The sequence below is a fragment of the Peromyscus maniculatus genome, chromosome 5 (assembly GCF_049852395.1).
Source record: "Peromyscus maniculatus bairdii isolate BWxNUB_F1_BW_parent chromosome 5, HU_Pman_BW_mat_3.1, whole genome shotgun sequence".
Taxonomy (NCBI): Eukaryota; Metazoa; Chordata; class Mammalia; order Rodentia; family Cricetidae; genus Peromyscus; species Peromyscus maniculatus.
Window position 1 is genome coordinate 144,247,097 of NC_134856.1, and position 288,358 is coordinate 144,535,454.

Sequence of the window (288,358 nt, forward strand, 5' to 3'; positions counted from 1 at the left end):
GCAGAACCAGACAGATTAGCCACTTGCATTAGTTACTTATCTATTCTGTGATTAAGAAAACAAAACAAAAAAACCAAATAACAGAAACATGACCAAGGCAACTTGTGGTGACATATTGTGTATCCTAATAAAATTTGCCTGAAGATCAGAGGACAGAACAAGCCACTGGATTAAACATAGAAGCCAGGCAGTGGTGGCACACACCTTTAATCCTAGCACTCGGGAGGCAGAGATCCATCTGGATCTCTGTGAGTTCAAAGCCACCCTGGACTACATGAGATTGACTCAGTCTAGGACAGAAACAGAGCCAGGCAGTGGTGGCGCACACCTTTAATCCCAGCCCTTGGGAATCACACGCCTTTAATCCCAGCACTTGAAATCTCATGCCTTTGCTACCAGCATTTGGGAAGAACACACACACCTTTAATTCCAGTACTAAAAAGGAAGTCATATGGCTGAGAAAAGTATATAAGGGGTGAGGAGACAGGAACTAAAGGATTTTCGGCCGAAGCCCTTTGTGGCTGAAGGCTTTTTCAGCTACAGCCCTTTTTGGCTGAAGGCTTTTCGCTGGAGAGCTTTTGGCTGAGGACTCGGAGACATTCAGTCAGAGGATTCATGGAGTTGGTGAGGTGAGAAGTAGCTGTAGTGTTCCTTTGTCTCTCTGATCTTTCAGCATTTACCCCAATACCTGGCTCTGGTTTGTTTTTTGTTTTTTTTTTTTTCATCATAAAACCATTTAGGATTCCAGTAACAGCAACTAATAGAAGAAAACGTTTATTTGGGCCTACCGTTCCAGAGAGGTCATCATGGCAGAGCATCATGGCAGCAGGCAGCAGACGCGGTGGCAGGAACAGCTGAGAGTTCACCAAACCACAAACAGGAAGCTCAGAGAGCAAACCTGAAATGGCCGGAGGCCTTGAGACCTCCAAGTCCACCCTAGCAACCCGCTTCCTCCAGCAAGGTCACCCCACCGGGGACCATACATTCAAATGTCCAAGAATATGGGGGTGTACTGAGGATTTGGGGGGTTGCCAAGTTTTTCCAACGTTTGTGAGATGTACTTGTTCCTTCAAGATGGAGTAATGCGTATGTGGGGAGAAATAAATGTGTGTGTGCATGTGTGTGTAGAGGCCAAAGGCTGATTGATGATGGGTGTCTTCCTCAGTCATTCTCCACCTTATATTTTGAGACGGTGTCTCTCACTGAACCTGGCACTTACCGTTCCAGCTAGACTGGCTGGCCAGAGAGTCTCAGGATACGCATATCTCTGCCCAGAGCTAAGGCAGACATAGACATGCACCATGCCTGGCTTTTTATATGGGTGTAAGAGATCAAACTTGGGGCCTCATGTCTATAGTGAGCACTCTGCCCCAGAAGTATTCTTCAACACTGAATACCTGACTCTATTTTCTACCATACTGCAATACCATGCTGTGAGGCATATACAGAAATGGCTTTTTATTTCACTTTGATGAGTTGGAAAACAACATACCAACACAGTTTAAATCAAAACAGACTGATTTTTATGAAAATAAAGAGATGTTTCAACAACAAAAAGTTCTCCCTGGCACTTGCTTTGGCTGGGACCTTTGAAATTAAGGCCAAGGTGCTGATAAGTAATCGCCCTTGAAACATCCCCTCAGCACACAGTGTAGGGCCCCAAGGCTGACTTTGAGCAAATTCACTTAGTCTGGGAAGGTTCTGTGCTGTGTGTCTTGGGTCCCTTGTGGCTCACGTGCAGTGATGTGTGAGGTAGCTTTCTTCGTATTTCACAGACATTCCTGTTCCTGCTCTGACCAAGCAGGTGACTGTCGCAGGTGTGGGATCTTGGGACTGTCCTCTCCAGCCTATGCCTGTAACTCCATCTTCCAGTCTAGCTCTTCATATCCAGAGGGATGCTTTCTTCATCCATGGGTTGTTTAGGTTTTAACTGGCTGTTCAGTGTTAAAAAGGAGTATCTTAAACCACCTGCCATGCTGAAAAGAAAGGGAGAAAAATGAACATCCCACAGGCACTGTTAATGTTTTATAATTGCAGTCAGCTTAATTTGGATACAACTATTAAGATCTCTGGGGGTTTTTCCTCACAGGGTTGTGGATTGAGAATTTATTCTCTACAAATGTTTGGGACAGGAAAAGAAAATGAGTGCTCAGTTTTTATTGAATAAAGTATATGCAATGATTCTATAAATGATACCCAGGCCTGGAACCCAAATATGTGTTCAAAAGCATCACAGTCCCAACAGCATCCTCAGGACACAGCACTTCAAAAGGTCGCAAGGTAATGAGAGCCTCCTGGCAGGAGAAAGACCTGTGAATTGAATTTAGACCTCAGCCCTGAGATTCTTTATGACACATGTCCCCAGAGAGCATATGAAAATGATGTCTACAAACACAAAGGGCCTGGAGCAGGGGATGTGGCTTGGGGGTAGAGCACTTACTTGCCTGACATGCACATGGCCCTGGTTCCATCCCCAGCATGACAAACAGAATATTTCTCTTCGCCTTTTCACTTATTATATATCTAGTAATCATGTTACATCCCTTACTTTACTATGAGTTCACTTACCAAATATTTAACCCTATAAAGTTTAAGAGAGAGAAAATGTAGTCGCCACCAACCAACATCCCAATGTAGGCAACCGATACATTCTGCAAAGAGAGGGGGCGCATCACTGAAAGGAACTTGAGGGAAAATGCAGACATGTGAAACCTGAGGCCAGACATAGGGTTACTTTGCATAGAGGCCTGCATGGAATACCTAATGGCATGTGGCTTTATAAATAAATGACGTCAACTCAAACGGAGGAACAGAAAACTGCACTGTTTACTCCTCCTGCATTCCAGGCAAACGGTGGGAGAGCTGCCTTGTAATGTGCTTGCCAGCTCCCATCTTTATACCATCACTGCACATTTTGTCCCTGTCACCCCCAGCCTGAACAGAGCAGCCAGCTAAGTTCTAAGCAGAACTCTATACAAGCTACTTGAGGAAGCCACTGGGTGGAGTAGGTAAGAGTTGCTCACTCACTCTAGGAGCCTATGTGAATAGAAAAGTGTAGACTGGAATTCAGACCACTCTCTATTCAAATGTGTGTGTGTTTTCAAATGCACACAAGCATACACAAACACCTTTGTGCCAATCTACCAATCAAAGTTCATTGCTTTATCCGAGCATAAATGTCACTGAAAACTTCCTTCAGAAGAGTTTGTCCTCTTGGAGGACAGGTTCTCCCAGCAAGCCAAATTCCAGACTACAAAGTGATCACAGATAGTTGGATTATTTTTCTTTCCGGTTGATACTTGTTTTCCCAAATTATGCCCTCACCTGCCTCCAATTTTAAAGTAATAATCTTTTTCCTTTTTGAGTTAGCAACCTCACTCATACACTAGATAAGCAGAGGGATCACACAGACCCCCTGAGGGAGTCACAAGCGTCCACACACACTGCATCTCTGTCCACAGCAAAAGCAGCTTTTGGCACACAATTTCCATCTGGCTCCCACGTAGATGTTTAGTGCACGTTTCCAAAGCTTACCTTGATAGCTCCAACCACTGCTGTGGTCAGAGCCGAGTTGTAATAGCTGCAAAGAACTGTGGAGTACATCAACAGAAACCTGCGGGTAGGAGACAGAACGTGAGCACCGCCCTGCTCTGGGTGTCATGAAAGTTCTAGAACCTGGATCTAGACATTTATCATTTGGCTTTCTACAAGACATAGGCTCAGCTGTGCATAAGCCAAACCTGATTAGGTGTCCTGCCTTTCTCATCAGTGTGTCCACAAAGTGAGGGAAAGAAAAGGATTTCTTATCAACATGTATGAATTCCACAAGTTTGATTATGACATCTTCATACAGTATACAGTATATTTTGATCACATCCAACTCCTACTACCCCCTTGTCAGTTATTCCCCTTTCTATTTTCAAGAGACTTTTGTTTTTGTTGGGGGAAGTCTTTTGTCTTTGTTTTTTGGTGGCCCAGCACATTTTTTTGTTTGTTTGTTTGTTTTTGTTTGAGACAGAGTGGGTCTCTCTGTGTAGCCCTGGCTGGCCTGGAACTCACTGTGTAGACAAGGCTGGCCTTGAATTCAGAGAGATCCACCTGCCTCTGTTTTCCAAGTGCTTGGATTCCATGCCTGTCAAAATGTCCTTGTTTTGATAGAAATGTTATTAGTTGTGTCAGGCCACTCTGGAAAACACCTTGGCCTGCCTGCAGACTCAGTAGCTGGGGGCCAGATCCCATTACCCATGTGCCAGAGTGTGGGCAGCCAGGACATTTACTTCCCACTGCACTGGGCTAGAGGCGGGGATCACGGGCTAACAAACTGGAGTTGCTGGGAATGAACCCCAGTCCTTCCTAACCAAGGGTTTGAAGATAGAGAGGCTGCACTCCTCCATATGCCCACTAGATGTCCTCAGAGAAGGTAAATAGAGGAAATTTTTGTTGTTTTTTTGTTTTGTTTTTCAAGACAGGTTTCTGTGTGTAGCACTAGCTGTCCTGGAACTCAATCTGTAGACCAGGGTGGCCTTGAACTCACAGAGATCCACCTGCCTCTGCCTCCCAGGTGCTGGGATAGAAGGTGTGTGCTACCATCACCCAGTTTTGGTTTTTTGTTTGTTTTAGAAATTATTTTTAAATGGGGCTCAGCTTGTAATATGTTCAGTAGGCAAGGATGGGGACTTGTGTTTAGATCCTGAGCTCACATGTGTTTTTGTTTGTTTGTTGTTGGTTTGTTTTTGTTTTGTTTTTAGAAAAAGCCAGGTGGGATGGTGAACACATGCAATCCCAGGACTAGGAGACAGAAAGAGGAGAGAAGGTCTTTGGGCTAGCTGGTCACCCAGTATAGCCAAATCAGGGAGCTCTACGTTCAGTGGGAGACCCTTTATCAAAAACCAAGGTGGAGAGCAATAGAGGAGATACCTGATATCAACCACTGGCCTTCAGACACATGTACACACATGGGCATGTCTACACAACTAGACACACACACACACACACACACTATAAATTATTTTTAAAGAAACATTTCTACATGCAAGGGCACTGGATAAGACCAAGACCTTGATTTAAAAAAAAAAAAAAAGCCTTCATTAATTTCTTACATGGTGTTTTACTTAGGGTTACTATTGCTGTGATGAAATACCATGACAAAGATACTTGAGGAGGAAGGGTTTATTCAGCTTACACTTCCACAACACCGTTCATCACTGAAGGAAGTCGGGACAGGAACTCAAACAGGGCAGGAACTCAGAGGCAGGAGCTGATACAGAAGCCATGGAGGAGAGCTGCTCACTGGCTTGCCCAGCCTGCTTTCTTCTAAAACCCAGGACCAGCAGCCCAGGAATGACACCACCCACAGTGAAGTGGGCCCTCCCCCATCAATCACTAACCACAGCCAGACCTTATGGAGGCATTTTCTCAATTGAGGTTCCCAGCTGTAGCTCGTGTCAAGTTGGACAAAACTACCCAGCACACATAGGAAATCACATCACTTGGTTTCTGTTTGTATTTATTTAGTTATTTACTTATTTTTTAGTTCCATACAATACAAGCCAGCATATGCACGAGTGTAGTGCATATGTTTAGACAATAAAAGCCAATTTACACGCCTGCTACAGACTGTAACGGTGCCATGGTGCTCACTCTTGTCAATATGAGTAGACTTAGGATCGGCACAGAAAAGCACTACCTGGCACTTCTGTGAGGGAATTTCCAGGAAGGTTTAACTTTAACTGGAGGGAAAGCCCACCCCAAATATGGGCAGCACAACCCCGGGGGTTCAGTCCCAAATTGAATATAAAGGAGCACTTGAGCTGACATCAGGATTCATCTCTCTCTGCTTTACCACAGATGCACTGTGACAGCGTCTTACTCTCTCCTGCCACCGTCCTGCTCTGCCAAGATGGACTGTACTCCCCAACAGTGAGTCACAGCAAGAGAAAAGGTTGCTTTCATCTTTGACTCCAGGCTCATACCCACAGTCACAGGTAGGTCATAGAAGCAAGACTCTCTCCTCCTCTCCTTGGAAGAGGTTTATATTTCTGTCTTTCTTCTCCTTCTGTCTTGGAGTTGGCCAAAAGAAACTCTCTGACTTATCTCATCTGGCAAATGATCATAAGAACCCCATTTCTGAAGGTATCCCACATCTAGAAGAAAGGAAACTACAGAGAGAGAATGGGAAACATCTAAACAGAGGCTTTCCTTTCTTTTCCAGGCTTGCCCCACACTGTCCATCAAGGTGAGAACACACCCTGTCTGTCCAATTGCATCTCCACACCACAGTTCACATTTCAATCCTGTCTATGCCATGACAACTGAGCACTTGGAGATTTTTTTTAAAAAAGGGAAACAAAGATGAACCTTGCATTCACCAGGAGAGCAGTGTACCCCACCTCCAAGGTTGACCCTCCCAAGACTTTCTGCATTTTTTCCCTCTAGCTGCTCATCTGTATCCTTTAAACTATCTACCCTTTATAACAAGATTCAGGGTATCTGGTGTTTTCTTAATGAGTTTTGCAAGCTGCTCTAGCAAATGGTTTGGACTCGAGGAAGGTGTTATGAGAACCCCAGTTTTAGTTAATGCTCTGGAAGTTCTGGACTTGTGGGCTGGGGAGATAACTCAGCTGGTATAGTACATAAGGACCTGAGTTCTATCTCTAAGACTCATGGGGGGTGGGGGAGCTGGGCATACTTATAACCCCAGCACTGTGATAGGTGGATCCCTAGGGCTTGATGGCCAACCAATCCAGCCGAGTCAGCGACTTCCAGGCCAGTAAGAGGTCCTGTCTCTAAAAAACAAGGCAGAGAACTTTGGAGAATTTATACCCCAGAATTGTTTTGACCTCTGTGTTTTGGTACCGGCAGGGGGCAGGGGGAGTGGAAGGAACCAGAGAGACAGAAGAGAGAATGGGAGGAGAGAGGGAGAGAGAGGAGAGAGAGAGGCAGGGAGGAGGAGAGGGAGAGAGAGGAGAGAGAGAGGCAGGGAGGAGGAGAGGGAGAGAGAGACGTTCTGGACTCCAAGTGGTCCTAGAGTGGGCCAGGATCTGCACTACCTCCAGGTGGATGTGTCAGAACTGAACTGGAAGACACCAGCTGACTGTCCCTGGCAAAACAACTTACATGCTTGTGGGGGAAATCCCTAGGACTTCCTCAGCTGCAGAAGTGACTGACCTATGTAGTGAGTCTACAGTAGGAAAAGCTGGGTTTGAATTGGTTTTTCTACTCGAAGCCTAAGTGCATTATTTTCTGCAGTTCAAAGAATTTCAAATAATCCCAGCTTCTTCAGCTCTGGGAAGACTCTGAAATGTGCTAAAGATGTACAAGGGCACAGGCTGACCGTGGTGTGCCTTTGTGAAGCTTTGATGTTCTGTTAATATCTGCCTTATCGACACTTGCTCAACTATGTTCATTGTGGGAACCCAAATTACTCAGGGTCAGAGAATCCGAGCTTGCTTTACCCAACAGGGCTGCATAAGGGAATGATTTGGCCACGGGTGTGGTTATCAGATGTTTAGAAGTCTACACTTGGCTGTATGTTGTGCTTTGATCTTGAAAAGGGGAGGTCTTTTGCTTTGCCCCTTGGCATTGTATAAAAAGTACTTTGGAATAAACCTCGGGGTGACTGGGTATTGACCCAGGGCCCTCCCGAAGCTATCCTGTATCTCTGTCTTTCTTATCGTCTCTATCTTTCTATCATTTCCGCATTCCTCTCTCCTCCCCACAGAACCCTTCGACAGGTCAGAGCTGGACTCCAGCAGCTCCCATAGTTCATAGCAGCATTATTCATAATAGTCTGAACCTAGAAACAACCTAGATACCCCTCAACCGAAGAATGAATCAAGAAAATGTGGTATGCTGGGTGGTGGTGGTGCACACCTTTAATACCAGCACTCGGGAGGCAGAGCCAGGTGGATCTCTGTGAGTTTGAGGACAGCCCAGTCTACAGAGAAAGATCCAGGACAGGCACCAAAACTACACAGAGAAACCCTGTCTTGGGGGAAAAAAAAGAAAGAAAGAAAGAAAGAAAGAAAGAAAGAAAGAAAGAAAGAAAGAAAGAAAGAAAGAAAGAAAGAAAGAGAGAAAGAAAAGAGAGAGAGAGAGAGAGAGAGAGAGAGAGAGAGAGAGAGAGAGAGAGAGAGAGAGAGAATGTGGTACATATATACAATGGAGTATTACTCAACTGTAAAAAAAAAATGACATGAAATTTGCAGGCAAATGGATGGAACTAGAAAACATCATCCTGAGCGAGGTAACCCAGACTCAGAAAGACAAACATGGCATGTACTCACTCACAAGTGGATACTAGATGTAAAGCAAAGGATAACCAGTCTACAACCCACAGCTCCAGAGAAGCTAGAAGAGGAGATGGGGGATAGGTCAGTGGGGGTGACGGGGGAGAAGGCTGGGAGGAGCAGGGGAGGGATGAGGGGGGATCTATGGTTGGTAATGTAAAAATTTCTTTAAAAAAATACAAAAATCTGCCTTATCAAGAGACCATGCAGATACCTGCATCCTGTGTGCAAGCCCTCCTCAGAGTCCACCCTTCTGCCGGGCTGCCTCTTTAGAAGTATAGGTTGAAAATCCAAAAACCAGAAGTGTGTGTGTGTGTGTGTGTGTGTGTGTGTGTGTGTGTGTATGGGGGGGGCGGAAAATAAAACTCTGGGCACTATGAGCAGGGAATCTGATGTCTTTGTGTTTCTATTAAAGAGCATATTGCTTCCTTGGGGAGATCAAAGGTCCTGGGACAGGTTAGAAATAGATTAGGATAATCCACTTGTGTGGTGATATTTAATTTGTGCTGAAATGTGTGATATTTTATTTGAATGTTAATAAATAAAGTTTGCCTGGAGATCAGAGGTCATAGTCAGCCAAAAATAGAAGTCAGGTGGTGGTGGCACATGCCCTCAATCTGATCACATGCAGGCAGAGTCTCTGTGTGTTCAAGGACTCAGCCAAGCGTGGTGACACACGCCTTTAATCCCAATACCAACCATAGAGACCTGGAGGTCTATATAGACAGGCAGTGATGAGTAAGTGATGTTGTGGTGATATTGTGTTCCCCAAAATATTGTGCACCCCTAATAAACTTATCTGGGGTCAGAGAACAGAACAGCCACTAGATATAGAGGCCAGAAAATGGTGGCACACATGCCTTTAACCCTAGCCTTCTGGAGGCAAAGATCCACCCGTATCTCTGTGAGTTCAAAGCCACACTGGAAACAGCCAGGCATGGAAGTGATGGCAGAAAGCAGAAAGGTATATAAGGCGGGAAAACCAGGAACTAGAAGCTTTTGGCTGGTTAAGCTTTTAGGCTTTTTAGCAGCAGTTCAGCTGAGATTCATTCTGGATAAGAAGCTTCCAGTCTGAGAAAACAGGATCAGCTGAGGAATTGGTAACGTGAGGTGGCTGTGGCCTGTTCTGCTTCTCTGATCTTCCAGTGTTCACCCCAATAACTGGCCCCAGGTTTGTTTTTATTAATAAGACTTTTTAAGATTCGTGCTACATGATGTGGCTGGGCTTAGAGCCAATGAGAAGGCAAACAGGAAGGCAATAAAGGCAAAGGTTAGACAGGAAGAGGTTCTCTTAGGAAGCTATGGCAAGGTGGAAAACTAAGGTTAGTTGGCGGCTATTGCTTTGATCTCTACAGCTTGCACCTCTGTATTTGACTCTGTGCTTCTTATTTAATAAGACTATTTAGAAATTCATCTACACACTTGGACAACAGGAAGCTGGTACCAGCTGGTAAAGGAATGATCGGGAACCTGTAATCTCTTAGCAGAGTGGCCTTTTTCAAGTTGAGGCTGCCAGTCTGCACTTGACTTGCATGCACTGAATATTTGAGCTCCTGTGGTCGATCTCACCTTCCTGAAGCACTCGGGCTCCATAGCCTATTTGCCAAACCTTAATCACACACTGAAGTTTCCAGAGGATTGGTGTAACCTCACCATAACTCAAAGGGAAATAAACACCTACCCTTTCAACATTCTATTGGCTTTGTAACAAGCTTATTCAAAATGTAGTAAAGTCCAGTGAGACAGCTCAGCACATAAAGGCCCTTGCCTCCAAGCCTGACAACCTATGCTCAATCCTTGGGATGGATATGGTGAAAGAAAAGAACAAACTCCACATTCACACTATGGCAGCATGTGGGTGCTACACACAAACACACACACACAAACTTTGAGAATCTCCTGCCTCAACCTCTCGGGTGATGGACCTATAGGCATGTTCCACAATGCACAGCTTAGCATTTCCTACTGACCCCTTTCTATGTGTTTAATATGTTCCAAATCTGCTTTATAATTAAATCTTCAGTATGCATACCCTAGCCTCATGAAAAGATAAGGTTAAGCAACTTATCCACAAACCCAGAGCTAATTAGTGGCAAATCCAGGATTGAACCTCCACTCATGTGCTGTGTGTGGCACATGGGTGGAGAGACACACAAATACACACACACACAGTAATAATAAATGAAGAACTCCAACAGGATAACTATTAAATCCAATAAAGCTAAAGAAAGAGTTAATGGAAGCTAGAGAGATGGCTCACTAGTTAAGAGCACTTACTGCTCTTGCAGAAGACCTGGGTTTAGGTCTCACCACCCACATAGTGACTCAAAATACCTATAACTCCAGTTCCAGGGGACCCAGCATTCTCCCCGACCCCCATAAATATTGGAAATGTTTGGACCAACAAAAAATATAAAGTCTGTACTTCCAGCACAGACACATTTTTTAAAAACATCTTCTACCTGTGTGTGTGCAGTGGAGATGGGAGCACTGTCCAGAGAAAGTCAAGAGAAACATAGGAAACAGGATTCTGATAGAGCAGACAGACAGACAGACAGAGGGCATATTTAGATCCGACTTGTCAAGAGATACTATCAACCAACTCTTCTGCTCATGTACAGTGTCTTACCCCAAAAGACAGGAAAGAAGAAACTGAATGATAAATAATACGTTCTTCCAGTGGCTGAATTCAGTGGCCTGGAATGAAAAAGATCCATGGTGAAGTTAGTGACAATTTGGTTTAACACCAGTTGGCACAGCCTTACAACTTTGGTGCTGTTGATGTATTAATAATAATTATCCACTTCTATCAAAGACACATACAGTAAATATCAATTACTATTTAAACAAGGGCTTATTATACTACTCTCCAAAATTTGGTGTATGTTTTTTTTTCCTTTTTGGTTTTTTCGAGACAGGGTTTCTCTGTGTAGTTTTGGTGCCTGTCCTGGATCTCGCTCTGTAGACCTCGAACTCACAGAGATCCGCCTGGCTCTGCCTCCCGAGTGCTGGGATTAAAGGCATGCGCCACCACTGCCTGGATTGGTGTATGTTTTAAAGTTTCCATTATGAAAAGATTTTGTTACTTAAAAAGTGGTTCTCTGATTCCCTATGTGTACCATGGCATGAGTACACCCACTCCCCCACAATAATAATAATTGTAGCACAAATCTTAGAAGGTCTCATTAATAAAAAAACAAAAAACAAAAAAAAAAAAACTCGGGGCCAGGTATTGGGGTGAACGCTGAATGATCAGAGAAACAAAGCAAGCCACAGCCACCTCACCTTGCCAGTTCCTCAGCTGATCCTGTTTCCTCATACTGGAAACCTCTGTGTCCTCATCTGAAATGAATCTCAGCTGAACTGTTGCTCAAAAGCCTAAAAGCTTAACCAACCTATGGTCCTCACACCTTATATACCTTTCTGCCATCACTTCCTGGGATTAAAGGCGTGAATCACCATGCCTGACTGTTTCCAGCGTGGCTTTAAACTCACAGAGATCTAGATGGATCTCTGCCTCCCAAGTGATAGGATTAAAGGTGTGTACCACCACTGCCTAACCTCCATGTTTAATATTCTGGCTGTTCTGTTCTCTGACCCCAGATAAGTTTATTAGGGTGCACAATATTTTGGGGAACACAATATCACCACAAGTAATAATAAATGTAATAAATTAAAAACCAAGAGCTAGAAGTATTTATGTTAATAGTGAATAAAAATTATTTACTTCTGACATCACAAACCCAGGGAGGGTTATTTAGTAATATTCTTTAATATATAGATTCTTCACCAGCCTATACTTTAATAGATGTAAGTTTTCTATTATTTCTTTAAGGATGAATTGATAGTGGTAACATTTGAAGAAACAGCATCTACAAAGCATTCTATATTATGAATTCTTTTCATTTTGTACTTTTTGAGGTTTTTAATCAGAAAAAAAGTCCATTCTTTAAATCCCTCTTTATCAGTTACAACATATTACATATATTTTGGCCCTGCTGTAGGGAAGGTCAAATGAATATATTCCAAAGACCTGGTTTACTAACACAAGGGATTTTATCTGTGTAGCAGGAATTCTAAAAGGTCTTGTAATAAAAAACCTGGAGCCAGTTATTAGGGTAAATACTAAAAGAGCAGAGAGACAAAGGAACAAGCCATTGCCACATCTTACCTCTAGGACTCCCCAGCCTGAAAAGGCTTCAGTTCCTGTCTCCTCATGCCTTATATACCTTTCTCTGTCCAGCCATCACTTCCTTCCTAGTGCTGGGATTAATGGCATGTGTGCTTCCCAAATACTGGGAGAAATGTGTGAGATCTCAAGTGCTGGGATTAAAGGCATGTGACTCCCAAGTATTGGGATTAAATGTGTGCCACCACTGCCTGGCCTCTATGTTTAATCTAGTGGCTTGTTCTGTTCTCTGATCTTCAGGCAAATTTTATCAGGGCACACAATACATCACATGTCTCTGACTTGATTTCCCAGAGGCAGAATCAAAGCATAGTTAATAATCTACAAACTATGTAAGTCCAAAGTCCAGAACTCACTTCCCAGAATAGTGAGTCACCGAAAACTTTGGCCTTTCCATCTTTCCCAGTCTACTCACTCATTCTTCTTTTAAAGAGGAGTGAATATTTTACTCCATGTTATCCATCAGCTTCCAACATATTTAACTCAAACTTTATACTGATGTACATGAATTCCTCTTTATCATATTTGGTACAAATTCTAAAACTGATTCAGCCATGGCCCCAAGTGAGCAGCTGAAAGATCTTGGTACAATTCAGTGAACATTACAACAGTTATGGAGTGAAAGCAGGTCATCTCTTCCTGTTAGGGGCACTCTCATTTTCATTACTAATTATAGTGTACATCGTGCATCTGGTCATCTCTTGTCATACAATACTTAAGGTATACTCATATTTTATTTTAAGCTTTCTATTACAGTTGTCTGTGCGTGTGTGTAAGTGTAGGGCTGACACACAACAAACACATGGCAGTCAGAGGACAATTGGCTGGAATCAGCTCTCTCCATTTGTAACGTGGGTCCTGTGCATGGAACTTAGGGTATCAGGCTTGGCAGCAAGTGCCTTTACCTGCTCAGCCATCTCACCAGCCCAAAAGAGTTGCATTTTAAACATTACAGCTTTAGTATTTTATCAGTTTAGGGAAATTCTCTCAATCTCCCCTTCCCGTTGTGGCAATGAAGCTCAAACCCACAGCTTGTGCATGCTAGCCAATTTTCTACCATTGAGCTACATCCCCAACCCTAGACATTGTTCTTATGACTTTAAATATATTTTTCTAATTATCATTTTCTTCTTAATAATTCTACAAAGCTCTTTGGTCCGACTGCAGTTTCAATGTCTGGCAATCACTCAATTCAAAGAGCTCTGTCCAAATCTCCAGAGTTTCAAATTGAAGAGTCCAGACAGGGCAAACAATGGGCATTCCAGCACCACATCAGGAGGCGACATTCTCCTATACTATAAGGACTTAATAAATTACAGACATCTCTCCACCAACAATAGGGCTACCTCCCGATTATCCTATAGAGTGAAAATACAATAAAGTCAAAGATGCATTAAGCACACTCACCCTAGCAGACATCATAGCTCAGCCTCACCTACCTTAACCATGTTCTTTACATAGGCCATACTTACCTGCTGAAAGTCTCCAGTAGAAACACTAATAATGACAGTTGGGATGATCATGAAACAGGCATTGTAGAAAAGCACTCCATATTTCCCCAGCTCCTGTGAGAATAAGAAAACTGCATTCAACTTTAAAGATACAAGGCATTGTGTCTCCTGGGTCAATTTGTCTATTTATGTGTATCAGGCTGGCTCTGTGCTATAAGACTTTTGGCCAATGTCTTGTAAAATAGAACATTTTACTGTGTTGTAACTTCAGAACAAATATTCGTTCCACACCAACTACATATGTAATGGATGGAAACAGGAGGCCTTTGATGTTCTCAACACTCCACTCTTAAGCACATTATTCAAAATAGGAAGTCTGAAACGAGATAATGAAAATTTAAAATGTTAACCAACTCTTTTCAAACATCTGCTCCATCCATTAAAGAATAGCAGCCTTCTGTGTTTGCTTTCACTAAAGTGGCCACCCACTTCTCTGCCAAAAAAAAGGGTGACATATTGTATTTTCAGGAAGGCAATGAGCCTGTTGTTGTAAAACTGTCACTATTCAAAGAAACAAATGGGCATACAGATTTTAAAAATAGGTCACAAAAAAGCACCCATCAGTCAGGGAGAACTCCCTCACAAAGCACAAAGAGCTCAGAACAAAGACCCATATGCCTGGGCCACCCCAGACAGCTTCCGGTCACAGCTGGGGCTGGGTGAGGGCTGGGGGCAGCACACCAGGCAGCCCCAACAGCTTGCAATCCGAAGAGGTGGCTACCACTGGAGGACATGACAAATGACCATCCAGCCATCTCACTTCATGATGAGGAAACAAGTTTGGAGAATTGAAGGTTTAAAGGTGGAATGGCCTATGAGTTACCAAAGCTTGTGCCTGGAAACCTACATGCCAGACTAATGCTCTTGGAGCTAATATCATGACACCACCACTCCTTCTGAATTTGTCATAGTCATTAGTGATGCTGCTTTAAAAAATGAATTTGCTCTTCCAAATATATATATATATATATATATATATATATATATATATATATATATTCTGATTGTACATCTAAACTAGTGATATCTTTTCCTAAGTAACTTCCAACCAAACTTTGACAATACCAAGAATAACAAGGTCTTATACACACAAGATAAGTAAGAAGAAATTAGTTTCTACATCACAGGATATGCATCAAGTTACATGCCAACTGAACATGTTCATTTTCATTTTTCATGTCATTTCAGGAGCCAGATGGCACAGGCAAAAAGCTGCAGGAGGGAAGTTGGGTACCTTCGGGTCCATTTTCTGTTTGGTATAAACTCCATTTGCTGCTGTGAAGATATCATTCAAGAATACAAAAATGTAGCCTTCCAAGTTGAATGCAAGGTCAGAGCTGGCAGGGAGAACAGGAAGGGGAGGCCATTATAAAGACGCTCTCACTGTGGCCTTAGAGCCTGCTTGCTTGTCCTTTGTCTAGCCAAATCTATGTGCAGTGCTAGCGCCATCTTTTCTGGGGAAATTATCCTCCCACTGGTAGTGAGTTGTTGATGCCTCTGATTCCTCCCAGACAGAGAGAACAAGACAGATGATCAGGTGACCTCAGTGTAATTACACTTAGCTCAAGACCCAGGGACCTGAACTGTCTTAACTGCAAAATTCTTTATTTGTTAAATGACAGGTTGGCACAGTAATTACTGAGCTGTGACTGTCCTGAGGGCATGCTTTGCCCACCCACCAGTATCCCTGCTTATTCTAAGCATGGCCATCCCCAGGCTACAGCTCATGTTAGACAGCTGGGAAATGACACCTCCATCTGGTGCCCAGGCAGTCCCTTGTATGTCAAAAGGTGAAGCAAGGACCTATGTGCCTGCGCAAACCTTCCAATGTTCCTTTCTTCCAGGACTTTGAAGCACCTCAGCAATTTCCATCCTAAATAAATAGCACCAACATAAAAATGTGAGGGGATATGACAGGAATGAGGCAGATAACCGTAACTGATATGTGATGTGATTCACCTACCTGCACTTCCTGCTTACCCCAGACCCAGGTTATAATTCATAATATAAACTGTCAGAAGTCAAACCTTTCATATACCCCCTTAGGATGAGTACCTGGGGCTTGTGAATTTAGTTAATTAGCTAGCTGGTTACTTGGTTATTACTGAAACAAGGTTTTACTACATTTGCCCAGGAGGATCTGCAACTCAGACAATACTCCTTTGTAGATATCTACCCTTGTATTAGATAATACCACAGGCAAGTAACGTTGCTTCTCACTGGTTGTGAACTGCTAATTTAATGAGCAAGTAAAAAGGAATATAAATCATATTACTATTTTTTCATGTACAGTAATTCACAGAAAAATGAAACTTGAAGCAGTTGGACACTGAGATTTGCATAACATTTTAGCAAAGGAAAGAGGGTTTCAGTGTCCAGAACCAAACTAAGACCTAGCAGGAAACACCAAGGAAGCACCAGCAGGGAAAGGTTATTTTAGAGTTGAATTATGCACACTCATCTCAGTGTCAACTGTCTGTGTCCAGCAGCAGAAGTGGCCGCTCCTGTTGGTCACTTCCACAAAGAGAGGCTATGCCCAGTTGTCAGTCACAAAGGACAGCAAAGCCTCCTTGCATCTCTTGGTTCTCAATGACCTTTAACTTCAGAACAACCCTGATGCCAAAGCAGCATGTTTTGGTTAATCGATCTGTGTTACTTTGGAGGCTTCCTGTTCATAAACGCGGCCTGCAGGAAATGCTGGAGGGAGCTGAGTCTGTACTGGTTCCGTGGGCTACTGGGTTTGCAAAGATGTCCACTGAACAGAACTATTAAATTCAACTTGTCTATAGTTTTCCTTTGGGGGCTGGACAGGTAGTTCTATTGGTAAAGCATTTGTCACACAAACACAAGGATCTGAATCCAATCCTCAGAATCCACATTAAAAACCCTTCCGAGCCATGTGGTGGTGGCACACGCCTTTAATCCCAGCACTTGGAAGGCAGAGGCAGGCGGATCTATGTGAGTTGGAGATCAGCCTGGACTACAGAGCTAGTTCCAGGACAGCCAGAGCTACACAGAGAAACCCTGTCTTGAAAAAAAAATTAAAAATAAATATATAGCCTTTCATTGTAATCGTAGAGCTAAGAAGGGGAGACAGGTGGATCCCTAAGACTCTCTGGCCGGCCAGCCTAACTAAATCAGTAAATCCCAAGTCAGTGAGGAACTCTGTCTCAAGAAATGAAATAGACAATTCTTGAGGAATGATGTTGACCTCTGGCCTGCACATACACAAGTGCACATATACACACTTCCATATACACGTGAATACAGCACATACATATGAAATATTTTAATGAAACAACTAAACTCTAATTTTGAATGAGCAGGAAAACCGAGGCTTTTAGAGGCATGGGGAAAAGGCACTTCCTGGGAGAGCTTTAGATTCCAGAGTCCTGCCTCCTCTAGGAGCCAAGAACGCCCAGGAGTGGCATGGGAACTCCTTGAAGCATGGCCTGCTCCATTCTTACCCATCATTCACTGGACCAGCAGTGAGAACAAAGTGTATGAAGAATACAAATGCCATACAAAATAGAGCATATTCAGGGTCAGCCAGTGTGGCTCTCGTTTGGGGCATTCCTAGATATTCTCTTTCAACATTTCCAGCCATGTGGCTTCCCTGGGTGAATGAGATACAAGAAAAGGGACACATGTCCCTTCTGGACAAAAGTTTTATGAGCCAGTGCAGAAATCCCCATAACACCTTTTCCTTCCTGGATCACTGAGGAAGACGGAGGTAGAACCTCTTGGCTGGGTCCCTGGGTTCAATAAATAGAACCCACTCATAAGCACTGACTGCTGGGGGTTTACAGTCAAGGAAGTGTACATGTGATGTATAGAAACAGTGAAATGCTGGGCTTGTTTATTACAGCAGGTGAACCTGGCTCATCCCAACTAAATCTGATCAACAACTATTTGTACAGGGGTTGGCTAACTTTGGTAGACAGGACATTATCTCTTGAAGGGATTGACCAAAGGCACCAAAAATAGGACACACAGAACAGTAGTGGGCCTGCTCAGGGCCCTGGAACGGGATGTGGTGGTCGGCTGATGGTTATGATATGAAGATACTTCAGACAGGCCAACTAGGCTTCCCAAAGCAGGATGTAAACAACAATGGGCGGCAGTAGGCCAAGCTAGCTTGGTCAAGTCTAAGTTATTTCAGGAACTTTCTTACCAAGAAACATGTGCGGAGTTCTGGTACCCTTTCCCCTAGAGAACTTTTCACCTTTGGGGGTAATTAAACCCCTTACATACTCTTGCATCTCTTTTTGTATTAAAATTTTTATAAGTGTATTTTGCTCGCATGTATGTATGTGTACCATGTGTGTACCTGGCACCCAAGGAGGTCAGAAGAGGGCATTGGATCCCTTGGAACTAGAGTCATGGATAGTTGTGAGCCACCATGTAGGTGCCAGGAACTGAACCTGGGTCCTCTTGGCCACTGGGCTATACCTACTCTTGAATCTTATACGTCTATTTGTAACAGACTGAATTCTGGGTAAACTGGGCTTCCAAAAAAGCATGCCCCTTCTTGGAAGGGCTTACCCTGGGGTAGACACAAGGGAAGGAAGTACAGGAAGAGAAGGGGAAGTTCCAGACCTGCTAGGAGTACATCCTGATTCCTCACTCACTCTAATTAAACTGTACCCTGTTGAATTCTCTTTCTGGAGCACAATGATGGACATAGCTGATGTGGGGGGCAGAGGAAACTTCAGCAGGAGGGCTTCAGTTGGTGTCACAGGTGTCCTGTGGCTCAGTGCCCTGAATGTCACTCATCAGGAAGGGATCCATCTGGTGAGTGCTGGTGGAAATGGAAAGTCAGAATTGCCACTCCAAGCTGGTTCTTGGGTAAAAGCAAGATGATTTTAGAAACAATTATCAATGTGTTCAAAATTAGTTGAACACATTCGGGTTCTGCACTCCTCACTAAAGACTTACAAACACACGTGTGCACAAGTGTGTACTGATGTGCATGAACGTATGTATGCTGGTATGCATGGAGGCCAGAGGTTGATATCACTCTTCCTTGGTCACTATCCCCCTTATTTTTTGAAACAGGGTCTCTTCACTGAACCTTAGACTCACCATTTTGGATACACTAGCTGGCCAAGTGAGTCTTAGAGACCTACTTGTCTGCACAAGTCAGTACTGGGGATACAAGTATGTGCTACCACTCCTGGCTTCTCTGTTTTTTTTAAACATGATGTGGGGTTACATACATAGAAGAACAGATAGAGTCATTTCCTCCTGCTCTGCTTCTACATATTAATGATAAAGGTAGGAAATCTGAACTAGTTAGCATTAGCCTATTCTGGAACATATCAGCATTTGTAATTACCACACTCTATCAGTTATCACAGAACAATAAAACAACAATAACTGGGTTTATAAACCTGTTGGCTTGTTTTAGGGGTGTGTGTGTGTGTGTGTGTGTGTGTGTGTGTGTGTGTGTGTGTGTGTATGTGTGTGTATTGGATGCTGTGGAGTAAACACGGGCCTTAGTGTATGCTAAGTACACATTCTACCACTGAGCTACACCTCAAGCCCAAATGCCTCAGAACACTTCAAATGAAACTTTTAAACTGAGGGCATTCAATCACAAGAGTAAACAGGTCACCGGGCGGTAGTGGTGCATGCCTTTAATCCCAGCACTCGGGAGGCAAGAGGCAGGCGGATCTCTGTGAGTTCGTGGCCAGCTTGGTCTACAGAGTGAGATCCAGGAAAGGCGCAAAGCTACACAGAGAAACCCTGTCTCGGAAAAAAAAAAAAAAAAAAAAAAAAGAGTAAACAGGTCACTGCTTTTTGTCAATAGTAGTCATGTTAATACCCAGTGATGCTTACTTATAACAGGATACTGTCATTTATAGAATTTATACTCAAGACCCACACAATTGAATTACAAAGGAAAAAATCACCAAAAAAATCTCATAATAGTTTAAGTTGTGTTGGGCCACTTTGGTAACTACCCTTACCCCCATGGGCCACAGTTAGACATGCCTGCATGTGTTCTTAGAAGCATTTCCAGCCAATCTGAAACCTACTTTTTGATGCTCACAGGAACACATGGGGCTGCCACTAACTCAACAGATTTGTCTCCTAGCTGCTCAATCCAGCTGCAGCCAGATGAAAAAAGAACATCTCTAGGACAGGACTGCCAACCCTCAGAGACACAGAGAAGCCACTGAGCAGCAGGGTAGTGCCAAGTCTCACCCAGCTGCTATGAAAGCCCCAAGCACGATGACCAAAACACTGAGGACGATGTTCAAGGAATATTGTTTCCTGTAGTCAAGAAAAAAAGAAAGGGAAGGGGTGGGGAGAAAAAAATTAAAATATGGATTTTATGTTTTTTTTTTAAAAAAAAAAAACTGAAAACAAACATTAGTGGCTTCATGACTAAAACTTAACTTCTAAGATCTTCATATAGAGAAGGCTCTAGAAGTGTAAGTCGGGCCAAATTTACTTATTTCTTAAGCTGTTTCTTTAACCTAATTATAAAGTGATTTTTCTGTTCTCCCTGGAAAAATGCTGAGATGAAATACAGAAGAGGGTCTGCTGCATAGTCTAGTTTACAGGGCCTTCTATGGCACATTCAAAGATGAAGTCCAATACGAAGGCTTAAAACACTGTAACTAAATTTCACTGCCATATAATCTTCACTGCAAGATAAAAATTTGAATTTTCAGGGGTCAGCCTGTGTATCCTGAGAAAAATCTATTTCAACATTTGTAAAATTTTAATTTATTCTGACATCATGTCATGGAGCATCCTTGCTCTTCTGTCTGCCTTCCCTGTCTGTGGGCAGTTCTCTGTCACTCTTCATTCCATTCAGTTCAGCACACAGATTCATATCTGTTTAAGGGTGGTTGTTATTTCTTTCATAATTTTCTACTACAAGCATGCTATTTGTCTGCTGTTAAAATAAACATTTAAATAGTACTCATTAATATTTTAGGAGCCAATGGAAACAGTTGACTCCTTTTAAATGAACAAATAATTGTTCCTTAAGTTGCTGCAAGTATTAATTCCAATCAATTACTCAGAAAGAGGACCTCTAGGTGAGAATTTGTTGGGTGAAAATAACACAGAGGGACTGGGGACATGGCTCAGTGGGAAACAAGCATCAAGCCTGACAATGTGAGTTCAGAACTCCAGGACTCATGAAAATCTAGGCAGAATGGCACAAGCCTAGGAAGCAGAGACAGGCAGATCTGGAGCTTGCTGGCCACCCTTCTAGCCAATAGGTGAACTCCATGTTCAGCAAGAGACCCTACCCTGTCTGAAACAATAGAAGAGGGCAACAGCAAGAAATACAGGACATTAGCCCATGTCCTCTATGTGCACATTCACAGCCTCACATACCCACATGGAATACACAGGAATACATTACCCACACACACAAACAACACGGTACATCGGAAACATAATGAAGGAAAGAAGAAAAAACGAACTCACCCGAGTATGATGGCTTCCAGGAGTAAAGTGAGTGGAATTGTAAATTTCCTGAGCACAGTGAACATTGGCAAGCTGTCAAGAAAGATTCAACTCTAACATCAGACACACAGTGTCAGTTGCTATTTTTATTTTAAACATGGTAAACATTTTTAATTAAGGTCATTTTCCAAATTAAATATAATGAGTTAACATTCATTGTAATATTTACCATTAACAAATCATATTGAGTCACAAAATAGAGATTGAATAATTTCCTGCCACTTTAACAAACTGATTCAGCACAAAATCTGTCAAATCTTAGCTGGCTTTCTTTTTCTCTGCAGAAACTGGCAAGTTAATTCCATTAATATAGAAATTCAAGAGCCCCAGAAAGCCAAAACCGTGTTGAAGAATAACAAAGTCAAGGGGCTGGAGAGATGGCTCAGTGGTCAAGAGTACTTGCTGCTCTTGCAGAGAACACAATTTCAGTCCTCAGCACCCACATGGAGGCTCACAACCACCTGTAACTCCAGTTCCAGGGGGTCTGACACCCTCTTCTGGTCTTCATGGGCACTTGCACTCACATACACAAACCCATGCATGAGAAGCTCAGAGGTTAAGAACACTGGCTGTTCTTCCAGAGGTCCTGAGTTCATTTCCCAGCAACCACATGGTGGCTCACAACCATCTATAATGAGATCTGGTGCCCTCTTCTGGCCTGCAGGTATACACTCCTACAAATACTGTGTGCAAAATAAACAAATACATCTTTAAAAAAAAAATAAGTAAACAAGTTAGGGGTTATTTACAGCTTGGTTGGCAAAGAAATTTACTGCTAAGCCTAATCACCTGAGTTTAATCTCATGACACAAATGGAGGAAGAAGAGGATCAGTTCCTAAAAGTGCACACACACACACACACACACACACACACACACACACACTCACGCACACGCACACACAGAGAAAGAGAGAGAGAGAAAGAGAGAGAGAGAGAGAGAGAGAGAGAGAGAGAGAGAGAGAGAGAGAGAGATTTTAATGTTTTTCAAAGTGGGTGCACTCACATTTCCCAACTTCAAAATTTACTACAAAGCCACAGAAACCAAGACTACCTATTATTGACATAATAATATGTAATTAACATATATGTAATTAATGGAATTAATTGAGTTAATAATATATATGTAATTAATACATGTAATTAATGGAATAGAATTGAAGGACAGAAAATAAAGACTTACAATTATGGTCAGTTGTTTTTCTTTTATCTTGTTTCCTTTTATTTTCTTTCTTGCATACCTACATCACTATAATCTATTTCAGGAATTTCATTCCCCCAAGCAGGAACTTTGAACCTGCTCAACAGTAATTCCTTTTCCCTTAGCTCCTAGCTACTGGTCATCTGTTCTGTGCTCCATCTTTGTAAAATTGCCTACTCTAGACACGTGAAGCAGACAAATGCAGCCCAGGCTAGCATAGAACTTGTGGTCCTCCTGACTCTGCCTCCTAAGTAGAACAATTACAGGCATGAAACACCTCCCAGATCATTAGGCTGATCTTTGCCAAGGGTCACAAGATAACACAATGGAAGAAAGAAATATCTTTTCAATGAATGGTGCTAGGACATCTAGAACTCCCATAAATAGAATGAAACTGAATTCCTACACACATTATTCTACACACATACACACACACACACACACACACACACACACAACATCAACCTTATATATTTATTATCTGACATGAAATATAACAAGGACCTAAGTGTAGGAACTAAAACTGTATGAGAAAGAGATCATGGTCCTAGATCAAGCAAGCCTTCTTAGATACGATACTAACAACATAGTCAGCAAAAGAAAAGATGGGCTAGGGATGTAGCTCAGTGGTGGAATACTTCTGTAGCATATACAAGGCCATGAGTTCAATCCCCAGAACTACAAAAATAAAAAAGAAACAATATCTAAATTAGAAATAATTAAAATTTAAAACTCTGATGTTTTATGTTTATAAATGATAAACAGGATATACACATAAAATGGAATATTATTAAGCCTTTAAAATAAATGGAAGTCAGATGCATTCTACAACATAGGTGAACTCTGAAAACACCATGCTATAGGAATAATCCAGATCCCCACCCCTCAAAAAGGGAAAATTCTTTATATCTACCTAGAGAAGGCAAAGCTACAGCTGCAGAACATAAGACAAAGATTACCAGTATCTGGGGCTAAGGGGATTGCTCAGTGGGTAAGAGAACCCTTGCTGTACCAGCAGGAGGACCTGAGTTCAAATCCCCAGGATCTACATATAAAGTTAGGCATGGCTGTATGTGCCTGTAACCTTAGCATTGGGCAGGAGAGACCAGTAGATGGCAGAAGCTTGCTTGCCAACTAGCCTCACCAACAAGGTCAGCTTCCAGTTTAGTGAAAGACCCTGTCTCAAGGGAATAAGATGGAGAATGACGAAGGAAACCCAACATCTCCCTCTGGCCTCCTCATGGACACACACACCACATGCAAACTCACATGCATGCAGCACATAAGAGAGGGAGAGGTGGAGGGAGGGAGAAGGAGAGTGAAAGGAAGAGGTGGGGGGACTGAGAAATTGAGATTATCAATAACTAAAGGCTAAGAGGTGTGGTGGTATTGTGTTCCCCAAAATATTGTGTACTCTAATAAATTTATCTGGGGTCAGAGAACAGACAGCCACTAGATACAAAGGCTAGAAAATGGTGGCACTCACACCTTTAATCCTAGCATTCCAGAGATAGAAATCCCTCTGGATCTCTGTGAGTTCAAGGCCACATTGGAAATAGCCAAGCATGGTGACACATGCCTTTAATCCCAGAAAGCCAGCCTTTAATCCCAGGGAGTGGTGGTAGAAAGCAAAAAGATATATAAGGTGTGAGGACCAAAAACTAGAAGCATTTGGCTGGTTAAGCATTTTGGCTGGTTAAGCATTCAGGCTTCTAGCAGCAATCAGCTGAGAGCCATTGGGATGAGGACTCAGAGGCCTCCAGTCTGAGGAGACAAGACCAGCTGAGGAGCCGGCGAGGTGAGATAGCTGTGGCTTGTTCTGTCTCTCTGATCTACCAGCATGGACCCCAATAACTCGCCTCAGGTTTGATTTTATTAATAAGAACTTTTAAGATTCCTGCTACAAAGAGGATTACTGTTTAATGAATTCAGAGACTCTGTTTGGGACGATGGAAAAGTTTCTGAAATAAATAATGGTGATGCTACACTGTGCATATACTTTTTTAGAGATAGGGTCTAGCCTCAAACTCATTATGTATTAAGTCTGGCCTTGAAGGCTCAGCAATCATGCTTCAGCCTCCCAAATGCTAGGATTGCACATGGATGTGAGTATACTTAATGCACTTGAATTGTACACTTAAAACAGATACAATGATAAACTTTATATTATATACATGACTTAAATTAGAAAGACTTTAAAATTTGGGTGCTTCAAAGTACATTGTTAAAATAAAAAAAGAGGGGCTAGAAGATGGCTCAGTAGGTAGAGTGTCTGCCACAAAACCATGAGTCCCCCAGTTTGGTTCTCTAGCATGCCCAGGTATGGGCATCTGTAAACAGAGTGCTGGGGACAGGGACAGGAGAATCCCTGGGACTTGCTGGCCAGCTGGTCTGGCCAATCTGTGATCTCCAGGCTCAAGGAAAGACCCTATCTCCAAAGATAAGATGGAGAGCAATAGAGGAAAAACGTGTCTCTCCTGTAGTTTCTTTTCCTGTTGCTGTGAAAAAGACCTTTACAAAAGCAACTTAAGGAATGAGGGGTTGATTCTGGCTCACAGTTCAAGAGCATAGTCCATCATGGCGGGGGAAGTCAAAATGGCCAGAGCCTCGGGCAGCACATCACAGGATCACCGGGAGGCAGAACCATGAATGCTGGTGCTCAGTTCAGCTTCCTCAGTCATATAGTCTAGGACCCCAGCCCAGGGAATGGTAACCTAATCAGCACTGCTCCGCAGACCTTCTCAGAGGCTAACCCTAACCTAGACAGTCCCTCACAGTGCCTGAGGCTTGTCTCTTATGTTAGTCAGGTTGACAACACTACTCACAACTCCCAAGAGCAACTTCTGGCCTGCACACATGCACACACATGCACACACCATCTTTCAGCTTTTGCACGAGTCTTGTTTCTTTAGATATCAGATCACACTTTCCAGTTAGTAGTTTGGTAGGATAGTGTGGTCTTTCTATAAATGATTTTCATTTTTCACAGTAGCTTTTAATGAAATTAATCTAAGTATGGTGAAATAAACACAGATGCAAACTTGTCAAGCATAGTCCATACCTATAACTATTGTGTTATTCATTTTTTCCTTACACCAAACATGATCTACAATAAGTCTGACTAAATATTCCTGTTTCTATTAAACGACAATGAAGTTAGCATGATCATATGAACAAACCCATCCTGGCAATCACATCTTCTCGGCCTGACAAACACAAACCTCATATTTATGTTGAGACATGACTATCAAGAAAAGAATAAGCTTTTAAACATTCCTAAAAACATTTCAAATTAAACTCTAAACTATACTTTCTCAAATTGTTAAATACTATTGTTTCCCACATGGCACCTGTGATGGCAGAGCCTGCTGGAAAACCGACCTGCCTCCATCAGAACGGCCTTGAGGGCGTGTCTGTGTGGCTGACCTACCTGCCTCCATCAGAACGGCCTTGAGGGCGTGTCTGTGTGGCATTTTCTTGATTGTTAATTGGTGTAGGACCCAGTCAAGCGTGGACAGTGCAATGCCCAGGAAGAAAAGCAGCTGAGCAAGCCAGAGGAAGCATGCCAGTAAGCAGCATTACTCTGAGACCTCTGCTTCAGTTCATGCCCTGCCTTCCCTCTATAGAAGGTAACCTGAAAGCTAAAATAAACCTTTTCCTGCCCAAGCTGGTTTTTGCCATAGTGTTTACCACAGAAACAGAAGGCAAACTAGGACACCACCCAAGCAAGATCTCAGAAAATCAAACTCAGGGTTTGAACCACCGGAGGCGATGGATACACCCTCCCCCTGTCATCTGGAACTGTACCTTAATTTACTTGTGCTTGATAAGCCACTTATATGGTTTCCAACGTAGAGAAGGGGCAGAGGAAACAGCTTCAACAAAAGGAAAAAGATGCAGTTAGAACTTTATTTGTGTCTTTCTAGTGTGTGTGTGTGTGTGTGTGTGTGTGTGTGTGTGTGTGTTTGTGTGTGTATGTGTGTGTGTATGTGTGTGTGTGTGTGTGTGTGTGTATGTATGTTAGGTGTGTGAGTGTTCTGAAACAGCAAGAGACAGATGAGTGACCATCTCCCACCTACACTAACCAACCCCATAACTAATACAGCTCTCTTTGGTCCGCAAGGAAAGGAGGGCCTTAAGCCAGAACTGCTCGGTCAAGCCTTGCTAAGACTCCTCGATCTGTCTCTCACTATGAGAGACAATAAAAATATTACTGTTTTGAGCCATTATTATATACAGCAAAGAGTAAATGGCACACCCCCAAAAGCCTAGGGAACCCTACTTCATGATGAAATACTTAAACCCTTACTTTGAGACCAAAGATGCCATTTCTATCAACGTGTGCCACACAGCAAAGAAGGTAAAATACATGAAAATTAGGTTGTTGGGGAGTAATTTTGATTGGATAACTTGAGTCTACATACAAAAAAAGAAAAAAAAATGGCTAATAAAGCATCGTTAACGCTCCTGATTTTGCACACTGTGAACTGAAGTTCCCAAAAGTGTTGAGGAAGGTAGGGAGATGGGGAGGAAGGGAGGTGGGAAAGGAAGGTAGGAGAAGCTGCCCTTGTGTGGAAGATTCTAGAAAGCCAAACACAGAAACTTCAAGATTATGGAGAATTAAAACATTGCAGACAAGAGACAAATTATCTTGGGCTATTTTTGGTCCCTTTGAAAGCTATCTACCGCCCAGCCCTGTATCTGACCCAATATCCTATGATTATCAACTATAAATATATATGAAGAAGCTATTCAAGGGCCTCACTCACCCTTAAGAAATGTCAACTAAACCTCTTAATCCAAATACTACCTTAAACTATTTCATATAATCTGTCAAAGGATTGCTCTAAGAATTTAATGTCTGCTACAACCTGGCCCCTGCAGCTATTTGTTAAAATTGCCTCCACTCCACATTCCCACAAGGAAGATAGATCTTTCAATGCTGTGTCCATGTGTATCAAATATATGAAGTCAAAGTCTTTACTCACAGCTTTTATCAATTTAAACTAAAAATGAAAGCTGGGAGTGTTGTCCAACACCTTTAATCCCAATACTTGGGAAGCAGAGATGGGTGGATCTCTGTGAGTTCAAGGCCAGCCTGGTTTACAAATCAAGTTCCAGGACAGTCAGGGCTCTGTTACACTGAGAAACCTTATGTCAAAAAAACAAAACAAAAAACAAACAAAAATGAAATCTGAAAGCATAAATCAGTAAACTAGGACCCAGGACACATCTGACCTGTGCTTGTTTATATAGTTTTATTGTAACATAACTGCACTGACTCATTTACGTATTACACAGGGCTTCTTTCACGGTACAATAAAGAGCCAAAGAGTTCACAAAATATTGGCCTTAAAAACTCAAGAGTATTTGTGTTGTTAAACACCTATATTCACTCTTTTCTCTGCCTCTTACCTCAATGCAGGTGTGCTGAGGTAGGAATTCACACAGGTGCAAGGGATCCAAGCTCAGGTCTCACACTTATTCAGCAAGCACTTTACTCACTTATAGATCTCACAAGCACAGCACACCCATGGTTTTGGTTTTTATCCCCATTGCATTATTCAAATAGCTATTTATTTATAAAATATTTATTAAGAACTTTTTCATCCAGGTGGTAGTGGAGCACACCTTCAATCCCAGCACTTGGGCGGCAGAGGCAGGTGGATCTCTGTGAGTTTAAGGGCAGCTTAGTCTACAAAATGAGTTCCAGGGCAGCCAGAGCTGTTACACAGAGAAATTTAGGCTCAAACACACACACACACACACACACACACACACACACACACACACACACACACACACAGAACTTTTCTTCCAGCACTGAGAAGGCTGAAGTAGAAGGATTTTGAGTTCAAAGCCAACCTGGGATACATGATAAGAGCAAATCTCAAAGAAGAGAAGAAAAGAAAAACAACTTTCTACTGAGGATAAGCAGTGTATGGACTGGGTCCCTGCTTTGGATTTGTTTGTTTGTTTGCTTGCTTGCTTTTTGTTTAGGGTTTTTGTTTGTTTGTTTGTTTGTTTGTTTGTTTGTCTGTTTTTTATCTTTCAACACATACCTTTCCAGGAATTTTCTTGTCAAAATCAGGGAAGTGGATTATTTTATTTAGCTTGGACACATACAGTATCATTATGGTGGTGGCCATCTAAAAGGAGAAAGAAACTTAGCAAAATATCATCCGGAAAGACAGTATGAGGTATCCTGAAGTAATGATGTAATCAGAAGCATATTTATCAGAAAGATAACCCAAACAATCCACTTTCCAGGCTGGAGGGAGGGATTTCATGGAAGGTAAAACTCTCACCACTGGATGAGATGTTGTTCAAATCAGAACAGGCAAAATGTATAATCAAGTGGACTCACATGTATACATTGTCTCAGGGGCCCTAGAAATGGTGATGGAGAAAACAAAGAGTGCCCCTGAGAGTGGCCAGACTGACAGATGACCCTGGACATTTCACACAGAGTGTATGATCTGTTACCTTCTCCCCTTAAAGGCCAGTAAGAGGAAACAATTTTTAAAAAGGAAAAACCCCTAAGCAGGCATGGTAACACACACCTTTAATCCCAGGAGAGGTAGGTGGCTCTCTGTGAGTTTGAGGCTAGCCTGGTCTACATAGTGAGTTCCAGGACAACAACGGCTCCATAAAGAGACCCTGTCTCAAAAGGGTGTGAGAAGGTACTGACTCTTCTCACAAGAACCCATTTAAAGATATGAAAATAGACCGGGACTTTTTGAAAGAAGAAGGGGAGAGGGTGTATTGAAAGTAAATAATATTAAAATGCATTATACACACTGAAAATATCATGAGACTCATTATTTTGTACAATAAATACAAGCTAATAAAAAATGTCCTAAGAAAATTCAACATGCATTTTTTGAGAAGTCCAGCATTAAGAATTTTCTTCTCAGGGCCTGGAAAGATGGTTCAGCACCTGCTGCTCTTCTGGAGGACCTGAGTTTAGTTCCCAGCACCCATGTCCCCACTTCAGGTGGGTCAAAACTCCCTAGAACTTCTGGACTTTGGGCACTTGTGTTCACACCTATATACCCACACATAAACACACACAAACATACAGAATTAAAAATAAAATAAATCTCAGCCAGACATAGTGGCACCCACCTTTAATTCCAGCACTCTGGAGGCAGAGGCAGGCTGATCTCTGGGAGTTCAAAGCCAGCCAGGTCTATATAGTGAGTTCCAGACCAGCCAGGGCTACACTGTAAGACCTTGTCTCAAAAAATAATAAATAAATAAAATGAATTAAATCTTTAAAAATATTTTCTTTTCACTGTAGACAGCACAACCAAATTGTCTCATTTAAACCCTAGAAGTGGGAGCCTGAGAGCTGGCTCTGCAGTTAAGAGCACTTGCTGCTTTTGCAAAGAACCTAAATTTGTTTCCCATCACCCATGTTGTGTGGCTAACAACCACCAGAAGCCAGTTGTAAGGAATCCAGTGTCCTCTTCTGGACTTCATGGACAGCTGCACTCATGTGAACATACCCACACAGATCTCTCTCTCTCTCTCTCTCTCTCTCTCTCTCTCTCTCTCTCTCTCTCTCTCTCACACACACACACACACACACACACACACACACACACACACACACACACAAAATTTAAAAATAGTAAAAATAAGTCTTTACACTCTTATAAATTTAGAACATGATAGGTATATTGGAAATAGTCTATCATGTTGTTTTGAAATAAAGTCATCTCTTGTGCAAATTTTAGAACTTATTTAATTTTCTTCATATGAGAATGCAAAAGTTTAAGAACTACTCCAATATAGTATCCTAAACCGGTTCGTATTTATTTGTGAAGGGGTGCTGGTGTGCCACAGCATGTGTGCATAGATCAAAAACAACTTGTACTAACCATAGTCTTAAACAAAAGCTCTTAAAATAGCCTATACACTGACAGCTTGTTAAGACTTTGATTTTTTTTTTTCAACTCACCTGCCCAATTCCAAGAACAATTGGTGAGGGAAAACTGCAAGAAATAAAGAATAACAAATCAGTTTAGCAACATAAAGTTGAAGAGAACATGTAAAAGATAACAACATAAGGAGCTGTTACCGACATTAGACAAATAGAACTTCAAATATAGGTCTATTTCTTTTTCATTTTTAAAACCTGATGGCTGGGCTGGAGAGATGGCTCAGAGGTTAAGAGCACTGACTGCTCTTCCAGAGGTCCTGAGCTCAATTCCCAACAAGCACATGGTGGCTCACAACCATCTGTAATGAGATCTGGTGCCCTCTTCTGGCCTGCAGGAACACATGCAGGCAGAACACTGTATACATAATATATAAACAAAAACAAACAAACAAAAAACTGATGGCTGCTACAGGGTGGTGGTGGCCCAAGCCTTTAATCCCAGCACTCAGAAGGCAGAACCAGGCAGATCTCTGTGAAGCTTGAGGCCAGCCTGGTCTACAGAGCGAGTTCCAGGACAGCCACGGCTGCTACAAAGAGAGCCCCTGTCTCGAAAAACAGTAACAACAAATGATGGTCGCTAAATTGGCAGTTTCCTTCATTCTGTGATGGTAAATTAGGCATATTGTGTATACAGGGGGGAAAAACAGTAATAAATAATTAAAGTTAATAAAAAATAAAATTTAAAATACCATAAACAAGATGACCTCTTGTGGTAGTTTGAATAAGAATGGACCCCACAGGGTCATATATTTGAATGCTTAAATCACCAGGCAGTGGCACTATTTGAAAGAATTAGGATTAGGAGGTGTGCCCTTGTTAAAGGAAGTGTGTCACCGGGGGTGAGCTTTGAGGTTTCAAAAGCCCATGCCAGGCCCAGTCTCTGTCTCTCTCTGCCTATGGATCAGGATGTAGAACTCTCAGCTACTTCTCCAGCACCATGTCTGCCTGCATGCCGTCATGTTCCCCACCATGATGAAATGGACTAAACCTCTGAAACTGTAAGCCAGCCCCAATTAAATGCTTTCCTGTGTAAGAGTTGCCATTTCACAGCAATGGAACACTGACTAAGACATCTCTACATAGAAAACCAAACTGAAGTTAAGTTAAAGAAGAAACAAGTCTGTTGATGCAGGCAGGCCTGTTACCTTGGCTAACTGCAGAGTTACGCAGAAGTATTCCAAGTTCAAGGCTAGCCTAAGTAAGTTAGTGAGACCCTGCTCCAAAGAAAGAAAAACAAGGGGCTAGAGACATAGCTCCGTGATTAAAAGCCCTTTCTGATCTTCCAGGGGACCCAAGTTTAGTTCCCAGCACCCATGTGGACAGCTCACAGGCACCTACAATTCCATTTCCAGAGCCACAGCACTCATGTACACAGACACATACATATACACATATTTAGAATAAGAAAAATAAACATTTAGAGCGCCTTTAATCCCAGCACTCGGGAGGCAGAGCCAGGTGGATCTCTGTGAGTTCGAGGCCAGCCTGGACTACCAAGTGAGTCCCAGGAGAGGCGCAAAGCTACACAGAGAAACCCTGTCTCGAAAAACCAAAAAAAAAAAAAAAAAAAAAAAGAAAAATAAACATTTAGAAAAAGTAGGCAGGCAGATAAGCATGTAACCCTTAAAAAGTTAAATAAGATGCCCCCCCTATTTCTTTCTGGATTAAAGAACACTTAGAAATAAATAAGAAAAGAATTAGTACTAATAAGATGCATTTTTGGAAAATGTAATTTAACCTATATGTCTGTCTCCATCTATACATTTATACCTGTTTATTCATCCCTCCATTCAAATCTGAAAGTATTCTGATAGTTATGGTTATTTTAAAAGTGGTTTCAATCTAATTGTTTTCTTTTGTTTGAATTCTTTTATTTAAATGATCATTACAGAATCCCCTTCTAAAAAGCCAAAACAACAAAATAAACATTTAAGAAAAATGCTCTCAGTTACCAGTCTATGGCTCATTCTTACTTTGTTCATTTCTGGAGGTTTTGTTTCAGAGGACTGCTTGTTATTGAAGCAGCTTCCCTGTGTTGTCCAAGCTACCCTCGAACTCTCAGACTTGAGAAAGACAGGTGCCACCAGATTCAGTTCATCGATTTGAATTTTGTGGGGTCAAAGGCATGGGCCCAAGAGTCTGACTGAGCTGGTGAGATGACTAGTGGATTAAGCACTGGCTGGGCAAACATAAAGACTGAGTTTGGGCCGGGCGGTAGTGGCGCACACCTTTAATCCTAGCACTCGGGAGGCAGAGCCAGGCGGATCTTTGTGAGTTCGAGGCCAACCTGGTCTACAGAGCAAAATCCATGAAAGGCACAAAGCTACACAGAGAAACCCTGTCTCAAAAAAAACCAAAAAAAAAAAAAAAGAAAGAAAGAAAGAAAGAAAGAAAGAAAGAAAGAAAGAAAGAAAGAAAGAAAGAAAGAAAAAAGAAAAAAAGATTGAGTTTGGACTGCCACTACCCATGTAAAAAGTCAGGGACTGCACCTACACCTGTAATCTCAGCACTGAGGCAGAGACAGGATTCCTGAAGCTTGCTGGCCAGCCACAATAGCCAATCAGCCATCTCCAATGAGATCCTGTCTCAAAAGGTGGAAATTGACTGAAGATACCCGATTGTGTACGTGCACATATGTCCAAGGTCTCTGGTGAATCACAAAGCAAATACACACAGCAAGTTCTGAGCACATATTTGTTGAACTGGATAAAACAAATTTGACTTTTTTAAGACAAGGGCACCCTATATTATATAGCTGAGATGTTCCTCAAACTTAGCAACTTGCCTGCCTCACCTCCTGAGTACTGATATTACAGAATATTCAATATTTTTAATAGTAAATTTTTATGTCATAGAGAAGAGTATTAATGGGAAACACGGCAGAAGTCTGCTGTACAATCCTGATGATCACGACTGTGGCCAGTTGGCCACAGACTACTAGAACACAGGCTCCTAGACGGTCCTACTTTTGTTCTAGGCCTTGAAAACCACTGTGTTCACAGGCTCACAGAATCTCTTTCCTGCCAGGTAAATCTAGCCTTAAATTGTCCTGGCTTCTCTAGGTGCCAGATGCTCGACACAAACACTTCATGTCTACCACCTGGGAAACTCTTACACATTACCAAGTTCATCTTCTAGCACAAGGTACTGCCTTGGGCACCTCTGGACCACAGCTTCTGCATGCTAACTTGAGGAAATACTTTTCAGGTTTTTCCTCGATGATGCTGGTCTCTGTTTAATCATAGCTGGTTCTTCAGCCCCAGATGACCAATACTGACTATCCCAGCAAAGCAAGGGTTTCAAGTTAGTGGCTGTGGTCTATTGTTAACTACAGCTGATTCTTCAGTTCTAGCTGACGGGGGGGGGGGGGGGGGGATTCTTATTTTAAAATATCACATAAATGGCCCTGACAGTGTCTTTGCTTCTCTCTGAAACTTCACAAGCTAGACATCCATGGCCTACATGGTTCCCAACATCTTATCCTCCAAGCTTGCACAGAACAGCTCACTGAACTCTGAGCATTCAATGGCTTTTCCAGCACAAAGTTCAAATGCTACCACAGATCAAGCCAACTGACTGTCTCACCCGTTCAGGTGGCCTGATCCAGTTGGGGGCCCCTCAGCCTTTGGTTCATAGATCCTGTGCTTCCATTCATTTGGTTATTTGTCCCGGTGCTTTATCCAACCTTGGCTTCAATAATTCTCGCTCATATAAATCCTCTTCTTACTCACTAATTAGACTCCCAGTGCTCCACCAGGGGCCCAGCCGTGGATGTCTGCCTTCAGATTCCTCAGTCCTTGGATGGGGTTTATGGCACCACTATTTGGGTGTCTGGCCATCCCATCACCAGAGTAGGTCAGTTCCTGCCGTCTCGCGACCATTGCCAGCAGTCTTTTGAGGGGGTATCTTTGTGGATCTCCGTGGGCCTCCCTACGTGGCTTGATCTGTTTGGGAGGCAGCTGTGCATTGGTGCCAGGTGGGAATGGACCTGCCTGGACTGAGTCTACCAGGTCAACCCCGGTCCTCGGGGGAGACCTTGATCTGGAGGAGGTGGGAATGGGGGGTGGGCTGGGGGGAGGGGTGGGCGAGAGGGGGAGAACAGGGGATTCTGTGGCTATTATGTTGAACTGAATGGTGTTGTAAAATAATAATAATAATAATAATAAAAAAACCAAAAAAAAAAATGTAATGAAATGTAAAAAAAAAAAAAAAAAAAAAAAAAAAAAAAAAATGCTACCACAATCCTTTCCAAAACACATGGTCAGGTCTGTCACAGAAATACCCTATGACCTGATACAAATTTCTGTCTTAGTTAAGGTTTCTATGCTGTGATAAAACACCATGACCAAAAGCAACTTGGGGAGGAGAGGGTTTATTTCATCTTACATTCCAGGTAACAGTCTACACTGAAGTCAGGGCAGGAAGTGAAGCAGAGGCCATGCAAGGACACTGCTTAGTAGTCTGCTCGCCAAGGCTCGCTCAGCCTGCTTTCTTATACACCCCAGGATCACCTGCCCAGGAGTGGCACCACCACCGTGGGCTGGGCCCTCACACATCAATTACTAATTAGTAAAATGCCACACAGGCTTGCCTAGAGGCCAGTCTTATAGAGGCATTTTCTCAATTGTGGTTTCCTCTTCTCAGATGACACTTCTAACTTGTGTCAAGTTGACAATAAACTAGCCAGGACAAGCATGAACTTAAATTAACAAGAAGCTAAGACCACACACAAGGCTTGCACCCCAACCAGAAATAATCTGTTCAAAATGGAACAGAAGAAGTCCCCTGAGCTCCATCCATGCCCACAATCTTGTCAGAGAACTGTCAGAAAATACTTCTTCCTTCTGGCCTCCAGCATGTCTACTGCTGGGGTCAGGTTGCTATGGTTCATTGTAACTAAATCACCCCAACCCCCTTCTCAACAATGTGTGCTTCAGGAATCTTGAAATGAGAGAATGAATGTTATTTCAACAGAGCCTGGATGTATAATATTACACTACAGAAATGGGGGGGTGTACATTTATAAGGAGTATAAGAATGTGTTTCTTAAAGGCATTAATGTTGCAGTCAGTCAGTAACCCACAAACTCCAATGCAAAAGAGATTTATCTTCAGCCTTTGGCTGATGTAACAAGTTACTCCTAAACATGCCCATGACATCCTCATGTTTTTAATTGTAGATTTTGATGTTTTATTTATTTATTTATTGGTTTTTTGAGACAGTGTTTCTCTGTGTAACAGCTCTGGTTGTCCTGGAACTAACTCTGTAAACTACGCTGGCCTCGAACTCACAGAGATACACCTGCCTTTGCCTCCCAAGTGCTGAGATCAAAGGTGTGCACCCCCACTGCCTGGCAATGTTTTTGTTGTTGTTGCTGTTTGTTTGTTTTTTGTTTTGTTTCGTTTTTTTAGATTTATTTTCTTTTATGTGTTTAGGTGTGGTGATATATTCTGTACCTCAATAAAGTTTACCTGGGGATCAGAGGATAGTGCCAGCCACTAAATTAGACACAGAGGTCAGACAGTGGTGGCATACACCTTTAATCTATCACTTGGGAGGAAGAGATCCATTTGGATCTCTGTGAGTTCAAGGCCACACTGGGCTACATGAGAGAAACAGAACCAGGTAGTGGTGATACACATCTTTAATCCCAGGAAGTAATATGGCAGGACACAGAAAGGTATATAAGGCATGAGGAAACAGGAACTCTTTGAGGCTGAGGATTTCGTAGAGGTAAGCTAGTGGCTGGCTCTGGGTTTTTATTATAAGACATTTTAAGATTTGTGTTACATTTAGGAGTTTTGCCTGCATATATGTATGTACCCAGTAAGGCCAGAAGAGGGCACTGGATCCCCTGGAACTGGAATCATGGATGGTTGTGAACCAACCTGTGTGTGCTGGGAACCAAACTGGGTCCTCTGCAAGAGCAGCCAGTGCTCTTAACTGCTGAGCCATTTCTCCAGCCCCTTTATATTTTCTTTATTGTACTTTGAGACAGGGTTTCTTATAGCTCAAGCTGACCTTGAACTCAATGTCATATGACCTTGAACTTCTGATTTCCAAGTGATGGGATTTCAGGTGTCCACCATTATGTGGTGCTAGGGACTGAACCCAGTTCTTTGCATTCTAGGCAAGCACTACCACAGCCTCATCCTCCACCCTGACATTTTCTTTTTCCTTTATTACCTTGTACTATGTGTATTAACCGGCTTAACTGTATATTCATTTTCATTTTTTTAAACATAGGGTTTTCAGGTTTTTTGTTTTTTTTTTTTTTTTAGTTTATTTTTATGTATGTGTTTCTGAGGGTATATCATGTGTGGCTGTCTGAAGAGGCCAGACCCCCTGGAGTTGTCAGACCCCTGGAGTTGAAGTTACAGGTAGTTGTGAGCCACACCATGTGAGTGCTAGGCTGGCAAGACAGTTTGATGGATAAAGGAGCCTGCTGTCACATAGTGGAAGAAGAAAACTGACTCCTGAAAGTTGTCTTCTGACCTACACACACACACACACACACACACACACACACACACACACACACACACACGCACCTGCCAACACACACACATACACAAACATACACATATACACATACATACACACATACACACACATGCACCCGCCAACACACACACACACACACACACACACACACACACACACACACACACTTTAAATGTTACTAGTTTATTATTGGTACACCATGATGTCAGATTAAGGGTTTTTATCTGTTCTGTTCACTTTAGTTACCTATGTGCTTGAGACCATGGCTGGCACATCCTGGGCACACAGTATCACTGAGTGAATGAGTGAATGCTCTGACCCCCGGCCTCCCTCGAGTTCTACTGAATTCTCCTATCACTTGCTCACTTCCTTCAGTCATCCAGCCATGTTGACATTCTCTGCTCCTCCAGGAGACCACGATCTTGCTGTTCTCTTCTGCCTGATGTTCTGGCACTGACCTCTCTCTTCTCTCAGATAATATTTGATATATCTTATCTGTTCTTGAACCTGTTTGTTTATTCTCTAACTGTTGAAGATATTTCACATGGTTCATAACCATTTTCCCAGTGTTCACTATAGTAGATGTAGTACTTAACAACCTGTGGACCTGATTGGGTGTGAGTTTTCCCAAACATAAATCAAAAAGGCAGTCCTGTAGAGTTTACAACGATCCCCCACTTGTGGCAGCTCCAGCAAGGCCCTGGAAGGTCAACACCAGGCTTGTGGCCAGCTAGGTTCTGTATCTAAGGAAAATCGTAAGTATAGACTAGTGCCAGGGGCAGAGCATTCACCCCTGGGGCCGGATTTAAACTCACAGTTCTCTCAGGGATGCTACTACACAGTAGAATTAAATAGGACATTATAGTCTTTACAAATAAATTCAAAGACTCATAGAGTTGCTGACGCACTCAACTCTAATCCAAAAAAACTCATCTTGTAAACTTTTCTTTGTTCTAGTTCTCCAGAAATATGATGGTTATTTAAGAATGGATGATCAGCCCATAAAAACAGACCACAAGTCCAGACGTAATCTGTGGAATATGCTTTGTTTTGTTTTGTTTGTTTTGCTTGGGGCTGGCTGGAGACATTAGAGTGAAAAGTCTGGGGTCCTTCCCCAGCACTGTATATAATAATGTGTGATGTTATACACCGGAGGTAGGGACAGGAAAACTACTAGGGAGTCCCGAAGTTAGCCTGGGACGCATGAAATCCTGTCTCAAAAACACCACAATGGTTAAAAATAAGTAATTTTCTCAAAATACACATATGTTTATGATGCTGCACACCTGTAATGCCAACAACTACCTGAGGAATGCCTCTCTCAATTTTTTTTTTTTTCTCAGTTGGTGGTTTTTTTTAAAGCCTGCGACGCCGGCTTTGCAAGTTCGGCTGGTGTGTGCTGTGCCCCTGATCCCAAGTGGACTTTGTTGTGTGGTGACTTGGTGAAGGCAAAGCACAGGCTCCAGGCCCCAGCCACCCTGCGCCGTCCCGCACTAACCAGCCTCACCCGTATGTGGTCAGCAGCGCCTTGTTGACCAGCACGATGAGGAAGGAGCATGTCCCGTAGAAGAGCGCCGACAGCAGCCTGACCAGGCGAGAGGGTGGCCGCGCCGCGTCAGGCTCCTCCATCTCCGCCGTCCTCCGCCCCGCCACCACTCAGCCCGCGGTCCCCGCCCCTAGCCGCCCGGGAAGAGGGTGCGGCAGGAACAGGAAGAGCCGGGGTGCGAACCCTGATCACAGCCCGCGCCCCTAGTGCGCTCTCCCCTCCTACGCGCCGCACCGCCGACTGCCAGGTACCGCTGAAAAGCCGGCCTTAGTTGCTTAGACTGCTCTCAGGCCGCCCCCCCCCCCACCCCCCACCCCCCCAGCAAGGCTGATGTTTGCTTCCGTTTTTTTGTTTTTGTTTTTTTTTTTGGTTTGTTTAAAAAAAGTATAATTTACATCCTACAGGACGGGCCTGCGTCGCTAGTTTGAGATGCGTTTTTGACACATGAATACACCCAAGCATACACACAAATCCAAGCTCAACATCCCCCACAAAGGGAAAAGGTCCCCAGGCCCTCCGGTGCTTTGGAACTGTGTCTGCTGTGGCTAGCCTAGACCTCGCTTCGGATGTTTCAGTGCTCGGAAGTGCCCCCAAATACCGCTTTATTACTCATCTGTCCATTCGACAATGATGGAATGATGTCGTCCCCAGTGTACAACTATTACTAAAAATACTTCCAGGCACATTGCAGGACAAGCGATTGTGCGGAGCACTTCTGTTTCGTGTTCATAAATGCCTAGGATTGGAGCAGCAGAGCAGGGTGAGCCAAGATTCGGCTTCTCTGCTTCGGCTTGGTAAGTTCAGGCCTCCCTCACCCAGGGCCCATTTCTCCCTAGGACAGCCATGCAGGATCCTAGTTCTTGTGAAAAAAGGCTCGGAACTGCAGAACAGCTGTAGTAGTATTTCCAATGAAATGTCTCATATTTTAACATCTAAATAATTAATTCAAAAACTGAAATCGTAGCTTTTTAGAAATGCTTAAGATTTTCTTTTAAATAAAGCTGAAGCCCAGTTGTATAAAGGCTAGAACTGTCTGCCAACAGCTGGATTGGAAGCTGAGCAGAACTTTTGGGAAGTGGCCTACCACTGAAAATTTTGGCTTTGAGAGCCCAAATTAACCCGGGAGGGGGAGGCACACAAAGGCATGTTAAGATTTTAAAATCTGAATTATAGACTGGAAAGGAGCAGGGGTTAAGACCTCTATACACAAATATAGCCAGAATTAACAATAAAATAAATCATAAAAGAAAAATCAATGTGGTCACTTGGGTTGATTTTCTCTAAAAGAGCCGTTGTTTCTGTTTCTCCACATACATAGACTTTGCAAAACAGTATTTTAAAGTCACATTTACAGCCTAGCAGGCAGGAGGCCCCGGGTGCCAATCTGAGCAGAAGCCTGCACCTGGGTCCTCTGAGCCATCCATCTTCACATTTGTCCTCATGTTCATGTGTAGGACCATTCCACAGCCTGACTAGCGTTGTTGGTGAAGTCTGCACACACCATTATTGGGTCCAAAGGGTTCCCCATTCCCCAGCAAAAGGGCAGGCTCACTACACTCCTTATTATGCTAATTTAAGGCCTGGGATAGGGCTGGCAACAGTTAATACTTAACTACACCAGAGCCTTCCACATAGCAAAGCAGATAAAAACACTTACTACCAAGCCTGATAACCTGAGTCTGATCCCCAGAACTTACATGTTAGAAAGAGTGATCCAACTCCAAAAGTTATCCCCAGGCCTCCACACATAAGCCATGGCACATGATCACCCCCTATATTTTTCTTTTCCAAAAATTAACTACACCAATATAGTTAAATGAGAAAAATAAATAAATAAAGGGAACATGACTGTTCCTAGGTATGGTGGTGATTTATTGTATAAAAAAAAAAAAAAAAAGGAAAATATAGTCAGAGGCAGAGGCATCTGGAGGAGTCCAGAATAAACACAACTCTGAGCCAGGCCATGTGAGGAGAGTGGGGAAGGAAGAGGAGAGACAAGAGGCCAGAAGGACCAGCACAGCCAAAATGGTTGTATTATATAGGGAAAGCTGGGGGAAGGGCAGCCCAGCCTCTAGGTAGGAGAATTCAGGGTAGGCAGTGGGGTATGCCAGCCAGGAGGACCCTATAACAAGTAGGGACTGAGGGATGCTGGGAGAACCTGGTGGCCAGAGTCTACTTTGATATGTTAGTAGGCACCTCAATCAGCCATTTGTCCCAAGTCTGAGACCTAACTTCAGCATATGTAACTCAGTAGTACGATGCTTGCCTAGTTTTTTTGAGTCCCTGAATTCAGTCCCCACAACCTTAAAAAAGCTGAGACTGCTAAGATAAAGGATGTCAGGTGTGGGCTGTTTCTATTTTTTAGGATTTTTTTTAAATATCAGCTACCTTATTTTTGATAGAGAAATTATAAAAACTGCAAGAATGACCCATGTACTTTGTTTTAAATTAAAATAAAATTTTATTCAAAGCATCTTTTAAAATTACAGCATGTTTATTAATATGCTGTTAACTTTGCCAAACTACAACTTAGCCATATGAAGCATAAAACACTTCAAAAATCTGAATGTAACCACATTTTTAAAACAAAAAGCAGTCATAACACACCTCAAATTTTAGATGCCAATGTATTTTGTCCAAGTACATACCTTATATCAAAAAAAAAATGCTTTAAAATATGGCCAATGGTAAGCAGTTGAAATAATTTCTTAAACTAAAATCCAATCATACAAATAAAAAATACTTGGGAACATAACCACAATGGTTGACAAAAATCAGCTGGAGAAACAAACAAAGCCCTTACTTTTCGAAGATTTTTTTATCACCTGTGAATTGGCTAACTGCATTTTTCAAATTGTACTACTGTCCTTAAGGTGAGTTGATCAGATTTTAAACTTCCCAATACTGGTGAGTGTTGCACTTTGATCCATATACTCCCATTCATCTGAGGAAAAATTCTAGAGAAAATGTTGAACCCCAAACCAAGAAAATTCAGATGCTATGGTCTCTTACCATACTTATAAGTGCTCCAAGTTAAAATTCTACATACCAGACTACAAATAAAATTCTTAGACCATTACAAATATAAATTCTGTTATTACAAAAAGCCCCTAAAGATCTGTCATTGACTATACAGAGGAATTCCATTTTTAAAGTATGTCCTCGCATACACATTATTGTAACTATCACTTCTTCAGTTTCACACTAGTGCTTCTCAAGATATTTCCTTACCTCCCAAGGCTACACAATTTAACTACCTGTGTACTACAACTGCTGAGATTTTTGATAACAAAGCCTACATTCTCAATAATGTGTAATCTAAACTTGTAGGGTGCTATCTCAACTCAAAGGCACTGAAGAACCCATCTTCCTCCTATTACTTTGAAGTCTCCAATTAAGGAGTCTATAAATCACCATGTTCTGTATATAGTTTCATTCACCTTTTAACAAAAGCTCAAGTGACAGAGATTCCTGACTCTATAAAGAGATGGCTGCTCAGCCCTGGGATTCTGTTCATGCCTAAGTACACAACGTGTGTTCAATAACTTCATCTATTTGGAGAAAATGGTTTTAAACCATCAGACAACACACTTGCAGTTAAAACTATCTCAGAAGCCTGCATATTTGAGTAGCTAATATTTACTCAAGTGTTTAACTGATAGCTAAATTTAGTGAACACAAAATAGCTTGGCATGTTATTCTGAAGTGAAGCAGAAAGGTGGCAATATGCACTGAAAATATAAATATGGAGGCTTCCATCCGCTAATAATGCTAAACAAGCAGTACAATTAAAATTTAGTGTTTACTATCAAAAGACCTAAAACATTTCACTACAAAACAACCCTGCAGATGTCCCTTTTATTAATATAAACATAAGTGCCAATCTCATTACAGGGCCCATAAAAGATCTCACTGGTGTACACACACACACACATACATACATACATACATGTGCACCAGTTGCTGGGTTACCTAGACTTTGCAAGATTAATCACTCAGATCCAGCAGCTGAGCAATGTGCAAAAGTCCCCAGTCAACAAGCTGGGTGACGAGCTTTCTAAGCGTCAGCATTACAGTTAGTTAAAAAGCCCAGAAAGATGCGATGAGACTCATTTTACACCAATTTAAAAAAACTCAACTACTACCCCTTACCAAGATCCTCAAATACCTATTTTCTTCCAAGTCCATAACTTACAGCATCTTTCCAAATAGCTGGCCTTCCATTTCTCTAGCCCTATTGGGCATGCTATTTTGCAATTTAAAAATATGTATCTTATACATATGTTTCACACTGCCCTGCTTCAGTGTTTATAGTACTGTCACACATACTAACATACACTGTTTAAAATGATCTTATAAATAATCTATTTCAACCCTCTTTGGCTATTTGAACCAAACTGTTTTCTCATACAAATGTCTTATTCACAAAGTGCTTCCTGTGAGAACTGCTTCCAATGAATGCATTAAACTTGCAAAACCTAGCTTCCCACATGTAGCTTCTACCCTGTAACTGCAGTCCATATTTACAAAATATTTTAAACTTTACATCAAATCCATTTCTGTATAAAAAAAAAGTGCAATTCTCTCTCACCCCATGTCTGAGGCAACAACATTCTTCATGAGTTTCTACAGAATAGCAGCCTATGATAAGCAAATAAGGTGCTTAGCTTGTGCCCAAGGATCTACTTTGTAAGTATGCTGGGCAGTACTTTTGTACAGTGAAGAGTCAGTGTTGGGGCTACTGGCGGAGTGGTGCCCCTGTCAGGTTGGCCAGCTCAATGAGTGCCAGGGCCCCATGCAGCCGCTCTCGCTGCTCCTGCAGCCGGCGCTGGGCGCCGCTCTTCTCATCGTCCTCTTCATCAGACTGGAGGTACTCCATTGGGTCCTGCTGCTCCTGATCAGCCTTCTGAACTAGCTTGCCTTTCAGGGTGGGGGTGCGTTGCTCTCTCATTTCCCAATACCTGTGCGAAAGGCAGACAGGTTATTTATATGGTAGATATCAGGTTGTCATATATTTTCTTAGTGGGGCTGGAGAGATGGCTCAGTAGTTAAGAGCACTAGAGCTTCTATCCCAGAAGACCTGGGTTAGGTTCCCAACACCTATATGGCAGTCTGCAACTGTCTGTACCTCCAGTTCCAGGGAATCTGATGCCCTTTTCAGGCCCCCATGAACTCCTGCACACACATACACTCAGGCATATATACACATAAAATACTTTTTAAAAAACAGTTTGTAATTCTCAAAAGATGAAGCATGAACAGTAAACAAATATGTAAAAAACAAAGTTCAACATCTTTAACTATCAGGATAATTAAAATTACACTGAGATCCTATCTTGCCTCAATCAGACCTATTACATACTGATAGGAATATAAATAGTTTAGCCAATTCTGAAATATCGTGGAGGTTCATCAAAATACTCAAGATGCAACTGCCATATGACCGAGCTGTCCCACACCCGAGTCAATAGATCATAAGATACTTGCACATACAGGCTTACTCAGCACCACTGACAGTAGCCAAATTATAGATCAGCCTAGGTTTGAGCAAATGAACAAATGAGAAAATGTTGTATATATACATTATTGGAACATGGTCCAAGAATGGAGCACAGATTCTGAGTGCCTGTGAGAAACCAAGACCAGAGTCTTGTGACCTCAGTTTCGTAAAAAACACGCATTGTTTTTGGATTGTGCTTTTGTGACCCTCCCAGGTGTAGTGGATAGGAATTTACTTCGGATCATTCATTACAACTGGCTATTGTTGTTTGTTTATATGCCTCTATGAAAAAATATGTTTCTGCAGTGTGTGGCTTGCCCACCATGTACAGCTTGACCTTGTGACTGTATGCTTGCTTACTCATGTGACTCCTCTAAACCCTCAGAGTATGAACTGTCTAATGTTCTAACTAAGTTGGTTATTGCATAAGATTTTAGTCGGCCTCATTTATTGGCTCCATTCTCCCAGATCCTACCACCTTTACAACAGTAAATAATACATAATGGATTTTATTCAGCCATAAAGAAGATTTAGACAGAAAAAGACAAATATCATGTTTTCTGTCATATGTGGACCTCAGACTTTATAGTCTCGTTAAATCATTTATCTGCATGTCATGAGAGTAGAAGAAACAAGAGTGTCTCAGGGAATGAGGTGACTAGGAAAATGGAGGATATAGAGGGATTACTGTGATCAAAATACCTAATAGACTTTTATGTGTTTAATGAGGCCCATTACAATATCCAATGAATATACAGTAATAAAAATTAAATTTTGTCAAAGCAGTTCTTTAGTAATTGTTTTTCTGTGACTATCAGAGGTAGTACATGGGAGACCCATTTATATAGGGAACTTAAATTCAGGAATGAAGACTCCTCTTTGTGGTGATTTTATTTGTGCTCTAACAAATAAAGTTTGCCTGGGGATCAGAGGACAAAGCCAGCCACTATATTAAACACAGAGGTCAGGCAATGGTAGCACACATCATTCAGAAGGCAGAGATTTTATCCGGATCTCTTTGAGTTCAAGGCCACACTGGGAACAGCCAGGTGAGCCTTTAATCCCAGCACTAGTTAACCACAGAGGTCTGGAGGTCTGTACAGACAAACAGGAAGTGACAGAGCTGGGCAGAAAGAGGAAGTGATATAGCTGGATGGAGAGAGGAAGTAAGATGGCAGGGCACAGAAGTACATAAGGCGTGAGTATACAGGAAGAAGCTCTCTTGGGCTGAGGATTTCCTAATGGTAAAAACTTGTGGCTGGCTTATTCTCTTCCTCTGATCTTTCAGCTTTCACCCCAATATCTGGCTCCAGGTTTTTTTTATTAATAAGACTGTTTAGCAATTCATACTACACTTCTTCAGGCATCTATCTATAACTAAACATTTACTGTTTCAGTTCTTACACTCCATTCTCTAATCATGTGTTTGCCATTACACTATGTGGTGCCCTGGGTATGTAGCTCAGTGGAGAACATTTGCATAACATGTATCAAGGTCCTGAGTTCAATCCCTAGCATCAAGAAAAAACAAAACAAAACAAAAAAAACCTACCTCTATGATTATATATGAATAAGCTTTAGGAGCCAACCTATCGTATCCTCTACATCAGTGGTAGAACATTTGCCTAACATGTACAAGGCCATGGGCATCGGTAGTCTCAAAACCACAGGGGGGAAAAACCTATTTATTTAACAAAACTGTGGGTTGTTTTTATTTTTTCGAGACAAGGTTCTCTGTGTAGCCCTGCTGTTCTCTACTCTGTAGTCCAGATTGGCCTCTTAACTTTAGAGATCTACCTGCCTCTGCCTCCTGAGTGCTAGGATTAAAGGCATGTGCTACCACTTGCTCATCATTTTTTTTGGGGGGGTGACGGGTGGTAGGAACACGACGATGGTAACTCTTGGCAGTATTAAACATTAAACCTAGGAAATATGACCAACAGCTGGGCATGGTGGTACATGTCTTTAATCCCAGCACTTGTGAGGCTAAGGCTCTGTCAGTTCAAGGCCAGCCTGGTCTACAGAGCAAGTTCCAGGACAACTAGGGCTATACAAAGAAACCCTATTTCAAAAAAACCAAAATATAAAAAAGGAAATATAATTATGAAAATAATGTTAATAATACAAAGTTTATCCAAAAATTTAACACTAGTTTTATTTAATTCTAGCTTGGTCTTATTGTAGCCACCTGATAACTTGAAAGAAAAAATGTAAATGTCCACTAAATGTCTAAAGTGCATATTTAAATGATAGGGCCACCACATACAAGTGTCAATATGAAGCCCTGTATACTAATGCTCAAGCTTTATTTATAATAGCTAAAAGCAACCCAAACATCTATCAAAAGGTGATTGATTAAACAAGCTGACATAGAGCTACACAATAAATTACTATCCAGAAATAAAAGGAATGGGCCGATACACTCAATATGGATGAACCTCAAATGATGCTGAGTGAAAGCAGTCATTTGATGACATTTCTATAAAGCTCTAGAAAATATAAATTAGTTTACAGTCCCAGCAGATCAGTGCTAGCTGAGGAAAAGTGTGGAAAAGAGGGGCTACAAAGGAGCATGAGAAAACTTGGATATGACAGATGCATCCATTACTTTGACTATGGTGGCCCCTAGTCTACATGTCTCCATAGTGAGTTCCAGACTTGCTAGGACTACATTGTTAGACTTGTTTACAAATAAATAAAATACAACCCTGTCATTTCAGGAAATCTATGTCCTCACACTAGGAATATTGGCAGTACATAAGAAGCACTGAAAGAACTATTCGTTCAGTACAGTTGAGGACTAGAACAAGAGAATGACAACAGGTCGCTGGGGCTCTGAGTACTACAGAAAAGGGTTGGGCTCCATACTCAGGATGATACCAGCCTCTTAAGAAGTACCTGTAAAGTGGGTCCCAGCCTGTTTGTTCCAAATGTTCCTTGGTAGGCCAGGTAAGCCTTTCCTGAAATGATGTTAGTTTGAATGAGAAATGAAGGTGAGTAGAATAGCTAAAGGAAGAAGTGAGCCCTCCAGCCAAGAGCACAGAGGCATCAAAACAACAGCGGCAAGGTTGTTAATAAATGTCAGCCCCCTGTGGCTTGGCCAGGGGGAGGTAGAGCTGTAGCAGCACAATAAGGGACCCAGGAGCATTGCAGAGAATCTGTAATGATGCTTACAACAGACAGTCTTTAAGTCAAAATATCCCCAGAGAAAGATTTTTATACTTATCTCCTTGTTGCCATGACTTACAAATTCATGAGTGTTCCATATTTTTCAACAATGAAACAAAGAAAACCAAATATTCTGTGCTTGAGGCATACAATTATATTTCTATCACAAACAAATCCCAAACACTCTTAACAACTCTATAGGAAATTAAGAGTTACTCTGAACTATTTTATGATGTATAAAAGTAATTTATTTAAAATAAGAGAATTCTCAAAATTTAACATGGGCCCAAGCCCCAAAGGGTCTTTCTGGGAGACGACACACAGCAGGCCTTACTTTGCCAGCCACTCGGCAGCAGCCTTGTTGTCTGCAGACTGATGTTTGCTCAGTGTGTCCGTTGGCTCTTCTCTCTTCAGCCTGGCATAGGGGTGCTTTGGACAGTGGCGGTTTGCATGGGTGAATCTGCTTAGGCAGCCTTTAAAACACAGAAGAAATGCTCACTAGAATCTGGACATTCAGACATACTAAACATGTCCAGCTTCAATGTATATAATAAAGTAAATGGAAGGCAGAGACGTTGAATTCTATAACCAAACAAGCTTCTATAGTCACATCCATGGGATCCATTGCCCTCTTCTGACCTCTGTAGGCACCAAGAACACATATGGTAGACATATATACATGTAGGTAAACACATACTCATAAAATAAAATAAATTTTAAATAATAGTAAAATTTTCTAACAAGTCAGATGTAGTGCTGCACATCATTGATTCCAGCACTCATGAGGCAGGGGCAGGTGGATTTCTTTTGAGTTTGAAGCCAGCCTGGTCTATATAGGGAGTTCCAGGCCCTGCAATGCTACACAGTGAGACCCTGTCTCAGAAAGAAACAAAAATTTTCCTCTCGTATGTGGAAACTAAAAATAAATAGCTTATAGACATAAAATTAAGATTTAGAAAAATAATCAAGAAAACTACCAAAAAAAAAAAAAAGGGACAGAACTATACTGAAATATAACTGGAAAATTATACATTTAAAAAAAATTTTTTTGGACACTATGATTTAAAAAATAACACTTCGATAGCTCAGTAGGTAAAGGTACTTGCAGCCAAGCCTGATAACCAAAGTTTGATCCCTAGAATCCAAGTGGTCCCCTGACCACACACACAAATAGATGACCTTAAGAAAAGATACACAATGGGGCTAGAGAGATGGCTCAGGTTAAGAGCACTGGCAGCTCTTCCAGAGGTCCTGAGTTTAATTCCCAGCAACCACATGACAGCTCACAACCATCTATAATAGGGTCTGATGCCCTCTTCGGGCATGCAGGCATACATGCAGATAGAGCACTCATACTCATAAAATACTTAAATAAAAACTAAAAACAGAAAAAGAAAAGATACACTTACTCCAGTTAATAAAGTACCTGTCTAGCATGCACAAAGACCTGGGCTTAATTCATAGCATGGGGGTGAGAGGCTTATGATGCTTATAAAAGCTTTTCAAAAATTCTCTCTTCTCAAAAAAATCCAAGTAAAACTACCAGCTGAGCTGATTACTAAAAATCTAAGTAAAACTTACTCTAACTACTCCTGAAATATCACTTCTAACACCATACCATTTTCTGAACAGACAAAAGGCTTCTCTCCGGTGTGAAGACGCTGATGTGTTTTGAGCTGTCCACTCTGAACAAAGGCTTTTCCACAATCTGGATAATCACACAGATACGGTCTCTCACCTAAGAAGATAGACATCATATCAGACCTGAGGCAGCAAGGCAAGAGGAGGACAGGGCAGGAGAAAAATCCTCTTTACATGAGTCAGAACTCCAGCGAACAATGACACACACACATCACAGTGCACACAGGCAGGGGGACAGAGTGGCACCAGAGCAGCTCTCCTCTGCAAAGTACACTACTTCTTCTAGGCCTTGAGGATTTAGAAACCCAGGTTCTAGTCCTTGATATCAGCATCTTCAGCTTATGTATACTTTTCTCCTCAACACTCCAACTATGAGCTCTTTCCTGATTTACAAACTATCTCAAACTCCTGCTTTCTGTGGCTATTTCCTTGGTCTCACTCAACCAAAGGGGATTCTCTAATAGCCTGCTAGCTGGCCGCTAGCCTCCTTCATACACTGTACTTCAAGTTGGAGGCACCGGCACAGAACACTGCCTTTGTATTTGTAATACCAGTAATTCCTCAAACCATCCCAAGCCCTGTTGAGCTCCTGGGACAGCTGAAAGTTGCTTGCTGATTTTTAAGCGGTTCCTAATATCTTCTCTGCATACAGTGTCACCAAATTCATTAGCTAAATGGAGAAGGATCTTTATTTTCCTCCAGAAAAAGACATTCCAGCCAGGAGGCAATGCCTTTTTATCTGGTTCTTATCCTTAAAAATACTGGTGATGGTGGAGCATGCCTTTAATCCCAGCACTCGGGAAGCAAAGATAGGCAGATCTCTGTGAGTTTGAGGCCAGTGTGGTCTACAGAGCTAGTTCCAGGACAGCCAAGGCTATAAAAAGAAATCCTGTCTCAAAAAACAAAACAACAAAACACCCACACTTTTCCCTACCCATTCAAATCCAGTCACATAGGCTTTCAGCTGCACTTTGTATCTCCTCATGAAGTGTCCTGTGGTGCTTATTTATCATAGGAGTCTCCTGCAGAAATTCTTCTACTTTCTGCTTTATTTAAATTTCTACATACAACAGTGCTAAGCTAGATAAGGTGCTCAAAAATGTCAATCTTAATCAATATATTATTTATTATAAGTGACAAACTTTTAACCAATTACAATTCTTTCAATATGACTCAAAACAGTGACACATCCCTTAACATCACAGTATCAACAGGCACACTTACAGTCATGATAGTTACATATAACTTAAATACTGAGCTACAGGGACATTGGTTTTCACAATGAACAGCTAGACCATTGGACATTTCACAATGTCCATTTGGACAGTGCACAGCTTTCCACAAAGTCTGTGCTATCAGAACTTAACTGTTTCTTGGGGAACTTGAATTCAGCATCTGCTTTTTTGTGTCCCAGTAGCAAACCAAGGTACAGAAGCATCTGGGGACATACAGCAAAGTAGTAGCAGATTAGGACAGGAACATGGGACTTTCTTCATTAGGGCCCATAATCTTTTTGTTTGTTTGTTTTTTATTTGTTTTTACATCCCAACCAAAGTTTCCCCTCCCTCCTCTCCTCCCAGTTCCTTCCCCCCACCTCCCCCTACACCACATCCACTCCTCTTCCTCTGTTTCTCTTCAGATAAGGGCAGGCCTCCCATGGATATCAGCCAGCCATGGTATATCAAACTGCAGTGAGACTAGGCACCTCCTCTTCTATTAAGGCTGAATGAGGCAATCTGGTAGGAGGAATAGGTCCCAGAAGTGGACAACAGAGTCAGAGACAGTTCCTGCTATCCTGGGGCCCATGATCTTAACTGACTCTTTCCTACACTGGCAACAAGAGCTCTGCAGCCTATAAAGCAGTTACTGGGGAGGATTCAGACTAATAAGATTGAAAAGGCCTTCAAAAGTTCTCAAAATTGTATTATTTCATGAAGCAATAGTTTTACTGATTAAGGTCAAAGCCTCTATCTTAGCTTACAGTGATTTTTAACTTAAAAAAATTAACTCAGCTGGGCAGTGGTGGCACACACCTTTAATGCCCCAGCACTTGGGAGGCAGAGTCAAGTGTATCTCTGTGAATTCAAGGACAGCCTGATCTACAAAGCGAGTTCCAGGACAGCCGGGGCTACACAGAGAAATCCTGTCTGGGGGTGGGGAGGGAGCCCAAGTTCTAGATGAGTGCTGCTCAGCTGAAACACACTGTGGACACTGGAGAGATGGCTCAGTGGTTAAGAGTACTTGCTGCACTTTCAGAGGACTCAGATTAACTTCCTAGCACCCACATGGTGGCTCACAACCATCCCTAACCATCCAGGGGATTGAATGCCTTCTTCTGGCCTCCTTGGGCACCAGGCACACATACTGCGCATGCATACATACATACATGCACGCAAAATATACATACACATAATAAAATCTAAAAACAAAAAAAATAAAAAGATAAAGAAACACACTGTGGGGCTGGAGAGTTAAGATCACTGGCTGCTCTTCCAGAGGTCCTAAGCTCAATTCCCAGCACCCACATTGCATTGCAGCCCACAATTATAACTCTAGTTCCAGGGAATCCAACACCCTCACAGAGACATACATGCAGACAAAACACCAGTGCACATAAAATAAACAAATCATTAAAAAAATTAAAAAGAAACACACTGTGAACAACTGTAGAAGCCTTGTTTGAAAAAATAAAAACAAGCCAGGAGTGGTGGTGGTGCATGCCTTTAATCCCAGCACTCAGGGGGCAGGGGCAGGGGCAGGGGCAGGGGCAAGCGGATATCTGAGTTTGAACCCAGCCTGAGTTCCAGGATAGCCAGAGCAACATAGTGAGACCCTGTGTCAAAAACAAAAACAAAAACAAAAAACTACAAACCAATAATAATAAAGAAAAAGTAAAAATAGTTAAAGCTAATCTGTACAAATAAGTCATATTTATCTAAAAACACTATCATTTAATTATATACTAACAATTATTGACAAAATTATTTACTGACAATTTAGAGTAGCACATCTCAAGTGTTCACAGGTCATGCTAGGAAGTGGGTGCTGTGTTGGGCAGCACAATTTGCAAGACAGTTGCAATGGGTTTTCATCTACAAACTATGAGATTTACTATAAGGTCCCTCCTCCTGGGGTTAACTTTATGGAAAGAACGTGGGCCTTCTACAAAGTATTTTGCTTTCTACATGGTATTTAAAATGCAAGGATTTCTATATTTGTATATATTTTTCTATATATACAAATAAAAATGTATGACATGTAAGTGTTAAGAGCAAACATAGAATTCAGGTAGGTAGAAGTGAAAAAAAAATCAGTAATAATGAATGACACAATTGACATCTATAATGACTATGTTAAGTTTAAAAATCCTAAATACACCATTCCCCACCAAAAAGCAATTGAGTAAACAGTAGCTGATTTTTAAAAATTCACAAACAATAGTGGCAATAAGAAAATATAAGGCAATTTACATGAACATTATTTAACCTAATTAAATAACATTAATTAACCTAAATAATCAAGTTTTAATCAAATATTACTTGTAGCCATTTCTACAATGTTGTCATCATACCTGTATGAGTCCTTTTGTGAGCTTGGAGTGATTTCTCCCTTGGAAACACCCTGTTACAGATGTTACAGCGGATCCTGCTGGACGAATGCTCTCCTTCATTTATTAAATCCCGGACAGTGTCTGCTCTGGGTCTACCACGTCGGATTCCATCCTGTTAACATTGTTTATAAACTTTAATATTTCCTATAATCATTAAAGCAGTGTAAGATGCAAACTGAGCAGCATCAGCAAGAATAGTAGAGTAAGTGGCTCCAATAGCCCACCTCTCCACAGATAACAGAAAACTACTAAAATCAGTGGTCACAGACTCAGAATAAACTACCAGCAACTAACTCATCCAAAACTGAATCAACAAACACTCTCACAGCATTTTCACTTGCCCATTCTTTCTTTACCCAGTAGCACCCTTCAAATGTCTGTATTCTTCAGTGTGTGACCCTTGTCCCCGCTTGCAGAGAGAGCAGACCAGACCTGATTCTGGACGAACGGTCTGCTGTGACCTGGATGGGGCACTTGATGGACTGACATAAGGCACTTGTCTTTGCCTCACCTAATTTGCATATCTCAGGACATGAGACTAACTATTCAGAGGGCATTGTTCACAAACCTTGTAAAACAACCTGCTGTTCTCTGGACCAAAAGATTGGTTTCAGCTAAAGCAAGCAGACACAGGAAAAGCCTGGGAGAGAAAATCAGGGAGAAAGTTTCTTTGTAAAGTTAGGACACCGAAAAGCACAGAAAACTGAGCACATGCCCAGAAAATCCTGAACATAGTCAGAAACTCTACCTGGGGCTGATCAAGCTTAACACACAAGAAAGTGAAGGCTATAACAGAGCTGTAAACAGCTGGGTAAGTAAAGTGTATCCCTAGCTGAGGATGTAGCTCAGGGTCAAGGCACTTGCCTATGTCAGAGGCCTTGAGCTTAATCTCAATCCTCTGCACTAGAAAGGGACATTATAAAAGGAAATGACACAGGAGTAGTTTTAATAGGCTACTGAAGCTAAAGTAATGTGGATTCAAAATAAATTATTATAAGTGTAAAAGGTGAATTAATAACTTCAAGATAATCACCAGGAAGTTTAAAAAAAAGAAATTAAAATGGTGTACTAGGGAATGTCAGCTCAACATACAAGGCATCAATAAAGAAACTGAGAAACAGACCAAGTAGAATGAACACTAAAAAAAAAAAAAAAAAAAAAAAAATACCACCAGAAGTCCTTTGTCATCAGTAACTACTTTAAAAGTAAGGAGGGCAAAATGTCCCGTTAAAATGCTGGGACTGACAGATTTTAAATGACAACTACATGCTATCCACAAGATTTAATTTAGATAAAATATGAATATATTAAAAATGAAAGGACATAAAAGATAATTACAAATACATTCACACCAAATGCATAACTAAATATGGCATAATTAATGGGAGAAATAGTTCAAAATGATCTAGAGACTTCAACAATGTGTTAGGCAAATAAGCAGAAGGACCACAAAGAAATGAGGACAGACCCCGCCTTAGAATGTAAAATACATCTCAATAATGTATCCCAAGCACCTTTTCTGGCCACATAGAATGAAGCTGTGAATCAATAGCATATGGAAAACTGGAACAAACCTATGAGAATTAAACACTCAAAAGCTGTACAACACAAAAGAGAAAATATTTTTATATAACTGAAAACAGATTACAACTTATAAGTCAGGAATTTGAAGGTCTAAAGAAGACATCAGTACAACCCAAAACAAGCTCCCAGAGTCTGTGGCTTGATTTGCAGAACTGGAAAGGATCACCCTGTGTGTGCTGGGAAATGGGGCTTTAGGATCACTGTTCAATAGATACAGGGACTTAAACAGTGATGAAAAGTTTTCAAAGCTGTACAACAGTCAATATCCTAAATGCCACTGAATTGTACACTTCATAATGCTAATAATTTAATGTCATATAATTTTACCTTTATTAAAAAAACAAAGGTGCAAGCCTTTAATCCCCGCACTTGGGGGGCAGAGGCAGGTGGATCACTGTGAGTTCAAGGAGGCCAGCCAAGACTACATAAGCCTCAAAAAGAGAAAAATAAAATTAAAAAAAAAAAAAATCAAGACACTATAATGGCACATACCTGTGATCCCTGCACTCAGGAGCTGAGGCAGGATGATTACAAGTGAGGCCTGTCTGGGTTACAAAGTGAGACTCTATCTCAAAACCAACCAACAAACAAAACACTCCAAGACAACTTGAATAGCTGATAGTATACCAACATGGTCACAAATATATTCTAGTAATTGAACATACCAGCAAAAGGGGAAACTGAGTATTGTTCATGGGAAGTCTGTACTATCTTCTCTAAACTAAAACAGCATGTTTTTCTTTAAAAATTCTTTTTATTTTCCAGGTAAGTTGTCACATACAAAGGTTATATGAAAAACAGTGCTACAAATATCATGCACAGCTACACCCAATATAAAGATGTTGTCGCCGGGCGGTGGTGGCTCACGCCTTTAATCCCAGCACTTGGGAGGCAGAGTCAGGCGGATCTCTGTGAGTTCAAGGCCAGCCTGGGCTACCAAGTGAGTTCCAGGAAAGGCGCAAAGCTACACAGAGAAACCCTGTCTCAAAAAACCAAAAAAAAAAAAAAAAAAAAAAAAAAAGATGTTGTCACTGCTTTCCATGTAAAAACCTACAGGTTTCCAAAGCTCAAATCTTAGCCTCAAACCTAGAATGATAATTTGGCTCTGACCAAATTTCCTCCAGTCAGTTTTCACTTTCAAAGAGAAACTCATGCCAGGTCTGGTGGGTGGCACACACCTTTAATTCTAGTACTGTAGATCTGTGAGTTCAAGGCCAGCCTGGTCTACAAAGTGAGTTCCAGGCAGCCAGGACTCACAGAGAAACTGTCTTGAAAAACCAAAAAGAAAAAGCATAATTAAATAACCCATTACTATTTTCCTTACTACTAGAGAAAAATAAAACATGTTCAGTTGTAAGGGATGTATAAACACAATACTTGCCATGTACAGGTAATAGTTCAATAAATGTATTCTTTTAATTAAGGAAGTAAGATAGGAAATAATCATCTAATGTCCCAAATAAATGAGCAGCATCTACTAGCCACACATATCTGTGTGCATGTGTTACATACATGTGTGCATACATCTGGGTGCCAGAGGTCAATGTCAGATGTCCTCCTCTAGCCCTTTCCACCTTATTTTTTGAGACAGGGTCTCTCACTGAACCTGAAGCTCACCATTTCTACTAGGCTACTTAGCCAGAGGCCCTGGGATCTGCCTGTCTTTCTACATCCATCGCTGTGGTTATAGCTGTTCTTCACCTAGCTTTTATGTGGGTACTAGGGATCTAAACACAGGCCCTTAGGCTTATGCAGCAAGCATTTTGCACCCTGAGCCACCTCCCCAGCCCCAACCATATATATTAAAATAACCAGTATTACTTGAATAGACCATTTTCAATTTAGTCTTAACAACAAGAAACACCATGTTTCTAGGCAAGTTTATCAGCAATCAATTTTGTCTGTAGCCTGAAGGACAAATCTTATCAAGACTATTGGTAACTCAAAGAAAAAGTAATGCCAACATGAAATTCTGGATGATTACATCACTTAAAAACTTTTGCATACAGAATCTCCTGCTTTCTAAGAGGCAGATGAGTAATTCTCAAAGTGTTTATAGTCATATGAAGACAGAAGACCTAAAAAGTCCTTGAATGTTTTAGACAAGTTCAAATAAAAGGCCTATCTATTGTATAATAATAGAACACCATAAATCAAAGGATCAAGGCAGTAAGCAGCACTCCTCTTGGCCTCTTCATCAGCTCTTGCCCCCAGATTCCTGTCCTGCCTTCCCTCAGTGATGGAGTATGACCTCAGAGTTGTTCCTTCCAAGTTGCTTTTAGTCATGGTGTTTTAATCGCAGCAATAGAAACCTATGTAAGACAAGGCATAAGAGCCCAGAAAGAAAAGAAAAGCAGATCTTGAGAGATGTTTATGTACCCTGATGAGAACATGTAATGAATCATATATCCCTTCTCACACTCGGGTCTGGATCTAAACTCCTATGATGCTCAGATCTGCTTCCTGACTCTACTTCCCACTTAGATCTGTCTTCACAACTTCCCAAATCTCCACTGCAATTCATCTACCCTTACATAAAGCATCTCAACTGATAAGCTATAAGTTATGTATGCTTACATCAGCTTAATATTTTAAAAGAATCCCTAAAAGTCCATTTATATGTGATACATACAGGAAGAATATGGTATAGAGAATAAAAATAAGAGTTCTGGCTAGGTACCAAAAATTCTGCTACCTATCATATGACCTTAATCTTGGGGACTCTTTTTCTCATTCCTCAGCAGGTAAACAAGATTAGATAAATGAAAAAACTCAGAGGGCTCAACAGAGGACCTGGTTGTTTACTTCTAACATTACAAAGTACCCACTCCATGCCAGGTAATAAATGATAGCTACCATGCTAACAGAATAGGTTTTTATTTAATGATGATGATCAGAAATTACTATATATAAATCAACTATGTGCAAGACTGCATACACTCTAAATGTTTGGATATTAAAAGTGAATACAGGACAGGCAAGGGCAGATTACAAGTGAATGGTATCAGAGAAGCAGACCCTTGGGTCCCACAGCATCCATCATGAATGCAGTCTGAACAGGAAGCACAGGTGCACTGATTGTGGGATATGCTATCCTGGAAAACATGAATGCCATACCTGTTCTTTCCCTTCCCAAAATGCAACCACCAGGAGATAATGTTAATAATTATGCCTTTGATCCCAGCACTCGGGAGGCAGAGCCAGGCGGATCTCAGTTAGTTCGAGGCCAGCCTGGGCTACAGAATGAGTTCCAGGAAAGGCATAAAGCTACACAGAGAAACCCTGTCTCTAAAAACAAACAACAACAACAACAAAAAAAAACAACAACGATAAATTATGCACCAATAGTGCTAAGTGATCTTGAAATAAGGGACCAAAACAAGCTGGCATGTGACAGATACTCTTTATCAACTCAGAGAGACAGAGTAGGTAGGGTAGAGACAAACAAAAGAGCAACAGAAAGCTGACATAGGGCGCACAACTCAGATGTTAACACCTCCCCTGGGAGTCATAGCAACAAACAGAAAATAAACACTGCTCTCACTCACAGCTGTTAGTGCCTCAGAGTGGCATAATGAATGGTGGCGGCGGAAGCACTACTAACACTAGCTACACTACAAACTCATCTCCATCTTCCTGGAAAGTGAGCAGACTCAGCCATGCATCATCATTCTCTCAAAGCCTGGGGAGGGAGATCATCACTGTAAGAACTTCAGAGGCAAAACAGCATAAGGGAGACTGGACTCCCTCTTTAAACCAACATCCTGACCAGAAACCAAACAAGGTCCCTTTCTCAGGTAAAAGCATATTCCAGCACTCTCTTAAGTTGAGAATCCTAAATGAATTTCTGGAACTGCACCTGAATCCCTTCATTAATAATAATAAAAAAAAAAAAAAAAAAGAACTAGAATCTGTTATCAAGTCATTTCTGAAAATCACAAATATTCTGTGAGGTTAGAAATATATATAACAGCCTTTTCATTTCCACGTTATTTCTGGTATATTTTCCTCTAAAAGAGGTGAGATGCAGAAATAAAACTTAAGCTTATGCTTTTTTTTTTTTGTTTTGTTTTGTTTGTTTTTTGTTTTTTGAGACAGGGTTTCTCTGCGTAGCTTTGCGCCTTTGCTGGAACTCGCTTTGGAGACCAAGCTGGCCTCGAACTCACAGAGATTTGCCTGGATCTGCCTCCCGAGTGCTGGGATTAAAGGTGTGCGCCACCACCGCCCGGCTAAGCTTATGCACTGTAAGAACATTTACATAGATCTGTGTAAAGGTAAGTCTGATTCAAGCCAAAAAGAACATAGTTATGATTTTATTTATTTGCAACAGCAGTTCTCAGGGCATGGGTAGTGAACCCTTTCGGGGTCAAACGACCCTTTCACAGGGTTTGCCTAAGACCATCAGAAAACACAGATATTCACATTACAATTCATAACAGTAGCAAAATTACAACTATGAAGAAGCAACGAAATAATTTTATGGTTGGGGATCACCACAACATGAGGAACTATATTAAAGGGTCGCATCATTAGGAGGGTTGAGAACCAGTGATTTACAACATCATTTTTCTTTGATAATCCAAAAACACTGAGTAAAAACTAAGATTAAGTCATGAGAGGAAGGGGTAAAGAGATGGCTCGGTGGTCAAGAGCACTTTTCCAGAGGATTCAAGCTAGATTTCCAGCACCAACATGGTGGCTCATAACTGTCTACGACTCCAGTTCCAAGCATACACATGTGCAGATATACATGCAACAAAAACATATATACACATAAAGTAATAAAATTAAAAATTAACAAGTATTTGTACATGTAAGCCTTTACACTGCTTAACTGTACAATGCATTTTCTAAGTACCTAAGGCACCTAAGATGACATTTTAGGAGGGGCTACCTAAAGCCAACAGCAGCTGTTCCCTACACCAACACAGGTACTACTACCAACATCTCTACTGTTTTTCAAATATACACTGAGGTGCAGTTTCTAAGTATGTCAAAGCAGTCTTACAACTTTACTGCCCTATAATAACAATGCCACTAGTAAAGACTGTTTCATTCGCTAAAACAGTTTCAACGTTCTAGCTGATGACCATGTGACCAAACTTGTTTCAATTTATAAACGAGGTATCCCTTTATCCACTAGGTGATTTGCTCGCTACATCTGTAGCAAATTATGTTACTCAGGCACCCAACCAACAGAACTTGAATATTTATTCTGTATTAGCAACATTTATTCCACACACAAATTTTTTTTTTTTTTTTTTTTTTTTTTTTTGGTTTTTTCGAGACGGGGTTTCTCTGTGTAGCTTTGCGCCTTTCCTGGAGCTCACTTGGTAGCCCAGGCTGGCCTCGAACTCACAAAGATCCGCCTGCCTCTGCCTCCCGAGTGCTGGGATTAAAGGCATGTGCCACCACGCCCGGCTCCACACACAAATTTACCGGCACCTTTATAAAGCGCTGATGACTGGAAGTATTCAAGTCTAGCCCCACCGATATAGTATCGGGTCCATCCAAGCAGTCACCGTGTACCAACACTCAAGCAAGGCTCCCAGCCACAAAATCTTGACCAGCACTCCCACTAGCCAGCTATGCGATCTTAATGAAGACGCTTTAACAAACCCCTGCTCCGGATGTAAAGTGTACATTGGGGCATGGTGGCGCTAGCCTTGAATCTCAGCACTCAGAAGGTAAAGGAGGGTGGACCTCTGAGAGATCGAGGTCTACTTATTGAGTCCCAGGCCAGCCAGGGCTACAGAGTGATACCATGCCCCCTACCCCCATGTAGGCTGGAGCCAGATGCTCACATCCTTTCCCAGATCTAAGAAGCCCACGGTTGGGAGATTACAAACAGCAGTGCGGGGCGTCTGGACCACGGACACTGCCAGCCTCCCCTTCATCACCCCGCTGCACCTGCTACCCTCAGCCCGGTCTTAGAGCCGCACCCGTCACGTGACCGCCCCGCCCCCGTCCGGTTTTGGCGCGCGGCAGTGACGTCAGCGTCCTGTCAGCCACCGCCCCCGCCGCCCCGCTTTTCCTCCCCGGCCCCGCCCCACTGCCGAGCCGCGCCGTTAACGGGCCCCAGGCTGCCCCGCGCCCGGGCCGCCTCCGCCGCTCACCTTGAGGTGGCCGCTGTCTGGGCTGCTCGCCTCCTCCTCGTCCTCCCCGCCCGACGCGGCGGCCACCGAGGTGGTGGATGGTGGCGCACCCCGCAACGTCGGGAGCTCAGCCGCCGCGGGCAGCCCAGCCGAAACGCCGCCGCCGCCACCCGCCGCCCCCGGGCTGAGCGTCACGTTATGCGCGTTCTCGCCCCAGCGCCACGGGTACACCATGAAGTCGCTGAAGCCGGGGCTGGTGGGGACGAGCGGCGGCGGCTGCTCGGGCTCCCCCACGCCGCTGCACGGAGGCGTTGCCGGCGTGGTCCTGATGACTGACACCAGCACGCGCTTCGGGGAGTCGTGGCAGAAGATGACCGGCGGCGGCTCCGCCATGGGTGCCGGGGCGCCGCGGATCATGCTGGCTCGTCTGCAGCCCTCGCGCTCTCCGCTCGAGCTTCGACTGCTCGCCCGCGCTGCTACGCCTCGGTGCCTCACAGCCGCCGGCTCATGGCAGGCAGCTCTGGACGCTCAGGCTGCAGCAGCGGCGCTGACAGAAAACGGAACGCGCAGCGCTCAGTCTCCGAGAATAACAACCTGCCGCCGCGGTCCCTGCTCCGGCTTTTCCCGCGTTACATTTCGCGCCTGGGCGGAACCAGTCACCGCGAGGACCCTGCGGCTGGCCACCGCGACGAGTGACAGGTCGCGCGGACCAATAGCAGGGTCCAGGATATGTTCCGTCCGGAGGGGGCGGAACCAAGTCCGAGCGCGGGTCCTTACTGCCACGTCATTGGCCGATGCTCTCATATTTTTTTGTCTTGAGGGCCAACTGCATTCGAAAGTCTGTAGGAGCGCGCGTCTCCTCCTGACACACCCGTCGGAAGCTCCGCCCCCCGGATGAGTCCCGCAAAAGAGGGGAGGAAAGGAGGCTGTTGATTGGAGAAGCTGCGGGGAAGGGGCGTGGAGACTGTTGGTGGGCGGGGGAGAGCATCTTCGGCCCCGCCCCCACCAGAAGAGGTTGGGGCAGGAGTTTGCTGATTGGAGAAGCTGCGGGAAGGGTTGCTGCTGGGCAGGAAGGGGCGCCGCCCGCCCGTAGCGTGCCTGGGACTGTTGGGCCGTGGTTCCCGCGCGGAGCCTGTTTAAAGGGCCGTGGCCGGGCCGGGCCCTCCGCCCTCCCCTGAGCTCGGCACCGTTTTTTTTTTTTTTTTGAGACGAGTGTCTCTACTGGCTGTCCTGGAACTCACTATGTAGACCAGGCTGACCTCGAACTCGCACATTCCCCTGCCTCTCCATTGCTAAGACTAAGGCGTGCGCCATCACGCCCGCCTATGGGTAGGGTTCTTAGTGGAGTCCTGTGACCAGCCTCGCTAAGGATGAGTCCTGCAGCGTTCCTTGCCTCCTGGAGCTTGCTGCCATGCTCAGGACCGCGGTGGGGGCACGAACGGCCTGCGCTCATAGGAGCCGCCCGCTCCCCTCCTCTCTCTGCACCCTGTCACTGGAACCGAGGCAAATCAAAGGCCCACCTTCTCTCTGGAAGGTGCAAGCGTGGCTCCAGCTCACTTGCTTCCAGTGTTTTCCAGGCAGTATGATGCTGGTAGCAGTTCAAAGTAAAGGCTTGAATCAATGAATAAATTATTAAGTGGTTAAAGGATAGAACTGGTAACTGTGGCTCATTTGCTGTGTTTTCCAGGCAGCCTAATCCTAGTAAAGGTTCAGTAAAGGTTTTTTTTTTTAATGTTGAATGACTATCCAGTGGTCAAGCGATAGAACTGGTAAGTAAACATCATAAGTGCAAAATAACACACTTAACTAAACCTTTTAATACAAAGCTATGCCTAGTTAATTTAGCCACAATTTTGTTTTGTTTTAAAGGAAACTGCCCAAGTTAACAAATCAAAGCAGCCAATATTGTGAGTCTTATGTTTTGCTTTATTTTATTTTTTTAAGTGGAGAAATTACATTTTATTTTTGGGTAAACAGTATATATGGCAAGATACACAAATCTGATTTCATGGAAAGAAAGTAACTTGGTAACAAAAGTGAAAATATTTCAAGAGGATACACTGAATAATTTGTATCTTTAAAGTAGGACAAGTGAAACTATCCTTTCAAAAAATAAAGAACTGGGCAGACAGAGATGGCTCTGTGGTTAAGAGCACTTGCTGCTCTTCCAAGGGACCTGAGTTGTGTTCTCAGCACCCAGTGGTGGCAGCATGTGACTCCTGTCCAAGGGAATCTGATTCCCTCTTCTGGTTTCCTAGAACAATGTATGCACATGATATACATAGGAGGCAGCAAAACACCCGTACACATTTAAAATTTTATATAATATGTATTCTTTCTTTCCTGGATGCTGGCTACCATAGACTGTATCTACTGTATGTGTGGGGGCAAATTCAGTTTGATACTTTAATAGTAAATCCAGGAACTGAAAGTTCAGCTTTTGTTTCCCTTAATGTAATAAAATTGTAAAACAACAAAAAAGTTTTGCATTTTAAAAACAAAACCTTACTACAATTGTTGGAATCTACTAAAAGGGAACTATAGGTCCTCTATTTGATAGTTGATAGTGAAAGGGAAAAAAGTGATATGGCTATCAGGAACACTCGAATTAGGGGCTGGGCAAGAGCCCAACAGGGTAAACTCTGGCCAGTAGTTACTGCTCAGCATTCACAATATGCCCATATGCAAGATGAATCACATAGAAAGCAGGACACTGACTTAATGCTTCTAAAAATCGCCCTTGATCAAGGGTGACTGGGCAACTCCACTGGCTTTCAGCCACAGGAGAATGAAAAACATTCCAGGAATGTGGGGATTCACCTGACTGATTCTAGAGAATTGAGATCACTCAGCTGCTTTTGGTTCTGTTCTCATGCCACCAGGGAGCCATAGGAAATGTGTGGTTATATTCCTGGTGTCTTTGTTATGTCCTGGATATAATTAACAAACAGCCTAATGATGTATAATAACTCTGAAGACACACTAAAACCCATCTCAGGCAGGGTGGTGGCAGCACATGCCTTTAGTCCCAGCACTCTGGAGGCAGAGGCAGATAAGGTCGAGGCCAGCCTGAGCTACACAGTGAGTTCCAGGACAACGAGGGCTGCACAGAGAAATCCTGTCTCAAAAAAAAAAGAAAATCTCAGAATACTCATTACATTATTTCAGTTAGTCCCATTGTTAAAAAATGTAGTCCCTAGTGGGGGCTGAGAGGGTGGTTTAGTGGCACACCTAGACATTGAGCTTTGGGCTCAATCCTCAGAACCCACTATGGAAAGAAAAATGCACCTTAAAGTCTTTTAAAATGCACCTTAAAGTCTCAAAATGGAAGTAAAAAAGGTTTTTCAACTTGAAAATGTAATGATATATTATCAAGATCCACAAGTCTACTTTATTGCTATTAATAAAAAATTTTTTATCCTAAGTTTGGGACACTAAACTTCTGGGTTTTTTGTTGGTGGTGGTTTTGTTTGTTTTTGTTTTGTCTTTTTCCAGACAGGGTTTCTCTGTGTAGCCCTGGCTGTTGTGGAACTCACTGTGTAGCTCAGGCTGGCCTCAAACTCAGAGATCCATCTGCCTCTGCCTCTGCCTCCTGGGGGCTGGGACTAAAAAGCATGTACCACCACCGACTGGCTACATAGTAATTTTTAAAAATACATAAAGTGATTTATTGTCATCTAAAAATGTACATGAAGCAGCTTTGAAAATGGATTCTAGGAGGCTGGAGAGATGGCTCAGCAACACTTGCTGCTCTTGTAGAGGATCCTGGTTTGATTCCTAGTATGCATGTCTGGTGGCTCACAACTCTCTGAAACTTCAGTTTCAGGGGATCTGACATCCTCTTCTGGACCCTGGTACACCAGTATATACACTGTGTGTGTGTGTGTGTGTGTGTGTGTGTGTGTGTGTGTGTGTGTGTGTGTGTGTAGCTGAAGTTTTCCTGGTCCCACCCAGCTCCTGCGGTCCCGCAGTCCTGAGTAAACACACAGAGGCTTACATTAATTAAAACTGTTTGGCCATTAGCACTGACTAGCTCTTACATTTAAACTCAGCCCATTTCTGTTAATCTATATGTTGTCACATTTTCCATGGCTTTACCTATGTGCCATTACATGCTGGCTCCTGGACAGCAGGCTGGTGTCTCCCCTGACTCAGCCTTCCACTACCCAGGATTTTCTGTCTGATTATCCCACCTATACTTCTGCCTGGCTACTGGCCAATCAGCATTTTATTAAACCAGTGTACAAAAGCATTATCCCACAGTATTTCTCCTTTTCTGTTTAATTAAAAAGGAAAGTTTTAACTTTAACATAGTAAAATTACATATAATAGAATAGTTATCAAGCAAGAATTACAGTTACAATATCTAGTCTATTTATATTTGGCAAATTCAAAGAAAATATTCTATTTATCCTATATTTGTGAGTCTAAATTTTCATGTCTTATTTATCTTTTATCATAACCAAGGAAAATTAATTATAACTATCTAGTCTTCAACTACATCAAAGACCCCTGAAGGATATAATATTACCTAAGTAAACAGGAAGAGCATTGTAAGCAACTTCCAAAAATCTAGAATGACAGAGACAGCTGCCTGCCTGGACAGTCATCCAAAATTCCTCTGCAATGTTGGGTCATCCATCTTCAGCCCATAGGCCTAGTCTCTCAGTCACTTCTCTCTGTGTCCTGTAGAATGTCTGGCAGTTTCCTCTGCGAAGAAGGAACCTGAAGAACCATCTCACCTTGCAAATTTCAGTGGTCACCTTCCTATGGGTCCTGCATGTCCAGTCGATACAACATTTTGTCAAGCAGTCCAGGCAAGAAGTTTCTTGCCCAAATGGCTATTTTTGCCAAGAAAAAGATAAACTCCATATGGAGTATCTTCAACGCCCATCTTTCTCTCTGAATTAAATCAGTGCTACCAGAAGCAGACAAGTCTCATTGTCCAGAAAGTCTAAATTTTAAAAACATTTTAAATGCCATATTCTGTAGGTCTTTGAAGTGTTTGAAGATTACCTACCTAACTGAATTATATCTATGTATACCTAATTGAATTATATCTATGTATATCTAGAAAACTTAACATGACTATAAGTTTGACTATCATAGAAAACTATTAATCTGTATTTCTTAATTATCCACTACAATTTAAATGACTTAAACATAATACCTTAAACAAGAGTGTGTGTGTATGTATATATATATATATATATATATACATATATATAATTAACAAAATCAACTCTAAATTTGTATCTATAAACTAAAATCCATAGCAATTAAAATGTTTTTAAACAAGTTGTTACTATTTATCCTATTATATCTATACTATCCCCTTTTCTTCTTTAGAAAGAGATCGCATTTATAATCAACCTGTTTTAAATAAAAATATTGGTTTTCCTCTGTCCCACACCAGAGGGCTCTTTTGATATGGGACACAAGAATCTCTCAACCCAACAGCTCCAGTTTCCACCTAAAACCTGAAAATATTTAATAAGCAATTCTAAGTGGAGCTAAAAACAGGTTCCTGTTTATGTCTCATGCAGGCAGGAGACACTGCAACATGCGGGCTTGAGCTACTCTGGCAGGTTCATGGTGTGTGAGCTTGGCCTACAGCATGGCAGTTTCCAAGCCATGCAGTATGCTGCATGGTAGATGTAGCTTTTGCTAGTACCCCCCCCCCAAAAAAAAAGTTTCTGGGCTATACACTGCTTTGATAGAGGCATAGCCCCACTGTCTCTCAGAGTCTGGTGGTGAGCATGGATCCCCCAAAGCTGGTGGTAAACATAGTTATGCCATGTTGGAAAGCTGAGGTGGGCAGAGCCAGCAGTCAAAGCTGCCATTTCAGTCCTAGTATGGATGCTGCAGTTTAAAGCAATAGATTCACAATAAGGTAGATTCGGATGGAATCATTTACAGTGTGTATAAAAATGTACGTAGGCGGGCTGGAGAGATGGCTTAGAGATTAAGAGCACTGACTGTTCTTCCAGGGGTCCTGAGTTCAATTCCCAGCAACCACATGGTGGCTCCCAACCATCTGTAATGAGATCTAGTGCCCTCTTCTAAATAAATCGTAAAAAAAATAAAAAATAAAAAAATAAATAAATAAATAAAAAAAATGCAAACATCAAAAAAAATACGTAGGCTTGGAAGAGAGAGAAAAGGGAATATATGCAGTTATATAAAGAAATAGATAGTTTTAAAAAATAAAGTATTTAAAGAGAAAGTAAAAGTAATATAAAAATAAGCCATGTAAAGATGGATATTACATAGAGAATCTGGATTGTGTTGTCTTTGATATTTTTAACTGCAGAAAGACATTTGATTGTAAAGGCTGTTCAGTTAAAGCGATATGTATATTTTAAAAGTATCTTGATTTCAAAATTTGGATGTAAGGATATGTTGCTTTGGGAAGGAGGCTCTGCTTTTGTTTCCACAGGAAGCAAGAGGCTATGGATTTGTTCCAGGTTAAGATACATCGGGTCTAACCAGCCAAGACCCTCTGAAAGGTCTCCAACGATACCATGGCCCAGATCATCCAACATCCAAAATCAGCTTCAAGGCAAATGGCTAGGAAAATAGAGCCTCACAGACTATTCCAGTCAGGACTTGACCATAATCCTAAAATTTTCTTTATGTCCCCATAAAACATAGTGCCCTCATCCAGCAGGAAGTCATATGAGAAGCTACACCCAAATTCCCAAATATACCAAGATGGCTTTGAAGATAGAATTGGCTCACTCCTTCTCTAAACCCATGCATATTGCTAAAAAAAAAAGGTTGAGAGATTCTTCTGTCCCATATCAAAAGAGCCCTCTGATGTGGGACAGAGGAAAACCAATATTTTTATTTAAAACAGGGTGATTATAAATGCAATCTCTTTCTAAAGAAGAAAAGGGAATAGTATAGATATGTCAGGATAAAAGGGTAGATTAATGAACCTACTTTTAAAGAGCAACAACTTGTTTAGAAATGTTTTACATTGCTATGGGTTTTAGTTTATTGACACAAGTTTAACCTTAATTTTGTTATACTATATATTTCTATTCTCGTTTGAGATATTATGTTTATGTAACTCATTTAGATTGTAATGGATAATTTAAAAATACAGATTAATTAGTCTTCTATGATAGTCAAACTTATAGTCATGTTAAGTTTTCTAGATATACATAGATATAATTCAGTTAGATAGGTAATCTTCAAACACTTCAAAGACCTACAGAATATGGCATTTAAAATGTTTTAAAAATTAAAACTTTCGGGCTGGAGAGATGGCTCAAGGGTTAAGAGCACTGACTGCTCTTTCAGAGGTCCTGAGTTCAATTCCCAGCAAGCACATAGTGGTTCACAACCATTTGTAATGAGATATGGCGCCCTCTTCTGGCCTGCAGGCAAACATGCTGTATACATAATAAATAAATAAATCTTTAAAAAAAAAATTAAAACTTTCTGGACAGTGAGACATGACAGTTCCTGGCAGCACCAATTTACTTCAGAGAGGAAGATGGGCATTGAAAACACTCTATATGGAGTTTATCTTCTTCTTGGCAAAAATAGCCAAGAAACGGTTCTTGCCTGGACTGCTTGATAAAATGTATCAATTGGATATGCAGGACCCATGGGAAGGTAACCACTGAACTTTGCTTGGCAAAATGGTCCTTCAGGCTCCTGCTTCACAGAGGAAACTGCCAGACATTCTGCAGGACACAGAGAAGTAACTGAGAGACTCTAGGCCTATAGACTGAAGACAGATGCCCCAACTTTACAGAGGAACTTTAGATGACTGTCCAGGCTGCCAGCTGTCTCTGTCTACTCTCGTAAATGTCCCAAAGTTGCCTGCATCCTTCTCCCATTTCTCAGGTAATACTATGTCCTTCTGAGGTCTTTGATGTAGTTGAAGACTAGATAGTTATAATTTCCATAGTTATGATAAAAGATAAGTTAGATATGAAAGCTTAGACTCACAAATATAGGATAGATAGGATATCTTCTTTAATTTTGGCAAATACAAATAGACTAGATATTATAAATAGACTAGATATTGTAACTATAATTCTTGCTTTGTAGATGTAACCAATCGTCTTATTAAAATAAGAAACACAGAGCCAATGTAAAAGAGAAAGCCGAGAGGTCAGAGCTCAGAGATAAAATCTTACCTCCTGCAGTGCTCCTAGCTTCCCCAAGAGAGCGCTACTTCCTGTTTGTCTGTGTTTAAATAGTCTTTCTGTTCTGCCTTCTCATTGGTTGTAAACCCAACCACATGACTGCCTCATCACTGCCTGTAAGTACCGCCCTCCAGGTCTTAAAGGCGTATGTCTCCAATACTGGCTGTATCCCTGAACACACAGACATCTACCTAGCTCTTCTAACCACCACACTCTTGCTATGGCTCTAATAGCTCTGACCCCAGGGCAACTTTATTTATTAACATAAAATTAAAATCACATTTCAGTACAAATAAAATATCACCATATTGCTTGATAATTGTTTTGCTATATGTAATTTTACTATGTTAAAACCTTTTTAAAAAAAAGAAAAAGAGGAAGTGCCGTGTTTATTGCTCTGCATGCTGTGAATGTGTTATTCTGATTGGTTAATAAATAAAGTGCTGATTGGCCAATAGACAGGCAGGAAGTATAGGTGGGACAAAGAGAGAGGAGAATTCTGGGAACAGGAAGGCTGAGTGAGGAGTCGCCAGCTAGGCACAGAGGAAGCAAGATGTAAAGATAATGGTAAGCCACAAGCTACATGGCAAGGTATAGATTTATAGAAATGGGTTAATATAAGATGTAAGATCTAGCCAGCAAGAAGCCTGAGCCAATAGGCCATACAGTTTTAATTACTATAAGCCTCTGTGTGTTTATTTAGGTCTGAGTGGCTGCGGGCCTGGGAGGGACTGGAGAAAACTCCAGGTACATATATGCCTTAGCTTCATTAGTCCCCAGTCTACAAACACTCCTCTTGTTTTCATTAATCCTGAACAATTTTATTTGATCTTTACCAGATTCTAATTAGACCCCTAGATTAAAAGACCTATTTTAAAGCAATTTTCTAGTTTTCAATAAGTCTTACCTGTGGTGGTATTATGTTCTCCGAAATATTGTGCACGCTAATAAACTTATCTGGGGTCACAGAACAGAACAGCCACAATATTAAACATAGAGGATAGGCAGTGGTAGCACACACATTCCAGAGGAAAAAATCCCTCTGGATCTCTGTGAGTTCAAGGCCACATTGGAAACAGCCAGGCATGGTGACACATGCCTTTAATCCAAGAAGTGAGCCTTTAATCCCAGGAAGGAGGGCAGAAAGCAGAAGGGTATATAAGGCGTGAAAACCAGGAACTAGGTTGGTTAAGCTTTTGGCCTGGTTAAGCTTTCAGGCTTTCAAGAGGCAGTTTAGCTGGGATCCATTTGGATAAGGACTCAGAGGCTTCCAGTCTGAGGAAATAGGATCAGCTGAGGAATTGGCAAGGTGAGGAGGCTGTGGCTTGTTCTGCTTCCCTGATCCAGCATTCACCCCAATACCTGGCTCCAGGTTTGTTTTTATTAGTTAGACCTTTTAAGATCCCTACAACACTTACCTTCTTCTGCTTTCAAACACTACATAGTTGATGTAATCAACAGTTCATGTTGGTGATATTTAGAGGCATCATTCAGTAAAGGATAAAAAAGTACCACCATATCTGTGAGCTGTTTAGTAAATGGGCTAATGGAAATTAAGTGCAATGAGGCACAAGATATAAACTTATAGCTACAGGATCATAGCCTCTGTCTAGACTGACTATATGACTTATCTTAGTCAAGAGTCTATGAACAAAAACAAGAAAGCACTGATTTTATAGTCTAGTCCAGTACAGCTAAAGAAGCATCCAGTAAGAGTTACAGGCCAACAGCAGGATTACTTTGTTTTCTTAGAAGACCTGAGAGGTCACAGTTTGAAAGCAAAGGATAGGTAAGAGAAGGGAGATAAAAGAGCTAATGCTATTTATCCTTAAGTAGCTTTAACTATCAACTTGACACAGCCTAGAGTCACCTGCGAAGGGAGTCTCAATTGAGAGATTGTCCAGATCAGATTGCCTGGGGGTAATTTTGTGGGAGATTGTCTAGGTTAACTGATGTAGGAGGGCCTAGCCCACTGTGGGCAGAACTCTTCCCTGGGCAGGTATTCTCAGGCTGTGTAAAACGGCTAGCAAAACATGAGTCTGTGAGTGAGCCAGCAAGCAGCATTCCTCCATGGTTCCTGCTCCCAGGTTCTTTCCTTGAATTCATGCCCTTAGTTCTCTTAATGATGGACTGTGGCCTGGGAGTATAAGATGAAAAAAACTTTGCCTCCCCTAAGTTTTTTTTTTTCAGAGTATTTTATCACAACAACAAGAAGGAATCTTAAACACTGTTCATATTACAACATCTAGTAAATAATGTCAAAGGCAGATTCCATTGATCAAGAAGCAGCTTTAAAAAAAAAATATTTATTTTGCCAGGCAGTGGTGGCTCAGGCCTTTAATTCCAGCACTTGGGAGGCAGAGAGGCAGGCAGATCTCTGTGAGTTCGAGACCATTCTGATCTACAAAGTGAGTTCCAGAATAGCCAGAGCTGTTACACAGAGAAGCCCTATCTCAAAAAACCAAAACAAAAACAAAAACAAAAACAACAATGACAAAAAGATTCATTTTTATGATGTCTCTGTGAGGGTGCCAGATCCTCTGGAACTGGAGTTACAGTTGTGAGTTGCCATCTTGGGAATGGAACTCAGGTCCTCTTGAAGAACAATCAATGTGGGGCTGGAGAGATGGCTCAGGGGTTAAGAGCACTGACTGCTCTTCTAGAGGTCCTGAGTTCAATTCCCAGCAAGAACATGGTGGCTCACAACCATCTGTATTGAGATCTGGCACCCTATTTTGTGTACATAATAAATAAATAAATCTTTAAAAAAAAAAAAAAAAAAGAACAGTCAATGCTCTTAACCTCTGAGCCATCTCTCTAGCCCTAAGAAGCAGCTTTTACATTATGATACAGTAAACTTCTGTAGAACTTGTAGTCAGTGTCCCAGTCCCAATCCTTGGGATATTATTCTAATTTAGATGGACTAACTCATATTTGAGGATTTAATTCGCTCTAGGAAAAACTTAAGATCCTGAAAAATCACAATCCTGTGTGTAGGAAGGAGGCTTATTTAAAGAGGATACCTATATGGCAGGGTTAATTATGCAGCCCTTTCATAGTAAAGTGTAGCCCATGACAGGAAAGCAAACGATTAGAGCAAGAAAAAAAAAGTCCCTGACTCAAGAAAGGTGACACAAACTTGTAATTCCAGCACTCAAAAGTGGAAACAAGAGGATCTGAAGAGCCCATCTTTGACTGCATAGTGAATTTGAGGCCACCCTGGGCTATATAAGACCCTGTTTTAAAGAAAGGAAGAGTGAAGGAGAGGGACAAGGGACAGGGGAGAGAGGAAAAGAAAGCAAGCCACTGCTGTGGAGGTGCCTTAGTTAGGGTTTCTATTGCTGTGAAGAGACACCATAACCATGGCAATTCTTATAAAGAAAGACATTTAATTGGGGGTGGCTTACAGTTTCAGTGGTTTAGTCCATTATCACATGGCGGCATGCAGGCCAACATGGTGCTACAGAAGGAGCTGAGAGTTCTACATCTTGATCAGCGGGCAGTAGAAGGAGTCGGTCTCACTGGGCATGGCTTGAGCATGTATTAGACCTCAAAGCCCACCTCCACAGTGACACACTTCCTCCAACAAGGCCACACCTCCCAATAGTACTACTCCCTATAGCCAAGCATTCAAATACACGAGTCCACAGGGGCTATACCTATTCAAACCACCACAGGAGAGTTGAACTTAAGTACTCTCACCTGGAACTTCAAGTTCTTTTATGTAGTTAGTCCAACCATTTGGTAAAGTCTGGTACACTCTGACAGATGTGTTCTACTACAGTCTGTGAGAAATAAAGACACAATAGAAAACTGGGGGGCCCCTTGTTTACCCCTTCTCAGGGCAGGTGTGGCTGAAATTGTAGAAGTTCCACATGATAGCCAGCAAGAAAAACAAAGCAAACAAATATACAGAGGCAATTGGACCCAGGAGGCATTCTTGATTTGAACAACTCAGACTTAAAGATCAAATTGACACCTATATAAATGAATATATAGAGGTGGGGCCAGCAAGATGGCTCAGCCAGTAAGCGCCTATGCCACCGAGACCGACAACCTGAGGTCAATGCCTGGTCTCAGCAGGGAAGGAGAGAACTGAGTCTTACAATTTGTTTTTCTGACACCACATTCTCACTGTGGCATGCAAGCCTCTCCCCCACTAAAATATAAAAAACATAAATGTGAACTATATAGAGGGATAGATGCTTAAAATTACTTGCATGTACAACATTGTCCATATACAATAGTTGAAAAAAATTAGGTTAGTGAGTGAATCACCTTTTTTGCTAAGCTCAAATCAGGTGATCTCATGTAGGTTAAATATATAATATTATTTATATGTGAGGGCATTGTGGTGATCTGAATGAGAACGGCCCCCACAGGCTCATAGATTTGGATGCTTGGTCACCAGGGAAGGTCACTTGAAAGGATTAGGAGGTGTAGCCTTGTTGGAGCAAGTGTGTCACTGGGGGTGGGGGGAGGAGGGCTTTGAGGTTTTCAGAAGCCCAAGCTAGGACCAGTGGCTCTCCCTACTGCCTGTGGATCAAGATGTAGAACTCTTAGCTACTTTTCCAGCACCACGTCTGCCTGTATGCCACCATGCTTCCCACCATGATAACAACAGATTACATAAACCTCCTGGAACTATAAGCAAGCCCCAGTTAAAAATGCTTTCTTTTCGAGTTGCTGTGGTCATGGTGTCTCTTCACAGCAATAGAACACTAAGACAGACACTGTGAGGGCTCCACAAAAGCAATAAAAATATTTAACAATATAGCTAGAACACAAATTAGTGGTTGCCTTGTGCTAAAGGTAGAAAGGGGATTGACTAGCTGGCCAGAGGCATCTTCTGAAGTGGAGGAAAAAGCTCAAAAACTAGACTGTAAAGATGGTGCACATATTTTTAAGTTTATTAAGTAGAATTTTAAATTTACAACAGGAGAGGGCTGGAAAGTGACTCAGGGGTTAAGAGCACTGGTTGCCCTTGCAGATGACCCAGGTTTGGTGCTCAGCATCCACATAATGACTCACAATTATCCATAACTCTAGTTCTAAGGGATCCTACACCCTCTTCTGACTCCACCAGTACCAAGCACTCACATGACCCACTCACATACATGCAGGCAAAACTCATACACATAAAAAATTTAAATCTAAAAAAATTAAACAGAAGACTTTTGTAATATGTAGATAATACCAACCCCTTGGAAACCACTAATTTACTTTCTGTCTGTATGAACTTTATAATTGATATTTCCCATAAGTGGAATACTAATGCCTTTGGCATATTGTGTCTGGCTTTTTTTACTTAGTATAATGTTATAAAAATGCAGCTGGAGAAATAGCTCTGAAATTAAGCGTGTTTACTGTTCTTGCAGAAGACCATAGCTTGATTTCCAGTACCCACACCAGGTGGCTCACAACAATCTGTAATTCCAGTTCCAAAAGATCCAACATTCTCTTCTGGCTTTTACACACACACACACACACACACACACACACACACACACACACACACACACACACAGAGAGAGAGAGAGAGAGAGAGAGAGAGAGAGAGAGAGAGAGAGAGAGAGAGAGACAGACAGAGAGAGAGAGAGAGACAGAGAGACACACAGAGGGAGACAGAGACACAGAGAGAGAAACAAAAACATTTTAAAGTTCTTAAAAGTTCTTGCAGCCATCAGTTGATGAGCATTAGGTGAATTCCAAGTCTGGGCTATTATTAATAATGCCACTGTCATTTGTCTATAGTTTTTATTTGAGTGTTTGTTTCAAATCTACTTATACATGTCTCACAGTTACATACATCTTCATTTCTGAATCCTTTTCTCGGACTCTACCGAATTTCTAAATCTAAATTGTCTACATGAAGCAGAAGGTCATATAGAACCTCTGGAGTTTAATTTTTTGAGGAATTATACTGCTCTTTTCCCCAGTGCTCACACCACTTTATATCTCCACCAATGATTCATGCTGGTCCAAATCTCTTCACATCCTCACTAATATGTGTTTTACTTTCCTTTAAAAATGATAGTCATTCCAGGGATCCCCTAACCAAGCTGGCTAGGGAGACTAGCAATATCGGCAAGCTCTGGGTTTGATTGAGATACCCTACTTCAATAAATAAGGTGGGAGAGGAATTGAGAATAATTCCTGACATCAACCTCTGACCTCCACATGTACTTGCACACAGGTACACACACATCCATACATGTGTCCTCAAACACATGTAAACATGCACACCACACACACATGAAAATGGGAAAAATAGAAATGCCAGTTATCCTAGAAAGTGTGCTAGGCTGTCACACGTAGCTTTCATTTTCTTTTTTCTTACAGTGAATGCTACTGAACACCTTTTCATATGATTTTATCCATTTGTAAACCTGTGGGGAAATGATTACTGAAATTCTCTAGTTAGTTTTAGTTAGGTGTTTTAAATTGAATATACTGTATTCTAAATACTAATCCCATTAAAGATAAGATTTTCAAATATTTTCTTCTATTCTATGGGTTGTCTTTAGCTTTCTTCATAGTTTTTTTTTAAATTTGATGAAGTGTGAATTTGATGACGTATGACTTGCTTGTGCCTTTTATGTCATATTTACAAAGTTATCATCTTCCCACAGCTTCTGGTCTCTAAAGCCAATCATCAGTAATAGGAATCAAGTCTCTTTGAAGAAATGGCTGATGCCAAGACCAGTCCAGGAAATATACAAGAGCTGCCAGGAGTAATAACCATCTTTAGTTCCAGAAAGTATGGGAGCCTATCATTATGTATCTCAAAGCAACACAGGAGCTGATGAAAAAGCTCCTGTGTCTAAAGCTGCATTGACTTGAGCAACAAAATGAGTAATATAAGCCAGCAGTGGTACACTCCTTTAATTCTAGCACTCCAGAGGCAGATGCAGGTGGATCTCTGAGTTTGAGGCCAGTTTGGTCTAAAGACAGCCAGGGCTACAAAGAGAAACCCTGTCTCAAAAAACCATAAAAAGTAGTACAGCATATTACATTCACAGTATAAACTAAATGCCATGAATCTATACTCCATAACAAATCATTGAATACACTAGTTAGTAGGAAAGAAGGAATTCCAATTAAATTCCTAACCTCCTCTCTGTTTCAAGTGTTACAGCTGGAATATTGAAATGCCCCTGTGAGGTCATGGTTTAAACACTTGTTCCTCAGCTGATAGTGTTGTCTGGGGAGACTATGGGGTCTTTAGAAGAGAGGACCTAGATGGATGAGTCCTTGGAAGATAAGTTACCCTTGCCTGATTCCTCTTTTGCTCTCTGCTTCTTGGTCCATCATGCTGAGGACAGCCTCCACCCCAGGCCTCCAACATGAACTGAATACCTCTGACACTGGGAGCCAAAAAAAAAAAAAAAAAAAAAATCTTTGCCCCTTAAGTTGTTTGTGTCTGGTATGGTATTGTGGATGCAGCAATGCAAAGGTAACCAAACCATATGGACCTACACATTCCTGACATCATCCGAACCTTGCCCGGTGCCCCAGGGTTCATCTGTGCTGCAGTGTGTAGCAACACTGGTTCTTTTTCTGCCCCCAAACAAGATGCTGCTGTACCACACTTTACTATCCTTCTGCCCCCAAACAAGCTGCTGCTGTACCACACTTTACCATCCATCAAACAGCTAATGAGCATTTGAGTTGCTTCGACCTTCTGGTCATTATGAATGGCACCTCTGAGAATGATACAAGTTTTCATTTGAATAACTATTTCAATTTTTTGATAGAAAATGCAGGTGTTAATCTTTAATTCAAAGAAGGAAATGACCAGCTACCTTAAAATCTCTAGTCAATTCGACAAATATTTACAGAGAACCTATCAGCTGCCTGAATGGCAAACCTGGGTAATTACAATTTGAGACAAAAATCACCTTTTGACTTCTTTGTACAAAGTAGAATAGCAGTAAAACTCAGACCTTTTAACATGGGGCTTAACTATTCCTTTTACATGTGATATGAAATGAAAACTACGTGGGAGAGAGGAAGGGAACCAGAAGGCAGCGGTGGGGTATGGACAAATGAGGGAGGGGTACAATTCTGAACAAAGTGGAATGGCATATAGTGGTGGTATTGTGTTCCCCAATATAGTGTGCATCCTAATAAACTTATCTGGGGTCAGAGGACAGAACAGCCACTAGATAGACATAGAGGCCAGAAAATGGTGGCACACACACCTTTAATCCTAGCATTCTGGAGGCAGAGATCCATCTGGATCTCTGTGAGTTCAAAGCCACACTGGAAACTGCCAGGCATGGTGACTCATGCCTTTAATCCCAGGAAGTGATGGTAGAAAGCAGAAAGGTACATAAGATGTGAGGACCAGGAATTAGAGCCTGGTTAAGCTTTCAGGCTTTTAGCAGCAGGTCAGCTGAGATCCATTTGGATGAGGACACAGAGGCTTCCTGTTTGCGGAAACGAGATCAGCTGAGGAATTGGCGAGCTGAGGTGGCTGTGGCTGGTTCTGTTTCTTTGATCTTCCAGCATTCACCCCAATAACTGGCACTTGGTTTGTTTTTATTAATAAGACCTTTTAAGATTCATGCTACAGCATATATATATATATATATATATATATATATATATATATATGTATACATATACATATACACACATATAAACACATACATATGCCACAGAACCATTACTTTGTATTATAACTTACAAATTAATTTTCAGGACAAGAGAGATAGCTCAGCAAGTAAAGGCACTTGCCAACAAGCCTGACACCTAGTTTGGAGTTTGATGACCACCAGGCCTTAACTGAATGTCTTAAATGAAAACAATCACTAAACCTCACCCTGTCTATGCCTGCACTCATCACCTCATCACAGAGAGTCTCAGGGTTGTTTCTTGGCACTTGAATGGGCTGTTTTAGTCTTCTGCCTCTCACCTCTCTCCAAGCTTCTTGACTGGGTCAGCTCCCTGCAATACCTACATCTCCTGCTGAGAACTCTGCCTCTCCCCCAGACACTTTCACTCAGTCTGCAGCGCTCCCCCAAAACACGCAGGCCGCTGAAGGGCTAGTATTAGGTCATCTGAAGGGCTAGTATTAGGTCATCTGAAGGGCTAGTATTAGGTCATCTAGGTGAAGTGTAGCGATGTAGCAACAGGCGCAAACAGAGATGCGCTAACGCCTGCTGCCTCTCGTGGTAGCTCCGCCCCAGTCCCATCCCACCACGCCCACAGGCCATGGGGGGAGGGGAGGATAAGGTGGGGCGTGACGTCACAGACAGCGACCGCCCATTGGACCGTCGTGCGCGCCGGGGCCGGAGGGCGTGTCTGCGAGCGCTGATTGGCTGGCGCGCTCTGGCGGGGCGGGGCCGACCGCGGGCCGGGAGCACGGCGGCGGCTGCAGCATGGGTCCTCGCCCGCGGCTTCGCTGAGCCTCGCTGGCCTAGGCTGCCCGCGGCGCCCGCAGCGGCGGCGGCATGAAGGGGGCCCTGGGGAGCCCGGTGGCCGCCGCGGGCGCCGCGATGCAGGAGACGTTCGGCTGCGTCGTGGCCAACCGCTTCCACCAGCTGCTGGACGACGAGTCGGACCCATTCGACATCCTGCGCGAGGCCGAGCACCGGCGCCAGCTGCAGCGCAAGCGGCGCGACGAGGCGGCGGCGGCGGCCAGCGGGGCCGGGCACCGCGGCGGCCGGAGCCCGGCTGTGGCCTCAGGATACAGACCCGGCGCGGCCGGCCGCAGGGAGTCGCAGAAGGAGCGCAAGAGCCTCGCGGCGTCGGGCGCACAGCAGCCGGACAGCCCTGGGGGCCCGCAGCCGCCAGGTACGCCGTGGGCACCCAGGTCACCCCTCCCGCTGCTAGACTCGGGTCGCGGGGACTGGTCCCGCGTGGGCGAGTCAACTCAGAGCTGGGAGTCCTAATGGGCTCAGGGCCCGAGGCCACACTTCCGGGAGCCCCCCTCCAGAGTAATCACCCTAATAACCCTCCCAGGGGTTATCCTACAGGGTCACCCTCTCAGAGTCAAATTCCTCGGGGTCACCCTCCCGGGAGCCACTCTTGCAGGATCATGACCCTCCAGGGCCACCCTCCTGGGTGGCCACTTTCCTGGGTCACCCTGTCTCGGTATAAGGGCCAGGGTCTTACTCCCAGTGGGCTCATCCTAGTTGGGGGAGAGTAAGCAGAGCCGTGAATCTTGATGAACAGAGGGCCCTTGGTCACTCTCCTAGGGTCCCTGTCTACGAGGAGGGATGGGAGGCTCCTTGTCCCTGTGGACCCGTTCCGGGTCGGGGGTGGAGTGGGCTGAGCTGGAGGTTCCTGATGGACAGGAAGGCCCGGGGGGTGAGCACGGGAGACCTGGCGGTCCTGGTTCGTTGGAGGGGCCGGGGACTGACAGCCTGTCCCTGGCTGCATCCTTTATCCTCCCCACGGGCCTCTGCAGGATTCAACTCCATAGGCGACACGCAGTTGAAACCCTCAGGGATCCCAGACTTTAGGCCTCGACATTCAGGGAGGCCTGGGCACTCGAGGGTGCGGGAGCCGCGGGACGGCAGACCTGAGCCCCGGGTGAGTGAGGTGGACTTGGGGTCCCGCTCCTCTGCGCCTTATCCCTTTTCTCTTTCTCCATATCGTAGCTTCTGTGGCATCGACTGCAGGTGGAACAAATGGTGTATACAGGTGGGGAGTGTAACTGTGATTGAATACTGATTTTAACGGAGAACCGGCTTTAACCTTGGCAATCAGAATGTTCAAAGTTACCCTTTCTGGTTAGCAGAAGAGCCAACCCCCCGCTGGGTGTGCTGTCTGTACGGGTGAACTGCGTCAAGGCTTTTGCAGCTAAGCTCTCGCCTCCTGCTTACCCTGTTTTCTCCATAAAAAGACTATGACATTAAGGTTGGCAAGAAGGGCTATTGAGGTTAGAGTGTAGTTTGACCATAGAGTAGGCAGGTGTTCATATGGGCATTATTGCTTTGTCCTTGCTTGAGAAAAACTGTCTGTCCCACTTATAGCTTTAGGTTTGAGGCTTTGGCTAGGTAATGTTTACCTTTATCTGTAAAGTTAATTTGAGACATTGCTTGAGAATCAGGAAATTATTACAATAAAGATGGATACCTTAGTGGGTGTAGGACTCCTTTTAAAATTGAAATGCAGAGCTGGAGAGATGGCTCAGAGGTTAAGAGCACTGACTTTCTTCCAGAGGTCCTCAGTTCAATTCCCAGCAACCACATGGTGGCTTGCAACCATCTATAAGAAGATTTGATGCCCTCTTCTAACATGCAGGCAGAACACTGTATACATAATAAATAAATCTTTAAAAATGACTGAAATGCATCATACTGTACCTTATGTATGTATCATGTGTTTCTCTTAAACGTATTTAGAAAAATGGAAGGGAGAAAGACTGTTTTATCTATTACTTTTTTATCAAGTGAAAATACACTAGCCTCTGAAGAGTACCAGTTAAAATGTTGATATGTTGTTGGTTTGTTTGAGACAGGATTTCTCTGTGTAACAGCCCTTGCTGTCCTGGAACTCGAGTTGTAGACCAGTCTGGTCTCGAACTTATAGACAGACGCCTGCCTCTGACTCCCGAGTACTGAGATTAAAGGCATGCACCACCACACCCAGCTAAAATGTTGATTTTTAGCCTTTTTAAAATTAAAAATATTTTTGTTATGATGAACCCAGTGTTTCATACATGTTGAGCAAGTGATCTACCACTGAGCTCGTACCTCCCCCCAACAACCCCCCCTCTTGTTACAGAGATTTCAAACAATCTCAAAAATGTATGAAGTTAGAAAAAGGGTCCCTTACTTTTATTATGACTAGCACTATGCATTTATGTACATATATTTACATAATGAAAACACAGTGTGGGTCTGGGAAGATAGGTCAATCTGCAAAATGTTTGTCTTGAAAACATGAGGACCTCATGTTCCATCCCTACCTGAATTCCCAACTCCCAGAGAGAGGCCTGGTCTCAGAAAGTAAGGTGTGAACACCCAGGGTTTACCTCTGGCTTCTGGATCCAGCTGCACACTGGCTCATACATACATACATACATGCATGCATGCACACAGGTACACTGCTGTTTCTTTTTTTGCAACCTGCTCTCACTGAGAGCTGTAAGCTAGTATACTTAGAACTTTATTTCTCCTGTCACTTCACAGTCTAGGCATTCTGGCTTTTGAGACCTAGTTGATGTTGTTAGGATGGAAATTTCGTAATGAGAATTCTTTTTTCAAGTGTGCATGATTTCCATGCCTGTAGCTCCTGTTTTAAATGTATCTGATGGGCTGCAAAGAGTGGCTATAAGTGTCATTATCACTAATTGACACAAAAGACCATGCTTTTCTGCACTCAAAAAAAAAAAATTAAACTTAGCCAGGCAGTGGTGGCACATGCATTTAATCTACCAGCACTCAGGAGGCAGAGGCAGGCAGATCGCTGTGAGCTCCAGGCCAGCCTAGTCTACAGAACTACTTCTGGGACAGCCAAGGCTACACAAAGAAACCCTGTCTTGGAAAAAAAAAGAAAAAGGAAAACAATTTAAACGTTGAATGTCCTGAGTGCATGTGTAGTGAAGACAGACACCATGCACATTTGCTGTGCAATAGAACCAGTCACTTATCTCAAAACGATGTGGCAGTCGTTGTTTTCCCCATAGAAATATAGATTTTTTTTTTAGCATTCTTATCTGTGAGCCTTGCCCAGTAAATTCATTCTTGACTCATTAGTTGTTCCATCCTTGTTTTCATAGACTTCAGGGTTGTGATGGATAAGCCAGCATTCAGTTTTGTCTTACAGGAAGTCTTACTGTAAATTTTACTGTTTAAAATTTACTGTAAAAATTCTGTTTACTCCAGGCTTTAGTTTAGACAAGTGATCAGACCCTATGAGCCAGCTCTTTATTGGAAAGGGTTAGAGAAATGGAGCATCTGCATTGCCTACTCTGAGCTGCTGATTCAGCACAGAGAAGCAAGCTAGGTCCAGTTGCATCTTGGTCTCCTAGAACCAAGTTGTAGGGGACTAGAAATCTCTGATTACCCTTTTTGGGGTTTTAGAAAAATGCATTGTTTGCAAGGTACTCATAATTATTATAATAAATTACATTTAATAGTTTCAGTTTATACACAGGGACCCTGGAAGAGACTTTATTTAATTGATACAATTGGAAATAACTAAGAGGAAGCAGAAAGAAGTGAGAATAAGCACTTCAGCAATTCTGTAGCTGAACAGAGATACACAGTTAAAAAAAAAAGAGTTGCAAGTAGGAAATCAGAATCTGACTAAAATAGTAGTTCTTTTCTTAAAAAGAAAGTTGTTTTTTTTTTAATGTGTAAGCATGTTTACCTGCATGTATGTATATATATGGTATACATGCATACCGTGCCCACAGAGGCCAGGAGAGGGTATCAGATTCCCAGAACTGGAGTTACAAATAGCTCTGAGCCACCATGTGGGTGCTGGGAACTGAACTCAGGTCCTTGGCAAGAGCCACAAGTGTGCTTAACTACTGAACCATTTCTCCAGCCCCATTAGTTCTCTTTTTTAAATACATTTTTATTTGATGTGTGCAAGTGTTTGCCTGCATGTGTGCATGTGTACCGCATGCCTGTCTGATGGCTGCAGAGGCCAGAAGAGGGCTTCAGATCCCCAGAACTGCAGTTGGAGACTAGTTTTGAGCTATTCTGTGTGTGCTGGGAACCAAACTGGGTCCTCTGTGAGCACAGCCAAACCTCTTAACTGCTGAGCCATTCTCTAGCTCTAATGGTTCTTTTTATACTGAAGGAAAGTAGGGATGAGTTCTGAGGATGGAGTGTCATGGATAGACCTACATTTTTCAGCTTGTTAGTTTTAATGATGAAAATTTATCCCTTATATTTCAAACACCTCTTCCAATGTTTTAGATTTAAAATTTTTGAGAATTCCACATATGAGTGCCATATTTACATATTTTCCTTTCTTCTCCTTCCAACTCTTCCTGTGCCTCTACAACCCTCTCAAATCCATGACCTCTTCTATATCATTCCCACACATGCACACTCTACTAGTTGCTCAAATGTGCATGTATTTAGGGTTGGCCACTTGGGATTGAATAACCTATCAAGGCGGCTTGTCCCTGGAGAAAACGGATTCTTCCTGTCTCAGAGTTCATTGAGTACCTATAGTTGTTCATCTAGGAGTGAGGCTTTATGAGATGTCCCCATCCACACTGGCATGTCAGCTGGTGTCACTATGCAGTTCCTGTGTAGATTGCATGGTTACAGCATCCCTGTCATGTCTAGAAGATACTGTCTTGCAGCAGATATCATGGTCCTCTGGCTTATCTTTCCAAATCTTCTGTAATGTTCCCTTAGCCTTAGATATAGTGGGTCATCTCTTCATCTCTTCCACATGAGTGCTCATATGGAAGCAAGAGGTCCATATTGGGTATCTTTTGTTACTTTTCACCTTATTTTTTTGAAACCAAGTCTTTTGGTTTTTTGAGACAGGGTTTCTGTCTCTGTGTAGTTTTGGTGCCTGTCCTGGATCTTGCTCTGTAGACTAGGCTGGCCTGGAACTCACAGACATTTGCCTGGCTCTGCCTCCCAAGTGCTGAGATTAAAGGCGTGCACCACCACTGCCCAACTTAAAAAAAAAAAATTTAATGACTTTATTGTATGTGCATTGGTGTTTTGCTTGCATATATGTCTGTGTGAGAGTGTTGGATTCCTTGAAATTGGAGTTACAGACAGTTGTGAGTTGCCATGTGGGTGCTGGGAATTGAACCCAGGTCCTCTGGAAGAGCAGTAAGTGCTCCCAACCGCTGAGCCATCTCATCAGCCCCCTAAAAACATGGTCTTTTCTTTTTCTTTCTTTCTTTCTTTCTTTCTTTCTTTCTTTCTTTCTTTCTTTCTTTCTTTCTTTCTTTCTTTCTTTCTTTCTTTCTTTCTTTCTTTCTTTCTTTCTTCCTTCCTTCCTTCCTTCCTTCCTTCCTTCCTTCCTTCCTTCCTTTCTTTTTCTTTCTTTTTCTTTCTTTCTTCCCTCCCTCCCTCTCTCCCTCCCTTCCATCTTTTTTTTTTTTTGAGCCCAGGTTTCTCTGTGTAGCCTTGGCTGTCCTGGGACTCTTTTTATAGACCAGGCTGGCCTTGAACTCACAGAGATCCACCTGCCTCTGCCTTCCAAGTGCTGTGAGTAAAGGCGTGTGCCACCACTGCCTGAGACATAGCCTTTCAATAAACCCAGAACTCACTATGTATCTATACTAGCTGGCTAAGGAATTTCTCTGCCTCCCCAGTATTGGTGCTACAGGCATACTCCATCACCCTTGGCTTTTCTCTAGGTTCTGGTATCTGAACTGTGGTCCTCATATTTGTACTTTGCCCACTGAGCCATCTCTCCAGCACCCAATTTTGATTTCTTGGTAATGTAAATTTTTCTAATAAAAGCTCTATTATGTCTTTTAGTGTTCTAAGCATATAACAAACTCAGATTGTGAACTCACTGAGTGATGCAAATTGTTTTTAAATATTTTTGGTCATGGGACATTGAAAACATTAGGCTTCCTGGCATGATAGTGTTCATCTTTAATCCGAGCACTATGAGGCAAGTAGATTGCTTGTGAATTTGAGGCCAGCCTGGTGTACATAGGGAGTTCCAGGCCAGCCAGGGTTACACAGTGAAATCCTGTCTCAAAGAGACAGAGACAGATTGAGCTTAGGTTTGTGGTGTAATTTTTCACACTAAAAAACTACTTTACAGTTTCATGTTAGGAATATCACAGACATAATTGTAGCTGGAGAGCTTCACTCCAGTCCGGCCAAGCCCCGGCAGTCTGACAGCCCACTTATAAAATAAACACACAGACTCTTATATTATTTACAAACTGTATGGCCGTGGCAGGCTTCTTGCTAACTGTTCTTTTATCTTAAATTAACCCATTTCTATAAATCTATACCTTGCCACATGGCTCATGGCTTACCAGCATCTTCACATGCTGCTTGTCATGGTGGTAACTGGCAGTGTCTCTCCGCCTCAGCCTTCCACTTCCCAGAATTCTCTTCTCTGCTTGTCCTGCCTATACTTCCTGCCTAGCTACTGTCTAATCAGTGTTTTTATACAGAGCAATATCCACAGCACATAATTTTTGATTCAAACTAAGAACTGATAATATATACAAGTGCTAGACTTTAAAGCTTAGGTAGTAAATGCTACTGTGAAAATACACATATGCCTGTATTTCCTAAGAGTATATGTGTATATACCTATATATGCAAATATGCATATATATGTTGTCTATGAGAGAAATTTAAAAGTTAAAAATGTACCTATTTGAAGAAATTAAACCTTTTATAGCTATACAATCAATGGGAAGAATAATTTCTACTAAGAAAAGTAAAAGCCATTAGAACAGAAGTTGCACATACTGTTTGGGACCTAAGAAGTGGTGAAGCTCTGCATAACATCACTAGAAGTTAGATAGCTTCAAACTCATGGATTTAAAAAGCTAAGCATAAAATGTAGAGAACAGGGCTGGCCAGTGGTAGAACACACCTTTAATCCTAGCACTCGGAAGGCAGAGGCAGGTGGATCTCTGGTCTACAGAGCATCTTCCAGGACAGCTAGGGCTACACAGAGAAACCCTGTCTTGAAAAACCAAAAGGGAGAGGGGAGAGAAAATGGCAGCCCCTGCTCCAGCTGGGTGATGGGTTCTTAGTAAACAAAAAGACACCCTGTTTGAGTACTGGCTGCCTCTTATATGGGTAAGGGAATATGTATGATATGAGTATTGTCACATATGAATCATATCAAAAAGCAAGAAACTAAATAATCATGCATACCTCTGTGTTAAAAGCAAACAGCCACCTTTTTTGTCAGAAGACAGACACTAGTTGCCCTTGGTTTGTTTGCAGCTAGGATTCTTTTTTGTTTTGGTTTGGTTTTTTTGTTTTTTGTTTTTGTTTAGTTTTTCAAGACAGGATTTCTCTGTTAGTCCTGGCTGTCCTAGAACTCTCTCAGAGATCCACCTGCCTCTGCCTCCTGAGTGCTGGGATTAAAGGCATGGGCCACCAAGTCCAGCTGCAGATGGATTCTAAAAGTGTAGTCTGAGGTGCAGGGTTTTTATCCTTTGATTTCCTTAGATGGGTCTTTATCACTATGACTTGGTAAAGCTGTGCTTGTAAAATGCCATCCATCCAGTACAAGATACCTAATAGCAGTCACAGAGGCACTGAAAAAATGTCAAACTAGCTAAGTGTGATGACACACACCTAAGGCAAGAGGATCAGTTCAAGGCTGGCCTAGGCTCCATGGTAACATCCTGTAAAACATTTGTAGTTTGTATGGGTTAACCCTGTCACTTCTAGGACTTGGTGAAGTTTATTGATAGTTAGCAGAGGAGGCAGTGGTAGACTGTTTCTCTCAGAAACACTCACTAGTGACTCTGATTTCTGGTAGAAAACTCTACACCTCGTGCCCACCCCATACCGCACTGCTGTGGATGCTGTGTTCCAGCTTTGCTGTGGTTCTCCTGGCAGGCCAGAAGCGGACTCCTAGAAGAGGGGAGCAGCAAGGATGGAACGGCAGCCGGGGGACAGACGTGTTTGATAGAGCAGAGCGGAGGTCCTACAGGGAACATCGACTCTATGACACTGAGAGACAGGCAGACTGGACAGCGGAGAAGTTTACAGATGAAAAGTATGTACCTCAGTCCTCGGTTAGGGTGGCCGGGGCCCCAGAGATTGCCAGATAACTACTAGGCTTTGTGACATTTCTGTGGTGGCAGTCCTACGAATAATTTGCCAAGGTAAGTCTCAAGTCATGTTGCCTTCTGTAGAACATGAAGGATCTTCCATTTACCTATATCTTAGTTCAGGAAATGATTGTACAATTAACAATTAATTGTGGCCAGGTGATGGGCGCACACCTTTAATCCCATCACTCGGGAAGCAGAGGCAGGCAGATCTCTGTGAGTTCGAGGCCAGACTGGTCTACAGAGAGAGTTCCAGAACAGCCAGGGATACACAGAGAAACCCTGTCTTGAAAAAAAATGGGGGCTTGGGGTGTAGCTTAGTGTTTGAGCTCTTGCCTACCATGCACAAAGTTCAAAGCACAGAAGGAGTATTTGGGGTACATATGAAAGGCCTTATGTTTGTGGATTTGTCCTGTGTGTATGTATGTGAACTCTGGAATCAGTTCCCCTGGATCTAGAGTTACAGATGGTTGTGAGCCACCATGTAGGTACTGGAAATCAAGCCCAGGTCATTTGGAAGAGGAGCCAGTGCTCTTAACCACTGAACCATCTCTCTGACCCCTGAAAACCCTCATGTTAAAACAACAACAACAAAACACATGCACACACATACACACAAAATATGTTGAACAGGTTAAAAATTCTTTTGAAGTTAGATTAGGAAACTAATTTTGGGCATAGGGATATAATTACAGTGAGTTTAGCAGTTGTCCCATGACCTCCTCGTGTACACTGTGGTGCATGTATGTTCATGCACAAACAAACAATAAATGTGAAAAAACAAAACCAGTAAATACCTACCCATCTTGCCATCTGAGATGACCGCCTTTCAGGCTTTGGCCTATTTTCCCATCTGTTAATCTACCAAGGTGGTAGAGTCTTAGTTATTTTTCTTCCTTTCTTTCTTTCTTTTTTTTAATTTACTTTTTAAAAAATTTTATTTGTATTTTATGTACATTGGTGATTTGCCTGCATCTGTCTGTGTGAGGGTGTTGGATTCCCTGGAAGAGGAGTTACAGACAGTTGTGAGCTGCCATGTGGATACTGGGAATTGAACCCAGGTCCTAAGAGCAGTCAGTGCTCTTAACTGCTGAGCCATCTCTCTAGCCCCATTAGTTATTTTTCTATTGCTGTGATGACTTATCATGATCAAGGCAACTTATGAAAAAAAATAAGCATTTAATTGGGGTCTTAAAGTTTCAGAGTGTGAGTCTTTAACCATCATGTCAGGGAGCATGGCAGCAGGCAGCAGGCAGGCATGGTTCTGGAGCAGTAGCTGAGAGCTCACATCTGATCTGTAACCACAAGGCAGAGATCAAGCTAACTGAGGCAGCAATGGACTAGTGAGGGCTTTTGAAAACTCAAAGCCCACCCCCCATGACACACACCTCCTTCAACAAAACCACACCTTCTAATTCTTCCCATACCTCTAGTCCTTCCCAAACAGTTCCACCAACTAAAAACCAAGCATTCAAACATATGACCCTATGGGGGCCATTCTCATTCAACCACAGATGGTAATGCATACATGGTGACCATGCCATACCCTTTCATTTCTTCTTGACATATTATGAGGGTTTCCCATGTGATGATCAGCAGTGTTTGCTCAGTGTTTTCAGTTGTGTGTTAATTGCACATGATGTGTTATTGCATACTGCACTTAGTGGCTGTCTTGTGACCTATTATTTGGATGAATCATTTGTTACCACTTGCTTAGTGCTACTAGGCAAGTGCTTGGCTCAGCATTAGGCTTTATAAATGATGCTTGGGAGCAGAAGCAGCTTTTGATCTGTGTAAGACATTTCCTCAGTAGAGTCCTGGAATTAGAGTGCCGGTTGAGGTTGTAAAGCTGTGACTCTCAGGCAGGTGACCTATATCTGCCTCCGGCTTTAGTACAAAATTGGATGAATAGAGATGGTATAAAAACAGACAAAATTGGGGCCAGGTGACAAACCACTGTCCTAACTACCTGTTAGTTTGCTTTGTCACTTATCTGTGATAGATAGCATCTCCATGGCATATTCTGCAAACTGGGCTGTAATCCAGGTTGATTTTTGCTTATTTGAATTTCTTGATTCATGTTTCTTGATTCATGTTACTAGACAGAATTATAAAAAATTTTTTTATCTTAAAAGAGTCTAAATTCAGCCCTTTCAACTTACAGATGGAAAACAGATATCCAGAGTTGGAGTGACTCTGGTCTCAGCTAGTTGACAAGGATGTTGTACAGTCAGAACACATGTTTTCCTTCAGAAGCGATATCCTATGTGTGAGGAGTTGACCGAACCAGGATCAGATGCAGAGAACAGTCATGTTGGTGTGTGTGGATCTGGGATGCAGATATTCCTTTCAGCGAAGCAGAAGCTTTTCCTTAGGCCTCTTAATGAACTTAATTGAACCCTCTGAACATAGACTTATTAGGTTTGGCAGGTAAGAGCACTTGCTGTTCTTCCAGAGGAACTGAGTTTGTGAGCACACTTACCAGGCAGTGTAACTCCAGCTCTAGGGGATCCGATGCCCTGTTCTGGCCTCCAAGAGCACACACAGGGATGTTTGTATAGATATAGATTCACACAGGAATACACATAAATAAAGATAAAATAAGCACTGTGTAGTGGTGGCGCATGCCTTTAATCCCAGCACTTGGGAGGCAGAGGCAGGCGGATCTCTGAGTTTGAGGCCAGCCTGGTCTATAGAGCTAGTTTCAGGAAAGCCAAGGCTGTTAACACAGTGAAACCTTGTCTCAAAATAAATAAATAAAATAAATATTAAGACACACCAAAGTCTTTACTGTCTTGGTCACAGGGTAGAAGAAGGTTCAGTATGTTAAAGATTTCAGCTCCAAATATCACCTTCTGGCTGTGTGTTTAGAGATTTGGAGGGACAATATTTAAAGTTGAAGCATTTTTCTTACACAAAATATTCCTCATTAAATGTTTAATACCAAGACAGGAAAGAATCTTCACATTAGCACAATCATTGTATATAAATGAGGAAACTGGATCTACAGAGTGAAAGCCATGCCCCCACCAGTTGAGAACCAGAACCTGTGCTCCCTACCTGGTACCCATGTGACCTTGGGCAAATTCCTTCCTCTGCTGCTTCGGGTTCTCATCTCTTTAACAGCAGCTCTGTATACTAGACTTGGTTGTGAGAATTAAAATGCTATGTGTAAGTAAGTGCTCAGAGCAGTACCAGGGTCAGTATGTTCAGTGGTTAACTATCAGTTTAGTCAAGCCACCATGCTTTCTGATATACTATAACCATAACTGCCTGTGTTTTTCTCAAAAAGGTTTCAGATCTTTTAAGTCCATTTCACCACTTTTCTTTATACCTGTCTTTTCCTAGACCAGTTGACAGGTTTGATCGAGACAGACCACCGAGAGGACGTGGAGGCCCCAGAGGAGGCCTGAGGAGCAGAGGCCGAGGTGGTCCTGGGAACAGAGCTTTTGACTCCTTTGACCAAAGAGGGAAACGAGATTTTGAAAGATACAGTAGCAATGATAAAGTGTAAGCTGCTTTGCCTATGCCATTTCCACTTTAGATTGTGTGTCTGTTGATGACCAGCTGTGCTGGTCTGTTTATGAGTGTGCTGTCTGTCATTCCTGTGGGGGCAGGATTTTATTCTTTTAAAGATTTACTTTTTTTAAAGATTATGTGTATCTTAGCTGGGCGGTGGTGGTGCACACCTTTAATCCCAGCATTTGGAGGCAGAGGCAGGCGGATCTCAGTGAGTTCGAGGCCAGCCTGGTCCACAAAGCGAGTTCCAGGATAGCCAGGAATGTTACATAGAGAAACACTGTCTGGGGGGGGGGGTAAGGGGGGGAACATTATGTGTATCTGTGTGTGTGTTGTGGGGGTGGGCTGCCCCATTCATGAGTGCACTGTGACAGAGCCAGGAAACAATGTCAGATTCCCTGGTGCTGTCTGATGTAGGTACTGGAGATTAAACTCAGGTCCTTTGTAAGAGCAGTATGCACTGAGATACCTCTGCAGACTCTGGGGCATTGCTTTCTGATTGGGAGACTGCTGAGGAGCAGACTCCACCTCAAGTTAATATGACTATTCTTTGTTTCTTCAGAGCAAACAAAATGGAGGACAGCATGGGTGGCTGTGGTGTTCGCCCCTGGGGATCAGGTAAAGACACTAGGTAAGGTATAAGGATGTGTTCTGAGAGCCTGCAGGAATGGGAGTCTCAGAACCGTGGCTTTTTAAAAACTATGTTCTCTCTGGTTCTGTTTGTCAAGTAGAGGTTGATATGGATTGTTGTTTAGAGCGTGTGTGTGTGTGTGTGTGTGTGTGTGTGTGTGTGTGTGTGTGTGTGTACGTGTGTATACGCCTGGGATTGACTGAATCAGGAGAAAGCTTTTTAAAACATAGTTATGTTTATTTAGACTAAAAACTGTTTTTAAAGGTCTGTTTATTTAGTTACTTTATTTATTTGAGACAGAGTCTCACCATACAGCCCTGGATGGCCTGGAACTCATTATATAGACCAGGCTGGTCCAGAATTTACAGAGATCATCCTACCTCTGCCTCCCAATCAAAAGCATATGCCACCATACCTGACCCCCAAAGGTCTATTATTTTATCTTAGCTAAGTTATACCTGACAGGTGGCCACATATATGTTCATATATTTTAAGCATATGGTATGGCACACTTGCACATCTCAGAATGCATTTTTTTTTTTTTTAATATTTGAGATAGGGTCTCACTATTTGGCCCAGATTGTCATTAATCCTTCTGTCTCAGCTTCCCAAGTGCTGGGGTTATAGACATATGCATTACACCCAACCTGTACTTTATTTTTCTGTGAGCTTCCAAAGTTCTTACAGATCTTTATTTGGTATAGTTCTTTGCAGGGTCTGAACATGTGGCTCAGTTAGAAGAGCACTTGCCTAGTATGCACAGTACTCTGGGCTTGACCCCCAGCAATGTTTAAACTGGGAGTGGTGGTGAATGCCTTTAATCCCAGGTTCTGAAGTTCAAGGTTATCTTCAGCAATATAATGAGTTCAAAGAAAGCCTGGTAAACATGAAGCCTTGTCTCAAATTGAGTACTTGCTGCTCTTAAAAGGGACCTGAGTTTCAGGAGCGTTGAATCCCTCTTCTAGCTTCAGTGGGCACTGCACCCACATGGTACATATATAGGCACACACACACACACACACACACACACACACACACACACACACACACACACACAGAGAGAGAGAGAGAGAGAGAAAATAAGCCTTTAAAAAGTTGAAAGTTGGAATCCTTTTTTTTATATAATTTTTGGAGATTTATTTATTTTATGTATATTGTGCTGTATCTGCACGTACACCTGCATGTCAGAAGAGGGCATCAGATCCCATTACAGATGGCTGTGAGCCACCATGTGGTTTCTAGGTATTGAACTCAGGACCTCTGGAAGAGCTGCCAATGCTCCTAACCACTGAACCATCTCTCTAACCCCCAAAAGTTGGAATTCTTGCCAGACTTGGTAGCATATACCTTAGATCTCAGCACTTGGAGGGAGGAAGCATTGCAGAGGCAGGTAGATTTATATGTGAGTTTGAGGCTAACCTGGTCTACACAGTGATTTCTAAGCCACTCAGGGATACACAGACTTTTTCTCAAAAATAAAATAATATAAAAAGTGTAAAAAAAAAAACAAAAACAAAAAAAAAACTGATTCTCCAGTATAATTCTCCAGAGTTTGGATTTTTTTTCCCTGATCTGTTTGTTTGTTTGTTTATTTATTTATTTATTTATTTATTTATTTATTTATTTATTTTTTAATAAATGTCTGTTCTTAATTTTAGAGCATTCATGGACATTTATATTTATCTTTGACATTTCGGAAATAACTTTTTTGTTTTTGTTTTCAAGACAGGGTTTCTCTTTGTAGTCCTGGCTGTCTTGGAACTTGCTTTGTAGACCAGGCTGGCCTTGAACTCAGAGATTCTCCTGCCTCTGCCTCTCAAGTGGGAAATAATGTATTTTTAAGTAACCCATACTACTTTCTTTCACTGTGATGTGGATGTAGTCTCTTCAAGGGCATCCCCTTAAGAAACAAGGCCTAAATTGTGTTTCCTTGGACTTAACTAGACGAGGGTCTTGGTGAGCATGACAGATTGTGTGATGGATGTTCTTGCTGCTTTTCAGTGACACAGAGCAACCTGCACCCATGGAAGAGATCTCAATGATGGAGGAATCCCAGGGCACCCTGGATGAGGAGTCTCTAGCCAAGTAGGCAGCTGCTTCTTATGCTTATGGGTTATCTTTTCTAATGATTATTAATGATTCATTGTCTCTTTCTCTCTCTAAGATTGAACATTATGTTTATTTAGCACAAAGTCCTGCCAGCGGGTTTGTGTGTGTGTGTGTGTGTGTGTGTGTGTGTGTGTGTGTGTAGGTGTGTGTGTGTGTAGGAGTGCTTGTGTGAACATGGAGGCCAGACCCGGGTACCAGATGTCCTCCTCCTGGTTTTGTACCTTATTGCCTTGAGGCAGGGTCCCCAAAAAATGAAAGCGCACCATCTCAGCTAAGCTGACCAGCCAGTGAACTCTTAGGATCCTCCTGTCTCCACTCCACAGTACTGGGGTTTATATGCATACCCAGCTAAGCCTGGCTTTTTATGTGGGTGTTGGACATTCACACTCTGGTCTTCATGTTTGCACTACAAGTACTCTAGAAAAAAAAAAAAAAAAAAAGACTGTCTCTCTATGTAGCCCTGGCGTCCTAACTCTCAATATGCAGACCAGGCTGGCCTTGAACTCACAGAGCTCCGCTTGCCTCTGCCCCTAGTGCTGGGGTTAAGGATGCACACACCACACCTGGCTGGAGCAAGCACCCTTAACCACTGAGCCATCTCTCCAGCCTTCTCTGCTAATGTTTGTAAGTGTTCTGCCTGCATGTATGCTTGTAGACCAGAAGAGGGCAATGGATGGCTGTGAGCCACCATGTGGGTGCTGGGAATTGAACTCAGGACCTCTGGAAGAGCAGCCAGCGCTTTTCACCTCTCAGCCATCTCTCCAGCCCGTCTTAATGGTTTTAAAAGCTGAGCCACTTCTTATATCATACTGGGTTGATCTTGTTTGTTAATGCATAATGATCAAACTAGTTACTTTAAGTAATCTGATAGGTTTTTTAAGAATGAGAATAGATGAAATTCGAGTGTGGTCCCTCTGCCCCGACCTCTTCTTGCTTTTGTCCCTTTATTCTCTTGTCTTCCTTTTCTCCCATGAAGACTGGGTCTCTGGTCCATACCTAGCACACTGAAGCTTTAAGCCTCCTTTCCCTGTGAATGAGCCAGGGTGCTGGTCACTGAATTCTTAGGGTCCTCCTGTCTCCTCCTAGACTAGTCCTCATTCAGCCTTCTCCCTACCGGAATCCACAGCCAAGCAAATCACAAGGCAGGGTAACTGGAACCTTTGAAAGGTTTTTGTTCTTGTTTGGTTTGGTTTTATTTTTACCATTACTATGTGTGTGTATGCATCGTATGTGCATGTGGAGGTCAGAGAAGAACTCTGTAGAGTTGGTTCTCTCCTTCCTCCTTTATGTGAATTCCAGGGATCAATTCCAGGTTGCTAGGCTTGTGTAACAAGCACCTTCCCCACTGAGCCATCTCACCAGCCCTCTGTAACACACCGCTTGCTAGAACTCTGAGATGAAGTCAATACTCCAGCACCTCAATGTCATGGATTCTTCAAAGCCTCGACAGTGCTTTCCAGTAGCTGCCACACCTCAGAGAAATGCAGTGCCCTAGATGGGAAGTCGGTGGTCTTCCCATTCTCAAAGATATGCCCTGAGCCTCTTTTCCTCGTGGCAGAACACAGTGCCATCTCTTCTCCCACCTCTCATAGTTTTGAGTCTGTTCCCACTGGTTTCCTCAAACTGTCGGTTTGTTCCCTTCTTCTTCCCCAGCTCTGGTCTTCTGGACAGTGTATGTGTGCACTCTCATACTGAAGTCTGTCTCCTCTTGACCCTGCACTGTGCCATGCTCATTTCCACTCCTGTTCTTTAAACTCTGGACCTGCCTCCTGTTGTCGTTACCCTCTGAGTACTTCCCCAGGGTCTCCAGGCTTAATGCCATTTCATTCTGGATCGATGTTGATTTCAGCTCAGGTGGCTCTCTGGCTCATTGGCTCACTGTGCTCTGGTTTCCCTCTGCCTTGAACATCTCCTTTGCAACTCATTACGGTTTTGCCTCAGGCCTCTTCTCTTTTTCTGAGTCTTTATGGGATCTTTAAGTCTGCTGCTTAAATTGTCATGTGTTAACACCAGAATACAGATCTTTGGCTTCATCCATCAGTATGAGGTATGTGTATCTGTCTCCTGCATACCTTCCCCAGCACCCCCCTTGCTTTGCATGTTCAGCAGGACTGAAATGCTTGCTTCTGCATGAACGTCTGGACTCACCAGGTGTCTCTGTCTTCTGGAACAGCATTATCACTCATCAACTTCCACAAATGAAAGCTTAGAAGTCTCCCTTGGAAGTCCTGTTTTCAGTCCTCTCCCACCCCCAAATGCAGGCTTCACTCTGCCTCTAACTGTTCACCATCTCTGTCACCAGCATAGCCTGAGCTTCTGTTGTTTGGTTGTTGCTGCAGCTTCTGACGGCCTCTGCATTCTGATCTGCACCAGAGTGGCTCTTACACTAGCATGCCGAGTATCATGTCCTCTGACCCCTTAAGACCCTCTCCAGTGGCTTCCTGGTCCTACTCTGTTCTTACCCTGACGTGCACAGTCCTGCATGGCCTGGCCCCTCTGGGACCCTCAAGTTTGACTAATCTTTTGCCTTCCTGGGATTCATTTTGTGGCCCCCTACTTCATGTTTCTGAATATACCTTATCCTCACCTCACTGGCAATTGTAAGCTTGCTTGCTTGTGTGTTTGCTGAATTCTTGCTGTCCACCCTGCTGCTGGCTCTCCTTTATACACCCTTCGGCTGCCAGAGTAGACTGAGCCAGTTTGATCAAGTTATTTAATCTGCCCTCATTTGTAAAATGGAGATAAAAGGCTGCCCACAGCATGGAGTTGTGAAGATTGTGTTGTGTGCACAGCTCTGTTCATATCCACTAGTGGAAGAGAGAAGGAGGGGGCACCTAGAGTGGAGCCCAGAACTTGGTTGCTATATAAGTATCTACAAGTATCATCTTGGCTTCTTACAAGAGTGACAGTGACTGACAGTTGTGACAGCTGTGAATTTACTGCTCAAAACAACTAAGAATGTGTTTTTAAAATAGGATTCATAGTTAATGTGCCTATTTAGACAGTGTGCTAACTAAAGAGATAGACGCATAATTTCTATGAGCTGGGAAAGTGAATTATGTAGGAATCTTCAGGGAAAAATTGTTTGAGGCAGTAAACGTTTGTGCATGTTTGGGTGCACTAAGGTTGAAAACCAACAAGCTTCATCATCCTCACTGACAGAATGAAGATACTGTGGCATTCCTAGATTAGACAAAATAACATTGGAGGTGGCTGAGCAAGGCTGCCCACTGTGCCTCTCTGTGTGGACTGGCTGAATGTGAAACCGCTGTGGGAACTGCAGGTGCTGCCCCACATGTTGAGGAGCTCTTGTTTCTTTGGCCCTGTCAGACTTCAAAACCACAGAAATCTCTCACAGCGATGTGTCGTTCGCAGCTCTGGCTGATTGATCTGACGTGGGGGCTTTCAGGATTAAGCCATAGTGGACTTTCCGTTCACCTCTTAGGCTTAGAACTTCTTGATGGAAGAGCTTAAAGTCCCGTACACCAGTGTTTTAGAGCATAACCTGAAATACATACTTATTCTTCCAACTGAGCCAGTGTACTGGTGTATTACACCCTCCCTCGCCTTGCTTCATGGCAGCGGCTGAAGTGTTCCTCATCACAGTGCTCTGATGTTTGCCGGCGTCTGCCACTCTGACCGCCTTGACTCTGAGTTTGCTTCTCTTGAAGAGCTCAGAGAAGTGGAACCTTACACAGAAAAGAGAAAACACATTGGCTTATTTGACTTTTCATCATGTTTCCAAATTTCTGTCATGTTATGACCTGTATTAATTAATTTTGTTTTTTCAAGACAGGGTTTCTCTGTGTAATAGCCCTGTCTGTCCTGGAACCCACTCTAGAGACCAGGCTGGCCTCAAACTTAGAAATCTACCTGCCTTTCCCTTCCGAGTGCTGGGATTGAAGGCATGTGCCACCATGCCCAGACTTTATTTTATTTTTATTTTTTTAAGATTTATTTATTATGTATATAGTATTCTGCCTGCAGGCCAGAAGAGAGCACCAGATCCCATTATAGATGGCTGTGAGTCACCATGTGGTTGCTGGGAGTTGAACTCAGGACCTCTGGAAGAACAGTCAATGCTCTTAACCTCTGAGCCATCCCTCCAGCCCCTTTATTTATTTTTTTTAATACCATATTTTGCTTATCTGTTTGTCAGATGATAGACACACGGGTAGTTTCTAGTTTGAGGCTGCTCTGTGTAGTACCACTGTGAACATTCATGTCTGTGTTCTGATATGGATGCATGCTCTCATTTCTCTCAGGTGTGAAATTACTGGGTCATATATGAGCTCTGTTAGAAAAAAATTTGAGACAAGATCTCTCTATGTAGGCTGTCCTGGAACTTCCTATGTAGACCAGGCTGGCCTCAAACTTACAGAGATCCGCCTGCCTCTGCCTCCCGAGTGCTGGATGAGCCACCGCACCCGACTTTAAAATTTGAAGACCCACCAGACTATTTTCTAAATTGACACACCACATTCCCTCAGCAATATACCTGGGCTCCAATTTTTGACATCCTTGTCAACACTTGTTAAATGTCTTTAAAGACACCTTTTTTCTTTCTTTTTAAAAATTTTTATTTATTTTATATGCATTGGTATTTTTGCCTGTGTGAGGGTGTCCAGTCCCTTGGAACTATAATTACAAACAGTTGTGAGCCACCATGTGGGTGCTGGGAATTAATCCTGGGTCTTCCTTAAGAATAGTCAGTGTTCTTAACCTCAGAGCCGAGTCTCCAGCCCCCACCTTTTTTCTTTTTAAAAAAAATAGTTATTTTTGTATGTGTGAGTGCTTTGCCTGCCTACATGAATGTATATATGTATACTACATTAAGTGCCTGGTGCCCATGGTGTCCAGAAAAGAGCCTTGGGTCCCCTGAATCGAGCTGCAGCTAGTTGTGAGTCACCAAGTGGATGCTAAGACCCCAACCAGGTCCTCTGCAAGAGCCCCGGGTGCTCTCAACTGATGAACCATCTCCAGCCCAAAGTGCCTTTTTGACACCAGCTGTCCTGTCAGGCGTGGAATGGTGTAACTGCTTGTGGTCCGAGCCGGCCTTCTCTGATGACTAATGATACTGTACATTTGGAAAGTATTTAATGTGTCTATTTTGCCTGCATGTGTATGTGCATGCAGTTCCTTTGGAAGACAGAAGAGGGCACAAGATGCCCTGGAACTGGTGCTGTAGGTGATGGGGATTTGGACTTGGGTCTTTGTGCTTCCAGAGCAAGCCACCTCCTAGCCTGCTTTTAAACATTTTAAGCTGTTAGCTAGGATGGGGATAGAACACTTGTTCTTGTTCAACACATGCGAGCCCCTGAGCTCCACCCACAACACTTCAAAAAAGTCTACAATAAAAAACCTTACTCAAAACTGAGTCATAGGAGAGAGTCAAATATGAAGTTTTCAACGGGTTCTCATGATGAAGTTATCAGACAAATGTGGACGTAAGCATGAAATATAATGAGGTCCATAAGAAAACCTATACGTATAATGTGATCAAAAATAGTTTGGGCGTAATGAGGAAGGGTTTGGAGCATGGGCCTGGAGAGAGTCTGAAATAATATTCGATTGCTTTTAGAACCAACTGAAGGGGATATTTATCAAAATGTACATTTGTGACCCATTGCTTTAAGACTGGTTTCCTATGACTTTGTGTCCACAGCATATTTTATTTTCTTCCCCAAATATCATATTGTCTGTCCATCTTCCTTCAGGAAAGGTGCACGATGGTGTAACTGATGGAAATGACTTGGGGTGATAACATCATTTTCACAGACTACTGTTTGCAGTGAAGGATAGGATAGGATGGTAAAGATAAAACCCAGAAGATGTGACTCCATGCGTTTGGATTACTTTTAACCTTATATTCGTGATACAGTGCTACAAAAGTATAACTTTTTTTGGTAGACATTTGGTCCCATTGGCCAAAAAATTTCTTTGTTGTAATGTACAGAGTTCCTGAGTTGGAGGTAGAAGAGGAAAATCAAGTCCAAGAGATGACCTTAGATGAGTGGAAAAACCTTCAAGAGCAAACCAGACCAAAGCCCGAGTTCAACATCCGGAAGCCAGAGTCCACAGTTCCTTCCAAGGCAGTGGTGATTCACAAGTCCAGATACAGAGACGATGTAAGCCTCTGTTTCGGGGGAATCTGCACCAAAGTAGACCTCTCTCATTGGATGTGAAAACAGAACCTTGCTACTACCCCCCCCCCCCCACTGCAAAAAAAAAATTATTGTATGTGGGTGGTGTGCATGTGGAGGTGAGAGGATAACTTGCGGTTCTCAGAAGTAGAACTGAAGTCGTCAGGGTTGGTACCCTCTTAGCCATCTTGCTAGCCTTCCACTTGGCATTCTTGTTTCTGCTTAAGCATCATCAAGGATGATAAAAAGGAATAGAACTTGGTGTGTTGACAGCTGAATACTGTACATTCTCTGCTAGCCTTGAAAGTAAGCCAGGAAGACACAAGTGCCAAGGTCTCTTAGTGAGAGAGGCACAGAGCAGCCATTTCAAAGGTTACTGACTTGGTATTTTGATGATTAGATTGCCATCCTCTCCAGTTGTTTTGTTTTAGACAAAGTCTGTAGTATGTAGCCTGGTCTGGCCTCACACTCTCCATCCTCCTCCTTCAGTGTCCTGAGGGCCAGGATTAGAGGTGTGCACCACCACGGTCCTTATCTTCCAGTCTCATTCATGGTGAGCATTGCATTGGGTCAGCTGATCAGTTGAAGCAGTACCTGGGAACCTGTATTCTGTGACCCCTTTGTTACAGTATTTTAACAGCACTGCTCCCTCCCTTTGTCTAGCTCTAGAAACTGCTGAGAAACTCCTACATTGATGATGGCATGGTCAGCACCACGCTGCACCATCTGTGCTGAGGGCATTGTCATTATTACGTGTTGTGCAGGCCTTATTCTTCATATTTTCTGTCTAGCTGTGTGTGTGTGTGTGTGTGTGTGTGTGTGTGTGTGTGTGTGTGTATGTACACTTGCTCATGTGTCTATCACTCTCTACTTTGTTTTTTGAGACAAGGTCTCTCGGTGAACCTGGGACTCACCAATTCAACTAGACTGGCTAGTAAGCTCCTAGAATCCTGTCTCTGTCTCCCTGGTGTTGGGTTTATTGATGTGCGCTGCCACACTCAGCTTTTTACATGAGTGTTGGGGATCCAAACTCAAGTCCTCATGCTTTCTGCAAGCATGCTTTCTGCAAGCAGTGTGGCTGTGCCTTCCCAACCCAGCATTGGGCTTTTACCAGATGCCTGGACAGAGATGCTCCAGGGAAATATCAGTTTGTAATGACAAGGCTGATCACTTATTACCTTCTTTTTGTTTCTGAACCTAAAGGAACACTGAATCGCCCAGGTGTAGAATTTAGAATTCCTGTTGTTCAGTCACAGCACAAAACAGTGCAGATTGTGGTGAGGAGCAAAATCATCTTCCCTGCTGGATATGACTGGATGACTTCCAGTCAGTTCAGAACACCGTAGTTTTGTCTGTTTCTCTGTTAGATTTCCAGTGCTGTGACAAAATGCCTGAGATCACTTATAATGAGAAAAGTTTTGGTTCAGCCTCAGGTTGTGGTGACCCAAAATGCAAGCAGATGGCTGAAAACCATATTTGCTTGCCTCACTGTGGCCGAAAAACAGACAGGAAGGAGCTGAAGTCCTGATGATGTCTCCATCCAGGACACAGCCCAATGATCCACTTCCTCTTACCATGCCCCACCTCCTCAAGATTCCACCACCTACCAAGACCACACAGGTGGGTACACAGGCCTTTATTTATGAGTCCTTTGCAATCCAAGTCATAGCAATTTGCATGTGCACTTTGGTGAGTTATATTCTTTGAATACTTTATTTAGAAAGCTGTTGATGACATAGTATATCCACTCTGCCTCCTGTTTTGGTCAGCTCAAAGTCTAAGACACTTTACTAGTAAGTTTCTATAGATATGGGAGGCCGGAGATAGCTAAGTAGACAGCATTTCTTTTGTTGTTGTTCTTTTCTGTTGTGAACATTAGAAATAAAGCTTCCTGTGAATCCACTGTGCTGTAAAGCTGGGAAACAGTTAAAAATAGAAGCTGATTCCTCAAACCACATCAGATTCCTCTTCCTTGGCTGCAGAAATCTGTTGGAATATTTGATGTAACTAAAGTTAGCTGAGTCATTGAGCTTGGTTAGTTTGGTTTCAATAAAGTAAATGTCTTTGGTCCTTGTTAATCTGGCATTGCAGAATTTAGCCAGGGATTGTTCTTAAAGCAACATGAGCCAAATCTTGGGGTTTCTAATTTACTGTTTTTTGGTGCCTTAAGAGACCTCCCACCAAAAAAGTCCTAGAATAATATGTAACATGAATCTTAAATGGTCTTATTAATAAGAAGAACTCAGGAGCCAGGTATTGGAGTGAAAGCTGGAAGATCAGAGAGACACAAGCTAACCTCACCTCGCCAATTTCTCGGCTTCCAAAGACAGCGACTTCCTGTCTACCCAGGCTTATATGTCTTCTTGTTCTGCCATCTGATTTGCTGTCTAGCTACATCACTGCCTCTTCCTGGCCAGCTCTGTGACTTCTGTCTGTATAGGCCTCCAGAACTCTACGGTTGGTACTAGGATTAAAGGTGTGTGGTCTGTTCCCTAGTGTGGCCTGGAACACACAGAGATCCTGCCTGCTAAGTGATAGGATTAAGGGCCTGTGCTACCATTGCCTGACTTCTTTGTTTACTTAAAATTCCTTGCTCTTTCCTCTGATCTTCAGGCAAACTTTATTTATTAAAGCACAAATATCACCACAATAATATGTATTGTTTGTGTGCAAATCAACCTAAAGCAGCTCAGCAATGAGCACTTTGACTAGGATCAGCAACTGAGAGAGGAGGCCAGGCCTCGCACTTGCCGTGTATGGGCTAGCCTTGGACCTCAGTCACTTCCTCCTAGGACATGCTGATAGCCAAATATTTTCTGAGTCGGGCAGTTCATTATTTTGTCTCTTATGTCTTCGTGTGTCCCACTTGTTCTTTCCTTCACCAATTTAGGTTAAAGGGTCCATTAACCTCAAACTTCTGCTTTTAATTAGTAAGTCTGAAGGGGAGTTTGATCCTATAATGAACATACAGCCCAAGGAAGTTTTTCTGTTTTCTGGCCAATTCATAGGAATGTTTAGCTTTTGTCTGCTTTTGTGCATATGTGGGAGTGTATACATGTGTGGGAATGGGTGTGTACATTTGTGTGCAGATGCACTTGCCCTCATGAGAATGTGTGGAGGCCAGGGGTTGAAGTGGAGTATCTTCCTCATTCACTCTATACCCTCTACCTTTTCTGTTTTCTTTTGAACAGCATCTGTCCCTGAACCTGGAGCTTGCCAGTTTGGCTAGCTTGGCTGGACAGTGAGCTCTGGATCTCCTGTCTTCACCCTGCAGTGCTAGATCACAGTGTATGCCACAGGTCCTCGTGATTGCACAAGTGCTTTAGGGACCAACCCATTTTCCAAGCCATCTGACCACTGATCCTGTTTTAACTTCTGAAGGCTGAGCATTCACTTGAGGGGTTTTGGTTTATCTAAGATTATGAGTTGAAGTAATAAGACTTATTTATTGTATTTTTTTTTTTTAATCATAGGAAGAACTTACTTGGGCTTCTTAAAATGCAAAGAATTTTAAGAAGAGCCACTGTTAAAAGTGGTTTGAGCTAAAGCCAGCCATAGTGGCACATGCCTTTGATCCCAGCATACTGAAGGTGGGCGAATCTCTGAGTTGAGACCAGTCTGGTCTCCATAGTGAGTTCCAGGAAAGCCATGGCTATACAGAGAATCCCTGTCTCAGAAGACAAAACAAAAAAGTGGCTTGAGATCTCTGTGCAGCATGGCAGTGATGCTTACATGACTGTGTTCTATTCTGTGGAATTCCCACACATGGCATGTGGATGGCAGCATCCACACCTACACAGAAAGGAATTTCTCCATCAAGTTCAATTCCTGGAAGGCAATATTTTCATATCTGTCTAAGTAAACAGAAGATAAACAGAAATTAAAACTTTTTTTTTTTTAACCTCAAACACATTTGAAACATGCTAGTAAAATCTTACATCTTAACCTGCCTAGACTGGGGTTTGTTGTTGTTTATTTTGAGACAGGGTCTTACTATGTAGCTCTGGTTGTCCTGGAACTCACTATGTAGACCAGGACGACCTCAAACTCAAAGAGATCCACCTGCTTCTGTTTCCTGAGTGCCAGGATTAAAGACACGAGTCACCACACAACAAGATTTTGGTTTTACTTGAAGTAATAGTAAATTTAAAGATGTTTGGATGAAGATGAAGTAGAATCCCATGCTTATATTCCTAGTACTTGGGAGGCTAAGGGCAAGAGGATCACCGTAAGTTCCAGGTCAGCCTGAGGTACATAGTTTTGCTTGTATTAGACCAGTGTCTGGTGTCCAGCCCAGCTGCTCAGGGCTGGACACATCCAGGGTCTTCCTAGTCTACAGGGTCACACAGGCCACCAGTGCAACATATTAAAAAGGTTCATTGCTAGGACCTGGGCTGTGGGACTGTGGAAATGGCCGTACATGTACCTGTCTGACCTGGCACTGTGTTTCAGATGGTGAAGGATGATTATGAGGATGAGTCCCATGTCTTCCGGAAAGCCGCCAATGACATCACATCCCAGCTGGAGATTAACTTTGGTAACCTCCCTCGCCCTGGACGGGGAGCCAGAGGTAGTGCCCGAGGAGGGCGAGGAAGGATCAGAAGAACAGAAAACTATGGCCCCAGAGCAGAAGTGGTGGTAAGTGGCTGCATTCTAAGTCCTGATGGCTTCTGAAGGAGAGGGCGACTGCTCGCTCTACAGTGGTCTGGTCTGGAGCCATTTGGAGCAGCGTCACCTTATCTGACACAAGTCACATGATTCCTGTAGTCCTGGCCCCAGTGACTAAATCTGCATAAAACAAGATCCCTGGGCGTGAGGTGGATTCAGGCCACTAGACAGAGCTTATTAACCATCTGTGTAGCCTCTGCTGGAACAGTACCATCAGGACAGTCTTTCCAACCCTAGGGACCTTGTCGTGTCCCATGTCCCCCCCCCCCCCACACACACACACTGCTCAGCAACTGCTGCTCTTTGAACAGCAAGGCCACACCCCAGATCCTCCACTCTGCCTGCCTTGCACCCTTTGTTTTGTCCACCTGCCAATCTCAAGTCTGCACTTCTATCCACGGCACCCCTCCTAGAGCAGTCAAGGTCTTTGAGCAGAGGCTTTTCTCTCCTCCGAATCCTTTCTTCCTGCTGTGTCTCCTACTGCATGACCACCCAGCAGTGCTGCGCTCTCCAGTGGACGGGAGTAACACCTCACTTAGTGCTGGCTCCTGAGCACGTAGCCTCTTACCCACCAGGAGGCTGTAGCCAGCCCAGCCCCGGCTGGCCTCAGGCCCTTTTGCTGCCCACCTCCCATGTGCTGGGATTAAGGGCCTGTAGCTTGTTAACACACAAAAGACTTTCTTCCATAGACACCTGAAGTCAGGGACAGAAAAAAAAAAAGATGTGTTTGAACAGCACACGTCCGCTCCCGCTGAGTTACATGAGCTACAGTGCAGCCCTGGCGACCCCACTGCAAACCCATGCTGCTGCTCTAGTCTCCCTCACGCAGGCCACAGGTGTCACGTCCGTCCCTGTCCTGTGCCGAGACTCTTCTCAGGGAGAACTCTTTTCAGAAGACCTTGCTTGGTATTGGACTTCTGCCTGTGACTTAAGTTCCCCACTTCATGTCTTTCCCCAGAACTTGAGCTGTGTAGGAAACTGCGTGAATTCATTCCTGCTTACTTTGGGTACCTAGCATGTAGTAAACCATAACTTTTTAGGTTTAAATGTGTATGTATATGAGTATTTTGCCTTTATGTATGTGTGTGTGCACCACCTGTATGCCTGGTGCCCTTGAAGGCCAGAAGAGGGCATTGAATCCTCTGGAATTGGAGTTACAGATGACTGTGAGCTATCATGTGAATGCTGGGGATCAAACCCTGGTCCTCTGGAAGAACAGCCAATGTTCTTATCCACTGAGCCAACTCTCCAGCCCTACACAGTTATTTACTGGGACAAGAAAGTGTCAGATCCAGAGGGCAAAAAGGAAGACAGCTCCTGACAGTGGCCCTCAGGCCCTATTGAGATGACTTAGGGAGTTATCTAGACGAGTCCTTTAGCATTTCTGGACATAGGTAGAACTGGAGCTGTTCATTTAAAGCAGTCATAGCCACTGTGGCTCCATCATTTCCTCCCTGGGCTAGCAGGGGTGGAATGGGGCCACCTGGGCCACACAGTTAAGTGATCTAATGCTGGCCATGGCTGGGTGGGGGAAGGGCAGTCAATTTAAAACCTCTCTTTTCTTTAGACACAAGATGTCGCTCCCAACCCGGATGACCCTGAGGACTTCCCCGCCCTGGCCTAACAGCCATTCCCCTGCAGCAGAGCAGCACTATGAAGAGACTTTCCTTGCCTCGAGAAGAGTCAGACTCTAAGAACAATAGATGTTGCTTTTCCTGTGTCGTGTGAACTTGTTGCACTTTCTTACTCTGTGGGATGTTAGTGCAGGTTCCCATGAGGGTCAGGCACTTCCCACAGATGGAGACTTTTGTAAGGAATAATGTTTAAAATGTGTACATAGATCCTAACAGTTCCACCACAGAAGTTCAGAGTAAAGTCAATCACAAAGTAGGACTGCTGGGCATGGTGGTGCATGCCTTTAGACTCAGCACTTGGGAGGCAAGTGGATCTCTCGAGTTTGAGGCCCACCTGGTCTACAGAGTGAGTCTCGAAAATCCAAAAAAAAAAAAAAAAAAACAAACAAAACAAAACAAAGAACCACTACCACCTATTGAGATGACTTAGGGAGTTATCTAGGCAAGTCTTTTAGCATTTCAGGACATCGGTACAACTGGAACTGTTCATTTAAAGCAGTCACAGCCTAGTGTTCATACCATTCCCCTATAATGGTTCAGTTTTGCTGAAGATTCCAACTTTAAACTGTCATTGTGCACCAGTAACAACCACTCTGTCAGGCAGAGGAAGTACTGGCTTTCAGTGGTGATCTAAACTACCTCGTGGAACGTGTTTGTGCGCACATCCTTATTTAGTGTATGTGTGCATACTTAGTGCTCAGATGGTTGTTAAGTATGATTTAAAATTGTGTTATTTAACTCACTAATCAAATGAAAAGGCTTCCTGGTACATGTATATATTTTTTTCTTAAAACTAGTGTCACCAGGCAGGTAGTGCACACCTTTAGTCCCAGTACTCAGGCAGAGGCAGGCAGATTTCTGTGAGTTTGAGGCCAGCCTGGTTTACAGAGCAAGTTCCAGGACAGCCAGAACTCCATAGTGAAACTCTGTCACAAAAACAAACAAACAAGAAAACTATTATTAAAATTCAGTACTGTTACTCTGAGCAGACTGACTTATAACTCAAACCCATTTACCAGCTGCAAACACCATGGGCAGGCTCCTCCTCTGGGCCGTGCCCCAGGTCCTGTGTTGCTCTTACCACCTCTGGTGGAGGTTAGGGATCACCTCAGAGGCTTAGTCATTCAGCTTGGAGTCCCACCCCAAACAGCTTGAGACCTAGGGCCAAGCTACGAACCCACTGGCAAAATCAGAGAAGAGTCATTGTGTGGGGGAGGGACCTGCCAAGTTATTTATTGGATAGCTGTAGAGATGGGGAGGGAGGCTGGCCTGGTTTGCTTATGATGGAACCTTGCTCCCAAGGCCTGTGCTCTCCCCACTGGGCCACGTAGTCTTAGATGGTATTGAACTGGAACCCAGGTATAAATGAAGGTTGGTGTTCCCTCTGTATAAAATCTGAACTCTTGGGGTTTGGTTGAATCATCAAAGTTGAACCTCTACACATGTTACTACCAAGGATGTTTGCTTTGGGTGCCCTCCTGCTTCTGATCCCATGTTTATTAAATCAATGAGTACAAAGGTATATTAACTGACTGCCTTGTTCATTCCTTTTCCCTGGGGCTAGCATACTGCTTGTAAGTACTGTGGTCTGACTGGAGAAGCCTGCATTGATTTTAGTTGTGATCGTCGCTGGGGCACGGTCCCATGAAGTCCTCCCTTGGCTTTGAAGGTTGACAAAGCAAGGCTTTCTGTTAAGAACATTCCCATTTGAGTTGTGAATGACACTGGGAAAGCTTGTAGCCATGCTGCCTCGAGTCATATGGTTAGACCATAGGCAACCCTGCTTGCTGTCAACTTTTGTACAGGGGCCACCTTGCTGATTTGATGGGGCAAGTGGATATAATTTTTGCTTGTACCCAGGTCATAGCCTGAGAGAAGATGGCAGGACACAAGTCAAGGGCAGAGAAAGCCATTAGCAAGGTCATTCTGCAGGCCCTTAGCTCCAAGTTGCCTGCCAGACCCCTTTGATGGCTGGGTGCTAGATATGTAATGAAGTGGGCAGGTGCTTCTGGCTGGTATTTAACTACACCAAAGACACCTCATCTCTTAGAAATGGGAGGCCAGTCAGAGGTGGCGTGTGTGTGTGTGTGTGTGTGTGTGTGTGTGTGTGTGTGTGTGTGTGTGTGTGTGTGTGAGAGACTTCTGAAAGCAAGTGGTTTGAGGGCCCATGGGCTGTCAAACAGCCTGGCAAAAGGAATTCTGCTTGCCTTGCTGAGGCATGAACATAAGCCATGCCAAGATGTCTGAAGAGTAAAGTGTGGCTAAAACAGCTCTTTCCTGTGTCTCTAGATGGATGACAACTTAGGGCACTGTAGTAAAATATTTTAAGGTGTGTTACTTTTGTTTATATTGCATTTGTTTGACTCTGTGATGCTGTGTTACTGTGCCTGTCTAAAACACCTGATGGTTTAATAAGGAATTGGCCAATAGGCCAGGCGGTGGTGGCATATACCTTTAATCCCAGCACTTGGGAGGCAGAGCCAGGCGGATGTCTATGAGTTCAAGGCCAGCCTGGTCTACAGAGCGAGATCCAGGACAGGCACCAAAACTACACAGAGAAACCAAAAACAACAAAACAAAACAGTCTTGAAAAACCAAAAACAACAACAAAAACAAACAAAACAAAACAAAAAACTGGCCAATAGCAAGGCAGGAGAAAGGATAGGCAGGTCTGGTGAGCGGAGAGAATATACAGGAGAAAACTGAGAGGAGAGGTCTAAGATTCGAAGATTTAGGAGCCAGAGAAGGAGGAGGACTCCAGGGGCCAGCCACCCAGCTACACAGCAAGACATGGAGCAAGAGTAAGATTTACAGAAGTTAGAGAACGGGAAAAGCTCAGAGACAAAAGGTAGATGGCATAATTTAAGAAAAGTTAGCTAGAAACTAAGCCAAGCTAAGGCCAGGCATTCATTTATTTGGAAGCTGGGTGGCGGGCCCCCCAGAAGAGAGTAAAACCCCCCAGCAACAGGGCACTTGTGAACCAGAAGCTGCGGCTGTGCTAGGGACGTCTGCTGCAAGGGCTTCCTTCCTGGACACTCAGCCAGGCACACACTATCCTGAGAGGGCTGGAAGAGCCAGACCCTGCCTCAAGGTGGACAAACTGACCATACCCTCTTGTGAACATGTGCTGTCCACTGCAGGCTTACCATGAAGCACTGTGAGGAGAAGCAAGGTTTGCCCATTTCTCTTCCTGCTACTGCTGCCTCCCACCCAGCTTCCTGTGAGGATCGACCTCCCAGGGTCCAATCTCATCCCACTGTGGCCCTGGGCACAGCCCAAGGGACCATCCTGAGTAGACGTCGAGCACTGACAGCTTGGCTGGGCACTGCCCTGTAGTCACCTTTGTTTTTAAGAAGAATAAACCAGGTCACCTGAAACCTTCCTTAAACGCAGAACTCTTGATGACCAGAGTCCACACCGAGACACGTTCCCTCAGGCTGTGCTATCCCTTCTCCCTCAAGGCATCCTATCCTGACCCACCAGAACTACTACTGAGTGAACCTCAGACCCACAGGCATGGTGCCCCCATCATGCCCCAGCTGTACCTTCTGGGCATCTGAAGGATGGCCCTTCTGCCTGCGCCATTAGTGTGGGTTGTCTTAATGGAGGACATTGCCCTGTAGATGCCTGGTCACCCACAGGCGGTTACCCAGAGATGGGAGGAGCCCAAGGCAGATAAAGGCCCTGTTCCCTGAGCCCAGGGTCCTTTCTAGGCACTATAATTGAAAGACAGAGCCACAGCCGGGCAGTGGTGGCGATCGCCTTTAATCCGAGCACTCGGGAGGCAGAGCCAGGCAGATCTCTGCGAGTTCGAGGCCAGCCTGTTCTCCAAAGCAAGTTCCAGGAAAGGCACAAAGCTACACAGGGAAACCCTGTCTCAAAAAACCAAAAAAAAAAAAAAAAAAAAAAAAAAAGACAGAGCCACGTGTACCTCACTGGGACAGGAATCCACGGAGTATTTATGGTATGCTTTTTTAGCTACCCCAAGGGCCACCACCAGAGACATACTGGGGTAGTCTAGGGGCTAAGGGAGAGCTCAGGCTCAAGGCCCTAGTGGCTCCTGCTGCCTCAGCCCCATCCATCTCTGCCTGTCTCCTCCAAAACCACCTGCTCAGGCCACAGGCTGCTAGTGACTTGGTAATAGAAATGTCCCTAATCAAAACACAGAGGTGCCTACAACCTAGAAAACCACCCTTGTGGACCTGGCAGGTCCAGTCAATAGGGCAGAATTACAGATGCCTTCAAAACATTCTTTCTTTGCAAGAATGCCCAGTTCCATAGAAGCATTTGTAAATCAAGGAGAATAGAGGGGCATTCCTGAGAATTATCAAATACTAAAGGCACCAAGGGCACCAATGCACTCATTCATGATGAGCTGCAAAACTGCACTGGTGGCCGGCCCACTGAGACACCAGCTGATGGCCTTGAATAAAGTCCCAAGTGCTCAGGATGCAAATTGGCAATGGGGCCATGCAGAGGTTTTTGGAAGGGGAGAGAAGAAATAAGAATACCAGGTGGCCTCTGAGGGAAGTGAACCATGACCGATGTGAATACACTGTTGGGGATGTTCTCAGAGCATCCCTATAAGGCCTCGAGGTAACAGGGAAGTGGGGGTTGTATACATACCTCAGTGGTGTCTCCCAGGCATGCTGTGCACCAGCCATGCTGCTGGGGAAGCTGAGAGTATTTCGATCACAGGAGGCATTCGATTGAGAGGGCTCAAGTGGCACAGTCCTATTGGACTTGGAATTGAGCAGCTCTACCCCAGGGCTGTCAATTTGGCCCCCTCCTCACCCACCAACAGAGCTGATAGGACACCCAGTGGAAATACTGGAAGAACAAGACAGACACATTTGCTGGGTTGCTGAGGCACCAGCCTGAAAAAAACAGGCTTATATTGCACAGGGAGAGGATTCCCAGGAGAGCAGCACTGTAGTCAGAAGAGACTTCCAGAGGCCTAGGCCCTGCGGACCCCGAGCCACATCAAAAGCCGGTCTAGAAAGGTTACAGCCCGAGACAGCCAGCCATCACTGGAAAAGGAGGAGATGGTTAAGCTGTTCTCAATGTTCTTATCCCTGGCCCAGGCCCAGCCACTGTACTCATGGCAAGGCACAACTGTCACTCCAAATGAGTAAAACCCTACAGTGGCCACCAACCGCCACCTCCCCTCCCCATCCTGTCCTGCCCATGTCCTCCAGCTGGACCTCAGCAGACCTTCCCCATCCTCAAGGCATAACAGACACAGGTTACTATGAAGACATCTAAGGTCAGGCTGGAAGGTAGCTGACTAGACAACCTGAAGCCCACCCTGGAATCGTGGCCCTTAGAAGCTCCACTTCTCCACTGTCTCCAAGTGAGGTCTTTTCCCTTCTTCCTAGTCTTGGGCCAGAGCAGAAAGGGCAAGGAAGCCCTATTTCAGCAGGATCCCTGGAGTGCTTGGGCAGCTCCTTTGATGTTTCCAACAAAAGCTCTGTATGCACTTAGCTGTTTTTGGGGGAGGGGACGGCGGGGGACAGCAGAACCCTCTGAAGTTGGCAGAAATGGAGGAGGGGATTGGGGCTGTCTAATGGCTGGGATCCTGGCTGGCACTGAGGTGTGGATGGGGCTGCCAGACACCCTGCATTATCCAGAGTCCTAACATGAGGAAGAACTGTCCTGTCTGAAAAGATTTGTTCCACAAGCACGCTCCCAGTAAGGCAGCACCCAGCCTGTACCTCCTCCTCTGCCCTCTCCCACCCAGAGCCTGTGTTTACAACTGAGCTGCTCTGTGGGGATGCTGTGAACACTGGTGGCAAGCAGCCCTATGAGATTTGGCCCTCCAGGCCAAAGGCTTCCTTACCTGGACATTTCCTCTTGGACAGAACACTGGTCATCGGGGAGCTCGTCATCACCATGCACACTTGCAGACAAAGAGATGAGACTCAGTTAGAAACAAGGAAAGGCTGCAGGTGTGGTGCAGGGCGGCACATAAGGACTTTCACACACATGACCAATCCCCTCAAAAAGGGAGCTGGGGAGGAGACTGTGCAGACTGCCTAGAAGGGTCCATTTTTCTCTCACAACAAACTGGATAGAAACAGGGTTATACTGTGCCAATCACCAAGAACAAAACACTTCAAATCTGGATAAAAGAAGGAAAAGACTCCATGACCTCAGTGCTGGGGGGGGGGGGGGGCGCGGCGATGTCTTGCTATTTCACTAACCTGCTCATCCATGTCTCAACAGCTGCTAATGGGAGGTGTCACTGTCCACTTGAAAAGCATTATAGCAATATTTTTTCTTTTTAAAATATTATTATTATTATTATTATTATTTGGTTTTTTGAGACAGGGTTTCTCTGTGTAGCTTTGGAGCCTGTCCTGGAACTCACTCTGTAGCCCAGGCTGGTCTCGAACTCACAGAGATCCGCCTGGCTCTGCCTCTCGAGTGCTGGGGTTAAAGGCGTGCGCCACCACTGCCTGGCTATTTTCATTTTTTTAACAACATAATACAGATTAGTACATGCAAAGCACTTGCACTGAGTGGCTCATGGTATTAATTCATCCCATACCCTAGCAAGACTATTACCATCCCCATCTTACTGAAGTAGAAACAGATGTAGGTAGGCTGACTCAGCCCCAATCAAAAGTGGTCAGAGCCAAGTTTTATATTCAGTCTGGGCTCTGGATGATTCCATCAAACTGCTCCTCCATGCAGAATATTAACACAGGCATGAAAGCTGGCTTTGCTTCTTTAAAAGAAAACGTTTCTGTGTGTGTTGGGGATGGGGCATGCACATCCTGTGGAGGGCTGAGGACAGTTACGTCAGCTCTCTCTTTCGACCTTCATACGGGTTCTAGGGTAGACCTGGGTCACCAGGCCTGTGTGGTAAATGCCTTGACTTGCTGAGCCATCTTGATAGCCCTTTTGCCTAGCTTTCCACTCACATCCCTTCCCTAGGGCTCTGAACAAGCCACTTGCACAGACTTACCTGCATTGGGTATATTTCCACCTTCAGGAGAAGATAATGTGAGCTAATCACACCATTCAGGTGCATGAGGTTACACATGAAAAGGATCAGAAAGGGGCCATAGTCTACAATCAGTCTTTATTAGACATTCACCTGTGCTGAAAGGTACAATATAACCTATGCAAATCTGTGCCCCATTCTTTGTATGAATTGTTCATTTGGTTCACTAACTAGGGGGAGGTTTTTTTCTTTAAATCCACACTTCAAGTATAGATCGAATATGCATGTGTGGTGATGAGACAGTGTGGCTCTAGGCCACACAGAAAGCAGATAACCCAGGGAGCTGAGACATCAGATGTAAAGGGCATTCCCATCTTTCCCCAGTCCTGCCAGCTATGTGGCTGGCCAAGCTGTAATCCATGATCCATGGCCTACAGGCCCCACAGCCTACTTACTGTTCCTGGGTCTTGTCCTCCAGGCCATTAATCTCCGAGTTGTCCAGGCTGGCACAGAGGTGCATGTGGAGTGATTTCATAGCAGGCACCCCTCACTCACTCACCTCCTGTGACCCCTAAAATTTAAGTCCTGAAGCCTTAACCCCTCTGTACCTTACAACTGGCTACATCTAGAGGCAGGACCTTTAAAGATAAGCCATTACAGTGGCCCTAATCCATTCTCACTGGTAACCTTACAAGACACACCAGGGATGGGCAGGTACAGAGAAAAGGTCACGTGAAGTCTAGTGAGAAGAGTCCATCAGCAAGCCAAGAACAGCAGGTGCAAGGAAAACCCACCCTGCTGACATTTTGGTCTTTTGAGCTTTGCACTTCTGGCACTAAGGGAATGTATTTTTCTCTACTTGCCCCACCCAGGCTGTAGTATTTTGTTATGATGTCCCTTGCAAGCTAAGAATTAGATCCACTTTATATTTAAGTTACTATCTACTGGACATGCTCAGTAAGTGAATGCAATAAGCCAAAAAACTGTTTAATATTTTTAATTATGATTGTAAATTATACAATTTCTACCATTTAGTATTTTGTATAAAACCATTTTACAATACACAAGATTTTCAAATGCAACAAGAAGTATCAAAAACTACATGTATGTGCCAAGTTTACAGGCTAGGGTGAAGCTTTATCTTAAAAATACCTTCAGGAGAATAAACATCCAACCAGTTCTCTCAGCTTTAAAAATATGATTAGAAATATACAATTTAATAAAATATCAAGACAATGATTGATCAAATACTGATTCATCAGTTACACCTTAAAACTTCACTTAATCATCTGTACATGAGTGTACAATAAAGTCTTCAAACAATGGATGTAAAACTGCAGTATTCTAATCTGATGGACATGTCTATCCACAGTGAGTTCTATTGGATCGTTAAGGAGGTAATTTCTTATACAGTATAGGCAAGTCTTTTTAACACACCTGTAGTATTTCCATTCAGTGATATGAGGAACACTCAGATTTAAAGGGAGATGCAAGACATTTCAGTGGAAGAGAAATAAATCTTAAAGAAAATAGGTTTTAAGGTTTTTGGCCAACTGCTTTCTAAAATGTGGCAAGAACTTTTAGAAAATATATGAAGAAAAGCAGCTGTTACTTCTAGGACACACACCAAATGAACAAATATTTGTCATAGACAGCGATTCAAGCTAACAGAGGCCTAAGGAATTCTAGGCACAAGTTACTCAGAAAGCTGGAAAGGTCTGTTAGACCTAAAAATACTCCAAGAGCCTCATGAGAACACTTGGGAAAGCCTCTATGACCCAAGCCAAGAGGTAGAAGCCACCTGTGGGGTGAGGTGATAGGGCATGGGGCGGGACAATGGTTAGGGCTGATCTCGGGGGTCAAGTTACAGCTGGGAAGTTCTGAGGAAGAGCAGCACACGGCCATGTGAGACAAATACTGCTGCCGTTGAACGTGGCGCTGCTCAGGGCCCATCCTTCTTGCCTCATGGCAACAGAGTTCTAGTTGGGCCTCAGAACTGTATTAATCTGTGAGTCCTAAAATCCAGCTCTGCAGACATTCCTCTTGAACTCTGGGTGGTCTCAGTCCCCCAAAAGCTTCAAGGGCACCTATACATGTACTTTCTAATTTTAATTCTGCTAGAGGAGGTTCTGATGCACTTTCAAAGCTATTTAAAGTTCTTAAATTAAAGGGGCCCCTGCAATCAACACTCACTGGTTCATGCCCTGTAGCAGCAGGGTCTTCTAACCCAGCAGGTTCTGGGTAGTTGTAGTTGGGGAGGGGTTGTGCACTATTTCACAGCAGGAAGGATTTTCCATTAGTCCGATCCAGACTTCCTGGGTCCTAGGTGTCACCAGTCAGTGCTGGTGACTGTCCATCCCCAGAGTTATCACCTCAGAATCTGGAGTAGGTTTTCCTGGGAATGTGTCCTTACCAACTCACGTTTCCTAAGTAACTTCAGCAAGAGAGGGAATTTTAGCAAGAGCCACAGTAGTAGCAATTCTAGCTGAATGGAGCCGCCAACACAAAGGGGCAATTTCTAAAAAGCACTATGGTTATCACTGAAGCCCAAGTGGTTTATTCCCAAACTCAATCACTTTGAACCACAGTGGGCAGGCCCCGTTCACTCATCCTGATACACAGGACAAATCCAGCTTGGTTCAGATGGAGGAAAAACTATCCTAAGAAGTTGCTACTTTAGACTCAGGTACAGTCTGATTGAACATTATCAGTAAATGAAATGTTTGTCCTCTTACCTAGGTCTTAGCTGCCTTTCTCCAGTGTTTAACTGGGGAGGGACTCTTTGTGTGGATTCTACATTGACATTCCCAGGCCCCCAACCCAATGTCAGCCAATGCCACAGTTTGAGGAGAGAAACACTGAAATGGGGACCCACTGTCTTTCTTTCTTTCTTTTTTTTTAAATTTACCAGACTTTAACCTGTTCATTACAACTACAAGGAAGGCTGCTTTTCAAGCGGGAAGCCTGGCACATTCATCTGTCTTAGGAAGGCATTGGCTCTCAATGGCTTTCAACATTGCATTTTTCCAGTCTTCAAACTGGGAAGAGTAAAAACCATTATCCTCTATTGTGGACGTAACTAAGACAACCATAAAGTATTCTCTGATTATTAGCTCTGTCTTCTTCTTTTTGGCAGCAGATAAATTCTGGCTTTGCGATTGCTTCATGGCACAGGTCCGGCTGGCTTCCAGCAGGGGTGAAGAGAGAAGGCACACTACAGTTTCTAGTCATATTCCCTAACCCAAGGCAACAGTGAGTTCTCTTACACAAACAGCCTAACTCCAGAAGCAAGCAATTGTCGCTGAAATCAAACTGTGAATCACAAGAAAAAAAAACAAAACAAAACTCCACAGCATTACGGAGAAAGACTCTACAAAGGGCTGACAATTTTGTTTTTAAAGCCACCATTATTCAGGGTGCTTTTCTAAGACAAGCAGCACTGCTGTTTGGTTTTAATGTACTGGAGGAAACACAATTCTAATGTGTGACTGAGCAACCCAACGTCCCAGTCCCGAAATCTTCATCCTAAATGACACAGGAAGGACTTACGTAACCTTTCAACTGAGAAAAGGTTCAAATATTCTATCAACATTCTTTAGCAGGTTTTAGTAACCACAACAACACATAACAGTGTTTAAATGCAGTTTTCACAGATTGTTATTAAAGCACTCTTTGGTGAAAGACAAGCAGCTTGGGTAATTCACACAGTGAACATCACAACAGTATTAACAAGAGTAAAGTGAAACTGATTGTACCAAATCATATCTTAAGAAGGAGGGTACCATTGGAGAGATGCTCATCTCCTTTCATGTTTATAAATTGCAGGACGGGGTCACAGGCTGAACAAAAAATAAATACACCAAGAGACCTCCAGCACACCCTCCACTCTCCTGAAGGCCAGCAGCTAACACGATTGCCATCACAAGAACACACATATACCACACTCACCAGACAGCTCTCTGTGGCAGAGGGCTGGGTATTGACACCTGAGACTAAACTTATAACAGCAGCTTTCATCCAACTTGAGATTACAGAAGGGAGAGTCCAGCCCTCAAATGGCTCAGCCACAACCCAAAGTCAGTAAGTGGCTGAGGGGCCAGTGATGTTTTCTTCATTGAATGAACTTCTCATGTGGAAAGAAACTAAGGCTTTTGCAGAGTCTGTTTTGTTCTCAGATGATTGGCTAAATCCTGTTGGGGTTTTCTGTTCCCTGGAGTGATGGTCACTGGGTTTTTACTTTAACGCAAGACACTCTTAGTCCTTGAAACAGCTGGACTGAGGAGAAAAAAGAAAAAGATTTACCATGAAGATTTAAAAGTGTCCCAGAGGGAGTTTTCAAAGACGAGGATGGCAACATAAAGAGAGTACTGGCATGCGAAGAAGCGCGTACTTAGTGTAGTTCTGACACTCTTACAGAGACAGGACAACGTCAATCAGACACGAGAGGAAGACAGGGTAGAGGAAGTCCAAATTTCATTAAAAAAAAAAAAAAAAAAAGCAATAGAAATAAACAAAAACAAGTGTGAGCAGGTGCGGGCAGCAGAGCAAGGCAAGGTACCATAACGCCAGCATGGGCATTGGCTGCAAAGCGCTCCTCCTCTTTTCCCTCCAAGGAGCCAGGCTGTGGGGACAGGAAAGAACGGAAAGATAAAGAGGGTTACTGAGTGGTTCCAAGGTCAGAATTTGATCACAGAAAAAGCTCCAGCGCCTCAAGCAGTTTCTAGTTTTGGCAGCCCCTCCTTCTCAGAGTGCTTGGCCTGTCTGTAAGGAGATTTGGGCAGGGACAGCCAAGGGCCCCTCTGGGCTCATCAGAAATCAACCTGACTCAACCTTCCTCTCTTCCCTCCTCCTCAATGTGTTGTTATTCTTTAAACTCATCAGCAACTTTCAGAGGAAAAGAAAACGAAAAGAAAAGACAAACCCACTCACAAAACTACTGATCTGGAGGTGACCCTCACTTGGCTAACAGAAGACTCATCTGAATCAGGTGTGTAGTTTTACAGACACGAGCAGAGTACTGAGTGCACAGACAACTGGCAGAGCTAATCAAATGGAAATACATCTGGAATTCCAAACGGACATTACTTTAAAGTCCAGAGGGGACCAGCACTTAGAGAGATAACATCCTGGGACTCCTAGAGATAATAGCAGATGAAATAAGAAACCCCGGAAGCAATGGAACAGGAACCAGCGGCTGAGATCCCGAGAGCTGTGGTGCAAAGGCAGGAAAGACGGCCATGACTTTCACAGCGAGGACTTACAAAGGCACACGTGTTTATGGTCTGGATAAGTGATGAAGGACCCTGGGCATCACACCATGTAACAGGATAACTACAAGCATTAGGGTGGTTTGGAGGCAGGGGAAGAGTGATGGTTCCCAAAGACACACTTTAAACATAAAGGTCACTTGGACATGACAGATCTTAAGAAAATGAGATGAAATAACTTAAAAAACAAAAAAAAAAAGGTTCAAAAAGAAACTTTAGAAGCTTCTAGAAACATGCAGCAATGAAGTATACTGTCCAACTGAGGAATCTGCAAGTCTTCCACTTGGAGGTGTGATGGTGTTCAAGACTCATTCTGAGAATGCTTCAGAGTTAGTGTGGAAACACTGAAAAAAAGCTAACTAATTTAGTCAATTATGAGCTGTTTTAATGGATTTATGGTCCTGATAGGAAATGGAAAGTGTGGAAACCCACAAACTTCCTTCTGAATCTGACAAATGAAAAGGAGCCACACAAGACATCATCAGTGGGAGCCGAACCTCTCCATCCCACACAGGCTGTGTGCGCCACGATGTCTGGGCATGGCTTCTGTCCAAATGGACACACGACATAAGACAGGCACTGACATGAGAAGCACAGTGGCTGTTCTCTTCCAAAAACAAACACTTCCATCCTAACATGTCCACCTTTCTCAGCCTGGTCTTTTAAGAGAATGCGTTGGGAAAAAGTCTCTGAAGTTGAAGTGTCTCTTGGTAAAATGTCAAAACTCATGAGTCAACTCAGTACAAAGTGATGTTTGGGAGAATCTCCATCCTGGAAGCCTCAGAAAACAAATGGGCATGTGGGAATGACGTTTCCATGGGCCACCGCAGAAATGCATGAGTACGTGGACCTGTAACAGACAGGGCCTCTCCTACTAAAGAGCCAGGAGACCTGGTGAGCCTACACCCCAAGGGAAGACTGATGGACACTGAAAGAGAGCGTAATTTTTATTTTGAATGTGGTTCTTTTTTAGGGGGTGGGGGTGGGGAACTATGAGCCTGTTTTTCCTGGGTTACATTATATACCAATGTTAATTCCTTTAATATCCTCCAACCAAAAGCTGAACTTTATTCAGCAGACACAAGAGGCTGTGGCCTGGAAGTCTCTGATTCTCCTTATTTCCTAGAATTAGTGGAATGCCATACACAGTTGTGTGCCTTTCTTTTGTAAGTTGGAGGTGATAATCGTTAAGGTAATATGGATATAGGCCACAGCAACCCCAGTCCCAATTTCTTTGGTTTCCAATACCACCCCAAATTCCTGAAAGGCACTTTGGGACAGTTCATTTAGCCCAGCTTAGAATACTCAAAGCATCCAGTCCAGGCCCTGGGGAGCAGCTCACTAAAAAAAAAAAAAAAAAAATCAGAAACCACTCTCCAGAGAGGAAAAGTGGAGGTCACAGGAAGGGTATGTGAAGTCAAGAAACCTAAACAGAAAGACTAATGCACAGTCAACCCTCCTCAGTGGAATATGGTATGATGTGAGTCAAAGCTTGGCTAGAATTCTACTTCTCAGAATCAAATGAGCAAGTCTTGTTGGACTGTTAATGGAAGCTTGATCACTTAGACCTAAAGAAGGTGTTGACGATGCCAACATCAACACCATGCCTTCTGACCGGTTATTGTTTTGTTTTGAGATAAGGTCTCACTGTGTAACCCTGGCTGGCTGGACCTTGCTATGTAGATTGGGCTCCCTGCCTCCTGGGATTAAATGCCAGCACTCCCAGGGCACTTTTGACAGTCTGACTTCACATAAAAGATATGCCTATTTCCTCAACTTAATGGGAAAGTTGGAATCTAAAACCTTAACTGTCCTACCAAGCAGAATCAAGAAGCACAGGAGTTTGCTTGTTTCATTTGTATGCATACTTAAAAATTTGCATACTGTAAATAATTATGACAATACATTTCTCTATATATGGCATAATGTATATTTACAAATTGGAGCTATACCTCAAAGTTTTACATGGGACTTTCACTTATTTACTCTCCTTTCTTTTTTTCAGGAGCATTTATCTAAGTTATTAAATTTTCTTTTAAGACATGACCCAGGTTGGGGATTTATCTCAGTAAATGTGGACTTGCCTAGTCCACATGAAACCCTGAGTTCTAGCACCAGCACTATCAATCAATCCATCAGTAAATAAATGGCTCCTGATTCATCTGGCACAACTCAGCCCATCTCCTATTTTTCTGTTATAACACTTGGACGCTATAATACACCTAAATCTGACCTTTTGTCAGTGTTCTAATTTTCTTGTCAAGTTAGAACCACAGAATAAAAGGAACATGAATGCTTAACTAATTACCTAAAAATTTAAAACAGGGGTTTCCCCTTCTACAGGACCTAACCTTCAGTCTGAACAGCTGCAGGGACTCCAGCTCCAGGGAGTCTAATGTTCCCTGGCTTCTGTGGGCACCAACACTCCACACATATAAAATCCCTAACTTCTGAGTCAGTGCCTGCCTGACAATTCTCAGGGACCCACGCTGGTTCTTTGTTCTGTTCTCAGGAGACTCTAGCTCCATAGTGAAATTTTACAAAAGACTCAGCAACAAGGAAAAACAACAAAACTCAAAGCATTCCTTAGAACCGCAAGTACACAGAGCTCTTGGGACACAGTGGCAGTTGAGTTCACCTGAGATGAACTTACACTGACTAAGTAATAAGGGTGAAAGCCTCCAACGAACGGAGACGCGCCTGGTAAAAGCAGCAAGGATGATGTAGAAGAACATGGCCCAGATTAACCTCAGAGCTATCCATGTTGAAGAGAAGCACTGCCACTGCCAGGTGATGGCTCCGGGCGCCAGCTCTCTACGGCCGGGAAACAGCAGTGGTGTGGTCTATTCTTCCCTCATCAGCGGCTGGGTCTCAGAATTATCTTAAGAATTACAGGTGGAAAATGTTCTCAACAGAGCCTGGCGTCAGGTCTAGAGTCTCAGGCTCCGCCACGACTCACTGAGCTGTACCCGACAGACACCAAGGGGCTTCCTCCAAGCCCGGAGCACTCGGGAGAAATTCTAGGGCCACACCCTCAGCTTCCCCATATCAACTTTCCCATATCATGCCAGGGACCACACTTCTAACACAAGGAATTTCCTCTGGACAGCCAGTAACACAGAAGCCTCCACCTTCCCGGGACATGAATCAGTCCCAGGAGCAGGGTCCAAAAGAGTGAACTGGAAACAAACGGGAACTTCCCCGAGTTTGGACTTTTCTCACCTTTTAAGACTGCTTTTCCCCGAAGCAGATCTGGTGGTTCGTTTAGTAATGCCTGAACTGCCAGAAAGATTAGATTCAGGGGTTTTACAGCTCTGAACACGGGACTGAAGAATTACTCTGAAAACAGTTGGAAAAAGGCAAGATTATATTCACTAAAACAACTTTTCAATAGTTGACAGAGGAAGGCAATTTTGCACTTTGGTATAATTATTTGTTTTGCAAATTGAAGAATTTTCCACAATCACATTTGCCACTTATACACAAACACCAACCTTGAAGCACATTTTACACCAAGCATCTCCTTTTTCCTTGAAGGTTATTTGGAGGTACTCAGGTGCTCGGTTTTTGGGAAATGAATGGCCTGGCATTTTATGCAATTCACAAACCAAAGAAATCTACTAGTCAAACCTGTCTAAGTAGAGTCTCAGATTTCAAACACAAAGACAAGTCATAAATCCCATATTTTTTAGTGTCTGAATATAAACTTAGCAAAACAGCTACATAATATTCACTGGCCAGAGCAGAAAGTAGATATAATAAACAACAAAGTAATAATTTTATACGCCAATGAAAATTTTAAATACATTCAAGCAAAATTTCAGTTTTGTCTGCCTCATAACTATTTACCAAATCTTGAATTTATCCCTTAAATGCCGTGAAAATTGTCTTAATTAAAACCTCCCAGGACAGAAGACTGCTCAGAATGAAAAATCATAAATCAGAAAGAACAGGCCACACAGAGCATGCTCTCTATAAGTAATTCTTATTAAACTGTCAGAGGAAAAACAGCAGAAAACATCAAAAGATGTTGGCAGGTCAGTCTCTGCTTCAGAACCCATGCACTCCTTTATTTCCTTCAGTGTTTGCTAGAAGAAGGAGAAAACACTGACTTAACAGCTTCCTCTTTTGGAGTCAAACTACAATCGGGAGAGCCAATAACAATCTGTAAGAGCCCAGCTCCATGAGAGTAAAAATAAGTAATTTCAACTAAGGAAGAGTCTGCTTTACAGGCCTGTCATGACCAGGGTGATTGACACTACTGGTCCTTCTAATGTAGCAAAGGTTCCAAAGTTCTGATGATGGTGGGTTACTCACAGCAAGGGCAGCCAATCACCTCACTGCTTGGCTTACCAGTTGTGTGAGAATGGGGAGCTGTTAGCTCACCACTGTTCTGAAAGTTCTTCAGCTTCACAGGCAATGCAGCCCTGACTGAATCTGCCATGTCATGAAACTGATCTGAAATTCTCTAAGTAGAGATAGCAGATGCACACACAATTGTGACTCAAGAAGGAACCAACTGTCCAAGACATGAACCCAGCTCCCCAAAACAGGATTTAGTGAAAAGTTTTTTTTAAGAAATGACAGGCCGGGCGGTGGTGGCGCACGGCTTTAATCCCAGCACTCAGGAGGCAGAGCCAGGCGGATCTCTGTGAGTTCAAGGCCAACCTGGGCTACCAAGTGAGTTCCAGGAAAGGCGCAAAGCTACACAGAGAAACCCTGTCTCGAAAAACCAAAAAAAAAAAAAAAGAAGAAATGACATAACAATTTAGTATGCATGTAATAATCATGCACATGTATTGGGCATAAGGAATCACTTCAATATGTATATATATAATACATAACAATAAGATGGAGTAGTTGGTTCATCCAGGGCCTCATTACCATCCCTAATGTTGGGAACCTTCAAGGGCCCCTCTCCTTAAAAAATTCTTTTAGTTGTCAATCACAATTACTCTGTAATGAGCTGGATAGAACATTAACGCTACTTCTCCCATTCAACTACTAAAATTTCTTTCTGCTAACACAAATCAAGGAGGAAATATTTATTTATCCTTCTTAAGGATATGAATCTAGAATTTTGCATAAAGTCTACCAAACCCATCTGCTGATTCCCAGGTCTCTGTGTAGTGTGTACAGTTGACTGTCCTCTGCTGCTTCTTGACAAAGGGTTTTTCTGAAACGTCACTCCTCCATTTCAGATCATTTGAAGTCAAAAGCATGGATAGCTATCATATTATAAGGTCATTAACACACACACACACACACACACACACACACACAAAAAAAAAAAAAAAAAAAAAAAAAAAAAAAACCAAATCAGGGTACTGCCTGCTCAGGAAATCTGCTTCTGATTTTTCTGATTTCTTAAATTACTGAAAGTTTAAGTGCTATTCAAAACAAAGAACTACAACTCAATCAAGAAGTATTTCTTAGGCTGGCTGAAAAAATATTTTTAGAGCATTAATTTTTCTATAAAATAGTGGAAATAATTATATTAGTGGTTACTAATTTCTGTGGAGCTTTGAAACACAAAAGGAAATTTAGTATACATTACCCACACCAGGGAAGCCTCAAGGTTATCTGACATGAGTGAGCATTAGTGCACCAATGCAGTGGGAAAGCTCCAGGACTACACTTACATATTACCAGCAAGAGGCAAAAGTAACTCAGAGAGGGCAAGGAAGCCAAACTCAAGTGGGGTTTTACCGCCACCTGCCCTCCTCACATGGTTTTCTCAAGTAACATGCAGAATATACACTTTTCTCCTCTCTATCTGCCCTGATGAAATTTGCATTGGTCTTCCTTAGTATGTGCCCAAACCATAGACCACTGCCCTCTCTGTGGTCTCTGGAGCCTCAGCAGCTCCAGATGTTGGACAGTGACAATGTGAGACATTGGCCTCCAAATGCCTGGACGTCTTCCTAAGGGACCACTGCCACAGAGCTTTTTGTATGATGCCCCACAACATCCTTCACCTTTCTCTAGTGGCACCATCCCCCACGCATGCACCAGGCACAGAACATTAAATGCTTTCTGGTCTTATGCTCCAGGCCACCAGCTATTTGATTCTGAGTGGTTGCTGTGCACGGTTCTCTTACCAGCAGCTCACAGCAATGGCTCATCACAGTGGAGCAGTGAAAACTGTCTGTCACTCACAAATTAAGCCTCTTTGGAAGAAAGTGACCAGGAACTAGTGGCTACAAAGATCACACTTGTTACTTACCTCAGCTACAGAAAGTTTTTTGTGTTTGTAAGTTCAAATCAGTAGGCAGGCTAAATGGAATGCCCTGTTTGGGTCCTGAAATGTGGTGGTGACACCAGCCACAGGCAACCTAACTATCTTGCAGAGGACATTGAGGGGGAAATCCCCAGCAGAAGCAACATTTAAGCTGAAGACATTTGAGCCTGACGACAAATATTATTAGCAGCAACCCCACCCATTCAGAACATCTTGACCACTTGGAACAGTCTGAGAAGAATAAACTATAAAAGGTATCACTGCTCTTCAGTCAATAGGTAGAAAAAACTATAGAAACCTGAGTGTGAATATGAAACTATAAACTCACCTAGGATAGTCAAGGAATTGCCATAAATAAAAATGTGTTCAATGGGTTTTCTTTAATATTAAAGAGTGGGATCGGATTCATTTTTTATCCTTCTCAGTCATATGAAAACACTCAACAGAACCACAAAGGACCAGGGTTGGTTGCAATATGCTTTTACTTTGGAAGAAATTCTAGAAGGGAATTCTGCATGCTTTGGTAATTTCTAAGTCCAAGCTGGGACAAGAAAAATCACTTTTGGAATGAACAGAAGAAAGGTTACAGAAAACACACAGATATGGGGTGTTGTTGTTGTTGTGGGACACAGTCTCCCTATGTGGGCCTTAACTGTGGGGTTCCACATGGGCATTTCCTGCGACATTCTGAACAGAAGAGGACAGATCTCAAGAGAATACAGTAATTGTGTATATAATCTAATAAAGACAGTCTAGCTACTTTTGGGAAAAGAAGAGAGCAGAGTGCAGAGACTGCACGGCAGGAAGAAGCATGAGCACGAAGGCGACAGCAGCCCCTGCCTCCTATTCTCACTTAACACAGAGGAAGGTGTGACGTAGACTGGACGGCTCTGCACACCAAAGCAGGTGACCTAAGAGAGCTGTTCCATGGGTAGAAACCAGGCTGTAGCCCTCACTAGCCCTCAATGCTACAAAACCCAATCTTTGCTTAAAGAAGAAATGGTGAGAAAACCCATTTGACTGGGGACATATTCAAGGCACAGAACATGAGAGGTGTACACAGCCCCTGGTAGAAAGGAGACCAAACTAATTAGCCCAACTAACTAAACATTTCTGATGTCCATATTTATAAATAACTAGTACAACTTTCAAAAATAGATGTTATTTTTAACATCCTTGGCTTAAAAGGATCATCATTGAGGCTCTCACCCACTGCTACCATCCCATTCATTGAAAAGATTCAGAAAGAGAACCCTGGAAAATAAGCAAACCAAAATAGCCAGGAAAGCCAGAAGGAGAAACACATGCACCTTGAGAACCACACTGGACGACAGGGGAGGGTAGGAGAGATATGGAACAGGAAACTTACACAGCAAACTATCTGTCAAAGGGTCCGGATGGCTACTGTGTTCTGAAGCCATCAAGACAGAACAGCAGGGTGGGAAGAATGTAGTCACACACAATCCACCAGATGGCAACACTACACAGTGCAGAGGTCAGCACAGCTAGGGGGCATCTGGAAAGGGCGGAAGGGGAAAGAACAGATGTTCAAATTGGGAAGCCAAAATAAATCATGTAATAAAATACACAGAGCCACCTGTGGCTTAAGACACCCTAAAAGACCCAGAGCAGCAACTGTGATGGCAAAGGGGTGGGAAACAAGGGTGGTGGTGGTGGTGGTCCGACTTCTGTTGAGACAAAAATGCTGACTTTAGTTTAACACACAGGAACAAATGGTGAGACTCCATCTCTATTGGATAACCACCCCACCATACTGATTTCCAATACTTAAGCTGGCCACAGTCAAATATACAGTATGCTCGTATAAAACACTACACCTGAGTACAGGGAGAGGAGGAGGCAGAAACAGCCCAGACTGTCTGGTACGATCAGCAGGTATGACTGAGAACAAGGAACTGAGCTCGTCAGTTAGGAGTTCAGGTGAACTGCACACTCGACAGTATGGACTGCAGAAGCACACCTGAGCAGACACCATCAGCTTCATTACTGTAGTCACACTATGTATGACTTGTTTTCTTTACACAACCTGAGGTGATTTGAAAGAGTTGGACCTCACAGCCTTGGGCATTTAAACTCTTAGTTCCCAGTTGGTGAATGGTTTGGATAGGTGTAGGAGGTGTGACCTTGATGGGGGAAGTATGTGACTGGGGGTGGGCTTTGAGGTTTCAAAGCCTCTTGCCATTCCCAGGTGGCTCTCTCTGCTTCCTGCCTACAGCTCAAATTTGAGTTTCCATTTCCGGTTCCAGCTGCCAGGGCTGCCACTACGCATGCTGTCGCATTCCTGTGATGTTGATGGACAACCCCCTAGAACAGTACGTCCAAGTAAACATTTCCTTCTTTAGGTTGCCTTGGTTATGGTGTAGTATCATAGCAATGGAAAAGTAACTAATACACACTCAAACTTCGATATTTATTTTCCTGTCACCTCCTGTTCCCTTCTTTCTTAAGACAAGGTTTCTTGTTGCCCAGGCTGACCTTGACTTTACTATGTAGTTGAGGATGGCCTTGAACTTCTGATCTTGCTGCCACTACCTTCCAAGTGCTTAAGTGCTGGGATTACAAGTATGTACCACATACCCAGTTTTGGCTTGGTGTTTTTTGTGTGTGTTGTATGTATTCACATGTGAACACATAAATTTATGGATGTGTATGGCAGAAAGAGGTCAATGCCAGGGTCTTCCTCAATTGTTTTCCACCTTATTTGCATTTATAGTCACTGACTACAATGTCTTCTTAGTTGGTAGTGGCATGCAAATGGGATGTCTGCACTATTGATTTTCATTTGTTCCTCTGGTAAAACTCAAAGCCTAAGAGTTATTTTTCTTTGTTGAAATGCTCACTTGTCTTTTTTGCACTGTTATATTTAAGTGATTTTTTTTTTTCTAAAGTAACTGTATGTTTCTATCTAATGACCATGTAGGACACAACTACAACCCTACCCTCCATGCATTCTTTCCTGTTGATCTAACACACATAGTTCATGGCACACAGAGTGATGGGCAATCTGGTGTCAATACTGTCAACTTGACAGAATATAGATTATTCAAGATACAAGCCATGTCTGTGAGGGGTTATCTAAGATTAGACTAACTGAGATGGGAAAACCCACCTTGAGTGGCACCATCCCAAAAAAGAGAAAGTGGGCTGAGCACATACACGCATCAGATGAGGTGTGAGCAGACCTCCTCAGTCTCCTGCTGCCTGACTTTTCCACCATGATGAATTATACTGTAAGCCTAAATAACACCCACCCCCTCCAGTACTTTAACCACAGCAACAGGAAAACTAATACAAACAGAATTAGTTACTAACAAGCCAGCAAGTCAATTTTAACATGGAAAATACACTTGCCATCCAGTCCTAAAGGTGGATGCCATGGTGCTAATGAGTTACCAACCTCACGGAAGTCAGCATCGGGCAGGCTCTCCAATGAAAGGGCTACTGTACAACTTCTAATAAAACAAACTTCTCTACAATATTGGAATTTCCTAAAAAAAAAACCCAATCACTAGGAGAGACATTTAATATCTAACTGTAACCTCCTCCTAGGATTCATCTGGTTCTTTGAGTATTTTCCTATGTCCAAGTACCAATATGGAGGCAAATAATTTATCAGCAGCAATGCATGAGTCCGGTTGGGAGGTAGGGACAGAAGGAAGTGGATTACCATGCTCCCCCAAAAGACTCCAGTTTTCCAACCACTAAATGGCAGATTAGGAAAATTTGAGCCTAGAAGTTTGCTATCCATATGGAGAAGAGGGCAATTTGAGGGTGTTCAGTAAGATCCAGTCACTGGAGAGTGCTTCAGCACTCACCGTCGTTTGTTCCTTTTTTCACACTGGTCGGGGAAGTATACTAACTAAACAAATGAGTCCTTTCACCTAGTCTTTTCCAGCTCCCTCACTCTCCTTGCTTCCTTCCTTCCCTTCCTTTCCAGCAGTGAAGAGAATTAAATCCCAGCCCCCTGCAAGCACTCTCCCACTGAGCTCTACCCAAACCCTCCAGCTGCTTTCATTCAGCCATTCTGAGAGCATCAGACTTTTAGCTCAGACAGCCTCACATACTCTGCTGAGTGAGGAACATCTGAAATCATCTGCCAGTTCCAAGGGTCTTTAAATTTTAGTCTTCATTTGCTTTTCTATTACCATATACCCAAGGCTATCAATTGCATAATTTCAGCTTCCCTAAGAAAAAATTATCACTAAATAATGAGTTCCAGAAAATACATTTCTAAATAGAGGGGAGAAGGTGAAATTTCCTGAAAGTTCTATTTAACAAGAACATATATATATATATTTGTGTGTGTGCATGGGCACCTGCAGAGAACAGAGACACCCTGGAGTTGGAGTTACAGGTGACTGTGTGTTGCTTGGGTGCTGGGAGCCAAACTTGGGGCCTCGTTAAGAGCAGCAAGCACTTTAGCTGATTAACAAGAACTTTTGACCAAACAGAATTTGTATCTCCTAACTTCTAACCTGGCTTCTGAAAGTAGGGTAAAACAACCTACTAAGAAATAAACTGGCAATGGACAGTCTTAACACAAAAAGTGTGTGTAACCCACAAAAGCATCACCTTCCTAGAGCTTGCAATTCAAAGGGCGCCGTGCCCCATCTCTCACTCTGCCAGGAGCAAAGGGCAGGCAAAGAGGCTTGTTAGAAGTAAGAATTTCGATCCCCCTGCCCAGTCCAACAAGAAGCTGCATTATAAGGTAAGCTCCCACATGACACTCCCACATGATGCAAAGCTCAGCTAGGAGGGCTGCCAGGAGGCAACACGGTTTGAGTCCAGGATTTGAACACTAGTCGTGGACGTCCCCATAGTTGGATCAAATTAAGATAAATGCTTAAGAAGCTCATGTGGGGATAAAAACACCTACTATGAAACTTCTTATTGTGCTCCTTGTCTACAACTAAAACTCAGTTCTCCAGACCAATATATACATAAATAATTTGGGTATAAGTTTATCATTATATATAACATACTGAGATGATATAATGACTTTAAGACATCATTCGACAATTGACTCAATTCTACTGTGTGCAGACTGATGACTGACATGTAACCAGCTTGATAACTATGGCCAACTGTTATCCTGGTCTTGACATCTGCGGTTACTCACTTGAGGGTGTCAAGCTGACTGACTATGGACAAAAGCTTTCCTAATACTGCTTTCTTACCTATCATGTCTCCCGAGGTTACACGAGAACAGAGAGAAATGAACAGCTGAGCACCTCTAGATTTTAAACCACACAAGTGATCATTGCAAAGTAATAGGTGTGCAGCTAGGGAGAAAAGTATGAAGGAAAAATGTCCCTAAGGGACCCACACAAAATAGACAAGTGTGACCACAGTGAAGGAAATCACTCACGTGAGGGGGATAGCGTTGGCTTTTGACTGTCTCCGACTTTTCAAGGCCCGAAGTCTATCTCCTTGTGTCACTCCATTGATTTCATCATCATCACTATACTGTACCAGTTAAAACAATAAAAAACAGAAAGAAAGAAAACACTGAGCTATTAACATAGGTTGCAACTGAAGTGAAATGGCTATTTATCTAGACACATACAGGCATGCATGTAATGTGTGCATGCGCGCGCGCGCGCGCGCGCGCGCGCGCACACACACACACACACACACTCAAAAGTTTCTTCTGAATGCTACAACAGTTTTCAAAAATCAAACTACCAGCTATATTTCAAGACAATCAAAGCAGATTTTCAGTCACCAGACCCAAAGATCTCTTTTTTTATAAAGGAGTAACGATCCCTAATGGGCTTTTGGTTTTAGAACTTATAAAAGTTTGAACATCCATTCATCACCCCTTAACCTAGTGTTGCTGCCTGCTAAAACTGTGGTTCTTTGGAAGTTCTCTATTTGAACTACTAAAGTGGCTGAGATGAGGATGGGGCAGTGAAGCAGGGGAGTAGAAAGACCCGTGCGAAGAGCTTACTCCCTACTGCTAATTTCCATCTGTGTTTAGGAAGTAAACATTCTACAAGCACACAACTTTCTTTTCAGTCAAACATTTTTAGAGGATTGTATCTAAACACAACTGTGTGGTGATAGCCCCTTCAAAACCACTTTATTATCTTTACCTATAATTTTCTCCATGCCCTACAAGGATCTCAACAGCATTTACAGCAATAACAACAGCGTGATCGGGACGGTTCCATTACCGGCTCAGGCTCTTGCTTGTCTTGATTCTCAAGCCCATCTATTGAAATGTCATCAACATCTGAGAGTTGTTTGGAGAAGGTTGTTCTCAGGGGTCCATTCTCCTGCCCTCTCAACTTTTGACGGAAATATTCGCCTTCCAGCCAGAGGCTTGACTGTTTCCTAGAGTGTTTAAGCAACATCAAAACATAGCTTTCCATAAGGACACCCCTCTTCCCCTATCTCTACCCCACACTCCTGTCGTTACAGGAGACAAGCTTCCGGTGTACTTACATGACCAGAAACTGCTGCTGGGGCCCAATCACTGAACCGGGTCTGCAGATTCTAAGCCAGGCAATGCTCTCGGCTGCCGTCATCCTATAATGCTTCATGAGGTAGCAGCCTATCAGAGTACCTGTTCGACCAAGGCCAGCTAGAAAAACAAACCAATCAATGAAACCTGGTTGCACATCCTCCAGAATTTTCTGAACAAGAGGAAGAAAAAACAAAAAAATTAAAGCCTTCCCAGGGCTTTGGCTCCCTCTGCAGAGGTCCTCTACATCAGTCAGTCTGAAGAGGTGTAAGAAGGCCAGCATGAAGGCTCACCCTCAAGACCTAAGTGGGATGCAGCCCAGGAGCAGAGACTCAATCCTTCTAAAATTCCCCGAGGATTCGATGTGAAGCCAAAGACTGAGAATCATTTTCTGAACAGGGATTCTTAAGAAATGTGGTGTTTGGAGCTGGAGAGGAGACTTAACAGTTAAGAGCACGTATTGTTCTTACAGAGGACCCAGGTTCAGTTCCCAGCACCCACTATCAGGTGGCTCATAACTGCCTGTAACTCCATTTCTATAGGAGATCAGATATCCTCTGTCTCAAAGGCACCTACATGCATGTGGTACACATATTCACTCAGGCACACACACCACACATGCACATAAATAAAAATAATTTTTAGCCAGGCGGCAGTAGTGCACGCCTTTAATCCCAGCACTCGGGAGGCAGGCGGATCTCTGTGAGTTCGAAGCCAGCCTGGTCTACAGAGCAAGATCCAGGACAGGCACCAAAACTACATAGAGAAACCCTGTCTCAAAAAACCAAAAAATAAAAATAAAAAGTTTTAAAGTGTTTTCTACTCAAGCCTTACATTTTCTATCAAATCCAACAGTATTTCCTACTCAACGTCTGTCTGAACCTGTTCACACTCTGTTTTAGGGGAGGACATGTTAGACAAGCACTCTGCCAAACTACAGCCTCAACCTTTTCCCTTTTCTGGAACTCTTCCTTCTGTTTTGTATGTGTCTCTGTATGTGGTGTGTACATATGGTTGTATTTGAGGGAGCACGAAGAAGCCCTAAGCAGAAGTCTAAGAGTCTTCCTTAACTGCTCTCCACCTTATTCACTAAGGCAGGGTTTCTGATTTGAACCTGAAAGATCTCACCCACATGGCTGGTCTGGCTAGCTAGTCTGGTCTGGAAATCCTGTCTCCTCCTTCCCTGTAACTGTCGATGGGCTACATGACCATCTAGCATTTATGTGTCTTCTGGAGATCTGAACTCCAGTCTCATAGTTGGCGTGACAAGCAGTTTAGATGCTGAAACATCTCCTAAGCCCCCTTTTCTCCTCTTATAGAGACCATTATAATTAACTCCTATGATGGTTAATATGTTGTGTCAACTTGGAAGGAATTTTTGGTTAAGATCAGCATTTCAACTGGTTCCATTTTTAGTAAGCACACTTATTATGCTTTCCATAATGTGGGCAGTCCTCTCCCAATCCATTCAAAGTCTGAACAGAAAAAAAAAGACTAGCTTTCCATCCAAAAGCAGGTCTGCCTTCATGCCTCTAGGCAGACAGCTCATAGCACAGATGATGGATTCACTGACTCCACAATTTCTTTTAATAAACCATTCTATATATAAACATGCTATTACTTTCGACTGCTAGAGGACCCTCCCTGATGCACACAATTTAGAAAAGGGGTGCCGCTGAAGCAAATACATAAAACTGTGGCTGTGGCTTTGGAACTGGAAATGTATGGGAAAGAACCAAGGCAGCTGCTAGGAAAATCACCCCAGATGAGAGTAAGCAATAAACAATTTCAGTCTCCTGCCACCCACAGTGTGACAGTGGCTGTGGGCTTTTTATACATGGTTTTTATTATGTGGAGATAGTTCCCTTCTAGCCCTACTTTGTTCTCAGTGGTTTTATCACAAAAGGGAGATGCCAAATTCTGCCAAATGCCATTCCTATATCAGCAGAGACGATGTGGCTTTTGGACTTCACTGTTACCGTGGAGATTCACACTGACTTTTTCTATGTTGTATTACTTCTGTAACTCCAGGGCAAGTGCTTCAGAGAGTGAATACTATTTTACTATATTGTATTATCTCAGACAGGTCTCTTGTACCCCAGACTGGCATCAAACTCACTATGTGGCTAAGGGTAATCTTGAACCCAGCGTCAGGACTGCAGGTGTACACATGGCACTCAGGCTATGCAGTGCTGCAACCAAACCCAGGGTGTCTCGTTTGCAAAGCCAGCCCTCTGCCACGGAGACCCAGCTTCCTGGAATCCATTTACTGTGCTACTGAATTCAGCTGGTAAACACTTTGTTATCACGCTTACGACACTGACAGTTTCTTTGCTTCTGTTGGTTTGGTAGCAAGGGAATCCTGGCCTCATACAGCTTATGAGGTCTTTGTTCTATTAAGTTTTGAGTACGTCTCTGAGAGTTGGTGTTAGTCACGGGTGATGATCTGGTCCAGCGTTTTCCTTCATCAGGAACTTCAATTCTACCTTCTCAGTGTTTTGAACTTTAAACCCACCTTCTACATTTCATGGTGACTCTGCATTGGTAGGTTTTGTGTTTCCAGGAACTTTCCACTTCATTTCCATTATCCAACTTTTTGTTCTGCAACTGTTCACCGCAATCTCTTACTGGTTGTTCACATGTGTTCACACACACAGGTGTCCAGCTTCATCACTCTCTACCTTATCTCCTTGACACAGAGTCTCTCAATGAACTTAGAGATTGCTGGTTTCAGCTAGGCTGACAGGCCACTAAGCCCGGCAATCTTCCTGTCTGCCCCAACACCACCCCCTACTTCCCAATGCAGAGGTTACAGGTACATACAGCCATGCCTAACTTTTTACATGTGGATCCAAGATCAGGTCCTCTTATCATTTCCACACTTTCCATTATTGTCCCCACTGTCACTTCTCATTGTAATAATTTCTTTTTTTTTCTTTTTTTTGGGGGGTTTTTCAAGACAGGGTTTCTCTGCGTAGCTTTGCGCCTTTCCTGGAGCTCACTTGGTAGCCCAGGCTGGCCTCGAACTCACAGAGATCCACCTGTCTCTGCCTCCCAAGTGCTGGGATTAAAGACGTGCGCCACCACTGCCCGGCCTCATTGTAATAATTTCTAATAATTTTCTCTTTTATCTTCACCAATGTAAAAAAATGTTTGTGATTTCTGTTAGATTTTGTGAAGAACCAATCCTGGATTTTGTTGATTTCTTACTGGTTTCCTATTTTTTTGTGTGTTATAGTATTTATATTGCAATAGCAACAATACTTAAAAAGCTATTACTATTCTTTAACCTGTCTGTGTGCGTATTTACCTCTACCAGAAATACTTGCTTCTTCATAAGGCTTTGAGCCACTGTCTGGGGTCCTTCCACTTCACCTAACACAGCACAGGTCAAGTTGTAACAACTCCCCCAGCACGTGACCATCTGAGGGTAGTTTAATTTCTCCTTGTTTTTGAGAGAGTTTTGAAGACTTAATGGACTCTTGGTTGTAGGGTTTTTCCTTCAATAATTGAATTATTATCAATTCACTGCCTCTGGCCTCCACGGTTTCTGATGAAAGATCTGGTAATTAGAGTTTCCTCTCTTGATTCTTTCAGTATCTCTGTATTTAGACAGTCTCATTATAAAATATCTTCATGTGAGTTTCTGAGTTTGTTTTGTTTGGAGTTTGCTGAGTTTGGAGAATGTTTACAATCATGTTTTTCATCAAAGTGGGAAAATCTTCCAGGAAAACAGTCTACCTCCTTTCTCCACTAGGCATATCTGGTCTGCCGGTCTTCTGCCAGATTTTTCTCCTTTCTCTTCCTGACTCCTTTTTCCTTATTCTTCAGACCTGGTGACTTTTTAATGGCTCTGCTCTTTACAGTCACTGCTTATTCCTTCTGCTTGAGCAGGTCTGCTTTGGAACCCTGCCAATAATTTTTTAAATTTATTTCCAGAATTGCTTTTACTTTTTATGGTTTTTATCTTCTACTGATACTTGGATTTTGCTCACACATTTTTTTTCTTCTCCCCCCCCCCTTTTTTTTTAACATGAGCACAGTTGAGGTAGCTGTTTTAAATCTATCTGATCCTTGTCAAGGATAGTCCATGTCCATCCTGTCTCCCCTCAGACAGGATTTCTCTGTCTAACAGTCATGGCTATCCTGGAACTCTCTTTGTAAACCAGGCTGAGCTCAAACTCACTGAGATCCGCCTGCCTCTGCCTCCCAAATGCTGGGATTGAAGGCATGTGCCACCACTGCCTGGCTCAAGGATAATTTTTGTGGATTTTTTTTTTATACTCTCGTGGATCCCCTCCCACTTTACTTTTTGGTATGCCTTGTCATCTTCCACTGCAAAATGAACATTTGGATGTTGTGATTATAGCTACATTCCTAACTCTAGAAATTAATTTTTTTCTTTATCTTACTATTGAATTTTTCTTAGTGATTATATCCCTTGTCCTAATTAACTAGACTAGCTCACATTAAAGTTAAATAAACTCTACTATATTCATATATGCATCATTTAGTCATTCATGGAACATTTAGTATCAGAAATTGTTACAGCTGCTGAAATACATCTTGTCAGATCTTATTCTCCATATAGCAAGCTGCAGTAAGACCTTGTTCTGTCATTGACAGCCAAAGGACTTACCACATAGGCACATGACAGACATCTGAATAAATACACACAAAGGCAATAAGCCTTTGTAGGCTTCCTCATGAAAATAATTTACTATGCTTTTCATATGATTTTAGGGTTTTAAAATCATTCTTTCTGGCCACTGAGATAGGTCAACTGGGAAAAGCACTTGTTGCCAAGTCTGATGACGTGTGTTCCATCCCCAGGAACTACATGGTAAGAGAATGGACTCTCACAAATTTTCTTCTAACACACACACACACACACACACACACACACACACACACACACACACAAGATAATGTCATAGAAAAACTTTAAATCATTCTTTCAAAAATACAGGGTTATGTGCTGTGGATATCGTTCTGTATAAATAAAACACTGACTGGCCAATGGCCAAGCAGGAAGTATAGGCAGGACAAGGAGAGAGGAGAATTCTGGGAAATAGAAGGCTGAGTCAGGGAGGCACTGCCAGCCGCCGCCATGACAAGAAGCATGTGAAGATGCTGGTAAGCCATGAGCCATGTGGCAAGGTATAGATTTATAGAAATGGATTAATTTAAGATATAAAAACAGTTAGCAAGAAGCCTGCCATGGCCATACAGTTTATAAGCAATATAAGTCTCTGTGTTTACTTGGTTGGGTCTGAGCAGCTGTGGGACTGGCGTGACAGAGATCTGTCCTGACTGTGGGCCAGGCAGGAAAACTCTAGAGACAGTCATGTGTCTTTCCATGTAATACAAACAGATACAACACGTATCTACACACATCCTCATACATGTGCACTGCCTGTAACTGAACCTAGCTGCTTACCTTTGCAATGCACTGCAATGGCACCCTCAACATTTTCACAAATTTCCAGGAATTCTTGGACAATTGCCTCAGCAGGGGTGCTGCCATCCGGAAAGAAAAGATCATGGTGATCGAAACCAGCATCCGTAAAGCGCTTAGCATCATACATCCTTTTATTCAGACGAATAATGGTAGTTACATTGTGATTCTTAAAGTATGGAATGTAAGTCTCAGGAGAATGTTGGTGGTAACCTACATAAAGAAATGTACCACATCTTGTAAAATGCAGGAGGAAAATAATGGAAAATAGTTTCACCTGAAAGTGGGTGGAAACAGTGTCTGGATTGGGGACTGAATACCAATTTGATTATAACTGTAAAAAACAAAAGTTTAAAAAGTTAACACCCAGGCAAAACAACATGCTCAAATAACCAAGAGTGGTTAAATCATAAAGACAGAGTCAAGCTTTTCTGAATTCTTTGGTGTCTTTCTAACCTAGGCTGGGTCACCCCTCCAAAGGTAACTCAGGAGCCCCACTCCCAGGAGGTGACCATAGCAATGCTGAGCCCATCACAGACACCCAACCGTACAGCACACCAGAACTCAGGACTTGAAGTATCCTCCTGCCTCACTCAGACTCACACTACTGTACCCAGCTTGCCATTCTAGTTCAAAAGGAAAAAGACAAGGCTATAATGGTTCCATAGTTTTGCATACCACTTTCAAGCCTGGATCTTGAATGAGGTCCACAGAAGGCAAGAAACCGCTCTGGTATTATCCAGTTGAAATCTCCATTTTCTGCTTTCTGCCAATGAAAACCAGCATAATTAACCTTTGAACCACATCTCTCTCTACCTCCCTTCTCAATACTCTAAGAGTTCAAAGCCATTGGCTTTCGCATGTCAGCTGTTTACTAATGAATTTCCAAAGGATTGCTAACCTTCCTATTGTCAATCACTTTGTTTTAAAAGTGTTTCGCTGGGCGGTGGTGGTGCACGCCTTTAATCCCAGCACTTGGGAGGCAGAGGCAGGCGGATCTCTTTGAGTTCGAGGCCAGCCGGGCTACAGAGTGAGTTCCAGGAGAGGAGCAAAGCTACACAGAGAAACCATGTCTCGAAAACAAAACAAAACAAAAATAATAATGATAAAATGAATGAATGAATGAATGAATGAATGAATGAATGAATGAATAAATAAAGAGTGTTTCTTTGCTTAGGTCATCAGTCTAGAAAACATACTCTGTACCCAATACTCTGTACTCAATTATTATATTTCAATTACCTGGTTATCTGAATAAATTCTTATTATAGGAAATTAATTCCTATTAAGATAGCAAACTCACCAGGTGGTGGTGGCACATGCCTTTAATCCCAGTACTCAGGAGGCAGAGGCAGGCAGATCTCTGTGAGTTTGAGGCCAGCCTGGTCTACACAGGGAGTTCCAGGACAGCCAGAGCTGTTACGCAGAGAAACCCTGCCTCGAAAAACCATATATAAACAAACAAACTAACGAACGAACGAACGAACGAACGAACGAACGAACGAACGAACGAACGAACGAACAAATGAACAAACAAGGAAGGAGAGAGAGAGAGAGAGGGAGGGAGGGAGCAAGCTTTTCCAGTGTGTGTGAGGACTCTAGAAGGTCCCCCACCCAGTATCCTAAACAGACAAAGTAACTTCTGATGTAAATAATTTTGACTCCCGGAGTAAAAACAGGAAAAGTGTTGGATAGAAGCACTGTCCCCACTGCTTCTATTTAACAGGAGGGAAATAACAAAGCACACTTTACGTTGTGTGTGTGTGTGTGTGTGTGTGTGTGTGTGTGTGTGTGTGTGTGTGTGTGTAGGACAGAGGACGGCCTTGGTTGTCACTCTTCAGGTGCTGTCCACTTGGCTTTTTTTTTAAGGCAGGGTCTCACTATGTAACCCTGGCTTGTCTGAACTAGCATGCTATGTAGACGAGGATGCCCTTTAACTCAACAGAGCTCTGTCTGCCACTGCTTTCCAAGTGCTGGGATTACAAGCATGCGCCATCATGCCTGCATAACAAAACTTTTAAGAAATAAAAGGCAATTGACCGTGGCGGAGAGAATCAGTGCCAAAAGAGAAAAATCACTTAACAATTTCGGTAATAGAAACACACAGTGCTTCATGTGCCAACTGCTATTTTTAGTATTTCATATACCCAGAAAAAGTATTTTTTAAGTGTGTATGGTGTACATCTGTGTGTACATATTCACATGTGTGAAGGCCTAACGTTGGCATCTGATGCTCAATCACTTTCCACTTCATTTATTGGAACACGGTCTCTTACTAAAGTCAGAGCTTGCAGACTCTACTAGGCTGATCTGGCTCAACCCCTCAGGGATCATCTGTCTCTTTAAGTGCTGGGATTATAGGTCTCAGCCATATATGCCTACCTGCCTGGCTTTTATGTGGCTTCAAGGGATCCAAACTCTGTACAGCAAGTACTTTATCCACTGAGCCCTCTCCCCAGCCCCAAGAAAGTATATTTTATTTTACACATTTAGTTTTATGTAATTTAGTTATATAGTCACTGAAGGGCGTAGCGAGAGACTGCACTTTAGAAACAGATTGGCATTATAAGGAGTATACAGTTGTCACGAGTGAATCTCAGGATATGCTTTATCTTTGCCACAAAAACAGCCCAGATCATCAACAAAACACTTCAATTATACTTCAGACTTCTAAATAAAAAGTTCTTTAGAAATTGATAGCAAAAGCTAATTATCTGTGGACTTGGGATATGAATGCATGGAGTGCTGTCTCAAGAGCCTCCTCTCCTTTTGAGGAAGTTCGCTCAAAATAACTACAACAGGACACAAAGGCAAGAGTCTATAAGCTTTCCTGCCTCCAAAGGGCCTTCAAAACAGTATCTTATTCATCTGTTCAGAGGAGGGCACCTTGAGTCAAGGATTTTTTGTTTTTCTTAATCTTTAAGATAAAAAAATATAAGAGGATATCTGTGAATTTGCCTGCTGGACACATTCTTCTGCCCTGTCAGCTTCTTCTGATAGGGTAGGCCAGACAGGGCCAGAGAATTCAGTCAGGCAATAATAATCCACATTCCCACATGAGTGTCCACATGCATGTGTGCGTGTGCCAAAGGTCAGCTTCTTCTCTACCTTATTTTTTGAGACAAGTTTTCTCATTGAATCTGAAGCTTACTGATTTCAGCTAAAGTAGCTGACCAGTGAGCCCAGGGACACTGCTCTCTACACCTCCCCAGTGTTGGCATTATAGGTGTTTACTGCCACATTGGTCTCTTTTCCTGGGTGCTGGGATCTAAAACCAGGTTCTTGTTGCACAGTAAGCATTTTATCTGAGTCATCTCCCCAGCTCAGCTCCTGGATTTTTAATCTGCAGATTCCAGTAAAATGTTCACTTTTATTTAAAACATTTGGGACTCTTTGTTTTTAGATAGGGTGTTACTATGTAGCCCTGGTTGGCCTGAAACTCACTATGTAGACAGCTGGCCTCAAACTTGCAGAGATCTACCTACTGCTGCTGCCTGAGTGCTAGGATTAAAGGTGTTTGCTACCAGGCCTGGCTATTTGTACTTAGTTTTCATAACTTGAAACAGAAGTGTTCAGACAATACAAACAGGCTATAACAACAGCTGAGTGAGTATACCTTGGTAGACACTAGACACTGCAACTAATCACCTTTCTGTGCCCACACCAAGGACTCCAAACCTGTATCCTCATCACTACAGAAGGTCACCAAGACTGAAAACTGTTGTTAGTTGGTTTTGCTCTTTGATCTTTTGGGGGACCTACCACCCAGCTCCCAAATAAATACACACGGAGGCTTAATCTTATTTATAAATGCCTGGTCTTAGCTTGGCTTATTTCTAGCCAGTATTTCTTATCTTAAATTACCCCACCTACTTTTTGTCTCTGGACTTTTTCCTTTTCTTCTGTATATCTTACTCTCACCCATGGCTGGCTGTGTGGCTAGAAGGCTGGCCTCTACCGTCCTCCTCTCCTTGTTCTCTTCCTCTTTCTTCTTATCCTTCCAGGTTTCTCCTATTTATTCTCTCTGCCTGCCAGCCCTGCCCATCCCTTTTCCTGCCTTGCTACTGGCCATTTAGCTCTTTATTAGACCATTAGGTGTTTTACACAGTCAAAGTAACACATCTTCACAGAGTTAAACAAATACAATATAAAGGAATGCAACACATCTTTGCATCATTAGACAAATGTTCCACAGCATAAAGAGATATAACACACCTTAGAATAATATTCCACAAAGGAAAGGCGCAAAGCTACACAGAGAAACCCTGTCTTGAAAAAAACAAAAACAAAACAAAACAAAACAAAACAAAAAAACCCAAAAAAGAATCATGAATGAAGAACCAAGGTAAGGGTTAAAGAAGTGATGTTTCTTACCTTTCAATTTCATTTTGTTTTTTTTTTCCTTATGTGCATGCATGTCTGTGCATGTTTGTATGTTGGGCGCATGTGTGTGTGACAGTGTGGTACAAGCATGTGAAAGCAGAACACTGACATCAGTTGTCTTCCTTGATTGCTCACATATTACGGGAGGGTCTCTCAGCTGAACCAAGAGCTTGATACACAGACAGGGCACCATGCCCACTAAGTATTTCTGTGGATTCTGGGCATTCAAACTCCATTTCTCACTGAAGCATCTCCCCAGCTATATATATATTACTTAATATTAAAAAAACAAAAAACAAAAAACAAAAAACTTCTTATTCTTTTAGATAGGATAAAAGAGGGAAATTGTGTGGGCAAATAGTAGAATTCTGGTTATAACTCAAATTTCCACTAATAAGTTCTAGATCTTGTGTACAGGCTAATCCTGCATCCTTTTTTTTTTTGTTTGTTTGTTTTGTGTTTCTTTCTTTCCCTTTTTTTTTGGTGACAGGGTTTCTTTGTGTAGCTTTGTCTGTCCTAGAACTCACAGAGATCCACCTGCCTCTGCCTCCTGAGTGCTGGGATTAAAGGTTGGGCCACCATCAGCCACCACCGGCCACCACCACCCATCGGTTCCTGCATCTTACCTGTCCCCAGCACACACACTGCAGAGATACATGTGAATGAGCTTGACTCTGGGAACCATTTTACAAGCACATATTCAACAAAACATCTGGGCCAGCAGGGTAACTTAACAGTCAAGCACTTGCCACACAAGCCTGATGACCAGAGTTTGAGCTCCAGAACCCATGTAGATGTGAAAAGAGAAAGCTGATTCTGCTAAGATATCCTCTGACCTCACAAGCTCACCGATACACATCATACACACACAATGAATAACAACAGTAACAATAATAACAAATAAATTAAAAGCATTATTTTGTACCTAATTTTGTATCTAATATAGATAATGTTGGTCAATGACACCTCAGTAAAGTGTGGAGTAGGGAGACTGAAAAGAGGAACCTGGAACTTACCTCATAGTGTTCATATTCAACGAGATTAAATGCGTTGAAATTAAAGAAGCCGAACTGCATTGCCTAAAATACCAAAGAAAACTTTTAAGAACAAAGGTGTAAATAAAAGGCCAGTTTCCTACCCAATTTTCTACTAAGCACAGGAAATGTCCTAGAAAGTATTACTGTATTCATGTTGAGCATTTTCTAAGGATGTGGGAGTTTTGTTCACCTATTTGTTGGTGGGCCCTATACCACACCCTCAGCCCTAAAACTGTGCAACAAAGCAATTGTGACCCACTTATTTTTATATAAAACTTTGTAACAAATTAATTGCTGTCCAAATTACCCTGCTGAACTCAAAGTCCAGTGCCTGGAAGGAAGTTACTGTACTGTTGGTACAGGATGGGAACTTGGACCTGCATGTGCTAAGCCGACACTGCCAGAGTAGCATTCCCAGCCCCACAGTTACTGTATTGTAGATACATAAACAAAACTTGGAGGAAAAAAGAATTCAACTTTTTCTTTTAAATCAGACACACTCAAAACTAATACTGTATCTAGAATCAAATTACTTAACTCTCTTACTTGTGTCTTATTTTTGTGATGCTGGGGTTGAACCCTTGGCCTCTCCCATGCTAAACAAGTTCTCAACCAACTGACTGACAACCCCAGCCTGCCTCCTGTCTCCTGTCTGTGCCTTTTCCATCCTGTTCATGCACAGAAGCAATGAGAAATTCAGAATGAGCTGTTTATTGGTTTGGGGTCACTTTAATGTTAACTGGGAATGGAGTACTTCTGACCTTACACACCTCTTCTGAAGAAATTCTAACAGAGCTGTGTAGAACACCTTATCTTCTCCAGACACTCACCTTCTTTACTGCATGAAAACAGTCCAGGAGTGTAATATAGAAACTGCAGCTTCCGTAGGCAGCGTCTCTGAAATTCCCAAAGTGTTATTCTGTTAATGCTCTACAGCATACTCACCCCAAGACAAAGCTGACTAGAATTCAATGTCCAATGATCTCTATAGCACAGTTATACTAGAATATTCAAATTTAACTGGATAACTTTTTTCTAATTCATTTATTTATTTATTTATTTATTTATTTAGCTTTATTTTATGTACATTAGTGTCAGATCCCCTGGAACTGGAGTTCCAGACAGTTGTGAGCTGCCATGTGGTTGCTGGGAACTGAACCGGGGTCCTCTGGAGAGCAGCCAGAGGACCATTGAGCCAACACTCCAGCCCCCTTTCTAATTCTTAAGGGTCAAAATTCCAATAAAATCACAAGAGCAAAAGCATCTAAACCTTTGGTAAAACCACTCCACACCTGAACAAAAGCATAATTAGCCAACAGATGGTGCCACTCAAATATCATACCAGCTGTATTCATCAATGCAAAGAGCTGAACTCTCAAAGTGCAGCAGTGTAAGGACTCTGACGGCAACCGTTGACTACTACCACTGACCTCCTAATGTGACTGACAATTCTTCAACCCAGCTAAAGGCATATTGATTCAACCTTGCAAAGAATTCTCAAATAATTTCTTTAAGAATTATGATGGCTCAAGGCATGCCCTACTCAAGTCCCACCTCACACTATCTGAACACACATGCTTGCTTCATGAATACCCTGACCTAAGCCATTAGGAACCATCCTCAATTGCTCTTCCACTTTATTCATTGAGGCAAGATCTCTCAGCAAACCCAGAGGCCACCAATATGACTGACCTTGCTAGCCTAGCTTGCTCTAGGGATACACTGTCTGTCTTTGCTTTCTAAGGCAGGAATTACAGGCAGGCTGTCATTTCCACCCAGCATTTGTGTATGGGCTGTGTAGAATCTAAACTCTGGTCCCCAGGCCTGTGTAGCAAGTGCTTTAACCACTGAGCCATCCCCTCAAGATGCATACTAGATGATCCCAGACACATGAAGTTCAAAAGCAAACCGGCCTAAGTGACAGCAGAAAAGTAACAAGAGAGATCTTTGAGAGGATGGTAACTAACTGCGGAGGGCAGGAGGGATTCTTCAGGGGTAAGAGCCATGTTCTATATCCCAAAGTGTGGCCGTCACACTACATGTGTAATACTTAGCTGTACAATTCAGATTAGTGTTTTGGGCTGGGGTGCAGGCTCAGTGATGTGTACTTGTGTAATGCTTGAGTTCAATTCCTAAGCATGGCACACATCCATGTGCACATGCACACATATGTATGCAATGTTTGGTTTTCTAACATTAGTGCTTTCTTTGCAAATTGTATGTATCAACTTTTAAAAAGGAGAAAGGGCTATGAATACTGAGCAAACACTGAATGAGGGAAAGCACTATGGTTTGTTTGTTTTTATGTGTATAACCTCTGCAAGTAGGTAGTACTATAGTTTCTATCTTCAAAGTACAAACTTAAGTCTGTAAAGGAGACAGCAACAAGCAAAGCTGAGAGTCAGTTCTCTGATAACCAAAGCATGCTATTAACGACCACAAGACAGACGTAGTAGTGCATTCCTATAACCCTAGCATTTGGGAAGTGCAAACAAAAGGATCAGGGAAGAATGCAAACTTTATCCCAAACAAAGAGAAGAGAGAGACACACTTACAAAAAGTACAACAAAAACTAATAAGCAGAGTATTTCTATAGACTACAGTAAGACAAGTATACTCCTTTAGACTGCTTTTTCTCACTAAGACAGAGAATAAATGACATAATTTAAGAAGAAATCATAGGCTACTAGGTGTGGTGTCACACACCTTTAATTCCAGCACTTGGGAGGCAGAGGCTGGAGGAACTTTGTGAGTTTGAGGTGGTCTGGTTTACATAGTGAGTTCAAAAAAAGAAGGAGGAAGAAGAAGAAGAAGAAGAAGAAGAAGAAGAAGAAGAAGAAGAAGAAGAAGAAGAAGAAGAAGAAGAAGAAGAAGAAGAAGAAGAAGAAAAGAAGAAGAAAGAGGAGGAGGAAGGAAGAGGAAGAAGAGGACTGGGAGGAGGAGGAAGAGAAGGAGGAGGAGAAATAATCATAGGCCAGGCATGGTGGCACACACCTTTAGTTCCAGTATTCAGGAGGCAGAGGTGAGCAGATCTCTCGAGTTTGAGGCCAGCCTCATCTACATAGAAAGCTCCAAGCCAGCAAGACATACATAGTAAGAGCCTGTCTCAGAAAATAAATAAATAAATAAAATAAAGATATAATGAAAGAAAAGCAAATTAGAACTACCTAGGGAGGCCGCAGTAGGAAGTGGAGTTGAGGCTGTTTGTGCTACAGTCTAGCAAGGAAGAAAGCCCATTTGCATTTTGGGTCCTTGTGTTGTAAGCTGTGAGAATAGCAACAAGTGATTAACACTTTGGAGAATTCTGGGGAGCAAGGTCACCATTGTGCAACAGCAGGAGATCTAAATGTTTGCCTCTCAGGGATCACAGATAGAAGAATTGCTTCTAACAGACACAAACAGTTGCTCTTACAAGTTAAAAAGATGAGTGACTTACTTCAGCTCAGTGCCTTTCTCTCTTCCTTGTGGTGGTATTGTGTTCCCCGAAATATTGTGCACCCTAATAAACTTATCTGGGGTCAGCCACAATATTAAACATAGAGGATAGGCAGTGGTAACACACGCCTTTAATCCCAGCACTTGGGAGGCAGAGCTAGGCAGAAATCCATGTGTTCAAGGATACAGCCAGGCATGGTGACACACGCCTTTAATCCCAGGGAGTGATGGTAGAAGGCAGAAAGGTATATAAGGTGTGAGGGATCAGAAACTAGAAGCATTTGGCCTGGTTAAGCATTTGGCCTGGTTAAGCATTCAGGCTTTTGAGCAGCAGTGCAGCTGAGGACCATTCTGGATGAGGACTCAGAGGCCTCCAGTCTGAGGAAACAAGACCAGCTGAGGATCCAACGAGGTGAGGTAGCTGTGGCTTGTTCTGGTTCTCTGATCTTCCAGTTCACCCCAATACCTGGCTCAGGTTTGATTTTATTAATAAGAACTTTTAAGATTCCTGCTACAGTTCCTACCCACCTCAAATCACAGAACATTTGGGATAGTCCATGAGGCAACAAGGAAGGGGCATTCTAGCTCAGCCATGGCTCTCCACCACTATATCATTGAATTCTGAACAATGCCAAAACAATGGAAGCCCTGTTTCAAGGAGTAGAGAGGGATCCACAGAGCAACCTGAGGAAGAAACTGCCTTCAGTTAGGGAGACACTCTAGAGTTCATCTACAAGATGCCATATTCATCAGCTTACAGCTTTTTAAACATTTTTTTCTTTAAAATTCTTTCAAGACAATCACACTGTAGGTCGGAGGTGAGGCTGCTGTCCACTCAGAGCAGGAGCATTGCCACTTGCCACCCTCACACACAGCTGCCTGACAGGCTGCGGTGGGTCTACATCAGCAGCCACACCTGCACCTCTGCTGGCCGTACTCCTGGGGAAAGGGGTCAAGTGCTGCCCCAGAAAGTTCCTCCTGTGAAGTAAGGGAACTCCCAGGTGGGTTGCATGGGAGCCTGGGTTACTGGGCACAGTACCATTAGGATTCTCCCCTGGCTACATTACAGCTTGTTTCTCAGCCAAGAAAGTCCTGCTCCACCGCTATCATTTCTAGGGTCAAAAAGAAGGTAAAGTCAGGAGACATTTGAGACTCTGAGGACAGGAGTGGGGATAGGAAAGTCACTGGCATCCAGCAAAGAGGTCAGAAGTGACAACATTCCAAAGGTGTCACTGCCAGGACTCCTGGATCTATGGTGTCATGCCGTGTAACATACCTTCCTGTCAGGACTTACTCCCCCGACCCCAAGAATTACCAACAAAAAGTTCCTGGTAAGGGTATGATTAAATAGATCTACCACATTACCTGTACACTTCTAGTAATGGTAATAAAAACTGCATATTGGCGTAAAAACAGGTTGACCAAGGGAACCAAATCAAAGACCCAGACTTAAATCCACACACCTATGGACACTCGATTTTTCACAAAGAAGCCAAAATTATACAATGGAAAAAAGAAAGTATTTTCAACAAGTGGTGCTGGAATAACTGGATGTCAGCCTGTAGAAGAATGCAAATAGATCCACATCTATCACCTGCACAAAACCTCAAGTCTAAGGGGATCAAAGACCTCAAGACACACCGGGCCTGAGAGAAAAGAAAGTGGAAAATAGCCTTGAATGCATTGGCACAGGAGACAACTTCCTGAACAGAACACAAACAGAGTAGGCACCAGGATCAACAATTAATAAATGGGACCTCATGAAACTGAAAAGCTTCTGTAAAGCAAAGGATATTGTCAACAGGACAAAATGGCAGCCTACAGAATGGGAAAAGATCTTCACCAACCCTACATCCAACAGAGGGCCAATTTCCAAAATATATAAAGAACTAAAGAAACTAGACATCAAAAAAACAAAACAAAACAAAAAAAAAACCCAATTAAAAAAATGAGGTACAGTCAAACTCTACTATAGAGCTATAGTAATAAAAACAGCTTGGTACTGGTATAAAAACCGACATACGGACCAATGAAATCGAATTGAAGACCCTGACATTAATCCATGCACATATGAACACCTGGTTTTTGACAAAGGAGCCAAAACTATACAATGGAAAAAAGAAAGTATCTTCAACAAATGGTGCTGGCATAACTGGATATCAATATGTAAAAGATTACAAATAGATCCATATCTGTCACCATGCACAAAACTCAAGTCCAAGTGGATCAAAGACCTGAACATAAATCCAGTTACACTAAACGTAATAGAAAAGAAAGTAGGAAGCACTCTTGAATGCATTGGCACCAGAGACCATTTCCTAAATAAAACACCAACAGCACAGACCCTGAGCACAACAATTAATAAATGGGACCTCTCGAAACTGAGAAGCTTTTGCAGGGCAAAAGACACAGTCAATAAGACAAAAAGACAGCCAACAGAATGGGAAAAGATCTTCACCAACCCCACATCTGACAGAGGATTGATCTCCACAATATATAAAGAACTCAAGAAACTAGACATCAAAATACTGAACAGTCCAATTAAAAAATGGGCTAAAGAGCTAAACAGAGAATTTACAAAACAAGAATCACAAATGGCTGAAAGACATTTAAAGAAATGCTCAACATCCTTAATCATCAGAGAAATGCAAATCAAAACGACTCTGAGATACCACCTTACACCTGTCAGAATGGCTATGATCAATGACAGTCAATGTTGGAGAGGATGTGGAGCAAAGGGAACACTCCTCCACTGTTGGTGGGAATGTAAACTTGTACAACCACTGTGGAAATCAGTATGGCGGTTTCTCAGAAAATTAGGAATCGAACTACCTCAAGACCCAGCCATCTCACTCTTGGGCATATACCCAAGGAATGCTGATTCATGCCATAAAGATACATACTCAGCTATGTTCATAGCAGCACTATTTGTAATAGCCAGAACCTGGAAACAACCTAGATGCCCATCAACAGAAGAATGGATGAAAAAAATGTGGTACATATACACAATGGAGTACTACTCAGCAGAGAAAAACAATGACAGCATGAAATTTGCAGGCAAATGGATGGAACTAGAAAAAATCATTCTGAGTGAGGTAACCCAAACCCAGAAAGACAGTCATGGTATGTACTCACTCATAAGTGGATTCTAGATATAAAATAAAGAACAATCAGACCACAACCCATAGAACCATGGAGGCTATATATATATAGCATGGAGGTCCCTAGGACGTCTGTGGCTTATAATAAATTTCAGTTTTACTCAATTATTGAAAAAAAAATAGCCAAATGAATGGAAACACAAGAACTATGAACCAAAGGCTGAGGGACCCCCAGATGGATCAGGCCCTCTGAATAGGTGAGACAGTTGATTGGCTTGATCAGTTTGGGAGGCAACTAGGCAGCGGGACCAAGTCCTGTGCTCATTGCATGAGTTAGCTGTTTGAAACCTGGAGCTTATGCAGGGACACTTGGCTCAGTCTGGGAGGAAGGGACTGGACCTGCCTGGACTGAGTCTACCAGGTTGATCGCAGTCCTGGGGGGGGGGGGGGATTTGCCCTGGAGGAGATGGGAAGGGGGGGTGGAGGGGTGGGGGGAGAATAGGGGAACCCGTGGCTGATATGTAGAACTGAATGGTATTGTAAAATAAAATAAAGAAAGAAAAAAAAATGAGGTAGAGATTTAAACAGAGAATTCTCAACAGAAGAATCTCAAATGACCGACAAACATTTAAAGAAATGTTCAACATCTTTAGCCATCAGGGAAATGCAAATCAAAATGACTCTAAGATTCCATCTTATACTTGTCAGAATGGCTAAGATCAAAAATACAAGTGATAGCTCATGCTGGTGAGGATATGGAGCAAAGGAAACACTCCTCCACTACTGGTGGGAGTCCAAACTTGTACAGCTACTTTGGAAATCAATATGGCAGTTTCTTAGAAAACTGGGAATCGATCTACCTCAAGACCCAGCTATACCACTCTTGAGAATATACTCAAAGGATGCTCCATCTTTTTTTTTTTTTTTTTTTGGTTTTTCGAGACAGGGTTTCTCTGCGTAGTTTTGCGCCTTTCCTGGAGCTCACTTGGTAGCCCAGGCTGGCCTCGAACTCACAGCGATCCGCCTGGCTCTGCCTCCCGAGTGCTGGGATTAAAGGCGTGCGCCACCACCGCCCGGCAGGATGCTCCATCTTACCACAAAGACACTTGCTCAACTATGTTCACAGCAGCATAGCCAGAAACTGGAAACAACCTAGATGCCCCTCAACCGAAGAATGGATAAAGAAAATGTGATGCATTTACATGATAGAGTATTACTCAGCTGTTAAAAACAATGGCATCATGAAATTTGCAGGCAAATGGATGGAACTAGAAAAAAAATCATCTGGAGTTATCTTGAACCCAGAAAGACAAACATAGTTGTACTCACTGTATAAGTGATATCAGCTGTAAAGTAAAGGATAACCAGGCTACAATCCACAGACCCAACTCAGAGAAGCTAAATAACAAGGAGGGCTCAAGTGGGGACGCTTGATCTCCCTGGGAAGGGGAAATAGAATAGATTTTGCAGATGGTCTAGGGGCAGGTAGGGATGGGAATAGGAGGATCAGGTTAGGGTATGGGGGTAAGGATGGAGGGGGAGGGGGAGGGGATGGGGTGGAGGGGAAGAGTACTGGAAGAGACGACTAGAAAATGGGGTGAGCATTTCAGGGTGAGGTAGAAACCTAGTGCAATGTAAACTCCCAAGAATCTACAAGGGTTGACCCTAAGACTCCTAGCAACAGAAGATAAGTAGCCTGAACTGATCATCTCCTATAAGCAGGCAACACTTCCAGTGGAGGGATTGGAATACCAACCCAGCAACATAACCTTCGAACTACAATTTGTCCTGCCTACAAGATGTGCTGGAGTAAAGAAGGAGCAGAAATTGTGAGAATGGTCAACCAATGACTGGTCCAGCCTGAGACCCATGCCAGGAGAAAGCCCACACCTGACACTGGAGCACCAGGATTCAGAGGCTGGATAACTGAGAGACCTAGAATAGAACCAAACACGACTGGGGGGAAGGGGGGAGAGTCAATGTAATGATGCCTAATGATAGTCTGCTATACTTATAGATTGGTGCCTAGCCCAATTAACATCAGAGAGGCTTTATCCTGCAACTGGTAGAAACAGATACAGAGACTCACAGCCGAACATTAGGCAGGGAATCCTGCAGAAGTGGAGGGGGGGATTATAGGAGCCAGGGGGTGTCAAGAAAACCCACAGAATCGACTAACCAGGGCTCACCAGGGCTTACTAAGACTCAACTGACAACCAGGGAGTCTGCATGGGACTGACCTAGGCCCTCTGCATATTTGTTACAGTTGTGTAGCTTTGTCTTCCTGTGGGACTCCTAACAGTGGGAGCAGCAGCTGTCTCTAACTCTTTTGACAGACTTTGGGACCCTATTCCTCCCACTGGGTTGCCTTATCCAGCCTTAATATGAGGAGAAGGTCCTAGTCTTACTGTAACTTGATATGCCATATTTGGTTGATATCCACGGGAGGCCTGTCCTTTTCTGAATTGAAATGGAGGAGTGGATGAGGGGGATGAGAGGTGGTAGGGGGACTGGGAGAAGAGGAGGGAAGGGAAACTGTGGTTGGGATGTAAATAATTATTAATTAAAAAATCATTTAAGAAAAATAAAGAAAAAGAATTATCACCAAAAAGCTCCTGGTAAGGGTCTGATCATTACCTATACATTTACCTGAAAGGGATATAGGCTGTATCTCCAAAGATTAGTGTTCTATATGCGTCTTCTGGAGTCCTTCCCAAATATATAACCTATATTTGGAAAGAAAAGAAAAGGGCAATTTACTTCTAAATGACACAGTTCTGTCACCAAGAAGCAATTTTTACACAAGCTCTAGCCAATTAGCAGAACCAAGTTCTCAGGCTCCAGGATCCTATCAGTGAGTTAATTGTTTCAACCTGCCAGAGAGTGCTCCCCACCACCACATGAACGCTGAGTGCACCAACACTTTAAACAACCTGTGCTAAGAAGTGTAGCGCTTTAAAGACACATTTTCCAGATCTAGGTGTTTGAGTAACATGTTTTAATTCTCCTTCCTGAATATCCTCAAAAGTGAAAGTGGAGCTGGGGAGAGGAGTGGGAGGAGGTGGTAACCCAAAAGCAGGACTGACAAATCTTATTTACTTGTTATTATTATCATCATTATCATTGTGTGTGAATATCCCCATCAGTACTACTACCTTTGGAACTGACATGGTAGAAAGGAGAAAACCAAAGATCAAACTCAGATCCAAAGACTTATGCCTTGCTGGTCCCAAACTATTTTTTAAATTAATTAATTTATTTTTATGCTACAAGTGTTTTGCCTTTGAGTATATGTGTGCACCATGTACATGCAGTACTGAGGAAGCCAGAAGAGGGTGTTGGAGTTACATAAAATTGTGAGCCGCCACATAGGTGCTGGGAATTGAACCCAGATCACCCGTAAAATCAGCTAATGAGCCACCTCTCTAGTTCTCCCACTTCATTATAATATATATATACATACACACACACTCGTGTGTGTGTGTGTGTGTGTGTGTGTGTGTGTGTGTGTGTGTGTGTGTGTGTATTGCAGTGTTGTGGACTGATCCCAGTGCCTCAGGCATGTTAGAAAGGAGCCTAACACTGAGACATACATACTCTTGTCCAAAACAAAGACCTTGATTCGCTCTCTCCATTTTCATTTAGGGTCCTGTGTCACTGTGAAAATTTCCTATTGGACTAACTACATCTGTTTCCTTCTCTCTGTCTTCAGAACTATGGCATGTTTCTATTTTCCTCTGGTAAATACTTCAAAAACACTTATCTCTCTCTGTGTCTCTCTCCTCTCCCCTCTCCCTTCTCCCTTTCCCCCCCCTCTCTTCTCTCTCTCTCTCTCTCTCTCTCTCTCTCTCTCTCTCTCTCTCTCTCTCTCTCTCTCTCTCTCTCTCTCTCTCTCTCTCATGAGACAGTCTAGTGAAGCCTTAGCTGACCTGGAACTCACTATGTAGACCAGGCTGGCCTTGAACTCAGAGATGCACCTACTCCAGTAATATACTATCACACCTGGCCAAACCCCCTTCTTTACCAATTGTAGTTCATGCTGGGATACCTTGATTGTGACCTGCAGTCTTTTCTTCAACAGTTTATTGTTTTGAGATCTTCTCACTGGAGAGCTTCACCCACGTCTCTAAAGAAGCTGATCCTATTCTCCCCGGCCACCACTATCTACAGGGTGTTCCCAAATCCCATGAAGGAACCAGGGACCTACATGCATTCAGTTAGACACATATGAAGACTGAAACTAAATTAAATTCTAAAGCTTATTTATGGAAAATATATTTTAAATTACAATAGTAAAAGAAAAAAATCACATCTAGGTTAAGAGTGTAGTTCAGTAGCACAGTGCAGGGTTAGCAATGCACAGGGCCCTGAGTTTGATCCCTAGGACCAAAAAACAGAATAAAAGAGGGGAAAAAAATCACCAAGTTAATTACAAGCTGCTGCTGCTGCTTTTGTTTTTGTTTTTTCCAGACAGGGTTCCTCTGTGTAGCCTTGACTGTCCAGAGATCCACCTGCCTCTACCTCCTCGGTGCTGAGATTAAATGCCTGTACCACCGATGCCAACTTAATTACAAGCTGCTTCTTCTTCTTTTCTTCTTCTTCTTCTTCTTCTTCTTCTTCTTCTTCTTCTTCTTCTTCTTCTTCTTCTTCTTCTTCTTCTTCTTTTTAAATCATGTACCACTTTTTTTAAAAAAGATTTATTTATTATGTATAATAATAACCACCATGTGGTTGCTGGGAATTGAACCCAGGACCTCTGGAAGAGCAGTCAGTGCTCTTAACCTCTGAGCCATCTCTCCAGCCCCTAATTACAAGCTTCTTATCTCCAGCACTTAATACTACATGTGGAAGTTGTTTTCAAGGCTGGAGGCACTCTGAAGTGAAGGCCTTATCTTCCATCACTTAATTCCTGGTCCAAACATAAATGAATGGACTTTGAAGCTCTGTTGTGTTGAACTCAATGTATTTTTATGATAGTAAGGAACACTTACAATAGTTCATAAGTCATTAATTTAAATGTAAGCCTACCACTGGATTAAAAGCAATTATTTAAGAAAAAATAGTAACAAAGCCAGACATGGTAGTGCATGCTTTCAGTCCCTGTACTCAGGAGGCAGAGAGTTGGATCTCTTGAGCTCAAGGCCAGCCTGGTCTAGAAAGAGAGAGTTCCAGGACAGCTAGGGCTCCATAGAGAAACCTTATCTCAAAATAAAACAAGACAAAAAAGGATTAAAAGACCAAAGCTGGGGAAGGGATTCGTTAGGTAAAGTGATTACTATGCAAGTATGAGAACTCCAAGTCAGATCCCCAGGATCCACGTGAAAGAAGAACACAGCAGGCAGTGCAGTTCTGTAACTGCAATGTTGGGGAGCAGAAGACAGGATCTCTGAAGTCCAGTGGCCACAACAGACTGGCCAAACTGATGAGGCTCAGGTTCAGTGAAAGATCCTGCCTCAAACAATGAGGTGGAAAATGATGGAGGAAGGCACACATGTCTACCTCTGGTCTCTACACACACACACACACACACACACACACACACACACACAAAGTCAACAACAAATGAATAAATCTAGCAAGAATCTTTTAAGCATAAACCTAGATCTTAGAACTAATGATAAAGATTTGATAGCTTCGAGAGGACATTTTAACTATTTTCTGTTTTAACAGTTATAAATGGACTGTCTTCCCAATGTCTGAACTGTTTCTTGCTAGAATTTTATTCCATTTACTCTCAAAAGACCACATACTATAACTGTAATGGTAAATCTTCACTATCAACTGGACTGGGTTTGGAATCATCTAGAAGACACATGACCTCTGTATCTGAAGGCATTTCTAGAGAGGTTTAACTAAGATAAAAGACTTGCCCTCCATGGGCTGAGGTTTTTGAGGAAATAAAAAGGGTAAAGTGGGGTAGGATTCCCTGCCCTGAGTCCTTGTCAGCTGAGAAGTGAAGAATCCCAGCCACACCCCATCATGAACTACATACACCTTGATGGACTGAACTCTCTGCAACCATGAGCCAAAATAAATCCTTCTATTATTGTTTTTGTTATGTAATTAGTCGCAGCAATGGGAAAATCATACACTAACAGACTGTTCAAACATTTACTTATCTTCAGTGGCATTATGAAAAGGTCTAACATAACATCAATCAATCCCAAGAACAAAGAAATGTATTCTTTTTTTTTTTTTTGGTTTTTCGAGACAGGGTTTCTCTATGTAGCTTTGCGCCTTTCCTGGAACTCACTTGGTAGCCCAGGCTGGCCTCGAACTCACAGAGATCCGCCTGCCTCTGCCTCCCAAGTGCTGGGATTAAAGGTGTGTGCCACTACCGCCCAGCAGAAATGTTTCTTAAATCTTACCCATATATCATCAAGTTTTCAAGTACAACAACCAATCTCAGGGATATTATCTAAGCTTTCACTCACTCACTCACTCACTCACTCATTCTTACACATACATCTTTTAAGCAGATAATAACTATTTTATTCTATTTATTTAGGAAAACAAGATATCACTACTTCATAAAAACTATAAATTAAAAAAACAACAACTCCAGCATATGTTAAAAAGACATCTCATTCCTGTTGTGCTGCTTTGTTCTGTTAGCTTACAGGACCTGGAATCGCCTGTGAAGAGAGCCTTGCTAAGGGCATGTCTATGTGGGATTATTCCAATTATTAACTTACAGCAAGACCTAGCCCATTATGGATGACACCAATTCCCTAGGCAGAGGATCCTGAACAGTGAAAGGAAGAAAGCTAGCTGAGAGCAAGCAGACAACCAAGAATATATGCATTTGTTTTTCTCTTGATTGTGGATGTGATCTAAGTTCCTGACTTGACTTCCCCTCAATAATGGACTGTAACTTGCAATTTTAAGTCAAATCTCTTCTAATTTGCTTGTTGAGATATTTTATTACAACAGACATGAAACTCTTACGATCTCCAAGGTGTCTCCTGTCTCTTGCTAAGATTAACCAGTCCTCTAATGTGGACCTGGGATGGCTTCCACAGGCCTGCATCATATTAAAGTTTGGTTCTCAAGCCTGGCAATGGTGACACATACCTTTAGTGCCAGCACTCGGGAGGCAGAGGCAGATGGATCTCTGAATTCGAGGCCAGCCTGGTCTATAAAGCAGATGCCAGGAGAGCCAGGACTGTTACACAGAAAACCTCTGTCTCAAACAAACAAAACAAAAGTTGGGTTCTCAGCTTGCTGCCATAGAGAAGGAGGCAAAAGGGTTTATGTCATTGAGGGTACGGCCTTTAAGGAGACTTCGGGACTTGGCAGTGTCTTCTTTAGTTCTGAACAGACACGAGGTAGCACCTTGTTTCACTGTCCTAACAACGGTCCCCTCATCACAGGCCCCAAAGCTCCAGCACCAACTGACCATAGGCATAAAGGCAAAGCCACAACCCACAGTGAAACTCTCATTACAAGGTACAGTCTCAGGTATGTTTCAGTACTGGAAAGTTGACTAAAGTCCCTTAAACCAAAACCCCAAACTCAATTTAAAAACCCCGCCACAATGACTGCTTCCTAGGGATCATCTGCTCATTGGTACAGACAAAACGGCAAGTACCAACTTAACAAGGGAAAAGTGACTTTAAAACACATTTCCTGTGACACAAACTTAGGGGGCATTGCAGAGTTTGAAGATGTGGGCTGGAGATATGGCTCAGTGGTTAAGAGCACTGGCTGTTCTTCCAGAGGTCCTGAGTTCAATTCCCAGTAACCACATGTTGGCCCACAACCATCTGTAGAGAGATCTGGTGCTCTCTTCTGGTGTCCACGCATACATGCAGGCAGAACACTGTATACATAATAAATACATAAATAAATAATCTTTTTAAAAAATGTACGATTAAAAAAAAAGATGCAAGCATTAAGCTGGGCTGCCGCATGAAATCCTTAACTACTTGCCTCCAAAACAAAATAAAACCCAGGGGGTCCCCTATATGCTCGTTTTCTTAAAATTTTTTTAAAATCAAAATCAGGTTATCGTTGCCCTCAAAACAGGGCCTTGTCACTGTTTTGGATACAGAGCCTATTGGCTGCAACATATGAGAACTGGAAACTGTCAATGCATTCTTGGAGCCTCTCCAACCCATGAATTGCAACTTCCCAGTGGCCTTCTAGAAGTCAGATGGTTTTGACTATGGGGTGGTAGGCCATCGATTTATGGTTGAAAAATACAATTCTGTGCTAGGCTTTGCAACTGTGTTAGTTAGCGTTCCATCACTGTGACAAAATACCCAGGATAATCATCCTATATGGAGTAGGGTGGGGGTGGGGTTATTTTGGTTCAATTTGGGGAGGTTTAGCCCATAGTCTCTGGGTCCTTTTGTTCTCTCTTTGTGGTAAAAGGCCTTGGTGGATATGTGTGAAGAGCCCAAAGCAATGGGAAACTGGTGATGCCACCCACCTTCTGAGTCATAGCAGAGACTCGTGGACATTCTGACTAACCTAGGATAAGGCAACATTCTTCTTTCAGATAGGACAGTTATCCCCTTTTCATGTAACAAGAGGGTGACAATCATAGCTACTATTTCATTGTAACTATCTGTTCATTCATTCATTCATTCATTCATAGATAAAAGTTCACCATGTAGCCTGGTGGTTGGCCTGGAACTCTCTATGTAGACCAGCCTGGCCTCAAACTCAGAGATCCTCCTGTCCTCTGCTTCCTGACTGCTGGGATTAAAGGCTCCTGGCTCACTGCAACTTTTATTAGTGATCAAATTAGACCTCATGCTATAAACTCCTGAATACATAAAAGACACTTCAGAAGAGATCTTCTGAAGGTTACAAGAATTATAATAAACAGAACTATCAAGAAAAAAAACTAAGACATTGTATTCCTTAATGAATCACTCGAACAAATATATAAAACTAAAGTACCCATAAGTCAGTGGGATGAAAGAGCGGGATTTGCTGTGTATCCATGTGCACATGTGCATATACACACAATTCAAACAAGCTAAACAAAATTCTGAGAACCTTCCTTCAGAATGTCTCTAGCTTTCCAAGACCTTCTTTATATAAAACTATATAAATTTTTCCTTAAACATCAATTTAAGGTAATTTTTATTCTGCCAGACTGTAGCTTCATGGTTTCTTTAAATACCAAAATAGTAATGCCCTGATTTCCTTCTAAACTTCAAAAGAAAAACAGCCTTTAATTCATTAAAAACTGTGGGTTAGTATTGGAACACAAGTTCAATTCAAAGAACAGAAGAACAATGCATTTTTCCCTATGGGGGTAAGGGAAAACTCCAGATTCCCAATGATGAACTTTAAAAAACTGTAGTTTTAAAATCTGTTTGGGAAATGACTATACAGAAATAGATAATGTAAGACTTAATCAGATAAGCTGAAAGAAACTTAGAGGTTTAATCTAAACCTCTGTACATAACTATTAAATATTTGCTAGCAGGCTGGAGAGATGGCTCAGCAGTTAAGAGCACTTGCTGATCTTGCAGAGGACCCAGGTCAGTTCCCAGTTGGTGGCTCACAACCACTTATAACTCTAGATCCAGGAGATCTGACACCCTCTTATAGCCACCACAAACACTGTGTGCACATGGTGTACATAATTACATTCGGGCAAGCACTTATTCACATAAAATAAAAACAAATCTTTTAAAAAAAATCTGTTAACATCTGCAGTTTTTGCTTTCATACCTACTTGTGTTTCCGATCAGAAGACCTTACCACGTGAAGCTAGTCTCAATGTGGCTCTTAGGAGGAACCCTAAGTGGTTTCTATATTAACACAAATGCTCAGACCAGCAAAAATTATCAAATATCAACATAATTTCATAATATATCACTGTTGGTTATTTGGACACAAGGAATGTGTTGGCAAATCTTTCAGGATATTTATATCAGAAGCTGTGTATACAGAACGCCCACTCAAATGTCATGATGCTATTCTGAAGCCAAGAAACAGATGATTACCAAAAGAAAGATTACACTGTGATAGCCAGATTCCAAGATAGTCCCAAAGAACCTCAGCTCCTTGTATTTCCACCTTTAACCTGCCCTCTCTCACAGTAACAGGGGCAATGTGTGCACCATCACAAATTACAGAAATGACGAGAGTGTGGGTCTGGAGAGAGGGCTCAGTGGTTAGCACCAGCTGCTCTCCCAGAGGACCTAGGTTTTACTCCCAACATCTACTTTGTGATTCAAAATGGCCTGTAACTCCAGTTCCAAGGAATCAGATGCTGTCTTCTGGACTCCGAGGCACAGCACACGTCATGCAGACGCATGCAGAAAAAAACACTCATACACATGAACAAATAAATAAATACAAATTTCTAAAATGGAGGGAAAAAAGAATAGCAGAGTAAGACTTCTGAGGCGAGGTCACAGAGAATGCAGCTCTGCCTTGCTTTTCTTTGGATCCCTCATGCTGGGTAAAGCAAACTGTCATTCTGAGAGTGTCTCACCAGATCACATAGTCAACAGTGCCTCCTGCCAAAGTTCAACAGTGACTTGCTGGGGATGTGAATGAGCTATCTCTGGAGAAGATCCTCGAGATAACTGAAGACTAGGAGCTTGAGAACCAGACACACCCAAGAGAAACCACTCCCAACTCTTAACCTAAGGAAACTCTTCAGAGAATACTTGCTGGGAATGTAGCTCAGCAAAGAGTGCCTGTCTAGCATGCACCAAGTCCTGACCTTTGTCTCCAGCACCACACAAAACAGGGCATGGCAAATTCAAGGGTTACATGACACCCTTTATCAAAGCAAACAAACAAACAAACAAACACCAGATCATTTACTATTGTTTTAAGTCACCAACTCTAGAGGCAATTTAGGCAAAAGTAGGTTATAAAGTAGCAAACCCAGTAGTAAGGAAATAACTCAGTTTATAAGACTAGATAAACAAAACAACTGCAAAATTACATGACCATTGCAGAGATATGATATGATCAGTAATTTTTATGCAGCAAGAGAAGTCCCAAAGAAAGAATTAAGTACTTGTAGCAAGATGGTACTGAAGGTCAAGGTGCTTGCCACAAAGCCTGACAATCTGATTTTGATCCCCAGTACCTCCGTGTGTGTTTGTGTGTGTGTGTGTGTGTGTGTGTGTGTGTGTGTGTGTGTGTGTGTGTAAAATATACATAATAAAGTATTGTAGGAAATGCTTAAGAAAGACAGTAGAGTTTTTCAAGGTCCTTGTGTAAGGTCCTTTTTAATTCAAACCACAGCCAGCCAAGAATGGTGGGGTGGTGTGTGCTCAAGAGCGTGTGTGTGTGTGTGTGTGTGTGTGTGTGTGTGTGTGTGTGGTCCCAACTACTTGGAAGCAGGAAGCCTAAGGACAGGAGCACAAGGCCAGCTTGAGTGGCATGATAAGACTCTGTCTCTGATACAGACAAAAAAAACCCAAAAGATGGGGGTTCATTCTAGACCACCTCACTACGTCTTTTTTTTAAGTCTTTGATTACAAGTTCTGAGTCCTGTGAGGACCTGTGACACTGGAATACTGGAAGGTGCTCCTAAGTGACAGAAGGACTCAGTGACCTAGAAAAGGCATCCCTACTCCATTAGGTATGGTTTTAATTCTGACAAGCCCAGCCTCTGGCAACAAAAACCCAGCTGAGCATGTGCTTCTTATTTCTGTTCTTATATACACTTTGAAGCTTCATCTGCACACTTAGAGAGGCTCTCATAATGTGTCAAGCCAAACATCACACCAGTCAGAGTTAAGAACAGCAAAAGGCATTTGGATCCCAACAACAAACACAGCCACAGGAGAAACCAATAGACTATTTGCAAATATTCTTTATGCAGAAAATGTCACAATGTTTGCAGCCTTTAAAGGCTCCTGTAACTATTTTCACATGTCAGCCAGATGACACAGTCCTTCATGTGCCAAGAATTTGACTGAATTAAAAAAAAAAAAAAACCAACTCCAAATTACCACAATATGTGTACAAAATCAATAAGGGTTCATATTTAGCTGCAAAAAGGTACACAGAATATATGTAACTCACAGACCTACATAAATACTAGCAAGAAAAAAATGTCACAATTGTTTTTTTCTTTTTATGTGTATGTGCATGTGGAAGCTGGCAGACAATCTCATGTGTGTCACCCTCCCCCAGGCTTTCCACCTCCTTTGAGACACTGTCCTGCAGCTTACCCATTAGGCTAGAGTGGTGATTAGTAATCCCGTCTCCAAGCCTAACACCATGCCCAGTATTTTTACAGGTTCTGGGAATCAAAACTCAAATCCTGAAGTACTTTAGCAATTGAGTCCAGGCACTAACTTGCTTTTTAAAAACTAATCAGGGTAGCCAGGTATGGTGGCACAGGCCTGTTATCTCACCACTAGGGAAGCAGAAGCAAGAGGATTCAGAGTCTGAAATCAACCTGAGCTACAAAGCTCTGCCCTGCTTCAAAAGGAAACAAAAAATAAAAAACATCAGCTGCCCTTACATTTAAATAGCTTTAGCTTGTAAATTACTTTTACTTATATTCATATAGCTGACATTAAGGTCCTTAGTTTAGGTATAGGAACTCTAAGTCTAGAATATCAAAAGCTCTCTACTAGCCAGATATAGTGGCACATACCAGAGGATCTCTGTGAGTTCGAGGCCAGCCTGGTCTACAAGGTGTGTTCTAGAACAGTCAGGGCTGTTACACAAAGAACCCTCCCCCCAATATATAAGTAGATAGATAGATAGATAGATAGATAGATAGATAGATAGATAGATAGATAGATAGATAGATAGACAGATGGATGAATGAATGAATGTATACATGTGCATATGTGTGTATATGTATGTATGTATGCCTCTATCAATGCCAGTTAACAAAAATAAGTGAACTGGCATTGTGTGTAAGACCTGCACACTGGTACTACTTAAAAAAAAAAAAAAAAAGGAAAAAAAATCTTGATTCTTTTTCCATTTTTTTCCTGAAGTTTCATACATGTAAATAAAAATTTTTAGTCATTTTGGCTTCGTTTTTTTGTTTGTTTGTTTGTTTGTTTGTTTGTTTGTTTTTTTGAGACAGGATCTCACTATGTTATCTCACCTGGAACTTGCTATGTATACCAGGCTGGCCTCTAAAAAAGTTAAAAGATCCGCCTGCCTCTGCCTTTCCCAGTTCTTTGATTAAAGGCATGTGCCACCATGCCCAGCACATTTAATTTCTTTAAAAGAAAGACTCCATAAAGTATTTTTAACATAAAGTCTCATGTAGCCTAGGCTAGACTCCAAGTCCCCTATGTAACTAAGAATGATCGTGAACTCTTGATCCTTCTGCCTCCATTTCCCAAGTGTTAAGGATTATAAGCATGTACCATCACATCAGGTTTATTCCGTATTAGGGATCAAACCCAAGGCATGCTGCAAGCTAGTCAAGAACTCTGCCAACTGAACTATATCCCCAGCCCTGTGAACTCAATTTTTAAACACAGGTGAGGGTGGAGGGCTACAACCATTTAACAATATTCTGTAAGTTACATAACCCTCGAAGGCTGCTCTTCTCCAAAGGTGGCATTAACTGCTCATCCTGGGTCACTCTGCTTGTTACTGACAGGAGGCCACTGCTCAGCCCTTATTTACAGACAAGAAACCATCACACATACTCAAAGGGTCAAAGTTAATACCACTCAGCCGGTATCCTAGGGGCCACAGTGTCTGGGGTGCTTACTAGAAAGGACAGAGAAAAGCCTCATGAGCTGGGAGCAGCAAGTGCCTCCACCCTGGCACTGCTGAGGTACTGTACAGCTTCTGCCTGTGGGCTGGCTGCTATGTTTACAGTTGCCTGGTTGCTCTCTCTGCCGTTTTTAATACCCAAGAAGGAGGTTTACCCAGGAGTGTTTACAGAGCCTGTTACCATACCATCTGGTTCCACCCCATGGTCTGCACTGCTGGCTGAACTGCAACCTGACCCTCAGCCTCCACCTATCCCGTCCAATCCCTCTGCCGGGCAGCCACCTTAACTGGGTACTGAGAGTCCAAAATAATGAAATCCCTTAAAAAGTGGACCAGAGGGTCCAAAAGTCCACCACTAAATAAAGTCCTAAAAGTTCTCAGTTTGACTGCTAAGGCAATCTCAGACTGTGGGATTCTACTCACAGACTGCTAAGCTAATATTCTCAGGAATTAATTAGGACCATAATTTTCCATGTGAATGCTTATGTAAGTTATTTTAAAGACTGTAAGACTGTAAAGACCATTTAAAAAATATAGTGACAAATATTTACCAGGAACCTACAAGTTATCACAATAAGTTCTTCCAGAGTAATTTATTAACCACAGAGGAGAAAAATTTGCAAGCTACAGGGTAAGAAGTCTGCTGTGTCATGGAGTCTACACTCGGAGGCTTTGAATTTATTTTTTACAGAGAAAAATGTTAGAATAGCTGGGAGGTGGTGGCCAGGTCTTTAATCTCAGCACTCAGGAGGCAGAAGCAAGAGGATCTCTGAGTTCAAGGCCAGCCTGGTCTACAAAGTGAGATCCAGGACAGCCAGGACTGCACAACACAATGAAACCCTGTATTGAAAAGCCAACACACAAACAAAAAGAAGTCTTGCCTTCAGAAGTATGTGTGACCTAGGAGATGACACAGCCTGTAGAAAAGCTGTGCCGGACAGAACGGTAACTGTTTCATTTAAAGACAGCAGGACGGCTCAGTGGATAAAGGAGCTTGCCACCAAGGCTGAGAGTCTCAGCTTGATCCCTGGGTTCTGGGTGGTAGAAGAAGAGAACTAAACATGGTCCTCTGACTTCCAAACGTGTACCATGGTATGCAAAAGCACGTAAGTACACAAATAAGATAAATAAATGTAGCTCAATGGCAGACACTTAGCCAGCATGCATTAAATCCTACGTTCAATCCCAAATTAAGGGGGGTTGAGAGGAAGGAAGCTTGGGGGCTGGGAAGATGGCTCAGTGGTCAAGAAACCTTGTTGCTCTTCCAAAGGACCCAAATTCAGGTCTTAGCACCCACAATGGGCAGCTCACGACCACCTATAATTCCAGTTCCAGGAGATCTTCTGGTTTCTGAAGGTATCAGGCATACACATGGAGCAAAATACATACCTGCAGGCAAACATCCATATACATAAATAAGTCTTTTTTAAAAAATAGGAAGTTGATGGGCATTTTGTAAAATGTTGAGCGAATATGTTCAAAACCACTGATCCTTGTTTAATAATTTTAAAACAGGAAACTGTTTTAAAATTGTTTTGTAGCTACTAAAAAACATATTTGTTTTGTTTTCTGAGACAGGGTTTCTTTGTATAGCCTTGGCTAGCCTTGAACTTGGGAGATCCACCTTCCTCTGTCTCCCAAGTGCTGGGATTGAATGTGTGTATCACCACTGCCTGGCCTAAAAAAATATTTTATTTGTACAACCAGCAATTAAAGGGAAAATGCTATTCACTTTGCCTTTTCCTTAGGAAATTTGGCTTCCAGCTGACCAAAGAGTCTTAGATGGATGAAGGTTTTTAAAAAGATAAAAAAATAAATGGAAGTATTGCTGTGTATAAATGTGTGTGTTTATACGTGTATGTGTGCTTGTGTGTATATATGTGTGCATGTGTTTATGTGTTTGTATATGTATACATATGTATGTGCCTATGTGTGCAAATGTATATATTATGTGTGTATGTATTATCCACATGAGTGTGTGAGTATACACCTGTGTAGTAGACTATTATTTTAAGATGTGTTATTTTTGTTTATGTTGCATTTGTTTAACTCTGTGAAGCTGTTAACATACCTAATGGTCTAATAAAGAACTGAATGGCCAATACTGAGGCAGGAGAAAGGATAGGTGGGGCTGGCAGGCAGAATATATAGAGGGAGAAATCTGGGAGGAATAAGAAGAAAGAGATCTAGGAGCCAGAGAAGGAGGACTCCAGGGGCCAGCCACCCAGCTACACAGCAAGCCACAGAGTAAGAGTAAGGCTATGCCTCCGTGTACAATTTAATTGGGAGCTGGGTGGAGGGCCCCCCAAAAGAATAAAATACCAACAACACACACCTGTGCACATATATGCAGAGGACAGAGGAAGACATCATGTGTCTCCTGTATTGCTCTCTAACTTACTTCCTTGAGACAGGGTCTCTCACTAAACTGGAAACTCGTTTGTCTCCATTTCTCAGTGTCAGGGCTATCTACAGGCACACGATCAGCACAGGCAGCTGTGCTCAGTTTGTTTATATGGGTACTGAAGATGTGAGTGCAGATCCTCAGGCTTGGACAGTAAGCATTTTTATCTACTGCTCCATCTCCTCAGTTCTTCTTCTGTTTCTTGTTGTTGATTTTCTTCCCTGCAGTGCTGGGAATGGAACTCGGGTTCCCTGGCATACTAGGCCACGTGTTCAATCTACCACTGAGCTGGAAAATTCTTTCCATATTTTTGGTTTTGTTTCAACATTACTGCTCAAGCTTTACTACCTCCAAATTTCAACAACTCTAGAAAAAGTTTTCAAGACTTCAGTTCACAGGGGTTAGCACTCATCTCTATAGTACTTTAAACAGAGAACTAAATTGGCTTTAAGCAAAAGAGGCCTTGATCACTGAGGTGTTTTATCTTCTGAAGTGTCTTTATCGCATGTCAACACTCTTTCCTTCTATGAATAACTTTCTTTTCTTGGAAGTCTTTCTCTTGCTTCCCCACCAAGTATTATAACCACTCCAAGCTCCCCTATTCGCCCACCCACCATGGCCTCAAAGGCACCCGTCACAGCCACACACTAATCCTCCCACAAACTAGCTTTTATCTGAGCAGAGTAATAAACTCGGTGAATATCCAAATCTATCCAGCTTTCCCTAGCAAATTCTTAACCATGGAATCAGCATTGACGTGCAAGGGTAAACCTCTCAGAGGAATTCTAAAACCAGATATATTAACTATGAAAACATAAAGATAAACCAGGCCTGTGTGTCCATACAGGTTGCTAATACAACCATTAGCAAAGTCAATAGTGCATCGGATTGTGATCAAATCCATCAAGACATTGTCCATAAATACAAGAAGTTATCTTTCTCTCTGTGGAAAAATACCAACCCCATGTACAGCTTGATGGTAGAACACCTTAGATACTGGAGGCCCTGTGTTTAATCAAAAGAACTACCAAATAAAAACAAGAATGAGCCAGGTTTGGTGGCTCACACCTTTAATCCCAGTACTCGGGGAGGCTTGGGCAGGAAAGAATCTCTGTAAATTCAAGGCCAGCCTGGTCTACAGAGTGAATTTCAGGACAGCCAGGACTGCTACACAGAGAAACCCTGTCTCAAAAAACTAAAATGAAACCAAAACAAAAATAAAAACCCACCATAGCAAGAACAGCTTCATGTTTATAAAATTATCCAGTACTTCCTTTCTGAACCATTTTTCTGAGCGATTCTCCACCCTGAAATTACAGCAGCTGGCTCCACATAACATGGCCATTAGTGCTTTATCTGACAGTGGACAACAGATCAATCCAGAGGCAACCTTGGTTGAGAATTCATGTGCAAGGGCCCCGTCCCTGAGGTGAAACTGCCCTGGCGATCCAGACTTTCGCTTGGACAATATATAGGGAAGACCCCACAAACAGTTTAGAAGTTTGGCTGTCACACCAAGGACTGATTCTTCAGGTTGCCATTAATGTTTCACAAACCCTGATAACACTAATTTGTGTCACTTTCTCTGTAAAGGTGTCATTTAGTCAAGGCTCTCCTCCCCAGATAAGTTGACCAAATGACGGAACCAAAACTCATAGTTAAGGTATCCACCTGCCAAGCCATGAAGATGGCTCAGCAGATAAAGGCACTTGCCACCTGAGTTCAATCCCCAGGACCTGCATGGTAGAAAGAAAGAACTGACTCCAGCAAGATGTCTTCTGATCTCTACACATGTGCAATGGCACATATGCTCAATTGTTCTCTCCGGCACACACACACATTCTCTCACACACACACTCTCTCTCTCTCTTTAAAAATGGCTAATTTTGCTGCATAAATTTTTTATCTGCAAATTCTTTATAATAATAAAGTTTTAGTTATTGAGAGAGAGAAAGAAGCAGGGAATCTCTGTGAGTTTGAGTCTAGTCTATACAGCGAATTCCAGGCCAGACAGGGCTACACAGTAAGACTCTGTCTCAAAAGAGAGAAGTTTATTTTATTTTTAATTATGCACATATACATGTGCATGCAGGTGCCCCAATAGGCCAAAAGAAGATGTTGGTCCCCTTGAGCTGGAGTTATAGGCAGTTATGAGCCAACCATCATGGGTTCTGGACTCAAACTAGGGTCCTTTGCAAGAGCAACAAGCTCTCTGGCCTTTCTTTTTCTTTTTTCTTTTGTTTAAAGACTTGCTGCCAGCACAAGAAACACCAAGAGATAAGAACAACCCAGCTTGGGGCTGGAAAGATGGTTCAGTGGTTAAGAGCACTGGCTGCCCTTTCAGAGGACCTGAGTTCAATTCCCAGCAACCACATGACAGCTCACAACTATCTATAGCTCCAGTTCCAAGGTATCCAACACCCTTACACAGATACACTTGCAGACAAAACACCATTACACGTGAAATAAAAATAAATAAATAGATGGGTGGTGGCAGAGGTGCACACCTTTAATCCCAGCACTCAAGAGGCAGAGGCTGAGTTTGAGGCCAGCCTGGTCTACAGAGTGAGTCCCAGGACAGCCAGGGCAACAGAGAAACCCTGTCTCAAAACAAAACAAAATAAAAACCAAACAATAAAAAGAAAGAAAAGCAAATACTAAACAAACAACTCGGCTGAAGAATTCAGACTTCAACGGACACAATCCACCTCCTGCATCGTATACCTTCAAAGATGAAGATACTAAAGCTTGAAGTTTCCTCTGATACATTTCTCTACAATACTTTTCCCAAGAAAAGACAACAAACTGAAAGACCTAAGCAACTGGTAACAAGACACACTAAACATGTAAAATAAATCAAATTTTGAGGTGCAATTTCAACTAGCTCCACATTTTTTTGACCCAATCTTTGTAAATTGCAGATTATCAAACTGTGTAACAGGAGATAATTTTAAAGGAGTGTGAGGTGGTAAAAAGTTGGGGATGCAGCCCAGTGAAAAAGAGATACTTAGCCTGAGAAAAGGGCCTGGGACCAACATCACAGATGCAAGCAAACAAACCTATCAAAGCAGGAGCTATAGCTCTGATTAAGAGCGAGCATTCAGGTAATACACAGGGTGTGTGTGTGTGTGTGTGTGTGTGTGTGTGTGTGTGTGTGTGTGTGTAAACGCCTAATCTAATGCCCCACAGTGTACACAAAGCCACACACACATGCTCATACACTCACAAAGAAATGGTCCCACAAATAAGTAAGTCTTTAAGGGGGGCAGAGGTATCTGGAGAGATGGCTCAGCATGTAGGGGTACTCATCACCAAGCTTGACAACCTGAAACCCACAAGGTAGAAAGAGAGAAACAATTCCTGAAAGCCATCTTCACACACACACACACACACACACACACACACACACACACACACACACACACACACACACACAATCTACGTTGGAACTGACCCCAGTAAAATGACTTTACAACTCTCTAACTGGTTCATGAATTAAGAAAAGCAGCTATGGAAACATTATTCATTAACCTTAAAGGCTAAAAGGTATCAACTTTTTCATTGTAATCAGTAAAAAAACAAAAAAAAAAACTTTAATTAAAAAATTTTTAACGTTCTAGGTTCACAGTAAAACTGAGTAGACAGAGACTCATACACACTACCCAGTAACATGAGCAAGTCTCCCTGAGGTGAACCGTTTTCAAAAAGCAAATCAACACATCCCCTCTGGAAACAAACCAAGACAGTATCTTAGAGTAGTTTCAAAATACCAACTCTGACTGTAAAACAGCACAGTGGAGCACACTGACCAGTCTTCAGACCCAGCAACACTTACCATGTAACACCCAACAAGGAAGGCGGCATTTGCTTGTTTTCTCTGATCAGTGCCGGTAAAATGTATAATTTTCTTCCTCAGCATTGTAATGGACTACAGCAAAACAAACTGTTGTTAGTTATCTTGACCACTTCAAGTTTCCTAAAATTCTATTTTGTGACAAATTCTATATCTCACATGCATAAGCATCTAGATATCAAAACCTCTCAGAATAACACTGATGCCCTGAAATATCAGGTGCCTTCCCATGAGACATATTGTGACATTAGAATGACTTAAAATTAAAGGGAGAAAGGGAAATGTGAATAGCTTTATTCCTAAAGATGGGCCAACTTCCCGATCATTTCAAAAAGCTATGGACAGAGCCAAGAACTCCCAACACTAAGAATAGAAACTGATGTATCCAGAGTCTATGGGGACCAAAGTTCTCCCTGAAGGCCACTGTCACTCAACAGTGCCATGTTTGTCTGAGACATAAGATTATGGCATTATCCACAACTAGTGACAGGGGTAGGAAACTGAATAAATGTCCCAATGTGAAAAATCAACAAAGCCGGGCTTCCTATAACAGGAGATATAAGAAGCTGGAAAGGTTGGCTGAAGAACCCCTCCTGTTTGCTTGAGACAGTGTCTCACTATTAGCCCTGGCTGGTCTGAGCTCATTATGTAGATCAGGCTGGCCTTGAAGTCACAGCAACCCACTGGCCTCCTAATTGCTAGGATTAAAGGCGTTAACCAACAGCCTGATCTATTTGCTTTCTAAAAAAATCTCCAATCCTGGACTGGAGAGATGGTTCAGTGATTAAGAGCACTTGCTGCTTTTGAAGAAGGCCTGGATTTGATTCCCAGCACCCACATGATAGTTCATGTCTGTCTGTAACTCCAGTTCCAGTGGATCCAATACTCCTCTGATATCCGAGGGCACTGTATACACATGCATGAAAAATACTCATACATATTTAAAAAAAAAAAAAAAGCCAGTAAGTTAAAAGGATATACAGAACAAAGACAATCCATGAGCCAGCAGCTGAATGGCCTCTTCTTAATTATGAAAATTAAGTGTACAGTGGGGAATCTGTGTATGTTTCTCTACATATGTTATATTTCAACAGGAAGTTAAAAAAAAAAAAAAAGGAAGCCATCATCACCCAGCACTTCCCCAGTGGCACTTCACTAATGTGAAATGCATCAAGGCTGGAACAGAGGACGTTCCAGCTCAATGAAAGCACTGCATGTCCCAGTGTCTCTACCATCAATGTGTACTATTTTCCCTTTAATGATTCACATGGACTGAGAGGCCTAAATCAATGAAAAATAGAAACAAAAATTAACCAGCCATTGGCAGCGCAGGCACCCTCTTCACCCAAGGCACTCTGAATCTCACTAGCTATATGGGCAGTGAGGTTTCAGACAGGCTGGTGTTCAGCTTGTCAGTGCTTCTAGCAAGTCATTAGAAAGGAATGCACTCATTTCTGGTGACACAAAGAATAAAAGTCTCTAACAGGCTAGGCATGAAGGTGCATGCACAGGTGCACACACACATAGACTTACTCTTTCAAAACTAAAGCAAAGAAACAATAGTTGAGAGGAGAGGGAATTATATTTAGTCTCTTTGCCCTGTGGGAACAAAAGAGCCACTGACAAGTGGAAAGGGAGAGGGACCCAAAGAGAGGCCACAGATGTTGACTCTGCTATTTAAGAGGGCCTGGGAAGAAGTCTGCTCTCATGTCTAAGTGAACAGAGTTGACGCTCTGGATGGAGGGGAAAATAACTCCCTTACTCATAAACTTGTAATGATGTTAAGCAAAAATAAAAGCCAGTAAGTTAAATTTTTGTTTTGCATAGTTCTCTGGTAAGTAACCCATCAATAAGTTTTTGTTTGTCTTTAATTCCTGCCAACAAATTCAGTATTTTCTACTTGATAGTTTATGATGACTAGTTACTTTTTTAAAACTTGACACATGGTCTCACTAAGTAATCCTTGCTGGCGTGAAACTCACTATGTAGATCAGACTGGTCACAAATTTGCAGAGACCTACCTGCCTCTGCCTCCCAAGTGCTGAGATCAAAGGCATATACCATCATGCCCAGCTAGTTACTCCTCAAGTGTCTGATCAGTAATTCACAGTTTCTAAATAAAGAAATGGGATTTGTGTTCACACTGTGTGCTCTCAGTGAGGCGGCCTCAAGGACATGCCAATGACCCTTGGCTCTCTCACTCCCCAGTCAGATGTATAAAGGGTCCAAGTTGAAGAGCAACTCATGCAACACTATGTGAGTTTCCAGCTAAGAGAACAAAGTAGAGTCTGCTTTCCACTCATCAGTGCTCCTCTTTAAAAGGGAGGCAGGGCTGGGTGGTGGCACACACCTTTAATCCCAGCACTCAGGAGGCAGAGGCAGGTGGATCTCGGTGAGTTCGAGGCCAGTCTGGGCTACAGAGTGAGTTCCAGGAAAGGAGCAAAGCTAAACAGAGAAACCCTGTCTTGAAAAACCAAAAAATAAAAAAATAAAATAAAAAATAAAAGTGAGGTAGGAAGAATGATGGCCAAAGCCTAGCTTCAGTTCCCATTGGGTCAGATAAGAAGGGACCTAGTTAACTAACTGCCTTTCACTCTGAGTATCTTCAATCCAAACCAGAATCAAATAACCCAAATATAACCCATTCCATTAAAACTAGAATAGAAAACAAGTTACGTGTGTTGGCATATCATATCCATGAGGGGATGCAGACACTTCGAGGCCAGTATGGGTTACACATAAGTGCATCTCAAAGCCCAGAAAAACCTCTAGGGATAAAATGTATGCAGTGTAAGTTTAGAAAAAAAATATTTTATTTTATTTTTTAATATACAAGTGTTTTTTCCTGCTTACGTTATGTATGTGTACTATGTGTTTGCCTGGTGCACAAAGACCAGAAGAGGGTGCCATATCCTCTAGAACGCCTGTGACAGTTATGAGTCACCATGTGGGTCTCTGAAAGAGCATCCAGTGCTCTTGACTGCTAAGCCATTTCTCCAGACTCAGAAAAATAAAAATATATATTTTAAATACTGCTACAATGAGAAACAAGATCCTACCCTGTTTTTGAGACAAACTTTCACAATGCAGGTCAGGCTATACAGTCATGTACAGCAATGAGTTCACAACCCTCCTCCAAGCACTGAGATTACAGGTGCGTTCCACCACACCATTAAAACTCTTGGTATGTTTTCAAGACACGCTTCAGTAAGAAACTAGTTTCTTAGTAAGCCTTTTCTGTTTTTTAAAAATAAGACCTTTCTGTCTAGCACAGGCTTGCCTTGAACTTGGGATGCCCACCTGAATGCTCAGATGTGCACTAGCACCAGCATGCCTGGTCTGAAACTGTTTTGTTTTGTAAGAGAAAGCATTCTTTCAAATCTGAATTTTTTAAATACTTTTTAAAAGGAGGTAGGTCTCCTTTGCTTTACTCTAAAATGTTGCTGAGTGATCACTTCAGTCAAACCTTGAATGAAAAGATTAACCTTGAGAGGACCCTAAGAGGGACAAGCATGGATCACCTTAGAAGGTTGAGAACATGAAGGAACAGGATAGTTGAGTTGGGGGAAGGATGGAGAAGGAGAGCAATGAGAGAGATATCTTGATAGAGGGAGCTATTGTGGGTTTAGGGAGAAACCTGGTACTAGGGAAATTCCAGGAATCCAAGGACGACCCCAGCTAAGACTCCTAGCAATAGAGGAGTGGGTGCCTGAACTGGTCTTTTCCTGTAATCGGATGGGTGACTACCCTAATTGTCATAGAACCTTCATCTAGTAACTGATGGAAGCAAATACAGAGATCCACAGCTAAGCACTGAGCTGAGCTCCTAGAGTCCAGCCGAAGAGAAGGAGGAGGGATTATATGAGGGTGTGTGTGTGTCAAGATCATGATAGGGAAATCCATAGAGACAGATGATCTAAGACAGTGGGAGCTCAGGGACTCTGGACTGACATCTGGGGAGCATGGGACCGAACTGGCCCTCTGATAGTCTTATGGCTTTATCCCTGGTGCATAAACTGGCTTTTTGAGCCCATTCCCTATGGTAGGACACCTTGTTCAGCCTTGATGCAGGCGGGGAGGGGCTTGGTGCTGCCTCAACTTGATATACTAGGCTTTGTTGACTTCCCAAGAGAGGCCTTATCCTCTCTGATGAGTAGATGGTGGGTGGGATGAAAAAAAGGTAGGGGGGAGCAGGAGGAGGGGAGAGAGGGGGAACCATGGTTGGTATATAAAATGAAAAAAAAAATTTACCTTGAGCTTCTTATTTATCTTGCAACAATATCTGTAAACCATTGCCAGATTGAGTGGTCCAAAATCAGCATAGAAGCTTTAAAAAATGAATAGAAACAAGTATGAATTAGCTGAATGTAAATGCTCCTAAAATCAAATTATGGCAAGTGAGCATCCACCAACCCTACTAATACTAACAGAAATATTCTGGTAATCAACACTCATTTAAATACGCAACAAATGGGACAGAGTTGTACCTCATTGGTGGAGAGAGCTCAGCTAGCATGCACCAGACAGACCTTGCTGCCCTCCCGTAACACACAACACACACACACCCCAGAGGTGTAGACTGACTCTAACTTCAATTAAGAAATTGTTTTTGCATATATTGCCCACTAGCAAAACCAGTATCTGACAGGTTCTTATTTTCACACAGATCTGCAGTGCAAACTATTACAATATCAAATCTCAGTGTTTAAACGGAGGTTCTCTGTATCCTCAAAGATCTATTTTATTACCAAGAATCTGAAACAGTACCCAGCTGTAAGTGATCAGATATATGATTTCTTAAGGCTATGCCATCTGTACTCATACCAAGAGATTCTTCAGAAGACAGTTTAAAAGTCTCAGTCTTTTAAGAGGCAATACTTACTTCTCATACTCAAGTTCATTATCTATGCTGAAATAATGTTCGTTTGACGCACTCTTTGGTCTGCTGTAGAGAATGGCAAAACAAAGGCGATCTGAAATGGAAAAATTGCAATGTTCCTTCCTTCAAGCTATTAAAAAATGTGTCCCAAGTCAAGACCCAATTCTTTCCTGATGAATTCAAATATGGAAGGTTTTTTTTTTTTAATCGATTTTGTGTGTCCATGCCGCCCACCCCATGTTTCAGATGGGAAAGATAACAATGTATAAATTTTTAATTGATTTTGTGTCCATGTGCACCCCCTCCTCCTTCAGATTGGAAAGGTGACAATATATAATTTCAAAACAGCCTCTTTTGGTGAATAACAGTAAATAGGCAAAAGTCTTAAAGAAGAAATTGCCTTAATCTGTAAGCTTCTACAGTGGTAGGTGATATTTCATGCAGTGATACTGTTTTGACTTCTGAGGCAACTAAGAAATCGCAGGGAACACACAGCATGCATCAGAGGGCTAGCCTGTAGCTATGCATCAAGTTTATGAGGACACTCTGAAAAGACATGCTGCAGGAAACAAACTTTTTAAGTAAAAACAAAGAATGCTTTCAATATTGCTGATTACAGCTATAGAACACAAGAAGGTGTGTTTATACAATTCTTTTCGCAGATGGCCATGGCTTTGAGTTTCTCACAGATTACTGTTAGAACCAAAGCAATGGGAGGCCCAACAAGGATGGAATCTGCTGCATGAATGCAGTCAGGGTGCTGTGGAGTTTAGCAAGAAGGGCAGTAATATTCCAAGGCTCTACTCTTATTCCCCAACCCCAGAAAGGGCAATATCTAATAGTAATTAGATATCTACACTCAAAACATGGCAAAAATCAAGGACAGCCTTTGAAATATATATATATATTTTCAGACCAACTTGTTAGGGCTAAGAAACAACACAAGCTGGTACATCCTTTTCCCCAAATGGTAATTTAAACTTTTCTATTTGTTCCTCCACTCTCACAGTCCCTGCACATATGTCCTAGTAAAGGCAACTACAAACTTCTAGCAGCCACATTCAAATGGGTGACAGGGCTAGTCCTTTCCAACCACAAATGACCTTTGATCCGTGGTGTTCAGTGCCTGGGCATTTCACTAGCTTCCAAGCGTGGGTGGAGAGGGTGTTGGGCACAGAGGTCATAAGCACACTAAGATGTCGGTTCGCCCCAAAGCCACTAGCCCCAGCGGGGAGGTCATTTGGGATCCTTGGGTAGCAAATCGCTACTCCAGCCAGCCCGAGTCCTACCCTGCCCTGAGCACTCACCTCGGATCACCTCGGCCACCCGAGGGGTCCCCGCGCCCTCCCGGCTCATGACTCCAAAGCATCTGGAAGGCAGGGCAAGAGAAGGACCCAGCGGGTCCGGGATGACCGGCCACGGGAAGAAGAATGCAAGGGCGGCCACACCCCCGAAGTTTAAAAAACAGTGAAGTTTAAAGAGCCTCGCCCATGCATGGGCACGGCGACGCCCTGGCGGGTGACAAGCAGCAGACTGAGAGCCAGCCCCGGAAGTTCAAACTCTGGGCCGTCCCCGGGGTGGCCAGGGGCCAGTGTCCTTTAAAAGAGGCCAGACCCACGGGCACGCGCGACCAGGGGTCAGATGCCCTGCAAAAAGAGAGACCTGGCCCACGAGCACACGCAACTAGGGCCAGCTGTCCGGCAAAGGAAGCAACCAAACATACAGGCACTCGTGGCCAGCTGTTTTGCAAATGCGGCGATTAAGCTAGCTCAGAGTACACAGGGCCAGCTCAAAACCCACCAGCCCGCACGACCCAGGCGCGCATGATGAAGGATTTGGGGACAGGCCGGCGCCAGCCTCCACCACAGGCTGGGAACTCCCGCCTCCCCCGCCGCCGCCCAACACCAGGGGGCGCTGCGTGGCCCACACCGCTGAGCGTCACAGCTTGGACCAGACAGGTCGCGCTGGGTTTTGCAAGAAACTTTAGAACTAACTGCAAGGTGAGTTTAGCCTGCTAGACTTGGGCATGAGCAGACTCCCAACACTTGGGAGGCAGAGGTGGAAGGAAAATCAAGTGTTCAAGGTCAGTCTCACCTAAAGAAAATTCAAGGCCAACCTAAGCTGAGAGTCTCTCAATAAATAGGGGTTAAGATGGCTTAGCAGGTAAAGGTGTTTACCCCTCGAGGATGCAGCCTGATTACCAGTTTAATGCCCAGAACACACATAATGGTGGAAAGGTAAGAACCAACTGGACCTCTGACCTCCCCACACATCATATGCACGCATGTCCGTGCACAAACACTATATTTTTCAAATTAAAAATAAACCTAATACTCAGGTCACTTGCTATTTTAAAGGTATAGGAATAGTCTAAAAGCAAAATGTTTAATATGCTTCTTAGCAACCATTCAACAGTTTCAGCCTATGTCCTTAATCTCAAGAGAACAAGTTAACGTACAGGAGTGTGATTGCACTTTTGTAGTATGTCATATGATGCTATCTATGTCTTGTGGATCTTTTTTATTTCTTCCCAAGTTTTTCCAAGTTTTCTACAGAAAAGCACCAAGGAGTGAAAAATTGTCAATGCCCTTCCCTTGAAAAAAAAAAAAAGAAAAAGAAAAACAGCAAGTCTAGAAAATAAATTTTTAGGAAAAAAATGACACATTATTTATAATTCCTAAAGACCTGCATAGTCCTTAACCTTATTGTAGAATTTCAGATGGGTCAGATTGAGACAGAGACGCAGTTACACACACACACACACACACACACACACACACACACACACACACACACACACACACCAGTGGGGTGAATTCCTCTCATACTTGCACCTGGGGAAGACTTTTCTCAGATCAAAGCACCATCAGAAAAATCAACCCATAAATTGATATACTTTAAAACAGTTTTTGCAGAAATAAACACAAACAAGTCAAGGGAATAAGCTGTTAAGAATACTCTGTTGGCTGGAGAAATGGTTCAGCGGTTAAGAGCACTGATTGCTCTTCTAGAGGTCCTGAGTTCAATTCCCAACAACCACATGGTGGCTCACAACCACCTGTAATGAGATCTGGCATCCTCTTCTGGCCTGCAGGGACTCATGCAGGCAGAACACTGTGACCATAATAAATAAATAAATATTAAAAAAAAAAAAATACTCTAAATTCATCAAGCATACCCAATTTCAATTATGTTATTGTAAAAATTACAGAAATGCCATTTTAAAGTTTGAGATTTTTTATTCATTTCTTTGTTTTGTATGTGTGGCAGAGAACTTCTCTCTGGAGTCCATTCTCCCCTGCCACCTTGTGGGTTCCAGGGATCAAACGACATGCAACTACTGATATCTTTAAAGTCAAAAATCTAGTCAGCAGTGGACACCTTTAGAGCAGGCGACTGGACACGAAACAAAAATGAGTAAGAGAGATTTATGCAGCCGGGTGGCGGCACACGCCTTTAATCCCAGCACTCGGGAGGCAGAGGCAGGTGGATCTCTGTGAGTTCGAGGCCAGCCTGGTCTACAAAGCGAGTTCCAAGAAAGGCGCAAAGCTACACAGAGAAACTCTCTCTCGAAAAAAAAAAACAAAATCAAAAAAAAAAAAAAAAAAAAAAGAGAGAGAGAGAGATTTATGCCTTTTTATAGCTTTTGAACTTTGGGTTACATATTATATATTCAAAAGAGCAACATTTTGAAAAACAAGCTTGCAGGCTAACAATGTTTATTCAAAGCTAAATCCCTACTAAGATGTGAAGCACTTTATGAGGATGCCTGAAAGGGGCCCTTTCCACACACTGAAACCTGTGTGTACTTTCTAATCTTTGGAAATTGCAATTTTTTTGTGTGTAGCTGTAAGTTTTTCTCTGGTCTGCCAGGCCCCCTGCAGAAGCTTATATTAATTATAACTGCTTTGCTATTAGCTCAGGTTTGTTACTGACTAGCTCTTACACTTAAATTAACCCATAATTCTTATTTATGTTCAGCTGCTGTGGATGATTGATTGATAAATAAAACTCTGATTGGCCAGTAGCCAGGCAGGAAGGATAGGGTAGGTGGGACAAGGAGAAGAATTCTGGGAGGTAAAAGGCTGAGGCAGAGAGACGCTGCCAGCCGCCGCCATGACTAGCAAGATGTAAGGTACCGGTAAACCACGAGCCACATGGCAACTTATAGACTAACAGAAATGGGTTAATTTAAAATATAAGAACAGCTAGTAAGAAGCCTGCCATGGCAATACAGTTTATAAGTAATATAAATCTCTGTGTGTTTACTTGGTTGGGTCTGAGCGGCTGTGGGACTGGCGGGTGAGAGAGATTTGTCCTGATCGTGGGTCAGGCAGGACCAGGAAAACAGTAGCTACATTTAGCCACATGGTTTGGTACCTTTTCTCAGTTCTGCCTTGTCGTTTTGCTTCCTCTGTGTCTGGCTGAAGACTCTTGACTCTGCTTTTCCTCTTCCCAGAATTCTCCTTGTCTGCTTACTCTGACTATACTTTCTGCCTGGCTACTGGCCAATCAGCATTTTACTTATCAACCAATCAGCAACACACATTCATAACATACAGAACATTCCACAGTACTTCCCCTTTTCTGTCTAATCAAAAAGGAAGGTTTTAACTTTAACACAGTAAAATGACATATACTAGAACAATTATCAAGTAAGGATTACAGTTACAATATCTAGTCTATTTGTATTTGGCAAAATTAAAGAAAATATTCTATCTATCTATCCTATATTTGTGAATCTAAAGTTTCATATCTAATTTATTTTATCATAACCAAGGAAAATTATAGACATAGAAAGATCAAATCGAACTCTAAAGGATATGCTAAATAAACAGAAAGGGGCAACAAAACCCCCCAGAAATAGATTACATAATGCTCTATTAACTTTGAATTTTTTCAATCCTAATGAGGAACAACAGCAGCTGCAGAGAGACATTGGATAACAGAAAAAACTACAGAATTAAATCATCCTATATACTTTAAGGATGTGCTGACCTCAGAATGGAAACCAGGGTATGTGTTACATTGGGGACAAGGTTTTGCTTTTGTTTCTACAGGAGAAGATAAGCTGTGGGTACCATCAAAATTGATAAAGGTTCAATTTAAACGAGAGACCTCTTAATTAGAGGAGGTGATAGTTCATCAACCAGCATGATCATCCAATTTAAATTAACTTATACAACTAACAAATGCTTTTCATTTAATCAGATATAACTTGCCAAAAGGGAACCTCCCCAAAGTTAGTCTTGGGGAAAGGTTTTTGCTTTTGTCTTTCAGGAGAATGAAGGCTAAGGAATCTGAAGAACACTGGAGAAATGAGACATCTGAAGAAAAGAGAAAAATCATCCAGAAAGAAATGTTCCAAGAAAACAAGTAAATTGGTCTACTGGTGTATCACATATAAAATTTCATAAGTCTTCCTAAATATTTGTTTCTGCTCTTTTCTACAAACACTTAACACAAATGGTCTTTATGTAGTCCCAGTTCAATTAAAAATTAAAGCTGGCTTTGGAGTTTGAGTATGCCTCTCTCCTTCTCTAAATCCAAGCATGTTTCTTAAAAGGAAAATGCAAAATCTCAGTATCATGTCAGATTGCCACTAACTAATCTCAATTCTTTGATTCTATTTTGATTCTTTAAGCTTTTCTTAAGGTATGAATTTATATCAAAATTTATAAGATATATATGATATATATATTTTTAAACTTTTGTCTTGAAATTAATGGTCATATAGAGTACTAACTAATTCTTTAAAAAAAAAAAAAAAAAAAAAAAGGTTTCATTTAGCTGCCTATACATGTTTTTGTACTGGAGTCTCTATCAGTTTTTTGCAGGGAATCATGACCAGGCCTAACAGTGAATGTGAAGTCTCCAGAAAGATGATGGGGTCCCACAACAACGATTCCACATGGACAATAATAATACCACTAAGCTGACAAACATCACCCAAAGATCAGCTTTGGACTACAAACTGCTCAGGACAATTTTGAGATAGCTAGCTGAGATGATCCAGCCTCACAGACTATTCTAGCTCCAAGCCAGGCTGGCCTCGAACTCACAGAGATTCGCTGCCTCTGCTTCCCAAGTGCTGGGATTAAAAGCATGTGACACCACCACCTATCCATTGAACAATGGATTAGCAGGTAAATGCACCTGCTACCAAGCCTGACAACCTGAGTTCAATTCCTGAGATCTACATTGTAAAAGGAAAGAACTAACTCCTGAAAGTCACCTTCTGACCTCTACAAGCATGCACAGGCATGCAGGCACATGCACAGGCATGAAGGCACATGCACATACAACCATTTAATAAAAAAGTCTTGGAGTCTAGGGGTGTACAGAGCACTCACCTAATATGGTTGAGGCTCTAGATTCTGTCTCCAGCAACAACAAAAAGTCTTGGGTGTTTTGTATTTGCTGGTTTCTTTGGAGCTAAGAATTAAACCAGTTATCTTGGTTGTAAGCATTATCAAGTGAGTGCCCTACCACCAGCTCCATGTCCAGACTTATTAAGGAACATCTTGGAATTAGTTTACCATGTAAAAACATACTCCTTTAGGGTGAGTGAGGATAGAAAAGAAGCTTTCTTCCCCATCTGCCTGAGTGTGCTCAACTCCCCCATTAACGTATGCTCTGGCAGCACTTACAGCTGACCAAGATCTATCCATGCAGCCTCAAGGATAAATAAAGCACCAGACACTCAGTCTCTCAATGGGAAATGTGTTTATACCTCTAGCCAGTTGCCTTTGCTACCATTCCTTCAGGCTTCTGTGACTCCTGTGAAGTTTATGCCCACTGACGAAGAGAGAGAAAATGATGACTCCCTATCCTTTAAAGCAAGGAACCCTGAAACTTCACTGGGAGGATCTACCCAGCATATCTCACATGCTCTCTGGCTATGTGAAAAATTCCAGTTCATATTCTAGTTTCAGCTGGAGATGCAGTTCAGTGACACACTGCCTGTGCACAAGTTTGATCTCCAGCACCACATAAAGTTAGGCATGGTGTCCCACACCTGTAATATCAGCACTTGAAAAGTGGAATCTGCTGCGCAGTGGTGGTCCATGCCTTTAATCCCAGCACTTGGGAAGCAGAGGCAGGCGGACCTGTAAATCAGAGGCCAGACTAGTCTACGCAGTGTGAGTTCTAGGATAGCTAGGGCTGTTACACAGAAAAGCCTTGTTTTGAAAACCAGAAAAGTGGAATCAGGAAGAACAGTAGTTCAAGGTTTTCCTTAGCTACATAGGTCCAAGGCCAGTCTGGGAGACAAAGACCTTGTCTCAAAAGCAAACAAGACCTTAGTTTCAGGTAAGGTATAGCCCAGTGCTGCTGAGCAGCAAAATGCCTGTGGCTCCATTACCAACACACACACACAGTCCAGTTAGACTGTTATTTTAGGGAGCATGTCTGGGTCTTAAGCCTGGTTACCCATGCAGTCAGTCCCCTCCCATCAAGCTCCTGGCTATGAAGTACCAGTTGAGTGGTACTAGTCCTAAGAGTAACAAATACATGAAATCTTGTGGAGGCTACCCAAAGAGAACCTGATCTCTAAGTATAACTATTAGGATCCTGTACATGCGCAGCTCGGGGTCCTGTGTCTTACCTCTTACATCATCAGCAGGTGCTGGCAACTACGTGGTCACACAATCTGTGCCTTAAAAAGCCGAATGTGGACCCCCACTCTCTCTGTGTGTCTTTTGCTCTCTGCTCTGCACGCTTTCCTCCCCCACCAGGCCTGGCTACCCCGCCCCCACCTTTCCCTCCTAATAAAGCTCTAAAAGTACCACTGGATTCTATCATGACTGTGACCTTTCCACACAGTAACCAGCACCGATTTTAACTATCAATAACCATAGCAAGTGTGAGGGTGTGTTAAACTTAAAATTTCCTCTATTCAAGATTTTTCAGAAATGATTGTTTAAAAAAAAAAAGAACATCCTAAAAGATGAGTATGTTGGTTGGTTTTTAACTGATATAAATGTAGACTTATCTGGAAAGACAATCTCCACTGAGGAGTTGCCTTATTCAGACTGGCCTGTGGGCAAGTCTGTGGAGGCATTTTCTTGATTGAGGGTTAATGCAGAAGGCCCACCTCACTGTGGGTGGTGCCATCCCTAGGCATATGGTCCTCAGTTGTATAAGAAAGCAGGCTGAATAAACCACAGGAGCAAGCTACAAGCAGAGCTCCTCCATGGTCTCTGCCTCAGTTCCTGCCTCCTAGTTCCTGTCCTGACTTCTCTCAGTGATATAATTTGACCTGAGTTTTTAGCTAAAGAAACCCTTTTCTCCCCAAGTTGTTTTTGGTCATGGTATTAATCACAGCAATAAAACTCTCACTATAACACTGACTCAGGTCAGACGTAGTAGGACAGGGCAGTGTGGTCAGATTATATCACTAGAAGGTCCCACGCCCAGCAGGCCCAATGGTCAGTGCTGAACCAGGGAGAAGCCACAGAACGGGCACTTTAGGCAGATGGATACTCATCTAGGGTTACAAGCCAGGAATTTTAACAATTCTTATTTTTCTATTTAAGTAATTTCAGAGGGGATTTACCTCAATATTTACCTCATTCTAAGACAAACACTTGCCCAAAGGAGCATATTCAACAAACTTTACTTCACACCTTCTTAAACTTTTTCCACCTGAGACCTCTTTGCCCACAGAATTTTTTATATTAACCCACATCAGTCATGGGTGTATAAATAGGCATGCAAATCAAATATGTGCTGGTGAATCAGGAGGAAATGATTTTTAAGCAGTTATTTGGCATGTATGTACACTTTCCATTAAAGGCTAAGCCATGGTTGCCTATCAGATGGATGTGCTTGCTTACTTTCACATAAAGAATGAATTTTTGGGTGGATCTCTGTTAATGCAGGACACAAAGCATCTTCAAGATTTCTTCAGAGCTCATCAACATTTTGATTTTACAGTCATCATTCCTGAGTACACATGCCATTTTACATAAATATGTAGTACAAAATGGCATAAATATGTTTAAAGTCATTTCAGAAACTGTCAATTCTGTCCTAATCTCAAGGCAAAACTCATTCAGAGATTTTGTTTGTTTGTTTAAACAAACACAAGTCAGCAATTTTTAAAATCAAGTTATTTTACCACAACACAATCCAAAGATTGTGCAGAGGATGGCAGTGGAATACTTCTAAAGTCCTTGTTTTCTATAATTTAACAGAATGTCTGGGAGAGAAGAGAACTGTATGTGCAGCAAAACCCTGCAATCCGAGAGGTGCTCCAGGCAGCTGGTTATACTGCACAGAGAGAGGCATGCACAGTGGAAACCACTCTGCTGTAAACCAAAGATGCAGTGGGGCTACACAGCGCAAGCAAGGGCCGCCAGGAACACCTCAGTCAGCCTGGCTTGATTCTGAATCAATATTTGCTCACTGTACACTTTAGAAACGTTTTACCATTACTATTTTTTAGCTACCTCGATGTTCAGCCACCCAGCTCTACATGAGGCTGACCCCCACAGATTAGAGAGCTGAGCCTTGCCAGGCAGTGGTGGCACACACCTTTAATCCCAGCAATCGGGAGGCAGAGGCAGGCAGATTTCTGAGTTCAAGGCCAACCTGGTCTACAAAAGGAGTTCCAAGACAGACTCCAAAGCTACACAGAGAAACCCTGTCTTAAAAAACCAAAAAAGAAAGAAAAGAAAAGAAAAGAAAGCTGAGCCTTTCTTTATAAGAAACAAGGTCTTTTTGGTTTTGTTTTTTTTTTTTTTTTAGAAAAGCTGGCCTTGAACTCAGAGATCTGCTTGCCTCTGCATCCATGCATCACCACCACTACCACCTAATTTTAAAAAATGGAATCAAGGGCAAAATACTTGAAGATAGTTGGCCAAAGAAAATAAAGAAAGAAAAGAAATACAGAGCGGGGTGGCGGCGGCACACGCCTTTAATCCCAGCACTCGGGAGGCAGAGGCAGGCGGATCTCTGTGAGTTCGAGGCCAGCCTGGGCTACCAAATGAGTTCCAGGAAAAGGCACAAAAGCTACACAGAGAAATCCTGTCTCGAAAAACCAAATAAATACGAAAAAAAAGAGAAATGCAAATTAAACTCACAATGAAGAAGCACATCCACTTAGAAACGCTGAAATTGGAAATAACACTACTTGTTGAAAAAGATGTAGAGTCATCATCATAGTCCTATACTGCTAAGAACCATAATATAATAGTAATGTCTATTAATACAGAAAAGTATCAAAGTGGGAGCCTGACCCTCCTGCAAACAAGCCTTCCAGGTAACAAAGGTCTCAAAGGAAAAGCTGAGGGCAGTGAAAAAACACATCCAGCTTCCCTGTGTTCAGGCCCAGGGCTACCTGACTACTGTCATGTCCCATAAGTCATATACTAATCAGGTTCAATATTCTGTGGAATGTAAGAAGCCCCTTATCCAACAATGTCCTTGGGACTTTCCAAACACCTGTTGTAACCCAAATCACAAAGAACACAGTGTCTCTTAGTCTAACTTGATAATGTCAACTGACCTTGGACCCACTTCCTCCTTATGGCACAACACACACACACACACACACACACACACACACACACACACACACACACATCTTACACATCTATGGCACAACACACACAACATACACACACACAACCTACCCCCAAAAAAGACCTTAAAAGAACATCCTTTGTTTTCCCTGGACTGGTTTAAGTTTTACTTCAGTCCTCCCAAGTTCCTTTTGCCAGAAGGACAATCCAATTCTGTGCCTTTTGTCTGTTAGCTTCAGCTGTCAACTTGAAATAAACCTAGAATCACTTGGGAAGAGGAACCTCAACTGAAGAATTGTCCCCATCAGATTGGCCTGTGTTATCTGAGACATTTTCTTAACTGCTAACTGATGTGGAAGGGCCAGGCCCACTGGAAGGGTCAAGGAGCTTGGGCTGTGTAAGAAGGGTAGCTAAGCAAGCCCCTCCATGGTTTCTACTTCAGTTCCTATTTCAGCTCCTGCCCTAGGTTATCCTGGATGATGGACTGTGACCTGTCAGCTGAAATAAACCCTTTCCTCCCCAAGTTAATTTTGTTTGTGATGTTATCACAGCAACAAAGAAGCAAACTAAAACACTCAAACCTAACCCCACTTCTCCCTAATCCTAATAACAGAAAGGGAGACACAGGAAAAAAGAAAACTTCCTGTTAGAACTCCCATCTGACAGTGTGGGGTATGTAAACTGGAGGAGAAAGAGTAAAGCAGACACCCAACATTGGCCTCGGGCCTCTGCACCCACCTGTACACACCTGCATGCTCACCTGTACACATGTGTACACACAGATACACAGAACCTCACTGGAAATGTTTAGCAGTCTCCTGCAAGTTATTTAATTTTCCCTTTGACCTCGCCACTCTATCTCTATGTAAACTCTCAAGAGAAGTTCCAAGTGTCTACAAAAGAACAGGCACACAAATATTCACAACAGCTTCGTCATAGACAACAACTAGAAGCAATCCAGAGACCATCTGTAAGAGAGCAGGGACTCCTCCAATGGAACACTACTCCAGCAACAACCCAAGAGCAAGTGCACAATGCTCCACCAACACCCACATCTCTAGCCTCAAGCAGAGAGAAGCTCACATTCAGGACTCTGTACACACAAAGTTCAACCACAGGTAACACTGGCCCACAGAGACAGAAATCGACAGTTACCAGAGGTGGATGTGGGGAAAATTGACAGCAGTGGCTCCTGGGTGTAACCCCGAAAACACTCACACATTTGACTGTATGTAAGCTGTATTTTATAAGGTCAAGGGGCAAGAGGTGAGAATAGCTTAAGAAAGAATCTCAGAGGCTAGAGAGACAGCTCAGCAGTTAAAAGCTGTACTGCTCTTGCAGAGAAACTGAGTTTGGTTCCCAGCACCCACATCAGGTGGTACACAACCATCTGCAACCCCAGTTCCAGGGGGTCCAGTGTCCTCTTCTGGCCTCCAAGGGTAGCCACATGCATATGGAAACACCAAACAAATATACACACATTACACATAAACTGAAAAATTACATTTAAAAAATAAAGAATCTTGACTACTATGGATTTGTAAAAAAAGTACTAACAAAGTATTCTATACTGAACACAATGAAGGATAATCTTAACCTAATTAACATCATAAATAATAATTTATATTGCAGCCTAAAACTAGAAAAGTATCTGGGAATGAGGCTCAATTGAGAGAACACTTGTTTAGTATGCAAGAAGCCTGGGGTTGGCTTCTCGGCACTGCCTAACACCAGCGTGGGATGTAAACCTGGGAACCCAGCACTGTGGGCAATGGTGGTAGGATGACCAGAAGTTAGGGGTATCTTCAGCTGAATTCCAAGGCTAGCCTAGGCTACAGAGACCCCATAAAGATTTGCCAGAAGACACATTAAGGATAGTAGAAAAATAATTTAAGATTCTTCAAATAGTTTTGTTGTGGTGGTGGTTTTTTGAGATAGGGTTTCTCCGTGTAGTTTTGGTGCCTCTCCTGGAACTCACTTTGTAGGCCAGGCTGGCCTCGAACTCACAGAGATCCACCTGCCTCCGCCTCCCAGAGTGTTAGGATTAAAGGCATGCACCACCGCACTGCTCAAATAGTATTTTTATCTGCAGGACATGGTGGCACACGTCATTAATCCCAGTACTTGGGAGGCAGAGGCAGGTGAATCTCTGAGTTTGAGGCCAGCCTAGTTCCAGGACAGCCAGACCAACATAATAGAGAGAACTGTCTCAAATTAAAATAATAAAAATATTATTTTTTATCTATTTTCAGTCAAAACTGCTTGTTCAAAATAACAATAATAGGAATAAAAAAATTTAAAAAGTAGAGACTGGGGTGCTGTGGTCTTCACAAAGGTGTTCTTTGTGGGGAGGGGCAGTGAATGGTAGGGACTGAGTCAGGACCTTGTACATGCTAGGCAAGTGGGCTACCACTGAGCTACATCCCAGGACTTCTAAACTATTTTTCCTTAGGATTATCTGCCCTTCCTTACATGCTAACCACATTTTATCTATATATTTATTATTTAAAAGGTGAACTAGATTAAGAATAAGGAGACAGTGGCTCTGCTGAGGACATACATGTGGCTTCATATGTTCTAGCCTCACTCCTCGGTGTCTAGCTGTGCACTAGAACCCCACGCCTGCAGGGTCTAGCACAGCCCTCTGCAGAGATGGTGCCTGTGCCTATTCTGCCTGTCTGCTGCTCTAGTGCACAGCAGGCTTACAGGCAGCTGGTCTCTCAGTTCTAATTTATAACCGACAAGAAGTGGGAAGCCCACAGCCTCCCTGGTCAGCAAAGCAAACACAAGGAGCTGGGCTTTCCTGCCACTCTGGAGGCCTCTGGGGCATGAGTTTTGAGCCCCTAAGCCTCTCAGCCTTAGGGATCCCCTACCTAGCACATAACAGGCACTTAGCCAACACCAGTTTAGTGACCAGATGGAAAGACAAGTAAAGCTGAACAAAAAGAAACCCTAATGGAGTCCACCCTGGTCTAAGCGCTAACGGCGGTCACCTCAGCATCCAGCAGTCTAATGATAAAGGCACAGTCACCCCCACTTCACACAGGGACTGTCACCATCCTGGCAGGAGTGAAAATAAAGAGACACCATGCCCCTCCCTTTGGCTATCAGACTATACACTCCAAGAAATTGGGATTTCCCTAGAAATTCCATGTTGAGAAAAGGGAGAAACTGAAGTCTGGAGCTAGACAGGAGAAACTTTCTGATAACTGAACTAGACTGAAGGGACTCTAGCCAGCTTGAGCACAGCAAACATGGCTCTGGCAGGCTTTGCCCTTCTCCATTCCCTCTGCCTTGCTAAAAACAGATTACATTCCTGAAGCTAGTCACCAAGGTCTATTCCCTTATTTGGCCACTTCCTCCTCCTGTGGCTGACCACCAGTGTCCAGCTATCAAAGTACTGAAGTCCAGCAATCAAAAGGCCCCTTTGGCTGCCCTAATTAACATGCCCAATCAAAATTTAGTACCTCATCCTAACATGGAATTTCCCTTTTACCTTTATAAACTGCCATTTGTCTGTGGGCGGTGTTTGTCTCCTCTCTACTCAGAGGCAGTCCTTTGCCACCCCCACCCAGGAAAAACATCCCTTCCCCCACTTCCTGTCCTTTTCCCCTTCCCCCTCATCCTCTATCTCCTGTCTTTGTCTCTTATTCCCTGCCTTTTGTTCCTCTGGGGCAAATCTCCTTTGTGTGGAGAATTTGGTCTTGGGGTGTCTTGTGCCTTCATAGAGAATGATGATGGTGGGTGCTGTGGGATGGTCTTTCTGTATAAAGTGATTTTTTTTTTTTTTTTTTTTTGAGCTGAGGACTGAACCCAGGGCCTTTTGCTTGCTAAGCAAGCGCTCTACCACTGAGCTAAATTCCCAACTCCGTATGTGTTGCTCCCATTGGTTAATAAATAAAGCTGCTTTGGCAGAGTCAGGGGCAGATGTCATCAAGCTACCCAAGGAGCAAGATGCCAGCAGACCAGTGGTAACACCATGTGGCAATATATAGATTAACAGAAATGGGTTAATTTAAGATGTAATAGCTAGTCAGCAATAAGTCTGAGCCATAGACCAAACAGTTTGTAATTAATATTAAGCCTCTGGGTGATTATTTTATCAAAAATGGCTGCTGCCCGGGAAGACGGAGAAACTCCAGTCTACAGGTGGACCATATCTCAACCAGTCTTGCTTAGTTAAGCATATCTTGGGCCTGGCCTCACTATGTAGCCCTGGCTGGCCTAGTAGAACTTACTACATATATCAAGCTGCCCTGGAACTCACAGAGCACCTGCCACTGCCTCCAGAGTGCTGGAATTAAAGGTGTGTACCTCTCTACCAAACTTGGACCTCTATTTAAACCTAAATTTCACATCAGAACCCTAGGACATGGACTTGGAGGGCCCCAGTGACCTCTTTATTTATTCCTCTTCTCAATGTGGCCACACTGAATGAATTTCTTTTTCTGCTTTTCACTATGACTCATTTGTTTAACTGGCCTGCTGAGAACAGGTGGCCAAGGCTGACTTCTCAGGGCTTCTAGGACCCAGACACTGAACCTAATAAATAAGGTAACAGAAGAAATCATCAAGGGAGACAAAGTAACTGTGCAACATCATTTGGCTTGTGACATCTGGGTAGGTAAATCAAAGCTGTGACCCCACAGAACCACCCTAGGTGGTTAGAACTAACTCAGGGAGAGGGGCATGTGCAGACGCAGCTAGGGCTAAGGAAAAAGGCTTCTTCTCTTTTTTGGCACAGTCTTATGTAGCTCAGCCCGACCTTGGATTTCTGATGTTCCTGTCTCCACCTTCCCAGTGCTGAGTACAGGCAGGCACCACCTTGACTGGTTGATGCAGTGCTAAGGATAGAATTCCAGGCTTTGTGCATGCATTACTGACTATGCCTTGTCCTCAGCTCATTTCTGATTATTGCATCACAGCATGACTTCTGTGAATGCCTGGTGGTAAGTAATTAAGTAGCTCAGGGAAGCAAATCCCACACCAAACTGCCTATTTTGGATCAGATGGCATGCAAGATTTTTTTTTTTTAAAAAAAGACAGTGTGATAGGTGCAATGAAATCCATGCATGTGAGCTTTCCCCAAGCTCTCTGTGTCTTGAGGAAACCGTGACTCCAGTAGAGTGAAGGCAGAAGGAAGCAGATGGGGTGCCCACCAAGAGCCCTATATCATCAACCCAGACAGCCAAGCCATGCCGCTCTGTCAGGCATCCCCACCTTTACTTACAGGTCACTTAATTACAACTGATTTCCCTGTGGTGTCGTTTAGCTCCCTGCCACAGCCGCTGTGCTGCACAGGCCTGGCATCAGCTCCACAAGAATGGGAAGCCAAAGGCTCTTAAGACAAGCTGTGTGCATGCTTTGATTTTTTGAGGGCACACAGCTCTGTATATATTTTTCAAGTTGATGTGACAATGCAGAGGTAGCCCATGTGAAACATCTCTGACATCTAAGTCGTGACGATCCCCTGGCACCCAACAATCCCCAAGAGACCATCTATTCAAATAATAGTACTAGACTTCAGAGCTGAGGGTGCCATGATGTACTCACCCACACACCAATACACAACAAATAAATGTAATTAATTTTTAAAAAGAACAAGCATGAAAAATGTGTGTGTATGGTACTGGGGATTGAACCCAGAGCCATGTGCATGCTAGACAAGTGCTCTACCACTGAGCTATCCACATGCCTCTTTATTCTGAGATAGGGTCTCACGTGGTTAACTTGCAACCCTCCTGTTCCCATTATTGCTTCCAAACTTGTCCCTGAAAACCCCCTAAATATTTCTAAATTATTAGAGGCGATTTTGTCTCTCTTATATTTTTGGTTGTGAGCCTAGCCTTTAACAGCTGAGCCATCTCTCCAGCCCAATTTTGTCTCTTTTAATAGTTGCCAGGCAGTACCATCAAGTGTAACCAGAAGTCACCATGAACTCACACACATAATGTGTTAAGTACCCAGAATAATAATTGCACCCTTAGTTCAGGAACAGGCTTAAAGGGCTGGGTATGATGAGAAGCACTAATTAATATAATAATTCTAAAACTGCCAATTGATATTCAGTAGACTAAAGAAAAATTATCTCTCATGCTTCCAAAGTCAAGACTTTAGTCTCTGAATCTGGACCCCAGGAGAGAGCTTCAGTTTTGTTCAATTACATGTCTGACAGGGTGCGCAGTAAGTTTATTTTCCTTGTACTAAGAAAAGAATGAATTTTTCCCAAAGGAAACATGGTATCATGCAAGGCTTTGGTAAGAGAATGCAACCAAAACGGTACCAGTGGAAGGCCATGTTTAGTTACTAACTCACATCCTGTAACCCATGATAGTCCTGCTTCCTAGCTGTATAACTTCATACATACCTGTCACACAGCCCATCAAAGTCCTGAGCAGCTAAACCTGGAGGGTGTATATCTTGCAACAGTTCCAAGAATGCCTAACAGTTGTTATCTCCCTTGTTAGAAAACAGATTTAAGGTTGGCTTCATACACTTGCACACACTCCATTTAGCTGAGAACAAAGAGTTCCTGGAAATGGAACTTGACTCTGAATCCACTGAGTCTCCATGGAGACCCATTCCTGGCACTGCACCTTGGCAATGGTTTGATTCTTCCAGTCCTACCACATTCACCACAGTCAAGATCTGCCTGCTCATCAACCTTCTGGATGCCTCACACAACTGCTAACAGAACCTTCAAGCCACAGTAATGTTTACAAGACTTTCTGTAAAAAGACATCTTCTAAGTCCTTATTACCTTGATTCCTTACACACTTCACAGAAGACTTCACCTCATCGATGCAGGTCTCATTCATGGCAGCTGATTCTTCAGCCCCAGCAAACAACATTGATTATTTCAGTAAAACAAAGGTTTCGCTTCAACCAACTGTGGTCTTTTGTTAATCACAGCTGATTGTCCAGCCCCAATGGACTAGAACCCACAGATTCTGTTTTCCCTGCCTTCCTAACCTCTTGATTCACTGTTGTGTAACATATCCTCCCAGATTGAAACATCTGATCCTTCAGGGAAGCTTTTAAAAACAGGAAGGCAAAAGCTGGGCACAGGCCTTTAGTCCCAGCACTAGGGAGGCAGAGCCAGGAACATCTCTGTGAGTTCGAAGCCAGCGTGGTCTACAGAGTGAGTTCCAGATCCCAGGCTTAAACAGAGAACCAAAAACAAACACAGGAAGGTAATCAACTCAAAATAACTTCAGGAAGTCCCTAAAACTGATCAGATTAACTAGGACCCTCTCTGCTAGAGTAAACAAAAGCTGAGTGACCCTCTCAGACAAAGTGAAGTCAAGTTGCAAAGACGACTGAAACCAGATAAGCTGCCCAGAACAAGCACAAACTAGCCTGGCTGCCTGAAAGAGGTTTAGACCAACTGAGGCACCTAGAAAGGGCAATCTCCAACCTGTTGAGCTGCCATGCTTATGTGATTACCCACGGTACGGTAGGGGCTTTGGTGAGGCAGTGATCTTAAGTCATTTCTTCTCAAGTACTTTGATGCCCCCCCAATCAACAGGAAGTAGTCTAATGATAATGCCATTGCCTTTGCTAACCCTTGATTGTTTATTAATAGTAAAGAAAAAAGGGTAATAATATAGGGTAAAAGGTCTGACTTCACTTCTGGATTTGGAAATCCACCAACCCCCAGCTCAAAATCCCACCATTCCCACCCCGGAACACCCCTCCCCAAGAAACCCAATATAAAGCCTGCCTTCCACTCAGTTCGCTGCTGCTTCTCTGCTGAAGAGAGGCAGCCATCCTCTTGAGTTTTTCCCAATAAACTTCCTGTGTGAGGTTTGTTGCACAGTGTGATTTTATGGTATTCCTTGGCTCCCAACTGCTAGGAAACCTTTCTCCTCAGTGCTGCAACACTTATACCCATATTCTTGTAAATAACCCCAATAAAACTCATTGGTTCATCAAATTGAACTAAAGACTCCATACTCTACCCTGTCATGAGTTCCCTATCTAGGGTGAGTAGACTTGTGTGTTGTATCTCCCTAGGAAAAGTTTTGTCACACAACATTCATAGATTCTTAATTCAATTTATCACATAAACAGCACTGATCATCTCTCCTAGTTTTCTCTCTTGCTATGATAAACATCACATAACATAAACATCATGACCAAAAGCAACTTGGAGAGAAAAGGCTTTATTTCAACTTACAGACTATCACAGAGGGTTGTCAAGGCAGGATCTGGAGGCAGGAACTAGACAGAGATCATGGAAGAATGTGGAAGAACACCACTATGGTTTACTCTCCAGGCTCACATTCAGCTACCTTTCTTATACCTACCAGGATTACCTGAGCAGGGTGGCACCACAGTGGCCTGTGCCCTCCCATATCCATCATCAATCATTTATCAGACTTGCCTGCATGACAATCTAATGGAGGCATTTTTCTCAGCTGAGGTTCCCTCTTCTCAGAAGACTCTAACTTGTGTCAAGTTGATGGAAAAACAAAAACAAACCAGCACACATGCATCCTTGAAAAAGAGCCTTGTCAGGTTTGCACTGTCAACATCCAGCCTGGTATTCTCCCATTGGTCCAAAATGCCAACTAGCACTGGGCGGTGGTGGCGCACGCCTTTAATCCCAGCACTCGGGAGGCAGAGGCAGGCAGATCTCTGTGAGTTCGAGGCCAGCCTGGTCTACAGAGCGAGTTCCAGGAAAGGCGCAAAGCTACACAGAGAAACCCTGTCTGGAAAAAAACAAAAGAAAAAAAAGAAAGAAAAAAAAGAAAAAGTCAACTACCAAGACCCACACAATGACGATATCACATTTACTGGGGGCAGAGGGTACATGCAATAAGAAGTTAAAGTATCACAATAAAAAACAGGGAGAGAAAACCTAACTACATAACTGCAGCAAGTACTTTAAGAACCTCATCCAGGGGCTGGCATTTTGGCTCAGCTGTAGAGTACAAGCTTAGCATATATAAAAACTTGAATCAATTCCTAGTACTACCCTCCCCCCAAAAAAGCCAGGAGTGGTAGAACAGGCCTTTAATCCCAGCACTTGGGAAGCAGAGGCAGTTGGATATTTCTGAATTCAAGGCCAGCAGCCTTAGTCACAGAGTGAGTTTCCACAAGTAAAAGATAATCAAGGCCAACCTCAGCTACATTGAGCTACATAGTGAGTTCAAGGCTAGCCTGAGCTACATAAGGCCTTGTCTAAAAAAGAAAAACCTAATCCCCTTCCCATTTCCAGCACAATTCAACTGCATCAACATTCCTTTCAAGGCTTTCTCTACCTAGGAGACTGCTTGGCTCAATGTGACAGTCCCTGAAAACTCTGTCACCAGTAGCCCTCAGACAACGACTGAGTTACTGGAGTATAAACATAAGAGGCCTCTGGACAATCTGGTAACTGCAGGCTCCAACCCAAGCTGGATTCCAGGTCTCTACAGCAACAACTTGCTAGACAATGGCACTGGGTACAGTTCCATACATGCCTGTTATTTTCAGTAGACTTCTTCAAAGACAATGTAATTGCAACAAAGCAACACTGCCTAGGTTTTTGTGTTTACAAAAATGGCCTTATTAAGAATTACTCAAAGCATAAATCTCATATTTCATGCTTGTTTCACTAGCTCATAAACTAAAATTAGACTGATATACAAGATTAAGAACAGCTCCTACACAAAGTCAACCAACTTGAAAGCAAAGTAACAAAAAACAGCATTCCTATTAGAGGGGTGCTGGGTATTGAACCTGGGGACTCAAGTATGCTGCTAGGCAAATACCATCTAGTTACACTCTCAGCACCCATATATCATTTAAAAATGGAGTTCTTAACATAAAACTTCAATTAAAAATTTAAAGAAGCATGCCTGTAACCCCAGCACTAGAAAGGCTGAGGCAGGAGGATTATGATTTTGAGGCCAGTCTGGGCTATAAAGTAATGCCTTTTCTCAAAATAATAATAACTGTAATAATAATTATTACAATAATGAATAAATGGATCCAAGTGTATGTTACTTTTCAAAATATCTCACACTTTCATTTTGGAAATTAACAAAATTTTCTGATTAAGGAAAAATTCCTGGGGAGATACATCTGCACTCAGGTGGAGGCAGGAGGATCAGAAATTCAAGATCATCCTAGACTATCTATTAAATTTGAAGCTAGCATGGGCACACGAAACGTGTCTCAAAGTTAAATGAGTGAAAAAAATAAAATCAGTTCCTGCTAGCTCCAGAGGGATAGTAAGAAAATCTGCAGAGACAGCTGCCAAGCCTGACAACCTGAGTCTGACCCAAGACCCTCAGGGCAGGAGACAGCTGACTTCTGCATGTGTGTATATGCTTGCACATGGTCACACACTAAATCACTGTAATAAAAATGTCTAGCTGGGTGTGGTGGCACATGCCTTTAATCCCAGCACTCAGGAGTCAGAGGCAGGCAGAACTGTGAATTTGAGGCTAGCCTGGTCTACAAAGCAAGTTCCAGGCCAGCCAGGGCTACATAGTGAGACCCTGTCTCAAAAAACCTTTTTTAATTATAAAGAAAGAAAATTAAAAAAGGAAGGAAGGAAGGAAACTCCAGCTCAGACTTCCAGGTATCCCATCATCCCAAGGCATCCATTTCTGAGACCCCTCCGCTTGCAGGCAGCAAGAGCAGCACCAGGCCACACCAAGTCTTTCCCAGCTCCCTTGCTCAGTCTCTGCTGTAGCTCTCCCTGCAGCCATTGCAAGGATCAAACTGAAAATGCATTCAAATGTGTCTTGAATGAATTTGTGCTTTAAGCCCTTTCAGTTTCAATCATTTAAAATGAGAACACATTAACAGTGGAGTTAAAAATCCACGCTCAGCTGTGTTCCTAGCTTTATAAACTAAGCTTTGCTGATATTTCACTATCAAAAAGAGAAGAAAAGCATGTTAAGATGCTTCAGCTCCATGTATGAGGCACTCACTTCCAACAAGCCACTTAGAAAGTATTTCAACAATAAATTCCAAATGCAGTTTAAGAACATCTTCCATAAAGTTAAGAATATAACTTTAATTCCATCACACATGCTTGTCAAAGCAATTCTCCCTCAGCGCCCTAAAGAATGTGAAACTTAGGGTATTTTTCTGCTCAGCTACTGAAATATTTAGCAACTTAATATTTAGAGACCAAAAGCAACTTGGGGAGGAAAAGGTTTATTTCATCTTACATTTCCAGATGAGGAACTCAAGGCAAAAACCTGATGGAAAATCTGAAGCCACACAGTTGAGTACTGGTTACCTGTCATCAGTGAGATGACTAAGAATCTACTGCTCTCAGTGTTCAGAGATAAGGGACATGCTATTATAAATCTTCCAGTCCTCTGCCCTCCTCCCTCAGTAACACTTAGTCCAATTCCTTACTCATAACAATTGTACGATAAATCCTTATTAAATAGATATTTTAATTAATTCCATAGAATAATTCATACAGATGAGCAAAATGGAGAGAATGATTCAGCGGAGATAGTCCTAAAATAGAGAGCTTTGCAGAATTTGAAATTCGTAAATGATATTAAAGAATTATGGATTGGGTATAAAAAGATCAATGTCATAAACTGCACAGCAGAGCTGAGAATAATTTCACTTTCAAATGAGAACCTGAAGGAACAACAAATTCCAGTGACATCAGGAACAAGATGTTTTGCTTTTGTGAAAAGTAGGCTGCCAACAGAATTCTAATGGGATAAAAGTGAACTACCTTGGAGATGGAATCAGTTAGTGATGGGAGTCTAGAATTAATTCCAGCCCAGCTTCCTCTGCTTTCCAGACAAACGGACTAAATATGACTGACGAACAAAACATCCTCCAAGAGAACTGCTCCTCTGGAATATAAATGATACTAAGAACTGTACAGGGCTAGAGAGATGGCTCAGTGGTTAAGATCACTTGCTGCTCTTGCAGAGAACCTGTGTTCAATTCCTAGCACCCACATGGCAGCTCACAACCATCTGTAACTTCAGGTGAGGGGATCTGATGCCCCTTTCTTGCCTCCTTGGTCATCGCACACATTTGGTCCACTTACATGCAGGCAAAATGCTCATACATATAAAATAAAATATATATATAAAAAGAAAAAGTGAATAATTGAAATATATACTATTATATGTATGGGATCACTTACTCCTTTTCTGAGCAACTCAAAAATCAAAATAAATTAGAATACTTTAAAAATTTTAAAATAAAACAGAGTGACTAATGCTGGAGCTCTGCAGCTCTGTCTGTGGCAGAGCACTTGCCAATCATACATGAGGCCCTGGGACTGATCCCTGGCACCCAGCTTGATTCCCTGTTTGAACCCAAAACATAACATAAAAGCCCTTCCCTGAGCTCCAAATTGAAATGAGTATTTCATGAAATTTTCCTACTGCTTCATGAAAGAAACAAAAAACAAAATTAGCAACAACAAAAATATATAAATCTGCCCAGTAGGCTCAGAAATACCTAGAAAATGGAAAGATTATTTTAAAGACCCTCTCTCAAAACAAACAAATAAAAAAGAATAGCTGTTATAATAGTTAATTATAAACATTTTTCAGAAAGCATGTTCAAAGGTATTTCAATTACAAAAGACAAATTTTAGTACTACCAAAAATATTCACCACTTAGCATTCATAATTAATAAAATACCTGGAAATCACACTTGGTGTTATCATACACAGAAATCAACTCTTCTCATAAGACCAGTTTCAGATTCAGTTGTAAAGACAGTAATCCGTAGTCGGAGCTGAATCTGCCACTCAAATTAAACCAAGGACAGACAAGCAGAAACAGACACAACCAAGAATCACAACTCACAGGTGAGATTTTACTGTTTCAAAGTATCAGAAAGAACCACAAAGTAGGCAAGGATCTGAATACCTTTGTTGGTGCAGTATCCATGAAAAGCTATAGAAAAAAGAGAGAAAAGGGCATAAAACTTCCATCGAAACAGGGTCTAGATGAGGTGTACATATCACTCTTCAATAACTTGTAAAGGCCACCAGGCCTGATGCCACCAGGCGTGACAGGTCAATCCCTGGGGCACACATTGTTAAGGGAGAAAACCAATTCTCCAGCACCTATGCTTGTTCATGTACACACACACACACACACACACACACACACACACACACACACACACACACTAAAGAAAAATAAATTTAAAAATTTAAATATGTATCTTCAACTTTGAGATAGTTAAAATTGGTTTTTAAAATTTATTTTTAATTTTTAACTATGTGTGTGTCTGTGTGTACACCGTGTGTGTCTGTATACCGTGTGTGTCTGTTTGTACACCGTGTGTGTACTGTATGTGTGTACACCGTGTGTGTGTACACCGTGTGTGTGTGTACACCGTGTGTGTGTGTACACCGTGTGTGTGTGTGTGTGTGTGTACACACCGTGTGTGTGTCTGTGTGTACACCGTGTGTGTGTGTGTGTGTGTGTGTGTGTGTGTGTGTGTGTGTGTGTGTACACCGTGTGTGTGTCTGTGTGTACACCGTGTGTGGAGAGGGCACTGGACCCCCAGAGCTGGAGCCCCTGTCTGTAAGGACACTCACTGCACAATCTTAGCCGCTGAGCCGTCTCGCCTGCCTTGTTTTGTAATCAATTTATTTTTGAAAATGTTTTCTACAACAATCCACCAATAATATTGTAGTGTAAGCCAGATCATCTAAAAACAAACAAACAAAAACCACCAGAAAATAGAGGGGCTGCTCTTGCAGAGGACCCAGGTTTCATTCCCAGCGCCCACAACTCCAGATCCAGGGATCTGATATCCACTTCCGGTCCCTGCAGGCACCAAGCACATACGTGGTGCATGGACACACATGCAGACAAAACACTCTTACACATAAAAAATAATTAAAATCAAACTACAGCTGGGTGTTGGTGGCTCATGCCTTTAATCCCAGCGCTTGGGGAACAAAGGCAAGTGGATCCCTGTGAGTTCAAGGCCAGCCTGGTCTATAGAGAACGTTCCAGGACAGCCAGAACTATTACACATAGAAACCCTGTCTCAAGAAACAAACAAGCAAACAAACAACAAAACCTAAAAGCTAAATAACTAACTTTAGAAGCTTAAAAAAATAAGGTTAAAAAAGTCATATTGAATGACTGGTCACCTTCTCAGACTCCAATTTTCTATGTCTAGTACAGTTTCCTCACCTTCTGCCTCAACAATCAGTTGCGCATGCAACTGGTAAAGGTACCTTTCAGGTGACAAATGGCTTTGAAATGCTCACATAAACATAATCTGTTCAGTTCTTTGCTCCCAAAATAAAAAAGATGATTCCAATATAAAAATCTTAGAGGACGGAGGACTTGGGTGAAAAATATTCTGTAGCTAAGGTACAAATGAAAATAAAATGCTGTCTACTAAAATTAACTTAATATTAATTTTAATATTTTAGTAGGCATAATAAGGCACATCTTTAATTCCAACACTCAGGAGGCAGAGGCAAGTGGAACTCTGAGTTTGAGGTCAGCTTGGTCCACATAGCAAGCTCCTGGCCAACCAGGGATACACAGGCAGACCCTATCTCAAATAAATAAATATAAAGATAAAGACATTAATTTGGGATCTGGGAAGATGACTTAGCAGATAAAGGTGCCTGCGATCTAAGTTCAATCCTCAGAACCCATACAGTAGATTCTACTAAGTAGAAGGAGAGAACAGATTCACACAAGTTGTCCTCTAACCTCAAGACATGTTGGGGGCATGTGCATGCAGGCACACACAGATAAATATAAAGAAAAAAAATTGTAGCCAGGCGGTGGTAGCGCATGCCTTTAATTCCAGCACTCGGGAGGCAGAGGCAGGCGGATCTCTGTGAGTTCTAGGCCATCCTGGTCTACAGAGTGAGTTGCAGGACAGGCTTCAAAGAGACACAGAGAAACCCCCATCTCGAAAAACCAAAAACCAAAAACCACAAAAAAAAAAACAAAAAAACAAAAAAAAAAATTGTAATTCATGATAATTTTTAAAAATCTTTTTCTGGCTTTTGACCCTTCCATATAACATGTCTCTGCTATGCATGAAGTAATGGAAGGGCCTCTGAAAGGCAACTGCTTTACAAAACAAAAGAGCAAACTAAGACTAGGCCCCCAGTAAACTGGCAATCCCAGATCAAACCCTTGAGAGGCCATCTGTGGAATACTAAACATACAGATAGGATAGGACTCAATCATGCTTGCAATTAACCATCCTGAAAAATGGTTGTTGGCTCAGTATGTGTTTGTTTTACTTTCTAAAACCTGCCTGTGGCTCCCACATGAAGACACATGTAAACTTAGCAACCTATAAGCTCTCCGGGATAACAGCTCAGACGTGAAATCAGAGCTCTGGTGTAGTGCCACTCTTGGACGTCTTTAACACTCCTCAGTGTCTCTGAAGGCTGGCCTCACCGCTGGCGCTGATGCATCCTGTGACAGCCGTGCAGCAGCTGGGAGCTGTCAGCGAAGAGCGCTACCTCGGTGCTGATTCACAGATAGGGGACTGCATGCTTCTAAGCTGGGAGGAGCCTTCAAACATAATGACCTTCTTCCCCTGACACTCCACCACTGTCACCCGGGAAACCCTGGAGCCCGGTGCAGCCTGGATCCTCAGCATTTGGGCAACAGGCCATGATGTTCCCAGGCATCCCTTTCACTTCATCTTTGACACACCAGAGAATTGAGGTTCCAAAAAATTGTGAACAAAATCAGCCTGCACTCAGTCCCAGTAAGTGGTAGCAGGGCCGAGTAAGGTTTCTCCTGAGTCCTTACGCCTTCCAAAACCTTGGCCTCACAGACCTCACTCTTCAAAAACTGACCCACAGATTTCAAGCTCAGCACACACTTGCCATCCTCTCTCTCACCTTCACCCTCCAAGTTCTGTTTTCTCAATTAACACACACACACACACACACACACACACACACACACACACACACACACCAGAGGTGTCCTGGTAATGTGTCTTTAATTGCAGCACCTGAGGTATTGCTGAATGAATGACATGTCTGAAAAGTTGGGGCTATGTTGGTGGTCGATTTGGGAAACAGCATGCACTGGAGAGGACCCGCATATTGCGTTGTTTTGTGCATGTGTCAAAGTTCACTAACCTTGCAGGTAAGGATCACTGAGTGCCCATCATGACAAGCCTACTTGCCTAAGTGGCACAGGATGAGCTACTAAATGTTCAACATGACAAATAATTTTTGTACAACTATGAAATAGTTTTATCTGTTGGAAAAAGGAAAAGTCAGGCAGTCATGGCTTTACCAAACAGAAACCATTCACTGGGCCAATCACCAATCTCTGGCATTGGCTGGCATCCTCAAGGGGTGAGTAGAGAGTTGCATTATCTCTAGATGACCACTTGAAATTATTTAAAACCACACATATGGCTGGGAAGATGGATCCATGAGTAAAAGTGCTTGTTGCACAAGCCTGATGACCTGTGTTCAATCCCCAGGACTCATACAGTGGAGGGAAAGAACCAGCTCCTGCAAGCTGTCCTTTGACTGCTGTATGTCCACCCATGCCAAACAAACACATCACACACACACACACACACACACACACACACACACACACACACACACCAGTAACAACATAATTTAAAATGTTAAAACTGCACTCACACAGCACCTTTCCTATAATGCACAGATCATCAGAATTTTTCAAGAACTGTTATCTGCATGTACCATTGTCTTCTATCTACATCCTAAGAAACCACAGTGTGATTTTGGCCCTGCCGGCTCCAACCCCATTTATTAACACAGAGAACCAGCAATGATCACTGACTGGTGATTCCCTAGCTTTAGGACTGGTCCTGCAGCAGTTACCCACTTTCCCCTCACCTATATGCCTTGCCACTCTAAGGCCATAAATGGATAACATTTGAGGCTTAACTTTTCACCTGTGGGGGGATGTAAATGCTTGAGCTGGCAGGTTTTAAAGACAAGTACCGTGACCGATCAGAAGCAAATCAGCAGAAGAGGTAGGAAGCAGAGCAAACAAGACAAAGGCAAAAGTGCAGAAACTCGTCGCGGGTGGAAAGACAAGTGAACATTTCACAGAGCTTCAGTTCCTGAAACTCAGCCACCTCAACTACAACAAAAGCCATGAAAATGGATTTATTTTGCCCTCTGGCTTAGTGTTCTGTGTCACAGTATTTCCTCTTCTATCCAGAAAAATACACTCCCATCAGGGCAAACAATGAATATGCATGAGGATTTTACATAGTAAGCATTCAATAAACACTTCTTGAATTAATGAATAAATTTCTCTAGCCTAATGACATCTGCTGTGAATTTTAAAGATCCTACAGGGAAAGGGGAGGGGGTAAGTGCTGCTTCTGTTGATTTCATTTGGTGAGTAGCCTGTGCTGCTGCTAACTAGTGCTTCGAAGTGACTAGCCTGACCTCAGCTAGAGTTTCTCCAATAAATCCTATTATGATATAGACACTGGGAAACTTAAAAAGAGGGAGAATAAAGAAACTTAAAACAGGGGCTGTAGATGTAGCTCAGTCATTAGAGTGCTTGCCTACCGTGCAGAAGGCCCTGGGCTCGATCCCCAACACTGATAAACCAGGCCCTTAATCACAGCACTAGGGAGGTAAGGCAGAAGAATCAGAAGTTCCAAGTCAACCTTGGCTACATACCAACTTCAAGGCTATACTGAAATACATGAATGAGATTCTGTCTCTAAAAAACAAACAAATAAAACAAAGTACTTTCTGTCAATAGCAACTATTACTAATTTTCTTCAATAATTAGAAACTTAAAAGATAAAATAGTGAAATAAGTTAAAGGTCTGCATCAACTATTAGATCCTGAAAATGATCCTATTTTGCAGCTGTATTGGAATGCTTAAAAGTCTCCCGTCAGCTAGGTGGTGGCAGCAGCGGTGGCGCAGGCACACACCTTTACTCCCAGCTCTCAGAGACAGGCAAATCTCTAGGAGTTCAAGGCTGGTCTACATATGGAGCTCAAGGCTTGTACAGTGAGACTGTCATCACCACCCATCCCAACACAAAACAATCATTTTGGGGCAGGGGAGACTGTCCTTGTTATTAGCAAAAAAGGAAGCTTTGCATGGTCATTTAATGGAAGGCAATATTTAATGATTTGATAGTTGAAAAAAGCTTTGGAACTCTGGTACCAAGGAGGTTCATAGAAAAATAAAATTCCTGCCTTCATCCAATCATTTTTTTCTCATGTATTTCCCCAATTTTGAGTCTTACAGTTTTCAACCCACTGGAAACTCAAGTCCTCTTTCCTCCCTGTTTCGTTCCACAGGAGCTTTAGTATCTCAGGGTATCAGCTACACAGTTCACCTGTCTTTAGGAGATTTGGTTTTCATAGTACACCAGAAATACAGTTCAAGTTTAAAAAAAAAATCAATAACAACAAAACATACTGATTGGGTTGGGGTGAGAATTAAGCCACTATTGAGTTGGTTGGCTCCTGGTTAAGAGTAAACCCCCCAGCACAACAGTGAGGCTAACCAGCCTCTAGACCAAACAAGAGTGATCACACAAACACCCAGTATGAACAGCACACAATGAAACACCCTGGCAGGAATTCAATTTACAGATTGAATAGGCTGCTATAAAAGTATCAAGGGTCGCCCTGCAGTGGTGGCACACACCTTTAATCCCAGCACTTGAAAAACAGAGGCAGGCAAACCTCTGTAAATTCGAGGCCAGCCTGGTCTACAAGGCCAGCCAGGGCTACACAGAGAAAACCTGTGTCAAAAAAAAAAAAAAAAGTGTGTGTGTGTGTGTGTGTGTGTGTGTGTGTGTGTGTGTGTGTGTACACGTGCGCGCGTATGGTCTTTGGGGGTAAAAAGTTTGGGGTCTAGAAATGTAGCTCAGTGCCTGCCTAGGATGCATAAAACCCTGTGTTTATCCCAGTACCACATAAAACCAGGTAGTGATTCCTGTAATCCCAGAACTCAGATGGGAGCAGAAGGCTCAGATGTTCAAGGTCATCCTCAGCACACAGCAAGCTTGAGGCAAACAGGCTAAGAAAAAAGCTTTAGGGGCAGAGCAGGCAAACAGACAACAGCCTTAATTTTTCCAAACCAAGTCTGCTACAAGTCTTCCTGTTCAGTAACAGGTATTGGTAAAGATACAGAAAAGAGTGGCACTTCAAGGGTAAAAAGCTGACAGCCAAACCACTTTTCAAGAGTGTGGCAGCTGCCTGAGAGGTAAAAATATGAAGCTACCACACAACCCAAAAAGTACCACACAACCCAAAAAGTATACTTCCAGCTATGTATCCAAAGGAGCTGAAAGCATGTCCTGCACATGAATGTGGATAGTCCACTGAAGCTGTATAATGCTGGCCCAACATTTTTACTTCCAGAACTCACTCTATAAATGCAGTCACACATGTACACAGACTCCATCCACATGGATTCTGCTGCCATTTGCAATAGAAACTAACACGTTCTCAAACTCCCACTTCCTATTGCTAAAGAAATCATGATTCAGCCATACAACACAACAGCACTGGGCAGTTAAAAAGAGAGCATCCTGATGGCTCAGCTGCAAAGAGAACCTGCAGCCAAGACTGATGACCTGAGTTCCATTTTGGAAACCCACATGGTGGAAGACGTGAACCAACTCCCACAAGCTGTCCTGACTTCGTGCACATGGCCCTGTTAAGAATGAAATCAATTAAACCCACCTCCCTCTCCTCCCCCCCTTCTCCCAACACAAATAAAGTAAAAAAGAAAATTTTAAAAGAAAAGTGAAGAATAAAAAACAGGACCAAACTTTCTGTGATAATGTTTGATTTTCTTTAAAACAATTAAGAAAACTATCAGGTATCGGGTATGGTGGCACATCCCTTTAATCCTAGCACTTGGGGAAGTAGAGGCAGAAAGATCTCTGTGAGTTCAAGGCCACCCTTATCTACAGAGCCCCAGACCAGCCTGCTACAGAGTGAGACCCTATCTCAAAAAGCAAATTATAACAAAACAATGACTGAGGGGAAAACAATTTGGGAATGAAAGGATCAGCTGCCATCTGCTAAGCACAAAGCCTTATACCTTCCTCCCTCCCCCCTTCCATCACCACCTCACACAAAAGAAGAAATAAAATTAAAAGTAATCTGAACGCTCCAATTTTTTTTTTTTGGTTCTGCTTTTTTTTTTTTTTTTTTTTTTTGTTTGTTTGTTTGTTTGAAACAATGCTTCTCTGTGTAGCTTTGGCTGTCCTGGAACTCACGAGATCTGCTTGCCTCTGATTCCTGAGTGCTGGGATTAAAGGTGTTTGCCACAACCACCTGGCCTGAACTCTATCTACAATTTTAAGATCAGCACAGCATAGCTGATGCCTATAACCTCGGCACTGAGGAGGCTAAGACAGTAAGTAGGCTATCGAGTTTGAGGCTGGTGTGGGTTGCTTGCCGAGTTGCAGGCTAACCTAGACTATATGAGACCCTATGAGAGGGTGCTGAAGAAACGGCTCTACAGATTCAATTCCCAGCACCCACCACCTGGGCCACCAGCCCCCTCTTCAGGCACTGCACCCTGTGGTGTACATATATACATTAAGGCACACACACATACACACAAAATTAAATAATTTAGATTAAAATTTTTTAGTACTTCAACTGTCTTGCAGATAACACAGAAACAGACTGTTTTATTGTTTTTTTTTTTTTTCTTTTCTCTTTTCTTTCAGGAAGCTGAGGCTATCACTGAAGGGCTGCAAGCCTTGTTCCCCTAGAGCTAGTTAGTATCTTACACTGTGGCTGGACCAACCCACTTCCAGAGCTTGTAACTGGACAGTATTTTGATTTTGTGCATATTTGCACCAGCTCTCTCAGAATTGTTGACATCTTCTAAGGTTAATTTTTTGATGGCTTCCTCTGGAAGGCTTGCCAAGTTACACTTTATCCCCAAAAAATGAGAAAAATTTCCTCCAATTACTGTTGTCAAAAATCTTTTGGTGGGTTGTAGCTCAGTGTTGGAGACCTGGCCTGGCATGCACATGGCCCTGAATACCAGCTTCGAGGCCACCAACAATTTTTCTTATGAAAACAACTACCTAAATCTTATAACTTTTTTTTTTTTTTTTTTGAGACAGGATGATCTCTCTACATATACCTGGCTGTCCTGGAACTCACTATATAGATGAGGCTGACCTTGAACTCACAAAGATCCACCTGACTCTGCTTACAGAGTGCTACTAGGGTTCAAGGCATGTGCCACCATACCCAGCCTTACCACTTTTATTAAAGGCCACCTAAATATTCAACAGAGAACTGTCTAAATTCATAAAACATTTAAATCTATAAGTGTGTTTAAATTCCATAAACCTTTTTTATGGTTCTATCCTTTAAAGCCACACATCCTTTGGCCTAGGTAGTAATTAAAATCAAATGAGGTTTTGAACACACCAATTGGAGGCTAGCACTCTGCTTTGAAGTACTGTGCAAAGCAATGCAAAAATCAACTGTGAGCCATCCTGCATGGATTTGCAAAGAACAGACATATGTGTGCCGGTCCAGGATATTTCTGGAAAGATTCACGAGAAACTGGCAACATCAGTTACACTTAGAGGACGCTCCTGTGTCTTTGCCACCAACTTTTCTCAATATACTCCTGTGTACTTCTACAATTCAGCGCTATACAAGGATTAACTTTTCCCCATATTAAACAGCCCTAACCAAAAATCATTTTAAGACGTGTAAGAGAGAGCAGAAGGAATGTGCAGATCCCACCAGCACAAAGTCTCTTTGGAAGGAACGTGGGCAAGCTGGCATATCCTCCTGCAGGGTCACCCGTAGATCTGGGAAGAAGCCAGCCAGGGGCTGTACTTAAAGAAACTCCTTCCTCTTCCTCCTTCAAACACTAAGAAACCTTCCCCCTCCTCTCAGCTTCCTTTAAAATCGGTTTTATTTTCTAAATGCCCATCAATCTAGAAATACACTTTATACTAAATTTCTATGTTTGTCTAAACACTTCCTAAATCAATAAATGTTGTCACCAATCGAGCCCACCTAGGAAAGTCCAAGTCCAGGGCCTGGAAACCGTTTCTTAAAACCCCACGCAGAGGTGGACACAGTCCGCCCCAGAAAACGCGGCACAATCCGTCAACCGCGCAGACAGCTATGCAGCTGACAATACGTTTCCATGTACAGCAGCACACCGAAGGCAAGCTCTGGCTTCGACACCAATCCCGGCAAACCCAGCAGCTGCCAAATTAATTTCTTTGGTCTTCAAGAACTGAAGCACTAAGAAAAATCACCCTCGAAAGCTGCTTTTCTACCTGCTCGGGCTGGCGGGGATTTCTCAAAAGTGACACCTCTGGGCTCTTAGAATGCTAGGTGGTTCAAACGCCATCACCGTGACACTTTTCTGGAGGCGCGAGGGAGGGCAAAGGATCCCTGAGGAGGCCTGAGGAGGGCGTGGGGAAGAGGGGGGCAAGCTCAGGAGGGATCCCACGCGTGACTAAGGCGCAGCGGGGCTTGGGCCCTCGGGCCAGCCAAAACCAGCGCCCTCGGAGCTCAGCAGAGGCTTGGATGGGCGTGAGAACAACCGCGCCAGCTATCCCGGAATGAGGTGGGTTCGAGGGCAGAGCCCTCCGCCGCCTCCGGAGGCCGGGTGCATTTACAGAGGTGACCCCTCGGCCCATCGCGGGTAAAGTTGCAGCCGCTGGCGCGCGGGCGGCGGGAGGCGCGAGGAGCCGCGAGCCTCGTGGGGGTGTGGCGGGGGCTCACCCGTGATGTCCAGGTACAGGTCGTCCTGCTGCTCTAGGCGGTGCAGCTCCTGCGGCGTGGAGCTGCGGCTCTTCTTCACGCCAGGAGAGGCGGACGAGCTGCGGCGCGAGCAGGGGGGCGCGGTAGCCCAAGCCGAGCGCCGCTCGCTCTTGCGCTTCATGGAGGCGGCCGCGGCCCGTCAGGGGACCGCGACCATGGCCCGGCAGCCCGGCCCGAGTCCTCGAGCTGCGTTTCCCGCTGCCCGCGCCCCGGGGGCCACACAGCGCTGGCCGGCGGCTGGGGCAAAGCGCGCGCGCCCTGGGACGCTGCTGCCTGGGCGTCCGAGCTTAGCGGGCCGCGGCTCCCGGGGACCCCCAGGAGGGATGTTCCGTGGAGCTTCATTCACAAAAAGAAGGGCCCACAACCCTCCTCGGGGCCCGCCGGCTCGGGCCGTTCATTGGTCAGTGCGGCGTGACGTCACGCAGCTGAGGCCTTCCTACAGGCAGGTACTCGGTGACGCCATAAAGAAAAGTCTGAGCGCTTCCGCCAATCGGGCAGAAAGCGTGCTGGCGACCCCTGGGTGGGACCCCCCTAACTTTTGTCTCCTGTGTCCAGGTGCGACGCCCCAGTCCCCAGTTCCTCGAGTGAGTCCCCAAGTTCCTGTACAGCCCTTCCCTAGTAACTCCACTCCGGGTCTTTGGGATGGAATTTTCTTTTTTAAGTGTTTCGTGGGTTTCCTTGTAATTCGCGCCAAGGGAGCCTTGTCATGGCCGCCTACTAGGGGAGTGTAGCCTGCTGAAATGGTCCGCAGCTCTGTGGACACAAGGCCGAGTGGACCTAAGAACTTAGAAGTTCAGACCATCGCTGTTTTTTCCACCTATCGGAGCAGAGCAATGAAGGCATCTTGGAGTCGGTAAAAACCACCTGGAGACGCGATTTACCATGTTGGTTTGCTCCTTCGGCATCTCACCCCGGGACCCTGGAGCTGCGCTAACTCTTGCTGTGCATAGCCCGGGTGCCGACTTAACACGGTCCGATGTAACACGAAGTGTAGCAGCACGTGGCCAGCTGAGCCCTCGGACTTTTCTCTTTCAGTTCTGCCGGGATACAGCCCCATATTTTGCTAGTGTGTTAAAAAGATGTCAGACCTTTTTGGAACTTGACCACAGCTGCCATTTTGAAGGGCCTAGCTCCACCGTGGCATCTCATTGAGCGAGGAAACTGGAAACAGTCTTTAGAGTCGTGGTCCCAAATTCTCCATCTGCAGGCCAATTCCTGTTGTCAACAGCGATTTAACTTCTAGTCTGCAAGGGAAGCCAGAGTCAGGGATGAATTTCTGCCCCTCCCCCCAGAAACCTCTCAGAAATGCAGATTTCACGGAGTTCCTCGTCCTAGGGTTGTTTTGGCTTTTGTTTTAAAGAGTTCCATTAAGCCAGCTAAGTAGGAAAAGAAAGGGTGTAGGACAGCTTTTCCTTAGCCAGGAACCGCTTAAGAACTAGCTTGGTTTCGTATTCATCTTTCGATTTTCCATAAGGATACCAACGAAGGCCTTACCTTTAAAATGCTCTACACGTTTGTAGTGGTAGCAAAAACATTTGGCCTGGAGGAGGAAATTTTCCACACTGTTCCAGGGCTCATAGTAGAAAGGCCACCACGTGTCACAATCAGAAATTTTAAGTTTTTTGTTTTTTTTTTTTTTTTTTAATCATTACATGAGGATTACTCCAGTGGGTCCCTAGGATTACAGAGAAGAAAGTGTTCTAAGAGATTGTTTGTTGTGTCTGACTACACAGCCCAGACTGGCCTCACAATGGCATCTGCCTCTCCAGTGCTGGGATTACAAGTGTGGGCACCTTGCCGGGTTTTCTCTGTGCATGTGTCTAGTGTGTTCTGCTTTTTGAGGATCTGGGCCTTGCAGGTGCAGGACAAATGATCTCTTAGTAGGCCGAATCCCTGGCTCTCGTTGGTTTTTGAGACTGGCTTAGTTAAACGTTTTAAGAGCCAAGTAGTTCCCATTTTCTCTCACCTTCAAATAGAAAGTTTGAGCTAGGTGGTGGTGGCGCACACCTTTAATCCCAGTACTCATGAGGCAGAGACAAGCGGATCTCTGTGAGTTCAAGGCCAGCCTGGTCTACAGAGTGAGTTCCAGGACAACCAGAGCTGTAACAGAGAAACCTGTCTTGAAAAAACAAAAACAAATAGAATGTTTGGGCTAGATTCTGGCCGCTAGAAATTCTAACAAAATGCATATGGTTTAAATAAAGGGGGGAAAGCTTACATATACATAATTATACCATGTAAGCATTTTCAGATTTTGCAAATTCATAATTTTGTGATCTTGCTGAAATAGTATTTTTAAAATTGAGGCTTTTGATTATACCTTTTTTTTTTTTTTTTTTTTTTTTTTTTCTTGGTTTTCCGAGACAGGGTTTCTCTGTGTAGCTTTGTGCCTTTCCTGGAACTCACTCTGTAGCCCAGACTGGCCTCGAACTCACAGAGATCCGCCTGCCTCTGCCTCCCAAGTGCTGGGATTACAGGCGTGCGCCACCACCGCCCGGCTTTGATTATACCTTCTAATTATTCAGACATGTCTTTCATTCTTGGGAACTAGAAGTCCATGTGTTACAAATATGTTCATCACTTGGGTGTGGCCACACAGGCCTGTAATATAAAGCCCTTGGAAGATGAAAGCTGGAGGATAAGGAGTTCAAGGTCATCCTCTTACATAAGGGGTTGGAAGCCAGCAGCCAAGGCTACAACCAGATCCTGTCTCCAAATAAAAAGATTCAAGGCCAGTCAGTGTAAAGGCACTTGCCAGCAAGTATAACAGCCTGAGTTCAATCCCTGGGAACCCATTTATTAAAAGAGAACCAGTTCCCACAAGCCGTCTTCTGACACATACCCCTCCACACATACTAAAGAAATAAGTAAATGTAACCTCAAACTCTTTATATTTTGTTTTTCTGTCATGTTTAGAAAATACCTTAGCTGATCTTTGTTGTGTGACATTTCCTTTGAATTGTCTGATTTCTCTAATCAACGAGATAACTTCTAGGTTCTGAGAATTTGGCTACAGGAAAGTGTCTGAATTTGCTTGCATGAGTACATTATTGTTCATTGTTTGATCACTGGTCATAGAATTGTATAATTTGAAAGCACCTCTTCTTTGACAGTGAGGACAGGGGACACAGAGGAGTGGTCAGTCAAGATAGAAAGGGAACATTATGGGGACCTGGGAAGGAGAAGAAGCCCCTTGCTCGGGAGTATGACTGAAATGTGTCAACAGCTGAGACTCAGGAAATTCAGGTTAGGACTGGAGAGGTCACTGAACACTGCTCTTGCAGAGTACCTCAGTTTGGTTTCCAGCACCCAGGTCAGGCTGCTCACAGCTAGTAACTCCAGCTCCAGAGGATCTGGCTAGGCACCTGCACTCTATGCACCTACCCAATGATGCACACAAATAAATCTTTTTTGTTTGTTTGTTTGTTTGTTTTAACAAAAGAGCTCCAAACTGGGAGATGGCTCAGTGTAAAGTATCTGCCGTGTAACAATGAGGACCTGAGTTTGGATCCCCAGCACCCATGTAAATAAAAAACCCATGGATAAGTATCTATAATCCCAGCATTGAGGAGGCAAATACAGGAGGATTTCTTGGGCTCAGTGGCCAGTCTATCTGAATCTGTGGAAGACACATGACATGGACCTCTAGCCTCTACACACATACATGTGTTTGTGCACCCACATGAACACACACAAGAGAATTCCAGCACAATATTTGTTGTAAAGGTTCAAATTGGAGAATGCATTTCTTTTATATAGAAATATTATCAAGGGCTAATGATGTTTTGTATCTTTTAAAAATAAACTGGTCCCATGGGGCTGGAGAGATGGCTCAGTGGTTAAGAGCACTGGCTGCTCTTCCAGAGGACCCGGGTTAAATTGTGCCCATTTGGCGGCTCACTACTGTCTACTAGGTTCTGAGAATTTGGCTTCAGTTCCAGGGACTCTGACACCCTCACACAGACATGCATGCAGACAAAACAGCAATGCACATAAAATCAAACTTTTTTAAATAAATAAACTGATTCCTACTGGGCATAACACACCTTTAACCCCAGTCCTTGGGAGGTTGAGGCATGAGAAGTACGGCGATGTTGAGGCCAGCCTGGGCCACCTAGTGAACGTCAGGTCAGCTGGAATACAGAGTGAGACATTATCTCCCAAATCCAAAGTAAATTTTGATTGTTTTTGTTTTTCTGAGACAGTCTTACTATGAAGCTCTGGTTGTCCTGGAACTCACTCTATAGATGAGAATGGCTTCAAAGTCACAGAGATCTGCCTGCCTCAGCCTGTCATGGAGAAGTCTTCTTGTACCCTGTGAATATGTCACTTGGATTGGTTTAATAAAAAGCTGAGGGGCTGGAGAGATGGCTCAGAGGTTAAGAGTTCAATTCCCAGCAACCATATGGTGGCTCACAACCATCTGTAATGAGATCTAGTGCCCTCTTCTGTATACATAATAAATAAATCTTTAAAAAAGAAAAAAAGCTGAATAGCCAATAGCTAGGGAGGATTTTGGGGACAGAGAGGGCACTGGGAAGAAAAAGGGTGGAGATGCCAGGAGATGCAGAGTGAGCAGGATGGGCACTATGAAGATGAGGTAATAAAGCCATGAAGCAGAAAGTAAATTAATAGAAATAGGTTCAACTTAAGTTACAGGAGCTAGTTAGAAACAAGCCTAAGCTACCAGCCAGGCTTTCATAATTAAGAAGGCTCTGTGTGGTTATTTGAGAGCTGGCTGGCACTACAGAGAAAGACTCACTACCAATGGTGCCCAACATCCAGCCACATATATCCACATAAGACCTGAGAAAGCCTTAAAAAAAAGTTCTAAACACAGAAAAATGGAGCCCAATGCAGCTTCCTAGTCTCTTGTCTCTCACGCCAGCCTCAGTATAGAGACACATTACATGCTTGAGTCACCAGTGCACCCTGAAATAAGTCTCATGGCAAGTTTACAGAAAAGGTTTCAGATATGCAGTAAAGGAGATTCAGACAGAAAAAAAATCGAAACAGGTTACAGTGTGTTTAACAATATATGTGGGCTTAAGAAAAAAATGGGTATAGACAGTCATAGAAAAAACAAATTGCTTAAAAATAATAGTCTTTAAAGAGAGTAAAGTACTAAAAAAAATAAGCCACATAAAAATGAAATAATACACAGGGAGTCTGGACCCTATATGGTGTCTTTTTAACTTTAAATTTTTTAAATGCTAATGTACAAAAAACAATAGCTTCTGAGAGACATTGGATTATGGAAACTGCTAAATTAAACCAACCTATATATTTTAAAAATGTCTTAACTTCAAAATGGAAGTCAGATAATGTGTTTCATTGGGGGAGAGGTTATGCTTTTGTTTCCATAGAAAACAAAAGGCTGTAGATTCCTTCCAGATTACTAGAGATCAGATTTGACTTGGGGAAACCTCCTGAATATCTTGGCTACAGACATATGGGAGTGAGCCAAAAAAGACTACAGGATAAGTGATGTGTAAGCTGATCACTTGACATGGGAACAGCTCTGAGATGAGACATGATAAATCTTATTGGCTACAGAGTCCTCATGACTTATTATTACATGCCATCCTTTCATATGGCATGCATAGAGATCTATATTACAGTTTGATTATACAGTCCAAACAGACTTATAAAGTTAACAGATGTCTTTTACCTGCTCATACGGAAAATAAAAAATCATCTTTTAACTACTTGTGTGCACTGCACATTCCATACTTGTGTTAATGCAGATATGTATGTTATCTTTGAAAGTTTATGTATTTTCACAGCATGGGGACCAAACACCAATGAAAATAGGTGGCCCAGATGATCCAACATCTCAGAGTAACTGTTGCAGTTCTTCAGAGTTCTGTATCCAGAACAGCTTCAAGGATGCTGGCTGAGATGGTCCAGCCTCACAGATTACTCCAGGACTTCAGATAAGTCCTGTACTTTCCCATTACACAGAGACTGAACAACAAAAAATATAGCTAGCTCTCCCAGGACTTGACCATTATCCCAATTTTCCCAGGGTCAGCGCCCCCAAACAACAGGAGGCAGTCTAGAGAACACAATGCCCACATTCCCAAGAGATGGATTGGGTGGCTTTTGGCTATTCAGTGGGTTATAGATGTTTGTCATCATTTAGGGGGGTTGTTTCCAAGTTGTTATTATTCATGGTCAGGAAAAAAGCTAAACAAAGGAGTTAGATTCAAGGGTTTTTTTCTGAACTGAAAAAGGAGATATAGTATGAAAATGTTAAAATAAAGGGTGGATTGTTAAGTCTAATTTTAACCAACTAGTCTCAAATATTTTACATTGGTATGGATTTTTGCATATTGATACAAAGTTAAGGTTATTTTTGTTATACTCTATATGTTTCTACTCTTGCTTAAGGTATTATACCCATGCAGCTCATTTAAAAAGGTTATGTAAAGTTTTAGTCTTTAAAGGCTATTTAGAATATTAAAAAGAATACAGGTTAATAGTTAAGTCATCTATGACAATCAAACTTACACTCATATTAGGTATGTTTTCAAGGTCATACAGAAATATATTTTAGATAGATGGTCTCCAAACACTTCAAAAGTTATGGAATTTTAGCATTTAAAATGTTTTAATAACGTAAGGCTTGCCAGGCAGTGGTGGTGCATGCCTTTAATCCTAGCACTTGGGAGGCAGAGGCAGGCAGATCTCATTGAGTTCAAGGCCAGCCAGGTCTACAGAGTAAGTTCCAGGACAGGCTCCAAAGCTACACAGAGAAACCCTGTCTCAAAACAAACAAACAAAAACAAAAGTACGATTAGCTGCTGTGGATATTGCTCTGTATAAATAAAATACTGATTGGTGGCGCACGCCTTTAATCCCAGCACTCGGGAGGCAGAGGCAGGCGGATCGCTGTGAGTTCGAGGCCAGCCTGGGCTACCAAGTGAGCTCCAGGAAAGGCGCAAAGCTACACAGAGAAACCCTGTCTCGAAAAACCAAAAAAAAAAAAAAAATACTGATTGGCCAGTAGCCAGGCAGGTTCTTTGTGTCCCTATAGGATACAGTACCCCCCTCCAGCAGGAAGTAGTAAGAGAAGCTACACTCAAATTCCCAAATATACCAAGCTGGTTTTGGAGATGGAATTGGCTCACTCCTTCTCTAAACCCAAACATATTGCTAAAAGAAAAGGTTGAAGCCGGGCAGTGGTGGCTCACGCCTTTAATCCCAGCACTTGGGAGGCAGAGCCAGGTGGATCTCTGTGAGTTCGAGGCCAGCCTGGGCTACCAAGTGAGCTCCAGGAAAGGCGCAAAGTTACACAGAGAAACCCTGTCTCAAAAAACCAAAAAAAAAAAAAAAAAAAAAAAAAAAAAAAAAGAAAAGGTTGAGAGATTCTTGTGTCCCATATCAGAAGAGCCCTCTGGTGTGGGACAGAGTAAAACCAATATTTTTATTTAAAGCAGGTTGATTATAAATGCAATCTCTTTCTAAAGAAGAAAAGGGATAGTTTAGATATGATAGGATGAAAGGGTAGATTAATGAACCTACTTTTAAAAAGTAACAACTTGTTTAGAAATGTTTTACATTGCTATGGATTTTAGTTTATTGATACAAGTTTAAACTTAATTTTGTTATACTGTATATATATATATATATTTCTACTCTCCTTTGAGGTATTATGTTTATATAACTCATTTAGATTGTAATGGATAATTAAGAAATACAGATTAACCCGGGCGGTGGTGGCACACGCCTTTAATCCCAGCACTCGGGAGGCAGAGCCAGGCGGATCGCTGTGAGTTTGAGGCCAGCCTGGGCTACCAAGTGAGCTCCAGGAAAGGCGCAAAACTACACAGAGAAACCCTGTCTCGAAAAACCAAAAAAAAAAAAAGAAATACAGATTAATAATTAGTCTTCTTTGATAGTCAAACTCATAGTCATGTTAGTTAAGTTTTCTAGATATACATAGATATATTTCAGATAGATAGGCAATCTTCAAACACTTCAAAGACCTACAGAATATGGCATTTAAAATGTTTGAAAAATTTAGACTTTCTGGACAGCGAGACATGTCTGCTCCTGGCAGCACCGGATTTACTTCAGAGAGGAGGATGGGCATTGAAAACACTCTATATAGAGTTTATCTTTACCTTGGCAAAAATAGCCATTTGGGCAAGAAACTGTTCTTGCCTGGACTGCTTGATTGTCTGGACATGCAGGGCACATAGGAAGGTGACCACTGAACTTTGCTTGGTGAAATGGTCCTTCAGGTTCCTGCTTCACAGAGGAAACTGCCAGTTATTCTGCAGGACACAGAGAAAAGTGATTGAAAGACTCTAGGCCTGTGGGCTGAAGAGAGATGCCCCAACTTTACAAAGGAACTTTGGATGACTGACTGGGCTGCCAGCTGTCTCTGTCTACTCTCGCAAGACTCCTGAAAGTTGCTTGCGCCCTCCTGTTTCTCAGGTAATATTATATCCTTCTGCGGTCTTTGATGTAGTTGAAGACTAGATAGTTTTAATTTTCCTTAGTTATGATAAAATATAAGTTAGATATGAAACTTTAGACTCACAAATATAGGATAGATAGGATATCTTCTTTAATTTTGCCAAATACAAATAGACTAGATATTATAAATAGACTAGATATTGTAACTGTAATTCTTGCTTGATAATTGTTTTGTTTTGTTATATGTAATTTTACTATGTGAAAGTTAAAACCTTCCTTTTTGAAAAAAAAGAAAAGGGGAAGTGTTGTGGATATTGCTCTGTATAAATAAAATGCTGATTGGCCAGTAGCCAAGCAGGAAGTATAGGCAGGACAAGCAGAGAAGAGAATTCTGGGAACAGGAAGGCTGAGTCATGAGACGCTGCCAGCTGCCACCATGAGTACCAACATGTAAGATACTGGTAAGCCACGAGCCATGTGGCAAGGTATATATTTAATAGAAATGGGTTAATTTAAGATGTAAGAACTAGATAGCTAAAAGCCTGAGCCACTAGGCCAAACAGTTTAAATAATATAAGAGTCTGTGTGTTTATTTTATAAGTGGGCTGCCGGACTGCTGGGGCTTGGCAGGAGCTGGAGAGAAACTCTCCAGCTACAATTAGCAAATGATTAAAAACAAAGATTACACAAGGACTTTGAGTGGACTTCAAAGGCTCATGTGTTAAAAGTTTGGTTCCCCCCTAAGGACTATGGGAAATGGTAGGAAACAAAGAGATAGGGCCTAGTGAGAGGTTTTCAGTCATTGGAGGCATGCCATCATAGGGAACTGTGAGACGTGGGATTCCTTGTTCTTTCAGTTCTTGACTATGAAGTAAGCAGCTTTATTCTGCATGGTACTTTTGCCATGATCTGTTGTCTCACCAATGGCCACAAAGCAATGGGCCAACTGAGCTTAAGCCTCTGAAACTGTAAGCGAAAATAACATTTCTTCTTTTTAAGTTGATTATCTCAGGTATTTTCTTACAGAAATGGAAAGCTAAAATAGTAGGTATTAGTTCAGTGAGCTATAAAATTATATATGGTAGATAACCACTGTACCTCTGCCTTCTGAGTGCTGGTATTAGAAGCATGGGATACCATGCCTGGCTCCCAGTGAGTCTTTTTAAATACCAACTCCTGTAGTTTAAATATGATTTGAGCATATCTCCAAAGTTTGTGTTAGGGCTTGGTGTTAAAAATGGGGTATTGATGTGATAGAACCTTTAAGAAAAGGAATTAGTAGAAAGTCAGTAGGTCTCGGGGGCACCACCCTCAGATAAAATTAGTACAGGTCTCCTGGATAGAAGTTAGCCCCTAAGAACGTGGGTTACTATAGGAGAGATTGGCACTTCCCTTGAATCTCTCTTCTGTGTGTGTATCAGTTGTTACTGTCACATTGCTGCCATTGTTAAGCTGTCTACCATGAGGTCCGCTACCACTTATCCAGTGTATACTGGTGCCAAGCCCGCAGTGCTTGGATTAAAAGTATGTGCCACCACTCTTGGCTTGGTGCTATACTAGTGAACTTCCAACACTGCGAGCGAAACCTCTGTTCTGAAGTACCTAACCTCTGGTATTCTGTAGAACACAGCAACAGGCCATGAGCTAACCCTCACACAGACATGAGCATGATTCCCTCTATCCAGACCGTGTCCTGTAGCCATTCCCCTGCCTCCAACTCCCTCTCCTTGCTTTGCTTTCTGCTCTCCATGTCAGATACATCTTCTGGCACAATATTTTGGCTTCTGAAATTTATTTCTGGCTCTCTCATCCTGACCGAGTTGGACCAGCTCTTCTGGCTGAATCCAGGTATTCTTAGACTCACAGAGCTTGAACAATCTCTCCTGGACTCTTCAGAAGTGGCTGCAGATCCAAGTTGACTCTGCCTGTGGTCGCAGCTGCCAAACCAGGCCTCCTCCCAAGGCAGGACACAGCAAGCTTCACAGTCATAATCGGCAAAGATAATCAGGTAATTGGAGATAGCTAACCACCTCCTTTACCCACACTACACACATTTTTCTTGCCAACTATTACAAAACAAGAAAGATTCTTATCTAACTCTCCCCTTATTGATGCAGAAGTAATTGAAAGGCATCAATATAAAGTCTCTTCCAAGGCTGTAGAAATGCAAAAGCAATTTATTCTTCGTCTCCTGTTGGGGCTAGGAAGAACATTCTCCAAGATTTTCCGATTTGAGAAGAGAATTAACTACCAATTCTAATATGTTGATTTTCTCTGTGTATTTTTTATTCAAGCCCTTTCATGGAGAGGGAATCCTAGCACACCCTTTGGTCTCATTTTCCCCACAAAGGGCTTCAGTTCTCATGGAATCTGAGTTTCAGGAGTAATCCACACTATATGTGTTCTGGAAAATGAACTCTGGTCCTCTGCAAGAGCAGTCATACTTAAAACTGCTGAGCCACCTCTTCAGCCCCCATTCTATTTTTAAATGCAATCACATGAACAGGGAATCCTTTAATCCAAAGTTAGAGGCCATGGAAGAGGAAAATATCCAAAGATTAAAGAACCCATAACATAGGCAATCTAATTCTGAAAATTAGTGAAAGTAAATCATGTCTTGTGCATGCCTATGTTTGAGTGAGTTTGTGAGTGCATGCTTGTGTGTGTGTGTGTGTGTGTGTGTGTGTGTGTGTGTGTGTGTGTGTGTGTGTGTACTGTACACATGCTGTTATGCCAGTGTGTGTGGTGGCCAGAGGTTGACAAGTGTCTTCCCCCAATCAATCATCTTTTTTAATACTAATTTTTAAATTTTTAATTTTATGTGTGTGGGTGTTTTGCCTGCATGTATGTCTGGGCACCTCTTGCATGCCTGGTGCCTTTGGAGGTCAAAGAGGGCATTGGATCCTCTGGAACTGGAGTTATGGACAGTTGTGAACTATCGTGTAGACTAGAACCCTCGTCCTTTGGAAGAACAGCCAGTGTTCTGAGTCCTCTCTGTAGCCCCTCCAGCTGTATTTTTTGAGACAGGGTCTCTCATTGAATTTGAAGTTCATCTGATTCAGTGGCTGGCTGGCTGGCTAATGAGCTTTGGGGATCCGCCTGCCCCCACCCTTACATCCCTTCTAGGACACATATTGCCTTCTGCAGATGATTCCTACTATTTCTCCACTCTCAAAGATCCACCTGACTCGGGCTCCTGACTGCTGGGACTAAGGATATATACTACCACACTCAACTCTGGTCTATTTTTCAATTCTAGGACAAAATAACCTAAAAAAGCATACAAGTAGAAATTATATATATGTATATATAGTACATTTGATACATATTATTGGGGGATGTTGATGCTAGGAGCTGAACCCATGTTCTCATTCGTGCTTTCTCTTTTTTGTTTTTTTGGTTTTTTTTTTTGAGACAGAGTTTCTCTGTGTAGCCCTGGCTGTCCTGGACCTCACTCTGTAAACCAAGCTGGCCTCTAACTCAGAATGTGCTAGCATTGTCCAGCCCCATGTTCTCTCTTATGCCAGCAAAATATCCAACCACTAACCTACATCCTCATCCCTACTGGATTTTTTGGTTATGTTGTTGTTATTTTGTTTGAGACAGGGTCTTACTAAGCAACCCTGGATGGCCTAAACTCATAGAGCCCTGCCTCTGCCTCCTGAGTGCTGGGATTTTAATGGATTTTGTGTGATTTAATTGAAAGCGTGGGTTCTCCATTCACAAACTCAGTTTTTAGTGTAGGGAAATGACACATTTTTTCTTCTCTCCTCCAAAAGTGTCAGATGCTTACGGTGTTTAAATGTGGTGACATGTCTCCATACTCTTAGGGTGTTTAAATGTGGTGACATGTCTCCTACCAGGAAGACATGTTTCTGGGGCTAAATTTTAATTTCCTAAAATTCTAACAAATATGGGTCATTTGTGTGGGCAGACATGTTTGAGGTTCTGGGGAGCAAAGTAATAGTTACAGGCGTTCTAGGCAAGAGCCCAGCCATGAGCTGCACAGCCATGAGCTGCACCCTAGTCCTCTCTTCAGTCAAGACGGTTTCATTAAGCTGCCTGGACTGGTATCACATTGCTAGTCTGTCTTACATTCTGTACTGTATAGGTGAGAACGCAGGCCTATGTCCCCACACACTGCTTGGAAATAAAAAGCTATTCTCTATTTACATCGAGTCAGTAAACATGTTCACATATGGCATTTTAAGTCCTTAAGGGTTGAAGTTTGGAAATGTCAGTGACTCACCGATTCCAGATTGCTAGTTGAATAAAACTAAATAACAGCAAATTGTAACAATCAACAAAGAATCTTTTGAAATATCCTGACTACCTCCCTATACTTTTAAGTCATTATACAATGATTGGCATATTTAAAATGATTTTCTAGAAACAAGTTTGGCTTCTGTAGGTGCTTTCGTCAACTCTCATTATGATGAACAAGACTAGTCTGTACTTTCTGGAGCTGCTGTGGAGAACTCTAGAGCAGACCTCTGCACTGCTTCAACTGACTGCAGTCCCAGGACTTTCCAATTCCTGTGAAACAGTTTGCACTGTGCAAAGGGACACTTGTCATTCATTTATTGAACTCTTTCGTACTTTCTTTTTGAATGTAGCCCAGCCTGGTCTCATACTATGTAGCTGAGGATGACCTTGAACTTCTGATCCTTCTGCCTCCATCTTCCAGTGGTTGAACTACAGGGCTGTGCCACCATGCCTGGGCCTATGCAGCACTGGGGATCTGAGCTTCATGGACGTTAGCCACTCTACCAACAGAACTGTGTTCCCCAGCCCTCTTTTTAAAAATTACATTTATTTGTTTTTGTGTGTGAGTATATATCAGTGTGTAGTCACATATGTGTGCCTCAGCGTGTGTGTGTGTGTGTGTGTGTGTGTGTGTGTGTGTGTGTGTGTGTTGGGGGACTGTCAGAGAACAACTTGCACTACTTAGTTCTTTCATTCCACCAAACAGGTCCCAGGTATCAAACTCAGTTCATCATGATTTAATCTTAGCACTTGGGAAGCCAGGGTAGGTAGAGCTATGTAAGTTTTAAGTCAGTCTAATCCACATAGTGAGCTCCAAGCCAAACAGGGCTACACAGTGAGATCCTGTCTCACAAAACAAAAAAGCAAAAACTACACACACACACACACACACACACACACACACACACACACACTTAAATATATATATTTTATAATTTTCTATTTATATTTTATATAAATATATATTTAAATGTGTGTATGTATAAAGGATTTTTTTTTCTACAACTGCTTTGTTTTCTGGGATCATGTTGTGTGGTGGTATGAATGAGAATGGCCCCTATAGGTTCATATATTTAAATACTTGGTCCTCAGTTGGTGGAACTGTTTGGGGAGCAGGGGGTGTGGCCTTGTTGGAGGAGGTATGTCACAGGTGAGGGCTTTGAGGTTTCAAAAGCACATGTCATTCCAGTTGGCTCTCTGTCTCACTGTCTTTTTGTTTGTTTATTTTTGTTTTCGTTTTTTGAGACAGGGTTTCTCTGTGTAGCTTTGGAGACTGTCCTGGAACTCACTCTGTAGCCCAGGCTGGCCTCGAACTCACAGAGATCTGCCTGCCTCTGCCTCCCGAGAGCTGGGATTAAAGGAGTGAGCCACCACCGCCCGGCTCTGCCTCACTGTCTTAACAAGTGACCTCTCAGCTACAGCTACAGAACATGCCTGCCGGCTGCCGCTGTGCAGCCCTGCCATGGCAGTCACAGATTCTAACCCTCTGAACCTGTGAGCCCCATTAAATACTTTCCTCTATAAGTTCTTGGTCATGAAGTCTCTTCACAGCAATAATAAAGAAACTAAGACAGCCTCTCAGATATGCACACTTTTGGTTTGTTTTTCACGGGTGTACATGGTAAACACAATGTCCTCAACCATTTCAAAACAAAACAAACAAGATTCACTTTGCCTCTAGGGATGGACATGTTAGGCCAGCATTCTATCATGGAACTACATACATACCCATGCCCTAAAAGAAAAATCTGAGCATGATTTTTTTTCCCTAGTGCTGTAGATAGAACCTAGGGTCTTACACATGCTAAACAAATACTGTTGTCGTTGAGCTACAGGCCAACCTGGTTTGTTTTGTTTTCCTATTAGCTGGATGCTGCTGTTTCCAGGGCTTGTGGGCTTAATAGACCTTGCTTCAGTTTTCTGAGTAGCTAGAACTGCAGTTTACTTGACTGTTCCTTGCTTTCAGCCATGATTTTCAAAATTTGTAGTCATCTCATCAAGGTTGTTTCCACAGCAGTTCACTGCAGAAGGCTCCCAGTGAATTCCTTCCTGGGGTCTAGGCCCATGGAGAGAGCTGACTGTTCTGAGAGGGTGCAGCCCATGGGTCTCATGCCCCACGTGTGTGTCTTCAGAGGGTTTCATGCAAGGGTTGTAGTTGAACTCTACTGCCTGGTGTTTGAACTGGCCGAAGAACAGTTTTCTCCTAAGCTGAGAATGAATTCCTGCTTCCTGGGTGATCCACGGCTTCACACATTGTCTTCCCTGTGAAATGTGTTTTATGGATGATGGTTATAACAGTAATTCCATACAGCGTGCAGAGTGTATAGGTAACACCTGGTGAACACAGCACCACAAAATGCGCTTTTGTTTCGCTTTTCAGTGGTGCTGTGTATGAACCCAGTGCCTTGAACACGCCAGGCAAGTACTAAGCTACACTCCCCCACCCCAATATTACTGTTTTATCTACAATTTCTACGGTTTTCACAGAAAGGGATTTCAGTCCTAGTATAATCATGACTTGGACCTGGGAGTATGTTTATATAGTTCAGTGTGCATTGCAGATAATTTTTTTTTTTATTTTTTTAGACAGGGTTTCTCTGTGTAGCTTTGCGCCTTTCCTGGAACTCACTTGGTAGCCCAGGCTGGCCTTGAACTCACAGAGACCCACCTGGCTCTGCCTCCCGAGCGAGCGCTGGGATTAAAGGCGTGTGCCACCATCACCCGGCCAGCAGATAATTTTATAACACACACACACACACACACACACACACACACACCACACAAACTAGGCTGGTCCTGGGCTCCAGTGAGTGATCTGTCTCCCAAGTAAGTGGGACTATAGGTACATGCTACTTGTGGTGGTTTGAATAACAATAGTCCCCTATAGGCTCATATATTTGAATGCTTAGTCACCAGGTAATGGGACTGAAAGGATTAAAAGGGTTAGGAGGCGTGGCCTTATTGGAAGAAGTGTATAACTGGGGGTGGGCTCTGAGGTTTCAAAAGCACATAAGCCCAGTCTCTCTGTCTCTCTGTGCCTGAAGATACAGATGTAAAGTTCTCACAACACCTATGTGCCACCATGCTCCCTGCCATGATCTTCTGAGCCTCTGAAACTGTAAGCAAGCCCCCAATTAAATGCCTTTTTTAAAGTGCAGAATTCTACCAAAAATATGGAATGCTTTACAAATTTGTGTGTTATCCTTGTGAAAGGGCCATGCTAATCTTCTCCATCAAATTTTAGTATATATGCTGCCAATTCAAGCACTTAAATGCTTTTTTTTTTAAGAGTTGCCTTGGGCAGTGATGGCTCACATCTTTAATCCCAGTACTTGGGAAATAGAGGTAGAGGGATCTCTGTGAGTTTAAGGTCAGCCTGGTCTACAAAGCAAGTTTCAGGACAGCCAAGGCTGTCTCAACAACAACAACAACAACAACAACAACAAAGAGTTGCCTTGGTCATGAGGTTGCTTCACATCAAAATAGTGATTAAGACACCACCACACCCAGCTATTGCCTTGGTAGTACATGTATTTGTTTGGGTGGCAACCATCTGGAATTTTACCTCCCTAAAGCCATGTAAATAACATTTTATATTTGCAAATATATAAATTTTTGTTAAAACTGGCAAAAAGGGATCTGGTTATTACTCTTTATGTTCATATTAGAACAGGCTGGGTGTGACAGCACATACCTGTAATCCCAGCACTTAGAGGTTGTGACAGGAGGATTGAGAATTTAAAACCAGCCTAAAGAGGGCTGATGTTTTAAGATTTATTCCTTACATTTGATGTGTATATGTGTATGTATCAGAGTACATGTTCACCATGTGTATGCATGTGCTGATGAGGCCAGATAGGCATTTGTGAGGAGCCTGATATGGGTGCAGAAAAACAAACCCAGACCTCTATAAAAGGAACATAGGATCTTTACATCTGAGCCATCTCTCCATGGGCTAGAGAGTTCTAAGTCAGCCTACTACATGGTGAGGCACTGTTTTCCTTCACCCCCAAAGAACTCCACAACACACAAAATATCCCAAACAAAAAACAGCAAAAAAAATTTAATTTTGAATTCTGAAAATTCTCATTTTTATTGATTTAACATGACTGTTCATATATACTCATGTGAAAATACATTAAAATAGTTTTGTGACTTAATATGCTTTATATGAAAGTATAAGGTCATAGTAGTATTACAGTTGCTATGGATTACCAACATTTTGATTTTGTGATAGTATGCATAAAAATTTCTGGGACAATTTCTTAGTTGAGTGGTATTTGTGTGTGTGTGTGTGTGTGTGTGTGTGTGTGTGTGTGTGTGTGTGTGTGTGTACACTGCTAGGGATAAAATCTAGAGCTGCACACATTCTAGGTGCCTTGTTATAGATATTTAAATATTTAAAATATGGTCAGCACTGGGATACAGCTCAGTGATAGAAGAATATGTGTTCACATGCATGAAAACTTTGGTTTTGATCCCCAAGCGCAGCCCCTAGGCCAAATCAAGTATTTCCCTCAACTCACTTAATTCCACCAAAACAATCCTAGTGCAATAGATGTGAGTGTGTGCTGACCAGGCCCTCTGCTATCTCTGAGGTCTTATTTTCATTGACCAATGACTCCTCACATGGGAGGCGACCACTGTCACCTGCATGGTGTTGGAGTTTGATGCAGGCAGGCAGGCATTTGTCCTTTCATGCCTGCCCCACCCCCAAATCAGCCGAGCTTATAAGAAAACATAGGAAATACAGAACTTGGAAAGCCAGCAGAAACACCTATAACCACACCACACAGACACACACACCCCTACTGGCAGTGTTGTGCTGTGCTTACTATCTTTTCTCCAAGAACATAAAAAAACCACACGTATATGTGGTTACACTGTTTACAGAATTTGATAATCTGTTCTTGTTTTTTTTTTTTTTTTTCACCTACTAAGTAAAACTGGTGAGTTGCCTTCCCCCTTCCATTAACTGACTATTTTTCTAAGGCTCTTCCCCATACAGCTCAGGATGCACTCCTGTTCCCACTTCTCAGTGTTAGGATTACAAGCCTGTACCATCATACCTGGCCCATTCTTACCTTCCCTTCAGACACACATGCATATATGTATGTAGTTTTATAAGATTTATTTTTTCCTTTTTTTTTTTTAATGTTTTTTTGAGACAGGGTTTCTCTGTAACAGCCCTAGCCATCCTGGAACTTACTCTGTAGAACAGGCTGGCCTCAAACTCACAGAGATCCGCTTACCTCTGCCTTCCAAGTGCTAGGATCAAAGGCATGTGCCACCACTGCCCGGTGATTTATTTATTCTTATTTTATGTGTATGAGTGTTTCCCTACATTTATGCCTGTTTACTACATGTGCACCTGGTCCCCAAGGCCAGAAGAGGGTGTTGGATTCCTTGGAACTGAAGTTACAGATAACTGTGAGCCATCCTGTGGGTTTTGGGAACCAAACCTGGGTCTTCTGCAAGAGAAGCAAGTGCTCTTAACCACTGAAAAAATTTTCCAGTCCTCCTTCTAATTATTTAGTTGCCAAAAATATTTTATTGAATGGATAATTATAGAGGCTATAAAATTTAAAATGCCTATCCCATGTTTGACAACTGATGGCTCTCAGCATAGAGTTCTATAGGCACATGAGCTTTGTGTTTTCATGACCTCGTGAAGCCATGATGCCTGGCATTTTGGTTCATGTTTCAAGGGCCCATTCACAAGTGGAAGATCCTACGTGAAGTCACACATGGATAACTGTAGGTCTGCTCATGAAGTTCACAGGCTGAACTCCCACAAGCTGTAAAACAGAGTTTATGGGTTTGTGATCCAACCTATTCCTGTCTCGGTGCACAAAGTGGATGCTGTTACCTAGAAGAGAACAAGGACAAAAATGCTGAGGGCAAATGACGCACTAGTCTTTAGATTTACTGCTTACCAGGATCAAGGAAGCCTTTCAGCTCCTAATTAGTCCAAAGGGAAAAATTAATTACCTGGAGTCCATCATATTCCCTATGTAATGCCACCATAATTCTGCATTATGGCAATTAACCACGACAAGGCAATGGTTGAATAAGAGTGTTACTTAACACGTTATGAGCTCCGAGGGGACAGCATCCTAAATTATACCCTTCTATTCAGTTTCATCAAGTATAATTAAATAAAACAACCAACCAGACAAGCAGAATCTGGAACTAACATAGGTATCAGCTGGGAAATTACTTCTATTTCCTAAGCACATGAACTAATAAATTATTTGCTTCAAAAATTCGCTTCTGGGGCTGGTGGGGGGGCGGTGCAGTATTCATGAGGATCTAGGTCATCCCTAGCACTGCCAAAATAAAAAAAATAGAAGGAAAGAAAAGCACTGATTTCATAGGATGTTTTATAATTAAGCTAAGATGTTAGAAGAGAAGGCAGAAAGCCAACTAGCTACAGTACACCCAGACATCCACAATTCTATCCACTCAAGTTATAATTTATCATATACGTCCTGTTTGTTCCACCTTGAACTAAAAAACAGAATTTTTGTTTGTTTTAAGACAGGATCTCTCTTATAGGGAGTGACATTATTTGAAAGGATTAGGAACTGTGGCCTTGTTGGAGTAGGTGTGGACTTACTGGAGGAAATATGTCAACAAGGGTGGCTTTGAGGTTTCAGAAGCTCAACCTAGGCCCAGTGGCTCTCTTTTCTTGCTGCCTGCCACACCAGCTGTAGAACTCTCAGCTACCTGGTCTCCAGCACCATGTCTGCCTGCAGGCCACCATGCTTCCTGTCATGTTGATAATGGACTAGACTTGAAATGTAAGCCAGCCCCAATTAAATGTTTTCCTAAATAAGAGTTGCCGTGGACATGATATCTCTACAGCAATACAAACCCTAAGACAATGGCCAAGTGACTCAGTGACATGAGCTGAGGAACCAGGTAAAAACCAACAACCTCTTCCAGGTCTTGAATGCAAATTAGTTATTCAAAAATATGGGTCTGGAAGACTGGGGTACAGCTCAGTGACAGGAGCATCAACACAGTACACAAGGCCCTGGGTGAAATACCCAACACCACGGAGAAAGAATATGGGCTAGTGAGACGGCTCAGGGGGTAAAGGCACTTTACACAGGTTGTTACCTGTGTTTGATCCCCAGGACCCCACATCACGGAGCGAGAGAACAGACTTAAGTTGTCCTCTGACTTTCATATGTACCAAGACACATGTGTCCTGCTCCCTATGCATGCATGCTCACACAAACACATGCACATACTAAACAAAGAAATGCAAAATGATTGATTAATCCCAGCACTCAGGAGGCAAGGACAGCAGATCTCTGGGAGTCTGAGGCCAGTTTGCTTTGCAGAGTCAGCTCTACGTCAACTAGGGCTGCACATCAAGAACTTGTCTTAAAACAAAATTTTGAAAAGGCAGAGGCAGATGAATCTCCGTGAGTTTGGGGCCAGCCTGGTCTACATAGTGAGTTCCAGAACAGCTAGAGATACCTAAGAAGACCCTATCTCAAAAAAAGAAAAAAAAAAAAGCAGCAAAGAAGGGAAGTGATGGAAAGTGGGGAGCTCCAAGCTGAGAGTACAGCCCTGCCCTAGTGGGCTCAATCCCCAGCACCAGAAACAAGCTTCCAAGTGGTTCAGTAGCATTCTGAGTAAATTTATAGAACTCAAAATGGGCTCATTTATTTACTTATTTATTTATTACTACTGAGCCCAGGAAGCAATGCACCTGCCACCGAGTTACAACTCCAGCTCCAAAAGGCTTTAAAAAAATTGATCTAAATTTGTGAGAGATGGGTAAAATAGTGCCTGCTGTAAAAAACCAAACACTCAGTCAAAAGCAGTCCTTTCAAGAGTCTGGGATTTATATAAGTGTTAATTTAATAATTTACTAGCAGGTCCAATTTTAAAGAGGCAGAAGAATGAAGAACCACCTGCCTATGCCACAGTGACTTTTTGGTCTGTTATTGCAGAACCTGAATGTGGAGAAAGCTAGCTTTCCACACTGACTAGGGTGCAGCCAGAGGCATCTCTGGCCCAGACACAGTCACCGCAGTTGTTGAAGGCTGTGGCGTACGGCAGGTCCCACTTCGGAATGGGCTAACCCCAGTACTGGCTTGCTTTCCAACACTGTGTGGGGCTCCCAGTTTAGTTAGTAAAAATAAAGATTCTTTTATTTAAAAAAAAAAAAATTGAGCTCTCCAAACTTGAGCAACAAGTGTCTTTACCTGGGGAGCTATCTGGCTGGGCCCCTATCGAACTTAGTTCCATAACTTTATTCATATTCTCATCCATATTAACTGTCTGTATGGGTTTTTCTTTCTTTCTTTCTTTTTTAGCCCTGGCTGTCTTGGAACTCATTCTGTAGACCAGGGTGGCCTTGAAATCAGAGATCCACCTGCCTCTGCCTCCCAAGTGCTGGGATTAGGTGTGTACCACCACCACTCTGCTTTTTTGTCTGTTTGTTTTCCTGCCAGTAATTTTTTTTAATGTGTTAATAAGGACACAGATTATCAAAGTGTAGAGCTTGTTTGGTGAATCCTCATTCTCATTACATTTTCTGGTCAAATGTAGAGAGACCCACTCTGGAGCATTCCTATTCCTTTGGGCCAGACGGCTTTGTTGAGCCTGGTATCACTGTGCACATCTGGATCCCCCATTTCCTTCATGGTAAATTTCCAGATTTCTTTGAGTGCCCAAGGAAAAATATGGAATACTTTGCAAATTTGCATGTCATCCTTTGTGCAGGGGCCATGCTAATCTTCTTTGTTCCAATTTTAGAATATGTGCTGCCAAAGTGAGCACTGAACTCCTTTAAGGTTTATTTTATTTTTAATTATGTGTCTCAAATCCCTGCCCTCACTCTGTAGTGATGAGGACCCTCATCAAACACAGACACCTCTGAAAATGAAAGATGCTCCTTACCAAAGCACGCCACCGCATTAGGCCAGGCATTTTCAGTGTCTGTCACATAAGAAAAGTGGGTGGCTCTGAGACTGTGGAGGGCACTGAGACACAACCCATCCTTGATGCTCACCTGGACCTAAAATGAGGGTTCCGCCTTGCTGAGCTGGGTCTCCTTGGAAGTCAAAAAGTGGGCCAGTGACTGCTCGCCACAGGCTCTGAAGGCTTCCCGAGAGCAGGCTGGACTTTATGTGGGGGCTCTGTCCTGAAATATTGAAAACTGTCTTTAGGTATCATTTTATATTCCAATAAGATATGATGTCAGTCCTAGAAATAGTGGAGAGGGTGCCTGAACTGGCCTTCTTCTGTAATCAGGTTGGTGACTATCCTAATTGTCTTGGAGAGTCTTCATCCAGTAACTGATGGAAGTAGATGCAGAGATCCATAGCCAAGCATTTGGCTGAGCTCCTGGAGTTGCTGTGGAATAATCCTTTTTTACACTATAAATATGTATTACTTTCATTGGTTAATTAAAAGCTGGTGGGCTGGTAACTAGGCAGGAAGTTAGTTGGGAAAGCCAAACAGAATGCTGGGAAGGAGAAGGGTGGTGTCAAGAGTCGCCAGCCAGATGCAGAGGGAGCAGGAGATGAATGTGTTGTGCTAATAAAGCTACCACCATGTGGCAGAGCATAAATAAGGAATATGGGTTAACTTAAAATGTAAGAGCTAGTTAGTAGTAAGTCTGAGCTATTGGCTGAGCACTTATAACTCATATAAACCTCTGTGTGTTTATTTGGGATTGGGCGGTCAGGACAGGAAACATCCATTTACAGGGAGTTTTGTTGAAGAGAGAGGAAGGATTGTACAAGCTGGGGGGTGGGGAGGTGGGGGTGGGGGGGTAGGTCAAGGTCATGACAGGGGAACCCACAGAGTCAGCTGACCTGAACTCATGGGAGCTTACCGACTCTGGACCAACAGCTAGGGAGCCTTCATGGGACCAACCTAGGCCCTTTGCATGTGTGTGACAGTTGTGTAGCTTGGTCTGTTTATGGGGCTCTTAGCAGTGGAATCAGGACCTGTTCTTGGATCAGGATCTCAAGATCCCTGGCACTTGAGCTAGCTTTGGGGAACCCATTCCCCGTGCTGGGTTGCCTTGCCCAACCTTGATGCAGGGGAAAGAGCTCGGTCCTGCCTCGACTTGATGTGCCTCTCATGGGAGCCCTGCCCCTTTCTGAATGGAGATGGAGGAGTGGTGGAGGGGTAGTAGGGAGGTGAGGAGGGAGGGGAAACTGTGGTTGGTATGTAAAATAAATGAAAAGAAAAAAAAGATGTCAGGTTTTTTTTTTTGTTCCCCCCCCCCCCCCCCGGAGCTGAGGACTGAACCCAGGGCCTTAAGCGCTCTACCACTGAGCTAAATCCCCAAGATGTCAGTTCTTAAATAAAACATTCTTTAAAAATAAATACTTACTTTAAATTATGTATGTGTCTGTATTCATGTGTGATTGCCTATGTGCATGCTGTGCCCATTGGAGGCTAGAAGAGGGCGTTGTATCCCCTGGAGGTCAAGTTATAGGTGGTTGTGAGTACCCAGGGTGAGGACTGGCAACTGAACTTGGGTCCTTTGCAAGAGCAGTGTGAGCTCTTAATGGCTGGGCCATCATCTCTCCAGCCCCAGAATGATTCTGTATTGGGCCCCATCATCCTTTCCTTATTCTTCAAAGGAAAGCATAGCCCTGGACTTTTCATTTATCTTTTTTCTTCCTTGAAACAATGGCTTAACCTGCCACTGACACTTGTTCAGGGAGTCCTTTTTAGGACAGTGTAAAACATTTGGCAACATCCTTGTTTTATTTTTTCTTTTTTTCCAAGACGGGGGTTTCTTTGTATAGTCCTAGATGTCCTAGAACTCACTCTGTAGACCAGGCTGGCTTTGGACTCAGAGATCTGCCTGCCTCTGCCTCCCAAGTGCTGCGATTAAAGGTGTGTGCCACCACCGCCTGGCTAACATCCTTGTTTTCTGCACCTGCTAAATGCTAGTAACACTAGTCACTGAGCTGGACAACCGAAAATATCTCCAGCAAAGGACAAACATGCTGGGAGGGGGTGATGTCTCTGCTGAGGACATTGTCTTAAAGGAAGAAGTGATGATGGGCCTGGACCATCTGCTACAGAGAACATCATGAGGAACGTCTCAGATTTGTACTACCTCTATCTTAATTCCCATGTGTACTTGCTTGGTCCTTGCTAACAGACAATCATGCTCTTCCCCAGGACACACTTTGCACAGGTTGTTAAATGATGGTCAACACTGTTTCTTCTTCCTGGGCCCAGGACTAGGTTACCCTTTCCAGTTTCCCTCACATTAGCTGTGGTAATGTTCTAGTTAGTGGGTGAAGTGTTGCTTCTGGGCCACGCTCCCAAAACCTCCAAGTTCTTGGAAAACTTGGATTGGAAATGACAGAGCCCAGGAAGGCAGGGGCTGGGTCTCAGAAGTGCTGCTTGATGCCTGTCATCTACTTCTGTTTTCACAGTGACTGATGGGTCTGCTCTGTGACTAATATTCCTGCTCCCATTGAGCTGAGAAACTCAGTCTCTGCTCATCTTATAACTATTTTTCTCTTATCCTTGCCTTGTTTATGTCTGACTTTAAGCTTTAAATTTTGATGACTGTACAGAAAAAACACCCAGACTCAAACTTACTTTCCCCTACAGCTTTCTTCTGACCCAGATCAGTTTGACTCCAGCTACATGTAGGCACCTTTATCTACATGCCAAACAAGCAGTAACTCAGTGGTGACAAAATCTACCTGAAGATAATATCAGATCAGACAGGTGAAAGGCTAAGTTTCAAGATGATCTTAATACTTAATACAGATGCTAACTGCAAGCCTGGGTTGTTTAATTTTTTAAAATTGTATTTATTTTATGTATCATGGGTGTTACATATGTCTGCATACCAGAAGACTGTAACTGGCTATAAAGTGGGATTCCCATAAGCCCTTTTGGAATATAATGAATTTTCTTGAGTGACTCACAGAATTCAAGTAGTCTATGATGGTTAATTTTAATTGTCAATTTGATATGATCTAGAATCATCTGGGAAGGGAATCTCAGTGAAGAATTGTCTAGATTAAATTGACCTGTAGACCTGTTTGTGGGAAATTATCATGATTAGTGTACCCACTGTGGGTAGTACCATTCTCTGATTAGGGGATCATGGATTATGTATGAATAGAGAAAGGAGGATGAGCATTAGCATGCATGCATTAACTCAAAGCTTTCTGCTCTTGACTGTGGATGTTATGTGACTGGCTGCTGCAAGTTCCTGCTGCCTTGACTGCCTTCCTGTAGTGATAGCCCACAATCTAGAACTGTGAGCCAAGTAAGCCCTTTCTCCCTTAAATCGCATTTGGCAGGATGTTTTATCACAGCAACAGAAATGAAGCCATGACATTTAGCATAAAATATAATCTTAGTGGTTTAATTTTTTTAATTTTACTTTACTTGTATGGTCATTTTGCCTGCATGTACATCTGTGCACCATGCACATGCAGTGCCCACAGAGGCCAGAAGAGGGCATCAGGGCCCCAGAACCAGAATTACAGATGGTTGTGAGACACCAAGTGGATGAAGGAATGAACCTCTGTCCTTTGGAAGAGCAGCCAATATCTTAACCACTGAGCCATTTCCCCACCCTAATTGGTTTAGTTTTTTAATATCCTAAGAATGACTCTCAGAGTTATGCTTTCCTTACAAGGAAGAACCTTTCAAAGCATTTTATGAAGTGAAGAGATGGCTCAGTTCCCCGCACCCCAAGTAATTCACAATAGTCTGAAACTCCAGCTCCAAGGGATCCAATTTCCTCTTCCAGTCTCCATAAATGTTGTGTGGTGGTATTGTGTTCCCCAAAATATTGTGCACGCTAATAAACTTATTTTGGGTCAGACAGAACAGCCACAATATTAAACATAGAGGATAGGCAGTGGTAGCACACGCCTTTAATCCTAGCATTCCAGAGGCAGAGATCTACCTGGATCTCTGTGTGTTCAAGGATACAGCCAAGCACGGTGACTCAGCCTTTAATCCCAGAAAGTGAGCCTTTAATCCCAGGGAGCGGTGGCAGAAAGCAGAAAGATATATAAGGCATTAAGACCAGAAACTAGAAGCTTTTAGCTGGTTAAGCTTTTAGGCTTTGAGCAGCACAGTTCAGCTGAGATTCATTCTGGATGAGGACTGAGAGGCTTTCAGTCTGAGGAAACAGGATCAGCTGAGGAACTAGTGAGGTGAGGTAGCTGTAGCTTGTTCTGCTTCTCTGATCTTCCAGCATTCACCCCAATAACTGGCCTCAGGTTTGATTTTATTAATAAGTACTTTTAAGATTCATGTTACAATGCTGCACATGGTACATATAGGCAAAATACTCAGACATCTTTAAAAATTACTTTATAAAATCTTGCCAGGCAGTCTACACACACACCTTTAATCCCAGCACTCAGAAGGCAGGGGCAGGTGTATTTCTGTGAGTTTAAGGCCAACCTGGTCTACAGAGTAAGTTCGAGGATAGCCAGGGCTACACAGATAAACCCTGTCTCTCTCAAAAAAAAAAATTACTTTATAGAATCCAATATTTTTCATTAAAAATGTGTGTATTTGCCAGGTGGTGGTGGTGAACTCCTTTAATCCCAGCACTTGGTAGGCAGAGGCAGGTGGATCTGTGAGTTCGAGGTCAGCCTAGTCTACAGAATGAGTTCCAGGACAGCCAAAACTATACAGAGAAGCTCTATCAACAGTAACAAACACAAAAGTATATATTTATTTGCTGTGGATATCACTCTATATAAATAAAACACTGATTGGCCAGAGACCAGGCAGGAAGTATAGGCGGGACAAGGAGAGAGAATTGGGGGAACAGGAAGAAGGAGGGGGAGACACTGCCAGCCACCGCCAGAACAAGCAGCATGTAAAGATGCCGGTAAGCCACGAGCCACATGGCAAGGTATAGATTTATAGAAATGGGTTAATTTAAGATATAAGAACAGTTAGCAAGAAGCCTGCCATGGCTATACAGTTTATAAGTAATATAAGCGTCTGAGTGATTATTGTATACGTGGGTTGTGGGACTGTGGGGCTTGGTGGGACCTGGAGAGAAGCTCTCTAGCAACATTTATTTATTTATTTATTTAGTGTGTATGTATATAGAGAGAGCATATGTGTGAGTGTGCATACATATATGTGCAATGAAGTGAGTATGGAAAATGGAGGAAAACTTGTGGGAACCATCTTTCTTTCTACTATGTGGGTTTTAGAAATCAAATTCGGAGTGTAAGCTTTGCTGTAAGTTTCTTTACCCACTGAGACATTTTGATGACCCCAAATCTAATATTTTCTATTTGAGAATACGATATCTTAACTATAAACCCAAAGATATATACATTATACTATATAATTATGCATAGGCATATGTATTTATTTGGCATAGCTCATATTTATATACTGTAGATTGTAAAAGTCTTAATATAAATCTGTTTTGACATAATGCATATTATATAACAGTATCACAGACAAAGCTATATAAAATGATACATACTGTATGCTATATGAAATATATTTAAATAGAGGGAGTGGAAAACAAGTTGCAGTTATTCTCTCATAATTATAAAATACATTTGGTTTGGAATTAACTTATTTTCTTTACATTTCCTGTCTTGAGACAAGAAATGTAGTGTCACATAAGTGAAACTCAAAGACCTTTTGTTTTGTTTTGTATCTTTTGTTGTTGTTGTTTTGTTTTTTTGATAGAGGTTTCTGTGGTGATATTTTATCTGTGCTCTAATAAATAAAGCTTACTTGGAGATCCGAAGAAAAACCCAACCACTATATTAAACATGGAAGCCAGGCAACGGTAGCATATGCCTTTAATCCTAACATTCGGGAGGCAGAGATTCATCTGGATCTATGTGAGTTCAAGGTCACACTGGGAACAGCCCCAGACATGGTAACACACGCCTTAGTTAACCATAAAGGTCTGGAAGTTTGTACAGACAGACAGAAAGTGACAGAGCTGGGCATAAAGAGGAAGTGATGTAGCTGGGCAGAGAGAGGGAGTGAGATGGCAGGGACAGAAAGGATATAGGCCTGGGTATACAGGATGTGGCTCTCTCTGGAGGCTGAGGAGTTGGTGATGTGAGGCTGGCTGTGGCTTGTCCTATTCCTGTGATCTCAGTTTTTACCCCAATATTTGGCTCTGGGGTTTTTGTTTGTTTGTTTGTTTTGTTTTGTTTTTAATTAATAAAACCTTTTAGCAATTCGCCTTACAGGTTTCTCTGTGTAGCCTCAGCTATCCTGGAACTCTGTAGACCAGGCTGGGACCTCAAACTCAGAGATCCACCTGTCTCTGCCTTTCAAGTGCTGGAATTTAAGGTATGTGCCACCATCATCTGGCTTGTTTTGTTTTACAAGACAGGATTTCTCTGTGTAGCCTTGGTTGTCCTGGAACTAGTTTTGAATACCAGGTTGGCCTTAAACTCACAGAGATTCCCCTGCCTCTGCCTCTCAAGAGCTGGAATTAAAGGTGTGCACCACCATGCCTGGTTTACAAACACATTTTACATGTGGTAAGACTGTTAACGCACATGAAAACCGTGAGCCCAACCCTGAGGCCTGTGATCCTACACCAGTAGGTGAAAACTGAGTGCTGGCTCATCAGTTTTAGTTGAGTTTAGGTTGCAGTCTTACATCAGCAGTAAGATGGAACATGGTGTCACACACTTTTACTCCCAGCACTAGGGGAAGCAGAGGCAAGAGGATATCTGTGAGTTTGCGGCCAGCCTGGTGTACACAGAAAGTTCTGGGCCAGCCAGGGCTACATTGTGAGACTGTCTCAAAATAAGAAGCATACTAAAATAAAACCACCAGCAAAAGAACATGTCAATCAGGGGATAGGTGCTAGGGAGACCACTCATGATAAGAGCACTGGTTGCTATTCCGGAGGATCCAGGGCTAGATTCCCAACACCCACATGGTTTTTCATAAACACCTAGGGGATCTGATACCCTCTTCTGGCTTCTGTGGGCACTAGGCACCCATGTGACATACTTGCAGGCAAAACACTCTTATTCATTAATAATGATAATAATAGTAAGCTGGGCGGTGGTGGTGCACGCCTTTAATCCCAGCACTCGGGAGGCAGAGCCAGGCGGATCTCTGTGAGTTCGAAGCCAGCCTGGGCTACCAAGTGAGTTCCAGGAAAGGCGCAAAGCTACACAGAGAAACCCTGTCTTGAAAAACCAAAAAAAAAAAATAATAATAATAATAATAGTAATAGTAATAATAATATCATGGCACATCTGCTTCACAAGCAGCTCCTAGCCCCATCTCTAGTAAAGCCTCCTTGGCTGAGTACATCTTTGTCACCATCACTGGCTTTGGCTTAGCCAGGTCTTGTTCCTCCTCCAAACATTTTGTGACTCCTTCACTTAGCTGCCACAAAACACCAGAGGATTACCCAAAGATAAATCCAAACTCTGAGTCAACCTGAATTCAGTGTGAACCAGCCCAGCCTATCCAGGGCTAGTATGAGTGCATACTAGTTTGGCCAGAGACAAGTACCTGCATGTCTTCAAATGAGTGTAACTTCCTGAAGCTTTGGACATCTGCCTTTGTCTAGAGCACCCCTTCCCATCCTCACTCCACCAGCAGCTGTCATGGTGAGCTGGGACTTCACCTCCAAAGTCAACTGCCTCCAGACCCTTCTCTTTCACATTCTCAAAACAGGCATTTGTCCCTCCTGCATCTCTGTGGTGACATTTTATCTGTGTAGCCCAATAAAGTTTATCTAAGGATCAGAGAAAAAGTCAGCTATGTTCTCACCACTTGGAGATCATCAGCCAAAGAGACCTACTTCCTGTATGCCTTTCTGTTCTGCTGTCTCATTTGCTCTCTCCACCCAGCTACATCACTTCCTCTTCCTGCCCAGCTCTGTCATTTCCTGTCTGTCTGTACAGACCTCCAGACCTTTATGGTTAGTGCTGGGATTAAAGGTGTGTACCACCCATGCTTGGATCTGTTCCCAGTGTGGCCTTGAACTCAGAGATCCAGACGAATGTCTGCCTCCCGAGTGATAGGATTAAAGACCTGTGCCATCACTGTCTGGCCTCTATGTCTAATCTAGTGGCTGTTCTGTTCTCTGATCCATAAGTTTTATTAGGGTACACAATATATTGGGGAACAAATGTATCACCACACATCTCCTCCATCACAGGCCTCTAAGCTGCACTGAAATCCCTGGAAGGCAGAGGCTGTCCTTTATCATCTTTCCTCAAGCAGTATCCAACACATGGGTGTCACAATAAGAACACAGTAATTGTTGAGAATGACTGACTGGAATCTGACTTCTCATATCTAGTATTTCAGAAACCAAGTCTAGCCTACAAAAAGACAAACAGGTTGATTCAGCTGGGCTTGATGATGAATCCATCATCCCTGCACTCAGGAGGCACACAGCAGGACCACAAGTTCAAGGTCAGACTGGGACTACAGAGGAGACCCAATCTTAAAAGTAATGGACTAGGTTGTTTGGCAGAGGTCATCTCATGACAGTGTAATGTCCAGGCAGTGGCATGGCTACTGTTCACTACTCGTAGTCAGCTCTGTAGTGAGAGGGGGAGGGCAGAGATATGATACAGCAAGAAGGGGATGTGAGTAAGTTCAAAGACACAAACAAGGCCAGTGCAAGAAGAAAGCTATGACTGTTAAGGATATTGGGGTCACTAAATAGAACCTCTGGCTCTTCACAGATAGAGGAATGCTGCTTTGAGGGTAGGATCCCAAAACTAGAGCCTCAGACTTGTGAAAATGTAAATCCATCTGAAAGAAGAGCCTGAACTGACAGTACTACTGAGGGGTTCTCTGTCCAAAAACAACTGCTCAGGTGTCTGCCCAGGTTAACAACTAAGATTCAGGTCATCATCACTGTTGTAGAAGGGGGCCACTCTGCAATTTGAGCTGGTAGAGCTACACAGCATTGCCTATGTGGTTTTGTGGACACAAGAAATGCAGAAGTTATGAGACTGTGATAGCTTGTACCAATGTCCCACAGAGCCACTGGGGCCAGGCAATGTGTGGCAGTGTCACATTCCCTGCAAGTAGCTTGAGAGGCCATTGCATAGAGTTGTGAAGGTGAAACTTGGTTGCAATGGGAATCCCAGGATACTAAAGATGCCAGGACTGTGGGACATCTGCTAAAGAAGGCCTCAAGTGGTAGTGCATGCCTTTAATCCCAGCACTCAGGAGGCAGAGTCATGTGGATCTCTGTGAGTTCGAGGCCAGCCTGGTCTACAGAGTGAGATCCAGGACAGGCACCAAAGCTACACAGAGAAACCCTGTCTCAAAAAACCAAAAAGAAGGAAAGCCTTAGGCAAATAAATGAACACATTTAATTAATATCAATAGATAGATAGATAGATAGATAGATAAAAAGCAAGCCTCAGGCATGGGGTGGAGTCAGCTCAACAGAAAGGCAACAGGTGTGCAGACAGTAGAACCGGATGGGTGGGGCTGCCTAAGCTTGTTGGAATACAGAGGAGTCCACCAAGACTTCCAGATCTGAGACACGGAATTGCAGGATTTGGTTCTGGTCTTTCCTTGCTGTCCTGTTAGTTTTTGTCACCTTGATACAAACTCAGACATATCTGGGAAGAGGGAATCTCAACTGAGAAAATGCCTCCATAAAATGGCCTGTAGGCAAGTCTGTGGGGAATTTTCTTAATAAATGATTGATGTGGGAGGGTCCATCGCACTGTGGGTGGTATGCCACCCCTGGGTAGGTGATCCTAGGCTGTCTATTAGCTTTCCTTTCTTTCTGGGAGTGTTTACTCTGTACAATTGTATATTCTAAAATTAATAAAATATGTAAAATTTAAAAAAATTTTACAGGGAGCTCACAGTTAAGGGTCTGAATCTCAGAAGAGCCTTTGGGTTTCTTCTTCTTCTTCTTCTTCTCCTCCTCCTCCTCCTCCTTCTTCTCCAAGATTTATTTGTTTATTATGTACACAGTGCTCTGCCTACATATGTCCCTGCGGGCCAGAAAAGGGCACCAGATCTCATTACAGGTGGTTGAGAGCCACCATATGGTTGCTGGGTTTGAACTCAGGACCTCTGGAAGGACAGCCAGTGCTCTTAACCTCTGAGCCATCCCTCCAGCCCTGGCCTTTGGGCTTCTGAACAGTGTTGATACCTTAGATTCCCTTTGCTAAGAATTTTTTAAAAGATTTATTTTATTATTTAAAAAATAATATGTAGGTGTGTGTGTGTGTGTATGTAGGTGTGTGCGTATGTATGTAGGTGTGTGTGTATGTAGGTGTGTGTGTCTGTGTGTGTGTATGCACGTGCAGGAGCCCTTGGATGCCAGGAGAGGATGTCAGATTCCTCAGAACTGGAGTTACAGGTTGTTGTGAGCCAATATGTTGGTGCTGGGACCTGAACCTAGGTCCTCTGCAAACGCAGCAAGTGTCCTTAACCACTGAGCTATCTCACCAGCCCCTCTGATGCCTTTTTTGTCACAGCAACAGGAAAAGTATCAAACATAGCTTCGCTAGTCACATATGCCCTAGTGTGAGAACACACAAGTGCTTGAGACAATTGTATGTGAAACGTCTTACCTGAGGAGGAAATTTCTTCACCTCTTTTCATTCCCAATCTTTTATAAATTTCTCTCTCAGGATCAACATAGATTTCATGAGAATATCCAGTTAGTTTGCAGAAAGGCTAAAAAAAGAATAATTGGAATTTCTGTAAGAACAATGGAAAGAAAAGTAATGGCAATCCAGCTTTCCTCCAACAGATACTACGCCAATGGGCTCAACAAATTCAATTTTTGTATCTGAAACATATTTAACATGCTGGTGCCTCAGTTTGCTAGATAGTTACCTCAATATGATGGTATGATGACTGTCCAATCACTATGAGGGTTACATCTGCTTCCTTTGGGAGAAAGAGGGACAAGTACATATTATCAGAAAGTATGTCTTAAGAACTTTCCCTAAAGCAATTCTTTTGTTTTGTTCTAATGCCACCTATAGGCTTCTAGAAGAACAGAAAACAACAAAATTGCATGAGTAGAAAGAAATATATGGTACAATATGTGAGTAATTCAGATGATTTGTTTTCTCTATGTAAGAATTTCAAGACTTAAACAATAAACATAAAACTACTAGAAGAAAACACAAGGAGAAACTCAGTATATCACTGTTTGGGCAATGATTTGGCTCAGACAGTAAAGATGCTACCATGCCTGATGACCTGAGTTCCATCTCAGGGACCTACATGGTAGGAGAGAACTGACTCCTGCAAGCTGCCTGACCTCCACACATGTACATATAAATCAATAAAGCATAGCAATGAAAAGAAACATACAAAGAAGGTTGTGCTATTCTATACAGCAAAGGAAACAACAGAGAAAAGACACAACCTACTAACTGGACTAAGAAAACCCATGCGAATTATGCACTTGTCAAGAGATTTAAATCTATGCTCTGAATTCAAACATAGCAAGAATACAACCCGGTTTCAAAAATGGACAAAAATGGGCTAGGGATCAGGACTTGTCTAGTATGCACAGGGTCTGGATTTGATCTCCAGTAATGAGGGGGCTAAGACTTAAATAGTCAGTTCTCAAAGGACAGAAGACATACAAACAGCCAGTAGCTATATGAAAAATTCTTGGGCTGGGGAGATGGCTCAGTGCTTGCATGGGGATTTGAGTTCTATCCTCAGGATTCATGCAAAAAAAGCCAGTGCAGCTGCATGTGTTGTAATCCCAGCAATGGGGAGGTGGAGACAGGTGGATCTGGGGCTTCCAAAACAGTCAGCCCATTCAAATCAGCAAGCTCCAGGCCAATGAGAGATGCTATATAAAAAACAAGGTGATTCCAGGAAAGGCGCAAAGCTACACAGAAAAACCCTGTCTCAAAAAAAAAAAAAAAAAAAAAAACCCAACAAATAAATAAATAAGTAAACAAATAAATAAAAAACAAGGTGAATGGCACCTGAGGAACAACACCTGTGGTTGACCTCTGGCCTCCATGCACATGAACTTGTACACACATGCATACAAATTTGTACACTCTCAACATAAAAAATATTGATCATCACTAATCATTAGAGAAATGGAATATCTCTTCACCCCAGGAGAGAGTAAAGAGGTAAAAATGAGGGCATGGAATGAAGACAACCCTTGCATGGTGTTGATGAGAATAAATTAGTACAGCTGTTATGAAAACAGTACACAGGCTCTTCAAAAAATTAAAGACAGAGCTACTACATGATCCAGAAATGCCACTGTTGTTATACATCAAAAGGAAAGAAAATGCGCATGCAAAGAGACCCCACACTTCCATGTTCACTGCAGCACTATCAACAGCACCTAAGACAAGGAAATGCATAAAGATAAGTGTGGTATCCCTATGAAGTAGTATCCAACCATGGAAAAGGAGTTGGTTTTTTTTTTTTTTTTTTTTTTTTTTTTTTTTTTTTTTTGTCATTTGTGAAAACACCAAGGACATTATGCTAAGTGAAACAAGCCAGGAACAGAAAGACAAGTACTAGACCATTCTACTTATGATACCTATGGATTCAAACAGTCTAACTCATGGAAGTAGAGAAAAAAACACTGGTTATCACAGGCTGGGAGAAAGAGCGTGGAGCATACAGAAAATTGTTCAAAGGGTACAATTTCAGCTAGACATGAGGAAGAGGGATCATTTTAGAAATTTACTGTCCAGCACAATGACATAGTGACTGTCTATTTCAAAATCACCAAAAATACATCTACTTTAAAATTTCTTTGTATTTTGATAGCCTGGTGTGGTAGCTTGAATCCACCTTGAATCCCAGCACTTGGGAGGCAGAGGCAGGCAGATCTGTGAGTTCGAGGTCAACCTGGTCTACAGAGTGAGATCCAGGACAGGCACCAAAACAGACAGAGAAACCCTGTCTCGAAAAACCAAACCAAACAAACAAAACCCAACAACCCAAAAAACCATCACCAATGAAAACACCACACACACACACAGAATGGAAATGCAATCAGCCATAAAGAATGAGGTCATGATAACTGCAGGAAATGGGTGGAAATGGACATCATCATGCCAATTCAAAGAAGCCACATAAGACAAATGTGGTGTTTTCTCTCACATGCAGAATATACGTTTAGATTTATATGCATGTATTTATGTAGGGTATGAAAGTAAAGAGGAGGCTAAGAGGATAGGTCTAGGGGTAGGAGGGAATGAGAGGGTAAAGGAATATAAAGACATGTTTCAAGAAAGCAAAGGAAAAGATCAGTGTGGCTCTGGAGGAAGAGAGAAGCAAGAAGGGGTGGCAGCAAATAAGAACAAAGTATTCATGTATGAAAATATCACAACAAGACCCATTTGTATGTTAAGTAAATCAACAATGTCAATAATATTAAAAATGTTAGGTTGATGTAATGCCTTTACATTGTAAAGATGCTTCAGAATATTGTAAACAAAAGGAATAGAAGGACAGGCAGAACAGGTAATTTTGTTCTCATACATCCTAATTAATAAATGTGTGGTGAAAATAAATCTGTTTTACAAATGCCCAGTGTCTTCCACTCAGATCTTCCATCCACATCTGGATGTCTTCCACTCACATCTTCACATCTACATTTTCACATCTTCCCACATCCACATCACATCCATATCTGGATGTCTTCCACTCACATCTTCCATCCATATCTGGGGACTGAGGAAAAACAGGGTCAAGGAACTTGCAACTTATGGGCAAATACAAATCTGTACTTTTAAGATATGTCAACATTTTCCTATAATGAATAACTATTTGGGTTATAAAATTAAAGGGTCAAAAATATCAGGCAGTTGAAGCCTGTGTTTTGTTTTGATTTTGCATTTTTTGTTTTTTCTTTTTTTGTTGTTACTGTGTTTTTGTTTTTGTAGCTTTGGAGACTGTCCTGAAACTCACTCTGTAGCCCAGGCTGGCCTCGAATTCACGGAGATTCGCCCGGCTCTGCCTCCCAAGTGCTGGGACTAAAGGCGTGTGCCTGCATTCTTACGCAACATTTGGGTTTGACACAGGCAGCTTACAGGTAACAAAAATTATGATAGTACGTTCTCAGGAGGGCATGGAGGAGGGGACACCCACTCACAGCTCACCCCATCGCACTCGCCACTGCCGCTCACTCAAGAAACTTACTTGGAGGAAGCTCTTGGGGATTTTGGCCAGATCCTCGACGTATTCTTTACAGACGTAACACAAGAAATGCTGAAAGGCAACAACGTATAAGAGCACGTCAGCAAGGCAGCAGCCAGGTTTCACAAGGTTCAGGCGCTTGATTCCGGGCGAAGTGCTGCACTCACACTGACCCAGGCGCTGGGCAGCCTCCGGGAGGCCCTTCCCGTCCCGCCCCACCGGTGCTCACCCTCACGAACACCACCACGGCCCGCCGCTCCCGGAACAGCGCGCCGAACGTCACCCGTCTCCCGGACGCGTCCAGCACCGGCAGCTCCGCTACGGCATCTGCCAGTGGCTGCCCGCGCTCTGTGTCCGAGCCGCTCGGGCTCAGGACCCGACCTGCGCAGCCGCTGACCTGCCGCGTCACCGGCGCGGCCATAGCGGAGGCGGGAGACCGCTCAGGTCCACCAGGGGCCGCGGGAGGCGCGGCCAAGAGGGCCGAGGTCGAGCTGAGGTCGGAAGCTGGGCCACACCGGCGGAGGCGGGGTCACAAGGGTGGAGAGGGGCTGGTTTTTCAGGAGGCGGAGCCACGCAGGGCTGGAGTGATCCTTAGGAGGCGTGGCTACGGGGGTTGGGGCGGAGCTACGGGAGGCGGGGTGTGGGTGTGGCCAAGGGAGTGGAGTGTGATTATGGGAGGTGAGGCAGTGTTAGTCCCTCTTTTACTGCCTACCAAACTTCCTAGCTAAAAAGGGTCTGGAAAGATAGATCAGTGATTAAGAGCTCTGGCTTCTTTTGTAGAGAACCAGGATTCGGTTTCCAGCATCCACATAGCAGCTCACAATTGTAACTCCAGTTCCAGGGTATCTGATACCCTATTCTGGACTCCATAGGCACCGTTCACAGTGCCTACTGCTCTTGCAGAGATCCAGAGTTAGATTTTTAGTACCCACACCAGATGTTCACAATTGCCTGTAACTTCTGACACCCTCTTTGGGGATGCAGGCATCTGCACTCAGAGAGGGAGAGGGAGGAAGGGAATTAAAAATAGAACAATTCATTAATAAATTTAAATTAATAGACAGGCGGTGGTGGTGCACACCTTTAATCCCAGCACTCGGGAGGCAAAGGCAGGCCAGTCTCTGAGTTTGAGGCCAGCCTAGTCTACAGAGTGATTTGCAGGACAGCCAGAGCTACATAGAAAAACCCTGTCTTGAAAGAATAAATAAATAAAATTTAAATTTCTTTTTATTTATTCTGTATTCATGTGTGTGTTGTCTGTGTGTGGAAGTCAGAGGACTTTTGGGAGTTGGCTCTCTGCTTCCATCAGGTAGATCCCAAGGATTGAATTCAGATCATCAGGCTTGGTGGCAAATGCCTTTATCTACTGTGCCGGTTTTCCAGGCTCAGCACCTGGTGTTTGTTTATCTCCTTCCCTTTCCCACAGGAACCACTTCAGCTGGTGTGGGTCTTCACCTGATACAGAGGCCAAAGTCATTTTCATTGTCATTAAATGCATACACTCAATGGGACAGCTTGTATCCAGACACTCTTCCTTACTCCACTGTGGCGTGGCAGTGCAGTTAGTTTTCCTTTGTAATCAGGACCAGTCATCACAGGCAGAGCAGTAACTCCCTTCTGCCTACTGCTTGAAAGGAGACCACAGAAATAAATGTGCTGAGAAAGTAAAACACAGAAAATAGTACATAAAAGAGAAAAAATTCCTAATGCAGTTAAGGCTTACATCCTAATTTCTCGATGAGCCCGGGCTGCATGTGGGTTCTATTTGAGTCAACTTTGGATCTTGGTAACAAAGTTTGCTTTTTTTTATTCCAATCAGTTCCGTGTTCCTCTGTTTGAAAAACTGATTGTGGGGCTGGAGAGATGGCTTAGCAGTTAGAAGCACTGGCTGCTCTTTTTTTTTTTTTTTTTTTTTTTTTGGTTTTTCGAGACAGGGTTTCTCTTGTGTAGCTTTGCGCCTTTCCTGGAACTCACTTGGTAGCCCAGGCTGGCCTCGAACTCACAGAGATCCGCCTGCCTCTGCCTCCCGAGTGCTGGGATTAAAGGCGTGCGCCACCACCGCCCGGCGCACTGGCTGCTCTTAGTGAGGTCCTGAATTCAATTCCCAGCAACCTCATAGTGGTTCACATCCATCTATGGTGGGATCTAATGCCCTCTTCTGGCATAAAGTCATACATGTAGACAGAGCACTCATACATAAAATAAATCTTTCAAAACAAAACAAAAACACAAAAAAATGTATTGCATTTATTGTATGTGTGCCTGCTTAGAGACCAGAGGACAACTTGTAGGAGTCAGTTCTGCCCTTCCATCATGTGGGGACACCTGGGATTGCAGGCTGGTTGTTAGGCTTGGCAACCGATGAGCTGAGCTATCTCTTGATAGCTATTATCCATTGAGCTATCTTGCTAGCATGCTCTCTTTTTAATAAAACACTCTAACTGTAGAAATTGGATTCTGAGTGCTGGTGACTTGGGTGCAATAACTCTGAAGGAGAGCTTGACCTGTATTTCATTCTCTACAACCCCAGCTCTTGAAGCCAGACTCTTCCGAGGATAGCTGATATGTTAGGACAAAGCAAAATCACAGCTCATCGTGCAGAAGTCACATAAAATATACTAGTATATTTCTTTCTTTCTTTCTTTCTTTCTTTCTCTCTTTCTTTCTTTCTCTCTTTCTTTCTTTCTCTCTTTCTTTTTTCTTTCTTTCTTTTTTCTTTTTTTGACAGGGTTTCTCTGTGTAGTTTTGGTTCCTGTCCTGGATCTCACTCTGTAGACCAGGCTGGCCTTGAACTCACAGATCCGTCTGCCTCTGCCTCCCAAGTGCTGGGAGTGCAGCAGTCCGCCGCTGCTGCTGCAGCCGCTGCCGCCACCACCACCACCCGGCTATGTATATGTATTTCTGTGAATTAATCCTGCATGGTAGAAATATATATATGAATATATGAAATATAACATGAATCAGAATTAATGTTAAATTTCACATATCAGGGTGATTCACTAAATAAAACGATAAAAGCCAACATAGTATGAAGAACCAGTTTTGGTTTGTTTGCTTTTTTTTTTCAAGACAGGGTTTCTCTATGTAGCCTTGGCTGTTCTGGAATTTGCTCTGTTGATCAGGCTGGCTTCTAACCCACAGAGATGCGCCTGCCTCTGCCTCCCAAGTGCTGGGATTAAAGGTGTGTGCCACCACCTTCCGTCGAAGAACCAGTTTTTACCTACAACTGCCAGATACAATATTTTGCAAAGGGGCTGGCAAGGTGTCTGAGCTGATAAAGATGCACATGGGAGGAGAAAAAGAACTCCCAATTGTCCTTTGACCTCTAACAGGTGCTGTGGAAGGTATGTGTGTGTTAAGAAATGTTTCACAATGAATTTTGTTGGAGTTACTGGAAATATCCAATAGATGGCACTGTTTACATTTATACGTGGAAGACTAATAAATGCACATTTGTTCATTTGCATTTTGCTTTAGGAAACTCTTAGCTAAAAATGGTCTTTTGGGGACCTAGTTCCTTATTTGTTAACCATTCTCATTTTGGAAAATGCAGTGTCAAAAATATTCACATAGACCTGGCAGCAAAATGACATAGAATGTTGGTAGACTGTCGTTCCTAGACCTGGGCCTTGGCCACCCCGCCATATTCTAGCAATAAACTTTTCTTAGCAGACAGTGGACTCATTCAGTTACAGGAAGACCTTGCTAAGAACATTGAACATATATGCTGAGCCATAGTTGGCCTTTTACAGCTCCTATGGGAAGTGCTGACAGCTGTGCTTGGGGCTTACCCCCTGGGCAAGGGTTAAGCCTCCCCAGGAAATCTTCCTGAGAAAGGAGGTGGGAAATGAGAACGCCAAAATTCTAAGACTCAGGGAGAGTATGTGAGAGTTGGCTCCATGTAGAGCACAGATGTGCTCCCATGAATATTCTGGGACTTTGGAGACAAGGCCAAATCTCTGGGTTGGTTTTGGCTACTGCTAGTGTAACTGAGAATACACTGGCATCCTCTTGTCTGGGGGAAATAAGACCTTCCCAGCAGTAAGATAGAAAAATCATGCCCATTTTGCCCCTCCCCTACCTTTTAGGGTTGGAAACTACAGGTAGAGCTGTCCCAACAAGGGTTCCCTGGGTGGTGGGGCAGACATACCGTTCTCTTTGGTAAGTATGGTTCCAGGAGGAAGAGTAGAGACCTCTCCTCTACAGTGTGAGCTGAAAATGAGAGGGCTGATCTATAGGTCAGAAAACCTCAAGACATTTCTTTCTTCCTTTCTCAAACACTGGTTGGCCCAGTTTATAGGCACATCTGGGTTTCTGTCGTCCTTACTTCCAGAACAAGACAGAAAGCAGAGTGAGAGAAACTTTTTGAGATCAACACAAAGATGATAATGTTCACTTTTAATTTTTTATTTAGTATTAAAGAACGAATCATGAATTTGTTGAGCTGTACAGGGGCTGGAGAAACAGTTCAGTGGTTAAGAGCACTTGCTGTTCTTGTAGAGGACCTGGGATCAGTTTCCAGTACCCACATGGCGGCTTACTTACACATGTAACTCCAGTTCCAGAGGATTTGATGACCTCTTCTAGCCCTCAAGGGCACCTGTACTCACACACATATACACATACATAGAGACACACATAGGCAATAAATAAATATTGTTGTTTGAGGCAGGATTTCTCTGTGTAGCCCTGGCTGTCCTGGAACTCACTCACTCTGTAGACTAGGCTGGCCCCAAACTCACAGAGATCCTCCTGCCACTGCTTCCTGAGTGCTGGGATCAACATGTCAGGCTTTTAAAACTTTTTATGTTTCATTTTGCTACAGTTTCTCAAAAACACTGTGTGAAGACAATTCTGGCAGCTCAGCTGTGAGAGGGAACAGCACTGAGCCCTGCTCCTAGCTGAGTCCCAGACCGTGGATAAACTGTCACCTCATTCTGCATTATTTTTAAGGTTTCAAAGTAGAAATAATATTTTCTGTGTTGTAGTTCTGTGACAATATGTTTACCATAGAGGGAACTTGGCATATCTCTAAATATACTATGGCAGATATGCAAGAGTAGTTCAGAATGTAGAAACCATAATTTTTTTTTTTTTTGGTTTTTCGAGACAGGGTTTCTCTGTGTAGCTTTGCGCCTTTCCTGGAGCTCACTTGGTAGCCCAGGCTGGCCTCGAACTCACAGAGATCCGCCTGGCTCTGCCTCCCGAGTGCTGGGATTAAAGGCGTGCGCCACCGACGCCCGGCGTAGAAACCATAATTGAATAAAGAAAGAGGTGTAATGAGGACTGCAAATTTCCTATGTGTAGCTGATTACTGCATCCCCAGATATCGAGGGGAGAGCCCTCCAGGGAAGTGGCTTATCTTATGCACCCTGACAATCGCCATCTTTCTCTACTTCCTTTTATAGGTTCATCCGCAGTATTCACATCACAGCACCTATTTGCTCTAGGTGTGACATCACCAAGTCTGCCACCTCTCTGGGCAAGGGGACCATTTACTGCTTGTTTGGGGAATGACTTCTCTTTGGGGTGGAACTCCTTCCCTGCGGCTCCTTCCTTCTGCCACACACACAGTCCCCTTTGCCCAGGAGAAGCTGATTCAGGCCTGGGAATCAAATTGAGAGGTGTGTTCCCCACGGTGTACTTCTTTTGGATGGAAAAGTTCTTTGGCAATAGAGCGCTGTCCGGTGTATTGCAGGCTCTGGGGACATTCCAGAAAGCCCAGAACAAAAATGCTCCCCTTCAGTGAGAGTCTTGTCCACACGTACTTCTCAACCAGTTTAGTGTCGTGAGGGCTGGCTGCTTTGCTTCCTGAGGAGTATGAGTTTAGAAAGTTCATGGGGAGTGAAGTGTGTGTGTAATTGAGTCCCTTGCCCTTTGGGACTTCATCCAACACTTTTTTATTTTAATTTATTTACTTTATTTATTATGTATACAGTGTTCTGTCTGCATGTATGCCTGCAGGCCAGAAGAGGGCACCAGATCTCATTACAGATGGTGAGCCATCATGTGGCTGCTGGGAAATGAACTCAGGACCTCTGGAAGAGCAGCCAGCGCTCTTAACCCCTGAGCCATTTCTCCAGCCCCCAATACTCATTCTTTAGTGATGAAACAGCTATAAAAAAGATCCTGAGCCTGGGCCTTTAAGGGACCCACTCGCAATTGTGGCAGGTTTACGAATCAACGCTACAACTATGCTGTCCTCCACAGCACTGTGTGCTCTGGTCCTGCGGTTTCTGCCTCCCACCCTCGGGGAGCATCTTCCCACCAGGATTAGTCCTCTGGTGACTAAGCTGGCCTGGCCAGCCCCACCCTGAGGCGTGGCTCTCCTTGCAGCTCCCATAACCTTGGAGCCCACAGCAGCACTCTGTTCTCACCTCAGGCAAGACAAGAGGTCTGGCTGGCGGCAACCTGCACCTCTGCGTAGCTAAGAGAGAATGCGATTCCCAGAAGGCTGCGCAATAACCTTAGCTATCGTAGACTACATCTCCCAGAATGCTCCACGTCTACTAAGCCGTCTCATCCTGGTGTGTGTTTTTGGAAGGTTTAGGGAATAATAATGTACTATGAGAAGTCTATCTTGATACCTGAAGCCCAAGTCTGCCGAGCCCCAGAGACTATGGGTTAGATTTTATAACTCAGGAGCAAATGCAATGTGTGTCCTGGAGAGCATCTTGGTTGCAGAGGACCAAGCTGCAAAATGCATCCAGGATCAATAAGGAAAGCTTGTATATGGACTGGATATTACACCACTTATATTAAGGAAAGTTATCCTGACTTTTGTTACTTTTAATTGTACTGAGATTATGTAGGTAATTGGGGTCACTTCTTAGAGATGCATATTAAATTATTTCAAGCACACTATATATGCCTTTGGGATAGATATTACATACACATCTACCTATTGAATAGGCATTTTTCTTGTTTTTCACATTTTGTGTGAAGAAAATTGTAAAGTACTTGTGTGGTTGTGTGTGTGTGTGTGTGTGTGTGTGTGTGTGTGTGTGCCTGCCAGTGGAGCTCTGTAATGGGGTTCTCTTCTTCCACTATGTGGGTGCTGGAATGCACCTCAGGATATCAGAGTTGGCAGCAAATACCTTTACCTGGTGCTAGAGAAATGGCTCAGCAGTTAAGAGCACTGGCTGCTCCTCCAAGGGACCCAGGTTCAATTCCCAGCACCCACATGGTAGTGTTGTGCTCAGATCGTGACCCCCAGAGAGACCACCAAGGACGAGCATACCAGAATGCAAAAGCAAGGTTTATCTGTTACAAGTTGCGACAGGGAACTCATCTCAAGCATTCATTGGCCTCAGCGCAGTGAGGCAGGGAGGAGTTACTCTTTCTTGGGGAAGTTAGTTTTTATAGGCAAAACCCATAAAATTTCTTAGAGGGGAGGGGGTTAGTACGGGTCCATCCTTGATTGGTCCAGTTTTTCCCGGGCCTGGACTTTGTCTTATTTTACCTTATCTGTTTGCCATGTCAAGAGTTTTACAACTCATCTCTGGGGTCTGGTCATGTTATCTCTGGAGAGGGGCATCTCGTAGTTAATCAGTTACCACCAGACATCCTGACTTTGTTCTTTTGAAAACACCTGTCTTTACCCTCTCCAGGAAGGGGGAACTGACTCATTTTTAAGATATCTCTTTCCTCAGCTCTTTTGGGTTTCTGGGGAAACTGTGTCTGGGTCTTTTATCTCCAGTGCTGAGATTAAAGGCCACCATATTTCCATCCCATTTGGTTTTGAGACAGGATCTCTGTAGCCCAAACTGGCCTGTGTTATGCCCAGATTGCATCCCCAAAGAAGCCACTGGAGACTTTAGGTACAGAATGCAAAAGCAAGGTGTATTCTAAGTTTACAAGCCTCCCTTGGCAGGGAGGCTCCTTCCAATCTCTCAGGCACAGCAGGGAGGTTGAAAGGAGCGCCCCCTTTCTTTGTGAGGCTAGTTCTTAAAGGCACAGACCATATAATTTATTTTCCATAACCCGCCTTATAACCCGCCTTTCTTTTTTAGTCTTTTGGTTGAATATCCTGACTGTGTTTTTTAAAGTCCCTGTAGCTGATCTACACTTGGGAATCCTGGTTAAGCTGCTTTTTGTCTATAGGTGGTGGTGGGGGGGGGGTGGTTTACTGAGGTTTCACAGTAGCTCATAATTGTCTGTAACTCCAGTTTCAGGGGGATCTGACAACCTCACACCAATGTACATTAAATAAATTTTTAAAAATACCTTTACCCTCTGAGCCATCTTGCCCCATTTTGCTGGCCTTGGCCAAAATATTTTAATATGAAGCTTATACAGGGAAAACTCTGGACTGTGATTTTTTTGCATAGCTGTTTCCTACAGATCGAAATATTTTCTCTTGCCAGGATTCAAGAGATCTACAAACCTTCAGAGCAAAAATTGTTTGAGGAAGGAAGGTTATTTCATATCTGTTTGCATGTTGCACCAGGAATGTCAGCTTTTGTGAGCTGTCACCCATGTTGGTGTATGGGGTTCTTCAGTGATGTAGAAACTGGTGAGTCACTCTTGCTCCTGCAAGTAATCCCAATAATTCTATTGATTCATCAAACTAGAATTGAATCCTCTTTTGGCCTGTGGTTGATGCTTTGTCTGGGGTGAATAGACATTTGTTCAGGTCTCTCCAAGAAGTCATGCAACACAGTTCCTAAGTGTCCTTAAATTCAGAGTGGCCAAGAGAAGACATACATGAACAGCTATTGAGAACAAACTGTACATTGAAACAAAATTTTGAAGACTGAGTTCACTATTATCATACAACACCTGTGATCCTGTCTCTGGAAAAATAATAAAAGCTCTTTTTTGTTGTTGTTTTGTTTTTTGAGACAGGGTACCTCTGTGTAGCCCTGGCTGTCCTGGAATTCAGATGTCTGCCTGCCTCTGCCTGCCTCTGCCTTCTGATTGCTGGGATTAAAGTTGTGAGCCACCACCACCCAGCAGTGAAAGTTATCTAATACTACAAAAATACCTGAAAGCATTCTTAACCTCAAATAAGAAGACTCACTGCAAACTGTGCCTTTTTGGAGGTACAGCTGTTCCAAATTCTAATACTCTCATCCTTCTAAAGTTGGGAACTGCATCGGAAACCTCTGAGCAGATCTGATGACAACCTCACCACTCATAACACACATAGGCAGACACATACTTTGGTTTTATGTCAGGTGTTTTAAATGGCAGTGAGGGAATGAGTTCAATTAGCAAGAAAAGGAGCAATTATTCTGACCAGTTAGTGCAATTTATGTGAATAAATTGTAAGAATAATACAATCTTAATGTGGGTCCTAAGGAAAACATTAAACATATCAGAAAAGGCTATCATTGCTTTAATTAATTAATTTTTGGTTTTTGTTTTGAGACAGTCTCACTATGTAGCCCTGTTGTCCTGGAGCTCCCTTTGTAGACCAGGCTAGCCTCAAATTCACAGAGATCCACCTGCCTCTGACTCCTGAATTCTAGGATTAAAGACATGTGCCACCATGCCTGGCTAATTTCTTTTTTTAAAGCATACTTTGTATGTGTGCTTGTTTGTGCAGGCTCCTACATGCCATAGCATGTGCGAGGGGGTCATAGGACAAGTCTCAGGGCTTAGTTCTCACCTTCCATCTTGTTGAAGCAGGGGTCTCTTGTTTCTGCTGCAGCACTGTTCAGTCCAGGCTAGCTGGCTGGAGAGCATCCAGGAAGCCCTCCTGTCTTCATTTCCCACCTCACTGTAGGAATGATGGGATTATAGATACTGCCACATCAGGCTTTTTGCCTGGGTTCCAGGGATGGGAACTTGGGTTGTCAGACTTTCATGACTAGTACTTTTACCTGCTGAGCCATCTCAACTGCCTAACAATATAATTCAACAAAATTCCAACCAGCCACCTAAAATTTCTTTGTGCATTTTTTTGGGGGGGGGGATTGTTTCTTGACCTAAAGGAACTATTCCAACTTTTATTTGAATAAAAAACTGTAGTAATGATCAGATAATAACTAAAAGCATATCTATATTGACTTGTTTGCTATTGGTGAATATTTCAAAAGTGACTGCAGCAAAAGCTCCAGTCCAGGAAGAGGAGAAAGGCAGAACACAGCAGGCACCAGAGGGAGCTCTAGTGTCCACAACAGGCAGGCATTGTAGTAATATTACAACAAATCATTTTCATAGGGATTCAAGCTACAAGCAAATTGAAGACAATTTACAGTCTAAAATTGCTATCATTCCTAATTTTACGTTACTTCCCCCCCCCCCCCCAAACAGGGTTTCTCTTTGCGCCTTTCCTGGATCTCGCTCTCTAGACCAGGCTGGCCTTGAACTCACAAAGATCCGCCTGCCTCTGCCTCCCGAGTGCTGGGATTTAAAGGTGTGTGCCACCACCGCCCGGCTTACTTTACTTTTTTTAATGATAGATTCTCACTATATAGCCAGGATGGCTTTAAACTTACAGAGATCTTTCTGCCCCTCCCTCCCAAGTACTGGGTTTAAAGGTGTGCACCACTATGCCCAGTGCTAAGTTCTTAAAGTAAACACAGGTTGTAAGATGTAGCAGGCATCTTAAAAGGTCTTATTAATTAAACCAAACCTGAGGCCAGTTATTGGGGTGAACACTGGAAGATCAGAGAGACAGAACAAGACATAGCTAACCTCACCTGGCCAACTTCTCAGTTGATCTGTTTCCTCAGACTGGATGCCTCTGAGTCCTCATCCAGAATGGTTCTCAGCTGAACTGTTGCTCCAAAGCCTGAAAGCTTAATCAGCCAAATGCTTATTAAACAGAGGTTAGGCAGTGGTAGCACACGCCTTTAATCCTAGCATTCCAGAGGCAGAAATCCATCTGTTCAAGGATACAGCCAAGCATGGTGACTCACGCCTTTAATCCCAGGGAGTGGTGGTAGAAAGCAGAAAGGTATATAAGGCATGAGGAACAGAAACTAGAAGCATTTGGCCTGGTTAAGCTTTTAGGTTTTGAGCAGCAGTTCAGCTGAGACCCATTCTGGATGAGGACTCAGAGGCCTCCAGTCTGAGGAAACAAGACCAGCTGAGGATCTGGTGAGGTGAGGTAGCTGTGGTCTGTTCTGTCTCTCTGGTCTCCCAGCATTTCACCCCAATAATTGGCCTCAGGTTTGATTTTATTAATAAGAACTTTTAAGATTCATGCTACATCAAATGCCTTTTTTTTTTTTTAAAGACAGTTTTTCTGTGTAGCCCTGGCTATTCTGGAACTTGATCTGTAGATCAGGCTGGCCTTGAACTCAGAGATCGACCTGTCTCTGCCCTCTGCCTTCTGCCACCTGCCTCTGCCTCCAGAGTGCTGGATTAAAGTATGCACCACCATGGCCCGGCTTGTAAAATGCCTTTTTAAAACCATGACTATACAGCTCCTCTCCAAGTCAATGCTTCTATGCTATGCCACTAGCCTAGCTGGGCTGGGAATCTTCTCTAGTATTTACTGAGCATTTGGACAACTTCTATGAAATTTATTTTAATATTTTCCTTTTATACCCAATTAATTGAGTTTGTATTATCATAAATGTTATTTCTATGTAAATGTTACTCCTTTGTCAGATATACCCACTAGAGATATACTCTTCTGATCTCTGTTTTTTTTTCCGGGGAAAAATAAATCTGGAGGCTAGAGATGAAGCTCAGTTGGTGAGTGCTTGAGTAGCAGCACAAAGCCATGGGTTTGATCCCAGTACCTCATCAACCAAGTGTAGTGGCACACACATGTAATCCTAGCACCTGAGAAGTGGTGTCTAGAGGATTAGATCTTCAATATCATTTTTATCTACATAGTTCAAGGGTGGTCTGGACTACATGAGACTGCTGAAAACAAATAGGACAACAATAATAACTTTAAAAAGTAGTTTTATTCTAGAAAAATTTAAATAACATCGTATTTAATTTCATGCTTTTTTTGGTGTGTTCTGTTTTTAAAAATTCAGTATACCACAAAGTAAAACTAGTTTCTTTAGTTTTTTTATAAAACAAATTTTGTACTTAATTTTGCTAACATATATAATTTACCTTGAATAATTTTTAGTTAGAGTTACTCAATTTTTATGTATGTTTTGCCTGCATGTGTGTATGTGTACCATGGAGGTCAGGAAGAGGGTGTTGGATCCCCTGGAACTGAAGTTAGAGATGGTTGTAAGCTGCCATGTGGGTGCTGGGAATTGAAACCAAGTCCTCTCAAAGAGCATCAAATATGCTTAACCTCTGATCCATTTCTTCAGCCCGGAATAAATTTTATTTATATTTGGTTTTTTCAAGACAGGGTTTCTCTGTGTAGCTTTGTGTCTTTTCTGGAACTCGCTTTGGAGACCAGGCTGGCTTCAAACTCATAGAGATCCGCCTGCCTCTGCCTCCCGAGTGCTGGGATTAAAGGCATGCACCACCACTGCCTGGCTAAATTTTATATATTAAAGATCAAGGTGTACAAACATATATGAATATCTGGTTATCTTAGCACCAGTTTTGAAAATTATTCTTTGCCTATCCAGTTACCCTGGGACAAATGATGACTTTCAGGTGTATCACAGAGGGTGTGAAGAAGGAAGGACCATACTCTTTCACATAAAGCAAGATAAGGGATGGGTAGATTACTGCTTTTCTTGAATACTGAGGTATGTGAGTCACAGGGCAAAAGCTGACCAGAATGTAGTATGGCGGTATTGTGTTCCCCGAAATATTGTGCATGATAATAAACTTATCTGGGGTCACAGAACAGAACAGCCACAATATTAAACACAGAGGATAGGCAGTAGTAGCACACACCTTTAATCCTAGCATTCCAGAGGCAGAGATCTACCTGGATCTCTGTGTGTTCAAGGATACAGATGACTCACGCCTTTAATCCCAGAAAGTGAGCCTTTAATCCCAGGAAGTGACGGCAGAAAGCAGAAAGATATATAAAGCGTGACGACCAGAAACTAGAAGCTTTTAGTTGGTTAAGCTTTCAGGCTTTCGAGAAACAGTTCAGCTGAGGTTCATTTGGATGAAGACACAGAGGCTTCCAGTCTGAGGAAACAGGATCAGCTGAGGAATTGGCAAGGTGAGGTAGCTGTGGCTTGTTCTGCTTCTCTGATCTTCCAGCATTCATCCCAATAACTGGCTCCAGGTTTTATTTTCATTAATAAGAACCTTTAAGATTCATGCTAAAATGTAGAGTAAGAGAGTGCCAAACACTACAGAACACGATTGCTAGGTAACTGAAATGATCATATAAGTTAAAATGCTGGATATAAAGTACAGTGTCACAAATAAAGGACTGCTTCCCAGGGGATACTAGTACACCCAACACTGCTAAGGGAAAAGACAGGGTCTCACTATGCATTAGTTATCCCAAAATAATATAAAAGTATACAGAAAACACTGGCTCCTTTGAAAAGAAGCAGTGTAATTTGTCCATCTGAAGTGCATAGGTCAGAAGGCATCAGGACAAGTAGGGCACTATGAATTTCATATTTCCTGTGAAAATTTTGTCATTAATATGTATGTGGAAAGTTGCAACTAATGTCAGAATTACTTATTAAGCAAGGGGTACATAATTTGTTTACATCTATGAGTTCTAACATATATAAAATGAACATCTGCAAGTGTGGGAACCTGCCCCACTGGGAACTTAGGTCACCTGTGAAGAGGTGGCCTGGAACTGAGGAAAGGCAAGTGCATGCCGCTCCCCCGTTCACACAGTGGAGAAGCAAGAACTTGTTTATTGATGGGCAGTAAGCCTCTTTTATACCAGAAAACCTCAGAACCCTAGGAGGGGGATGAAGGAACCAACCAATCATTTTAAAGGTCACCCTATTTACAAGTTGTTTATGCCCTGATATCATCTCCTGTTTTTAGCATAAATAACTTGAGCTAACTTCCTTTCTCACTATTTGTCTTTAATCTCCATACAAACAACCCAAGCTAACTTCCTTTTAGCCATCCTTTGTATCTATTCTCTGTACAAACAGCTTAAACTAACTTCCTCTGGTACCATTTGTATTCACTCTCTGCACAAACAGCTTAAAGCTTAAGCTCTGTTTATCTAAATTTCTTTCAGCACCCTCTTTGCAGCCCATGTATGCCCCACATGCAAATGGCATGCTTATATCCTTAAGACAACTCAAAGTATTCACATTCAGCTTCATTCAGTCTAAATTTGTTTTTATGCATTTTATCATAGTGAATATCTGTGAATCAATATTGTGTTTCATTCTTTTCATATTACAGATGAAAGAGCTTTTTAGATACAAAATTTCTAGAAAGTGCTATTATTTGTAAACTTCCTCAAATTAATGTATTTCACCTTATATCTTTGAGGTTAAGTTTGACAACTTGTCAAAACTTTTATGTATTTAGAAATCAATTATGAAAATAAAAAAATCATGGTACTACATTTAAAATAATAATAATAATAATAATAATAATAATAATAATAATAATAATATATACTTTTCTATTGGTTTTGTCAGTAGAGTTTTCTGTGGTGCTGCAGGTGGCCCGCCATGACGTCGGAGGGACGCTGCTGGGAAACTCTAAGGGCGCTGCGCAATTCCAGCAAAGGCCGCCTGCCTTACCACCACGAGTGGCTGGTGCACTACGAGGATGTTTTGGAAGAATGCACATCTCTTCCAAAACTATCTTCTTACTCTGGATGGGTGGTAGATCACATCCTACCCAACACCTCACCCCACATGCAAGAGAACTCTCCTTCCTCTGAATGTTCACCATCCTCTGGATCTACTTCAGGCCTGGGCCAACCCTCACTCCTTAAGTCTCCTGTCAGAAGCACTCCAGAATCCTCCTCACCTTCACCAAATGGAACCAAGATTACACATGAGTGCCAGCGCACAGAACCTATTGCACTACTGTCCTCCCGAGCAATCAAAGTGGAAGGCTGCATCCGAATGTATGAACTGGCGCACAGAATGAGAGGAATAGAGGGCCTGAGGCAGAGGCAGGAGGAGCAGGAGAGGAAGGTGCGAGCCCTCTCAGAGATGGCATCTGAACAACTGAAGAGGTTTGATGAGCTGAAGGAACTGAAGCTGCATAAGGAATTCCAGGACTTACAGGAAGTGATGGAGAAGAGTACCAGAGAAGCCCTGGGCCACCAGGAGAAGCTAAAAGCTGAGCATCGCCACAGAGCCAAGATTCTCAACCTGAAGCTTCGAGAAGCAGAGCAACAGCGTGTGAAGCAGGCAGAGCAGGAGCAGCGTCGTAAGGAGGAAGGCCAAGTTCGTCTATGCAACTTGTACACCCTGCAAGAGGAGGTCCTTCAGCTTAACCAGCAGCTGGCTGCCTCCAATCAGCACAAGGATCTGCTGAATGTCGATCTGGCTGCCTTCCAGACCCAGGGCAACCAGCTGTGTAGCCTCATCTCCGGAATCATTCGCTCCACCTTGGAGAGTGGTTATCCCACAGCAGAGAACCAAGCTGAGGCCGAGCGAACCCTGCAGGAAATGCGGGACCCCCTATCAAATTTGGAGCAGGAGATCACCAGAGCCTATGAAGTCAAGAAGCAGCAGGATGAAGAGGAGGCCCAGGTCAAGCTGCAAGAATCACAGGTGCAGCAGGGGCCAGGGGCTCCCACCCAACCCCCTGTGCCCAGCCCAGGCCCAGCAGGAACACAGAATGAAGACCTGCCCGTGAAGGTACAAGACAGTACGATGCAGTGGTATCAGCAACTTCAGGATGCATCTGCCAAATGTGTGTTGGCCTTTGAGGGCCTGACCAGCAGTAAGGACAGTCAGGCCCAAAAGATAAAGATGGACTTGCAAAAGGCAGCCACCATCCCCGTGAGCCAGATCTCTACCATTGCAGGTTCAAAGCTGAAGGAGGTCTTTGAAAAGATCCATAGCCTGCTCTCGGGAAAGCCTGTTGAGTCTGGTGGGCGCTCTGTGTCTGTCACTCTTAACCCACAGGGGCTGGACTTCGTCCAGTACAAACTGGCAGAGAAATTTGTGAAACAAGGTGAGGAGGAAGTGGCCTCTCACCATGAGGCAGCATTCCCCATTGCAGTGGTGGCATCTGGTATCTGGGAGCTCCACCGCAAAGTGGGAGACCTCATCCTTGCTCATCTCCACAAGAAGTGTCCCTACTCCGTTCCTTTCTACCCAGCTTTTAAGGAAGGGATGGCTTTGGAAGACTATCAACGGATGCTTGGCTATCAAGTGACAGATTCAAAGGTAGAGCAACAGGACCACTTTCTAAAACGAATGTCTGGGATGATCCGTCTGTATGCTGCCATCATCCAGCTCCAGTGGCCCTATGGAAACCGGCAAGAGGCTCATCCTCATGGCTTAAATCATGGCTGGCGCTGGTTGGCACAGATCTTAAACATGGAGCCTCTGTCAGACGTGACAGCCACTCTCCTGTTTGACTTCTTGGAGGTGTGTGGGAACGCCCTCATGAAGCAGTACCAGGTCCAGTTCTGGAAGATGGTACTTCTCATCAAAGAGGACTACCTCCCCAGAATTGAAGCCATCACAAGCTCAGGACAGATGGGTTCTTTCATACGTCTGAAGCAGTTCTTGGAGAAATGTCTGCAACGCAGGGAGATTCCTGTCCCCAAAGGCTTTCTGACCTCCTCCTTCTGGCGCTCCTGATGTCCTCCCTCATCAGTCATCACATCGTGTTGCAGGAGGGGCAACAATAAAGCAACTGAGACAGCGGGTTTGGAAGAAATCATGTCAGATTTAGAACTTCGCCCGGGTGTGTTGGGATCAGAATGGCTCTGAAACCTCTAAGATTGCCCCCACCTCCCCTGTCTGAGTGCGCTGAGGTCAGGCTGTTCTGCTGATGTTTTGCTGTTTGGTATATCTCGTGGTTTGGCAGCTGTGGCTTCCTGGGGCATGCTGACCATTCCTTGACCCTGGGTGCTTGATAAACAATTTTGTTTGTTCCTCCTGAAAGGGTATATAAGATGGGGAAGAAAGAATAAAAGGGTCCTGATGATTGCAACTTGACTGGTGTGTGCTGTGTTCATCCCGACTTTCCAGGTTTCGGGCCCAATTGCCGTGCAAGCGTGGCAAGGGTGTTTTATTGTTTTATTTTTTAAGATTTATTTATTTATTATGTATACAGCATGTATGACTGTAGGCCAGAAAAGGGCACCAGATCTCATTACAGATGGTTGTAAGCCACCATGTGGTTGCTGGGAATTGAACTCAGGACCTCTGGAAGAGCAGTCAGTGCTCTTAACCGCTGAGCCATCTCTCTAGCCCCGGCAAGGGTGTTTTAATAGATATTTGTACCATGTGACTAAGATTGTCACAGTTCACAGCCTTTTGCCAGTCTCTTGTCAGAGTTGGTAGTTCCTGTAGATGTCATGGACAGAGCAACAGAGCTGGCCTTTCTTACTTTCATAAGTTATGGGAGAGGTAAGAAGGGGCAATTGGCTGCATCCTCTGTCTCTAGGATCTTTCAGAAAGTTGGGGATACTTTATCTGTTTTCCTCTGACCTGGAGCGAGCCCACTGTTTTCACATCCACCCTCTGCCCCATCCCTTTTCAAACACATACTCAGAAAGTCAATCTCTTAAGATTCCCTTAAAGTATCATGTGATGTTTGAGGCCAATCTCTTCTGTGCAGTCTGGGTATGAGGTAAAATACTTTATACTTTATGGCTTGTAAACTACTTTTATATTCAGAGGACATATATGATGGAGGCATGGAGTGAATCTCAGAGTGCATCAAGTTAGCGGGTATGTGGATCAGGACTAGGAACATGCAACTATAGAGTGCTCTCCGTCTTCTTGATCTGAAATTTGGTCCCTGGATAGATAGCTGGAGATGTTGTATGAGATCAGGTACCTTCTTGTTTTTCTCACAGAAATGAAGATGGGCTGAGATATGGCTTGCAGCATTAGGTGTGGGCTGAAGATCATTAGCAGTGAATGCATTGGTCATTAGGAGGAGTTGACTATATCAGATGGAAGTTGGTATTTGTTTTAGGAATAGATTGACTCTCTTTGTATACTGCAGAGGGCCTTGTGTGGTGGGTGTTTATTGGTTCTCTTGAATAGCCTAAGTGGTTCAATTGTTGACTACAGTGCCCAAAAAAGCAATAAAGCTTGAATTTTCAAAAAACAAAACAAAACAAAAATCATGGTACTACATTTAAAATAATAATAATAATAATAATAATAATAATAATAATAATAATGATAAATGCTTTTCTATAAAGTATGACAAAAATTACATGGAAAAACTATAACTCTAATATAGGCTTATGATAATAAGTCAAATAATAAATCAAACAGTAAATTGATTCAACAATCAAAATCTACATAGGAGTGTTGGCTCATGTCCATAATCTGGAAACTTGGAAGCCTAAAGGCAGGATGATTAGGAGTTCAAGGCCAAGCTAAATTAGATAGTGCATTTAGGCTAGTTTGAGTTAAATGAGATCTTTTATCAAAAAATGAAAGTCCTTACAAGCTCCAAATTTATATTCAAATTTCAAGGAACCTACATATAACAAAATTTACTTTAAAAATTATTAGGAAAGGAGAAAAAAACCTTTTTTTTTTCTTTTGGCTTTTCAAGAAAGGTTTTGTGTTGTTGTTGTTTTGTTTTGTTTTGTGGAGTCTTGGCTGTCCTGGGACTTGTTCTGTCGACCAGGCTGGTCTCTAACCCAAAGATCCACCTGCCATTCTCGAGGCTGAAATTAAAGGAAGGCCTGCGACACCATGTCCAGCTTCTTTTTCTTTTTGTAAGACTGCCTAATGAAAGTTGTGAATATAGAAATAAAAATAGATAAAGTATTAGAAAAAAGGCTTGGGAAATATGTCAAAAACAATTTACCACATTTATTAGTGTTTAGGGTCTATAGCATTTCAAGACATCATTAGAAAGTATATTGTATCATAGTATATGTATAGATTAATATACATGTATAGATTATATGTACAGACTAAAGGATACAGCTGCTCTGCTTCAGTAACTATATAGAACACATTCTACATAATTGGAGGCACATTTATGAGTAACATGAACTCTCAGAAAAGTGTAACCAGAGAGAACCACTTTCCCTAACAGAGGGTAAAGAGCAAACCTTAGAATTCACAGGGAACCTGTATCTTCCCTGAAGACTGACTCAGTCTCCACTTTTCCTTTACCACTTATCGCATGAACCCTTCTAAACCTCACACGTTCAATACATCACAAGGTAGGGAATGAGCAAAGATCTCGCCTGAGGTGGGTTCATTGTCCGTGGCTCATGATCGTATACAGAGCTGTGAAAGCCCAGCTGGAGAAACAAAGTGAAGGGAGTCACAAGTCAGCTTACCACTGCTCCTAGCTTCACTCTCCCAAATGTTATAGAACTGGATGCAAGGCAGCCCTAAAGACACAGAACCCTTAGGCCTTGAAAAGGCAGTAAGAAGAATCATGGGCAGGTTGCATTATCTCTATGCAGCTTGGAAATGATTGTGGGACATACTTACTTTAATGAGAAAAACCAAACTTTTCTAGATTGAATTAACAAAGATGCACATGTCTTCCTAGATAATGAAATAAGGACTATTTCAGTTAACGAATACCGAATGATCAAACACTGTCTGTTCATTAAAGTTAGCTTAGTGGGGGCTGGAGAGATGGCTTGGAAGCTAAAAGCACTTGTTGCTCTTCCAGAGAATCTGGGTCCAGTTCCCAGCATCCACATGAGTTGGCTCCAACTCCAGGGGATCTGATGCCTCTGGCCTCCAAGGACACTTGAACTCATGTGCTCATACCCACATGCATACACACATCTAGACATAATTTTAGAAAAACGATAAAAATAAATCTTTAAAAAATTAACTAACTAGCTGGGTGGTGGTGGCACATGCCTTTAATGCCAGCACTTGGGAGACAGAGCCAGGTGGATCTCTGTGAGTTCAAGACCAACTTGGTCTACAGAGTGAGATCCAGAACAGACACCAAAACTACACAGAGAAACCCTGTCTCGAAAAACCAAAAAAAAAAAAAAAAAAAATTAACCAACCAACTATAAGGCTGAACTACTCTGAATGTACCTGATCTTGTCTGATCCAAAATTAATGTAAAAAGATACTCGTGTGAGTCATTCATCCTTGACATAGATAATCCATAGAAAACCTACAAAAAGAGATGAGTTTTTTTTTGTTACCTGAACTTGAAGGAATAAGGGTCCAGAATATCATGCTGTTGGGGCGCGGGGATGACCAGGGATGAGAAAATAAGTCAGAAAGCTGGAATCAGGAGGTCTTCATGACCTGATGACTCGTGTCAGCAAATGTATTAAGTACAGTATCTTATATACTATTTGCAGGGGGGCGGGAAATGGGACAGAGTTATCAGGAAGCTAGTCAAGCAATGTTGTACAAAAAGCAACACAGGGTATCTCAAGTTAGTCACATACCAAGTGCCTTGGGACTTTACTATGGAAGAGTTAGGTACCCAAGATCTGAATTGCAGCATGTTCCTGGTTTTAGACGTGGAAGTATACTCCTTTTCTATTCATCAGGGCTTCAGGGGAAGCCTTGGATCAGCCTGCCTCCTAATGGTTTTTTAAAAATTACATTTATTCAAGCCAGGCAGTGGTGGTGGTGGTGGTGGTGGTGGTGGTGGTGGTGGTGGTGGTGGTGGTGGTGGTGGTGGTGGTGCACACCTTTAATCCCAGAGGTTGGGAGGCAGAGGCAGGCCGATCTCCAAGTTTGAGGTCAGCCTGGTCTACAGAGCAAGTTCCAGGACAGCCAAAGCTGTGAAACCCTGACTTGAAAAACCAAAACTAAAACAAAACAATTTTACATTTATTCATTTATTACATATTATGTGTGTGTATACATAACAGTGTAACCTGTGAAAGTCAGGCCTCTCCTACCACATGTCCCAGGAAGTCAGTTTGTCAGGACTGGCAGCAAGCACCTCTACCCACTGAGTTACTTTGCTGGCAGAGATGAATTTTTTTTTCTGACTTTCACACACACACACACACACACACACACACACACACACTGAGATGAAATGTTTTAAGGCAAGGATTTTTAACTTTCTGTTTTAACAGGATGAATTGTAAAATCTTTAGATAGATGCCTTCGGTGGCTCACCTGGAAGGCAGTGAACTGCTGTGCCTTCCTCCTGTTGTAACTGAGTAAACCCTTGCAAAGTCAGCAAACCTTTTACATCTGAAAAAAGGTTTTTTTTTTTTTTTTTTTTTTTTTTTTTTAAGTTTCCCAGAGTCAAACAGGCAACTTTGGAAAGTTTGACCTGTAATGTTTTTCTGATATCAGGGTAAAATCATGAGTGTCACATGTGACATTGTGTGAGAGAAGTGGGGGCCCCTAAGGAGTGTAGAAGGGACTGGGCTATCTAGGCACAGTGGGGTAAAACTCTGTTTGCCCATTTCTGTAGACCACCACCAGCTCTGCAGTGGCCTGGCCTTTCCCAGGTAGCCTTCGCTGGACCTCCTTAGCTCACCCTGCTGTTCTCAAAGCTGACCTACATCTGTAGACTGCAGCAGCTCTGGGGTAGCACTGCCATCATGCCTGGGTCTTATGGAGCTGAACGACCAAGAATGGCTTCTGATCCAGGAAGTGCTTCTCTCCAGGCTCTTATTTTCCTGCTCTGAGAGGAATCCTGAGAGTTTTCTCTTCCAGGTGAGATGCCTATGCACCGAGGCCTTCTGCTTCCTACTCCCCAAGAGGTGTTGTTTCAAAGACAGATCTGTAAAACAAATTCATTTTAGGGACAAGTGTCTGACTGTTGGTATTCATTATAACATTAGCCCCACAAGAGGGAGAGAACACTGAAGAAAAGGCCAGAAGCCTGAGCCAGTGGACTCGAGTGAAGAGCATCAGAAGCCCCAGAACATACCTGACACAGGGCAAGATTCTACCTACAGCCCCTGTCTGCTGGGGACAGCCACTGAAATGCTGGCTTAGGCAGGTGCTCCATTAGATAACAAGAAATAGATCACACCTGTCCTTGAAGTCCCATCACTTTTTTTTAAACCTGAACCAGCTCTCTTACCTCCAACAACCTGAACCTCAGGTTTTGTATTGTTCTTTGACATCTTCATAGGTATACAAGATGAATGAGGAAAGATCTAACTTCTCTGTCAGATGGTTGATTTCAGACAGATTCTTAGGTAAACCCAGGGAGACCAGAAGCTGGCTGATCCTTCTGTTGGGCTGTGTGCCAGTGCCCGGGTTGGAAGGTGGTGGGAAATCAAACCCAGGGCCTTTAGTATGATAGGCAAAGACCCTACCCACTAAGCTATAGCCACAGTGCCTCCATTGTTTTTTAATGTCAATGGTTCTGCTGACCTCTTCAGAGTGATGTCAAGTTTGCTTCCAGTTTTAAAAAGAACCTGGTGTCTTCTAAACAGGGTAGCAACCTCTCTTACTCAGGGCTCAGCAACCTGCACTTGGTTGTTGGCTTTACAGGTGCTGACTTCTCTAGAAATTTCCAAACACATGAGGCATCAATTGACATCCTCATGTTCAGATGAGAAACCAGAAATCTTACTCAGATCACTCGGGCTTGCGGTGGCAGCTGGGACTGAAGTGACTCTTTCTGGCTCCAGAGATCTGAGAGACCTAGCTACTGCTCCTGCCTGCACATTAGTTGTTGAGGTTACAAATTTGTCTGCGTCCGCTGGACCTGGCTCAGGGTCCCCACCCACATCCAGCACCAACCCAAGAGCTTTCTCCTCGCTAGCCTTCCACCGCCTAAAGCCCACCAGTATTTAAGGATGTTGGCGGTGCTGGGAGGAGACCCAGGAACTTCTTATGCTCTTCCCAGCAGCGGTCCACGCACTCACCCCAGGTGAAGACCCTCTGTTTCAGCACGCACCACGGGAAGAGGTTGCCAAGCTACGTTTGCCCAGTCCAGAAGCCAGAGGAGTAGGAAGTCTGGCGGGGGTGTGAGATGGGGGGTGGGTGGGGGAGGTGGAGGAGGGGGGAGGGGGAGGGCGGGGGGTGAAGGGGGGGCGACACACACGACGACGACAAAACAACAAAAACCTCCAAAGTTTCAAAACTACATTTCCTCTAAACTTCCGTGCCTTTTCAGCACTTTCTGCCTTTAGGTTTGCTTCAGGATAACGTTCTGAAAGGCTGTGTAGGAGATGGAAGTGGTTGAATAATTGCACTCAGTTACCAAAAGCGAAGGAGTCTTTTGATGGGGTCCTGAATGAAATAACAGCATTTCTGACCCAGAACTTTGGAAACAACTGGAAAATTACTACTGTATTGGGAAATATGTGAAAAGTGAAGTTACATAAGGAAGATTTTTGTTGTCTTGTTTTTTTAAACATCTATTTATTTACTTGAGAGCATGTTTGGTGCAGGGGAGAGCAATTACTTGTATACCCTTGGCCAAAGACAGGTCCTTTTCTATTAGTGAAAGGCAATTCTCTTCCACTGACTGCAGTTTCTGGAGGGAGGCACCTGAGGACACCACCTAGACAGCCTGGCAATCCATGGGGTGACATGTCACAGCCAGATCACCCTCAAACCCTATCTCAACTCTGCAACCTGGGCTCTTCCCTCCCTCTCTCACGGCAGATAGAGAGGACCCTATCAAACCAAAGACCTGAGCCTGCTGGGCATGAAGTCAGACTCTGATGTGCACCCCCTTCCCCATATGCCTGTCCCCTGCATTTGGGCCATGAACAGCAAAGAATACAAGACCCACTGGGTCTTGGTCAGGCTGCTTAATAGTTCCCTGTAATAGAATATTATTTTAAGATGTGTTACTTTTGTTTATGTTTCGTTTGTTTAACTCTGTGAGGCTGTGTTACTGTGCCTGTGTACAACACCAGATGGTCTGATAAAGAACTGTCCAATAGTGAGGCAGGGAAAGGATAGGCAGGGCTGGCAGGCAGAGATAATATGTAGAGGGTGAAATCTGGGAGGAGAAAAAGGAAGGAGCCAGGGGGGAGTCACCCAGTTACCCAGCACGCCACAGAGTAAGAGTAAGACTTACAGAAGTAAGAGAACTGGAAAGCCCCAAGGCAAAGGTAGATGGGATAATTCAAGTTAAGGAAAGCTGGCTAGAAATTAATCCAAGCTAAGGCCCAGCATTGATAATTGATAATTAAGAATAAACCTCTGTGTGTGATTTATTTGGGATCCCCCAAAAGACCCAAGAAAAAACAATAGTTCCCATTTTCATTCTTAGAACTGCTACAGTAAGGACATTTAGACACTTCCGAAATTATGGCTCATTTGAAATTAACTTTTTCCAGAACTGCAAGATTTACAAAAGTTATACAAATGCAGGAAGAGGATGGAAGAGCCCAATCTAAAAACAGCCAGGAAAGAAAAGAAAAGAAACTACACTGTTTGTCAGATTCAATCATTGAGAGACATTGTGGGTCAAGACAATTCTATGTACTTAAAGGTCAACTAGAAGTCATTATAGTTATTAGAAGGTACTAATAAAATACGCATATGCAAAATAATGCATTATTGACTGAGGCCTGGGTTAAACTCATGGATGTCTTATGGAAAGTGAAGATCATACTTGATTGCTTCTAAAAATATTTTATTAATTTTATTATGTCTTTTGTCGTGAGTGTGTGTACCATAGCACTAACACAGAAGTCAGAAGACAGCTTTGGGAATTGGCTGTCCACTGCTGGCATGTGTGTACTAGGAAGGAATGCACATCGTCAGGCTAGAAGTTGGCAGGAGCCTCCATCTGCTGAGCTACTCAGCAGCCCCACACTCAATCTCTTCTCAAGAGCCCCACCATTGCAAAATTCATGGGAGGTGATGTTCCTGTCAATTACAGACAAATGATCTTCCACGTTTCTCTGTGTTGCCCTGGCTGTCCTGGAAATAGCTCTGTAGATCAGGCTGGCCTTGAACTCCAGTGATCTGTCTCTGCCTCCTGAGTGCTGGGATTAAAGGCATGTGCTACCACCACCTGGCTTTTTTTTTTTTTTAAATACTGAGAATTAAACTCATAACCCATTATGTGCTAGGCAAGTGCTGTACCACAGAGCTTTTTTTTTTTTTTTTTTTTTTAAGATTTATTTATTATGTATACTGTATGCCTGTATGCCAGAAGAGGGCACCAGATCTCATTATTGATGGTTGTGAGCCACTATGTGGTTGCTGGGAATTGAACTTAGGACCTCTGGAAGAATAGCCAGTGCTCTTAACCTCTGAGCCATCTCTCCAGCCCAGTCTCAACCTTTTTAATTCTCTTTTACTTTTGTTATTTTTTTTATTTTAGTTTTTATTATTTCAAATTATGTATGCGTGGGCTGGAGAGATGGATCAGTGGTTAAGAGCACTGGCTGCTCATCTAGAGGACCCTTGTTCAGTTCCCAGCACCCACATGGCAGATCACAACTGTCTTGAACTCCAGTTCCTGGGAATCCCACACCATCACACAGACATACATGCAGGCAAAACACCAACGCACAATTAAAAATAAATATTAAAAAAACAAGAAAACTGAAATTGGGTCCTTTGTAAAAAAAAATAGTATGTGCTCTTATTAATCCCCAGGCCATCTCTCTAATTCTCTGTGTATTCCATGCTGGTCTGGAACACACTATGCAGCTAAGGCTGCTCTTAAATTCATTTCTATCTTCCTGCTTCAGTCTCTTTGTTTCCTTTTCTGTTTGTTTTTTGAGACAGGGTTTCTCTGAATAGCCCTGGCTGCCCTGGAACTTGCTCTGTAGACCAGGCTGGCCTCAGACTTAGAGGTCCACCTGCCTCTGCCTCTGAAGTGTTGGGATTAAGGGCATGTGGCACCACAGCCTGGCTTGTTTCCTCATTTTTAATGTGCTTTTCCATTTTCCCAAAGCTGCCTTGCTTCTGTCCAATCCATAGCTGTTCCTAGATTTCAATTATATAGGTTTTTATTATCTATGTGAGAAGATTAAGGTTTATAAATTTTATCCTTCTCAAGAAACCTTTAGAGTCATTCATTGTAAATATCTTATATCTAGGACTGTGGAGGCAGCTCAGTTGGTAGAGTGCTTGCCTGACATACATAAAAGCCTGGGTTTCATCCCCAATACTAAAGAAATCAAGTGTGGTAGTGCATTATCTGTAATCCCAGCTTGCCAGTGGTAGAAGTGGGAGGATCAGAAGTTGAAACTTATCCTTGGTCACATAGCAAGTTCAAGATGAGCCTAGGACACACAAGACATTGTCTAAAAAAAAAATGTACCTGTGTAATTACAACTTGTCTTACAGTCCATGAATATTATCAAGCTTATGCTAAAAATCTAAGCTGGTACTGAACTTGAAGCAGATTTGTCAGCACACAGAGTAATAAGGCAATTCTCTGAAATGCAAAGTTTTGCTGTTATATGCACAGGCACAAGATGACCACCCACAATTATTCCTTGCTCCTTGCCCCCAACCTCATGCCACTCACTGTTCAGCTTTCTTGACTCTGAATGTGGGAATGTTGTATCAGTGTAACCACACAGGATTCATCTGTTACTGGCTTATTTCATCTGGGGAAGGTTCTCCTTCCTCTTATAGGCTAAATAGCATTCCAGTGTCTGTCCAAACACAATATGCTTATCTGTCCATCAAAAGACATTTGCTTCCACCTTCCAGCTACTGTGAGTAAAGCTGCTGGGTACATGGGTGTACAATGCTCTTTGTGAGTCTGCTTTAATTCTCTGTGCATAGATCCATGTTCTAGGTCATATTATAACTCTAGGTTGTTTTATTTGTAAGGTTTATTATTTATGTGTGTATTTGATAGCATATATGTATATGCACCATCTGACTGGCCTGGTGAATATGGAGGCCAAAAGAGGGTATTGGATCCCCTAGAACTGGAGTTACAGGTGGTTGTGAGTAGCCATGCTGGTGCTGGGGATTGAACCTAGGTCCTCTGGAGGAGCAGCCAGTGCTCTTAAGCACTGAGCTGTCTTTCTTTTTCTTTCTTTCTTTTTTTTTTTTCCTGAGACAGGGTTTCTCTGTGTTGTTTTGGTGCCTGTCCTGGATCTCACTCTGTAGACCAGGCTGGCCTCAAACTCACAGAGATCTGCCTGCCTCTGCCTCCCAAGTGCTGGGATTAAAGGTATGCACCACCACTGCCCAGCTGAGCTGTCTTTCTAGTTCCATTTCCATATATATATATTTTTAATCTCCCATAACAGAAACATTATACCAAACAATAATTCCTCCAGTTCCCATGACCTGTCTATTCCTTTTTGACTGTGTATTTGTATAATCTAGGTACTTCATATCAATGAATCATACAATGCTTGTCTGTTTGTGTCTGGCTTATTTCACTTAGCATGTCTTCAGAATTGTAGAATGTGTCAGAATTTCATTTCTTTTAAAGGTCAATGACACACCATAAAATGTATGTGTCACTTAAAAAAATCTATTTATAAGCCGGGTAGTGGTGGTATACAGCTATAATCCGAGCACTCAGGAGGTAGAGGTGGGTGGATCTCTGTGAGTTTGAAGCCAGCCCAGTCTACAGAGTGAGTTCCAGAACAGCCAAAGCTACACAGAGAAATCCTGTCTCGGGGGTGGAGGGGTGGGGAGGAATAACCAGGCGGTGGTGATGCACATCTTTAATCCCAGCACTGGGGAGGCAGAGGCAGGCAGGTCTCTGAGTTCAAGGCCACCCTAGTCTACAGACCAAGTTCCAGGATGGTCAGGGCTACACAGAGAAACCTTATCTTGAAAAAACAAAAAAAAAATCTATTTATGTGTTGATGATCATTTGTATTGTACCCACCATCTCTAGTCTATAAGCAATGCTGTTATGGGCATGGTACAAATATTTCAGTCCTTGCTTTCAGTTCCTTTGGGTACCCACAGATGCTCATTGACTTGTGTTTATGTCCTGAAAAACCCATCAGACTTTGAAATACTGTATGTCAAGATCTAACTTAACATACCACAGCATGCATTTGGAGGTTAGAGGCCAACTTTCAGGAGTCAGTTTTCTCCTTCTGCCAAATGGGTCCTGGGAATAAAACTCAGATAATAATTCTTGGCAGTAAGTGCCCTTACCCGCTGAACCATCTCATTGGTCCTGGCCTACTTGAAAGATACTTCAGAATATGTATATTACCTGACAGAGGAGTAACACAATCAAATACAAACTATAATAAGGCGATAAGTATCTCATATCATTTATTAGATACACTCCACTGCAGTACAGTGATTTTTCTTTTTGTTTGTTTGTTTTTTAAGACAGGGTGGCCTTGAACTCACGGAGATCCCTGTCTCTGCCCCCAAGAGTGCTGGGGTTAAAAGTGTATGCCACCACCACCTAGTATGTTTATCATCATGATTCCGTGGCTTACTAGGAAATACTGCCTTTTCCCAGCATCACAAGAGAGTATTGTTCCCCATATGGTTAGCTCAGGACAAGAACCAAATTTCAAATTCACAGTGTAGTTTCTGGGACTGAGAAGTTGGCTCAGTCAGTAAAGTGTGAAGACCTAACTTTGGATCCCCAGAATTCATGTTTTTTTTTTTTTTTTTTTTTTTTTTTTTTTTTTAAAGTTGCCAGGCAGTGGTGGCACACGCCTTTAATCCCAGGCAGAGGCTGCGGATCTCTATGAGTTCGAGGCCAGCCTGGTCTACAAAGTGAGTTCCAGGAGAGGCTCCAAAGCTACACCAAGAAACCCTATCTCTAAAAAACAAAAATAAATAAATAAAATAAAAAATAAAAAGTTGAGTGTCCCAGTGCTGATGTCAACTTCTGGCTACCAAATGCACACACCACCCAAACATGTACATATGCACACACCACACAAACATGTACATATGCACACACCACCACCACTGCATACAAAGTACAGTTCCTATTGAATGTGCATCACTTTGAAGCACTATAAAAATTTTTTTAAATGTAATTAGAAGCACTAAGATGGAGACCATCTGTATTTAGGAGTGGAGCTGCTTTTCCTGTAGATGAAGGCTTCCTTTGACACAGGGACTGACTCATGGCGCCCATAGCAGCTGCTGTTTTATATTCCCAACAGTGCAGAGAGGTTTCCATTTCTTCTCATCCCCACAGTGCTTCTGTTGTACTTCTTCATATAAGCAATCCTAGTGATGTGAGGTGGCATCTCAATGTGACTTGGGTTATAGTCCTTTAAAGTTTAGCAGTTCTGAGCATTTTTAGTGAGCTGATTAGTCACTTGTGGAAACAGCAAAACTCTTGCCTATTTTTGAATGGGTTGTTATTACAGGTGTTCGTAAGATTTATATTTTGAAACCCTAATCCCTTGTGTGACTCTATCTGTAGATAGGTTTATGAATAATTAAGGCTAATGAAGCCACAAGTTAGCTGAAGGGACTAGTGTCCTTCTAGGAAGAGAAAGACAAGAGAAAGTGCCCTCCTTTTCTGTCTCCTTCCCCTCCTCCTTCCCTGTGAGTACAAAGGAAGGGTCATGTGAGGACACAGGGAGAAGGCAGCTGTCTGGAAGCCAGGAGAGAGGCCACCAGAAACCAATCTTGCAAAACTTAATTCTGGATTTCCAGCCACCAAAACTAAGAATGTAAGTTTCTGTTATTTAAGTCACCTGTCTGTGGTATTTTGTTATGGTGACCTGAGCAAAATAACATATTCATAAGAGGAAACAATTATGAAAAATTAATCCACACAAAACCTCTTGCTCTGACTAGAAAAGGTGCCCAGCTTGGTAGCACATGCCTTTAATCCCAGCACTTTGGAGGCAAAGGCAGGCATATCTTTGCATATCTCTGTTCAAGGCCAGACTGGTCTACTTGGTAAGTTCCAGGCCATCCAGGGATATATAGTGAGACCTTGTCTCAAAACAAACAAACAAACAAAGAATAGAAAAAGCTGGGTATAATAGCACATACCTATATGCCTTTGGACTCAGGCGGATGAGGTGGAAGGACAGTATGTTTGATATCAGGGGAACATAGTGAGATCCTATCTAAGGAAGAAAGGAAGTCTAATGAAGATAAATAAAGGAGACCCCACCACCACCACCACACAGTGGAGGACCCTGATTAGGCACAAACCACACCCAAATACCTGTTTTCACAGAGAGATCCTTTATTAAGTGGGTAAGAAAAGTTAAAGTGGCTGCTTTCTGACTCAAGCAGGAAAAAACAACAGTAAATGACCTTGCAAGTGTTTTTTTTTTTTTTTTTTTTTTTTTGGTTTTTCGAGATAGGGTTTCTCTGTGTAGCTTTGCGCCTTTCCTGGAACTCGCTTTGTAGACCAGGCTGGCCTCGAACTCACAGAGATCCGCCTGCCTCTGCCTCCCGGCAAGTGTAATTTTTAAGACGAGAAAAAGGGAAGGTTTGTTTTAGAATGGGCTAGGATACAGTGGTATATTTTGATTGGGCAAGTTAATTAGGTAAGTCAAAGGGGGCTTTTGATTGCTGCACTCTAATACTTTGATAGCTGGACCTTGGTAGTCAGTCTGAGGAGGAGAAATAAGGGAACAGACCTTGGCAGCTGGCTTTAGGAATGTAATCTAACAGTTTTTTTGTTTGTTTTGTTTTGTTTTGTTTTTAGCAAGGCAGAGGGCATGGGGGAGAAGGGCAGGCCTGTCAGAGCCATGTTGTCAGGCCAGAGCTGGCCAGGGTTCCTTCAAAAAACATGTGGGAAAACAGTCACAAATCTCCAGAGGAATATTTTATAGAATGTAGAACTCTTTAAATCAGTAATAAATAGGGGGGCAGAAAGGGGGAAGCTGAATGGGCACTTCTCCCAAGCAAGCAAGCAAGCAAACAAACAAACAAATGCTCATTATTAAACATTAGAAGACAAATTTAAACCAAGTTGAAAAACTGTTACAAGCCTAATGTAATGGATCAAATGTAAAGGAGGTAATAATGATGTTATTGAATCTAGTAAAGGTGTAGGGCTTGGGCCAGCAGGAGGCTTAATGGATAAAGGTGCTTGCGGCACAACCTGGGTTTTGGATCCCTGGAACCTATGGTTGGAGAAAAACTACTCCTAAAAGTTGTTCTCTGACATCTACAAGCCTGTCCGTGTACACCCAAGCATGTACATGTACACACACACACACAAACACACACACACAATTAATAATAATAACAATATGCTGTGGAAATTCATTCAGATCAGCCAATGACCTTTGGGCTATCTGGCCTGATGGACATGGTCTCTAAATCCAAGTGTGTTATCAAAAGACAAATTTAGAGTTTCTGTCTCCTATCAGAAGAGCCACCTGGTGTGGGACAGAAGAAAACCAAAATCTATTGTCACAATTCTCTTTCTCCCCATACTTATTTTTGAATCTTTTGAACCTTTCCTTAGATATATTACTATCTTAAAATTTAAACTTTCTGTCTTGATATTAATGATATTAAATTTTCCACAGTGATCCATAAATTTTCCTAACAGTGATCTCTGAAGTCTCCAGAAGGATGATGGGGCCTCCACAACATTGATTCTACCTCGTCCATAATAATGCCATTGAGCCGATCAACACCACTCAAAGATCGGCCTTGGACTGCAAACTGCTCAGAAGAGTTCCAAGGTGGCCAGCTGAGAAGGTCCACCATCTTACACCACTCTAGCAGAACTTCAGATAAGCTTTTCCCATTACTCTGACACTGGAAATAATCATCCGCATACATATGAATAAATTGTGAATTAGCCATGTCATGATCACCTCTCATCAAAAACGATGAACTAAAATATGAACATCATGCCTGTGGCAGACTCAAGGCAATGAGTGTTTGATTTCTGGGACATTCAGCAAAGTTTGAAATGAATCAGAAGTAATGACCATGGAAGCCAGGTGTGATGGCACACACCTGTAATCTAAGCACTTGGAAGCTGAGGTAGAAGGATTGCAAGCTTGAAGCCAACCTGGGATGCAGAGCAAGACCACCAAAAAAACAAAGCAAAGCAAACCCTCTAACTCTGGCACTCTGACTTGCTCTTGTTCGTCAGAGAATAAGAGGTTGCTCTCTCTTCTGGAGAAAAGTCTGATTCCTGTGGCTCCCTGCTTCCTAATTCACAGCTCACAAAGCTCAACAACAATGGTTACCAGACACTAAAACCTGGGCCTAGAAAACTAACTCATTTTAGTATCACAAAACTGACCCTCTGTAACTTCCTATATCAAAATGCAGCCTTGCAACGCACTGACTAGAGAGGTAGGAACTTGCTAAGGACCTGACAGGACACACCAGGATTCTTAGAAAACATCTGACATGAGGTCCATTTTCCTCCATGGATTTACATGTTGACAGGTCACTGTGGAGGCCCAGATGCTGACTTTCGTGCCAGAGACAGGAAGCGAATCATACCTACCCTTGAATCAGGGCTTCCTCAACACTAGCTTGTAGCCTGCACACATCCTTCCACCCACCTGAGCCTACCTTGTTATCCTTGATGAGCACAGCTATGCTGACCTCACAGTGCTAGGAAGTTTATGTAAGACTGCCAATGCAAACAACATCGTGTTTTCTAAACAGAACAGAAGCTGTCAGTCAGGACTTTGGAAACTGCACAAGGTTGTTTGTCTCCCGATGCAGGTGATCTGTTTCGAAACAAGACCGTGCAGTCAATGATTAAAATCCTCGCGTCCAGCTGGGCAATGGATTCTTACCTAGGACAGAGATGGAATTTGCTGGGATTTTAAACTCTGGAGCTCCGGGTCTCCCGGCCGACCCGCTTCCTAGCACGAAGTCGGGCAGGCTTTGGGTCTTGCACACCAGGCTGCACTGACCGCTGGAGCACTCAGTCCCACCAGCACCCCAGCGCTCCCACACTAGGCGGCTGAGCCTTGGGCCCCCAGGCTTCCCGTCCCGGCGCTGTAGGACATTGTGGACTTTGCCGGGTTTCAAGGAAACTGTCCCCGGACTCCATCCCACCGCAGTTGCACATCCTCAGGGTCGCTCACACTCTGTTACAGCTTAGGATAGAAGAGCCGGAGGCCAGGAAACTCAGTCCAGGAGTGCAGCTATGGGGATTGGGAGTGGAGTTAAGCCAGGCGCATTCCAGACGACACTTCCCATAAATCTCCTCGCCTTGTGGAGGTGAGGTTACAGACTTTCACCCTTCACCGCTGGTTGGAAGGTTCTGTAGCTGGATCCACACCCCCAGACTATATTTGAGGGCTAAACTTCAGTTCTGCAGCCCAAAACAACTCTTGGTCGTTCACAAAATCCCGACTGAAAACCAGCTGTCAAAGACATCGGGAATAATCTGAATGTGGGCTGGCAATTAGAAATTTACGGAATCAGCTTGGGGTGATGGCATGCACGTTTTAATCCCAACATTTTGGGAGATTGAAACAAGAGGGTTGCCCCAAAGCCTAGGCCAGTCTGACCTACACAGCCCAGGCTAGCCAGGGCTACAGAGTGAGCCTCTGCCTCATAAAATAAAATAAAACGAATTAAAGAAACATTACACTTATATTAAACTGAATTATATTGAACAATATTTATCCTTATAAAGGAATACACAACAAAGTACTTGACATTAGAATTATCTTTGCTAATTCACTTTACAATTTATTTCCTCAAAAACTATTCAAAGAAAACCACACACAAAAAAAATGTTTTCTTTCTTTTTTTTCCTTAGTTTTTCCATGTGCACCACCATTGCCCAGCAAAAGTATGTTTTCTTAAACCAAGAACATGGCTACAGATGACTATTCACTTTGTCAGTTTTTACCGTTTTGTGTGCTTGAATTTTTGCAGTTTAAGGGCAAAAAGAGATAAGGATTCTCTCTCCATTAATGTGCCCTTTAAATTCAGAGAAACCTAAATAAACATCATGGGAACGTTAAAGTTACTTAAACATGGAGTACAACAGTATCATAAAAGTATTTGGAAACAACAGAATTTATTTCAAGAACCATTCCCCTGTAAAACAAAACAAAACAAAACAAAACAAAAAACCAACCTTTTAAAAATAAATAAAATGGGAAAATACAACGCATAATAGTTACTAAATAGATCATGCATCTCTCAGAGCTGCTGTGTTTAAACCTGAGACATTGAGGGAACATCCTTGTGTTTTTTGGTTGTTTTTCTTAAATTAGGGGCACATGGGCATAATACAGATACGTGAAACATTGGCTAATGTTCGGTTGGAACCTCCAGCTCATCGCTGTATCTCTCTTCCCAAACCCCTCCCTCTCAGAGAATCTCCAATAAAGAAAAGGCGCCCAAAAGCCCAGGTCCGCATTCTTGGCTACTAAGGCAGCTCCTCCCCTGGAGTTGCCAGCAGCCCAAGTCCCTGCCTAAAGTGGTCAGCTTTGACCATACTTGGGCACAAACCCAGCTTGTGGAGGACACGTCATCACCCCTTGCCCACAAGCTATATTTCCCTGCTTTAGTTAAGTCTTGCAGCTTCTCTGGCTTCAATCTCTGGGACTGGAAAATTCGCTCAGGAGTTGCTTTGCTCAAATAAACCTGTTAAACTTTTTCAATTGGGCTTGATCTGGCTTACTGGGTCAGTGGAGAAACCTATTATTGGTGTACAGAAAACCTATTAGCCAATATTAATACTAGTTATTTCTTTTATAAAATAATAAATTTACATTTTGTATCCTAACTCACATGGAAGAGGGGGGAGGGGTAGAGTACAGAAGTTAGGGCTGGAGGTATAGCTCAGTTGGTAGAGTGTCCATCATGCAGGAAGTCCTGGGTACCTGTTGTTGTTTTTGCTTTTTTGGGGGCCCCGCCACCCCTCACCCAAATAAATCACACACATAGAGGCTTATTCTTAGTTATGAATGTCTGGCCTTAGCTTGGCTTGTTTCTTGCCAGCTTTCCTTAACTTATCCCGTCTACCTTTTGCCTCTTGGCTTTTCCTATTCTCTTACTTCTGTAAATCTTTGTAGATGAACAGTCTTATTAATTAAGAAACACAGAACCAATTACAGAGTTAAAAGCCAAGAGGTCAGAGCAATAGTTAAGAGCTTAAAACCTTTTCTTACCCTTCACTGTCACTGCTGTCCTTCCCTCAGCAAAGAGACCTACTTCCTGTGTGTCTGTCTTTTTTATAGAGTTTCTGTTCTGCCTTCTCATTGGTTGTAAACCCAACCACATGACCACCTAGTCACTGCTTGTCTGTACAGACCTCCAGGTCTTCTATGGTTGGTATTGAGATTAAGGGCATGTGTCTCCAATGCTGCCTGTATCCTTGAACACACAGAGATCTAGCTAGCTCTGCCTACCAAGTGCTGGGATTAAAGGCATGCACCACCACCACCCAGCTTCTGCTATGGCTTGCTCTGACCCCCAGACAACTTTATTTATTAACATACAAATAAAATCACATTTCAATACAAATAAAATATCACCATAAATCTTACTCTGTGGTTTGCTGTGTAGCTGGGTAGCTGGCCTCTGGAGTCCTTCTCCTTCTCTGGCTCCCTTTCTCTCCCAATTTCTTCAATTTATCTTCTCTGCCTGACAGGCCTGCCTATCCTTTTTCCTGCCTTGCCTTTGGCCACTCAGCTCTTTATTAGCCCATCAGGTGTTTTAGACAGGCACAGTAACACAGCTTCACGGAGTTAAACAAGTGCAACATAAACAAAAGGAATACACCTTAAAATAATATTCCACAACAGGTACCATCCTCAGCACTGCAAGAACACTGTTCCCTGGTGCTGTGCCACCAGTGTTACTCCAGCACCAGAAAGGTAGAAGCAGGAGAATCTAAGTCAGGGGCATCCTCCACAATACCCTGAGCTACATGAGACCCTGTCTTAAAAAACAAAACAAAACAAACAAACAAACAAAAAACCCCTTCCTATTGACTCATGATTGTAATCCCAATGCTAAGGAGAGGGAGACAGATGGGGTCCCTGGGGGTTCTCTGGCTAGTCATCTCGGCATACTTGGTGATGACTCTGTTTTAAAAAAAGGAAAAGAAAAGAAAGAAAGAGAAAAAAAGTAAACAGTACACAAGGTATGACACTCAAGGCTTTTCTCTGGCCTCTACTTTTGTTTGCACACACCACCTGCTGTGTAGTCGGATGTCATTCTGATGCTGATGCTGTCACACTAACAAGGAAAAAGATAAAAGTTCCCGATCTGGTATGGCCCATCGTTAAGAAACAATGGGATAGTGCAGGGCTTGAATGAAAGAGACTTGACAAAGAGCATGAACACGGCTGTCTTAGAGAAGCACCCTGGCCAGGTGGCCGAGGGGTCTTTTGTCACCATCAGGCTTTACTTAAGGAGAATAGAAAATCACTAGAACCTGGCACATCCACAGCAGCAGCCTTTCCCTTTCCTCACTGTCTCACAGAGACCGGCAAGCACCCTTCTCAGAGGATTGCTGTTGGGTCTGGGGTTGAAATAATGGGGGTCAGATCACCAAAAGTCTATTAAACCAGAAGCAGACTTTATTCCAAAAACCAATTAAAAAAAAAAAAAGGAAATATCACCACGGGGCACAAAAACTTACCAGCTAGTTGAGACCACAGCCAGTGTCTGGGATTCTGAGGCTGTGGCAGCTGGAGGGGGCTTATGAGTCCCTCTTTATAGTTAGAGGAAAGCATTAGGCATGGACAAAGGAATTTTTACAATTTTGAAGTTAAACTTTTAGAGACAAGTTGTTTTTAGTTTTTTACAATTTCTCATTAACAAGGTTTTAGAGGATTTCAGCTAAATGATATTTGTACATCCCTGCAGCTCTCCCTGACTCAGTTAATTAATGTTTGCTCAAATGGGGGTGGGGGGGGAGGATACAAAACAATGCAAGGCAGGTTGTCATGTAGACTCATTAAAAGTTAACTTTGGTTTTGGTAGTGAGTGGTATGGGGTTATTGAAGAATAGCTAACCCCATACCACTACACAAAGGACTACAAAAGGCAATCTTTAGTAAAAAAAAAAAAAAAAAAAAAAAAACCAAAAACTCACGTTTGGGTTGTTGACAGAGCTGCCCATCATAAAACATAAAACACGGAAGGGCCCAGTTAAAGGTTAATCTCTTTTTGCTGGCCAAGCTGATGGCTGTCAGTTTCCATCATTTAAGCTTATTCCTTTATTCCTATTTTATTCCTATAACCCTATCTTATTCCTCTATTCCTTTCTTATTCCTACACCTGTACCTGTTGATAGAAATTTGCAACATGCCCCCAGGGTTAGGCGTGCCCGGCAGACCTAGACACTTCTGCCCAGCCATCTCCGGGTCAAAATAGCCATTTCTGGGTCCAAACGTCTCCTGTTACCAGGACCCCGTGGCTTGGCGTGGTTGCATCAAGCGTGCAGTGCAACCACGTGATCTATGCACATGCGTGGAATTGCCACATGGGTCCATGTACACGGGTGTGGCCCAGCCTTTATAAGCTGGCGCCATATTCCCGGCTCCTCTCTTTTGATTCTCGTGTCTTTCCTCAGGCCTGTTCACATCTGTCCCTTTTCTATCTTAATAAAACTCTTGTTAGTGGATTCTGTCGTGTTTTGTGACATTTCTTCGCAGGGTGAGAGCGCCGCCAAAGAACTAACATCTGTACCCTACATTGTCTTGAATCTCTAGCTCCCAGGCACTCAGATTTCTTACTTTCCCAAGTGAGTGTACAAACATATGGGACACATTAAACACATTAAAAAAGGGCTACTGGCAGACCTGTTGAAGGACATATCTGCTCTCATGTCTTCCTTATTCACCCTTGCCTGCTCTGCACAACCAGGGCACTTCTTCATTCCATTCTTTCTGGCAGTTATCACTCTTCCCATGGCTAGCCCTGCTCCTGAGGCCAATGATAACAATCTACTTTTTCCCCAGCAACCTGCCTTCTAAGCTCCCTCAAGGAACAGATGTCTGAGGTCTTCATGATGACAGCTAACTGAATGCTTCTTCACTCACACCTCCCAGTGTGTGTGAACCCCGACTCCCAACTTTCCCCTCCCCACTTCATCCCAAAATCAGTAGGAAGTAGTCTCGAGAATTCGGCACCCTCACTCCCCCCTCCCCCACTTACTATCCATAACTCACCCTTTTATAATAATTAAAAAGGGAAGAATGTTAGCATTCAGACCTACCCCTTGGGGACCTGCCCGGAGTACTGACTGTATGTAAAGTCCTCTTTGAGAGAAAAGCCCTCCCCCTCTCGCTTCCTCTATTCCCCTGAGGTAGCATGTACCTCCTCCCTTCCTTTTCCCTTTCTCTTCTTCTCTCCTCAGACCCTGCCCATTTTCTCTCTCTACCCCCCCTTAATAAAACTTTCCACGTGCTGCCCGCATGGTGTGAATGACTTTCTCTCATGCCCATTGGCTCCAACCCACCATGGTCTCTCTTTCCTGCCATTTTACAACACCTGCGATGGTTTAGATGAGAAATGTCCCCTACAGGATTATGTATTTAAACATTTGGTTTCTAGTTGGTGGTGCTGTTTGGAGGAGGAACCTTTAGGAGGCAGAGCCTTACTGAAGGAAGTACACCAATAGGGTTCAGTCTTACCCACTTCCTGCTCTCTCACTGCTTCCTGTATTTGGGTAAAAATGTGATCAGCCCCCTTTATGCGCCTGCCATTATGCTATGTCTTCCCTGCCATGATGGACTTTATCCATCTGGAATTTCTTAAGTTGTTTTTGATATTTTATCACAGCAATCAAAAAGAAACTAATACACCATCCACACATCACACATGCACATACTTCCTCTGATGCCTGTTGGGGAGTCAGAGACAGCCTTTCTATAGTATCCTCTGAGATCTACAAGAAGCAACTCCCATTTTCTTTCTGGGCCTGAATTCTCCCCAAGCTGCTGACATGCTATCTATGTTTGGCACTGGAGCCTGAACTCCTTTGAGTCTTACTACGCTGTTACTTACTTTTTGGTCCATGGCATTAACGACTCTTCTAATAAACTTCTTATCCCTAAAAGACTGTCTCTCTCAGTATTTCCCTTGAAGCCCATATCTAAGACCTTTCAAAAAGACAACCCCAAAGAGCTATGTGCTTAAGAAGAACCTTGTGATGGCAGGCTCATGGATCAACATAGACTGTCAAAGGGATAAATAGTGCAAACTTTGTGTTTGGGTTACATATGATACCCTATCCCCTTGTGAGCATTCATACTCTCCTCTTCTGTCATACTCAGATGACAGGTGTGTACCAGTACACCTGCTTTATGGGGTGCCAGAGGCTAAACCCAGACCTTCATCCATGCTAGGCAGGCATTCAGCCAACTGAGCTACACCCTATAGTCCTTATAATTCATGTTAACTCCTTGCTAACTTTCCAATTATATTCTTCCTAGACCTGGATTATCAATTGGCTCACTGAGCCATTTGTTATATTTATATTCAGATGAAGAAAACAAGAATGTGCCCCCTTCTGCCTCCTAGAATACATTTTTTTTTTAAAAAAATCACAGCCTCTCAGGGTCCTCTTTCCCTGAAGAGGGCTGTGATACAGTAATCCCTTGCTTTCAGGTAACATTCCACACACTTCAAGTATATTTATTAACTAGTCAGCTGCTTCTTCTCCCTGCTATGAAGTGACTCTCCCTGGAGCTGGGAAGTCTGCTGATGATTATGTGTGGAAGCAATATGGGTAAATTCCATTCGAATGAACTACTTGTATATACAATTCACTTGTACCTTTGAGTCCTTGGTTTATCTTATTAATTGTTACATTTAACACAGAGATAACATTGTATAATCCAATTTTTTTTTTTTTGAGAAAGGCTCTTGCAGATCCTAGGTTAGCCCTGAACTTCATAGTGGAGGATGACTTTGAACCTATGATCCTCCCACCTTTATCACCTGTTTGGATTACAAGACTGTACTACCACATCTGTTTCATTCCGTGCTGGCTTTGTGCACATTATACAAGCACTTTACCAACTGATCCAGTCACTATTATCCAATGCTTGATTCACAGAGTTTGTGATATTTGGTTCACATAATCCCTTGCTGTTCCATGTTCAGAAATTTAGTCTCTATCTGGACTCAGTAGCAAGCCAGAAACTACTTTTCAAATGAAGGAAACAAAAGCATCTCTTTCTACAAATACTGCCGTATGAGCCATAGTGAATCTTCTGACCTGTGAACATAGTATATCTTTCCATTTATTTAGGTCTTTGATTTTAAAAGACTTTATATCTAGTGTACACACACACACACACACACACACACACACACACACACACACACACACACACACACGCTTGCCACAGGACAACTTACAGGAGTCAGTTTTCTCCTTACACCATGTGGTCCTGGACATCAAATTCAAATCATCATGCTTGGTGGCAGGTGTCTTTACTTGCTGAACCATCTCGTCAGTCCAGGTCATATTTTATGAATCCAAAGGAGAATTGACACATTTGCCTCAGTTTTGATAGTGGGGTCCCTTCTATCTCCAGTTTGCTGAAAGTTATTACTGTGAATGGCTATTGGATTCAGTCATGTGCTTTTTTTCAGCATACAACTAATATGATCTTTTTTTAAACTTGTCATATTTTCATATAACATTGGTTGACTTTCAAATATTGAATCATTTTTACATTGTTTAAATAAACAATACCAGGTTGCAGTATATCTTGCTTTTAAATATTTATGAGTATAATAATATATGTACATTTTGCTGAAAGAGTCTCTGTTCATTGGGAAAATTGGTCTTTAGCTTTGTGTGTGTGTGTGTGTGTGTGTGTGTGTGTGTGTGTGTGTGTACCCATGCAAGTGCACATGCATGAATGCATGCCATGGCCCATACATGTGGAGGTCAGGGAACAAAATATAGAAGTGAGTTCTTCAAACTTGGCAGCAGATGGCTTTACCTTTTGAAATATCTTGCCAGCCTTTCACCTTATTTTTTGAGACAGTCTCTCACTGAAACTGCAACTTACTAAAAGGCAAGACTGGTTAGCCAGTGAGCTTTAAGGATTTGCTGATTTCCATATACCTCCAGCTCTGGGCTTATAAGCACTGGCTACCTTTGGGCCTGGGTGTTTTTGTTGTTGTTGTTTTTAACATGGGTGGGTGCTGGGGGATCAAACTCATCCTCATACTTTGTGAGATGTTTTATCAGTTGAGCTACATCCCAGCCCAAGTCAGTTTGCCTTCAATAGGTCTCTATGGAGAAAAGAATACTGAAAATTATGAGAAAGGTTAATGGATCTTGGATTTTTAAAATAGAATTGACTTAATTTCTATTTTACTCTAGTTACCCAATAAAAGCAGCCTTAGGTGCTTTCTGAAGCTAAACATAGCCACTCACTACTATTCATTATGTGGCGTTGTTATTGCCCAACCCCAATGACAAAAGCTAGTAAGACTCCTGGTTCTTCTAAGACAGAGTCTCCCTGCTCCTCAACAGTGCTTCGTAGAAATAAAACAGACTGGAAATTAAACTACAAACAAGCATGGACCCCAAAGTCGTACATGGAAGAAAGATTGTCCAGAGACCTTCTGACTAGATGAAAATGGAGGTGAGAGGGAGGAGACTGAACTCCCTGGGTTTCTGCATGCCACTCATGTGAGGCAGACAGGGCACTGCAGAAGCCTTCCCCTTCCGCAGAAGTAAGCAACCCACCCAACTCCAATTCTCTAGTCAAGCAGTGTTAGCAAAGCAGCATGGTGTTGACCTTCTTTCCTCCTTTGGAAGAAATGAACACGGAAATGAGTTTGTAAGGTGGTGTTGGAGGGGCTGAGTTTCTGTTCCTTGCCGAAAGCAGGCAGGGCTCAGATTTTCCACCAGGGTAGTGTCAGTGGTCAGCTGAGCCTCTGTCCCACCTAACATTAATTTTCACTGATAGACAGTATAAAGCAAAGCTAGTTTCAAATTAGGCTTCATTCCTCCAACTCCTGCCCAAGACCCTCTGGGAAGCTGACCCTCCAATTTTCTTTGGCATCACAAGGAGGCAGAATGGAGTTGATACTCTGGTTTGCCTCTTCCCTGGTACCAGTGCCAACCAGAGAGGAGCTGACACACCTGTATCTCTCGTGTAGCAGTGACCCAGCCTTCTGTTTTACCGTCCCCTCTCCCCACTTAAGAGATAGTAGTTAGCCAGAGAGCTGATCACACAATCTAGCTCAGAGTCAATAAGGTCACTGCATGAGTCAGTGTCCCAGTTTACCAGGAAGGTGACTGAGGGGGAGGGAGGGTTTGAACTTTCACCCCACCCTCTGTAGCTATGCAACATGAGTCAGGGCCCCATTTTGTTTTTTTTTTGTCCAGCAGGATGCTTTGGAGAAGCTTAACCAGGAAGCTGAACAAACACACTCACCTGACCTTTGAGCTGTACCTGTTAAAGGCAGCTAGGTCTGTAGGATACAGCAAAGTCATGAGTTACACCAAGAATCAGCATAACCACAAGAAATGCCAGTAGACACCAATGCCAAGATAAGATATTATAATCATCTGATGAGGGTTTTTATGTGACCATCAAAAGAGCGCTTCAACCAGCATTACGGATTTAAAAAAAAGTTTAAAAATACTCCTCAGGACTAGGAACATAGCGAGTAGAGGGACTTGCCTAGCATACACCAAGTCACTAAGTCCCTAGGTTGATCTCTAGTATCCCATTAAAAGCTGGGTGTAGATGCATACCTAAGATACTATCACTCAGGAGTGGAGGCTGCAGGATCCAGCATTCAAGGAGGATATGTAGTCCTCAGTTACACAGTGAGTTTGAGGTCATGCTTCATCTCAACCCTCCAAAAAAAAAGAATTATGGAAAAGAAATGGCTGGGCGGTGGTGGTACAGGCCTTTAATCCCAGCACTCGGGAGGCAGAGCCAGGCAGATCTCTGTGAGTTCCAGGCCAGCCTGGGCTACCAAGTGAGTTCCAGGAAAGGCGCAAAGCTACACAGAGAAACCCTGTCTTGAAAAAAACAAACAAACAAAAAAAAAAAAAAAAAAAGAAAAGAAAAAAGAAAAAGAAAAAAAGAAGAGAAAAGAAAAAAAAAGAAAAAGAAATGTAGTGGAAGTGAGAAAACTGAAAAAAATAACAAATAAAAACCCTACTGGATGTGCTCAGCACAGTGGATATACAGAGCTTCTGTTTGGGTGACTCAAATTTTAGATATGGAAATGTGATAACTGTAAGACATTTAATGAAACTGAATTGTACATTTAAGTGATGAATTTTACATATAATTTTGCCACAGAAAAATGAAAACTCATTTTAAGTTTTTCAGACCTCAGTACTTCTGTTCAAGTTTTTGCGTGTATATCACTATGACTCAATGTCTGTCAGTGTATATCTTTCTTATTATAAAATTTATAAGGGGCATGGAGGGAAGGGTCAGTTAAAAGTACTTGTTGCTCTTTCAGGTGACCCAGGTTCAATTCTTAGCACACACATGACAACTCATAACCATCAGTAACTTCTTTCCAGGGGACCCTGATATTTATTAAACAGCACAATATTATTCATTAAGCAGTGCTGTTTATTGTGCGAGAAAAGCCACAAGGTACAACAAAACCCACTATAAGAGTTTATTAATGGAAGGGAACAGAAGGGGGTGCTTAGGCCTATGGAAAGATCATGTAGGAATAGAGAGGAGATAGGTGAAACTTGATTTTTATAGGTTCCCCTGCATATGCGCATATGGGCTTATGTAGCTACGCCAGGCATGCGCATAGATTACATATGATTTAAGGCCCTGGGATGACTAAGCATCTTGCCTGGCTACTGGACAGTGCATGTGTGGTCATATAGCTGGGGGCGTGGCTAGGAATTCTAACATTCCAGACTTTGTTCTTTATAAAATGGCAGGTGAACAGGAATGGGGGCACTGTGTCTCCCGAAACTGTTTCCAGCTGACTTGGTGGGCTTTAGTTAACTTTTGGGGGTAGGGAATGGGCTTTCCGGGTAGCCAGATGTCCTGAGGTAGTGGATTGTCTTCTGCTGCTTTGGGAATCATTCATCATCTTCCGTTGCTTCAGGCTCTGTGACTGTTCGGGTCTGGCAAGGTGCTGGTGAGGCAGAAGAGGAAGTTTAGAAAAAATTCTACCTTGGGAGTGTCCCTGAGGGGCCCCAGGGTGAGGGAGGGGGGTCCTGGGACCAGGAAAGTTTGAATACTTATCTGAAGTGGATCTGACCTGTCTAGGTGGATTCATGCTGGCTCTGGAGCTCGGAAGAATTTTTAAACATATTAAGAAGCAGCCACAGGGAATTTAAAATCTTGAGCTGATACCCATGATATTATAATGTTTAGTACTCTGCTATCAGAATTTTATTGGTTAGTTTCAGCAAGGGGGGGAGGGAGGGAGAGAGGAAGAGAGGGAGAGGGGAAGAGAGGGAGAGAGGGAGAGAGGGAGAGGGGAAGAGAGGAAGAGAGGAAGAGAGGGGGAGAGGGGGAGAGGGAGAAAGGGAGAGAGGGAGAGAGGGAGAGAAAGAGTGTCCTGGAACATGCTTTTAATTTTCACCTGAGATAAACCTTATCTAAGACAAACCTCAAGGCACATGTTTTCTCTATTAGTTTAGCATCCAGGAGACACAGGTGAACAATTAATGGATTGTTATATTAAAAACTGTTTTTTGCAGAGTCCAGACCCCTTTTGAGTCTGGGGGTGTAAATACTTCTGGACTGTTACTGTTCCTTACCACCTGGGTGTACTTGATGGTCCTTGGCCTCTGTCTCTATGGTGGTCCTGTAACAATTAGCTGAGTAGTAACTGTATAATAATAGGGGGATGGCGCCCAGCAACAGAAGGGTTCTGGGAGTCCAAGACCCTGGGGTCCACCTGAGAGGCTGGCAAGGGACAGTAAATGCCAGAGCTAGTAGGCTGGGTGACTAGGAGGAAAAGAAGAGGTGATGTTGACAAGTCTGAAGTAAGGCACATGGCGGGAGCAAATGAAATAAAAGCTCCTACCTTAGCCAGAAAATCTCTTCCCATTAGGGGGCAAAGGGAAGGTTGGTACAATTAAAAATGTGTGGGTGAGAGGACACCCCTAAAAATACAATTAAGTAGTGGGGTCTGGTGAGGTAGTTAAGGCTGTCCCCCTACCCCAACAATAGGGAAATGAGGAGAGGTGGGCTCTCAAAACCCCCTCATGACTTGAGTAAGTGGCTCTAGTGTCCAAAAGGAAGGAAATGGATCACTCTGATACTGTAATGTCTATCCTCGCTTCCCTCCAATCATCCATCACCAAGTTTAGGAGATTGGCTGGAGGGTGGTCTTTGTTTGATGTTCCCATGCCTTACTCCACTTTGGACAAGGCTCAGATGGTGGCCCGTGTGAGGCAGGGCACACACAAACCCAGTGGCCTTCTCTACCACACTTAAAACAGGGACCTGGAGGCTTGTGGGCAGCCGGTGGAAGAGTGTGCCAGCATTTGGCAGTTCTGTTTATGGGCTTTCTCATCTCTCCCATGGTACACCTTAAATGCCACTAGGACTTCTGCCTGTGGGGTCAGAGGCCCTCTCCCTTAACTTAACAGTTAACAGTTAAGTTTAGCCCTGATGTCGGGGAAGCTCTGCTAGACAAAGTGGGTCATAAGGAGCTGTCTGCCCTCTGGGCTCTCAGGATCTAGGCTAGTATGTAAGAGAACCTTTGTTAGTCATTCTAAAAAGTGAGATCAATTTTCTGCCTTATCTTGAATTATGTTTTTTTTTAGTTTTTCATAATGTACTGGTTTGAGGGCAGCCTCATGAAGACCTGCCAGGAGGCAGGTTGTAAACTGATCTCTAGCTAGAGAGCCACCTGGGTTATTGTAACCCCAATGTGGGTCCTGGTCAGAAACTGCCTCAGTTCCAGGTGGGTGGGCAGCATTAATTTGATGAGCTTTGTCTGCATGTATCCTAGCCCGCTCCCAGGCTTGTCCATGCTCCTCAGGGCAGCTAGAGAATGAGTGACAGGAGTGAAGGTGGGAGCCAGAGTCGGGCAGTTGGAGCAGTAGTCAGAGACTCCTCAGGTTCAGGGTGCATGTCTAGGAGCACATGGACAGGAGAGAAGGAATCATGAAGGCAGGGTTTGGAGCTTAAAAAAAAAAAAAGCTTGGATATAAGGCAACTCTTTCCATCAGCTGGCAGAAGTTAGATAATTCCCATAAAATATCAGGGTCCAAGGAGCCATTTTTATTATTATCTAAAGGATATTTAGGCCATTTCTCAGAGGAGGAGTGGGACTAATAGGATGAAGCCTCATTTCCCATGACCACAGCAGAGAGGGAAAAAAAAATGTGATCCAAGACTGCAATCTCATGAGTCCCTGAGATCAAGCAAGGATCTGTGATTAGCATAAGTCATTCAATGCTTCATTAAGCCAGAGAATGAGGGCAGGGTGTACTTAGCACGAGGGGGGGGTCCAAAAGTAAGAATGATATTTCAGTATACAGTTAGGAAAATTGCTAGGGATGGAAGCCTGTAATGGGGGCCAACTGTAGCCGGTGAAGGCTGTGGACAGGTGTACCCCCAATCCTGAGGACACCAGGAGGATGCCGGACAATTTATGGTCATTCCCACGGGTCCAGGGGACTATTTACGATGGCTGGAAAGGGAAAACTCACCAATAGAAGCAGCCAGTGTTGTGTGAAGTGGTCTGGTGGCCAGGTAAATGGAAAAGTGGGCAGTTGTAGAGAGAGTAAAACCTTGGTACAAGATCCCAGGAGCAGAGCATGCTTTGTCACAGCACTAATGTTATTTATTAAGCAGTGCTGTTTACCATGTGAGAAAAGCCACAAGGTACAACAAAACCCACTATGAGAGTTTATTAAGGGAAGGAAACAGAAGGCATGTGCTTAGGCTTTTGGAAAGATCGTGCAGGAAGAGCAGAGGGGTGAGTGGGACCTGCTTTTATAGATTCCCCCACACATGCACATGTAGCTTACATAGCTACAACAAGCATGCACATAGATTATGTGATCATGCAGCACATGGATTACATAGGACGTGAGGTCCTGGGGATGACTAAGCATCTTGCCAATGCATGTGCAGTCATGGGGGAGTGTCTAGGAATTCTAACATACCCAACACCCTCTTCTGGACTTTATGGGCATTAAGCACACATATGGTGTATAGACATACATGTGGACAAAACACATATAAACATAAAATAAAATTTAAAAATTAAATGCATATTATAAAATTTCTGTCTCTCATTAGAAAAGGACAGGCTTCTGAGTGATAATAATAAAATACTAACAAAATAAAATATAATAATGAAGTGTGATCTTAATTAGTCTTAATCAATAAAAACCCAGAGTCAGATATGGAGGGTGAAAGCTGAAAGATCAGAGAAGCAGAGCAGCCAGCCACCAGAGACTTCTTACTTCTATGAAATTTCAAACTGAAAGGGCTTCTTGTCTCTAGGAATCCCCAGATTGCGTAGGCTAGATCCTGTCTCCATCTCCCTAGTGCTGGGATTAAAGGTGTGTGTCACTGTTGCCT

The 288,358-nt window shown here is 42.8% G+C and overlaps 5 protein-coding genes, 1 non-coding gene and 2 pseudogenes across 38 annotated transcripts; 2 read left to right on the top strand and 6 right to left on the bottom strand.

Annotated features, from left to right (window-relative positions):
- Positions 1-1,443: 1,443 nt before the first annotated feature.
- On the bottom strand, positions 1,444-38,865 carry Slc35d2 (solute carrier family 35 member D2). 8 transcript variants are annotated; one of them, XM_006981730.4, is made up of 12 exons: positions 38,638-38,821; positions 30,645-30,678; positions 28,741-28,827; positions 26,486-26,553; positions 21,441-21,512; positions 20,199-20,267; positions 15,223-15,325; positions 13,950-14,042; positions 10,918-10,985; positions 3,535-3,613; positions 2,569-2,651; positions 1,444-1,976 (listed from the first exon to the last, which is right to left on the bottom strand). In XM_006981730.4, exons 1-12 carry the CDS (start codon positions 38,757-38,759, stop codon positions 1,874-1,876), a joined length of 981 nt encoding a protein of 326 aa, XP_006981792.1. In that variant the 5' UTR covers positions 38,760-38,821; the 3' UTR covers positions 1,444-1,873. The 8 variants fall into 8 exon arrangements, with proteins under 8 accessions (XP_006981792.1, XP_015855766.1, XP_076429668.1 ...); XM_076573547.1 differs by lacking the exon at positions 1,444-1,976 and adding an exon at positions 1,983-2,310 and having other exon boundaries at positions 38,638-38,851; XM_076573551.1 differs by lacking the exon at positions 1,444-1,976 and adding an exon at positions 1,983-2,310 and having other exon boundaries at positions 38,629-38,767.
- Positions 38,866-41,113: 2,248 nt separating this feature from the next.
- On the bottom strand, positions 41,114-60,975 carry Znf367 (zinc finger protein 367). 2 transcript variants are annotated; one of them, XM_006981731.4, is made up of 5 exons: positions 60,296-60,975; positions 52,557-52,707; positions 48,963-49,082; positions 47,679-47,817; positions 41,114-43,637 (listed from the first exon to the last, which is right to left on the bottom strand). In XM_006981731.4, exons 1-5 carry the CDS (start codon positions 60,689-60,691, stop codon positions 43,415-43,417), a joined length of 1,029 nt encoding a protein of 342 aa, XP_006981793.1. In that variant the 5' UTR covers positions 60,692-60,975; the 3' UTR covers positions 41,114-43,414. The 2 variants fall into 2 exon arrangements, with proteins under 2 accessions (XP_006981793.1, XP_042134569.1); XM_042278635.2 differs by lacking the exon at positions 60,296-60,975 and adding an exon at positions 59,984-60,108.
- Positions 60,976-77,791: 16,816 nt separating this feature from the next.
- Positions 77,792-104,948, top strand: Habp4 (hyaluronan binding protein 4). Its single transcript, XM_006981745.4, has 8 exons — positions 77,792-78,240; positions 85,935-86,094; positions 89,498-89,659; positions 90,231-90,299; positions 92,301-92,384; positions 98,365-98,536; positions 103,004-103,189; positions 104,787-104,948. Exons 1-8 carry the CDS (start codon positions 77,898-77,900, stop codon positions 104,841-104,843), a joined length of 1,233 nt encoding a protein of 410 aa, XP_006981807.2. The 5' UTR covers positions 77,792-77,897; the 3' UTR covers positions 104,844-104,948.
- Positions 95,509-206,927, bottom strand: Cdc14b (cell division cycle 14B). Of its 22 annotated transcripts, XM_076573559.1 has the most exons (16): positions 206,797-206,927; positions 206,391-206,546; positions 172,037-172,127; positions 171,406-171,481; positions 167,137-167,229; positions 149,861-149,937; positions 141,506-141,572; positions 140,655-140,717; positions 135,934-136,021; positions 135,238-135,468; positions 129,779-129,917; positions 129,508-129,667; positions 128,700-128,797; positions 120,292-120,408; positions 110,693-110,752; positions 95,509-96,097 (listed from the first exon to the last, which is right to left on the bottom strand). In XM_076573559.1, exons 2-16 carry the CDS (start codon positions 206,449-206,451, stop codon positions 95,902-95,904), a joined length of 1,617 nt encoding a protein of 538 aa, XP_076429674.1. In that variant the 5' UTR covers positions 206,452-206,546; positions 206,797-206,927; the 3' UTR covers positions 95,509-95,901. The 22 variants fall into 22 exon arrangements, 19 of the variants coding, with proteins under 19 accessions (XP_076429674.1, XP_076429673.1, XP_076429683.1 ...); XM_076573558.1 differs by lacking the exons at positions 206,391-206,546; positions 206,797-206,927 and adding an exon at positions 205,264-206,162; XM_076573568.1 differs by lacking the exons at positions 206,391-206,546; positions 206,797-206,927 and adding an exon at positions 205,264-206,160 and having other exon boundaries at positions 172,037-172,099.
- Positions 206,928-219,479: 12,552 nt separating this feature from the next.
- Positions 219,480-241,662, bottom strand: Prxl2c (peroxiredoxin like 2C). Of its 3 annotated transcripts, none has more exons than XM_042278638.2 (6): positions 241,355-241,659; positions 241,129-241,197; positions 237,823-237,876; positions 237,555-237,660; positions 227,030-227,161; positions 219,480-220,257 (listed from the first exon to the last, which is right to left on the bottom strand). In XM_042278638.2, the coding sequence occupies exons 1-6, from the start codon at positions 241,544-241,546 to the stop codon at positions 220,199-220,201; spliced, it is 612 nt and encodes a 203-aa protein (XP_042134572.1). In that variant the 5' UTR covers positions 241,547-241,659; the 3' UTR covers positions 219,480-220,198. The 3 variants fall into 3 exon arrangements, with proteins under 3 accessions (XP_042134572.1, XP_006981796.1, XP_015855778.1); XM_006981734.4 differs by lacking the exon at positions 219,480-220,257 and adding an exon at positions 222,275-223,864 and having other exon boundaries at positions 241,355-241,652; XM_016000292.3 differs by lacking the exons at positions 219,480-220,257; positions 227,030-227,161 and adding an exon at positions 222,275-223,864 and having other exon boundaries at positions 241,355-241,662.
- On the bottom strand, positions 221,163-221,263 carry LOC121829871 (U6 spliceosomal RNA; annotated as a pseudogene).
- LOC121829958 (U6 spliceosomal RNA) lies at positions 226,695-226,797 on the bottom strand. The gene has a single exon (XR_006072997.1). It is a non-coding gene; the product is annotated as a U6 spliceosomal RNA (small nuclear RNA).
- Positions 241,663-249,491: 7,829 nt separating the features above from the next.
- LOC102902811 (mRNA export factor GLE1 pseudogene) lies at positions 249,492-258,083 on the top strand (annotated as a pseudogene). The gene is made up of 2 exons (XR_013051721.1): positions 249,492-249,640; positions 255,591-258,083. The product of XR_013051721.1 is annotated as an mRNA export factor GLE1 pseudogene (transcript).
- Positions 258,084-288,358: the final 30,275 nt, after the last annotated feature.

Bases quoted from the DNA above. Each gene is read 5' to 3' on its own strand.
- Slc35d2 (XM_076573547.1), bottom strand. From the start codon at position 38,759: ATGGAGGAGCCTGACGCGGCGCGGCCACCCTCTCGCCTGGTCAGGCTG. The intron at 20,268-21,440 runs GTGAGTTCGTTT...TCTTGACTACAG, and splicing joins CTGGAAGCCATCATACTCGG to GAAACAATATTCCTTGAACA. The intron at 14,043-15,222 runs GTACCCAACTTC...TTATTCTCACAG, and splicing joins AACAGAAAATGGACCCGAAG to GAGCTGGGGAAATATGGAGT.
- Znf367 (XM_006981731.4), bottom strand. From the start codon at position 60,691: ATGATCCGCGGCGCCCCGGCACCCATGGCGGAGCCGCCGCCGGTCATC. The intron at 52,708-60,295 runs GTGAGCGGCGGA...CAATGTTAACAG, and splicing joins CAGACAGCGGCCACCTCAAG to GATGGAATCCGACGTGGTAG. The intron at 47,818-48,962 runs GTATGGTGTTAG...TGTGTTTTAAAG, and splicing joins TTTTGTCTGTTCAGAAAATG to GCTGCCTAAGCAGATTCACC.
- Habp4 (XM_006981745.4), top strand. From the start codon at position 77,898: ATGAAGGGGGCCCTGGGGAGCCCGGTGGCCGCCGCGGGCGCCGCGATG. The intron at 90,300-92,300 runs GTAAGGTATAAG...GCTGCTTTTCAG, and splicing joins GGATCAGGTAAAGACACTAG to TGACACAGAGCAACCTGCAC. The intron at 103,190-104,786 runs GTAAGTGGCTGC...TCTTTTCTTTAG, and splicing joins GCCCCAGAGCAGAAGTGGTG to ACACAAGATGTCGCTCCCAA.
- Cdc14b (XM_076573558.1), bottom strand. From the start codon at position 205,423: ATGAAGCGCAAGAGCGAGCGGCGCTCGGCTTGGGCTACCGCGCCCCCC. The intron at 135,469-135,933 runs GTATGCAAAACT...TTCTTTATGTAG, and splicing joins AAGATCCAGGCTTGAAAGTG to GTTACCACCAACATTCTCCT. The intron at 128,798-129,507 runs GTAATGGAACCG...TAACTGGTACAG, and splicing joins ACAAGCAAGAGCCTGAGCCG to TATAGTGATGATGATGAAAT.
- Prxl2c (XM_006981734.4), bottom strand. From the start codon at position 241,546: ATGGCCGCGCCGGTGACGCGGCAGGTCAGCGGCTGCGCAGGTCGGGTC. The intron at 237,877-241,128 runs GTAAGTTTCTTG...TTTCTCCCAAAG, and splicing joins TCCCCAAGAGCTTCCTCCAA to GAAGCAGATGTAACCCTCAT. The intron at 237,661-237,822 runs GTAACTATCTAG...TTCTTTTTTTAG, and splicing joins CATCATACCATCATATTGAG to CCTTTCTGCAAACTAACTGG.